The sequence below is a fragment of the Globicephala melas genome, chromosome 20, assembly GCF_963455315.2.
Source record: "Globicephala melas chromosome 20, mGloMel1.2, whole genome shotgun sequence".
NCBI lineage: Eukaryota > Metazoa > Chordata > Mammalia > Artiodactyla > Delphinidae > Globicephala > Globicephala melas.
The window spans coordinates 46,954,840-47,243,197 of record NC_083333.1 but is presented as its reverse complement, the minus strand read 5'-3'; the positions used below and the strand labels follow the sequence as shown (position 1 = coordinate 47,243,197).

Below are 288,358 nucleotides of genomic sequence, written 5' to 3'. Positions count from 1 at the left end.
CTGTAGACAAAAAAATCTAAATATTTTCTGGACATCCAAATTACATGCATCTCTGATATACATGTTAGTTCCAATAAATAACAACAGCTTGTACTCTACCTGTCTGAAGAGGTTAGGGAAGTCATCTTCATTGTTGACTTTTCTGATCCCCTTCCCTCCTCCTCCTTCCGAGGCCTTGATCATTACTGGATATCCAACTTCCTCCGCTGCCTTCAAGAAGAAAGAGAAAAATGGAAGTGAGAATGGTATTAGTAGGGAAGGAGAAAACTCGCATTTTCTCCCTTTAAAAATGCTGTCATTTGGTAGGTCTATAGATAGCAAAATAGAAAGATCCTGAAGATATACTATTAGGTGGGAAAAAAAAGTACCTGAGTAATATTTGTACTATTGGGTTGAACAAGAAGAAATTGCATTTTTTTGGTAGGTAAAAAAATGGTTGAATATTGGCAATTTTGTATGTTTCAATCTAAGATAATCCCATATAGATCAAAAACAAAGTAAAACTATATGTATAATTACTTATGCATTCACACACTTACCTATGTAAGTATAAAAAAACAAGTCTAGAAAATCCACCAGCAGTGATTTATAAAAGGAAGATGAGTAGATATAAACTTTCACTTTTTACTGTATATATTTCTGTATTATTAGAATTTCTCATAAGATGCAGGAATTTGTCTATTACCCATAATTTTTATTTTATTTTATTTTATTTTCAAGTTACCAGAGTATACACTTTCTGTCTTTATTCCATAATTTTTATTTAAAAAAAAGACAAAAACACATACACAGTTCACTTATTATAAGCTGATGGCCTCAGCACAGCTTCTGACCCTCCGACAACATATAAGACTCAACAAATCAGGAATCTCACATATCCAGAAATTTTTCTCACTCAACTTTTTGATAAAGATAAAAATAGCAAGATACAAAAATATTAATGAAAGTAGTCAGAAAACTAATTTTCAACACATGCTCTAAATGTGCTTTTCACATTTACAGTATTTTATAATGATCAGGTGACGATCCCAAAACTTTTTGAATATTTAATTATATATCCATTAAGTAAAGACCCAGTTAAATCAAGATATACCTATTTACTAGACTACTATGCAATTATTAAAGGAATGAGGTAGCCTTTACATGCAGCGATATGGAAGATGTCCATATTATAGTTAAGGCAAAAAGTAAATTGGGGAAAAGTTAACCAAAAGTTTAAAATAACTGAGTCATTCCTTTGTCAAAACATTCCAGTCTTTCACGGTTTACATTGTAACAATATCTAAAAAACGTGTCACCAGAAAAAGACCATTTCACATTTTAATTTTTGTCAGTAGATTACGCATGAAAATCCTTCACTCACAGTCCCATCTCTTCTCAACTCTCTTAACTATTCACTTCTATGCTTATAAACAAAATTAGCATGATGAACTCAATCACTGGGTGATAAATGAAGAAACAGCCACAGTTGTGAGAAAGACTTAAAAAAAAATAGGGGGGGCTTCCCTGGTGGCACAATGGTTAAGAATCTGCCTGCCAATGCAGGGGACACAGGTTCGAGCCCTGGTCTGGGAAGATTCCACATGCCACAGAACAACTCAGCCCGTGTGCCACAACTACTGAGCCTGCACTCTAGAGCCCGCGAGCCACAACTACTGAGCCCGTGTGCCACAACTACTGAAGCCCATGCACCTAGAGCCCGGGCTCCGCAACAAGAGAAGATACCGCAGTGAGAAGCCCATGCACCACAACGAAGAGTGGACCCCGCTCGCTACAACTAGAGAAAGCCCGTGAGCAGCAACGAAGACAAAACGCAGCCAAAAAATAATAATAATAAATACATAGTCCACATGATATAAGAAAAAGGCAGGCCTTTTAAAAATATATAAAAGCTCTAGGCACAGGTCATCCATTTAAAATATTTTAGAAGAATTTTAATGCCACGAGGAAAATGCTTATGTATAGGTAGAAAAAAACCTAGGATTACAAAAACAATGTATATAGTAAGACCCTAATTTTACAATTATCATAATAATTATAGTTATGGGAATCTACTAATAAAGATTATCATTATATGAATCAAAAAAGGCTGGAAGAAAATATATGAATATGTTAACAAGACTTATCTTTGGATGCTGGGCTTATGGGTTTTATCATCTCTTTTCTTACTTTCCAAATTTTCTACCAGAAAATTTTGTTTATAACCAGGAAAAAAAGGAATTTTAACTGATAAGCAAAATAGCTAATTTCCTACAAAGGGCTTCTACTCGTTTGCAAATTATATCAAATAAAACATAGCATTAGCAATTCAATTAGAAATATTAATTCTTCTTATTAAGGAGATTACAGGATGCTTAACTTGAAATGCAAACAACAGAGCAAAATTAGTTGAGCATTCAGTGTTCCTCCTGAATTTATAACATACAAGTCAAACAAGAGTAGTGTGTTTTTCTAAAATATAGCCTCTTTCATTATCTCCTTGGAGGCATAGCTGACACTTCCAACTAATTAAAAAGTGAAAGGGGAACAAACTGGAGAGAACTATGAAGAAAGAAAAAGTAATGTTAGAGAGCCGACCTCCTTTTGCTTGGGTTCATGTTTCTACATGGACAGACAATAATTACAGTAATAGTTTCAGCCTCTATCAGCTCCCTCCCTCACTCCTCCTCAAGGGAAAAAGAATGAATTCTGTGATTGGTCAGTTTGGAAGGAGAAACTGAGCATGTATAGCTCAGCCTTTTCCCCTTTGGGATCAGCCCATACACAGAACATATGCTCTTTGCCAGCTCTCAGTCATACAATAAACTGAATGGCAAAAGCTCTGCCTCTGTGGTTATTCACACCACCAGTAACCAGTGAGCGAGCCTGCTTAACTGACATTCAGTTTACGAATCTGACTGTTGCTACACACTTAAACCGTTTTCACCATCATCTCTATTCATAATAAAGCTGACATTTTGATCCCTCTCTGCCCGGCTTCTTGGTTCTGAACTCAAGTAGGGCAAAAAGTGTTGTTTGCCTCCAACTCCCCCTGCATGCACACAAATACTAACAGGTGGTAGAGAATAGAATCAGAACCTCCTTAAAGCTCTGATTTAACCACCTAAGAAATGTTCTGTCCAGGTGAACGGCTTGCTTCAAAACAAATTTAAATTATTTTTGTGAAACGTAGGTCACTTCCTCATTCTATAAACTATACCTCCTGGTCTTACAACCCTAATGCCATCATGGGTGTATATCATGAACCAGGCTCCAAATTCCTGTATTTGGGACTGTAAGTGGTCCGTTGAAAAACATCACTCCCTAGAGTTAGTAACTTACCTTCAGCCCGTCATCCACATCCTTCACACAACCTTTTTCATATAGTTCCTGAGGAACATTTAAAATACGTTTTGAAAAATCATTTTCGTGCCAGTCCACACAAAGACCTGCAATAGATAACAGTGACTTAAAAGCAGCTACAAAAGCTTCTGTTTTTGTCAGTTTTCTGCTTATACCTTCTTTACTTCCCCCCACTGTTTCTTTGGCAGTGCCACATGGCTTGCAGGATCTTAAGTTTCCCAACCAGAGATTAAACGCAGGCCCATGGCAGTGAACGTGCCGAATCCTAACCACTGGACCACCAGTACCTTCTTTAAAATGCTTTCATATTTATCCAAAATTGAGGGTAGATGGGAGAAAGAAGGATACCATAAAACCCTGATCAGTCCTTGGAGTTAGCAGGATTTATCTATAGCAACACCTGGCCACTTGGGTTCTGTTGCTGGAGAAAGCCAAGAGAGCTAACAAGCAGCAATTTAAAAAAATGCAAGGACATACAAGACAAAACAAACGAACAAAAAAGCACGTCAGACTTCTCACATAAACTCAGCAGGCAAAATACCTTCGATGTGTGTGTTCAGGGCTGCTTCAGGGCCAGAGGTCTGAGAAATAATTCAATCTTTATGAGCTCTTGGAAATGAAAATGGCGGTTTTATTGGCCTCAGCAGAGTCATGATTCCATGCTCCCTGAATGTCCCTGTACTCAGCCACAAAGGGAATGGTATAGCCTCTCCACTCAAACAAGAACAAATTCAATGTTTTATTTTAAACTGTTTGACCCAGCCGGTCTGGAGAGGATATTGCAATCCCCCTGGAGAGCCAGAGTAACAAGAGTTCACATCTGTTCTGACTCAAGACAATGGTAGTTCCTATTCCGAAGAGGTTTTAGTGTATGTTTGCTCTCTGTGCTTCAGTACCAAAAAACAGAAGTTCATATTGTTATCAGCTATAATAATTCACAACGCACTCTTCAAGGGATTCGTCAAGAATAAATCATTTTTACAAAAAATTCATCCTTCTGCATGTCTAAAAGAAAGGTTGATTATTGACCTCATTTTTCTGCATCAAGGGCAAATGAGAGGTTGAATGGTATTAAACAAGCAAAACAAATCATCAATAGACTGTGGGCTCAAATCAAGAAAACACTGGCAAAAAAGAATAGAGGGACGTTTCTGGTGGCACAATGATTAAGAATCCGCCTGCCAATGCAAGGGACACAGGTTCGATCTCTGGTCCGGGAAAATCCCACATGCCGCAGAACAACTAAGCCCGTGAGCCACAGCTACTGAGCTCATGTACCACAATTACTGAAGCCCGCGCGCCTAGAGACTGTGTTCCACAGCAGGAGAAGCCACCGCGATGAGAAGCCTGCACACCGCAACGGAGAGTAACCCCGCACTCGCCGCAACTAGAGAAAGCCCGTGTGCAGCAATGAAGACCCAACGCAGCCAAAAATAAATAAATAAAATAAATAAATGTATTAAAAAAAGAACAGATACATGTATATGCATAACTGAATCACTTTGCTGTACACCTGAAACTAACACAACATTTTAATCAACTATACTCCAATATAAAATTTTTAAAATAAAGATTAAATAAACAGAAAGAGACAGAAAGGAAGGAAGGAAGGAAGAAAGAAAGAAAGAAAGAAGGAAGAAGGAAGGAAGGAAGGGAGGGAGGGAGAGAGAGAGAAAGAGAGAAAGGGAGAAAGGGAGAAAGGAAGAAAGGAAGGAAGGAAGGAAGGAAGGAAGGAAGGAAGGAAGAAAGAAAGAAAGAGAAAGAATGAATACTGGCAGGCAAGCATCTGAGTAGGTGGGTTTTAGTTTTTTCTTAGTGATTCCAGTCACCTCCCAGGCAGGTTCAAAGGCCTATTCCATCTAAGAAGTCCATCTCTGAGGAAGATTCTAGCCTACCCAGAGTAGATCTGAATCCACAGAACCAGATGAGTTTTCTCAGAGTTTCTCCAAATTAAGTCCCAAGATCATTTACATTACAATTTAGCATCTACATACCTGGTACAAAATTTACATTCTTAAGACAAGATAAAATCACAGGTACAACAATTAAGCCAGGAGATACAAGATACCATTAATTAATGTGTATTCTATTTCTGTCAAATATCCAACACATTTTAAAGCAGGCTTAAGCCCCAAGGCCATAGTCCCAAATATTCTACCAAGCTTTTCTACACTTCAAGATACAAACAAATAATTTCTTACCACTGCCACTCCATGGAAGAGTTGGGATACCTGCAGTTTGAGCCACTATGGAAGATGCAATCTTATCCCCCAAAGCCCACATGGCCTGGCTTGGAGGACCTGAAAACAAGACAAGGAAAGAACCCTGACTGTAACATTTTCGCCTCGTTTCTGTCACATGTATTTTGTCTTCCATATAATTATTTTTGTATTTGTCTTGTATCCCCTACAGCACATATCATCAACATCAGAAACTTGATTATGGGGACTACTATGGTTTGGCTCATCTTTGTACCCTTCATAGAACCTAATGTGGTAAATTTTTGCATTCAGGGAGAATTCAATATATATAAATATATGCTGAATTAAATTCCTGACAAATGTAACTCTGATTTTATCATCTGTCATGATCCAACTTTACCATATTAACAAAGTCTTTCTTTTTTTTTTTTTTAACCAATATCCTGAAGTAAGGACAATAAAGTTTTGGTGTTCAAGTTTAAAATATTATACTCTCCTTGGTCTTATGGAAACCCAAACGGAAGATTTACCTTTAATAGGCTTTACAAAGCATAATCATCATTGCAGAGATAGAGACACTTTGAGCCATATAACCTCAAATTTTCTCTCCGTATAGGATAGCAGAAAAGTCAGAAGAAATAGCTCTCTTATAGGAATATAATCTATATGCTTAAATGTGAAAGAAATGATTCATATTTAAGGGCACACTGCCAGCGTATCCTAAGTATTCAATTATCTTTTCTATATAAAAATAGGTCATTTCTCCACATGTTTTCTTAACGTTAATGGCCAAGTTTTTAAAGGCCAGTGTTCTGGAAATCAGAGCCTCCTCCATATCTCATAGAAAAGAATCTGGGGACAAAAAACACAATCAAGATGTGGGCTTCCCTGGTGGCGCAGTGGTTGAGAGTCCGCCTGCTGATGCAGGGGACACGGGTTCGTGCCCCAGTCTGGGAAGATCCCACATGCCGCGGAGCAGCTGGGCCCGTGAGCCATGGCCGCTGAGCCTGAGCATCCGGAGTCTGTGCTCCGCAACGGGAAAGGCCACAACAGTGAGAGGCCCGCGTATCACACACACACACAAAAAAGATGCAAGATGTAAGAAATGATGAAGGGTTAAAAAAAAAAAAAAAAAAGAAAAAGAAATGAAGAAAAGGGTTACTCGGAGAGCTGCTGACTGATAAAAAACTAAGAGCCCAGTGCCAAAATGACAGAGAGGAACAGAAAGGCAGGAACAGTATGTCAGAAAGGCTTACCCATGAAGGCGATGCCATTTTTCAAAAGAAGTTCTGGGAGCTTAGGATTCTCAGAAGCATGACCCCAGCCAGCCCAAACTGCCTACAAGGGAACACAATATGATTCATTCTTAAAATTCATACTAAAAAGAACATGATAAACTGTATTACTTTCTACCAATACTGGCCCTGCTCCATGAGGTACAATAGCTCCATGGCAGCCTAATGCCTAATTCAGCTTCTGTGCCTGATTCTTGGCAAACTTTTCACAGAACAACAATAAGCAGTCCATTGTGGTAAAACCTCTGAAGAGGTCAAAAACAGGTTGAAACTGATATTAAGAACCAGCTAGTATTGTTGCTCTTTAGGAAACTCAGTTCATAGCCTTTCAACTAGACTCTATAGAGCCTCTTGTAGAAATGTTGGTTTTCTTCCACAGATTGAATTACTTTGGCCACCCAACTCCACCTTTATATCTACTGGCTATACTGCCATACAAATCCCGAGTTTTTTTCTCTTTGGGCTTTAAGACACTTACCCTAAACTCCTTAACACAATGTGATAGGGAAGAAACAACCTCCTCTACTCTACCATATTCTGGACTAAAAGTATTCCACTGGAAACAGGCAACTTTTACTTACTAGGAGGTTTGAAGGTGAAATGGATAGAATAATCTCTGAAAGACCCTTACAAACCTCTTGTTTGGATTACATTTACTTTATGTTGGCTCATTCCATTCTTTCCATCTTTCCTTTCCCTGTCTGTTATATCCCATATAAAGGCTTTTACCAACGTTCAACAAAGATGCTTTATGTAAAATCAAAAGTTCTTCACTGGCTATCCCCTTGTGCCCAACTGTAAAACGGCTGAATTTGGCAAAGGAAACTCTTCTCAATACCCTGTAATGGCCTCTGTGGGAAAAGAATCTAAAAAAGAGTGGATAGATGTTTATGTATAACTGATTCACTTTGCTGTACAACAGAAATACAACATTGCAAATCAACTATACTCCCAGAAAAATTTTTTTTTAAAAAAAGGCTGAATTTGGATTTCGAGGAGACGCTGGCCTCTCTTACTTGTACTGGGATCCTTTTAGCAATGTCAAGAATTAATTCCACATTTGCATAGTTGTTGTTGTTTGGTCCTCCTGGCACTGGCACATAATGATCTGCCATCTTAATGTATTCTGAAAACACAAGCAAATTAACAGAGAACACATGCTTTATTTTCAGAAATGTAACAGCAGAGCAAAAACTGTGTAAAGGACAGGTACCATCATATGTAACCACAGGACAAACTGTATTAATGGGGTAATTCCCAGAACCATTTATCTGGAGGCTCTTTGTTAAGTCACAGTACTAAAAATGGTAATCTCATAGTTAGGAGCTCTTATACTACTAAAACAGCAGGTCTCAAACTTTTCACCATGTGACCTTTTCAAAGGGTTTTTATGATCCCTATATCAAGGATGATGTATCTGTCACTTAAGAGGCCCATTATTATATTCTGAGAAAAAGCTCAGTGACACCTTTTATCTTTAACTTGAACCATATTCTGAGAAAGCCCTTTTCCTGGTGTAAAGCTGGGACAGAATGGGGAAACAGGGTAGAGTCTGGAGGGTCTGTAGACTGGCTAAACAGGAAAGGTTAGTTATAGGAGTCTATCAAGTGCTTGAAAAACCTTTATCTGGATGGAAAGATATTTTAAAAAGATAACTTCTTTTCCCTCCTTACTTTTTTTTTTTTTTGTGGCTCAGTATCCCCTTTCAAATCTGTCACCTGATGTTTCTCTTTTCCTTTTCTGGCAGTAACTGTGGCAGAGCAGCTACAATGTGCAGGGACTGTACTAAGCACTTTATATGTATTATTTCATTCCATCCTCAATAATCATATATAACATGTATTATTAGCAACCGCTTTACAGGGAATTATGGCTTGGAGCAGTTAAATAACTTTCTCAAGGTCCATCTCCACCATATTTATTATGTTTCTTATCTTGTGCTCTTAATTTTTAAAGGTTTTAAGTCCTTCTTTAAAAATTCCACTCAGAGTAAGATATGAGGCCCTAACAGTTTGTTCAGAATAAAAACAGGTGTATCATTCTCTCTGATTATGAGGGAAAGCGTGCTGATTATTTAAAAATTTAGAAACTATGTCAGGATGTGCTGTTATTTAAAAGTCAAAACCACCCATTGTCTCACGACTCAGAGATAATCAGTTCATGCTTTGATATACTAGAAACCATAAACTGCTAACCAATTTAATATATTGTGGATATCTTCCCATACTAACCAAACCACTTCAGACTCTCACTTGCAATGGGGGTGCCAAATTGCCTATACTCTCACCTATACTGGGTATTATCAATTTGAAATTTTGCCAGTCCTATAAATTTTTAAAAATCGCAATCTATTATTGTTTTGGTTTGCATTTCTTTGATTATCATTGGAATTGAATCTCTTTTCATGTGTTTATTGTTCCTTTTAAATTCTTCTTTTATGGACTATCTATTCATGTTCTCTGTTCATTTTCTTTTGAAGGGTGTCTTGTGCTCATATTACAGGTAGAAACTCTTTGCTGTTCACATGTTTTTCTAGCTTATCGCTTGTCTTTAACTACCACTCATGGAGGTAACCAGATGGCTGTTTTGGTATATGTCATTACACCTTTTTTTTTTTCTCTGACTCTACACAATGTACTTTCTTTCTATTATTATATCATGCTATCAGTCTCCTTACAGCCAACTTTTTTCTAAGCAATTGTGATGGACAGACCCATGATCCCAAGTCTCCAGGTATTCATATCTTAAGTTATCCCCTCTCCTTGGGCGTGGGCACAATCTATGACTTGCTTTTAGCCAAGAGAATATGGCAAAGATGAGGAGATGTCACTTCCAAACTAACACTGGGTAAGAATGTAGCCAATCTTACTGGGACACTTTCCCTTGATGGCTTTGAAGAAGTAGGCAGTCATTTTGGGGTGGTCCACGTGACAAGGAGCCAAGAGCAGTCTCTAGCCAACAACCAGCAACACAATCAGGTCCTCAGTCCAAACAGAAAACTGAATGGTGTCAACAACCATGTTAGTCTGAAAACAGATCCATCCCAAGTCAAGCCTCAGATGAGACTGCAGCCCCAGCTGAATGCTGATGGCAACCTTGTGATAACCTGAAGCAGAAGACCCAGCTACAGAAACTGTGAGGTAATAAATGTCCATTGTTTTAAGTTGTTAAATTTGTGGTAATACTGTTACACAGTAATAGATAAACAGTGTAACAATTTGTCAGAATGCACTCAGACCAATAAATGTTATCCCACAAAATTTTTTTTATGTTTTTATTGATTTTTTTAACATCTTTATTAGAGTATAATTGCTTTACAATGGTGTGTTAGTTTCTGCTTTATAACAAAGTGAATAAGTTATACATATACATATGTCCCCATATCTCTTCCCTCTTGTATCTCCCTCCCTCCCACCCTCCCTATCCCACCCCTCTAGGTGGTCACAAAGCACCGAGCTGACTTCCCTGTGCTATGCGGCTGCTTCTCACTAGCTATTTTAAGTTTGGTAGTGTATATATGTCGATGCCACTCTCTCACTTTGTCCCAGCTTACCCTACCCCTCCCAGTATCCTCAAGTACATTCTCTAGTAGGTCTGCATCTTTATTCCCGTCTTGCCCCTAGGTTCTTCACGACCATTTTTTTTTTTCCATATATATGTGTTTGCATATGGTTTTTGTTTTTTCTCTTTGTGACTTACTTCACCCTGTATGACAGACTCTAGGTCCATCCACCTCACTACAAATAACTCAATTTTGATTCTTTTTATGGCTGAGTAATATTCCACTGTATATATGTGCCACATCTTCTTTATCCATTCATCTGTTGATGGACACTTAGGTTGCTTCCATGTCCTGCTTATTGTAAATAGAGCTGCAATGAACATTTTGGTACATGACTCTTTTTGAATTATGGTTTTCTCAGGGTACATGCCCAGTAGTGGGGTTGCTGGGTCTTATGATAGTTCTATTTTTAGTTGTTTTTGTGTGTGTGTGTGTGGTACACGGGCCTCTCACTGTTGTAGCCTCTCCCGTTGCGGAGCATAGGCTCCGGAAGCGCAGGCTCAGCGGCCATGGTTCACGGGCCCAGCCACTCCACAGCATGTGGGATCTTCCCGGACCGGGGCACAAACCCATGTCCCCTGCATCGGTAGGTGGACTCTCAACCACTGCGCCACCAGGAAAGCCCCTATTTTTAGTTTTTTAAGGAACCTCCATACTGTTCTCCATAGTGGCTGTCTCAAGTTACATTCCCACCAAGAGTGCAAGAGGGTTCCCTTTTCTCCACACCCTCTCCAGGATTTATTGTTTGTACATTTTTTGATGACAGCCATTCTGATCGGTATGAGATGATCTCTCATTGTAGTTTTTTTTTTTTTTTTTTTTTTTTTTGCAGTACGTGGGCCTCTCACTGTTGTGGCCTCTCCCGTTGCAGAGCACAGGCTCCGGATGTGCAGGCTCAGCAGCCATGGCTCACTGGCCCAGCCGCTCCACAGCATGTGGGATCTTCCCGGACTGGGGCACGAACTTCTGTCCCCTGCATCGGCAGGCAGACTCTCAACCACTGCGCCACCAGGGAAGCCCTCATTGTAGTTTTGATTTGCATTTCTCTAATGATTAATGATGTTGAGCATTCTTTTTTTTTTTTTTTTTGCGGTACGCGGGCCTCTCACTGTTGTGGCCTCTCCCGTTGCGGAGCACAGGCTCCGGATGCGCAGGCTCAGTGGCCATGGCTCACGGGCCCAGCCACTCCGCAGCATGTAGGATCTTCCTGGACCGGGGCATGAACCCGCGTCCCCTGCATCGGCAGGCGGACTTTCAACCACTGCGCCACCAGGGAAGCCCTTGAGCATTCTTTCATGTGTTTTTTGGCAATCTGTATATCTTCTTTGGAGAAATGTCTTTTTAGGTCTTCTGCCCATTTCTGGATTGGGTTGTCTGTTTTTCTGATATTGAGCTGCATGAGCTGCTTGTAAATTTTGGAGATTAATCCTTTGTCATTTGCAAATATTTTCTCCCATTCTGAGGTTTGTCTTTTCGTCTTGTTTATGGTTTCCTTTGCTGTGCAAAAGCTTTGAAGTTTCGTTAGGTCCCATTTGTTTATTTTTGTTTTTATTTCCATTTCTCTAGGAGCTGGGTCAAAAAGGATCTTGCTGTGATTTATGTCATAGAGTGTTCTGCCTATGTTTTCCTCTAAGAGTTTGATAGTGTCTGGCCTTACATTTAGGTCTTTAATCCATTTTGAGTTTATTTTTGTGTATGGTGTTAGGGCATATTCTAATTTAATTTTTTTACATGTAGCTGTCCAGTTTTCCCAGCACCACTTATTGAAGAGGCTGTCTTTTCTCCACTGTATATTCTTGCCTCCTTAACAAAGGCAAGGTGACCATATGTGCATGGGTTTATCTCTGGGCTTTCTATCCTGTTCCATTGATCTACATTTCTGTTTTTGTGCCAGTACCATACTGTCTTGATTACTGTATCTTTGTAGTATAGTCTGAAGTCCAGGAGCCTGATTCCTCCAGCTCCCTTTTCTTTCTCAAAGTTGCTTTGGCTATTTGGGGTCTTTTGTGTTTCCATACAAATTGTGAAATATTTTGTTCTAGTTCTGTGAAAAATGCCAGTGGTAGTTTGATAGGGAGTGAATCTGTAGATTGCTTTGGGTATTATAGTCATTTTCACAATGTTGATTCTTCCAATCCAAGAACATGGTATATCTCTCCATCTGTTTGTATCATCTTTAATTTTTTCATCAGTGTCTTATAGTTTTCTGCGTACAGGTCTTTCACCTCCTTAGGTAGGTTTATTCCTAGTTATTTTATTCTTTTTCTTGCAATGGTAAATGGGAGTGTTTCCTTAATTTCTTTTTCCCATATTTCATCATTAGTGTATAGGAATGCAAGAGATTTCTGTGCATTAATTTTGGTTCCTGCTATTTTACCAAATTCATTGATTAGCTCTAGTAGTTTTCTGGTAGAGTCTTTAGCATTCTCTATGTATAGTATAATGTCATCTGCAAACAGTGACAACTTTACTTCTTCTTTTCTGATTTGGATTCCTTTTATTTCTTTTTCTTCTCTGATTGCTGTGGCTAAAACTTCCAAAACTATGTTGAATAATAGTGGTGAGAGTGGGCAACCTTGTCTTGTTCCTTATCTTAGTGGATATGGTTTCAGTTTTTCACCATTGAGAATGATGTTGGCTGTGGGTTTGTCATATATGGCCTTTATTACGTTGAGGTAAGTTCTCTCTATGCCTACTTTCTGGAGAGTTTTTAATCACAAATCGGTGTTAAATTTTGTTGAAAGCTTTTTCTGCATCTATAGAGATGATCATAGAGGCCAGCATGACGTTGAACTAGCCTGAGGCGCACTGTGTGTTCTCCTGGGGAAGTTGTCCCTGGATCACGGGACCCTGGCAGTGGCGGGCTGCACAGGCTCCCAGGAGAGGAGGTGTGGATAGTGACCTGTGCTTGCACACAGGCTTCTTGGTGACGGCAGCAGCAGCCTTAGCGTCTCATGCCCGTCTCTAGGGTCCGCGATGTTAGCCGCGGCTCGCACCCGTCTCTGGAGCTCCTTTAAGCAGTGCTCTGAATCCCCTCTCCTCGCACACCAGGAAACAAAGAGGGAAGAAAAAGTCTCTTGCCTCTTTGGCAGTTCCTTTTCCTGGACTCCCTCCCGGCTAGCCGTGGTGCACTAACCCCTTCAGGCTGTGTTCACGCCGACAGTCCTCTCCCTGGGATCTGGAAGCCCGAGCCTCAGCTCCCAGCCCCGCCCGCCCCGGCGGGTGGGCAGACAAGCCTCTCCGGCTGGTGAGTGACACTCGGCACCGATCCTCTGTGCAGGAATCTCTCCACTGTGCCCTCCGCACCCCTGTTGCTGTGCTCTCCTCTGTGGCTCCGAAGCTTCCCCCCTCCGCCACCCGCAGTCTCTGCCCACAAAGGGGCTTCCTAGTGTGTGGAAACCTTTCCTCCTTCACAGCTCCCTCCCACTGGTGCGGGTCCCATCCCTATCCTTTTGTCTCTGTTTATTCTTTTTTCTTTTGCCCTACCCAGGTACGTGGGGAGTTTCTTGCCTTATGGGAGGTCTGAGGTCTTCTGCCAGCGTTCAGTAGGTGTTCTGTAGGGGTTGTTCCATATGTAGATGTATTTCTGATGTATTTGTGGGGAGGAAGGTGATCTCCACATCTTACTCTTCCACCATCTTGAAGCTCCTCTCCACAAAATATTTTTTAATGGGTGCATGGTATTTCATAGAATTGGTGCAACAGATTTTACGTAACTAATCACTAATGGTGGGCACAAGTTATTCCTCGTTTCTTGTTATTTTAAATAAGAGTGCAATGAATATCCCTGTATGGATGTATTTGCCCCATTACTGATTCTTGTTCCTCAGAATAAACCCCAGGAAATAGACTTTCTTAGTCAAAAGATATGAGTACTTTTGTCCACTGGTGCTCATGATCCCATCCCCTTCCATCTCCTCTAGCTCTCTTGTGTACTGCTACCCCCCGGCCCCCACCCCTGCCCTTGGCTCCTTCCTCTCAGAAACATTTCTAAGTCTCTTCCATTCTGAAAAATAAAAATTATCTCTTGACCCCAAATTTCTCTTTAGTTACTGCCTTTCCTTTTTCCCTTCTCATCCAAAATTCTCAAAAAACTTGTCCACATTGGCTGTCTCCATGTCTCATCCCATTCACTCCTTATCTTCCTGTATTAGTCTGCATACTCACATTGTTCCACCAAAACTATTTCTGCAAAGGTTACCAATGATTAGCTAATCGCCAGACAGATTTTGATTCCTATTTTATTGGACTACTGACACCTTTGAGCCTTCCTTATTGAAATTCTCTTTTCTCATTGCTTTTCTCTTCTGTTTCTCTGACCATTTCTTCTCAACACTGTTTATGGGCCTATCTTCCTGAGTCTATCCCTAAATTTTGTCCTTCTATAAAATTTCATCCTTAACTCTCTTCTCTTCATTTTCTATCTGATCTTTCAGGAGGTAGTGTTAACTATCACATATTTGCTGATAAGTACACTCTTAATCTCTAGTTCTCTTTATTTCTAAGTTCTAGAAGGATATATTCAATTTTTTGTAGGACTTCTAGAATCTTCTTGTATCACATGTACTCCAAACCTGTCTCCCCACCAAAAAAAAACCCCACCTTGCTCTTATTACTATATTATCTATTATTTTGCCTTTGTTGATGGTGCTAACATGAAAAACAAGACCATCCTTGACAAATACTAGATCATGCCTTGTACTTTAACAAGACACTTGCAGTTTCCAGAAACCACTGTGTCACACCTTCAAACATTTGCATATATGTTCTTTCTGCCTGTAATACCTTTGTCTTCCCCCTAATTGCTTCACTAACTCTTACTCATTCTTGGCTAGGTAAAACCCATTTCAGAAAGCTCTCTTAACCCTGTTAACCCCTCTAAACCCTTAACCCAAGAGCAGGGGCCAAAGTTACGATGGCTCATCTCTGTGTTCCACAGTACCCTGTGCATATTTCTATTATAGCACTTACCTCATTGTATTGAAATTATTTGTTTCCTAGAGCAAGATCATATCTTATTAAACTGTGGGTCTCCATGTTCATTGAGTGAATGAATAAATGAATTAATAGGAGCACCAAGGAGAAACAAGGAAAAAGAAATCATGCAAGGTACTTTACATTTATTATACACAATTTCATCATTACAACTATCCAGTAAAATAGACATGATTTTCCTTTCACATATACGAAACTGCAGCTGAGAGGTGTTGAAGGGTCAATCTAAATGATTTCATATAACATCTATTTTCCAATAAATTGGTGCCTTCTTCATTTCTAAAGATAATAACCCTTACTCCTTAGGAATAGTCTTAATATCATTGTCTCAATATAGAGAGTACATATAAAGACCAAAAAAGCTTTAAAAAGACAGCCCTTTAAAGAGCTAATGTTGGACTTCCCTGGTGGTGCAATGGTTAAGAATCCACCTGCCAATGCGGGGGACGTGGGTTCGAGCCCTGGTCCAGGAAGATCCCACATGCCATGGAGCAAATAAGCCCATGTGCCACGACTACTGAGCCTGCGCTCTAGAGCCTGCGAGCCACAACTACTGAGCCCGCATGCCACAATTACTGAGCCCACGTGCCACAACTACTGAAGCCCACACGCCTAGAGCCTGTGCTCCATAACAAGAGAAGCCACGCACTGCAATGAAGAGTAGCCCCTGCTTGCTGCAACTAGAGAAAGCCCGCATGCAGCAACGAAGACCCAATGCAGCCAAAAATAAATAAATAAATTTTAAAAAATAAAATAAAATAAAGAGCTAATGTCATCTGTGGGTACTCTGTCTTAGAGATTATACTTTAGTGATAAAAAGTATAAAGAGGAAGGACTAGCCACGACCTCTCAGCTACACCAATAGTCTTTATCTGCCTCTCTCAGATGGAAAACCATCTAAGCAGAGAGAATATGCCAAAGAGCCTGCAGAGAGAAACCTGTTTGGGTCCCAAGAGGTCTCCCCCTCCCAGGAGGAGGGGAAAAAACAATCTTAACCTTAAAATGCTCTAAAATTCAATGTAACTCATAAGGTAAATAGCATTTCCTTCCAAACGTTTCTACTGACACATGCTAAAGAATGTGGCTTAGCAAATAACACTGAAAACCCATATCGACACTTTGGTTAAATTTTACCTATTTTTACTTAGAACACAGGCGTCTACGTTGAGGTTAAATATAATACAATCCTTGTCTATGCCTACTATTGACACTTTTTAAAAGAGAAATCCTTGGGTTTGGGAATCCCCCTGAGTTAACATTCTTCTCCTTAAAGGCTGTGCCATTCAATGTTTTATGCTTGAGGATGATGCTTTCTTAATGTTCATAACTTACCTGCATTGGCTTTCAGGTCTTCAGGTGTGACCATGACAACAAATCGAATTGCACGTTCATTTCGAAACATCTCATAAGACCACCGGCGGATAGACCGCATGCATTTCACTGCTGCAATGCCATTGTTGGCAATGAGAACCTGGTAGAGTGGGAACATGGGAATTGGAGAGAGGTAGAATAGACAGGCAAAGACAGAGGAAAAGAGATGAAATCACTTGTGTAGATCTTCCTCTGAAAAGCCAGAGTTTCAACTAGGAATTTGGATTGTTGGTCTAGGCATTTAGGAACCAACTCCCACATGATCAAGGGATATTTTAAGATGTTAGCTAAGCAAATACTTCAATATGTGCCAGCTAAAACTTACTCCTTTCTAACTTCATTTCTTGAAGGGGAAAATCAGTTACTCAAATCTTATGAGTCTGTGAATTATTCTACCATACCTACTTTTAGGGAATAGAAGAAACAAACGTCAGGGGAAAGATGGATATAAATAAGGCTGGAGGAAGATTCAACAGTGTAGTGTCATACACTATTCTATGTTGTAGTGAAACAAGGCATAGAGTCCTTAACATGTATAAGAACGCCTACACTAACCACCACCTCTCTCCAAAATGCTGAATCCAAACGCCGTAGAATTGTACAGACCGCCCCAGAAAGAACAGTCACAAGAAAAAGCATAGAAGGATCAATGATCCTGAGACTTCTCTGTTAAACAAACCTTTCACCTCCTTGCCTGTCTTGCAATCATCACCCTGAGGATAACATAGGTTGGGAGACACGTAATCTCTACTCATTGGAAGACTAACAGGAGTGCACCGCTAAAGCAACACTTTTAGGACAGAGAATATAGGTCCCCATCCTTTAATCTTTTAATCACTGCAAGCTATTTCAACCAAGTCATTCTCTCAGCTCCAATATGGTTTAGATAAAAGTGACACAGATTAACTCACAACATTTCAAAACACCTGTAATCTCTTTAAGTATTTCATGTGGTATATTCCCTCTAAACATCTCAAATTCCTGGCGGAACCCAGTAGGTTACACTGTATCAAACTTGTTGAAGCCTTCTGCTCTGAAACTCTCTCCATTCCCTTAGCTCTAAACCCAGTGTTATGACATGTTACCTCCTCACCACCACCCCACAAGCTAATCAATTTCTCATACCCTCTCAGATCAGTGCAACTCAACCCCATAAAAACAGCAAGATCTTTCTAAAAGCGCTTTATGGGTGCTGCCTCATCTTCTTACTTAGTTATGACTAAATTGCTAGTGGTAAATACATATTACAGAAAATAGTGAAATTATTTAATAGGATGCTAGGGAGGCAGAAAGGATAGTTCTGCAGTCTCAGAAATTCAATTTAAATATCGGTTTTGACCAAATCTAGACAACAAATCCAGGCATTAAATCTCATGTGCTTTTGAAAAAATAATTTAGCAGGTTATAACTTACCTTCTCAATCACTTTATTCCCACCAAAACGAGTAACAAATTCTGCTGGAGAAGCTACAGTGAAATCTCGCTGTGAGTCTATTTTCTTTCGGTCTCGACCTTGCTTTACTAGGTGCAAACCAGACATGCTGGACCTGTAAAAATAGAGAAATCATGAAAGTCTACAGATAAGATTTCTTCACATCATCTATCTCCCCTGGAGACCTACTTTTCACTATCGGACTTATAAGAGCACTTCCAATTGCACCCTTGTGAAGACTGCATGGTGGCAGACAACATAGTTTTTATAGAGAAGAGAGAAAAGAAAATGATCTTTGCTTGTGGAAATTCAAGGAAAAAAATAAGTGTTCCTGAATAATAAAAGACAATATTAAGGTTTACCAACAGATGCCATCATAAAGAGATAGGCAAAGAACAGACTAAAATGAGATGGTATAAATAACAGACTCAGAGTGACTGTTAAAACTTAAAAAAACAGCCCACAACAGTTAGCAAACCTGTTTCTGGATTATGATTCTGACACACAGATGACCTTCACCTCTGTATCTCTAACCTCCATTTTTCTTATGAGCTGTAACTCCACATTTTTAACTGCCTACTAAATGTTTTACTTGGATATTCCATAGACGTTTCAAAATCAACAACTCCAAAAACAATTTATTTACAAGGCATTTACAAGGCAATTTATTTATAAACCATATTTCATTGACCTTAAGATAACATTTTTTTTTTTAGCTTTTTAAAATCTCTGATATTGGTATGTATCTTACAACTGATGGTGTGATTTAATTGGCAGAATTTTTTTTCTCAGTGGTACATTCAATAATGGTGCCTCTAACAATCAATGATGTTTTAGATTAGTGGTGGAAACAGCACAGGCCTGCTTTAAATTCCAGATCTTCACCGAATAACTTAAACTTGCTAAGCTTCACTTTTCTCTTTGTAAATATGTATGGTATTCACTGTTCTAGGTTTTTAGCTATTGTCTCTCAGCTCCAAGCCCACCCTCTTATGCTCTGCTCTATGACAACAGGGCTTAACACCATGCAAACTTGTTTGATTCCGCCAATAGGAAGGCAGAAGGGTTTAAGAAAAAAAAAAAAGAGAGAGAGAGAGAGAGAAAGGGATTTTCTTCTTATTTCCCAGCTATTATCAGCATTGCTCCACAGGAAAACAGAGTTAATTCCAGTCTCTAGCATCTTTCAGCATTCAGGAATAGCCGTGGTGCATGCCCTTAGAAGGACAAGGAGCAGTGGGTTGTGGCTCCTTGGCTGTCAGAGTACCAGCCCTGCCATGCTCACTCATCCTCTGGGCTACCCGGCCTGGGCCTATCAATCACCTGTCAGGCCAGGCCTCCTCCTCAGGGATCTGAGCAGCAGCTACTTAAAGCTTACCCCCAGAGGTCCAAGCACCAGCCCCTCTCCAAGCACCTTGGGCCCTCACCAAGCTTGTAGGTTCTGGGAATACTACCTCTTCCTGAGGGGTGGTAGCTGCTTCCTGCAGATATTAACCTTGGGTTACCTCAGCATGTCTTTTTTGTTCTTTTATTCTTCTAACACCCAAGTAACCAATTTTCACAATTGAATGTCTTTTGTTTATAATACCTAATGCAGTTTCTCTTTCCCTGACTGGACCTTGACTCAGCACTGACAGACCTTCTGAAAGGGTGTTTTGAGGACTGAATGAGATAATGGATATAGTAAATAAACTCCTTTATACACTATTTAACAGACAGCTGCTTTCTTCTATTTCTATTTTTCCTTCCTTTCTCCTACACTCTAACCTTGCACTCAAGTAATTTCTCTCTTCAAAATAAAAGAGTATGATTAAAACCTTCCCACAAAGAAACACCAGGTCCAGATGGTTTTATTTTTATTTTATTTATTTATTTACTTACTTATTTACTTATTTATTTACTTTTGGCTGCGTTGGGTCTTTGTTGCTATGTGCGGGCTTTCTCTAGTTGCGGCGAACGGGGTCTACTCTGTTGGGGTGCGCAGGCTTCTCATTGTGGTGGCTTCTCTTGTTGCGGAGCATGGGCTCTAGGCCTGTGGGCTTCAGTAGCTGTGGCTCGAAGGCTCTAGAGCGCAGGCTCAGTAGTTGTGGTGCACGGGCTTAGCTGCTCCGCGGCATGTGGGATCTTCCCAGACCAGGGCTCGAACTCGTGTCTCCTGCATTGGCAGGTGGATTCTTAATCACTGCGCCACCAGGGAAGCCCCAGATGGTTTTAAAAGACAAGTTCTACTGAACTTTCAAGAATCGTAGCCTACCAAACTTCCAGACAGTAGAAAAAGAAGTAAAACTCCCCAGTTAGAGTAATACCGATACCAGAACCAGACAAAGATGTTACATGAAAGGGAAGTCCAGGGCCGCTTTACTCATGACCACAGTTGCAAAATTCCTAAAGACGATATTCTAAATAGGTGTTGGGTCAAGGATAGGCAAAATATTAGTTAAAAAGTATGTTACTCCACAACCAACTTGAGTTTGTCCCAGGTAAGCAAGGATGGTTTAATTTTAGAAAATCCATAAATGTAAAACTGTTAGATTTCCTAGCAAGTGCAATAAAATAAAAAAATTAATAAGTACATTAGAGACCTGAGGACTGCCAAGGAGGAAGTTAAATTATATTTATTTGTGAATGATGTAATTTACATAGAAAACAAAAGATTCTGCAAATTATTAGAAATAATAGGAGGCCTTAGTCAAGTGTATAGATATATGATTAATATATAAGAAGCTCCCAAATATTATGTATAGATTATAAAATTAAAAACAGATCATAAATGGCTTCCCTGGTGGCGCAGCAGTTGAGAGTCCACCTGCCGTTGTAGGGGACACGGGTTCGTGCCCCGGTCCGGGAATATCCCGCATGCCACGGAGTGGCTAGGCCCGTGAGCCATGGCCGATGAGCCTGCGTGTCCGGAGCCTGTGCTCCGCAACGGGAGAGGCCACAACAGTGAGAGGCCCGCGTACCGCAAAAAACAAAACAAAACAAAAAACAGATCATAAAGTTAAAAACTAAAATACACATACTTTTAAGACATACATATAGACACAAAAAAACTATGTAAACAGAGAAACAAAATAATGTGATGAACATGTGATTAAGGGAAATGACTACCTGCGTGGGGAAAGCAGGGAGAAGGTTTCTGGAGGAGAGACCATATGGTTAGAAAGATGTAGGTGATGGCCAAGGATCAACCTTTAAGTGGTGGGTTTTCAAATTCCTTTTTACACTATTTTTAAAATTACTAAATAAGTAACCAAATAAATAAATAATAGTGGGTTACATATGGACGAATGAGTGTGTCTTGAACCAAAAATTATGGTTATATAATTCTATACACTGAGATTAAACACACACACACACACACACATACTCCCTAGAGATCAACTTTCAGTTTCTTAGGGACAGAGAGACAGAGAAGATATAAACCTAGGATAAATAAGGAGATGCCCGAGTATAAGACAAAAAGGGAAGCAAAATCTTTATCGATAAAATTAAGGTGGGGAAGGGATTGTTCATACGTTTTAATCAATAGTTTAGAGATAACAAAGGAATGCCCTGAGGGTCACTTGTAATCAAAGAGGGGAGAAAAACAGAAATATACCTTACTTTTAATGATGGGATGAGGACTTCCCTGGTGGTACAGTGGTTAAGAATCCGCCTGCCAATGCAGGGGACACAGGTTCGATCCCTGGTCTGGGAAGATCCCACATGCTGCGGAGCAACTAAGCCTATGTGCCGCAACTACTGAGCCTGTGCTCTAGAGCCTGTGAGCCACAACTACTGAGCCTGCGTGCCACAACTACTGAAGCTCGCATGCCTAGAGCTCGTGCTCCACAATGAGAGAAGCCACCGCAATGAGAAGCCCGCGCAACGCAACAAAGAGTAGCCCCCCTCACTGCAACTAGAGAAAGCCTGCGTGCAACAACAAAGACCCAATGCAGCCAAAAATAAATTTATTTTTAAAAAGATTTAAAAAAAATAGATGGGATCCTTCATATAGCCATGTTCAGAAGTTAGGCACCATGCTAAAAACAAGAGGATCAAGTGGAAAGATAGAAAAGATCTCAAAATCTTTACCTCTCACCTAGCTTTTCTCAGGAAGCTACCAGAGAATGTTGTCTTCCCAAAAGATGAAATAAACCAAGATAAAGGAAGACAAGGAATGCAAGAAATAGAGGATCCAACACAGAAGAGAAGGGAATTCTCTAGATGATTTTTCAAATTGGAGGACAGACTGCTCCAGGAGGGATATCTCCTTGAAAAAAATGGACAGATCACCTATTGTATTTAACCACAGAAAAACAAAACTGTGTATGTGTGTGTAATTAATATATATATGTGTATGTGTATTCTGTTTGTATATATGTTTGTTTTACATATATAAAATAATAAACCAAAGTTATATATATATTTATGATATTTATACATATATAAATCATTTTACTGTATATATATTAAAATATACAAAATATATAAGTATATATTATATATAAAACAATATATAATATGTATATTTAAAATATACCAGTTGTTTTTTACTTATTTGACTCTCAGTGGAAGATTTGCTTGGTTTACCCCCCAAAGGATGGAAGAGGTCAAGTAAAAAGGAAAAGGAAAGGATGACTGTTTTAAAGACACATTTTGCCAAATCAGTGTTTTTCATTTGTTTCTATATTTTCCAGGGTCTATTTAATTTTCAGGTAATTTTTATCAAAATAAAAACTCCAGTTTGCAAATACAAGCAAGCGACCCTTAATGACTGCCATCCAGCAAATCATTCAGGTCTTTTATGTCGACCCTCTGCTGGAGAGGCACAGACCTGCAAGAGTTCTGAAGAAGGCCTGACTCATTTCCTCTTCAGCGTGAGTTCTAACAGCAGGAAGAAGAAAGATTCGGGATAGGAGAGCTTGGCACTCTCAACACCTCCAGTCTGGCTGCCTACTGTCACACGCCGGGACAATGACAGCAGCCACCTTTCCTGGTCCAAGAGACAGAGTCTAAAAAAGTTTTCTGCAAAACTACCTTCAACAGGATGTTACCTACCACACAGAATTGATATTTTCCTTCAAAATAGATAAAGAGACTTCACTCTTGAAAAACCAGCCAAGAACAGTGAGCAATTTTGGCACAGACTAAGTGAGATTCCTTGACGAAAGACCAGCACACAGCAAGGTCTGTGCACGGGTGCTTGTTTTCAACGCAGCTACAATGTCACACATGGTCTCGGGTATCTTTGGTTCAAATTCTGAGTGTAAAATAAAGGTTTAGAAATCCAGGAGCAAATATGAGCATTTTAATTCATTTCCTTAAAAAAAAAAGTTTCCTACAGACACAAGAAAATCATCAAATCAGATTGCCCATAAATTCCAGGGCTTAGCTGTCAATGTCTTATTGTTTTTTAAAGGTATATATTGCCCAGATACGGCACTCTAAAACTTACCTTCGAAGCATGTAATATCTCATCTCCTTATTTTCCTCCGCAGAACCCTCCATATCAAGATGGCAAAGGAATGGAGGCTTTTTCTTCAGATGTCGGCCTTGTAAACACAAGCCGGAGTTTGTCCTCCTGCTGCAGGTGCTTAAAACCCAGGAGGACAAGACATACTGTGCCTACTTCTTGGCCCTGCTTCAGTCAGAGTAGAGTATTCCTGATGGCCTCAAGCTACAGTCTTTTTGTGTACTTTGTCCCCAATTTCCATACTTCCCCTCCTGTTTGCATTTTCTCCCTACACTGGGCCCACACACAGAATTAGTTGATTTCCCAAGGGGACCGAGAGGAAAGGGGGAGAAATATAAAAGCTTGTATAACTAGAAAGTAGATCTCAGCAGCTCTGCCTTAGCCGCAGCAAACGTGTTTCAACAACGGTCACTTTCTTCTGACAGTCACCAGAGAAAAGCTCCACGGCCCCTCCAGGCTGCCAGGAGCACATGACAGGGAGGGCCCAGGGCAAAAAGAAGACAAAGTTTACAAGGACAACTATGCCAAGAAAGTAATGGGGTCAGGAAATCCAGAGGGAGGAGGACAGCACAGCCTAAGTAGGTAATTTCTGAGATCCAATCAAAACAAATAATACTGATTTTCAGACTCCAAGAGTGGGGAGAGCAGGTCAGGAGAGAAAGCAAGCCAGTCAAAAGGACGAAACATGCCACTACTGAGGAACTTTGAATAATGTGGGAGTCACAGCTCTAATTCTCAGGCCAGAGTAGTGGTGTCCACACACACACACACACACACACACACACACACACACCTTTTTAAAAAACAACAAAAACTAAGATTTTATTCACTAAAATTTGAGAATAAGACTGGAGCTGGTACAAATGGGATAAGGAGAAGATGTGGATAAAATCCCTGAAAGGAAAAGGGGCCCAGAAAAATATTTTAGACACAGAGGTCTAATCCAGTTTAAGCAGGGAAGAAAAACCCTGCCTAAAAAACTACTGGGACACATCTATTGCTATGCAAGCAAATTTGCCACAGATGGACAAATCACTTAAATAAATAAATGGTGGCTGAATGTTATACAGTAACATAGTCCTGTTTTAGTTTTTAATTAAGTAGATATTGCTCAGGATATTGCTCCCTTGTAATGGCAGAAAAGACTGCAACAGCTAGAATCTACAGAATCACAATTTCCTGAGATAAGCCATTAGGAACGGTATAATCCACCAGAGTTATATCTAACCTGATTCATGCACCACAGAAAAATTCTTTCTCACCAAAGTGTTGAATACAAATGGTTAATTCTTATCTGACGCCAACTATGCTGAGAACCTATTAACCTTCCAGGGAAACCCTCCAAAACAGAAGTACACAAATGACCTGGAACACAGATGAAAGATGAAAAATCAAATAGAAGATAAATGATTAAGACAAACCTTGATCTTAGGACATTCAGGTGACCCAAGGTGAAAAGACTCAATCAGGACACTCGCTCAATATGACCATTAGGCATAATAAAAAATGGAAGTCCTGGATTGGTTTCTGGCCTGTACCACTCTGCATCATTCCTTCCATACTATGCTAACGTCTGATAAAGTCAGTCAAGTTTGCTTCCTCCTTTAAAGAAGCTGATGCAGAGGAGTCCTCCTATCTTTATGTCTCTTCAGGATAACATGTCTCAAAAAACAGAGCACTGAAGCCTTTGTTCAGAACAATTACAGTGACCACAGATGTAGAAGCAGCTCAATTTTACACACATCTAACTGCCAGATGTAGGCAGTTCCCAAAAGAGAATCACTCTCTGCCTTTGTTATATAAGTTCAACATTCAAACAGCAAAGCATTGCGTATAGAATAAAGCAGGCTATTTTGCACTTGATTATATCAGAAAATATACCAGAGTCACTCTCAGTAATCAAGTTTGTGCTTCCTTTTCACCAAAGTGATCTTTCTAAAACAACCAGACGCTAACACAGCACACCCAGATCCAAAACAAAGCTAGTGTTTCTAATCTTTTATGGATGCTGCTCCCAATCCTCCTGTAATATTAGAACAAAAGAAAGAAAAAGCCACATTCATTCCTCCAAATTCAAAGCATCCTCATTTTAATCTAACATGAAAAGAGAGTGTCCAAAGTAGACACGTACCTGGCACAAAATCCAACTAGAAGCCCACACTGATCCCAACATTGTAACATGCCAAGCACCAAGGATGACGTAGCAGTTTATCCGGCAGACTGTGATGCATTAGCTAGCCTGACTGCAAGGCAGTCTGAGTGACACTGCAGCACGCACTGTGAGAGACTGTTTTACACTGGGGCTTTTCCAAGCAAAGAAATCTTGAATCAAGGATGTACCTCTTTTGAAAATCAACTGACCATATATATAAATAGATTTAGCTGTGGACTCCTAATTGTGATTCACTGATCTATATGCCTATCCCTGTTAACAATGCCACACAGCCTTGATAACTGTGGCTTTACAGTCAGTTTTTGAAATCAGGTAGTGTAAGTCTTCCAACTTTGCTTTCCTTTTCCGTAATTGTTTTGTCTATTCTAGGTCCTTTGGGTTTCCATGTAAATTTTAGGATGAGTTTGGCAAATTCTAGAAAGAAAAAACAAATCCTCCTAGGATTTTGACATGGACTGTGAATTTAAAGATCAATTTAGGGAAAATCACCATTTTGACAATATTGAGTTTTCCAATTCCCAAACATGGACTGTCTCTCCATTTATAGGCATACCTCATAGATATTGCAGGTTTGGTTCCACAATTCACCACCACAATAAAGTGAATATTGCAATAAAGTAAGTCACATGAATTTTTTGGTTTCCCAATGCATGGAAAAGTTAGGTTTACTCTATACTATAGTCTACTAAGTGTTCAATAATAGCATTATGTCTACCAAAAAATGTACATACCTTAATTTTAAAAGATTTTATCGCTAAAAAATGCTAACCATCATCTGACAATGCAGGGTTGCCACAAACCTTCAATTTGTAAAATGCAATTATCTGTGAAGTGCAATAAAGCGAGTGCAATAAAACAAGGTATGCCTGTATTTAGACTTTAAGTTTCTTCAATTTCTCTCAGCAATGTAATATAATTTTATTTTTATTTTTATTTTTTGGCTGCGTTGGGTCTTAGTTGCAGTGCACAGCCTTTTTGCTTCATTGCAGTGTGCAGGCTTCTCTCTAGTTGTGGCACGTGGGCTCTGTAGTTGCGGCGCCCAGGCTTAGTTGCCCGGTGGCATGTGGGATCTTAGTTCCCCGACCAGGGATCGAACCAGCATCTGCTGCATTACAAGACAGATTCTTAACCACTGGACCACCAGGGAAGTCCCAGTAATATAATTTTTAATGTACAAGTCTTATACTTTTTTTTGTTGAATTTATTCCTAAGCATTTTATTATTTTCATTGCCATAGTGAATAAAATTATTTTAATTTAATTTTTTGCTTGTTCATTGCTAGCTAGTATGAAGAAATACAACTAATTTTTGCATATGGATCCTATAGCCTGTGACCTTGCTAATCTCATTTTAAAATCCTTAACAACTTTATTGAGATATAATTCACATACCATATATTTCAGCCATTTAAAGTATATAATTCAATGGTTTTTATTATATTCACATGGTTGTGAACCATCATCACAATCAATTTTAGAACATTTTCATTACCCCCAAAAGAAACCCTGTACTCAGTAGCAGGCACTCCCTATTTCCCCCAAACCCCTCCCCAGTCCTAGGCAATGACTAATCTACTTTCTGTCTTCATAAATTTGCCTATTCTAGATATTTCATATAAATGGAATGATATCATACGTGGCTTCTTTCACTTAGCATAATGTTTTCAATGTTGTAGCATGTATCCATACTTCATTTCTCTTTATGGCCAAATAATTTTCCACTGTATGGCCATACCACATTTTGTTTATCCATTTATCAGTTGATGGATACTGGGTTATTTCCACTTTATAGTTATTATGAATAATGTTGCTGTGGACATTCATGTACAAGTTTTTTTTTTTTTTTTTTTGCGGTACGCAGGCCTCTCACTGTTGTGGCCTCTCCCGTTGCAGAGCACAGGCTCCTGACACGCAGGCTCAGCGGCCATGGCTCACGGGCCCAGCCGCTCCGTGGCATGTGGGATCTTCCCGGACCGGGGCACGAACCCGTGTCCGCTGCATCAGCAGGCGGACTCTCAACCACTGCGCCACCAGGGAAGCCCCATGTACAAGTTTTTATGTGAACATATGCTTTCATTTCTTATGGGTATGTAACTAGGAATGGAATTGTTGGAACATATGGTAAATATTTAGTTTTATAAGAAATTTCCAAATTATTTTCCAGACTGGCTGTATCATTTACATTCCCACCAACTATGTACAAGTTTTCCAATTACTCCACATTCTTGCAAACATTTGGTGTTGTCACTAGTTTTTATTTTAGGCACTCTGACAGTTGTATAGTAATACTTACTGTCTTAATTTGCACTTCCCTAATAGCTAGTGATTTTAAACATCTCTTCACATCTTTATTTGCCATCTGTATATCCTCTTTGGTGACATTTGCTTCTTTTAAATTTCTCTCTCCTTACTGAGAATATTATTTATTGATACATTGTTGTCATACTTTCAAAAAATTCTTTAAACATGCTTTCTTTTGGTTCTTTGAATACATTTATGATACCTGATTTGAAGACTCTGTCTGCTAATCCAGCATCTAGACACTCAGAGACAGTCTATATTGACTTTTTTCCTAAATATGGGCTAACTTTCCTATTTCTTTTCACATCTCATTATTTTTTTGTTGAAAACTTAACATATTAAACAATTTATTGTATCAACTCTGGATTCTGATCTCTTTTACCCATGAAGATTGCTGTTGTTACTAATGCTTACTTGTTTGTTTTTCTTTCTTGGCTTAATAATTTGCCTGGCCTAAATCTGTGAAATCTCTCTCCCACAAAGCGTACAATCACTGATGCCTCAGCTCAATTTCTTCTAATCATGTGCTTTTATGTTTCAACCTCCTTCCTAAGGTGTTACCTCTATGTTTGCAAAACTTAAATGTCAGCCAGTGATTAGGCAGCGGTTATACCCAAACACCTGAGGCCAGTAAGGCTTTTGTACTCCGTTCATGTGTCTGTGTGTAAGGCAGAGTACCACATTTAAAGCTCAGGACATTTTCAAGTATGTCCTGGCTTTAACTTTCTGCTGAGCCCTGTCATGTCCACTGTGTGCACGCACGCAGGCTCAACCAGCAATATGCTCACCCCAACCACAAACACACCTCAGGCTAGTAGAGCGGTTGGCCCACCTCTCTCATCCCCTGCCAGATGGTCACTTCTACTGACAATGCCACTGGGGAGCATGGGCATCATCCACTACCCAAAAGGAGTATGCTCCCTTCAACTGCAGCAGCAAAAACTCCAGCCCTTATGGCATACCCACAGAGGCAAAACCTCCATGCCAACCAAGCTGAGGGAAGGGAATGGGAAAAGTTCTGACAAGAACACCACAGACTCCTACTGTTCTTATTGAATTTCAGCAGTTTTTCAAATATAAACTTCTCTCAGACTGTTGTATGCCTTATAGTTGATTTTAAGGCTGAAATGGTTTTGTCAAGCTTCGTAGTTGCTTTTTGGGATTAAGGATTTGTTCACCTCCTCACTAAGTTATAGCTGGAAGTCCTGCCTGTTTTATCTACTTTTTGAGATGTGATTTCATACAATAAAGTGCAAAGTCTTAATTATACACTCAATTAATTTTACATATGTACATATGCACATAATCAACCACTCCATTAAGATACCGATTATTTCCACAGTCTCAGAAGGCTCCAGTGTGCTTCCTTTCCAGTCAATACCTTCCCCAATGTAAACACTATTCTGAGCTCTATCACCATCAATCAGTTTTGCCTGTTTTTGAACTTCATATGTATAGTGCCATACTGTATGTATTTGATCAATATTATGTCCATGAAATTCATCCATGTTGTGGCATAGCAGTAGTTTGTTCATTTTCATTGCATGTAGCATTCCATTGTGTGACTACTACATGATTTATTTATTCTATTGGTGGACATTCTGTTTTTTTATGAATTTTGACTGTACTTGAACTTGGTTTTTGGTGGACAAATGCACTCATTTCTTTGGGGTAAATAGCAAGGAAAGGACTTGCTTGTTGACAGAGTATATGTATGTTTACAGCCGTAAAAGATACTGCCCAAATACTTTTCTAAAGTGGTTGTGCCTACGTTTATTCCCGTTAGCTATGTATGGGACTTCCATGTGTCGTACACCCTTGCTAACACTTGACATTGCCAGTCTTTTAGTTCTGGCCTTTTTGGTTGGGATGGCAATTAATTCATAGTGATTTTTAATCTGCAAATCCCTGATGATCAATGATATTAAACAGCTTATTTTCATAAGCTTATTTGCCGTCCAGGCACCTTCTTTTGTGAAGTTCAAGTCTTTTCCTTATATTTCTATTGGGTTGAATGTCTTCAAAAGACATTGAAATATCTTTTTCTCATTGATTTATAGGATTCAGGATTCTGACAGTGAGATTAATTAATATTCCTCTTTCAGCAACTGAGAACAATTAGGCAAAAAACATCAAGGATACAGAAAAACAACACAATTGAAAAACTCAACTTAACTGACATGTATAGAATTTTATAACCAACAAATACAAAATACACATTCTTTGCAAGTGTTTATAAAACTTTACCAGAGAATTCCCTGGCAGTCCAGTGGTTAGGACTCAGCGTTTTCACTGCTGAGGGCTCAGGTTCGACCCCTGGTCAGGGAACTAAGATCCTGCAAGCCACACGGCGCAGCCAAAAAAAAAATCCAAAAAACGAAAACAAAACAAACCAATCAAAAAAAACTTTACCAAAGTAGACCATATGCTAAGCCATAAAGTATAAACAAATTTCAAAAATTTGAAATTACATAGAGTATATCCTCTGAATACAATGGATTAAACTAAAAATCAATGACAAAGATAAGAATATGAGTACAGATACAAGTAAGCTTGAAATTAAGTGCTGGGAGGAAGAATTTCTGGTCTGATAGTTTCTATTTTCTCCATGAAATATGAGGCAAAGTTATGAACTGAAAGTGTGTCTAGAGGAGGCAGGGACTAGCAGAAAGGGAGACTGCTGGTTTAAGGACAATGGAAAAGAATGAAACTGTTGTTGTGGAAAAAAATGGAAGGCCAAATTTCCAGAAGAGAACTACAAAATAGGAGAAAGAACAAGAAGAATTTCACAGCACAGCCAGCATTTGAGAAGGACCTTAAAACGTGAGGACCCCAAAGTATGAAAGGAATTTCAACAGTCAAGAGAAGGGCATTCCAATAAGAAAACCTGAGAGAGCTTGGGGGAGGAGACAAAAGAGGGGTAGGGGGAGTAGTGGGAGGGGGAGGGGGAGGAGGGGGTGGGAGAGGCAGCAAGTGAGCAGATCCTATAATGCCCTTAAGTAATTATTGTATTTTCTTCCTTGCCATCAACTTCTTAAGAGGTGAACTGTTGAAATTCCTGTTCTTTCACCATTTGTTCACTACTTTATCTCTTGCCATCTACTTAAAGCTGTTCACCTCAGGCTTCTCTTACCCTTAACTCCAGGGCTTTTTCTCCATCTTTCATCTCTATTCACCACTTCATGTCACATCTTCTACCTTTAAATCATCTTTCCTCTGGTTTTCTCGGTTCTCCTTCTACCTCACCGATCATTTCCTGTCTCCTTTTTCCCCCTCCTTCCACCTGAAGGTAGACATTTCCTTAAGATACATTTCCCTCCTACCTATATACTCTTCCTCACAGTGATCAAATCTACTTGCACAACTTTAATTTCAATGCAACAAACATTTATTAAGCATATACTATATGCCAGGCATTGCTCTAAACTCTGAAAAAGTGATTCTCAGCTCAGGTTTCAGATCAGACTCACCTGGAGAGTAGCAGAATAACCAGAGACTGTAATTTAATCAGTCTGAGACAGGGCTCAGGAATAAAGCTCTGCAGATGATTCTGTTGTACAGCCAAACCTAAATACTGTTTTCCATCTTTTTTTAAAAAAAATAATAAATTTATTTATTTTTGGCTGCATTGGGCCCTCGTTGCTGTGCGCGGGCTTTCTCTAGTTGCAGCGAGCGAGGGCTACTCTTCATTGTGGTGCATGGGCTTCTCTTGTTGCGGAGCATGGGCTCCAGGTGCATGGGCTTCAGTAGTTGTGGCACACGGGCTTAGATGCTCCATGGCATGTGGGATCTTCCCAGACCAGGGCTCGAACCTATGTCCCCTGCATTGGCAGGTGGATTCTTAACCACTGTGCCACCAGGGAAGTCCCCATGTTTTCCATCTTGTATATGTCTTAGTGTTAGTGACTGAAACCACCCACCCTGGCCAGGCAAGATAGTAGCCACTTGCAACAGGAGGTCCTGGTAAGGAACACAGAACTAACAAGCTACCAGCAACTGGAAGAATTTGGGAAAGGTCAAAAGGAGAGAGGAGACGCCAGTCCGTAAGTCCTACCAACCTCCCAGAATCCTTCCTGCTGGAATCCATCTTGGCTGAGTGATGCCCACACCACCAGGAAGGACCCTGAGTCAGAGTGATTGGCCAGAGACCACTGGAAACTAACCCAATTACCATAAAACCCGAGACTGCAAGCCACGTGGCAGAGCAGATCTCCTGGGTTCCCTTACCCTACTGTTCTCCGCCTGGGCGCCCCTTCCCAATAAAGTCTCTTGCTTTGTCAGCACATGTCTCCTCGGACAATTCACTTCCAAGTGTTAAACAAGAGCCCACTCTCGGGCCCTGGCAGGGGTCCTTCTTCCTGCAACATTAGTATGACATACAAGACGCTTAACCATCTGACGTTTATCTCACCAGCCTCTTCTTCCACTGCTCTAACTACCCTGTCCCCCTTACATTCCAGTGATACTCCATGTCTTACAACTGCCTGAACATGCTGGATGTTTCCAGTCTGGCACCTTTACACATGTTGTCAACCTCACCATCTCTACCCTTCCTACTACACACACACCTATCTCTGTTAGCTTGTCTTGTCTGGTTTCTGTTCATCCTTCAAAACCCAGTTCAAACATCTCTGAGACATTAGTGGGCCCCTTACAGATCTCATTAAGCCCATCATAATGATTACAGCTGTTATGAGTATTAGAAATAACATTAGCGGACTTCCCTGGTGGTGCAGTGGTTAAGAATCCACCTGCCAATGCAGGGGAACGGGTTCAAGCCCTGGTCCAGGAAGATCCCACATGCCACGGAGCAACAAAGCCTGTGCTGCACAACTACTGAGCTTGTGCTCTAGAGCCCGCGAGCCACAACTACTGAAGCCGCGTGCCTACAGACCGTGCTCTGCAACAAGAGAAGCCACCACAATAAGAAGCCTACACACCGCAACGAAGAGTAGCCCCCGCTCACCGCAGCTAGAGAAAGCCCTCATGCAGCAACGAACACCCAACACAGCCAAAAATAAATAAATAAATTTTTAAAATAATTTAAAAAAAAAAAAGAAAGAAAGAACATGAGGACCCTGGCACAGTGTTTGGCTAGACACTAAAATATCCTATGGATAATGGGGACCCACTGAATAGTGCTGTGAGATGATCAGTTTACCTTAGAGAGATGACAATGGCCATGTGGTGCTTATACTGTAGGGGGAAAGAGACTGGAGAAGCGCTAAAATACTATTGCCATAATCCAAATAAGAAATAAGAGCAAGAGCAATGGCAGTAACAATGGAAAGAAGGGGACGAATTCAAGAATTACTGGGGGATAGGATCAACAAGAATACGTAGGGCTTCCCTGGTGGCGCAGAGGTTAAAAATCCTCCTGCCAATGCAGGGGACACGGGTTTGAGCCCTGGTCCAGGAAGATCCTACATGCCGGGGAGCAACTAAGCCCGAGCACCACAACTACTGAGCCTGTGCTCTAGAGCCCACGAGCGACAACTACTGAGCCCACACGCCACAACCACTGAAGCCTGAGTGCCTAGAGCCTGTGCTCCACAACAAGAGAAGCCATTGCAAATGAGAAGCCCGTGGACCGCAACAAAGAGGAGCCCCTGCTCACCGCAACTAGAGAAAGCCCGTGCACAGCAACAAAGACCCAACGCAGCCAAAAATGAATGAATAAATAAATAAATAAAAACAAAAGCAAGCCTATTCAAGCACCTAAGAGGGAAGGATCAGAAAAGAGAATTGGGAGATTATGTTCGTAAAACATAAGGAGTAGTTTCAAAAGTTTTCTAAGAGTAGCTTAGAAGTAGCTTAGAGTTTTCTAAGAGTAGCTACAAGAAATGGTAAATGCAGAAACCCAACTGCGCTAGATTAAGAAGTGAATGGGACTACCAGTTGAAAGTGTGAGCATTTGTTTATTACTGTTCCCTACCAAAATCACAAAAATGACAATAAAATAGTAAAAGAGGTATAAAGATATAAGGACAAAGAGAATGGAAGAGGAGACCCCCCCAACAGATTATAGATGTCAAAAAAATTTTTGGAAAATAAAAAGTAGATCGTCAAGGAGTAATAAACTGCCTCAGAAACCAAAGAGCCCATAGTAGGGAAGGCCACTTAGAAACAAGCATAACCCTACTTTAGCACTCTGAAAAAGTCACGTTTATGAAAGATTTTTAAGGACATGAGAAAATATTGTTATGTGGGGAAAAAAGCAGGAAACAGAGCTGTGTATTCATTACAACATCACCTATGTATATACTTTTTGATGAAATTTATCCTTAAGGGGTAAAAAACACTGAAAGGAAACATATCAAATATTAACAGCAGTTATTGCTGGATGGTCATATCTTGGATTGTTTTTTATTTCTTTCTTTATACTTTTTGGATTTCCAAATTTTCTCTAATAAGCGTACATCTCATAATTAAAAAAAAATCAAGTAGTAAAAGCAAACTTCACTTTTAAATTCATATTAACAGGAAAAACAGAGGGGGAAAATGTATGCATTACACTAGAAGTACTAAAAGGAATAAACACTTTCAAGCAACTGTCCTGAACATTAGAACATTTGTAATTTCATGCCTCCAATTAACTACGTTTGTAGAATAAACTCTGGAGACTATAATACACACACAGACAGAGACAGCTCCTGTTTTCTGAATGGAAAGAAGGAATGAGTGGGAGATAGAGACAGGAAACTATTGCCCTCAGCAAAAAAGTACCACGTTGCAGATCTCATAATGACCTTCTCTGTCTACCCCACTTCTGAGGTACCATGGCAACTGGGAACCTCAGAATATCAAGGAAGATGTATTGAGAGTAAAGAGTTTGGAGAGCTGCTGGGGGAAGGGGGGAAGCTCAGGGAAGCTAAATGGGAAATCCTAAGAAAGCCAAACATAAGAACACTCTCACAGGCCCATCTGCAAGCAAAGCCATAATATAAACTCAAAACTAGAGCCAGTTTCCTTATTCCCCATGTTACAGCTCGAGAGAGAAGAGCCAAAAGATAGGAAGGGGAAATGAAGTTTCCTGCCCTCTCAATAATGGTTATTCTCAACGTATAAATTATAACGTTGACAGTAAATGTTTGCTGTAATCAAAAGCCTTTCAGGGCTTCCCTGGTGGCACAGTGGTTGAAAGTCCGCCTGCCGATGCAGGGGACACGGGTTCGTGCCCCGGTCCGGGAAGATCCCACACGCCGCGGAGCGGCTGGGCCCGTGAGCCATGGCCGCTGAGCCTGCGCGTCCGGAGCCTCTGCTACGCAACGGGAGAGGCCACAACAGTGAGAGGCTCGCGGACCGCAAAAAAAAAAAAAAAAAAAGTTATTAAAAAAAAAAAAAGCCTTTCAGATCTAAATTCCCAAAAGCCCTAATATGAAAATTTACCTCACAAATGGACTCCTCCATAATAAATAATATATTATACCAGTATGGCACATTTTACTTTTCCAAGGGCTTTTGCAGCTATTTATTTTCACCTCCATCACTAGATTTAAATGAAATCACTTCAGACTCAGGAGTTTAAAAGTGAGAGACTAAAAAATAAAGAGAATTCTTGTTTCTTTCCAGGTCAAACACAAATATATACAGCTAAAACTAGAAAGCTCTTGTTCTTCATAGCTTTCGGTCAAATCATACAATATTTGATAATGGTCACTTTCATTATGATTGTAAAATCCACTAAAATATCATCATTAGTGCAACACCAAATTGTTGTGCTACACATGCTATAACAATAAAAAGTGTGGAATGGTAAATTATCCTTTATTTTTCCTTCCATTTATCTCTATACCACCAAACTATCACTAGTAGCCATATACTTTCATGATTTGCTACCTTCCTTTTCAACGAGTCACTGTCACCAAAAAAAAAAGAGGGTACCGATAGATTAAGAAATTTAAGGGATATAGTATACAACGTATGGTCCTGGATTTGATACCAGATTGGATGAAACAGGATTTTAGAGTCAACTGGAGAAACTTGAATATGGTATACATATTAGATGAGATGAAAGTTTATTGAAATATAAAAGTGGAAATTTTTGACAAAAAAGAGACTGTAAAACAATGTATACAGGATGATCTCATCTCAGTAGCAAGAAATGCATATGCACCTATGCACAGAAAAGGATCCAGAAGACTATACAATAGGGTATTAGCAGGAGTTATCTCTGGGTGGTGGATATACAAGGCTTTATGTTTGCTTTCTAGTATTTTGTTTTTAATTTTCCTTACTGCTTCTTTAATAAAGCATTATGTAAAAATATATTTTCAGGGACTTCCCTGGCAGTCCAGTGGTTAAGACTTTGCCTTCCAATGCAGGGGGTACAGGTTCAATCCCTGGTCCAGGAGCTAAGAGCCCAAATGCCTCACAGCCAAAAAACCAAAACACAAAACAGAAGCAATACTGTAACAAATTCAATAAAGACTTTAAAAAAAAAGGTCCACATCAAAAAAAATAAAATTCTAAAAATATATATATATATATTTTCTAACTTCTGTCCCTTTTAAATAAGGCTGACGTTTAATTAGAGAAAAATTGCTCAAAGAGGACACAACCAGGATTCTTGTTTTAGTGTAGTGGCTGACAGTATGTGCTCTGACTGGGTAATTCCCCATCCATAAATTATGGGTAATAAGAGTATATTACTTACCTTGTGGGTTTGCTGCAGTGGAGATTAAGTGTGACACTCCACATAAAGCACAGCAGAGAGTTTGGCATATAGTAAAGCACTTGATAATGTTACCAATCATTACTATTATTTTTCTGATTAGTCACTGAGAAAACAGGACTGCTAATTCATACAGACAATGTGAAAAATAGGATAGGATGTAGCAGGAATAGGTCAGCTCTCTCTCTTACTATTCTTGTTCGCTATAACTTCCCTCTTGACCCAGTCAATGGGAATGGAAGCTGAGAACCACTCCCAGATTCTCTCAGATTCTAACTAAGGTTAGAATCACCTTATTTCTTATGGATGAAGCTCGGTACAGCTCTCTATGAAAATTTTTCTTTTTTCTTTTTTTTTTTTGCGGTACGCGGGCCTCTCACTGTTGTGGCCTCTCCCGTTGCGGAGCACAGGCTCCGGACGCGCAGGCTCAGCGGCCATGGCTCACAGGCCCAGCCGCTCCACGGCATGTGGGATCCTCCCGGACCGGGGCACGAACCAGTGTCTCCTGCATCGGCAGGCGGACTCTCAGCCACTGTGCCAGCAGGGAAGCCCCTATATGAAATTTTTAATATGACCATGAAGTACGGTATCTAGGAGCTGATCCCAAATTCGGTATATTACCTGTCTGCATTCCATGACTGGCGTCACTGGAGAAACTTTAAAGATTATTTCTAATTAGAAAATGGCATCAAAACTCTCTAGTTATGGGCTTCCCTGGTGGCGCAGTTGTTGAAAGTCCGCCTGCCGATGCAGGGGACACGGGTTCGTGCCCCAGTCCGGGAAGATCCCACATGCCACGGACTGGCTGGGCCCGTGAGCCATAGCCGCTGAGCCTGAGCGTCTGGAGCCCGTGCTCTGCAACGGGAGAGGCCACAACAGTGAGAGGCCCGCGTATCGCAAAAAAACCCCAAAAAACAAAAAACAAAACTCTCTAGTTAGATTCTTCTGTGGAGTCAAACACGTTATAGACAATCTCATATGTGAACTCTAAATTTTCTAAAATATTAGTAAAGTACTTTTTTTTTCTAGACCATAAAGGAGATAGGAATATAACTCACCTTCAAGGTGCCCTTCCTGAGTGAACTGAATGACTCTCTCCTTCCACAGCAGCAACTACTGTCTTAAACCCCAGCTATAGGACATCTTAGGCTTGAGATAGATATATATATATATATATATACACACATATATATATATATTTATACACACACACACACACACAACAGCATTTACAGATTGTTCTCAAATAAAGTCATTAACCAAACATGTTTGCTAAACATAAAATGTTGGCCCTTTGATATTTTGAGTATACATTTTTAAGAACTTTAAGAGAAAACTGAGATGGAGTTTCAAACACATGAATTATAGTATAAAAAAGATTTAAAGAAATCACAGTACCTTAAGAGGTAAAAGATCCAACTGTGAGGCTAACCTGTCTCCAACTGGACTTCAACCAGAAAATCAGCATGCTAGTTGACAAAACTGATTACTATCTTTGTTTGTTTGATAGTGTGATACTGTGGGGTAATCTGGATTTGCACAGCATTGTAAGTATGCAGAGCAATCTGACCTCAAGTGGCATCCCACAAGGAGCAGAGAAAATGTCAGCATCCATACAACTAGATGGCTCTATTATATGCCACCAAATCATACATTAGGTATCAAAATTGAGAAGCTTACATTCAGTCTTTAATGGTTTTTCTCCTCAAATGTTCAATTAAATATTAATAATGAACTTCGCCCTCCAACCTTGGCAGCTGCAGCCCGACCCCGAGTGACCTGCCTCAGCCCCTTACCCCCAGGAGACCACGAGATCACCTTTTCCCGAGGTCTACCGACAGAACTGCCGGAGGCCAATGTACCTTGGCAAAGCTGCCAGAGATATTTTCAACAAAGGATTTGGTTTTGGGCTGGTGAAACTAGATGTGAAAACAAAGTCATGCAGTGGGGTGGAATTCTCAACATCTGGTTAATCTAACACAGGCACTGGTAAAGTTACTGGGACCTTGGAGACCAAATAGAAATGGTGTGAGTATGGTCTGACTTTCACAGAAAAGTGGAACACTGATAACACTCTGGGAACAGGAATCGCTATTGAAGACCAGATTTGTCAAGGTTTGAAACTGACATCCGATACCACCTTTTCACCAAACACGGGAAAGAAAAGAGGTAAAATCAAGTCTTCTTACAAGAGGGAGTGTATAAACCTTGGTTGTGATGTTGGCTTTGATTTTGCTGGACCTGCAATCCACAGTTCAGCGGTCTTTGGTTATGAGGGCTGGCTTGCTGGGCACCAGATGGCTTTGACAGTGCCAAATCAAAGCTGACAAGGAACAATTTTGCAGTGGGCTACAGGACTGGGGACTTCCAGCTACACACTAACATCAATGATGGGACAGAATTTGGAGGGTCAATTTATCAGAAAGTATGTGAAGATGTTGACACTTCAGTAAACCCTGCTTGGAACCAACTGCAGTAGCTTTGGCACTGCAGGAACCAACTGCACTAGCTTTGGCATTGCAGCTAAATATCAGTTGGATCCCACTGCTTCCATTTCTGCAAAAGTCAACAACTCTAGTTTAATTGGAGTGTGTGCTACACTCAGACTCTGAGGCCTGGTGTGAAGCTTACACTGTCTGCTCTGGTAGATGGGAAGAGCATTAATGCTGGAGGCCACAAGCTTGGGCTTGCCCTGGAGTTGGAGGCTTAATCCAGCTGAACGAAACCTCTGGGAATGGATATCAGAAGATTTGGCCTTATATATTTCCAGTGTGACCAGCCGGCTTTCCCTGCCCCCCAGAAGGTGATCAAAACAAAGGATGATCTAAACAAGAGCTGCATTTTAAATATTTAGAGAGTTACTTGTTAGCTGGTTTCTAGTTGAATTGGTTATCTATCTAGTTACCAATGCTGCAGTCGTGCAGTCACTTACACATTATTTAAATGTATTTAACTGTTAAATGCGCTACCCACCAATAATGAAATAAACCTTTATGAAAACTGAAAAAAAAAATAATAGTAAGGTTCAGAAACGTATCAACCTAGCTGATATACAGGTCACAAACCCTAGCCGATCATCTCTAAAAATAAAAAGCCAGGGCTTCCCTGGTGGCGCAGTGGTTGAGAGTCCGCCTGCCGATGCAGGGGACACGGGTTCGTGCCCTGGTCCGGGAAGATCCCACATGCCGCGGAGCGGCTGGGCCCGTGAGCCATGGCCGCTGAGCCTGCGCGTCCGGAGCCTGTGCTCCGCAATGGGAGAGGCCACAACAGTGAGAGGCCCGCGTACCGCAAAAAAAAAAAAAAAAAAGCCAAAGCACAGTCATCTATAATGATGCCTGTATATTCCCACCAAGCTACAACTACTTTCTTAAGGTATTATTTTCAAATGTCTGGGTCATAAAGCTTAGAGAGTGATTAATCCAATCTTACCCTGGCACTCTAGAGAACATGTGATGCAAGTCATCTCCAATTCTGGAAAAGTCTGTTTTCTTTTTCTGCCTATTCATCCATCACACCCACTTGACTTCTCATTTAGCACTTAAAACAAAGCCCCAACTTGAGACAGGGGCCCACTCTCATCCTATACTATGGCAATTACTTCACTTGGTTTTAGATGATCTCCAGTTAGCATCTTTTAAGAATGTACCTGCCTTTTTAATCTGTATCACCTGTGAAGGATTAAGACTATTCATTCTGGGAGCTAATCCTAAACTCAGCCAGTCTCTAGTTAATTTGGGTTCAAAGGGCGAAAAGGAGTATCTGAATCAATATCATCATTTTCACAGATGAGGAATATGAGTCCAAAGAGGTAACATGAATTGTCTGTGGTCACCTACTTAATTGGTGGCAAATGTCAGAAGAGTCCTTTCTAATATATAAAATGAATCTGGAACAATTTAAATTACCCCCCAAGGACATCATATCCACAAGTGACTTAATAAATGAATCAATGGGGACTTCCCTGGTGGTGCAGTGGTTAAGAATTCACCTGCCATAGGGAGGATAGGAGGGAGGGAGACGCAAGAGGGAAGAGATATGGGAACATATGTATATGTATAACTGATTCACTTTGTTATAAAGCAGAAACTAACACACCATTGTAAAGCAATTATACCCCAATAAAGATGTTAAAAAAAAACAGAATCCACTTGCCAATGCAGGGGACACGGGTTCGATCCCAGGTCTGGGAAGATCCCACATGCTGCAGAGCAACAAAGCCCGTGCACCACAACTACTGAGCCTACGCTCTAGAGCCTGCGAGCCACAACTACTGAGTCCATGCGCCGCAACTACTGAAGCTCGCACGCTCTAGGGATGGCGTGCCGCAACTACTGAGCCCATGTGCTGCAACTAACTGAAGCCCGGGGGCCTAGAGCCCGTGCTCCACAAAAAGAGAAGCCAACACAATGAGAAGCCCACGCGCCACAACAAAGAGTAGCTCCTGCTCGCCACAACTAGAGTAAGCCCGTGCGCAGCAACGAAGACCCAATGCAGCCAAAAAAAAAAAAAAAGTGATGGAAGTTTAAAAAAAAAGAAATGAATCAATGGAGAACCTTTGTTCTATTTTGGAACATTAGCTATCTGAGAAGCAAGTAGAAACTGGCACTGTCTCCTTCCCAGGCTGCTGATCACACTTCAATCCGTGGTTCCTCCACAAGCTACAGGCATGAGTTTTGCAACAGAAGGGCATGCAAAGAAATTCTCAAGTGCTCATACCACTGACCCCATAGACTTTGCAATAAGAGCCATCAACTTTGGGAATGATTTGGCAACTATAAACTGCCTTGTAATATCATCAGCTGAATTTCTTATAATGGTATTTATCTCACCATTGCCAAACTCACAATTTCATAATCCAATGAATGGATATTCTGCTTCACTTGGCCTCAAGTTGGACAAATTTCTCAAGTGCTGTGTGGCTTTAAGGATTTAGATTTCACCCAGTCTTTCTCAACAGGGGCACCATGACATTGTGAGAACAATTCTCCGTTGTGTGTGATTATCCAGTACATTGCAGAAGGTTTAGAATCTTTGGTCCTTGGCCTTCTCAATGCAAGTAATCCCACCAGTCACAACCCCCACTCATTTACAAATGACCTCAGGGATACCGCCCCCAGTATTAGCCTTCAGGCCAACGATTAAGTGAACTATTAAGTAAGAAAAAATGTTTACATAAAGATAAAAACCTGACCTCTTTTCCCTGCTACTAAATACTGACTTCTATTCCTCTTTTTAGCCCAGAGATTAGATATAATACTTTATTCACTAACTCCTAAACACCAACTTTGTCTGCACTAGTTATATAATTAAGACACTTGTATGGTCAGGGAAATAGGGGAGAAAAGTTACTTCGATGGAATCCGGGCATCTAACTTTGAATTCCAGTCTTCCAGCTATTTACCTTTAGGCAAGTTATTTTCCCTCTTTAGACCTCAGTTTTCTCATCTATTTAAATAAAAAGCATTAGGCTAAATTATCTCACTGGTTCATTGCAGTTCTAGGAAAAGTAAAACATAATTAACTTGCTTAACTCTTTTCTTTCAACCTCCAGGTAGCCAAACAGGGGTGACCACTGACACTCACTACTTCATGTTTCAGAAGCAAGGACCCCAAATCCCCAGGGATAACCATAGGCAGGACAGTTGCATTCAGCCAGACCCAGTACAGGATTTTACTACAGAATCTGTATCTTGGGTGTATAAAAAGGAGCTGAATTATTTTATGATCCATTAATTATAGAAGTACCAAGATAATCACAGCAGGGATAGTCACCCTAATTTATGTTTATCTGGGCTAACCAATAATCTCAACCCTGGCTGTATATTAGACTCACTCAAATAGCTTTAAAAAAAAATGCCCCAGCTCCAAGCCAGGCCAGTATCACCTGAATCAGAATTTCTGGGGATGGGGCTCATTTCTTAAGGTCCTCCAAGCGATTCTGATGTAAAGTAAAAACCAAGAACCACTAATTCAGACTTTTCAATCCAAGAAATGCAAAGCAAATGACCAAAAGTTCACACACTGGTTGTTCAATCAAACATCAATAAATAAGAATAATCTAGTGTTACTATTTACTGACATTCTCAATTACATGTAGAGAATCGTGTTTCTAGAGAAAAAGGAGAGCTCTACAACAACGCCTTGTTCCTCAATAAAGACTGGCCCTGCCAGAATTAGAATATAACTTTCTGACATGATAAAGCAGTTCAAAGAAAGATTACTACAAATTTGCCCACCCCTGCAAAAGTCCTATCAATCTTCAGACAGTTATAACAGTGTTAGTCAAAGTAGTACGGAGACTGAAATTCCTCACTCTTACTTGCTAGGTCTCACTAAAAGACCTAGCATGTAGGAGGAACGGGAGAAAGTTTAGAGGAACATTTAGGAAAAGACACTTTCAAAACCTGCACTCCAGGCAAAATACATCATTTCCCACTTATCAAAAAATCCAATGAAAAAAAAAAAATAAACCAAGGGGGCTTCCCTGGTGGCGCAGTGGTTGAGAGTCCGCCTGCTGATGCAGGGGACACGGGTTTGTGTCCCGGTCCAGGAGGATCCCACATGCCGCTGAACGGCTGGGCCCGTGGGCCATGGCCGCTGAGCCTGCGCGTCCAGAGCCTGTGCTCCGCAACGGGAGAGGCCACAGCAGTGAGAGGCCTGTGTACCGCAAAAAAAAAAAAGAAGTCCAATGATACAGAAAAAGGTGAAAAAATCTTGGCTCAAATTATTCTTGCTCTTTTCAGAACAAGATCAGTGAAACCAACAGGACAGATTAAATAAGTAAAACATTAAACTTCTCTGACTTACCTCATGTGTAAGGCCAAGCCATCCTGTAGGCTAGAGATCCCCAAGTCAGAGAGCGTATCTGAGCAGACAGAGGCTGGTGACAGAGAGCCCTCCTTCTCCTCCAGTAGGTCCAGCTTCACCAGGTTGCTAATCTCATCCTCTGAGTTATCTTCAGACACGGAACCAATTATGAATCGGGAGTGCTGGTTGAGCTCCACAGGTTTGGCCAAGGAAGAAGGTTCATCCATTATTCCTTCAAAATGATCTCTCAGAGCTATGGAGAAGATGAAGGGTAAGTGAGAAAAGCAGGTTATGGATAATAACCTGTATCTGAGGAAAGTCACAGGTTAGACCTAGTACACCACAGCTGGCACTTGGAAGCAAGGCAGAGTTGGAGAACTAGTTTACTTGGCTATTCTTTTTCAAGGCCTTTGCTTTCTAAAAGAAAAGAAAATCCAGATCATGGGAACTATGCCTAAAAAATTAAAATCAGTTCCCTTTTCCTCAAAGAACGTTCTCTCTAAAAACTATAAGCCATTCCCAATATCTATCAATTTGGTGAAGTCCAAGAGATAATAACGATCAGTGGAGAAATCTCTGTAGTAGGTGAAAGTTGCTGGTTGTGATACTGCGATTTCAGTTGTTAGCACTGGGGAGAATGCAGGGTAAGGGTTTGGGGAGAGCGGTGGTCATTTGAAACTTGGTGTTACATAACTATCATCTGGTTCCAAACACTATACTATGAGAGGCTATGAATTTTACATAAGTGTATATGCATATAAACATACACACATGAAGTACATTTACATATGTACATACATATATAAGGCAAACTAAATGCGTGTATACATATACTACACACATACACAGCTTGCTTTAAAACAAACTCCAGATGAGTATTTTTTAATTAAAAAAAATCTTTACTTGTGCCCATGAGTGTTTTCTTAAATCACATCTGTTAAAAATTCACCCCAGGGATTTTGCTGGTGGCACAGTGGTTAAGACTCCGTGCTCCCAATGCAGGGGGCACGGGTTCGATTCCTGGTCAGGGAACTAGATCCCACACACATGCCACAACTAAGAGTTTGCATGCCACACCTAAGGAGCACATGTGCTGCAACTAAGGAGCTGGCAAACCAAAACTAAGGAGCCCATGGGCCGCAACTAAGACCTGGCATAACCAAGTTAATTAATTAATTATTTTTAAAAAAACTTAAAACATAAAAATTCACCCCAAAATGTCTGTTTTGGACTCTAATATGCTGATTGCTGACATTGATAGGGAGAAAGTGAACCTACTATCAAATTTTATATTTATAATTAAAATTATGGAGGTGTTATCTCAATTAAGTACAAGTTTTCTAGATACAGGGCCTTACTAGTCAGGATTAGATGTTGCCAACCGCTAGCAAACTAATTAACAAAGACCAAAACATAGTTCAAAGCTCACAACAACAATAAAAACCCAAACTAAATGTAACAATATTTATTCTGTCATTTCAAAAATGCTATTTAAAAGTCAAAACTACACATCAAATTAGTATTAAACAGCTTGTAGCCTGACCAACGATTTTAATTCAGAGTAATGATTCCCAGTCCTGATATTGAGGTGCCTTCAGAGAAGGTTATAAATAAATAATAAACTTATTATTAATAATTGTATATGCTGTAAACCACTTTGATGTATAAAAGTAAACAGTAATGTCCTTTGACATTTGATAATAAAACATCAAGATTTTAAAATATTTGAGAATCATCACTAAATGTGTTAAAAACGACACATGCACCATAATTTCGGTGTAATTTATGAATCAGAGCTTATGCGTTTACAAAAACACAACAGAATCTGTAAACCCTAGAGCAGTGGTTCGCAAAATATGGTTGCCCGACCACAGCAGCAGCCACAGCAACCGCATGACCTGGGCTCTACCACAGACTAGAGAACTGTACTGGAACCTACAGGTTGGGGCACAGTAATCTATATTTTAACAAGTCCTGAAATTTGAGAACCACTGTGCTAGAAGAGTAAAACAGTAATAACAAATTGCCAGGAATGCTAAAAATACCTATAGACATTTCCTAGAAGCCAATTGGAGATTCCTTAGGCTAACTTTCATTTTTTAAACCAGAATCAAATATAAAAGTATCATGTGAAAGGAAAAAAATTGACGTCTAAATTCATCATACAGGGGACTTTCCTGGCGGTCCAGTGGTTAAGACTCCACGCTTCCACTGCAGGGTCGGGGGGGCCCGGTTTGATCTCTGGTGGGGCAACTAAGATTCCACATGCCGCACGGTATGGCCAAAAAAATAAATTAAATAAAAGAAATAAATTCACTATACATTTCTCCCTTGGAATATTAGGTTTCTTTAAAAAAAATTTTTTTAATGTCTCCAAATTTTATAAAGAGGCTCATTTCCAGAACTTTCAAAAAAACCAAATCATTAAAAAGAGAAAAAAAGGACGGAAGGAAAAAAGGGAGAGAAGGAGGTAGGGAGGGAAAAGTTCTAACAGATTTACCACTCTGAAGAACACCAAAAAGTACAGCAGTGAAAAGGCTACTTCTTTCTCATTTTAGAGCAGTGAATAATCAAGCTTAAAAATAATAGATTAAAAAAAATTTTTCCAAATTTCATCTCAACTAACAGAAAATAATAGTTGCCTTCTTCACAAGAGAAATAAGGCACTCAGGGACAGATTCTAGTCTATAGTCTAAGCAAAATTAGATAACTACACGAAAAAATAGAACTCACTGAGAAAGGAGCAATTCTCCTTTCTTCCATGGGAAAAGAAAAAGGATTAACGAATAAATGAAAGGTTCCATAAGGTCAACTTCAAATTTTTCTTTCCTAGCCAAGAAGAACATGAAGGAACCTATAGGTTCCAGAGACTGAAAGCAGCAAAGTGTCAACAGCTAAAGAGCCTGTCCACCAACCGGCAGCTCCACTGAGTGGTATTCCCAGGCACAAGCCTACAAACCACAGAAAAGAGAGGTCGTGTATGGAAAATCACTGAGAAGCTGTCCAGACACTCTAGAAGCTACTCCACAGCCCGTCCCATTTCCACTGATTCCAGGCCTGAACTGAAGAGAAAAGGTAGTGGATTACTACCACTGTCAGTCTCAACCACTTCAGGTAACCCACCTCCCATCTCCAGTCTGCCTATATTTTTTTGCGGAAGGCAACTTTTAACATAAAAGCCTACAGTTTTATATTTTAGCACATGAACATAAAATTTTTATCACACTGTAAATATGAAGAAGCATTATTTGTAACTGACCTCTTAAAATTCTTATTGTCTGAGCAGATATCCACCTCCAAAAAGAACTAAAGAGAGAAAGAGAGAGATTTGAAATGTCTTTTTTTAAGAAACCCAAATTTTATCAATTCCCGTTTTGCTCATCACAGTACAAAACTAGTCAAAGTATCATTTCTATGGTCAAATATACTATTTAACTTGAAGTATAAAGTTCAGTTGCTTAACTATTGGTTTAAATCTGTAAATCAAAAGCATTACACATTCAAAGACTTTACTATTCACGAAAAGTATTAAACAATAATCCAAGCTTACCATTTCACAAGGTGCCTTTTCCAATTGTATACTTTGATGGACACATTCCGACCCTATGATTTCCAATATTTCATCAAAAAGTAGGCAGTGGGGAGAAGAGAACCACAAGATTCTCAACAACTCAGTCAGGCTCTAATTATGTTTCCAAATGTTTATACCCACCCACAAAGGTTGGGAGCCAAGGAGAGGACAGGTCTCTCATTATTAAGTCCCTAAACTCTAAGGAACCAAAGAATCTCTAGCTACTTCCCAAATCCTGGTTTTCCTTCTATGCCCAACAATTATAATGTATTTGGGGTAGAGTTTCTCTACTTTGACTTCGTATAACAATTACCTGTGGAGCTTTTTAAAAACACATGAATGGATAAAGAAGATGTGGTGTATACATACAATGGAATACTATTCAGCCATTAAAAACAGGATGAAATTTCACCATTTGCAACAACATGGATGGATTTGGAAGGTATTATGCTTAGTGAAATAAGTCAGACAGAGAAAGACAAATACTGTATGATATCACTTATATGCGGAATCTAAAAAATACAACAAACTAGTGAATATAACAAAAAAGAAGCAGACTCACAGATAGCAAGAAGAAACTACTGCTTACCAGTGGGGAGAGGGAAGGGGGAAGGGCAATAATGGGGTAGGGGATTAAGAGGTACAAACTGTTATGTATAAAATAAGCTACAAGGATATATTGTACAACACAGGAAATATAGCCAATATATATACTTTTTACTTTATTTTTTGGCTGCGTTGGGTCTTTGTTGCTGTGCGCGTGCTTTCTCTAGTTGTGGCGAGCGGGGTCTACTCTTTGTTGCGGTGTGCAGGCTTCTCATTGCAGTGGCTTCTCTTTGTTGCGGAGCACAGGCTCTAGGCATGCGGGCTGCAGTAGTTGTGGCTCACGGGCTCTAGAACGCAGGCTCAGTAGTTGTGGCCCACGGGCTTAGTTGCTCCGCGGCATGTGGGATCTTCCCGGACCAGGGCTCAAACCCGTGTTTCCTACATTGGCAGGCGGATTCTTAACCACTGCGCCACCAAGGAAGTCCCTAGCCAATATTTTATAGTAACTATAAATGGAGTATAACCTTTAAAAATTGTAAATCACTATGTTGTACACCTGTAACATACAATACTGTACACCAACTATACTTCAATTTAAAAAATTATTTAAAAAAAATGTCTAAACTCCATTCCAGATCTTCTGAATCAGAATCCCTGTTTGGGGGCTTCCCTGGTGGCGCAGTGGTTAAGAATCTGCCTGCCAATGCAGGGAACACGAGTTTGAGCCCTGGTCCGGGAAGCTCCCACATGCCGCGGAGCAACTAAGCCCGTGCACCACAACTACTGAGTCTTGCGCTCTAGAGCTCACGAGTCACAACTACTGAGCCCACACGCCTGGAGCCTGTGCTCCACAACAAGAGAAGCCACCCCAATGAGAAGCCCGCACACCGCGTTGAAGAGTAGTTCCCGCTCACCGCAACTAGAGAAAGCCCACACACAGCAACGAAGAACCAATGCAGCCAAAAAAAAAAAAAAAAACAGAATCCCTGCTGGAGACCCAGATATTTGAATATTAAGTTCCACAACTGATTGAACCTCTTTACATCCATGCTTGAAAACCACTGGTCTAGGGTGGAGAAGAAAAAAGAAGGAAAGAACTTCTTTACACTGATAGGGAAATCCAGAACTTCTAAGAGAGGACCCCAAATGACAAGCAACAAGACTGGGGACAGTGCAGGTATGCCAACTGGCAAATTAGGATGTACCCAATTGTGTAGTCTGAGCTAATACTATTCCCTACAATTGTGGTAGAGAAGGGAGTGAGAAGAGGAAGGGAAAAGTATGTAGTTTGGATGGGATGTAACAAAAGGGGTCAGGGGAGCTGGAGTCAAAACCTAGGACCAAGATCACACTCTGACTCTGACACGTTACTGGCAGTGCAAACTTGAACAAGTCACTTACCATCTCTGAGTCACCTCATCTGTAAAAATAAAAAGAGGTCATATGTACCTCATGGGACTGCTGTGAGGTCTGAGAGTACAGGAAAGGGTTTTACAAGCACTAAACCAGTGTTTTTCAAACTACAGGTTACCAATAATCAGAATACTAAGAAATTAAGTTAATGGGTTACAACCAACATTTTACAAATTAAATATTCAATAGAATAGAAAATGTTGAGTTCACCATACTTCATAAGGATAAATACTGCTTTGTAAAATTTTGTATCAGTTATATATATATGTCATGACATTAATGTCATCTTATTGTGTCCAAAAAGTTAAGTAATTTTTAAAAATTTTTATTGGAGTATAGTTGATTTACAATGTTGTGCTAGTTTCAGGTGTACAGCAAAGTGAATCAGTTATACACATACCAAAAAGTTGTCTTTTGTGTGTTGTGTGTGTGTGTGTGTGTGTGTGTATTTGGGTTTTTTTTGGTTGTTCCATGCAGCATGCAGGATCTTAGTTCCCCAACCAGAGATGGAACCCATGTCCCCCTGCATTGGAAGCTCGGAGTCTTAACCACTGGACTGCCAGGGAAGTCCCAAAAAGTTAAGTCTTAAACCCACAATTAATCCTCACTCTTCTGCCCCCCCCCCGTACTTTATGCCCTCAAACAAGCACAGTGAGTTAAGTACCTAAACCAATGGCTCTTAAATTTTCTTAAGTCAAGACACTACTAGAAATCTAATAAAAGCTATGGACCCTGTCCTGACAAAAGTGTACCCTCACAAACATTTTGCTTGCATACAAGTTTGGTATCCCTAAAGCCTTGCCATGAATTAGGCTAAGACTTTTCCTCTAAGTGGACAAATAATGGAATTGACCCCTGGGGAAGGCTCATATAGCTGCTGTCTTATCCCCTCCAAAAGAAGGCCTTTCCACAGATCCAGTTGTAGGATATTCTGCTTAGTCAAATAAACATTTCCTTCATTATAGCAAATGTTGCCAATGTCAAATTTTCTTTTATTTAAAAATACATATAATTGACCCTTGAACAACAGCAGTGGTTAGGGGTGCTGACCTTCCACACAGTCAAAAAGCCGTGTATAACTTAGAGTGGGCCCTCCGTATATGCAGTTCCTTCAAATCCAAGATTCAGCATCCACAGATGTGACTAACCTTTGGTTCTACAGTAATTGCAGTATTTACTACTGAAAAAAATATCCACGTTTAAGTGGACCCATGCAGTTCAAACCCCTGTTATTTAAAGATCAACTATATATGTTCTTGAACTTTTATTTGGGGACTCTTGAAAATATCTGCAGAAGGCTTTCCATGTTCCTGAAAAATGAGTTAAAGCTAATTATAGATAATGCACTTATTTATTTAGATATTTCTCTAAATAAAATAGAACAGATTTTACCAAACTTAGTAAACATGTTCTCCTTGAATTCAAATGACATGGTATTTTCCAAGCAATTCTAATTAAAGAGGCAGCAATTAGTCTTCATAGCCACTGATAAAAGTATCCAACCTAACACAACATATCCTTGCTCTTTAAGCCATAGTAACTTCATTGAAATTTATTCAGAAAGAATCACTGACTTTTCCTCTTCATTTTTGTCATTTTATTGATGAACTCTTAAATGGATTTTGGTATTAATTCAGTATCCATAAGAGAATTATACACTTTTTCTTAAGCCATATTTTACTTTCCTGCAAGTTTTGAATTTTAAAATGACAAGGACTTGTGTTCCAACTTGTGAGATAAATAATGTATATTCAAAGATAAATAAGATTTGGTCCCTGGCTAAGTGGCTGTGGACACTTAAATAAACAATTACAGTACTATAATAATTTCTAGGTGTAGAAACATAAAAGAAGGGTACATTATCCAAACCTGGAGGTGGTAATGGTGAAGAAAAAGATCAAAGAAGACTGCTTGGAGTGGGAAGGCATTAGCAATGAAGAACTAGGGAGAAAAGCAAGGAGGGAGAGGAAGGAGCATTCCATGTAGAAGAAATCACTGAATAAAGACCTAGATGGGGACTTCGCTAGTGGTGCAGTGGGTAAGATTCTGCACTCCCAATGCAGGGGGCCTGGGTTCTATCCCTGGTCAGGGAACTAGACCCTGCATGCATGCCACAACTAAGAAGCCTGCATGCCACAGCTAAGAAGTCCACATGCTGCAACTAAATGATCCCGCATGCTGCAACTAAATATCCCACATGCCTCAATGAAGATCCTGCCTGCCACAACTAAGGCCCAGCACAGCCAAAATAAATAAATAAATAAATATTTTTTTAAAAAGACCTAGATGGTAGAGGGACTTCCCCAGTGGTCCAGTGGTTAGAACTCCACGCTTCCGCTGCCAGGGCCTCGATTCATTCTTCAATCCCTGCTCAGGGAACTACACGGGGTGGCAAAAAGAAAAAAAAAAAAACAGCAACGTATTTCTTTAGGGTATAATAGTCAGAGAAAATAACATGGTATACTTATCTGTCCTATTCCTCATTTCTCAGTCCAGGGATATAGAATATTTATCAAGGAGGAAGCTGGTACAAACTTCTCACCTTTCAAGAAATCTTTAATGAAGTCTTGCCAAACTTTTGGATAAGGATGGTAGGTTGAACACATATCCACTTTTGCTCCTGCCTGAAATCCCACTAAAACAACAATCAAGGAATTTTTTAAAAGCCATAAGCCATAAAAAGACACTCCTTCCCACCTCCCCCCAAAAAAGTCAGGGGAGACAATAGCAAGATAATTTTCTTAGAAGGCAGATGGAAGAGTGATAAATGACTACACAAACCGAAGAAAACTAAATCATGAGCCATCTGTGGTAAACTTAGAATAAATAAAATTTACATCATGGAATCTCCAAAATGTCCAGGAAGTGGAAGTGAAAGATGGAACTATGAAGAGGACTGGCTGAAATTCCATTTCAGAAGCTTCAGATCCTTAGATTTTCTTCCCAGCTGTAAAGCCAGGTGCCTGCTGCTCTACCATCTTGGTAAGAGACTGAAGATTTATACTCTAGAGAGGGTTAAATGGAGGGTTTCTAGGCTGAGGGATGCCAGCAACAGTAAAGGGGAAGGCACCATATTGAAAATGGAGAGATTAAGTAAACATGTTGAGTAAGACCTCCCAGCCTTCTTTCCCTAATTTTCACCCTCCAGGAGGAAAACTGAAGGATCCTTCTTTGCAGAATCTAACCAGACCAATGAAAAAAAGCCTCAAGTAGAACATTAGAGATCCCAAATTAAGATGCCCAATCAGATCACCCACAGTGAAATTAACAGTCAACAAGCCTCATTTATATTTTCATAATCTTGAATCAGCTTTTCAATCCTCTCTAAATTGTAGCAGTCAATTAAGGATTACTAGATGTCTAAGAAAAACCTCCAACATGAAAGAATTTTTAAAAAGTAATGACTACCTGTAGAAAAAAACGCAACTTGGGCTTCCCTGGTGGCGCAGTGGTTGAGAGTCCGCCTGCCGATGCAGGGGACATGGGTTCGTGCCCCGGTCCGGGAAGATCCCACATGCCGCGGAGCAGCTGGGCCCGTGAGCCATGGCCACTGAGCCTGCGCGTCCGGAGCCTGTGCTCCGCAGCGGGAGAGGCCACAACAGTGAGAGGCCCGGGTACCACAAAAAAAAAAAAAAAAAAAAATGCAACTTGAAGAGATTATGCAAAAAAAAAAAAAATTAAAATTAGGGGGAGGGGAGGGGAGGGGAAGAGGGCAACCTGACTTCTGTGGTATTTTCCCCCCAAACACATAACCCTAGTATAATCATGAGAAAACATCAGACAAATTTGAATTAAAGGACATTCTACAAAATACTTGAACAGTCCTCTTCAAAACTGTCAAGGTCATTAAAAAAAAAAGACTAAGAAACTATCACAGATCAGGGGAGACTAAGGAGACATCACCACTAAATGCAATGCCGTTTCTTGGATTAGATCCTGGAACAACAACAATTAAAAAAACACGTAAGTTTTAAAAAAAACTGGGGAAACCTGAGTAAAGTCTATAGTTTAATTAATAGTACTGAACCAATGTTAACTTCTTGGTATTGACAAAAGTACTACAACTATATAAGATATTAACATTAAGGGAAGGCTGGTGAAGGGTGTGCAGGAAACTTATGTACTCTCTTTACAGCTTTCCTGTAAGTCTAAAGTCACTTCAAAATTCAAAAAAATTTAAAAATTTTAATTTTAAAAGACTATCATTATCCTGAGAGAACTAAGAGAAGATATTACTTACATGAAACACAATGGGATATTTTTAAAAGAAACATTTAAAGAAAAGAAAGAATTCTCAAAAGTTAAAAATACAATCACAGCAATGAAAATACTCAAAACAGAGTTAGAAGATAAAGTTAAGAAAAATCTTTCATAAATCAGAATAAAAAGACAAAAGGATGGACACAGCCTCATCCACCAGCAGAAGCAAGAAGAACTACAATCCTGTAGCCTGTGGAACAAAAACCACATTCACGGAAAGACAGACAAAATGAAAAGGCAGAGGGCTATGTACCAGATGAAGGAACAAGATAAAACCCCAGAAAAACAACTAAATGAAGTGGAGATAGGCAACCTTCCAGAAAAAGAATTCAGAATAATGGTAGTGAAGATGATACAGGACCTCGGAAAAAGAATGGAGGCAAAGACCAAGAAGGCGCAAGAAATGTTTAACAAAGACCTAGAAGATTTAAAGAACAAACACCTAGAAGAATTAAAAAACAAACAAAGAGATAAACAATACAATAATTGAAGTGAAAAATACACTAGAAGGAATCAATAGCAGCATAACTGAGGCAGAAGAATGGATAAGTGACCTGGAAGACAGAATGGTGGAATTCACTGCCACAGAACAGAAAAAAGAAAAAAAAAAATGAAAAGAAATGAAGACAGCCTAAGAGACCTCTGGGACAACATTAAATGCAACAACATTCACATTATAGGGGTCCCAGAAGGAGAAGAGAGAGAGAAAGGACCCGAGAAAATATTTGAAGAGATTAGAGTCGAAAACTTCCTTAACATGGGAAAGGAAACAGTCACCCAAGTCCAGGAAGCGCAGAGAGTCCCAGGCAGGATAAACCGAAGGAGAAACATGCCAAGACACATAGTAATCAAACTGACAAAAATTAAAGACAAAGAAAAATTATTAAAAGCAACACGGGAAAAAGGACAAATAACATACAAGGGAACTCCCATACGGTTAACAGCTGATTTCTCAGCAGAAACTCTACAAGCCAGAAGGCAGTGGCAAGATATATTTAAAGTGATGAAAGGGAAGAACAAGATGAAGGAAGTACCAGATGAAGGAACAAGATAAAACCCCAGAAAAACAAGCAAAAAACTCTGTACAACCGGGCTTCCCTGGTGGCGCAGTGGTTGAGAGTCCGCCTGCCAATGCAGGGGACACGGGTTCGTGCCCCAGTCTGGGAAGATCCCACATGCCGCAGAGCGGCTGGGCCCGTGAGCCATGGCCACTGAGCCTGCGCGTCCAGAGCCTGTGCTCTGCAACAGGAGAGGCCACAACAGTGAGAGGCCCGCGTACTGCAAAAAAAAAAAAAAAAAAATCTGTACAACCAAGATTACTCTACCCAGCAAGGATCTCATTCAGATTTGATGGAGAAATCAAAACCTTTATAGACAAGCAAAAGCTAAGAGAATTCAGCACCACCAAACCAGCTCTACAACAAATGCTAAAGGAACTTCTCTAAGTGGGAAACGCAAGAGAAGAAAAGGACCTACAAAAACAAACCCAAAACAAGAAAATGGTCATAGGAACATATGTATCAATAATTACCTTAAATGTGAATGGATTAAATGCTCCAACCAAAAGACACAGGCTTGCTGAATGTATACAAAAACAAGACCCACATATATGCTGTCTACAAGAGACCCACTTCAGACCTAGAGACACATACAGGCTGAAAGTCCGGGGATGGAAAAAGATATTCCATGAAAATGGAAATCAAAAGAAAGCTGGAGTAGCAATACTCATATCAGCTAAAATAGATTTTAAAATAAAGAATGCTACAAGACACAAGGAAGGACACTATATAATGATCAAGGGATCAATCCAAGAAGAAGATATAACAATTATAAATATATATGCACCCAACATAGGAGCACCTCAATACATAAGACAAATGGTAACAACTATAAAAGAGGAAATCGACAGTAACACAAAAATAGTGGGGGACTTTAACATCTCACTTACACCAAAGGACAGATCATCCAGACAGAAAATTAATAAGGAAACACAAGCTTTAAATGACACAATAGACCAGATAGATTTAATTGATATTTATAGGACATTCCATCCAAAAACAGCAAATTACACTTTCTTCTCAAGTGCACATGGAACGTTCTCCAGATAGATCTCATCTTCGGTCACAAATCAAGCCTCGGTAAATTTAAGAAAACTGAAACTATATCAAGCATTTTTTCCAATCACAATGCTATGAGATTGGAAATCAGTTACAGGGAAAAAAACGTAAAAACCACAAACACATGGAGGCTAAACAATACATTACTTAATAACCAAGAGATCACTGAAGAAATCAAAGAGGAAATCAAAAAATACCTAGAGACAAATTACAATGAAAACACGACAATCCAAAACCTATGGGATGCAGCAAAAGCAGTTCTAAGAGAGAAGTTTATAGCAATACAATCCTACCTCAAGAAACAAGAAAAATCTCAAATAAATGATCTAAACTTACACCTAAAGAACTAGAGAAAGAACAAACAAAACCCGAAGTTAGTAGAAGGAAAGAAATAATAAAGATCAGAGTAGAAATAAATGAAATAGAAACAAAGAAAACAATAGCAAAGATCAATAAAACTAAAAGCTGGTTCTTTGAGAAGATAAACAAAATTGATAAACCTTTAGCCAGACTCATCAAGAAAAACAGGGGGAAAAAAAAAAGAGAAAAGGATGAATAATAAGAGAGAAAAGATGAGAGTATTAGAGAACTTATTCAGAAGGTCCAACATATGAAGAAGAGGCGTTCCCAAAAGCAGGAACAGAACAAAATAGTGGAAAGCCTTTAACTGATGTAATAATTCAATAAAGTTCCTAAAACTGAAATGCATAATTGCCAGATTAAGAATGTCCATCAAAGGCATACTACAACAAACAAAAACAGACACCAAGGGACATCACTGAAATTTAAAAATGTGAAGACAAAGAGAAGATCCTATAAGCCTCCAGAGAGGAAAGAAAGGCCACGTACAAAGGAGCAAGAATCAGAATGCCCTTCAGACTTACCAACAAAAACAGTGGAAGCCTAAAGGTAGTGAAACAATGCCTTCAAAATTCTGAAGGAAAATTATTTCAAACCTAAAATTCTAGATCCAATCAATGTTTCAACAACTGTGAGGATAAAGATAGTTTTAGACAGAAAAATCTCAAAATAATTACCTCCTAGAATGAAGCAATTAGAAACATATTTCATTTTACAAACGGCAGTGCCATAATTGATACAGCCAAGAATCATAAATGTATGTTAAAACCACTGGGTAAGAGATTATTCAAAAACAGGATATTCCTGTGGTCTTAAAAAAATCACCTTACAGAAGAAGACTCTGGGAAGATGGTATAGTAGGAAGTACTAGGACTCTGTCTCCCTACCTAGACAACACTTGCACCGGCAGAATCTGTCTGATGTAACTATTTTGGAATACTGGAATCTACTGAAAGCTTGCAACTTCCAGGGGCAGATTTTGGAGGTTAATTGTGGTTAATTATGGTCAATTGCATTTCTTAGTATAGCAGCAGCTATCCATCCACCACCCTCAGTTACATGGCAGTTATCACCCAACTGTGTACATGTTTCTGGAGCAACACACATGCAGGTTGCGGGAGCCAAGTGGGAGAAAATAACCCTGTCTTCCAAACACTGGGGATCTGTGCTCTGATCACTGATTGCTGTTTCTGATCACATAGGTGGAGACAAAGAGGTAGACAGCCACAATTGTTACACCTCCTCTCACTGTTGCAAGTCCCTCCTCCTCTAGCTGAAGTGACTTCTAGGGGACTTAAAGAACCAGTGCCTTTTTATGTCCCCTTCATTTTCCTTTTTCCCCCGTTTGGGAGCCAGACACTAAACACTAGTACATTCAAAAACTACTGCATATACAGGGAAAAATTAGAAAGTGACTTAACATGCCCAGAGGAAGACTCAGGAAAAGACTTGAAGAGACCTAAAGTTTATACCTCAGGTTGACCTTCAACACAGAGACAGCCTACAACAGTCAAAAAAACAAAAATCATGATAAGAAAGCATCAAATTCTGGGAAGAAAGAGAATCTGATTTCCAGAGTTACCACATTATTAGAATCAAATGTCCAGTTTTCAACAGAAGATCACAAGGCATACAAAGCAAGAGGAAAATATGGCCATTTCAAAAACAAAAAACAAAAAACTTAAACCAACAGAAACTGTTCCTAAAAAATACCAGAAAGCAGATATTCTAGACAAAAATGTTAAAACAACTGTTTAAAAGTTACTCAGAGAACTAAAGGAAGATGGGGAGAAAGTCAAGAAAACAATGTCTAAATAAAATGGAAATATGAATAAAGAACTAGAAAACCTAAAAAGAAACCAAAAAGAAATTCTGCAGCTGAAAAGTACAATAACTGAAATGAAAAATTCACTAGGGGACTTAAAGGCAAACTTGAGCAAGCAGAAGAAAGAATCTGCAAACTTTAAGACAGAACATGTAAATTATCAAGTCTGAGAACAGAAAGAAAACAGATTGAAGAAAAGTGAACAGAGACTAAGGGAGCTGTGGGACACCATCAAGAAACCAAAATATGTATTGTGAGCTCTCAGAAGGAGAAGTGAGAAAATAACAGAAAATATTTGAAGAAATAATGGCTGAAAACTTCCCAAATTTGATGAAATACATGAATATAAACATAAAAGAAGCTCAACAAACACCAAGTGAGACAAACTCAAAGTGAGCAACATAGACATACTTTATAATCAAACTTTTAAATGTCAAAAGACAAGGAGAGAATCTTGAAAGCAGCAAGAGAAAAATGACTCATCACATACAAGAAAACCTCAGTAAGATTATACGCAGATTTCTCATCAGAAACTTTGGAGGCCAGAAGGCTGTGGGCCAATATAGTCAAAGAGCTAAAATAAAAAGCTATCAACCAAGAATCCTATATCCAGCAAAGCTGTCCTTCAAAAGAGAGGGAGAAATTAACACATTCCCAGATAAACAAAAGCTGAGAGAGTACATTACCACCAGACTTCCCCTGCAAGTAATGCTTAAGGGAGTCCTTTCAAGGTGAAATGAAAGGACACAGACAGTAACTCGAACCCACATAGAGAAGTAAAGATTTCAATAATGGTAAATATATGGGTAATTACAAAAACTAGCATTATTGTAATAATGATTTATAACTTATGTTTTGTTTTCTACAAGATCGAAGAGACTAATACATTTAAAGAAAAGCAACAATCGTTAATCTAAAAACTAGTATTATTGTTACGTTGGTTTGTAACTCCAAATCTTGTTTTCACATAATTTAAGAGACTAATGCATTTAAAATAATTATTAGTGTATGCTTTGGAGCACACAATGTATTAAGGTGTAATTTTGTGACATCAGCGACCAAAAGAGGTAAGGACAGACCTGTAAAGGAGCAGAGTTTTGGTATGTTATTGAAGTTAAGCTAGTATAAATTCAAATTATGGTGTTATAACTTTAGCATTTGTTAAACATAATACCCATGGTAACCACTAATAGCTACAGAAAATATACAAAAGGAAATGAGAAAGAAATTTAAACATCTCACTATAAAAACACAACTAAACACCAAAAAAAAAACCCCACAAAAATACAAAAGAAAAATAAAAGGTTTAATACCTACAAATTCAATGCAATCCCTATCAAAATCTCAAGGACATTTTTTGCAAAAATAGGAAAAACCTATCCTAAAATTCATATGGAATCTCAAGGGATCCTGAATAGCCAAAAAACATCTTGAAAAAGAACAAAATGGAGGACTCACGCTTCTGATTTCAAGACCTGCTACAAAGCTACCATAATCAAAACCATACGGTATTGGCATAAAGACAGACGTAAAGACCAGTGGGATACAGTAGAGATCCCAGAAATAAACCCTTGCATTTTTGGTCAAATGATATTTGACAAGGGTGTCAAGACCATTTAATGGGGAAAGGACACCTTTTTTTCAACAAATGGTGCTGGGAAAACTGGATCTCCACATGCAAACAAATGAAGTTGGATACTTACCTAAGACCATATACAAAAATTTAACTCAAATGGATCAAAGACCTAACGTAAGACCTAAAACAATAAAACGCTTAGAAGAAAACATAGAACAAAAGCTTCACAACATTGGATTTGGCAAAAATTTCTTGGCTATGCCATCAAAAGCACAGGTAACAAAGGAAAAAAAATAGACAAATTGGACTTCTTAAAAATTAAAAAAAGTTTGCACATTAAAAGATTCTATCAGGGCTTCCCTGGTGGCGCAGTGGTTGAGAGTCCGCCTGCCGATGCAGGGGACATGGGTTCGTGCCCCAGTCTGGGAAGATCCCACATGCCGCGGAGCAGTTGGGCCCGTGAGCCATGGCCTCTGAGCCTGCGTGTCCGGAGCCTGTGCTCCACAAAGGGAGAGGCCACAACAGTGAGAGGCCCGCATACCGCTAAAAAAAAAAAAAAAAGGCTCTATTAACAGGGTAAAAAGACAATCCAAAGAATGGGAGAATATATTTGCAAATCATATATCTGATAAGGGATTAATATCCAGAATATATAGAGAACTCCTAAAACTCAACAACAAAAAACAACCCAGTTCAGGGACTTCCCTGGTGGTCCAGTGGTTAAGACTCCACCTTCCAATGCAAGGGACACGTGCTTGATCCCTGGTCAGGGAACTAAGATCCCACAAGCCCAAGGAAACTAAGCCCGTGCTCCATAACTACTAAGCCCGTGTGCGCCACAACTAGAGAGAAGCTTGTGCACCACAGTGAACAGCCCACATGACGTGACCAAAAAAAAAAAGGATCTCATGTGCCGCAACTAAGACCCAACACAGCCAAAAATAAATAAACAAATAAATAAATAAATATTTTTTAAAAAACATAAATCAATTCAAAAATGGGTGAAGGACTTGAAGAGACTTCTCTCCAAAGAAACATACGAATGGCCAATAAGCACAACATCAATATCCTCAAATTACTTACCATTAGGGAAATACAAATAAGAACTAAAATGAGAAGACACTCCACAGTAATTAGGATGACTACTATCAAAAACACAGAAAACTGGGCTTCCCTGGTGGCGCAGTGGTTGAGAGTCCACCTGCCGATGCACGGGGACACGGGTTCGTGCCCAGGTCTGGGAAGATCCCACATGCCGTGGAGCGGCTGGGCCCGTGAGCCATGGCCGCTGAGCCTGAGCGTCCGGAGCCTGTGCTCCGCAACAGGAGAGGCCACAACAGTGAGAGGCCCGCGTATCGCAAAAAAAAAAACAGAAAACAAGTGTTGGTAAGGATGTGGAGAAATCAGAACTCTTCAGGTGCTGTTGGTGGGAATGTAAACTGGTACAGCTACTGTGGAAAACAGTAATGGTGGTTCCTCAAAAAATTCAAAATAGAATTGTCGTATGATCCAACAATTCCACTTCTGGGTATACACCCAAAAGAACTGAATGCAGGATCTGAAAGAGATATTTGTACACCCATGTTCTTAACAGCATTATTCAGAGTAGCTATAACTTGGAAAAAACTCCAAGTGTGCACTGATGGATGAATGGATAAGCAATATATGATATATACATACAATATTATTCAACCTTAAAAAGCAATATGCTACAAAGTGAATAAATCTTGAGGATGAAATAAGTCAGTCACAAAATGACAAATACTGTATGACTCCACTTATATGAGGTACTTACAGTAGTCAAAATCATAGACCGAAAGTACAATGGTGGTTGATGGGGGCTGAGGGAGAGGAAAATGAGTTATTGTTTAAAGGGTATAGAGGTTCAGTTTTACAAGGTGAAAAAAGTTCTGGAGATAGATGGCAGTGATAGTTGCACAGCATTATGAATGTACTTAATTCCAAACTGTACATTCTTAAATGGATAAGATGGTAAATTTTAGGACTTCCCTGGTGGCACAGTGGTTAAGAATCCGCCTGCCAATGCAGGGGACACAGGTTCAATCCCTGATCTGAGAAGATCCCACGTGCCGCAGAGCAACAAAGCCTGTGCACCACAACTACTGAGCCCACATGCCACAACTACGCACCTAGAGCCCGTGCTCCACAACAAGAGAATCCACCATAATGAGAATCCCGCTCACAGCAATGAAGAGTAGCCCCCCACCTCAGGCTTCCCTGGTGGCGCAGTGGTTAAGAATCCGCCTGCCAATTCAGGGGACACGGGTTCGAGCCCTGGTCCAGGAAGATCCCACATGCCGCGGAGCAACTAAGCTTGTGCACCACAACTACCGAGCTTGCACTCTAGAGCCCACAAGCCACAACTACGGAAGGCCGCGTACCTAGCACCCGTGCTCCACAACAAGAGAAGCCACTGCAATGAGAAGCCCACGCACCGCATGCAAGAGTAGCCCCTGCTCACTGCAACTATAGAAAGCCCCCGCGCAGCAACAAAGACCCAACTCAGCCAAAAATAAATAAATAATTTTTAAAAAAGATGGTAAATTTTGTTATATATATTTTACCACAACAAAAAAAACTGGAAAGTCACCTCACAGATTACATGTTAATTACAAAAGGGAACAGGGATTTTTACAATGAAGAAATATGGTGGACACCATCATAACTAGGTGTTCAAATTAAACTTCACCAATAACAGGACAAATGGACATTAGGTGCTTCTTGGTGTGATGCAGTTAGAAGTATACGATACTACGAATGTAGTATTTTTGACAAAGATGGTTAACTTCAATCTAATAATGATGAAATTGTCAAACAAACCCAGGTTATAGGAACTTTTACAAGACAACTGACTTGGAGTCTTTAAAAATGTCAATGAAAGATAAATGCTATGAAAGACAAAAAAAGAGTAGGGTGACTGTTCTACATTAAGGAGACTAAATACACTTGAGAACCAAGCGTAATAAATGACTCTTGACTGGATCATTAATTAAAACATACACAGTTATAGGGAATTCCCTCAGTCCAGTGGTTAGGACTCAGCACTTTCACTGCTGAATTCAATCCCTGATTGGGGAACTAAGATCCTGCAAGCTGCACAGCGTGGCCAAAAACAAAAACAAACAAAAAAACCATACACAGTTATAAAGGACATTACTGGGTCAAGTGCAGAAATGTAAAAAAATATATATATATATATATATACACACATATATATATATACATATATATATATTAGATACTGTATGCCTATATATTAGATATATGAACGTTAAATTTGGGGAATCTATAATGGTAAGTGGAAAAATATTTACCTCCCATGCACGCTTTCTCAGGATGCCACTGGAGAATATTCTCCACCAAAATGAGGGAATAAACCAATAATGGGGAAAACATGGGAAATAATTTCTCCATAGCAGAGTAGAAATAAAGAGAACCCCCAGAATGACAGTGAAGAGTAAGCCAGGACAACAGCTATGTACTGGAAGTAGAAGGCAGACAATTTATAGGTTGGAGCCAGTCAGAAGACTCTAAGATTTTACAGAAGATAAAAATTAATAGAATAGCTGATCATCTCAACATTCTCAGAGATTTAGAAAATGATGAAGAGTAAGGTTGAATAAATGACAGATCGGTACAGAGAAAACTAAGCAAAAAAAAAAAATATCAAGACCATTATTAACTCCAAGGAAAGAGTTGTACAGGAAAGAAATCATGGGATTTTATGCAACCAAATTGTGTATAGCAGTTACACATTCATAAAACTGTAAAGACTGAATATTGATAGAACAAAAGTTACAACATAACTTGACTGGGTAGTTGATAGTGGGAGATGGGAAAGGCAAAGGTGAACAGTGAGGGTAAGGAGAGGAAAGAGAACCAAATCCTCATCTTCCACAGTAGGAATCCAATTAATACCTAAAAATGAAAAATCAAGATGTAGGAAGACCAGTTTTTTATTTACAGACAAAGGGGTGTAAGAAATATATCAGCTAAAATAAATGAAAGTGGGAAGGGGCTAAGGACTGCTGTTTTATTGTAACAAACTTTGTGGAACAATATGACTTTTATTTTTTTATTTTTTTAATAAATTTATTTATTTATTTATTTTTGGCTGTGTTGGTTCTTCGCTGCTGCCCGCAGGCTTTCTCTAGTTGAGGCGAGCGCGGGCTATTCTTCATTGCGGTGAGCGGTCTTCTCATTGCGGTGGCTTCTCTTGTTGCAGAGCATGGGCTCTAGGTGCGAGGGCTTCAGTAGCTCTGGCACGCGGGCTCAGTAGCTCTGGCACGCGGGCTCAGTAGCTGTGGCTCATGGGCTCTAGAGCACAGGCTCAGCAGTTGTGGCACACGGGTTTAGTTGCTCCATGGCATGTGGGATCTCCCCGGACCAGGGATCGAACCCGTGTCCCCTGAATTGGCAGGCAGACTGTTAACCACTGCACCACCAGGGAAGTCCCAATATGACTTTTAAACTATGTACACATATCACTTTGATGAAAATAAAAATGTAAACAGTTCATCCTATAATGTTAAGTGAAGAAGCCAAAGATGAAGAATGGTGTGTAAAGTAAGTATAATTTGTATTAAAAAGTTGGCAGAGTGGGAAGAGAATACATGAGCATCTGTTTGAATATGAATAAAATCTTTGGTAATTATTAAGAAATAATTAACTTGAAATTTAAATTAACATGTCTGATAATTACTATTAAGAAATTATAACAAGAAATAAATAACACTGCTTGACTCTGGTAAGGGGAACTGAGTGGCTACAAGACAGTTAGGACAGAGCCTGTCACTGTATACGCTTTTGTACATTTAAAATTTTGAACTATGTGAACATATTACTTATGTATTAGCATAACTAAAGATTTTAAATAAGTTTAATAAAAGGCTTTACCCATTAGTTTCTTGCTACTCTGACTCATCTCATATCTGCCTGAGCATTTAAGTAGACAAATGGCACGTCATTCACTCATTTATTAATATGTGTTACTATGTAACTGACTCTGTCGTCTCCTCAATGAATAGCTGGAAGTTTTCAACAGGAGTATCAGATAAAATATTTTCATATTAAGTGTAAAGCTGGACTAGAAAAATCCTAAGGTACATTCAAAAACTAAAAGTTCTCTTCAGTACTCGGATTTTTATAAAATGGAATCAAAGGGAAATTAAACAGCTTGCCTTGTCAGGCCCAGGTACTACTAAATGCTGAAGCACAAAACACAAACAACCCAGCTATCTGTCATCTTGATGCCAATTTACTGATATAACACCTAGTAAACTTAAAAACTAATCAAGCTCCTATCAACCTACTAACCCCCCAACATGTGTGCCAACTTATATGACTTAAGGACAGATTTGAGCAGTCTACAAAAACTGAGGGTAATTTTTAGGAACTCCATTAATGAGTGCACTCTCTATTTCTACCATAAGAGATAGCCAAATATTCATAAATGAAACCTTATACTTCTTGAAAAAAATTCTCTAAAACTGAGTCTGCTTTTCAAGCTTAACTCCATGAATTCATTCAGAATTTTCAAACTTCATGTTACCATTTCCAAAAATGAAAATCATTATACAAGCTTATTCTGTCTGGGATGACCACTCTGCCACGCAATTTCAATTCCTGATGTCATGTGATGGTAAACACTACTGTGGTTCCTTATATAAAGGAGGGTGAGTGCAGCATGCTGAAAGGATGGAATAAGCCTAAATCCCAAATAACATCATTGGAAGGCCAAACCAATTGGGACCACCAACCTTTGGGTAAGGCATTAACATCCCTTGTTGTTGAAGTCTCTTTTCACTTGCTTCCTTAAACATCCTGAGACTAGAGGCTAAATGGCTTTATGGTAGCGTGAGTAAATAACAAACTGGTAAGAGAACTGGGTATCATTAGAGCATACACAGTAAGATTGACTTGTTGAACTCATAAAAACCCATGCCCTATCAATCAGATTCATACTCTTTGTGTAAGTGAAGTGGCCTTATGACACTACTTGTCATAGTTTCCTCTATTTAACATCATCTCACACAGTCCATTAGATCCAAGTAAAGTAGTGAATACTCACTAAATTTTAAAATTAGTGAAACAAACAAAAAACGAGTTAAGCAATAATCTGTTAAAGTGGAAGATCAATGAAGGCTTCCTTTAAAAATGTTACTCACGGGCTTCCCTGGTGGCGCAGTGGTTGAGAGTCCGCCTGCCGATGCAGGGGACACGGGTTCGTGCCCCGGTCCGGGAATATCCCACATGTCGCGGAGCGGCTAGGCCCGTGAGCCATGGCCGCTGAGCCTGTGCGTCCGGAGCCTGTGCTCCGCAACGGGAGAGGCCACAACAGTGAGAGGCCCGCGTACCGCAAAATAAATAAATAAATAAAATAAAATAAATAAAAATGTTACTCACCTCAATAGTTAAATTTTTTTTGGCCAGTGAGTGTTTGGTGTTCATTTACTTCTTCACAATCTTATTGTTTTAAGGGCTTGGAAAGACGCTTGATGTGTATCTGCTGTTATTATTAATCTTTAAGAACATGTTAGAAATGATATAAAAACCTTTTTCTGAATTGTAAAAAGACTCCTCCAACTAGAAATACTAAATTCCAATAACTTTTATTTTAATTTACTTCTTTTCTAAACCAAGACTTTTAGGATATTAGCTATGAAAAAAAAAAATTTTTTTTTAAGAAAAAAACCACTAGCCCCAGACCTGTTAAACCAGTCTGTGTGACAGGTAAAAAAGTTTCCTAGAGCTTCCCTGGTGGCACAGTGGTTAAGAATCCACCTGCCAATGCAGGAGACACGGGTTCGAGCCCTGGTCCGGGAGGATCCCACATACCGCGGAGCAGCTAAGCCCGTGTGCCACAACTACCAAGCCTGTGCTCTAGAGCCCATGAGCCACAACTACTGAGCCCATGTGCCGCAACTACTGAAGCCCACGTGCCTAGAGCCCGTGCCCTGCAACAAGAGAAGCCACTGCAATGAGAAGCCCACACACCACAACGAAGCGTAGCCCCGACTCGCCGCAACTAGAGAAAGCCTGCGCGCAGCAAGGAAGACCCAACGCAGCCAAAAATAAATAATTTTTTTAAAAAAGTTTCCTAGTCATTGACTGAAAAGGAAATAGAATGTTACGTAGTGATCTACACCTGAACCATGTCCACAGCACTTTGAAAAGGTAAGGATCTGATGAGAGAGTTTTAAGGCTGGCTTTCGCAATGCCAGTTCTTTGACATAATCTAGTCATCTGAACTATAAGATCATTAAGCCAAATGTCACAATTTCTCAGTATTTCTTCAAACTTTAAAAATAATTAAATCTTATGCTAGATGTATTTCTATTCTGCACTGGTAATTCAAAACAAAACTTCTACAACATGTAAACACAAGGGACTTCATAAATTCTTTGCCTTTGACATCTTTCATATGCCATTTTCCAATGTTTGGTAACTTTTTGGAGTCACAAGAGTCCTCCTGTTATTGGAAATGAGGAAACCGAGGCAGGAGAAGAGAGTTGCTATTTTGTAGTAAGCAGGCATCCTGCTCTATTAGACCACAGTGCTTTTTTAAAAGTGCCTATCAAGGGGCTTCCCTGAGCTTCCCTGGTGGCGCAGTGGTTGAGAGTCTGCCTGCCGATGCAGGGGACACGGGTTCGTGCCCCGGTCCGGCAAGATCCCACATGCCGCGCAGCGGCTGGGCATGTAAGCCATGGCCGCCGAGCCTGCGTGTCCAGAGCCTATGCTCCGCAATGGGAGAGGCCACAACAGTGAGAGGCCCGCGTACCACACACACACAAAAAAAGTGCCTATCAAATAGGCAGCACAGAAAGCCTTCTCCTCACAGACATCCAAGGCATCCCCACCAAGAAGCAAGAGACAAAGCAGAGAATTCCTACCCCCCCCCACCCCCCAGGAAGAAGAAAGCATGTAACAAAAGCATGCTTCTCAATCTGCACTGTGGACTGGGAGGGAAAAAAAGAATGAAAACAGAGTCAAGGGGGACCAACTTCTGAGACTCAAGACTAGGCTATTAGGTTTGTTTCACACATTGGGAAATTACTGAAACACTGCTTAAGGAGAAATGGAATCAGGAATTCCTGGGGTCTTTTGATTTCAATCTTAAACCCCCAAACGAAAACACCTAAAGTTAAAGTATTTCGGCAACCTGAGCAGTTTTTAGCTTATTCTTACTTGTTTCTATAAAACCCACAAGGCCTACTTGGAGTCCCTGATATTTAGAGCTGATTCCAAGTGTCGGCTAGCGGCCACCTTCCCGCGTCCAAATCCAAAAATAATGTTGGCGCTGACCCGGGCAAGACCTTCAGGCACGTTTTCCTCTGGAATCATTAGCCTCACACCACCTTGCGACGTCCTATCTCCGATAGCTTCCCTTGGTAAGTATGGCAAAGGTGAGGGATAGAGTTAAGAGCAGGCATGTACCTTTACTACGTCCCACACAGAAAACATAATAAAACCCTGGGAGCAGGAACTGGCAAGGGACACCTCGTCCGGCCCTGGCTCCCACCACGATACAAAGACACAGCGAGAGCAACAGAAGCCCGGGTCTCTGCACCCCACACCTCACTCTGCAAAAGAGGCAGAGTTCCAGCGCAACTGAACCCAACCCTCAACATCCCCTTCCCACGTGGGTCCTTCTCCCTTTCCCGAGCGCAGGGTCCCATTAGAGACAGGGGTCTGGAAGGGATCAGACCACGCCGGGGCTGGGGCGGGAGGATGAGGGGACCCGCTCCAGGCAGTCTCACCAGCCCCTTCCTAGAGGCCCTGGGCTGTACACCTCCCAGTTCCGGGGTCTGAGTTCCCACGCCCGGAGACCCCAGGCCCCCCAGGTCTCCCCAGAGGGGAACTCGAGGCCCCAGAACTGCGGGGAGGGCTGGGCTGCCAAGCACCGGGTCCAGACGGGATGGAGTCCGGGCCGCGTGCAGCGGAAGATGGGAGGCGGCCCCTCGCAGCCGCCGCCCCTCCCCGGGGCCCAGCCTCTCCCGGTCCCGGATCGCAGGCTCCGGGGCGGCCCTCCCCTCACCTCAAGGCGGCGGCGGCGTCCGAGGTCCGGCGGTACCGGAGCCCCTGCGCGGAGGCGGTGCTGGGCGGGAGGAGACGCCGGCAGCCCCGGCGATGGCTGACAGCCGCGCAACACCAGGCCGGCCCGGCACACGGGGGAGGGGCGGGGCTTTACGGCGCCGGCCCCGCCCCGCCCCCGCTCCCACCTCAGCCGGCGAGCCCCGTGAGGTGACTACGTCCGGGGTTACTCGAGGCCGTTCACCTCCGACCCCGCTCCCGGCGGCGGCGCGGTCCGGGTGGCAGCCAGGAGAGGCGCGGGCCGGGAGGGCCCGGCGACAGCCAATGGGAGAGAGGCGCGGGGCGGGGCGACGTGAGGCGATGCAGATGGTCCGAGCGCCGCTCTGCCATTCGGGGCCCAGCGGCTAGAGGGCGGGCGGGTCCCGGGTGGCCGCGGGCCCTTTCTCCGGGGGCGGTGTGCGGCCGGCCGGGCGCCTCCCCCTCCCGGCAGATGGGGGAATGGGGGACTGGCCCCACACGCCCCTCCCACCCCTGAGAGACGCGGGGGTCTGCCGGCTCGCTGCGCGGGAACGGAGCCCGGAAGGGATCAGGACTGACTGGGGCTGGCGGTGTGCGTGAACACCTCACCGTGTTCAATCCCAGCGCCCCGAAGAGGTGGGTATCGCATCCGTGAATTGCCCAGGATCACACAGCGTGGTTTCCAAGTTAGTGCAGGCAAATTAACGCCTGTTCTGGGACAACATAACCGGCCTCGCTGGGCTTGCCCGCCCCAAAGGAGTCTGAGGGGCTGGATCCTGAAGCATTGAGGGGAAGCCTCGATGAAGGAAGCTCTGTAAGAAGAGCAGGGTGCCAAAGGACAGGCTCCTGTGCCTGCCCCGAGCCCGGAAAGTGATGGCAGTCAACTCCTGACTTCTCCGAAAGGAGCGTGCCTCCCCACCTCCACGGTGGTTACACCAGGCCTTTGAGAAGCAGCCAACCAATTTTTCTAGTTTTGCCAGTTATTTTATAGCAGGACTTTCATGGTGGCTGTGTGTTGAAAATTAATAGTAACTGGAAAGAGTCCCAACATATAATACAACTATAGGGCAGGAGAGAAAGAAAATTAGAGAAAATTGCACTTCAGAAGAATGGGTGAGTTTAACTCCTTCCAACCCTGCCCAGAGTACTTTTCTGATCCTTGCACAAGCTTGTGCTAAAGGTCCAGAGGCACAGAGGATGACAGTTTGGTGCCAGAAGAAGTTCTGTGCCAGAGGGCAAAAAGTGAATAGGGTATAGATACACCACCTGAGGTCAGAAGTTCTTGGGTGGAAGCAGAAGCAGGAGGATGGAAAGGGTGGTCAACAGGAAAGAGTATTCATCTAGGAGCCCTCGTCATACCACTAGGTGCTGGCTCCTCCAAGAGTTTACCAACCTACTTTAAAATAATAGAGACTGGAAACAGAAATTTAGAAAGAAAATGTGAACTTTACAGAGAAGTGACCCATGTTTCACAATAACTGTCATTAGGTACATCTGTCAGTTGAACAAAGAGCGGAAAATCACGATGTAAAGATAACTGAGCAAAACCTCAAGGTTTAACAAGATGTTTGACTTGACTGACTCGCAGAAAAAAAAAAAAAAGTCCTGGGAAGAGGGAAGCTTTGCCTCTCCCTGATAGTGCTCTATGAAAGAAGTGACTTTGTAAAGATCCAGAAATCTTGAGGTTGCCTGTTTTATTTTTCATCTACCTTTCCTAGTTCCTATTACTTATAATAGGTTCTTTCTTAGCGGTGTTGCTGTTTATCAGCCTCAGGAGCACTGCAAAACCAGGGAGTGGTGCTCAAAAACTGTCCTTATGGGAAACTTCAGCAAGCCCTTACATGGCCTGCTTTTTGACCTCACTGAACTTTTGAAGTAACTGAGCTCTCTAAAGAACTAGCCAAGGAAAGGCCTAATGAATGAGCTGCCGTGAAAGAAAATGAAGAATGAGTTAGGATACACCACTTACATATGATATAATAATCTAATTACTGTTATCAAACGGTAAGACAACTGGGCAGAGAGGTATGTCTCTAAGACAGTACACCTGGAATTTTAACACCTCCTAAGTGTTGTGCTGTTTGGTGCATGCCACAACCTGCCTATCTCTACTACAGGCTCTTTAGAGCTGTTTCATGGGTACTTGCCACACAAGCTTATGTCTGTAAAAAGTGGAGGAGGAAAGCTAAAGGGTGGAGAGAACTTTATACAAGACTAACAGGTGTGACAGAAGGGAGTGAGTGGCACATTTCGAGATGCTGAAACTAGAGGCTGTAATGGGCTGAATTGTGTTCTAGGCTGAATTGTGTTCTAAAATTTCTATGTCCAAGTCCCAACCCCCAGCACCTCAGAATGTGAGTATATTTGGAGATAGGCTCTTTCTTTAAATAGGAAATTGAATTAAAATGAGGTCATTAGGTGGGCCCTAATTCCAAATGACTGGTGTCCTTATAAGAAGAGGAGATTAGGACACAGACACACATACAGGGAAGACCATCTGTGAATCACAGTTGATGAAGCACTTACCAGAATGTGGCTGTTTTGCTGGAGAAGATGGCCATCTACAAGCCAAAGAGAGAAGCCTGAGAAGAAACCAACTCTGCTGACACAATCTTGGACTTACAGCCTCTAGAATTGTGAAGAAATTAACTTCTATTGTTTAAGCCATCCAGTCTGTAATACTCTATTACGGCAGCCCTAGAAAACTAATAAAAGTTCCCAAATATCAAATGGCCTTCAGGTTTTTCAAGAAGGTTAGATAAAGTTATCAGGGACTTTTTCCTAAGAATTCTAGCTACCTTCCAACCTTAAAGATGGTCTCTCGGGACTTCCCTGGTGGTCCAGTGGGTAAGACTCGGCATTCCCAATGCAGGGGGCCCAGGTTCTATCCCTGGTCGGGGAACAAGATCCCACATGCATGCCACAACTAAGAGTCTGCATGCCACAACTAAAAGATCCCGCACGCCGCAACTAAGACCTGGCACACCCAAAATAAATAAATAAGTAAATAAATAAATAAATTTTTAAAAAAAAAAGATGGTCTCTCACCCTACTACAGGGAAAATAAGAAAAGCCTGAGGGCATCCCTGTCTTTAAGATGATCCCAATCTAGTTGGGAAGACAAAACTAAACACCAAAACAGAGCGTCTAGATCTTATTCCTTAAATGATAACCATGTAAGTTTTATAAGAGCCATAGATAGGAGAGAATAAATTCTCAAATCTGAGCAAGCCCAGAAATACATAACAGTATGTGTGTCATTGTCTGGGACATTTTAGCACTTCATTGTCAATTCTACTTTAGTTTATGGTAGTGTTTCTCAAAGTATGTTCCACAGACCATCTTGAAACAGAATCAGTAGGTGCTTGTTAAAAATACAGATTCCCAGCCCCACTGTAGACTTCTTTTTAAAGCAGTAATTATTCACCCTGGAGTTAAGAACAACAGTTTAGGATTTATCATTATTGTCCCCCTCTTTGCTACCACATGTCTCTGATAAACAGCAATGTGTCCTACACACCTGTACTTCCTGGACAGGAAAGTCTGTCAGGTCAGGCCAAAGTTGAACCAAAGGAGGAAAGAAAGCGCCCGAATAGAAAATGGACCCATGAAGAGCACCCTGTCCTGGTGGCTCTCTGGCCATGGTTCCAAATTCCTTAAGTGGCAATGTCAGTGATGGACCTTTAAGACAGAGGATAGGGGATACACTGGGATGTTATTTCCCACTGGTTCCCAATATAGAACATATACTCTTATCCGGCTTCCAGCTCTTGCCATGCTTACTCTTACCTTTGCTTATGCTGGCAAACTCATCCTTCCCCCTTCCTAATTTTCTGAATTTTTCTAGTCCTTAGGAGCCCATTTTCTCTAAGAAGATCTCTTTTACATGTCCAGCTCCTACTGATTTATCCTTCCTCTGAATTCCTCTAGCAATCTGGTCACCACCACGTGGTTCAGCATTAGCCTAAAATTTTTTGTGTCTATGTTGGTTTTAGCTCTCCAGCTGAATTTTAATCTTAAAGGCAGAGAGCATGTCTTATAGTTCGGTACTCCCCCTCCATAGCTAGGTAGAGATATTCGTACGGGTTTCATTGACTAAAATAAAGGCTGGCTCTGTACCTGAGAGGCCACTTGCTCCTGATGTCTGCTTGTCCGTCTTCAGATCACTTCTGGGAGGCAAAACCTCCAGTAGGATACTTAGCTGCTTTACAGACGGACAGATTTCATCAAGAAAGTCAGTGCCTTGAGCAGAATTGAGGCTCCAGTTGCAAGACAGAAGAAAAAGAAGACACTAAGGCCTTATCAGAACACTATGTTCCTTTGCTCTAGTCAACCGTTCAGGTTTGTCCAGGGTTAAAAGCCTGAGGGAACTTCACACCATAAGGTCAGAAAATGTCTTCAGGGAGGCCACCTTATAAGTCTGGTCCTGATGATGAAAGGTAGGATTACACAACGAAGGACAGTGTTCCCAGTGGAGACTCCCCACGATGTTTTCACATGGACACTTGGGTTTTCACAAGGCATATCAGCTCTCCCTCCCTCCTTATTATCCAATCCCAGACACTTCCAGTCCCTATCTGTGCTATCCATAATTGGCAGTCACCAAAGCCTAGCTGCCTCTTACATGACACCTCCAGCATCTTTTTTTTTTAAAAAAGCCCTTTCTAAGTCCTATACACTTCATAACTAAATACCTAAAGAAAGTATAAGGGGACCTTTATCTGAAGGCAGGGAAAATAACTTGTTGAGGTATTGCCCGATCCTGGGATTCTAACAATTTTTTTTTTTTTTTTTTTTAAACGGTACGCGAGCCTCTCACTTCCATGGCCTCTCCCGTTGCGGAGCACAGGCTCCAGACGCGCAGGCTCAGCGGCCATGGCTAACGGGCCCAACCGCTCCGCGGCACGTGGGATCCTCCCGGACCGGGGCACCAACCCGCATCCCCCAGCATCGGCAGGCGGACTCTCAACCACTGCGCCACCAGGGAAGCCCCTAACACTTTATATTGATCAGCTTTAAACCTTCTCATCTCTGACCTCACTCTCCTGCAGGCCTGTGAGAGCGCTCCCGGTGAGCTTACTCCCTGCTCCTGCCTCACCTTCTCTTCAGCTTCCCCAGCGTCTCCATTTCTCCCGTGTCCGACCTAGCTTTCTCCTGCTGCATTTCTCCTGCTACCTCTCCTCCTTCTTTCTCACCTGTCTACCCCAAACAAACACCTTCACCCTCCACTACTATTATTATATATGAAACACAGTAAATAATAAAATACACTAATAATTTTTGTAGAGCCTTTAAAGGAAAACTGAGCCATTGCTCAACTTCCTTTTATCCTTTTCATCCCTTCAGTCTTAAAGTTTCCCTGTATCATAACTTGTGCCAGAAGATTTCAGTGTCTTTTTTTTTTTAAAGACAGGTTTTTATATTATTTATTATGTATTTATTTTTGGCTGCACAGCATGGGGGATCTTAGCTCCCCAACCAGAGATCGCAGAGTCTTAACTACTGGACCGCCAAGGAAGACCCCATCCTGTCTTTTTATTTTTATTATTTTTTAAAATAAATGTATTTGTTTTTTTGTTTGTTTTTTGTTTTGTTTTTTTGCGTCACGCGGGCCTCTCACTGTTGTGGCCCTTCCGGTTGCGGAGCAACAGGCTCCGGACGCGCAAGTTCAGCGGCCATGGCTCATGGGAGCAGCCGCTCCGCGGCATGTGGGATCCTCCCAGACCAGGGCACGAACCCGTGTCCCCTGCACCGTCAGGCGGACCCTCAACCACTGCGCCACCAGGGAAGCCCATATGTATTTGTTTTTATTCTTGGCTGCATTGGGTCTTCATTTCTGTGCACGGGCTCCCTCCAGTTGCGGCGAGTGGGGGCCACTCCTCGCCACGGTGCACGGGTCTCTCACCACGATGGCCTCTCCCGCTACAGAGCACAGGTTCCAGGCGTGTGGGCCTCAGCAGTTGTGGCATGTGGGCTCAGTAGTTGTGGCTCACAGGCTCAGTACTTGTGGCCCACGGGCTTAGCTGCTCCGCGGCATGTGGGATCCTCCTGGACAAGGGCTCAAACCCATGTCCCCCGCATTGGAAGATGGACTCTTAATCATGCGCCACCAGGGAAGCCCCATCCCTGTCTTTTTAAATCTCACCTCTGGTTAACATACTAGACCAGCAAGTAGAAACAGCAACACAAGTCTTGTCTATCAGTGGAACTACTGTGCTGATGTGCCCAAATTTCTTAATGAAAACGAAAAGGGGTCTTCCCTGGTGGCGCAGTGGTTGAGTCTGCCTGCCGATGCAGGGGACACGGGTTCGTGCCCCAGTCCGGGAAGATCCCACGTGCCGCAGAGCGGCTAGGCCCGTGAGCCATGGCCACTGAGCCTGCGCATCCGGAGCCTGTGCTCCGCAACGGGAGAGGCCACAACAGTGAGAGGTCCGCGTACCGCAAAAAAAAAAAAAAAAAAAAAAAACCCGAAAAGGAAGAAAGAGGATAAAGGAAACCAAAATGAATGAAAATAAAATGTAGTTTAAATCAATGAATGAGATGGCCATATCAATTGACTAGCATAGTTCTGGGAGTGAATACAGGCAAGCAGACCTGAGAAGAACTGGTTCTTGGTATTGGCAATCTTAGCCAACAGAGCAGCAGGGACACAGCCTTCTCTGTGTTCTGCACTGTAAAGGGCTGAGTTCTTTAATCAAGTAAACCAGGCTTTAAATCCTGACTCTGTCACTAATCAGCTCCGTGACTTTGAGCAAATGACCTCCTTTCTGAGCCTCAGTTTCCTTGTCTATAAAACTGAGGTAGAACACATACCTTGTGAGGTTGTGTTTTGGATTAAATGTTATAACCAAAATGTAAAGTTTCTAGTACAAAACTTGGAACATAGTAGGCATGCTGAAAATATTACTTTCCCCTTTCTCTCTGGGCCCCTCTCCATTTCCACTAGTGTTCAGTTAAGAACAAAATATCCTATGGACGCTCAATGAATTCAGGAATGATTATGTTATTAAATTCACTACCCCAGGCCAATATTCCCAGGGTAACAGAGCATGTGATCAGGGACCTAGGGTTAATCTGAATCCTTTACCCTTACTTGTAGGGAGCAAGTAAACAGGAGAACTGGCTGTGGCTGAAGCATCAATCAAAGGGTTGGCACTGTGAGGGTATGCCTGGCCCTGCTAGGTCCCATGGTTGTACCACACTGAAAAGGCAATTCGGCCCCTTTGGGACAACAGGAACTTTCATATACTGCAGATGGGAGAGTAAATGGGGACAACATCTTAGAAAACAGGTTGGCATTAATTAGTGAGGCTGAACCCTGCATATGTTATAACCCAGTGTCCATTTCTGGGTTTATACTCTGGAGAAACTTTCAAATGTGCCCAGGAACACTGTTCCTTATGGCCCCAAACTGGAAGCAACCCAATGTCTCTCAGCAGTAGAACAGATAAATAAGTTATGGTACATTCATACAGTGAAATATTATAAAGCAATGAGAATGAACACATTATTGGTACACGAAACAATATGGATGGGTTTTACAGACATAATGTTGAGCAAAGAAAGTCAGACATAATGTTGAGCAAAGAATGTCAGACACAAAAGAGTGTGTTTCCCGTTATACATAGTTCAAAAATAGGCAAAACTCATCTGTGGTGGTAAAAAATCTGGATAATGGTTACTCCTGATGGTGGGTAGTGACTGGGAGACAACATAAAGAGAGGTGTATTCACTTTGTGTTATACATAATAAAAAGTTTACTTTAAAAAAACATAGGGTATGATCTATCCATTTATGTAAGTGCAAGAGCAGGTAAAAAAATTTTTAAGTATTTTTAGTGATACATATGTAGATAGTTCACTATTTTTATAAATTTATTTATTTATTTATTTTTTGGCTACGTTGGGTCTTCGTTGCTGCACGCGGGCTTTCTCTAGTCGCGGCGAGCGGGGGCTACGCTTCGTTGCAGTGCACGGGCTTCTCGTTGCAGTGGCTTCTCTTGTTGTGGAGCACAGGCTCTAGGGACGTGGGCTTCAGTAGTCATGGTGCGTGGGCTCAGTAGTTGAGGCTCACGGGGTCTAGAGTAGTTGTGGCGCACGGGCTTAGTTGCTCCACAGTCAGGACTTGAACCTGAGTCCCCTGCATTGGCAGACAGATTCTTAACCACTGCGCCATGAGGGAAGCCCCGATAGTTCACTATTTTTAAAAAGCATGGGAAAATAATGACTGGGAGAAGGGAAAGGAGTGTGACCAGAGGGACAGACATACAAGGAGCTTCTTAGCTACTGGCAACGTTCAATTTCTTACTTTGGGTGATGATTACATAATGTTCACATTATTATTATTATTACAAATATGCTTATGTCCTATATACTCTTCTATATGTGTGCTATATTCCACAATAAAAGAATTTAAAATAAATCCAAACGAACAAATAAAAAACATACACCCTTAAAAGACAGAGTAGCAGAGTGTGGCATTGAGATGATAATTTTAGAGCTGGAAGAGGCCTCCGAAATCATCCTGTCCAACCATTTCATTAAAGGAACTGAAACAGAGGCCAGAGAAGGTAAGTGACTTCCTCAAAGTGATTCAATTACAGAGCCTAAGTACTCCTCCCACAGACCCACCCTGTTTCCTACTATCTTCCAGAGTTACATCTCTCACCTGCACGCAACATAAAACTCACCTATGTTATAGCTTTTTTCCCTCCTAAATTTGAAATTTTTGTTGTGGGGAAATGAGATCAGGAGAGAAATCCTCTCCTCCACAGATACTGCAAACACTTAGAAAACCAGTCAAAATGTCTGTAACAGGAAAGAAAAAAATGTCTAGTAGTAGAGAAACAGTTCTGGGTCTGTTTTTTCTACTACTGGATATTTTGACTCGTTAATGAAGCTCTCCCACTTCTCTGTACCCCACAGTATGGCTGCTCCAACCTGCAGGCTGACTTTTGGGAAGGGTCTGAGAGCGGGTAAAAGAAAACTTCTGCTTCATTTTGTACGAGCACAAGGTCTCTTTTGGGAAGAGTGAGCTCTTCTGCCACCTTGTGACAGAGAACGAGAATAGCCCTCACAGCCTTTCCTACCCCTGCTCCAAGGTGGCAGCACTGTAACAGGGCATCCAGGAACTAATCTACAGAAAATTTCAGACGGAGAGACAGCAGGGGAACATGTCTGACACCACAAGGGAAAAGAGAACAATGCAATTACGTTAAGGAAATAGTAAGCAAAAACCATGAAGCCCAGGAAAGGCAGTGGAGCCCCTTTATTCTCTGCCCACCAGCCCTGCTAGGACAATCAGGCAACTGAGACAGTGCTGGTCTGGACCAATCAAGATTTGAGGCACTGATGTTACCTCTACTCGGCTGGCTTCACTTCTATCCTCCGTTCCATAGCCAAATGTCTTTCAAAGATGATCTACACTTCTTCACCTCCAATTCCCTCTCAGCCGCCTCCTACTTCCACCATGCCGCTGGAACTGCTCTTACAGAATTGTCAAATCCAGCGGACAGTTTGTCCAGTGGACAAATCCATTCCTTCCTTGAATCACCCTCCTTTCTTGGCTTCTAGAACATCCACTCTCCTGGTTTTCTTAGCTCAGATGCCACCTCCTGAGAGAAGTCTTCCCTGACCACCCTACTTAAAGTGGCCTCCGGGAATTCCCTGGTATTTCAGTGGTTAGTCTGCGCTTTCACTGCCGAGGGCCCGGGTTCAACCCCTGGTTGGGGAACTAAGATCCTGCAAACTGCCAAAATAATAATAATAATAAATAAAGTGTCCTCTGTCATTCCTCCTTCACCTCATCACCTGTTTGTTGCTTCATGATGATTGTCACAATCTTTAATTATCTTGTATGTGTATTTGTATATTATTTATTGTTAGTCCTCTGTACTATTTTATTTTCAACCATGTTTACTGTCTGCTTCCCATTGTTTCACATGAACTCACACTTGGCCTTGCTCACTGCTAGAATAGTGTCTGGCACACAGTAGGTGCATAATAAAGACTTGCAGAAGGGGCTTCCCTGGTGGCGCAATAGTTGAGAGTCCACCTGCCGATGCAGGGGACAAGGGTTCATGCCCCGGTCTGGGAAGATCCCGCATGCCGCGGAGCAGCTGGGCCCGTGAGCCATGGCCGCTGGGCCTGTGAGTCCGGAGCGGGAGAGGCCACAACAGTGAGAGGCCCGCGTACTACAAAAAAAAAAAAAAAAAAAGACTTGTAGAAGGAAGGAATGAAAGGCACTGTGGCTGCATGTTCAGCAGTTCCTCCCCTCCGTCCACATTTCAGGAAACATGTCCTTCAGTGACACCTCTGTCCTTTCTGTTTTCCCAAGATTTCTCTTCATGCTCAATTTAGCCAGATTTCAACCTGAATTAAAATGTCAGGAAAACAGGGTAGTATTTCAATTATGTTTTGACTCAGACCTCATGAAATATCCTATGGAAAGTCCCTTGAATCAAGCTCCCTTTACATCATTATCAGAGCGTCAGCCTCTAGAACCTTCTTACCCATAATCAAACTTATAATGGCTCCAATGGAGTAAGTACATTCACAGTGGGTAAAGAGACTTCAGAGGGTCTTAGTAGATCTTCATTATTGCTATGATCCCCCTAGCTATGCTATCACAAAGTCTACAATTTTAGAAAAATCTAAAGGATACAATTTTAGAAAAATCTTCTACAACAGTTATCTGTGTAGGAAAGCCTTCCCAAACTGCAGGCAGTATCACTCACCTAGTGTACTTAGCTCTTCCTCACAACCTCTCAGCCCAGTAGTCATAGGAACGTGGTCCACCTACACTCACTTCACTATTCGGGAGTGTGAAAATGTGCAAAACCAGACAGGTATGTCCGTACTAAGGTAAGTTTATGTTTATAACTGTGAAGGGATTCTAGAGATCGCTGGGTTGGAACGCTCCATTTACAGAGGGGAAAACTGCGATCCATAGAAGTCAAGAAGTTTTTCTCACTGTGCCGCACTTAACCACACAGGCTGAACTGAAAGCCAGTTCTGTTGATTCCTAGTCCAGCGCCCTCGCCAGTGTAACTCACTGACTCACTCAGTCCTAGTTTCCTGCTCTATTCTAGAAATCACTTTCCTTAATAGAAATCTCTCCATCTCTTTATGTCGGTGTGTGAATAGCCGTGCCTGTGTCAGTGAGCATGTATGCGAATGTCTACGTGTCTCTGCAAGTATTTGTAAAGCATATCACTGGGTGTTTATATCCTTTCTCCCGGGGAAAGCTCTAGGTAATTACAGCTCCTTACGTCGGCACCAGCGGTGAAGTCAGGTGAAGATCTTCTGAATCAATCATTAACAAACAAACTTGGTCCTGTCTCCTGTCAGGAAATGTGGCAAAATAATTAGGGTGGAACCAGACTCTCCCAGGGTCAAACTTGGTTCCAGGCAGTGCAAGAATTTAGAGACGAGGCTATAGGTGGCTGTGACAGACCAGCAGTGTACTGTCTCTACAAGGAGAATGTGCCCAAGCTAACACGGATACCGTCTTGGTTTTCAGCCTAATCATTACATCCTATGATGCTAAGAAGAAAGGTTAAGTACTTCTCTAGCCTAGTATTCTGGGAAATCCAAAGAGAAGCCTAGAAAGTGTTTAGGGGTCTATTCCGCCAGATAGAGATACAGCCAATACTTAGCAGATGATGCTTTCTCCATGTTATTCAACTCAGAGAGAGAGCTGTTTCCTGGTAAGAAGTCTTCAGAGAGTGTGACGCATTCTTCCATTTTGTTAACGTAACTAACATTAAAATTGCTTTCACTGTTAGATGGCTTTCTTTCCTGCAAAGTACTGTCAGAGTTTCAGTATTGTCATCACCTAAGACTCCTAAATTCATAACCCCTCATAAGATGTTGTCTTCCTTTTTAAAGGCATTACATCAAAATAGATGGGGATGCTCGTGGGTGGGAAGAGCTGAGAAAGGGTAGTGTGAGGGTGGAATGGCACCGCTTGCTGCTCTTTGATAACTGTTTATTTAAGACATGATTGGGCTTCCCTGGTGGCGCAGTGGTTGAGAGTCCGCCTGCCGATGCAGGGGACACGGGTTCGTGCCCCGGTCCGGGAAGATCCCACATGCCACGGAGTGGCTGGGCCCGTGAGCCATGGCCGCTGAGCCTGCGCGTCCGGACCCTGTGCTCCGCAACGGGAGAGGCCACAACAGTGAGAGGCCCGCGTACCGCAAAAAAAAAAAAAAGACATGATTTTTCAAAGTGTCCTAAACAGTTCATCTCTAAAATTAGCTGACCAAAGTTATTAGCTGACCAAACAGCATAAGGTGCAGCAGTAACAAATTTAACAAATGAAGAAAACTCACAACACCCTGTGAGTTATGTGCCAAAAAGCATAAATAACTATAACCTATCATTTAACCTATCATTCTATGGGAACCTGGAAAGATATCTTGTCCAACGATACACTTATTAAACTTTCAAAAGTTTTAATACAAGAAGGTAGATAAAACAGGAAGGAGAAGAGATAATAGGCAGTGTTTGAAGGAATGGGTTGGTTAGTCTTTCATTAACTTAGTTAACTCTTTTACCTTCTTTTTCCCTAAGGATAATAGACTGGTGCCCAGTTTTCTTTGTACTAGGCTAACTCCCACTTACGTAAATCTTGAAGTCCTTTTGAGGGAATGTCTGATCTCCCCAAGTGCAAGTTTTATAAGAAGGAACTGCATTCTTCTGTATCTCCCTCTCCAGTGCCCGGAATTCTCAAGCAGAAGTACCCAGTCAACCCTGACCTTTTTTTTCCCCCAGAACTCAGAGACAGCAGCTGCCAGGTGGAACTGCTGCCTGGTCTCTTCCTCTCAAAGGGCTATGCTAATGCAAGGTAGGGAATGGACCCTTGAAAAATCGTTTTGCCATTCCTGAACAGTTTTACCTTTAAAAGATGCTTGTCTCCCCCAATCCGAGCCCAGATCTCAAATATCCTGTTTAAAAGCTATGTATCCCCCTGTGAGGCTTTCTGGAAACCCATTTTTATCTTGTGTTTTTAAAAAAATGTATTTATTTATTTGGTTGCGCCAGGTCTTAGTTGTGGCAGGCGGGCTCCTTAGTTGCGGCTTGCAGGCTCCTTGGTTGTGGCATGTGAATTCTTAGTTGTGTCATGCATGTGGGATCTAGTTCCCTGACCAGGGATCGAACCCGGACCCCCTGCATTCGGAGCACGGAGTCTTATCCACTACGCCACCAGGGAAGTCCCTGGAAACCCATTTTTAAATGAACTGCTATTGACTCACAGACTTAGAGAACGAACTTACGGTTACCAGGGGAGAAGGGTGTGTGTGGGGGGGGGAGGGATAGTTAGGGAGTTTGGGGCTGACATGTACACATTGCTAGATTAAAAACGGATAACCAGGCTTCCCTGGTGACACAGTGGTTAAGAATCCGCCTGCCAATGCAGGGGACACGGGTTCAAGCCCTGGTCCAGGAAGATCCCACATGCCACAGAGCAACTCAGCCCATGCACCACAGCTACTGAGCCTGCACTCTAGAGCCCGCGAGCCACAACTACTGAGCCCGCGTGCTTCAACTACTGAAGAGCCCACGCTCCGCAACAAGAGAAGCGAAAGCCACGACAATAAGAAGCCCTCACACCGCAACGAACAGTAGCCCCCACTCAATGCAACTAGAGAAAGCCCGCATGCAGCAGCAAAGACCCAATGCAGCCAAAAATAAATAAATTGATTAACTGAAACAAAAAGTTCTTCAAAAAACAAAAAAGAATGGATAACCAAAAGGACCTACTGTATAGCACAGGGAACTCTGCTCAGTATTCTGTAACAATCTAATTGGGAAAAGAATTTGAAAAAGAATAGATACATGTAACAAAAAATAAAATGTTCACTTATACAATATTAATTAATTAATTAATTAACTGTTGTTACCTAAGCCGTGGCTGCATAAATCAAAGAGACGGGGTGAGGAAAGAGAAGGAGGCGGCACTCAAGCGGCTCTGCGTTAGAAAAAACAACCTAGGAGCATCTCTCTGGGCTGCATTTACTGCAGTCACCAATCTTCATGGGACCCACGGCAGGAAGGGGGAAGGGCAGGGCTTGTATATTTAGTACATAGAAACATGCTGAGGAAGAACTGAAGGAAAAAGAGAAGAAAGTACAGCAGTGGGCCATGAACAGAAGTGGGCTGGCTGGGCACCATTCAGATTAAGAACTGGCTTCATTTTCCTACCTGGCTTTTCTCCTTCCAGAAGCTCGGACAGAAGCCAAATCGCCCACATTCATCCTAAATCAGGCTGTGGCTACCTTGCAGTGTCTTGGTTCTAGGAGCAAAGTGAAAGTCAACCTTGTATATTTGGAAAAAAGGCGAAAGGTCAAGCACACTCAGAAGAACCTGAGAGTCGTGCTGTTCCCCGCAGAAACAGCACTGCCCCCCACCGAGCTGTCACCTAACCCTCACATCCAAGGTTCAGATTGGATCCCTTGTGACAGGCAAAGGTGACCTTGGAAAATGCGATGGAGGTAGGCGCTGCCTTCTGGCTGACGTCCTTGGAGGCAGGTAGAGCTTAATGGCAGCTAAAGCCTCAAGGAAATGGATTAGCCTCTCTCTCTTTAGGCAAATCTATGTAAATTTTTAAAATGTCATTTTAGTGCATGGATTAGGCTCTTTGGAATTTGATTAGTATGAACTGATTCCTATGGTCTGTTTACCCCATGAGAAACTGTGGCATACAAGAGAAATAACATCAAACAAGTGTTTATTTCTCCAATGCTCAGTTTCCATAGCTACAGATGAGAGATTTGACAAGATGATCTAATTTCTAGATATGTAAGCCCAACATCAATATGTAAGGCCTCTCAAATAGCCCTTTCAACCTGCTAGTATTATTACAGAATAATCTCTAAAGGAGATTTCCACTTAAATATAATGTACCTAATGTTCCCCATTTAAAATGAATTATTTTGCAATAAAGCATCATCCCCTAAATTATCCATTTCATAACTTTGCATTTCTTGTAGACCTCCTTAAAGTGGGGGAATTCTTGCTCAAATATTCTTAGCCAAAGAAAAGCTAATATTGCAATTCCATCAGCACTGGGAATAGACTGCTTGTATTTACAAACTTGCTCCACCTTAATACTCAGTTACCTAGCAGATGAGACCTAAGAGATGAGCTGCCAACAGGGATGGACATTAATTTAGAAGCTGGGCAGAACTGGAACTACACTGACGGATGAAAAGCCTATTAAGTAGATTTTGAAACAGTGGCTCCCAGGAGGTGGGAAGACATGCCGCACTGAAATCCCATTATCCCTGTGGCTAGAGGGCACAGTTCCTCTATGCAGAGACAGGATCTCTAGGTTTTTCCTCCTCTTTCAATCATAATATCACTCAGTTTGCAAAGTGTTTCTCACACCTGCTTTCTCATTTTTGTTTCCGATCTTCACATCACTCCTGTGAAATAGGTAGACCAAGAATTATTTTATTATAACCATCCTGCTGATAAGGAAACCAAAACTCAGAGAACTTATATGTTACTTTTCCAAAGTGAGATTTATCTTCATCTCATCTGACGCAGAAACACATATGCTGTCACTTCAGAGAACTGACTGGCACTATGCTGAAAAAAATGCCGCATAATTCTCTTGTTTTTCCTTTCGAGCTTGTTGGCTCTTTGTCTCTGCTTACCTTTGCCAACACTGTCTTCCTGATTAAACAAATCAAGGACTACTTCCCCTATAATTTGTGTACAGTACCTGGTACTGTGCCCACTGGCCTCTGAGGTAAAGAACTGTCATTTTCACACAGACTTAAGACCTGGGAGAATAATTCAGAAAAGTCAAGTAGGACGTACAGATCTCAATTTAATAGGCAATGACAGGAGGCCATTAAAAATAGAATAGGAACCACTGTCGGAACTGGATTAGATCAATTCGGGAGGCAGGTGAAGGTGGTTCCAGACCACAGCCAGCATCCGTCCGCACCCCATCTTTTCCACAGCTGTTTGAGTCACCATCATCTCTCATTTGGATTCTGCGAGAGCCTCCTAACAGGTTACTCTGCTTCTCCCAGGCCCCCCACTACAGTCTGTTTCCAACTCAGCAACCCACTGATCCTTTAAAAACAAAGCCATCCGGTCACTTCTCTGCGCAAAAACTTGCAACGGATCCCCACTTCAAGCAGAACAAAAACCAAAGTCCTCAAACTGGCCTACAAGGCCCTAAGTGATATGGACCCATTTCCTTCAGAAACTCCCTCATCTCCTATGACTGTCGCCTTGCTCACTCCACTGCAATCTCTCTGGCCTCCGTGCTCTTCCTCTAAGACGAAAACATGCCAGACACACTCTGCCCCAGGGCTTTTACACTGTTCCCTCTGCCTAGTTCCCCAGCATCTGCCTGGCTAATCCCCTCACCTCCTTCAAGTCTCAGCTCAATTCTCATCTTCTCAATGAAACCAGCCTATCCTGTAGGTCGCCCAACCACTGCCCACCCGCACCCCTCCGACTGCCCCCTTACCTTTCTCTACTTTGTTTCTTTTCGTAGCACTTATCCCCTTCTAACAAACCATAAAACTTACTGTACTTATTGTCTGCTTCCCCCAGTCCCCCCTCAGCCCTCCTTCCTCCTTGCTTGTTCCCATGGTAGAGGGTACCCAGCTGATATATCCAAAGTACGGAAGCAGTCCCTGGCACATACTAGATATTCATTTTTAAATATTTGCTGAAAGAATGAAATTGAGGGGACATGAAGCTGGGAGGTCTCCCCTTCTTCCAGCTCCCCCTTTCCCCAAACCTCTCTCAAAGTCGTTGACTTAGACTCCACTAGACAGACCTGCCGCAGTCATTAAGGCAAATTATGCTACTTCATGTTCTTCCTTGGACTTTGGAGCCATCTTTTTTAAAGAAGGAAACTTTCAGTGGTGCTACACCCTCCATCCTTATTATCGTTATGCCCTTACGAGTATGGCCATACTCCTTCACTCTGAACGTACATTAGTCAAAGGCGCCATGGGAATTTAATCCATATCTTATTAGTATCTCTATCCTCATTTATTCTTTGGCATTATTAAGGCCCACAATTTAAACCTATAGACAGATTGATGGGGCCACAGTTAGAAGTTCATATCAGCTGGGTAGAGCTAGGGTTTTGTCAGGTAAAATCAAAGGCAGGATAAAGTTTTCTCAGTTGTCCTTTCATTGTTTCTTTCTTGTTTTATAGCTTTTTTACCAGGGATCTCCCAGTGTAAGGTCTACCCAGTGATGGGGGCTTCATCAGAGACTTTTCCCACCACTACCACCTTCGTAACTCCTGGGAAAAAAGGAGAGAAAACTACAAGGATTGATGATTTTTCTAGTCCTCTGAAACAAGGTACAGAATAAGTAGAGGTAAGACAAGAACGGAAAGAAAAAGAAACATTTTCAGTCCCAACACCTGCCCGGGTCTCCTAGGATTTTCCTGGAGGTTGAGAAGTTACACAGTTTGCATTAGAAAATCACTCCATTTCTTATGGAAAAAAAATCAGCTTCTCTATAAAGAAGGTCCCAGAAATGTTTGTAGCTTGACACTATTAATAATCCTTCACCTCCACACAAGTTGAGCTCACCCTGTAGCCAGATTCGGGGACAGCATAAAGGGTATTGGTGTGGTGGGTAATTCCAGCCATCATGTGAATAGAGAGGCGACATTTAAACTCTAAGCACTCGTTACAGTTATGACAACAACCAAGAAGCATGTTTTCATCTGCATTGTTTTTACAAAGAGCCCTCCCTAAATTGGCCAGGACTCAAATTCTGTAAGATTTCAGTTTGGGTTACATCCCAGTTCCAACAGGAGAAACGTAAATAGGAGATTAGTATTAACAAGATGCATATGAGCCATTTGTCCCCAAATTTGGCTTATGACCCAAAAACAATGGCAATTTACCTCTGTCCCTCATATGCCCCACTAAATTGAGAAGAGCACAGGAAATGTGATTTGCTAATCCCATACAGTATGTGTGTTGAGGCACAAGGACAGAGACCCTGAGAGGGCTGCTGGTGACAGACTCCCTCGCGTAACTTTTCTTTCCATGAAAGCAGTGCAAGAATCAATCCTACTTGATCATGGAAAAATTCCAAATCCTAGTAAAGGTGACTCTGGGAAGAGACTGCAAAGGAGGTTAGAGCAGAGCCCATGATGCCTACTCCACTCCTGACTCTGAACTGGAAATTCAGCCTCTGTCTCTGAATCAGGCTGGGCCCCTATTCGTCTTGTGAGCCAGGAGACCTTCAAGTCAAAAGGTCAATCTTTTCCTTCTCTCAAGTTCTCTTTTCTCCCTTTTCTATTCCTCTCTCTCTTTTTAGACACAGATGAGGACCTAGAGAAGAGGCAGAAATGGAGCATCGTGGTCAAATTTCTGATTGCAGTCACCTTGTTGTTCAGGGGAATTGCCATTATAGTGTTCATCATTTTTGAAGTCCCATGCCCTGTAAGTTTGCTGATGTACTGGGTCCTTGGGCTTGATCTATAATAGACCTCCTTCTGTCCCAGAGGCAGGCTGGCATAATGAGAAAAGCACAGACTTTGGAGTCTGGACACACCTGCCACTCTACACTCACTAGCTGAGTGGCTTTGAGAAAGTTGTTTGCCTTCTCCAACTGCAGCTGCCTCATCTTTAAAATGGGACTAATGATATTTGCCTCTCATGGTGGTTATGAAGTTTAATGGAGATTCTGTGGGAAAGGCTCCTGGCACGTAGAGGTGCTTGCTAAATGCAAGTTCCTTTCCTCTGCTGTACTTGTGCATTCTCTAGGGAGGATAGAGCCAATAGGAATGTATATTTTCTTTTTCCTTAGAAGAGATGATTTTCAGGAATTCTTTGGAGGTCCAGTGCTTAGGACTCCATGCTTTCACTGCCAGGCCCGGGTTCGATCCCTGGCTGGGGAACTAAGATCCCATAAGTCGTGTGGCACAGCCAAAAAAAACAAGAGAGATGATTTTCTTTAAATGGCCTGATGTGAGGTTTGGAAGATAATCAGATGCACAGCAGCCACCTGAAGTTAATACCGGGTCATTTTCTCCCTTCAGAGTCAATGCCTAGGAGCCAGAGAGCTATGCCAATGCCAGAGGTTGTGGAGAAGGCAAAGAAAGGAAGGCCAGCAACCTGGTGTAGCTGAATCCCAGACTGACTCTCAGCCCAAAAAGGAAAGTGTTCTCTGTATGGCTATTGTCATTTGCCTAGAGAAAATGGGGTTAATATATAAATCCTGGGAGACAGGAAGCTGCTTGAATTATGCAGCAAATGTGGGTAATTCTTTTATGTGTCAGGAAATGGGCAGGTATTTGTACTACTGTTTTCTTAACATCTGCAGGGTCATAATACAATAGGGTACTTATTGAAAATAGCTATTTATGGGCATCAGATATAATAAATCAGAATGGCTAGAGTGGGACCAGGAATCTTATTTTTAAGATTTTTTTTCACTGGACCACCAGAGAAGTGGTTTTTTTTTTAGATTTTTAACAAGCTCCCTAAGTAGAGGTGGTTTTACTGTGAAATTAATGAAGCTTAAACTCAGGACCCACGGGACCTGCACAAAGGCTTTGAATCCAATTTTGTATTTTTAAAATCTGTATTCTTTTTCTTTAAAAAGGGTCCCTGAAATTGTAAGAGCTTCAGAGCCCACAACCTATGTCTCCATCCCTGCCCCTGGGTAACTCTGACATACAACACAGTTCAGGAACCACCACACTTGAACACAGCCTGAATACTTGGCAAAGCACCTTCTTTCTTCCCTGCCCTGGGGTTTCCTGGCAGGATTATAAATCCATATTGCACTTTAGTGTGTAAGTCAGACACCACACCACCGGCTCAGCATGGCTGCTGTAAATAGTTTTCCCACCAGGAATGGACTCAGCCTTTGACTACAAGAAAGTGATGGGTACCTTCTCTACATCTAAAAACCCACTGAAACAAAGAGATGAGGTCTCCAATACTTTTTTAAATTAAAGAAGGTGGCCACTTTTGTAGAATTACAGCACTGAGAATGGGTCTCAAAGATTATATAGTCCAGGATGGGACACACTCTTTAGTTCCATGTCAACCGCACATATCAATAATCAAGTAGAGGACTTCCCTGGTGGCGCAGTGGTTAAGAATCCGCCTGCCAATGGAGGGGACATGGGTTCAATCCCTGGTCTTGGAAGATCCCACATGCCGCAGAACAACTAAGCCTGTGCGCCACAACTACTGAGCCTGCGCTCTAGAGCCCGTGAGCCACAACTACTGAGCCCATGTGCTGCAGCTCCTGAAGCCTACGCACCTAGAGCCATGCTCCACAACAAGAGAAGGCACCACAATGAGAAGCCGCGCACCGCAACTAAGAGTAGCCCCCATTCACCGCAACTAGAGAGAGCCCGTGTGCAGCAACGAAGACCCAATGCAGCCAAAAAATAATAATGATAATAATAATCAAGCATAGTGCAACTAGAAGATGAATACATTCCAGAGGTCTAGTGCACAGCATAGAGATTATAGTCACCATATTGTATACTTCAAAATTGCTAAGAGACTAGATCTTATACATTCTCACCACAAAAAAGCAATGATAATTATGTGACGTGATGGGATGTTAGCTAAAGCTACCGTGGTAATCACACTGCAATTTACAAATGCATCAAATCAACACGCTGGACACCTTAAACTTACACAATGTTATATGAAAATTAAATCTCAATTAAAAAAAATCAAGCATGGGGCTTCCCTGGTGGCGCAGTGGTTGAGAATCTGCCTGCCAATGCAGGGGACACGGGTTCGAGCCCTGGTCTGGGAAGATCCTACATGCCGCAGAGCAACTAGGCCCGTGAGGCACAACTACTGAGCCTGTGCGTCTGGAGCCTGTGCTCCGCAACAAGAGAGGCCGTGATAGTGAAAGGCCCGCGCACCGCGATGAAGAGTGGCCCCCGCTTGCCGCAACTAGAGAAAACCCTCACACAGAAACGAAGACCCAACACAGCCAAAAATAAATAAATAAATAAATATTTAAAAAAAAAAAAAAATCAAGCATGGCACTCTTTCCACCCAGGCATGGCATCAATCTTTTTTATCACAGTGCTTTAGGTATCCAATGCCAACTTATTTGTCATCTCTGGTCTAGGTTAATATTTTCTATAATCCTGTTTCTGCTAATGTTAGATGATGAGCCCAGGTAAATCAGTATAATTCTATAATTTAGTGTATTTTTAGTTCTTTAATCCAATCAACATTATCATTTCTACTGAACATTGAAAGAAATAGGCCTGAAGGGGACTAAAAAGTCTAGTCCAGAATTAGAAGAAGCCACGTAACAGCAACTCTGATTGAATTTCTCCCATGAACAAAATAAGATACTAAACGATAAAGGAATTAATTTTAAAAAAGAAATTTTATACCCACTGCCTCATTTGAGCCTCATAAAAATCCTGGGAAGTAGCTAGGGTGGGTATCTACATCTTACTGATACTTAAACTAAGGCTTAGAAAGGTTATTGACTTTCCCATGGTCACACACCTAGTGGAAACAGAACTAAAATTCAGGTCTTTTAATTCCTATACTGGATTTATTGGCATATTCATCTCTTCCACAAAATTTTACTGAAAGCCTTGAACTGAAGTTCCCTGCCTTCAAGAGGCTTAGAGTCTATGTTCATAAACAGTTAAGCATTTAGAAAGTACATACAAAATCAGGTGGGGCACAGTATAATGAGAGTGGAATGGGATTAGTAAAAAATATTTGGTCCACATTGACCCAGATCTTTGCCCCTTCTCAAACAGAGTGAGATTGTTTGGGCCTGATTCCAGGAATGAAGTCGAATCCCTGTGCATCTGGGATCCAAAGTAGCTGCACATCCAGGGCCCTTTCCATTCAAGGCAAATCGGTCAAACAAGGGGTGGCTGGGCTGTTTATTAGGAGGTTATTGGTTTCAACAAACTGTAGGTTCTCATACATAAGTGCACTTTGCTGATACTTTCGCAGTGTAAAGCACAATAAATTTTCCTAGAATCGATGGGTAACAAAGGCGAAATGGTGTGCACAGGGTTTAGTACTAAGCTATCTCTTTGTTGGTACATTAAGAAAGACCCATTTGCATCCTTCTTTATCTTTCATATTTCCTTTCAATCTCTAGGTTGGACAAGATGCTCCCAAATCATCAAGCCCCAAGAAAGCTGCAGAGATCACTGTGGTCCATGAGACATACTTCTGAAAAGTTCTGCTCTGCCTCACACACTGAATGAAAGATACTACATTGTCTTCTCCCTACTATTAATCAGTATGGGCAGATTCTTGCTAATCCTACCCTCGTATCTTCAGCAGGGACATTACGATCAGACAGTAATGCCAGGCCAATGAGGGGGAAGCCTGGGCTCCAGAGTTACTCTCATGCCTTTGCTACTGACTTAGCCACAAGCCTCTGAAATTCACTTGGTAATCCCACAAAAAATGGATATTTTTTTCACCCCATCAAATGAAAACAAAAAAAGTCTTCCCTCTGAGCACTATGAATGGACCCATTACTCTCTTTGACAAAAGGTTTAAACACAGCCTCCAAGGAACTGAGCAAAGCAGCCCTTGGTGTGGCACATTCACCAAGTCCTCGATTGTCCTCTCTGCTGACCTCACGCGCACTGGCTCTCAGCCAGCTGAGGGTGGGGCTCCTGTTTTCCCAGGCTGGCATTCATAGGGCTTTATGACTTAGCCTCTGCCACTATATGCAGCCCTCCACACACTGGGAAAGGGAACGTGACCCTAAGCGTTCCAAAAGTCCTCCTCGTGACTCATCCCCAAAGCACTTAGGGACTGCGTACAAATAGGATCCAGACTGGGAATTCCCTGGTGGTCTAGTAGTTAGGACTCGGCACTTTCACTGCTGTGGCCTGGGTTCAATCCCTGGTCGGGGAACTGAGATCCTGCAAGCTGTGCAGCACAGCCAAAAGACAAAAGCAAACAAGCAGAATCAAATAGGATCCAGACAAGGTCTGCTGATAATCCAGAATTCCTAAAGTTGGTCTGACATTATACCTTACCATCACAGTGAGCCGCAGACATTCTGAACAAGGATTCCAGAGCAACATGATTATGTGCTCCTTCTCACAGAGGCATGGCTCTAAGTCACGTCTGACTTACTTAAATGAGTTTGGTGAGAAAGTGAAACAGCTGCTTTTTATTTTAATACTCAGTGCAATATTTTACTGTATTTCTTAGCTGTGGTTTCTTCCTTTCCCTTACCTCAGCTAAGAGATAGTTTAAGAAAGGCTCAGTTTATAGAATTTATTATGAAATTAGATTTTTATTTATACATTGCAATTTTTCATAAAACTCAAAAAACTATGGATTACAATGCATATGACTTTTTACAATGAAACGAGACATCTACAATCTATTTTGTGTATCAAAGAATATTCTACTTGTTTTACCATTATAAATTGTCCTACTTGCGAAATTTTCTGAACATGTTAAGTAAAAAACTGTCAACTAATATATCAATACTTTCAATGTTAAGCTAATTGAGTATTACCTAACAATGAATTTTTGCAACAACTAATCTTTTTTTTAATTATTTATTTATTTTTTATTTTTGGCTGCATTGGGTCTTCATTGCGGTACACAGGCTTCTCACCATGGTGGCTTCTCGTTGCAGAGCATGGGCTCTAGGCATGCGGGCTCAGTAGTTGTGGCTTGTGGGCTCTAGAGCGCAGGCTCAGTAGCTGTGGCGCACGGGCTCAGTTGCTCCACGGCATGTGGGATCTTTCCAGACCAGGGCTTGAACCCATGTTTCCTGCATTGGAAGGCAGATTCTTAACCACTGTGCCACCAGGGAAGTCCCCAACTAATCTTACAAATTCAAAATTACTACTCAAACCTGTGTTCTAAAAACTGCATTTTGGAAATGTTTTTATTATGATGGTGGCATGAAACAGCTGACCTTGAAATAGAGCTTCAGTGAAAAAGGGACTGGCATGAGGGATACAAAGGGTGTTGTCCTGATTCTTTTCATGCGTCTGAAACCATTCCATTTCATTTTGGTGAAATGTGCCTATTCCTAAGTAATTGTTTTCTTAATTCTCTGGTAACAACAACAACATATACAAATCATATCCTCCTTTCTTTCACTTTAAGTACTGTCCAAAAAGGTACAACATCTAGCCTTAAGCCCTGATTTGATATTCAAGCTAACCCTAGAAGAGATGGAACCAAGCATGGATGATGATAATTTTCAAGGAAGCCCTAGAGATCCTCTAGGTGCCCTAAAGTTCCACAGAGCATGCTTTGAAAATATGTTAGGCGGAGAGGCAAGACCACTGAGGCTGGCATTTGAATAAATGAGTATCACCCTCCACTGATTCACAGCATCACCTCCAGTTTATCCTGCCATCTGTGGCTCAGTCTAACCATGAAATAGGGGGAAAAAAACCCGCTCCTCCTCAAGACCACTAGGGAGGATGATTAAAAACATTCCATACTTAAAGCTCTTGGTCTAAGACTGATACCTACATTCATCCCCACCTTCCCAGGCTTTATCCACCAGAGAATGTCGTTTCCTTTAGTCCAGAAACAGGAGATAAAACCTGTGGCAGAGTCTACACTCATTAGGTCTACTGCAAGAATATAATTTGGGTAACATGTACAGTGACCTTTCTTTATAGAGATTCACCAATGGAATGGAAATTGTTTATTTTGCTTTGGGGACTTGTTTCCCCAGCCAAAGCAAGGTCCCTTTGAGGATTTTCTGACTCCCTAATCAGTTAACAATTTTGAATATCGTATTCTCTTACCAGTGGAGATCTTTGAAAACTAAAAGATAAGAGAGAGAGCGGAAGAGAAGGGAGAACTCCCACGTGGACCTTGGGAAGTGACCTTTATTCTTTTTTTCCCTATAGGCATCCTCTGTATTTATTTATTTATTTATTCATTCATCTTTATTGGTGTATAAATGCTTTACAATGTTGTTAGTTTCTGCTGTACAACAAAGTGAATCAGCTACATGTATACATATATCCCCATAACCCCTCCCTCTTGAGCTTCCCTCCCACCTCCCTATCCCACCCCTCCAGGTCGTCACAAAGCATTGAGCTGATCTTCCTGTGCTATGCAGCAGCTTCCCACTAGCCATCCATTTTACATTTGGTAGTGTATATATGACAATGCTACTCTCTCACTTTGTCCCAGCTTGCCCCGCCTCGTGTCCTCAAGTCTGTTCTCTGCAGATCACTTCACAGCAGGGCACAATACTCCCTGTCACCACTATAGACTGAGCTATAGACTCAACTTGATAAAACGCCATTTCTATGGGGAGCCAATTATTCCTCTGGGAAGTGACTAGTCAGCAAGGTTTTTAACTGCAAATTCTTTCTCATTAAGTTACCACACATTGTGTTTCTGATTATTAAAGTACATCCTCATTATCAAAATGTTTAGAAAATACTGGAAAGTAAAAAGAATAAAAGAAAAAAATTATAGCTAATCCTTCTTCCCAGAGATAACCACTACTAACACTTTGATGCATCTCTTTACAGATTATAAATATATACACATATACATAAAAAGATACATATGTTACACAAACACCACCATACTCTTCATACCATTTTAAACCTGTCTCCCTCTCTTGGCTAATATATTACTACCATATTTCCAGTTAGCACAAGTATGAAGTTGTGTTTTTTTCAAGTCTTAGGCTGGAGAGGACTGAAAGTCATTCTACCTTTTTTAAGAGTCTGAGTCACCCCAGTACTTTTTGATAGGCCCAAAGATTAAAGGAGGTAGCTGCTTAGGGCAGAGAAAGCACATTCACAGACACCTGCAATTTAAACTTGTGATGGTATTGCAAAATGACATTCAGTAAATAGTTGTACTTGTGCATGTGTTAAAAGCATGACTTTATTCAAAGGAAGCACTTAAAATACACAATTTTATATTTCTGTTTTGCCATTTCTTCATTTTTTAAGATCTACCTGTGATTTCAACAATCAAAGTGACTGGGCTTCCCTGGTGGCGCGGTGGTTAGGAATCCACCTGCCAATGCAGGGGACACGGGTTCGAACCCTGGTCTGGGAAGATCCCACATGCCGTGGAGCAACTAAGCCCGCGAGCCACAACTACTGAGCCCATGTGCCTAGAGCCTGTGCTCCGCAACAAGAGAAGCATCGCAGTGAGAAGCCCGCGCACCACAACGAAGAGTAGCTCCTGCTCGCCGCAACTAGAGAAAGCCCGCACGCAGCAACGAAGACCCAACACAGCCAAAAATAAATAAATAAAATTAAAAAAAAAAAAAAGCAAAGTGACCTAGGCCTCTCTGGGTCTCTGACAGGCCTGAGCAGGCTGCCAGCAACCCTCTTTCTCTGCACACCCAGGCTAGTGCAAGGGGTTACTAACCAGAGAGGGACCTAAGGTGGTTCTAGCCCTACACGTTTTTCTCCCCACCCCTCCCTCCCTCTTATTTTGGAGACTCTTTAAGCACAGTCCAGTAGATTCTGACCTAGAGCACTTTTCCTACATTATGTCCCAAACTAGCCATTTTCCAAGGAAGAGTTGCTATGTGTACTTAGGACTAGCAGTCAGGAGCCCTTCTTTGTTTTGCCCTGTTCAGGTTGATGGTCTTACGGGCCTTCCTCCCCTTACACTCTGATCCTCCCCTCCTGCCTCCACTCTTCCCCTGCATTCTCAGAAAGGATTCCTTTCCCAGAGTTCACACCTGGCCCTCATGCTGCCTCAAGTTGCTCTTTTTATGTATACTTCCTAGTTCTTCTGCTTGAAGCCTGTTCTGTCTGTGTTAACTTTTACTTCTCTACATTACTTTGTATTCGACAAAGCACCATGCTCATAGTAGACATTCAAACAAATTACTGACGATGTCACACCACTAAATGGATAGCTGAGGGTAGCATAACTGACTTTCTAGAAGAAAATGAGGTAACCTTTACTTTTACATCAAAGTTGCTATTGGTTACCAGGTGCATGCAAACCAATGAGGGCCCAACCTGCAATTGTTGATAACACTTGAATTCATCTCTCTAGACTTATTCTTTTCTCTCACGTTTCTTTGTCTCTTCATCTTTCTCTTCCTTCTCCGTATTCCAATGCTTTTTTTTTCAACACTTTTCTTTTTCCTTTCCTTCTTTTTCTTTCCCCTTTTCACTGACCCGACTTGCCAGTGATCCAATACAAAAAATGTCTCTTAATCTGCACTCCTTGAATCCATGTCTATAGGACATAAATTTCAATCTCCAGAAGGCTTCTCACAGGCTGACCCTCCCTTGCTTGGTGCACCTCCGTCTGTAGTACAAAAACTTTCACCAGACTCTTATGAACTTGCGCCACCCAGTGGCTAAAGTTGCTAAAGTCATCCTCTGAAAAAAGCAGTGCATATAAATAATTAAATATAAACAAATGTGAAGCCTGTAATACTGCCCCAAAGGAAAAAAATAATTCATAGCAGCCAAATTCTGTCCTATTTTAAAGTCTATATTCTAATACTTGAACTAGGGTGGCAAAGAACATGTTTAGGGCTATAGTGTCATGGACTCCACAGAATAAGATGATGCCCACAAGACTCGCCAAGGACTTATTCAGGTCACTTCTGCTCCCTAATGTACTGGAAAAGAAGAATAAACAGCACAGGTTATAGGGTAAAGTCTTTATTGCTCTCTTGAGGAATCAAACATCCAACATGAGAGACACTATTTTGAAGACTTATAAACTATACATATAATATCAGCAGTTTATTTCTTCTACAATGAACTTTTTTTGGACATGTCTATGTCTAGGACATATGCCAAGGAGTAGAATTCATGGGTTGGAGGGTACATACACCATCAACTTTGCTAGACTGCATATAGTCCTCCAAATTGTTTGTAGCAAATACATTCTCACCAGCAGTAAAGAGAGTCCCTACAGATCCACCTCCTCCCTAACTTGGAAATCTCAGACTTTAAAATTTTTGCCAGTCTGATGGCTATGAAGTACTGTGTCATTGTAGTTCCTATGTGCATTTTCCTGCTTAATGGTGAGGTTGAGCATCTTTCTATATATCTATTTGCCTTCAGGTTTTCTCTTGCTTGCTTATAACCTCTCCCTTTTTTCTATTGTGTTGTTAGCCTTTTTTATTGAGTTGTAGAAGTCCTGTATTCCTGGCGATATTCCCGAATACTAATCTTCTGTCTTTGAAACATTTACTATCAAAAGTATATTTCTAATATAAAACGTATTCCTCAAAGCTGATTTACACATAAATAAACACCTGCCAGGCTCTGAAGCTCTGGGAGTGCCTTCTGGCTCCAAGATTCTGTTTTCATTTTGACTTCTATGGCTAAAAAGCTACTGGACTTATGTTTCAAAGTCCCAGGAAACTGAACCTATTCCTTAGAAGGACTTCAAGGACTCCCACCTTGAAGGACTCTGCTTTGTCAACACATATGTGACAAAATAAGGTAGCTGGGTTGTCAGCCTATTCCAACCCTATTCAATTCTTTATGGCAGGAAGAGAAATGAGCAGCTCTCAAAAAACTGCTAGTATCTGTTATTGTCTTATTCTGAAATTAAACCAGCTAAGTAATGCACAGGTTTAATTGCAGAGTGATTTATTCAGATATTGCTCTCCTAAGCATTTATAATGACTCCATGGTGTTGAAAAGAAGTGCAACCTGTAGCAATATCTAAACTCCTGGGCCTATTTTCCAGCTCTCCAGAATAAGCCATAAAGTACCTTTGCCTAACATATTTATTTGTCTAAAGGAGTGTCTAAAGCACAGGGAAGATGAACTTTGGCAGAACAGACAGCCCACGTGCCAGAGCAGCATCACATTAGAGATTTCTGTCTGGCCTCCTCTCCTTTCTGCTGTGGTATCACTGTTTACCCTTTTAGCTCCCTCCTTCCCATCTAAAGGAAATCACCTGATTCCCGAATCTATACCTTTCCATGAAATCCTTTCACTCCAACATACTCGTTCTTCCTGGTGGATTAATTTTAAGCCTTTTATCTCTAACTGCAGATAATAATAAGAGCTAACACATAATGCACATCTACTATGTACAGTAAGAATAAAAGTTTTGTCTCCTGCTAAAGTAACTCTGGGAAACAGGTAGGCCAGGGAGCATCTCACAGGTCTGAACTACCACAGCCCCTGAACCTGTCTCCCCGCCGCCACTCTCCTACCTTGCTTCAATCTGCACACAGTTCTCCACCCTTCAGCCAGAATGAGCTTTCGCCAGTGCACATTAGATCTCGTTACTCTTCTGCTAAAAAACATCAGTGACTTCCTACTGCTATCAGGACGAAACCCAAAATGCTTAATATGATTGCCAATGTTAATCAACTAAACCACAATAAAAAAAATTTTTAAAGACTGTCAAGGCCCTCGCTAGTCTAGCCTGCCCCCTCTCCAGTTTCATCTCTCCTCACTCTTCCCCTTACTCTAGCTTCAGCCAGAGTGGACTAGCTTCCTTCTTCCTTCTCTCAGGGTCTACACTGTCCCCTCTGCCTGGAACACTGTTTCCACTCCCTCATCCCACCCTCCCCTTCCTTCACTATTTGCCTATTTAACACCTACTCATCTTTCAGATATTCGCTCAAAAGAACCTCCTTAATAGATCCCCCCCTTAGGAATTCCCTGGCGGTCCAGTGGTTAGGACTCGGCACTTTCACTGCGGTGGCCAGGCTTCAATCCCTGATCAGGGAACTAAGATTCTGCAAGCCGTGGGGCACAGCCAAAAAAAGAAGAGTCCCCTTTGACCTCCCAGACTCCACCAGGATCCCCCATTATACCCTTTTATAGTGCACATTTCCTTCATGGTATTCATCTGTTTGTAATGTATTTCTGTGGCATTTGATTGACACCTCGCTTACAGAGGTAAGCTACATTGAGGACAAGGACCATGTCTGTCTTGCTTACATTTACATTATGTCCCTAAGCCTAGGGCTGTGTCTGACACTTAGAGGGACTTAGTAAATAACTGCCCTTAATGAAAGAAGAGACAGATGGGAGTTGAATTGGTTCTCTTCCCTGAACCTCTTTATTTCAAGGATCCCAGATACCAGAAATTTAGGACCTATCCTCTCTGTGTCCTTCCTTCTTTTTACCATGAGGCACCAGCCTGGCCTTCAGCTCACTTAACCCTCTGAAGTAGCTGTAATTATCTGCATTTTATAGAAGAGAAAACTGAGGATCAGAGACTTGCCCGAGGTCACAGGGCTAGGAAGTGGACACAGCTAGGATTCCACTATAGGTCACTGGCCTTAACCTCTATGCTCTTAACCACGACACATGAGCCCTGTCAATTTATATCCTTCATTGATATTTCTCTTGGGTGGCTGAACTCTTTCTTATCTATTTCTTTGTATTAGGAGGATTATTCTTTGTGATATGAGTTGCAAACATTTTTTTCCATTTTATATTTATGTTTGTTTTGTTTTGTTTTGTTTTTTGAGGTACGCGGGCCTCCCACTGTTGTGGCCTCTCTCGTTGCAGAGCACAGGCTCCGGACGCACAGGCTCAGTGGCCATGGCTCACAGGCCCACACGCTCCACGGCATGTGGGATCTTCCCGGACCGGGGCACGAACCCGTGTCCCCTGCATTGGCAGGTGGACTCTCAACCACTGCGCCACCAGGGAAGTCCTATATTTATGTTTTGACATTGCTTAAGATGTTATTTCACTCTGCAGAAATTTTGAGTGTTGTGTGGTCAAATTATTAACCTCTCCTTTTATGCCTTCTGTATTCTGAGTCATAGTTAGAAAGATTTTCCTTCCCCATGCCAAGATTATAAAGGAATTTTCTCATATTTTCTTTTAGTACTTTTATAGTTTTCAATTTTTATATTTTTATTTAAATATTTAATCCATTTGGAGTTTATCCTGGTGTGAGATATAGACCGACGTTTATTTTTTCCCCAGATGGTTATCTAATTGTCCACACCATTTATTGAGTAGTCCATCTTCATCATACACTAATTCCTATATGTATTTTGGTTTACTTCTGAACTTTCGCTCCTCTTCCACTAGTATGTAAGTCTATCCAAATGCTAGAGTAATTGGTACTTTTTCTTTTTTCCAATGAGCACTTTTTAACCTTTATCTTTGACTTCTCTGTAGTACTTGGCACTGTTGACGAATCCATTTTCCTTGATGTACTCTCAGTGCTATATTGTTAGATTACTGAGAAGGTGAATAAACATGTACTTAGGGCACTAGCAATCAGTGGCACCAAAATAATGATAATAAAGAAGATATAATCAAAGAGGTCACCACAGAAAAATCAGAACTTTGTTGGACTTCCCTTACACATATTTTATAGCTTATATTTTTTTTTAAGATTTATTTATTTATTTTGGCCATGCCACTCGGCTTGCGGGATCTTAGTTCCCCGACCAGGGATTGAACCCGGGGCCATAGCAGTGAAAGCACCAAGTCCTAACCACTGGACTGCCAGGGAACTCCCAATATTTTTATTTTAAATTACATGCGAAGCACTATATTTTCAGTTATTTAGGTCCTATAGGGTCTCAATGTTCTGTTGACTACTGCCCACCCCCATCTTTACTACCACTTCTGTCTCTTCAATCTACTTCTCCCTTTCTGGACTACGGGGTCTTCCTCCGTATCTTACCTGTTGTTGCCCTCCAAGTTTCCACTCTTCACCTTTCTTTTCTCTTTTTCCATTCAATGAGCTCAGGCAATCTCATCCTCTCCCACGGTTTCAAAATTCCGAGATTTGCGCTGACTTCCTAATCTGTGTCTCTGTCCCAGATCTCTCCTTTAGCTTTGAATCTCCCTACGGAATGTCACCTGTACAACCTGCAGACACCTCAAACTCCACGTATCCAGAACAAAACCTGCTCTTTTCTACTTTGTGTCTGCTCTTAGCCCTATGGTCCCTGTCTTGGTGACACCATCATCTACCCAGTCAACCAAGCTGGACATTGAGAACCATCTTTAATTCTACCACCTTAGTTACTCCCCTTCCCCCATTACTTTTTTTTTGGCCACACCGCGTGGCTTGCGGGATTTTAGTTCCCCAACCAGGGATCGAACCTAGGCCCTCAGCAGTGAGAGTGTGGAGCCCTAACCACTGGACCGCCAGGGATTTCCCCCCAATTACTTCTTAAACTGCTTAAATCCATTTATTTTTCCTCATTCCCCATTCCAACCATGTTAGCTCAAGCCTTCATCATCTCTTACTTGGACTTCTGAAACTCCTGGCCTTTCCTTTTGCCACTTATTAGTCCACATCACTGCCAGAGATAGGTCTAAAACCAGATTAGTGATATCACCACTCCCCAGCTCAAAATGCCTCACTGGCTCTCCATGGCCTCTGGAGTAACGTCCAAAGCCCGCTATGGTCTGACCTCTGTGTACCTTGTAGCTTCATGGACAGTGGCCCTCCTTTCTTGCTCTCTGTACTCCAGTCACACAGCCCAAACTGCATGCTATCTCATGCTTCTGACCTTTGAATAATTTGATCTCTCTGTTTGGAATTTCCTTCCCACTCTTCTCCAAGACTTAACTCATCACTTCCCAAAGACCTACCCCTTTATTCTCCCTAGAATTGGCCAGTCTCTTCTTGGAGCCCACAGTGTACCTAGCACACCTCTGTTACAGCACATATTACCTTGTATCGTAATTATCTGCAGGCCCATCTGTCTCCCCCGCTAGTCACTGAGCTTCTTTTTGAGGGCAGAGATTATTTGATTAGTCGTTGAATCCCTACTACCTCGGCCTACAGTAGGACTCAATAAATATTTATGGAATGAAGGAATAAACACATAAGAATGCTCTAGAAGTTTCAAATAAAAAGGTTTGCTCTGGAGGTTGACTTGTGGAAGGCTAGCAGTCTGTCTGTCAGAAGACCTCTCAGGCTGTTTTACAAGCTTAGAAACCCAAATTTTCCACGCATAGAGAATGGTCCCATTATTTAGGAGTAGATTCATACTAACCACGCTCATACGTAAAATTATCAACTTATTTATAATGAGAAATACAATAGTCACATGTATAGAAATAGTCTTCTGTACAACTATCCCAAACCTAAAGGTAGGCCTATATAGGAAGCTGCATTACTCCTGCATCATTGTTTAACCTGTGCACTCTCAATGAAGGAGGAAAAAAGAAAATTTTATTCTTGAGGAGCAAAAACAATCTTACTTTTTATGTAAAAAGTACAGATATACATACAGTACATAAACAGATATACAGCTAGCATATCTGTGGTCTTAAAAGTTCATCCGGGAAAGCAAATTAAGAAAAAAAAAGTCTAAAAAGGCTCTTTAGGGCTGGCAATAATGATAAAAAAAAAAAAAAAAGGTTGAGAAACACTAGTTTAACCTCTGTATGATTCTTTCTTAAGGAATTAGAACAAGTGGAGTTATTTCTAAAATTCAGATATCCAGTGGCATTAGGTTGATATAGTATCTCTATAATAGCCAATACTGGAGCGATTGTGCTTGAAATTCATTGGCTGAGCCTCTTCCTTGAATGGGCACAAGAAAGTCAGCTTCAACAGGCTCCAACTCTTCCATTACTAACTAACCCCGCCCTCTTGCAGGCTGACTCATTCTTCCTTTGGATGTGTATGCATACTCTGTATTTCTCAGGAGCCGTTCTATTTCCTAAAAAAACTTGACATATCTCTGCTGGGATCCATTAACTTCTGAGGTTGTATAAAGTTTAGAGGTTGGGGATAGAAGTTTGAATGACTACTATGCTGCCTGCTTACACTCTCTGAGCGTCAATTTCTGCATCAGTAAAATGGGAGTAACAACACCTCCCTTGAGGGATTTTTAAGGACTAAAATGAGAAAGTGTACACAAAGAGCCTTGCACAGTAGCTGTTTTTAGTGCCAAGTTGGGAGACAACACTGCTGTGTCATTTTGAAGAGTGTGTTCATGTGTGTGTGAGCGCATGATTAAATAGTAAAGGGCTTCAGAGAAAACTGCTGTCCTTGGCATGATTATAGATTCCAGAAAATTAGTAAAGTGAGTAAACACTAAAAAATGTGTTTGGCTGTGTAAAAATAACCAGTTACAGCCATTTATGTAAACAGCTTAACATTTAAGGCCTGATTATCATGCAGCACAATAACAATTACATATATCATTAAATATGCATCAGATTAACCTTGTCTAAGTTTTATTTGATTACAATAGCACTCTATAGAACAGTCTTACAGTTAATTGCTCATAATGCATAAGTCTGTTCACTATTTACATCAATTTAATGAGACAGAGCTCCTGAGCATGTCCTGCATTTGACGTAAGCCTGGATTATTCATCCTTGATCGCAACTGTGCATTTGCCCTATGACCTGTGAGATAATGTACACTCTCTTTAGTTTTGTATAGTGAGGAAGGTGCTAAAGAAGCAGGTAGCAAAAGAAAATTCTGTTTAATTTGGTGTTTTGGAAGCCTACAGGTTTCCAGTAGATAGTTCTTGGTTAAAATAATGAAAATATTCCAAAGCTGAGCACTGGCCAACCTAGCCTAGAACACTTCTAAGCAAGCCCCAAGGTCATACTCTGAAGCACTTCTAGAATTAACATTAAAACTACAATTATAATTCATTTGACTCCCACCATGAACTAGGTACTACACATACATCATCATATCCTTATAAAACTCCTATAAATTAGGTATTATTATTTTCATTTTACATATGAAGAGAAAAGAGACATAGAAAGATAATAGTTTGCTAAATTCTTGAAGGTAGTTAGGATTCAAATTCAGGAAAGGCTTCAAAGTACATGCTTTTTCAATTATATTAAACTGGGCCAGGTTTCTTACAATTCATATTTCAAACACTTACTAGGCACTTGTTGGTTGCAAAAGAGTATAGACTGCCTGTCATCAAATGATGCAAAATACTTTAGGAGCCTGTTTTGAAGGTCAAAAGGTAGAGGCCTCGTTCATCAGGCTGAAAGGCATGCAGCCAGGCTGCCTAGCAGGCATTTAAAATTTTCCTGATAAACAGGAGTCGCTCAGCAACAATACATTCCTGGTTCACCTAACTTTTAGATTCTACCCCAAGCCTGCTGTTTCAACAGACAGACATCCTGCGCTTTGTGGAGATCAAAAAGAAGTCAGTGAGGGTATTCTCTGGCAGTCCAGTGGTTAGGACTCGGCACTCTCACTGCCGGGGCCCGGGTTCAATCCCTGGTCGGGGAACTAAGATCCCACAAGCCGCACGGAGCAGCCAAAAAGAAGAAAGTCAGTAAGGTGAGGGTGAGGAAGAGGCAGAGGAGATGGGTAGCAAAGGGCTGGATTCATGAAAATTTGGCATAATGGCCATGGCATTACGAAAATCCTAATACTTGCTAACTTTTCACTTTGAATAGCCAGAGGGAGTTTATTAGTTACATTTGGACAGACCTGATTTTAATTCTGGCTGTACTACCTAGTAACTGAATGACTTAGGGCAAGTGGTTTTTACCTCTCGGAGCCTTGTTTTTCCTTATCTGTAAAATGGGATGCAGTAAGGTCCCTTGGCAGAATTCTTGCCCCTCTTGTTCATCTTTGAGATGTTTAGGGCCCTCTTACTTATGCAGAAGCACTCCAGTCAAGCCACTGTGTGGAGAGGTAGCTATATGTAGACCTTACATTTCCTTAAGTAGCTTAGCAAGAGTACTTCAACCCTTCCTCTGCAGACTGGTCATGGTTGAGGTTGATCAAGTTAAAAGAGCAATCTAGGAAACTCCTGGAAACAAAAGGATTGATTTCCTATCTCCTCTGACTAGGGTGGCCACAAAAGAAGAAAGATATGGGGGGCGGGGAGCAAATGGGGACAAGAGGATGCCAATGCTTCTGAATGCAAGAGACAGCAACAGAGGCTGAGGAGGCTGGAACCAGTCCTGAGCTGGGCCATGGTGGACCCAGGGCTTCTGTGAAAGTGCCTTAGTGTGTGAACTCAAAGGGCTGAGCCCTAAGAGCTGCAATCCTTGAGGCTCAGGCCTTTTGTGGCATGAAGTCCTCTCTACTGAGTGCATCACAGGAAACTCCTTGCCTTTAAGAGACCCTGCAATTGGCAAAGCAAAGGGCTCTGCTCCCAGACATAAATCTCTGGCTAATTTACATTGACTGGGGTTATCTTAGAGTTTAAAGGGGAGGAAGTTGAAACCTAGAAGGCATGGCTAGACTTTTAGACTTTTTGTTTTTATCTATTTGTATACCAAGGGGATTCCCTGGTGGCGCAGTGGTTAAGAATCCGCCTGCCAATGCAGGGGACATGGGTTCGATTCCCTGGTCCGGGAAGATCCCACATGTTGCAGAGCAAGTAAGCCCGTGTGCCACAACTACTGAGCCTGTGCTCTAGAGCCCGCGAGCCACAACTACTGAGCCCACGTGCCACAACTACTGAAGCCCGCATGCCTAGAGCCCATGCTCCACAACAAGAGAAGCCACCGCAATGAGAAGCCCACGCACAAGGAAGAGTAGCCTCCGCTCGCCGCAACTAGAGAAAGCCCACACACAGCAACGAAGACCCAACGCAGCCAAAATTAAATTAATTTAAAAAATAAATTAATTTAAAAAATTTTTTTTAATTTAAAAGTATTTGTATACCAAACTACAAAGAGCCACTTCAGATACAGGAAAAATAAATATTAGATGAGGTAAAGTTTATAAAGTCTTTCAGTACTCAGGACATAGCAAGTAACTAGAAATGGCAGATAGTCATTTCCACTAGGAGGAAGGCTCAGAAACTGCACTTCTGGTTCTAACCACAGCAGCTAAGCAGCTCAAGGGGAGCCTGTGGGGATATTTGGAGACAATCAATGGCAGCCACATTACAGAGCCTGGACAGCTCTTTTCCTTGCCTGAGTGACTTCATCCATACCTTTGCCTTTACCTGCTCATTTTGCAAATATTTGTCCAGGATGCACTTCTGGGCACTGAGGTTACAAAGAAGACACACAACCAAAGAAACAATTCTAATATGGTTATAGCATTTTAGCCCTGGCCTCTCTGAGCTCTAAATTCATTTATGTCATTTCACTCAGATTGCAAAACAGATATCTGAGACAGACCTTTCATTTCTCCTCCAAATTTGCCTGATGCCACCACACTGCTGAAGGCAAAAACCCAGAAAAACACTGCCTTAATCACTGTTACCCTTACCCTCACGGTGCATTTTCATTTCTCCACATCTTTCTTAAGCACAATGAATGACTAAATGGGGGCTTAGAATTCTAATGAGGGCCTAACGTCAATTGAAGAGGAAGGGTAATTTCCAGATGAATGCTGTGTTTTTAATGAATAGATCCCAGTATTGTGTGGGACTGTTTTTCCACAACAGTACAACACTGATGACTCATATTCAGTTTGTTGACAATCGTGACGTCCAGATCTGGATATATGCCCTAGCCAGACTCAAAAACTTTCAGTTTAGATGAGAAAGACATGAAGATGAGTCCTAAAGGTTTGAACCTATTTTCTGTTTGCGGAGGTGAAGGTGTCGTAAAGGTGTAGCTGAAACATCAATGTTCATAAACTACCTGTTGAACAACTGCTGGGCGATCAATGATTTAAAGGCCAATTTTTATGTTTCTACTATCGATTCACACAACTGCCAGAGTGATCCTTTTAAAACAAATCTGATTATTCCTTTGTTCTCAACCCTTCCATGGTATTCTATCACATTCTAATAAAATCTGAAGTCCCACATGGCTTACCAGATATACAATCTGGCTTCTGCCTGTTATCCAACTTATTGCTTTAATTTGCTGTGCTCCAGCCTCACTGCTCTCCTTGCTTCTTCTCCAACATGCCAAGCAGTCAGGGCTATTTTAATTGCCATTTCTTTTCTCCTGGAACAATTTCTCTCTAGAAATCCACACAGCTGCCTCCCTCATTTAATGATTAGATTTCTGCTTACAATTAAGAGGACTTCCTTGTCTACCCCATCTAATAAAGCATCCCCTTTCTCCTAATTTTTTTAAAAACTTGCCACATTACTGGGCATTAGCTATTATTTAGTAATATATTATGTGTATTGCTTAATGTCAATCTCCCCCCTTATTATGAGACAGACTTTGTTTTGTTCACAGCTGAATTCCCAGCACCTAGAACATTCTTCTCATCAAATATTTGATAAATGAATAGATTTTCAGAATACATCAAATGTAAAACTATTCTAAATTTATTGACATGAAGCATAGAAAAATATCTAGAAGAATGTATAGCAAAATGTTAACTATCATGGTGGGAGCTGGTTTTCACATATTTTTGCTCATGCAAACATTCTAACTTTTTTTTTTTTTTAGTATGAACTTGTATGACTCAGATACTAAAAAATGAGTAAAGAGGCCACACAGGCATAAAGTGTAAATGAATTCTATAAGAGGTTGAGCAAATTTATGAAAAACTTCTAAATAGATGTATTAGCATGATGGTTAAGCTAAACTACTGTTTGAATCCCCTTCCCCAACACGGTCTAGCAGTGTGATCCCAAGTTGTTCACAAGGCAGAGTCTAAAGGTTTTCACCTGTCAAATGGGGACAATAATAATTAGTGTCTACCCCATAAGGTGGTTTTTGAAGATGAAACGGGACCATGTATGTAACCCCCTTGGTACAATGCCTGGCATGCAGAAAATACTCGACAAATGGCAGCTATTATAATAGTTAGTAGTAACAAGAGATGTTGGGACATACCTAGCCCTCAAGATTGACATCAGAGTGGACCACCACATCCTCTCATCATTGCGCCTCAGTCTGGGCCCCTGAAGCCCAAAGAGGAGATGGTTCTTTCCAAAGAAGATAATTTCGACGTTCCAGAAGCATCTGAATCAAACGTACCCTGTGAACCCTTAAACCTTTCAGGCAGTCTGGTTAATCCATGAGCAGCACTGCAAGACCCGGCTTCGAAAGGCGACCACCGCTCGCCGTCCTTGGGCCCAGTCCCTTAGCCTTGATTTTGTTCAAGGCTGCAACAGAGGTGAGGGGTGGGAATGTTAGAAAACACAAAAGCGGGGCAGTACCGGCCCGCTCCAGCTCACCGCACTCTAGAGCGGCTCAAACGGCACCACGCACCGGCAAGCCTGCGGCAACCAGCAACGCGCCCCCAGGGAAAAATGATTACTGGTCCGACTCAAAACTCAGACAAGCTGCTCAAAGGCCCACCCTCCAAGGCCTCTACTAGAGGCCAGACGCTAGCGCACGGGGAGGGAAGGGTCGGGGACGGAGGGAGGGGCAGCCGTTGATGAGCCGCACGCGGCAAGGCCGCGACGGCCGGGGCGGGGACTGGGCGGAGGCGGCGAGCGCGCGGCCCGCTCGCGCCTGCGCCGCGCGGGAGCGAGCACGCAAGCCCAGGGCGCGCGCGCTGCTGGCGTTTCCTCGGCGCGGAGGAGGGGAACGAAGTGAGGTGAGGCACGAGGCGCTGCGGGCGGGCGGCGGCGGGGCGCGAGCCCCAGTCTCGGGACAAGGGGGAGGCAGGGATCGTGAGGTGCGGCGGGGTTGGGGGCGGACTGCGGGCCCCGGCGGCGTCGGCGGCGAGGGGGGCGAGGGGGGCGAGGGGGGCGGGCCACGCCGCGCCGTGGGGGAGGGCGGTGTGGGGCGGGCCTGAGCCCTGGGGCCCCGCCCCGCCGCGGCCTGACGCGCCCCGCCCCCTGGGCGGCCCCGCTGGGTCCTAGCCTGGCTCTTCCTGCCTCTGCTGCAAGGGAACGCGAAATCCCGTTCTTAGCTGACGTTACCCCTTGTTTTCAAGAAGGCCTTCCAAGTAGATATTTCAGGTCAGTTTTAGAGGTGAGGTGGTCTGAGGCTCCAGTAGGTAACTTCTTGGAATTTGGCAGATGTTAATGTGGAACTAGCATCCATCCTTTCATGGATGTTAGCGTCAGAAATGTCTCTTGTGTGAAGAAAGAGGAAAAAAGAAGATTCCGCTTATTGCAATATTGCGCTTACAACGTGGAGTGTTTGAGACTATACATCCTTTACTTGACCATCTCTACTAACCTCTGTTGAAGTGACGCTGCTGTTCACTAACTGTAAGACATTGTGCAAGTGACAGTCTTTCAGAGGTTCCTTTCCCTTCTTAAAAAAGCAGCATGCCTCAGAAGGTTGTAAGGATTCAGAGACAATCCACATACAGTGATACTACAGTGCCTGGCATATGAAAAATATTCAGTAAATGTTGGCCATTATTTCATTATTGAGTGCATAATACCCCTTACTAAGCGCATTTTCTTCAAACTCATTTTCCTGGGACCAGAGCAGAGGGGTAACCACTCCAGTTCATTCCTGGAAAAGACAAGTTCATTGACAGTTTTATGTGAGTGTCCCATACAGTTAACGATGAATTATTCCCCAAGCTAAAACTAAAAACTATCAGGTGAAAGAAGTCACTGCAGGAGAACTAATGATGAACTAACCTTTTTGTAGAATTAACATTTATATGTCCATTACATTTGTGTTTATTGAGTTCTTTCCTCTTGGCACTGTGCTTGGTGCTTTAAGACATACAAATTTGTATTTGATGTAGTCCCTGCTTTCATTTAGTCTAGAAATGGGGAAAATATGCATTCAGAAGTGATTCTCACAAAGTGGAATGTGAAAAATGCCAAAAAAAGAGATAGATAAAAAGATATGGGAGTATAGAGGGAGGGGGGATGTTTTCATGACTTCGTGTGAAATATGAGTTCATTTATGTCTTCAAAAAGATAACTTTGTATATAGTACATACCTATTAAATAGCTGTTCAAAGAATAAATTAGTGAACAAAAGGTACGTTGTAATAGATAGGATTCCTTAGTTTTCTAGTAATAGACGTTCATTCAGATTAAAGTATTACTGGAACGATAGAGAAATGAGAAAAAACAAACAAACAAACCTGCACCATTGGGCTACCCTTGGGGATGGGGATCTCAAGAACCAGATCTCTTGGACCAGATTCTTTGGCTAGTGAATGAGCTCTAACCTGCCCTCTGTCCTTGGATACCTTACTCAAGATTCAGCTTTCGGTAAGAACAGATCTGGTTGCTTTAGCTGCTGTGGGGCTGGGGGGTGGAGTATTGGGATTCGTAACCCCACGAAAGCCATATGAAAGTCAGTTTCCCAAAGGAAGGAGGGCTAAGGAGAAAAATGAGGCCTGGCAGAGAACATCAGTTGTTGTTTATTAGAGATATGTAGCCTTTGTAGAGGGCTTACTATGGACCTGGCGCTATGGTACATTATCTATGTGGATTTTGATATTTAATCTTCAGCAACTCTAGAAGGTAGATATGATTGTATCATCCATTTTACAGAGGAGGGAACAAGCTTGTAGAGATAAACAAATTTGCTTAGCCTTACAAAGCTAGGATGTGGTACAGTTGAGTAAGTTGCATTATGTTCTCTTTATCTTGTCCCTTTAAAGTATTTCCTCATCCATGTGCCACTTTTGTTTGTTTATAGGGGGGGTCGTCAGCTTTGGTGTCTGTGTTGGCCAGTTCTGAAATCTCCTTGAAGGAGCCCTACATTGAGGAAGATCAAAGCAGCAGTCTTTGCCAACTGGGGAATGGACCGTTTGAGTTCCTTTAGCAGTAAGTACCATGGGAACAAGTCCCAGGTGAATATTAATAGCAAACTGAAGTGGAAGTTGATCAAAGAAGAAAAATAAGCACTTTGAAGATGAAGCCATGTGAATCTGATCCTAAAGGAATGAGTATCAAATCAGAATAAAATCAACCACTACTACTGAACACATGATACAAAACTGAGCACATGACACTCAAGGTCTTATAAGAAAATTAAGCTCAGGTGGACCATTCATAATACGATTAACCCGTAGTTCGACTTAAAAAAGCAGTTGAATTTCTCTTTAGAATCAATAACATATTTCAGGCGCCTTGGTAAGAACTAATGTCAGTGGTAGAATAAAGGAAATGCTCCTGCCCCTGCTTTCTTGGCACTTGTATTCTAAGAGTAAACTATAGTACAGTAATAGTGCAGAGACTTATGGCGTACATGTGAAGTAAATCCAGGCAGCCACAACTATGGAGGAAAAAATACACTTTTTCTTTTCTTCTGAAGATAAGAGATTTGGCAGAAATAGAAATCCATTGTTAGATGTTAGTAGTGTCCCAATGAGAAGACTCAGAAAGTCACTTTTAGGGTGTATCCTCCTCAGCAGTTTCTTTCTTCCTCCCTCCCTCCCTTCCTTCCTTCCATTTACTTATTTTGCTTTTGGCTACGCCAGGTCTTAGTTGCAGCACGTGGGACCTTTTAGTTGTGGGACGCGGACTCTTTGTTGTGGCATGCATGCGGGATCTAGTTCCCTGACCAGGGATTGAACCCGGGCCCCCTGCATTGGGAGCACTGAGTCTTACCCACTGGACCACTAGGGAAGTCCCTCAGCAGTTTCTTAAAGGGGCTCTAATTTACTCTCTCATCAGACTCCCTATATATATTTAGGACAGAATGGAGTCTTCCAATACATCTAGTTCAGATCTTTCATTTTTCACACAGAGAAAGAGCCTAAATGAATTATCCCCATGCTGGGAGTGTAAACTGAAACCACTCTCTCCCCCTTTTCAAAATAATTAAAAATTTTTTAAAAAGTGTTTTTTTTAATATTTTTAAGCTAAACTTTAAAATTTTTATTTGGAAACAATTTCAAACAGGAAAGTTGGAAGAATAAGAATAGTACAAAGAATATCCATACACCTTTTGTAAACCTTTTACTCTATTTTCATAGTTCTCTATCTATAAATATACATATTTATTCACATATATATGTATTTATAAGTAGATATACATACCCCATATTTTTTTTTCAGAATCATTTGAGGGCTTAGGGACATACATCATGGCCCCTAAGTACTTCAGTGTTTATTTCCTGAGACTAGGGATATTCTCTTCTAACTTCAGTACATTCTAGCCTCAGTAGAGTTGCCAACTTTAGTAAGTATAACACTGATAAAATACTTTTATCTAACCTGCCGTCTGTATTCCAGTTTTGTCAGCTGACTCAACAATGTCCTTGGGGCTTCCCTGGTGGCCCAGTGGTTGAGAGTCCGCCTGCCGATGCAGGGCACACGGGTTCGTGCCCGGGTCCGGGAGGATCCCACGTGCCGCGGAGCGGCTGGGCCCATGAGCCATGGCCACTGGGCCTGCGCTTCCGGAGCCTGTGCTCCGCGGCGGGAGAGGCCACAGCGGTGAGAGGCCTGCGTACCGCCAAAAAAAAAAAAAAATGTCCTTGACGATGTTTTTTTTCCTTCCCATACAGGATACAGTCAGGGTTCAGGTCTTGCATTAAGTTGCGTGTCTCTTTAGCCTCCTTTAAACTGAAACGTGTCCACAGCCTTTGTCTTTAGTGATTGACACTTTTGAAGAATACAGCCCCTTTCTCCCCTTTTTAAAACTAGAGGTGTCTCATTTTGGGTTTGTCTGGTCTTGCTGTGTTCCTCATTAGCGATGTTAATTTTGAAAACCCAGTCAATGGGGGCTTCCCTGGTGGCGCAGTGGTTGAGAGTCCGCCTGCCGATGCAGGGGACACGGGTTCATGCCCCGGTCCGGGAAGATCCCACATGCCGCGGAGCGGCTGGGCCCATGAGTCATGGCCGCTGAGCCTGTGCGTCCGGAGCCTGTGCTCCGCAACGGGAGAGGCCAGAACAGTGAGAGACCCGCATACCGCAAAAAAAAAAAAAAAAGAAAACCCAGTCAAGGTGTGCATTTGAGTTCTTCACTGTTTAATGTCTATTTTTTCTCTTGCGTCCAATAAGCAACCCATAAGGAGACACTTTCAGGCCATAAAATATCCTGTTCCTCATCAGAATTTCTCCCTAGTTAGCATCCATTGATGATTTTTGCCTGATCCAGTCTTTACTACGATGGTCGCAAAATGATTTTTCCCCCTGCCTCCAGCACTCTCCATATTTACTAGTTAGCACTTAGCATTCTACTATAATCAAGAGACCTCCTGTTTCACTTATTTATTATAAGTATGCATGCATGAATTCCTTTATTTTCAGTGGTTTATAATTCATTATCATACTTACTTTGGTTCTCAGATTGTCCTAATTTGAACACTGTGAGCCCCTTCAAGCCGGCTCTTGCAACCTTGTGACGTGCCCCATCGCTTTTTTGAGCATCTGCTTACTTTTTGGCATGGCTACATGTTCGAGGTGCATCTTCTACCTCCCATGCCCCAGCCCTAGAATCAGCCACTTCTCTGAGGAGCCCTTGGTCCTTTTAGAAAGGCGTGCCATTAGAGACCAAGATATGGCCATTGCTTATTTCTACTAGAGTATCTTGGCATCTGGGCCTTTTTGGCCCACAGCGCTGGGAAACACATGGTAGGTATACACTACGTACATCTATGCCAGTATATGTGCACAGTTGCATATACATGCGTATATCCATAGATGCACTTTCTTAGAAATCATGAGTTCACACTGATAACCTCCAGTTCACCTTCCTAGGCCCTTTTTTTGTCCCCCCACCCCCACCACGTTCCTTGTTTGTGTGTCCTTTCCTCAGTGAAAACCCTGGCTCCCAGCATTAGCACGATTATTCATTTGCTCAGTCTTTTAATACATCCAGAATTATTTCAAGATTGCTTGGTGCATACCACTACCTAACACAGACCCACTTCAACAAGTTCAGGGTTTGTTTGTGATTCTCTGCATCACCCAACACTGAAGGTCTGTTGTTAAATGTTCATAAGTTACTTGGATTGGTTCTTTTTTTTCCCCTCCTCATTGTGGTTGTGATATTCCTTTGAAATACTTTTTGGTTCATCTGTTCGTTCTGCTTTCAGTTTTCCCTTCCCATATTTAGTGGTTTAATTTTCTAATTTGTAGAATATGAGTATGCTTCCAAAAGTCAAAGCTATGCAAAAAGGTATATTTGGAGAATTGTTGCTCCTTCCTAGGTCTCTTCCACTCCTTTCCATTCCCCCTCCTTCAACCCTTCGTAGGTATTGTTTTCTAATTTATCTGTCCTTTATTTCTTTTTGCAAAGACAGACGTGTATATGTTTTTGCTTTTGTTTTCCCTGATTTTTTCCTGAAAAGGTAGCATACTATGTATGCTCTTTTGCACCTTGTTTTTTTCACTTACCTCCTGGAAATACGATGCTGCTTTATAGAGATTGTTATTTTTATTTATTTATATATATTTTTTGCGGTACACGGGCCTCTCACTGTTGTGGCCTCTCCCGTTGCGGAGCATAGGCTCCGGACGCACAGGCTCAGCGGCCATGGCTCACGGGCCCAGCCACTCTGCGGCATGTGGGATCTTTCCGGACTGGGGCACGAACCTGTGTCCCCTGCATCAGCAGGCGGACTCTCAACCACTGCGCCACCAGGGAAGCCTCCGAGATTGTTATTTTTTTATAGTTGCATAGTACTCGATTATGTGAACGTACCATAGTTTGTTCAACTACTGTCCAGTGCTTGGACATCAAAGTAGTATTTTGCAGTTATAAATAATGTTCTAATGCATAACCTTATACTGTTGGAAGTGTATATTCAGGGTAAATTCCTAGAAGTGGGATTTCTAGGTCCAAAGATAAATGGATGCATTTATTTAGATAGTGCTAAATTCCCTTCTATAGAAGTTGTGCCATTTTGCATTCCCGTCAGCAATATATGAGGTTGCCTATTTCCCCACAGTCTTCTTAAGAAAGTATATTATCAAGCTTTTGAATTTTTGCCAATCTGATGGGTAAGAACTTATATCTCAGTGTAGATTTCTCTTATTATGAGTGAAGTTGAATGTCTTTTCATGTTTAAGGTCCATTTTATCTCTCTCTTTTTTTCCTAATTATCTCTTCGTGACTTTCACAGTAGGATTTTTGGTCTTTTATTTTCCTCTCAATTTTTAAAAGTTCTTTCTATATTAAAGATGTTAGCCCTTTATGATATGTTTACAAGTATTTTCTTCTAGTTTATTTGCTTTTTTAACTTTGCTTATGGTGTTCTTTGCCAAAAAAGAGCTTTTTGTTTGTTTTGTTTTGTCAAATTTATTACTCTTTTATTGCCTCTGAAGTTTGAATGATGGTAAAAAGTCTTTCCCTACTCTTAGGTTACAGAAAAGTTCTGGAATCCTTTGTGAAGGACACTTTGGCTATGTGTATCAGAAACCCTCTGTACACTCAACAGTTCTAGTTCTAGGAAAATAGAAATCCTGAGGAACAAAATGTGAACTGTTACGTGTACAGGAACGTTGATCTCAGCATTTTTTATAATAGTGAAAAATTGGAAACAACTTAAATATCCACCAATAGGAAACTGGTTAGATTAGTGGTTCTCAGTCTTATGAGACCCAGTGATTTCTTTTTATAATGTTTTTAAAGCCCCTTTTACTATTTGGAAATGAAATACATAGATAATATAACATAACTATGCCCATGATTTCAAAGAAATAAAAACAATGCCCTAGGACTTCCCTGGTGGCACAGTGGTTAAGAAATCTGCCTGCGAATGCAGGAGACACGGGTTCAATTCTTGGTCCGGGAAGATCTCACATGCCATGGAGCAACTAAGCCCGTGCACCACAACTACTGAGCCTGTGCTGTAAGCCCGCAAGCCACAACCACTGAAGCCTGAGTGCCTAGAGCCTGTGCTCCGCAACAAGAGAAGCCATCTCAATGAGAAACCCGCGCACCACAACGAAGAGTATTCCCCACTCGCCGCAATGAGAGAAAGCCTGTGCGCAGCAATGAAGGCCCAACACAGCCAAAAATAAATAAATTAAGTAATTAAAAAATAATAATATTGCCCTAACTATACTATAAAAGATAAATAAAAGAGAAGTGATTTGTAATAAATAATGTAATTTATAATAATATGTATCAATATGTTTAGACATTACAGTGGAAAACATAATGCCTTTAGTCAGATGCTTGTACCCGTAAGTCAAATCACTGTGCATATTACAACTACAAATGCACAGTGATTCACGTGTGTTGTATTGGTGACTCAAATACCACAAGCTTGAATAACTCTTAGTAAAGTTCCGAACAAAACAAGGTAGAATCTCCTCTTGACGTAATGCAGTTGCCTTCCTGGAAAATTCAATACATATTAAAACTGTCAAAAACATTTTGTTGTATTTAGCATGGAATTATGTTCCAGGTCATGTCATTATGAGCAAGTTTTCACCTACTTGAACGTCTGGTGGGACATTTGAAAGTTGTGCAGGAGACTGGCCAATTCTTTGTTGTGTAGGAATATCTTGAGTGTTGAAGGATATCTAGCATCCCTGATCCCAGCCTGCTAAGTGCCAGTAGTGCTCCCTAGTCATTGTGGCAACAAAAAAGCATCTCCTCAGATTTCCATAATACCTTCCTAGGAGGCAGTTGAAAACCATTAGGTTAGATTAAATAGATATAATGGACTATTATTCATCCATTAAAAAGAGTGAGGAAGATCTATGTGTACCATCATGAAAGATGTTGACAATATATTATCAAGTGAAAAAACAGGCTATAAAATGTGCGGTATCCCACTTTTGTTAAAATATACACACGTACATAGAAGAAAGGCTGGAAATCAGAATGTTAATAGAGGATGACATACTTTATACTTTTTATTGTCTAAAATTTTTGAAACTATAAATTGAACTTTTACAAAATAATTATCTTTTTTTTTTAACATCTTTATTGGAGTATAATTGCTTTACAGTGGTATGTTAGTTTCTGCTTTATAACAAAGTGAATCAGCTGTACATACACATATATCCCCATATCTCCTCCTCCTTGTGTCTCCCTCCCATCCTCCCTATCCCACCCCTCTAGGTGGTCACAAAGCACTGAGCTGATCTCCCTGTGCTATGCAGCTGCTTCCCACTAGCTAGCTATTTTACATTTGGTAGTGTATATATGTCCATATTACTCTCTCACTTCGTCCCACCTTACCCTTCCCCCTCCCTGTGTCCTCAAGTCCATCCTCTACGTCTGCATCTTTATTCCTGTCCTGCCCTTAGGTTCTTCAGAACCTTTTTTTTTTTTTTTTTTTTTTAGATTCTATATGTGTTAGCATACGGTATTTTTCTCTTTCTGACTTAGTTCACTCTGTATGACAGACTCTAGGTCCATCCACCTCACTACAAATAACTCAATTTCATTTCTTTTTATGGCTGAGTAATATTCCATTGTATATATGTGCCACATCTTCTTTATCCATTGGACTGTTGATGGACACTTAGGTTGCTTCCATGCCCTGGCTATTGTAAGGAGAGCTGCAGTGAACATTGTGGTACATGACTCTTCTTGAATTATGGTTTTCTCAGGGTATATGCCCAGTAGTGGGATTGCTGGGCCGTATGGTAGTTATATATTTAGTTTTTTCAGGAACCTCCATAGTGTTCCCCATAGTGGCTGTATCAATTTACATTCCCACCAACAGTGCAGGAGGGTTCCCTTTTCTCCACACCCTATCCAGCATTTATTGTTTGTAGATTTTTTTTTTTTTTTGATGTACGCGGGCCTCTCACCGCTGCGGCCTCTCCCGTTGCGGAGCACAGGCTCTGGATGCGCAGGCCCAGCGGCCATGGCTCACGGGCCCAGCCGCTCTGTGGTATGTGGGATCCTCCCGGACCGGGGCACGAACCCACACCCCCCGCATTGGCAGGTGGACTCTCAACCACTGCGCCACCAGGGAAGCCCCTGTTTGTAGATTTTTTGATGATGGCCATTCTGACTGGTGTGAGATGATACCTCATTGTAGTTTTGATTAGCATTTCTCTAAAAAACAATTACTTCTTGACATGAGGGTTTAAAAACTCTTTAGGTCAGTCATTGGCCAATTTTTTGTTGTTGAAGAAAGTTTGAGGAAAGAAAAGCAAGCTCATATCATTAAAAGAAAAGGATGCGAGGGCTTCCCTGGTGGCCCAGTGGTTGAGAGTCCGCCTGCCGATGCAGGGGACACAGGTTCGTGCCCAGGTCCGGGAGGATCCCACGTGCCATGGAGCGGCTGGGTCCGTGAGCCATGGCCTCTGAGCCTGCGCGTCCGGACCCTATGCTCCGCAACGGGAGAGGCCACAACAGTGAGAGGCCCGCGTACCGCAAAAAAAAAAGAAACAAAATGATGTGAGGAAGAAGGTAATTTGGTAAAAATTGACATTTAATATAAAATAATTTTTGTTCTTCCATTTCAAAATTTTAAATGGGAGAAGTGGGGTAGTTGCTGTTCCACATGTTTATTTTGAAGCTACTGCCAGAAAGATTACCTTTCTTTCCTCTGTCATTTTTTTCTCCAGGTCTTCATTTAGAAGCAAAAGAAAAGAAAAATAATCACCACTTACAGGAGGGAAAGGTGCCTTGAAGAGTGTTTCTTGGACTTTAGGAAGGAAAATGCTATTGCAGAATGTGAGAAATTCTGCGCCAGGCCAAACAGATTAAATCCCTTCTCTACCTTCAGAGCCTGTTTTCTTAGACTTCTGTTGATCACAGAGAACAACTCTGCTAGGTTGCCCTGACTCAAGAGTGGCAGAGTTTGGGACAGCCAGGGACACACACACATCAGCATTTTTATGACTTTAGAGAGTTTGGATTATACTCCTTGCCTTGATATTGCGGAGACAGTACTGTTATTGGAACTGGAGGAAGGTCTGCTCTGTTCTCTACTTACTGTGGGAGAAAGGGAGGAAGCTGTCCTGAGTTTAACTCCCAAATCAAATATGAAGTAGTACATCCCAAGACATGTTTAAAGGGTTTTTCTTTACCAACTTTTTATTATGAAAAATTTCAAACTTATAGAAAGTTGCAAGAACAGTACAGCAATTATTGCCCATTACCCAGACCCAGCAGTTATTAACATTTTGTCAGATTGGCTTTATCTATAACTATAGATGTGTTATGTAGGTATGTGACATTATTTTCCCCTGGGAAAATAAACTGTGGGCATTATGAAACTTCCAGTTAAAACTTGTGTTTGTAAATTTCTCTGCAGGGGCAATATCTACTTAAATGCTATTTAAAATAGTAGATACACTGTAGGTAGGAACAAAGCTGGCCTGAAATAAAAAGGAACATAATTTTTGTTTTTTCTTACTTGGAATGAGCTCATCTTGTCTCCATGAACTTTTCAGCACAGCTTACTACCTTGTGTAATCATTTGCAGATTTTCACCTTCTCGCATTTAAGATAATCATAAGGTGTTTTGAAGCTAGTATATTCTTCTTTTTGTTATAGATGATCCCTCTGATAAGCCACCTTGCCGAGGCTGCTCCTCCTACCTCATGGAGCCTTATATCAAGTGTGCTGAATGTGGGCCGCCTCCTTTTTTCCTGTGCTTGCAGGTAACTCTTTAAGGGGAGGCTTGCCTAGTTTTATGGATATAGTAAATTCAGAGATGACTGTCAATTGCTCAGAAGGACCATACCTTATTAAGTCTATTTTTTCCAGTCAATATTGAATTACACATTTTACCAGTGAAAAATTGGGGAACAGAGCAGGATGGATGAGATAGACTGTTGAATATTCCACTTCCGTGTATCAACCTAATGCTGTTTTTACCAGTAAATTTCAAGTATTGGGACTACAAGAAATAGAATTGGAGGATTATTCCTTTTGATAGCACCTATGACACTGTTTTTTGTCTTACTGAAGAGTGATGTTTGGGCAGGTGACAAACCAGGGAACAAACTATTTCGTCGATGATAGTGGTAATAGCAATACTAATGATAAGTGCTGGGCTTCCCTTGTGGCGCAGTGGTTAAGAATCCGCCTGCCAATGCAGGGGACATGGGTTTGGGCCCTGGTTCTGGAAGATCCCACATGCTGCGGAGCAACTAAGCCCATGCGCCACAACTACTGGGCCTGCGCTCTAGAGCACGCTAGCCACAAATACTGAGCCCGCGTGCCACAACTGCTGAAGCCCATGCACCTAGAGCCCGTGCTCCGCAACAAGAGAAGCCACTGCAATGAGAAGCCCGCACACTTCAACGAAGAGTAGCCCCCGCTCACCGCAACTAGAGAAGGCCTGTGCGCAGCAACGAAGACCCAACGCAGCCAAAAATAAATAAAATTTTAAAAAATTGTTTAAAAAAAATACTAATGATAAGTGCTTACTCTGTGCCAGGCACTATCTTGAGTACTTTGCATGAATTAACCTTTAAATCAAAACTGCAACCCTAGGAAGTAACTATGATTAGTATCCCTATATTATAAAGGAAACTCAGGCAAAGAGAGGTTAAATAATTGGCTCAGGGTCACACAGCAAATACCATATTTTATCAGATCCAAGATGCTGTTGATTAAAAGAAACATCCCAATTTCAGAAATGTTAAAGTGTAAAAATGGCTGATGGAAGTTGTAATATACTTTTCATTATAAGATGAATCCACATTTCAGAGTTTTAAAATATGAAATAATACATGTCTTAGAATTGCTGAAATAAGCTAAGAGCCAGGATTCAAATTTAGGCAGTCTGCTTCCAGGGCTTATGCTTTTATAAAAGGAGGAGTTGTCCTAGGAAAAACTCTTTTTTTCAGATCATTGTTTTTCTCTATGTGGGCCATTGAAAGGCTGCGATCATGAACTTAACCTTCCTGTTGTGGCTGCAGACAAGACTAAATGAATTCTTAAAAACTCATCACAAGAGTAAAATACCCCCAAGCCATCTTCTGTCCTTTAAGAAAGCATTTCAAAACGTAGCTTTTTGGTAACTTAATTTTCTTTTCTTTTGCAGTGTTTCACTCGAGGATTTGAGTACAAGAAACATCAAAGTGATCATACTTACGAAATAATGGTAATGATGAAGTTGTAGGAATTTCCCTTCATTTTCAAGTATTATACTGGGAATTAGTCTTTTTATTTCTTCATCTGCAAGTATCTCACTTTTCTTTCGCCCACTTCTGGATTAGGTAATCGTTGCGCAATAAGCTTTTTAGGGTTTTATGGATCTTCTAAGGCATTTAAGTCCAAAAACTCATTTTATATACTCAGATTTTTGGTTTAAATTAGAAGGAATTTAAAGGAAGTGCTTTTTGAGATTTACTAATATAAGGATCAGAGGTTTGTGGTTTTCTAAGTTCATTGATAAACATGCAGTAAATGTGTTGTCGCTGTGTTTGGCTAATGGCATTTTTATGTGGTTTGTGTGGGCAGTGGTGATGTTTATCTCTGGCACTCAACCTCCCCAGCCTCGGGAAAATTAGTTACCCTCGGAGAGTTAAGTTGTAAAATGGATGTAGGGTGAATAACATAGTAATATACGGAATCACTTTGAAAAGGTAGACTGACTTATAGGCCAGAATAAGACTTGGCTGTAATTTGATTGTTTGCCGCCTCTAAAGAAGGAATGAGAGGCACATGTTGGCAGTGTCCTTCCAATATCTAGCCAGAGGAACAGGCACTTTAATAAGCCAAAGTGAATATGTGGTATGCTTAACAGGTTTATATACAGTACCTTTGTCAGTTATCAGAGCCTAACTCCTAGTTCACCAAGTAGTTTTCTTACATTTGGCCTCCCATGTTGTTTTTCTTACAGGAAGGAATGCTGGTTGGGCATCTACTTGACAGTAATTTCACATCATGGGTTAATCCATTGATACCTGTGTTAGTTTTCTCTTGCTGCCATAACAACGTAACCAAAAACGAAGGAGCTTAAACAACAACACAAATTTATCCTCTCACAATTCTGTTGGTCAGAAGACCATTAGACTCAGTGGTTTGCTCCAGATTCTGTAAGGCTGAAATGAAAACGTTGACCTGTCTGCGTTTTTATCTGGAGACCCTGCGGGAGAATCCACTTCCAGTCCACTTCATTCTCATTCAAGTTGTTGACAGAATTCACTGCTGGGAGGTTGTAGGACTGATGCTACTGTTTCCTTATTAGTTGTTGGCCAGGGCTTCCTCTTAGTCTCTAGAGGTTCCTGGCCCTCATTCTCAGTATTCAAAGCCAGCAATGGCAGGGAGTCCTTGAGGGTTCCTGATGAAATGGCTTGGCGTCTCTCTGACCTCTCCTGGTTCATCTCTCCTGTGCTGAATCTCTCTGACTCTTCTGCCTCTCTCTTCTACTTTTAAGGGCTGTGTGATTATATTGGGCCCACCAGCATAATCTCCTTATTTTACAGTCAGTTGATTAGTACCTTAATCCCATTAGCATAGTCCCTTCACAGTAATATCTAGTTAGTGTTTGATTGAATAATCAGGGGACAGGAATCTTGGGGGCACTGGGGGACATCTTTAGAATTCTGTATACCACAGCGCTGTAGCATATCTACTTCAGTCTCTTAAAAGTTTAGAAAGGGTAACTCAGCATCTCCAAGTCTGATTATTTATGAAGTCTTATTTAAGTGAATTTCTGGGCCTGTAATGCTGAGAGTCAGATCCTGGTCCATAATGAATTAGTCAAAGAAATGCTCCTTAGTAAGAGTTCTTGGCAGCCAGCTGTCTAGCCTTCCCCTGCCTCTTTCTAAACACCGTCAGTCTTCTAAGTAGTTTCTTCACTAATTATAAGATTTGGAATACATTTTTTAATATTAGACTGTTTTTTAGAGAGTTACAGGTTCACAGCAAAATTGAGTGGAAAGTACAGAAATTTCTCTGCCCCCGCAAATGCATAACCTCCCCCATTATCAACATCCCCCACCAGAATTGTACATACATTATCATTGACGAACCTATGTTGACACCTCATTATCACCCAAAGTCCATAGTTTACATTAGGGTTCACTCTTGGTGATATACATTCTATGGGTTTTTAGAAATACATAATGATGTGTACCCACCATTATAGTATCATACAGAGTAGTTTCATGTTCCTAAAAATCTTCTGTGTTCTGCCTGTTCATCCGTGCCTCCCCCCAGCCTCTGGTAACTACTGATCTTTTTACAGTCTCCATGGTTTTGCCTTGTCCAAAATGTCATATAGTTGGAATCATACAGTGTGTAGCCTTTTCAGATTGGCTTCTTTCACCAAGTAATATGTATTTAAGTTTCCTCCATGTCTTTTCATGGCTTAATAGGTCATTTCTTTTTTAGCACTGAATAATATTCTGTTGTCTGGATGTATCACAGTTTATTTATTCATCCACCTACTGAAGGACATCTTGGTTGCTTCCAAGTTTTGACAATTAAGAATAAAGCAGCTATGAGTATCCATGTGCAGGTTTTTGTATGGACATAAGTTTTCAACTCCTTTGGGTAAATACCAAGGAACATGGCTGCTGGATCACATGGTAAGAGTATGTTTAGTTTTGTAAGAAACTGTCAAACTGCCCAAAGTGGCTGTACCATTTTGCATTCCCACCAGCAGTGAAAGAGAGTTCCTGTTGCTCCACATCCTCGTCAGCATTTGGTGTTGTCAGTGTTCTGGATTTTGGCCATTCTGATAGGTATATAACGCTATCTTGTTGTTTTAACTTGCATTTCTCTGACAACATATGATGTGGAACATCTTTTCATATGAATTTTTTTTTCCCTTTTGTTAATTGCAAAATGAATGAAGGGCTGGGGGAGAGTATGGTCAAAGTAGCTGTGGCTCTGAGTTCATTTCACCAGGGTTATCAGATCTTCAGAAAGTTGGCTTATTCTTCCTAAATTCACACAAGAATGCCTAGAACCAGAATACAAATTTATTCATTTGAATTGTGAAAATAATTCCTTAAAGGATAATTCAGTATAGTTTGGGTAGATTGAAGTTATCCACTGCCGGCAAGCTGACCATGAGCTCTCTTCAGCTGTTCTGGGCACCATCCCTTCTGCATAATGCTGACGGCACGAAGTTTCACTCCAAGTCCACCTAACTCTTCAGATTACTTCATCCTTTTCTCACATATTCTTTACCCATACAAACACATTTCAGAATTCTGTCCTTTATTTTGTAGAGCTTTTGGAGGTTACTAATACTCTCTTTTTTCTGCTAGTCTTTATCTATTCCCAGATAAGGAAAAGAAGAATCTTTCCTTCCGTAGGAATAATGACCAAATTTTGCTTCTCTACACACGAAGCCACTAAAAACTTGATTTTTTTCTTTTTGCATATGAAGCCTCAGAAAACTTTAAATGGTTTTCAGTACTTTTGCCATCTCACAGTGCTGTATTTTTGGAAGTTGCTCATGCTGTAGTGGGTGGTGCATTAATCAAGATTTCTGAGTTCTTTGCCTATTTTTGTCTTATAATTCTTAGAACCTTAAACAAGTCAAGGCACCTCTTTCAGCCACACCCTTTATACCAGTGATTCTTAAACTTTAGTGCATAAGAATCACCTGGGAGATTCTTAAAATTATAGATTCCTAGGCCTCACTGTCAGAAATTCTGGTTCAGTAGGGCCAAGATTGGGTCCAGAAATTGAATAATATTGATTCAACTTTAAGAAAACCTGACATGCCCATTTATTTTTTGGTGTAGGAAGTCTTTCTGGTTTATCTCACAGTAAAGTTGGTGAGGACTAATTAATATTCTAAAATACTCTTTTAGAAATAACAGGCTTTTCAACTATGAGTTGTCATATTTACCTGTATTCATGGTACTTTCCAGATTGAGTGATTATTTTGAATTTAATACAGACATAGACTCTGAAATTTCTCTTTTGGATCTCGTATCTGAAATATCTCATGTGAGGCATATTCCTAGTACGTGCTGCAACTACTGAAGCCCGCGTATCTAGAGCCCATGCTCCGCAACAAAGAGAAGCCACCGTGATGAGAAGCCCGTGCACTGCAAGGAAGAGTAGCCCCCGCTTGCCACAACTAGAGAAAGCCCACGCACAGCAACCAACGAAGACCCAACACAGCCAAAGATTAATTAATTAACAAACAAACGAAAAAGCTTCATGGTTTAAAATAACAGCCATTTTATTATCTCTCACAGTTTTGTGGGTCAGGAATTCAGATAGGCACCATGAGAGTAGCTTTCATTGGTTCCACATGGTGTGCGGGGAATGGAAGTCCAAGGGGTTTTTTTCACTTTTAGCACCTCAGAATGGCTTGAGTTGGTTGAACTGGAATATCTTAACTGCCTGAGGCCTTTGGTTCCTCTCCAGGTAGCCTTAGGGCCTCTCCCTCTCCATGTGGCCTCTCCACGTGGTCTTTCCAGAAAGGAGGCTAGAATTCTTATGTGGTGGTTCAGGGCTACCAAAGACGAAAAAGTAGAAGCTGCCAGGCCTTCTTAAGCAAGTCACAGGTTCAACCCATATTAAATGGGAAGGGACCACGTGAAGGTGTGAATTCTAGAAGTTCATTAGGGGCCACCATTGTAATCAGCTACCACATATAGTGTAATAAATTCCCATATACCTGTCACTGGTTCTTAAAATTGCCAACTCATACCCTATCTTGTTTCATCTAAACCCGTACCCCTCCAGCTTATTTTGAAACAAATCCCCTAGATATCATATCATTTCATCTGTAAATGTCTCATTAGGTCACTCTAAAATTTTAAAGTAACTCAGTTCACATTTCTCCAGTCATCTCAAAAAAGCTTTTTTAAAAAAAACTCTGCTCTCTTCTCCACACCTGAAACAATCACTATTCTGATTTTTATCACCATAGATCAGTTTTGCATATTCTAGAACTGCATATAAATGGATTCATTCTGTCTGTACTCTTGTTTCTGGTTTCTTTTCATTCAGCATGTTTTTGAGATTTATTCAAGTTGTATATAATAATAGTTCATTCTTTTCTGTTACTGAGTAATATTTCATGGTATGAGCATAGCACAGTTTGTTTATCCATTCTCCTGTTGATAGAGACTGGGCTTTGCCTAGTTTGGGGCTATTAAGAGTAAAGCTGCTGTGAGGGACTTCCCTGGTGGTCCAGTGGTTGGGATTTTGCCTTCCAATACAGGGGGTCTCGTTGGAGAGCTAAGATCCAACATGCGTCAGGGCCAAAAAACCAAAACATAAAACAGAAGCCATATTGTAACAAATTCAATAAAGACTTTAAAAATGGCCCACATCAAAAAAAAAAAAAGAAAAAAAGAAAGGGACTTCCCTGGTGGTGCAGTGGTTAAGAATCCGCCTGCCAGTGCAGGGTACACGGGTTTGAGCCCTGGTCCGGGAAGATCCCACATGCCGCGGAGCAACTAAGCCTGTGCGCCACAACTGCTGAGCCCGTGCTCTAGAGCCCGCGAGCCACAACTACTAAGCCGACATGCCACAGCTACTGAAGCCCGCATGTCTAGAGCCTGTGCTCCGCAACAAGAGAAGCCACCGTGATGAGAAGCCCACGTACTGCAACAAAGAGTAGCCCCTGCTCGCCGCAACTAGAAAAGCACACGCAGCAATGAAGATCCAATGCAGCCAAAAAATAAATACATAAATAAATTATTATTATTATTATTATTTTTGGCGGTATGCAGGCCTCTCACTGTTGTGGTCTCTCCCGTTGTGGAGCAGGCCTAGCCACTCCACGGCATGTGGGATCTTCCCGGACTGGGGCACGAACCCGTGTCCCCTGCATTGGCGGGTGGACTCTCAACCACTGCACCACCAGGGAAGCCCATAAATAAATTAATTTTTAAAAAATACTTTAAGAAAGAAAAAAAGAATAAAGCTGCTTTGAACATTTTTGTATAAGGCTTTCTATGGACGTATATTTTCGTTTTTCTTGGGTAAACACTTAGGAGTGGAATTGCTGGATCATAAAATAAATGATTATTTAACTTTTAAGAAACTGTCAAAAAGTTCCCTTAAATGGTTGTATCACTTTACACCTCAGCTAGCAGCGTATGAGAGTTCTGATTGCTCCACATGCTTGCCAAGTTTTGTTATTGTCATTTTCTTCATCCTGGTATTCTAGTGGGCATGGGGAATGTGTAGTGGTGTCATCATTTTTCTTTTACCTTTTACAGTGCTATTTGGAATTCAGATATGGTCCATACATTCCAATTGATTGCCTCATACATTTATCCTGTGGGTTCTCCCTCTCCTTCCCCTCCTTCTCTCACTCTTTCTCTTGTCTCATATAGTTTGATTGTTTAAAAACCTGGGTTTATCTTACGGATGTTACTGCAGTCTAGATTTTGCTGATTAACGTGTTCCTCTGACTTCTGTGTTTCCTATAAATTAGTAGTTAATATATACTGGCTATATCAGATTCATTCATGATCATTGTTTAGATCTTTTCTTCTGGGATTGCAAAATACATAGTTATCTTTCAATTCTATCACTCCTTTTAATTTATGAGATTAAATAATTCTGTAAAAAGAAAGTTTATTATCTATGTGGTCACCCTGAGGTAAAGTTTGTACAGAAGGGCAGGATAAATTATTTCCATTATTTACTAGTTTTCAAAGTATGAGTTGGTTCCCTGGCATCCTCTAGATATTTAGAATGTTTAATGTGTTGTAATCCTTTGCAGTTCTTATTAATTCAGAATGTTCCATTTTTGGTCAGTGGGAGCCTCTCCAAGTTGACCTCTGAATCCTTTTGACGGGACTCTTCGTCTTTGAGAGTTTCTTTGATTTCCAGTGTAATGAAGTGTTCCAGTCTCATCTTGTACATTTCCTACCCAAACCTGGAATTGCCTTTTTCTTCAAGGAGCCCTGGTTCCTTTAGTGGGAAATTGTATTTAGAGACCACATACTGGGTACTAGAAGTGTTAATTGCTACTGGGTTTGTCATTTTTTCTAGACCTTTTCACTGAACAGTGATAGGAATTTTTTTTTAATTTCTTGTACAATTTTTAAAGGTGACACGTCATTTACAGTTATTACAAAATACTGGCTGTGTTTCCTGTGTTGTACAATACATCCTTGTAGCCTCTCTTACACCCAGTAGTTTGTACCTCCCACTCCTCCACCCCTGTATTGTTCCCCCCTCTCCCTGACTGGTAATCACTAGTTCTCTATATAGGAAATTATTGTTTTAAGACAAATACATCATGAGTTCATACTAAAACTTTCTTGTTTTTTAAATTTATTTATTAATTTATTTTTTATTTTTTTGGCTGCGTTGGGTCTTCATTGCCGCGCACGGGCTTTCTTAGCTACAGTGAGTGGGGGCTGTTCTTTGTTGCAGTTCCCGGGCTTCTCATTGCGGTGGCTTCTCTTGTTGCGGAGCATGGGCTCTAGGCACGCGGGCTTCAGCAGTTGTGGCACGCGGGCTCAGTAGTTGTGGCTTGTGGGCTCTAGAGCGCAGGTTCAGTAGTTGTGACGCACGGGCTTAGCTGCTCCTCAGCATGTGGGATCTTCCCGGACCAGGGCTCGAACCCATGTCCCCTGCATCGGCAGGCGGATTCTTAACCACTGTGCCACCAGGGAAGTCCCCATACTAAAACTTTCAATTCAAATGACAAGACTACATGGTTTTACATAGCCTCATAGATCTTACATCTCTTTTTTTTCCCCAAGCTCCAAGTCCCACTGTGCAGTGACACCAATACAGTTACTTATTTGCTTTACCCCACAGCATATCAACATGTAATAATCTCAGAACAACTGTACCAACACTACTTGAAAACAGTTTAAGATTTTTTTGGCAGTTCCTTTTACTTTTAAGGTATATTCTACTAGAAATAAATAGTCAAGTTACTGTGTTTTAGTCACTTGGGATTGTTTCTTCCTGTGTGATTATGCCTTAAAATTAATTCACAGGTTTATGTCATTTTGCTTTTGATTCTTGTGATTTTAAAATTTAATAGTTAATGTACAGTGTTTATGTTTTCAAAGTCAAGTCTACAAACAAGGAATATTCAGAGAGGTCCAGCTTCTATCCTTGTCCTTTCCACCCTATTTCCTCCCTCCCTCCCACATAGGTAACCTTGGTTTTAATGTGTGGTTTATTCTTGCATTTTAAATGATAGAAATATGCATATTTGTATTCCTATCTTTCTTAGCTAAATGGGAACATACTATAATACTTATCTTTACCTTTTTGCTAAGTTTAAAAAACATATATTTCTGCCTGAGTTACAGTGGCATTTATGGTTGATAATATTTATTGTAGACTCTTGTAGCTAATGGTGGAAGTAGAGGTGGGGGGGTGTGGACAGCTAATAAGAATGTACTGTAGGCACCTCTCAATACCATGAGAATAACAGCCATTTGACTATAATTAGGATTACATTTGGGGTTGCCGGGTTCCATTTCTGTGTCTGTTCTTAGGCCAAACTTTTTCTTCCTTAGACCTCAGATTTTCCTGTTCTTGACCCCAGCTGGACTGCTCAAGAAGAAATGGCCCTTTTAGAAGCTGTGATGGACTGTGGCTTTGGAAATTGGTAAGAGCTTGGGAATAAGGGTTCTCCTGCGCTAGTGGGCTCCAAAAAGAAGGTGCTGTTGAGGGTAAAAGGAGGAGCCTCAGGAAAAGGAGTTTGGGGGCCATATGTTGCTTTTCTATTGACCCATGACTTAGAGACAAGTCCTCTTCCCCTCTGCACATTATTTTCCAAGGCCTAAATGCCTCACACGGCTATGAGATGTTTAGTGGTCCATGACTCGATAGCTCTAAAGGGCTGCTTTGGACATATCCACACAAGGAAGGTTGGTTATTCCTTTCTGAATAGTGGGGAAGTTTAGACTTATTAGTTATTGCTCCTTTCTGATTTCTGAATTTTTCTTGGCTGTAGATGCCCTCGTCATTTAAGTGAGTCAGACTTTAGACAACCATGGCTTACCTGAGATTCAAGTTTGACAGACTGCCTATCCTCATTGCCTGTTTTTAGCTTGTAGATACCTGCAAGAACTGAATAGCACTCATGGCTGTTGCCATGTGAGGTGACACTGCTTACTAATAATACCACCACTTTCATTTTTACCTTTTGGGAGTATTTTCACACCGATGATTTCATTTTGTGAACTAGATAGCAGAGGCTTTTTTTTTTTAATGATTTTATTTAGTTAGTTAGTTATTTTGGCTGAGTTGGGTATTTCTTGTGTTGCGCAGGCTTCCCATGGCAGTGGCTTCTCTTGTTGAGGACCACGGGTTCTAGGCACGCGGGCTTCAGTAGTTGTGGGTCGTGGGCTCTAGAGCACAGGCTCAGTAGTTGTGGCTCATGGGCTTAGTTGCTCCACAGCATGTGGGATCTTCCCGGACCAGGGATCGAACATGTGTCGCCTGCCTTGGCAGGCGGATTCTTAACTAATGCACCACCAGGGAAGTCCCAGCAGAGGCTTTTTTTTTTTCTTTTTTTTTTTTTTTGCGGTATGCAGGCCTCTCACTGCTGTGGCCTCTCCTGTTGTGGAGCACAGGCTCCGATGCTCAGGCTCAGCGGCCGTGGCTCACGGGCCCAGCCGCTCCGTGTCATGTGGGACCTTCCCGGACCGGGGCACGAACCCGCGTCCCCTGCATCGGCAGGCGGACTCTCAACCACTGAGACACCAGGGAAGCCCCGGAGGCATTTTTAAATATATTTTGTTCATGAAGAATCTGAAGCTTAGGGAGTTAAAATGACTTCTTACGACCACATAGTTTATTAGTGAAGGGCCCTTAACTAGCTCTTCCTTGTCCTGACTTCCTAGTGTAGATAATCTATCCTGATGTTAATAGAATAATACTGTGCTGCCTCCCTTACGTCCAGGGCCTTGAAGAAGGAGAGTTGAGTTCCGTCCACATTTTGCTCGTATCCATTCATTCAACATTTATTAAGTATCTCAAAATACTGGTTACTATGGGAATACCAAAGAAGATAGGAAAAGTGATCATTCGCTTGCTAGTTACCTTTGGCCTGGTTTTTCACTTTTGCCTACCATTCTAACTGTAAAATAGGCTAATCCTCTTTGTCCCCCTTCCCTCTCAGCAAAGACCACAAAAAGACCATTGTTTCTCTATCCGCTAAGATACTATTAAGTAAGTAAGACACTAAGCTTGGTGGTGAGGATGCTAGAGCCAAGAATTATGACATGTATCCTGACCTCAAGAAGCTTATAGTCTAGTAGGGGAATCAAAATATATGTACAGATGATTGAAGTACACAAAGCAGAGCATAGTAATGGCTTAGGAAAAGGACAAGTGAAGTACTGTGGAAGAGAGAAGTTGAGAGCAGACTTGGAGAGATTTCACCTCTACCTTTCCATCATCTGGGCCAGGAGTCAGAGGTCTTAAGTAAAAATTAAGTGGCTTTGTCACTTATGTGCTTTGTGTTCTTAAGCAAGTTTCTTAATCTCTTTGGGCCTCATTTTTTCATCTGTGAAATTGAGATAGTAAATACACTACATAGTTAATACTAGGATTTATTTAAATTATGTTGTGAATATTTCTAGCTGAGAGCTTGGTCTGTCGTGAGAGCTGTAGTAAAGAAATGTCTGTTCATGTGAAGTGTTTTGTAAACTATAAAACATGTGAATATAAAACTACTCTTGGGGCTTCCCTGGTGGCGCAGTGGTTGAGAGTCCACCTGCCGATGCAGGGGACACAGGTTCGTGCCCTGGTCCGGGAGGATCCCACGTGCTGTGGAGCGGCTGGGCCCGTGAGCCATGGCTGCTGAGCCTGCGCGTCCTGAGCCTGTACTCCGCAACGGGAGAGGCCACAACAGTGAGAGGCCCGCGTACCGCAAAAAAAAAAAAACAAAAAAACTACTCTTATGTACATTTTAAATGTTCTGAAGTGGCTTATTATTATTTATAGCAATTCTTTCGGTAGAGCCTAGCTTACATATTTTCTAGTGGTCTTCCTTTCTTTTGGTAGAAAAGAAAGGGCTTTTTTTTTTTTTGGCCATGCCGTAAGGCATGTGGGATCTCCATTTCCCGATCAGGGATCGAACCCGCACCCCCTGCATTGGAAGGGCAGAGTCTTAACCAGTGGACCGCCAGGGAAGTCCAGGAAAGGGCTTTTTAAATATTGTTTCCATATCTCGGAATAGCAGGATTTGGAACATCAGATTGCACCAGTACTATGTTTGTATTTGTCTCAATGTTCTGCTGATAGCTCCCTGATACCAGTTTGGAGGTGTCAAGTTCCAGACATTATATAGGTAGGACTTAAAATATGGAAAGAACAAACCATGCTTTGACCATTATGTATAAATGAAAGCATTACTTCCTTCTCTCTTTTTCCACACTCTAGGCAGGATGTAGCCAATCAAATGTGCACCAAGACCAAGGAGGAGTGTGAGAAGCACTACATGAAGCATTTCATCAATAACCCTCTATTTGCATCTACCCTGCTGAACCTGAAGCAAGCAGAGGAGGCAAAAACTGCTGACACAGCCATTCCATTTCACTGTAAGTACCTCCCTGTATCAGTAAGAGAGTTCAGTATTTAGCTTATTATAATTAATCATCTCAGTGTTAAGTCCAAGAAGCAATTTGTTATTTTTGTCCACTTGGTTGTGGTAATAATAGCAAACTTTTCGTTGTCTTTTTTTTAATTTTATTTTATTTTTAATTAATTTATTTATTTTTTTTGCGGTATGCGGGCCTCTTCCGTTGCGGAGCACAGGCTCCGGACGCGCAGGCTCAGCGGCCATGGCTCACGGGCCCAGCCGCTCTGCGGCATGTGGGATCCTCCCAGACCGGGGCATGAACCCATATCCCCTGCGTTGGCAGGCGGACTCTCAACCACTGCGCCACCAGGGAAGCCCATCGTTTTCTTTTTTTTAAATCTTATGTGACTTAGGGACTCATGGGTCTTCTAACAAAACGTAACCAAACCCATGATGAATTATAAATGGACATCTTTGCTGAATGACTCCCAGAGCACGAGTAATGAAATATGAATGTTTTTCTTTGCCCGCCTCTTTCCTCATACTCTCTGGAAACAGTTTCATAGGTGACTAACTCAAAACCTGATGATACCTCCTATTTGGATAGCCCTTTGGATGTTAGCACTTTGTTCTCAAATGCCTTAGACCATTTCTTCCTCATGGCAACCCAGTGAGACAGGCAGAGCAAGTGCTTTTGTTTTGCACACAAGGAAACTGAGATTCAGAAAGGTTAAATAATTTGTACAAGGTCATGGGACTAGTGGATGTTACAGTAGAGCCTGCACTCAATTCTGGCTTACTCCAAATCCAGTGGGGTTTTTTCCCTGTCAGTTGGATGGGATTTGTAAATTGAGATTGGTCCTAAGGGGTAAGGGAGCTGAAGCAGACAGGGTAAATACTTAAATTCTGTAATACTGAAGAAAAGATCCTTGATTTTCTTTCATATTAGGAAAGCAAAAATAAGAGGGAATTTCTGTATTTACTTAGAGGATTCCCTAAGTCTTAGTTTCCTTTTCAAGAAATCAATTTGTTTCCATTAATACTTTATCTTTCTTTACTTTTTCTTTATAAAAATCTCCTGCATTTTATTTATCCTCTCAGACGCTGTCTTTTTCCAAACAAAAATATTTCAGAGTCTAAATTAGGACTTGCTTTGTGTCACTTTTTTATGCTAGTATCTTATTAAGTAACTAAGAAAAACTAAATTCTTTCAGCTACAGATGACCCTCCCCGACCTACCTTTGACTCCTTGCTTTCTCGGGACATGGCGGGATACATGCCAGCTCGAGCAGATTTCATTGAGGTAAGAGAAACTTGTTTTTGTTTAGGATGAGGCTATCTCTCTTACCTATAGGTTCCATACCACTAAAAAGAGATTTTCATAGCACTGTAACTTGTGGAGCCACATTTTCTCCATTTGAGTGCCTTTTTCTCATTTGTAAATATTTCTTTTAGAAAGGTAAAAGTTCTTCAGAGCAAAAACTTATTTCTTTTAAATTATTTTATTTTATTTATTTTTATTTTTGGCTGCATTGGGTCTTCGTTGCTGCGCGCGGGCTTTCTCTAGTTGGGGGGAGCGGGGGCTACTCTTCGTTGCGGTGCGCGGGCTTCTCATTGCAGTGGCTTCTCCTGTTGCAGAGCACGGGCTCTAGGTGCCTGGGCTTCAGTAGTTGTGGCACGCGGGCTCAGTAGTTGTGGTGCATGGGCTTAGTTGCTCCGCAGCATGTGGGATCTTCCCAGACCAGGGCTCGAACCCGTGTCCCTTGCATTGGCAGACAGATTCTTAATCACTGCGCCACCAGGGAAGCCCCAAAAACCTATTTCTTAAGTTTCACTCCACATCTAGGGGGTTTCGAGGTTGTACTATATCGGGGGTTGGCAAACTTTCTATTAAGGTCCAGATAGTAAATATTTTAGATTTTGTAGACCATAAATTCTCCGTTGGAACTAAACTTTGCCATTATTATGCAAAAGCAGCATAGATAATAGTAAACAAATGAGCAGGCCTGTGCTCCAGTAAAACTATTTACAGAAATAGGCAGTGGGCTGAATTTGGTCTATAGGCTGTAGTTTGCTGACCTCTATACTATAGTCACAAGTTTATAAAGAACGATGAATGTGTATAAAAACTACATGTTCTTCATTCAGCCCTGGAGTTAAAAGCCATGTGAATGTAGTCACAAGTCTCTTGATTTATCACCTAATCCGCAATTATAGTACTCTTGGAGGTAATTAAAGTTTAGCAAACTACAGACAATTTTGCTAGCCACACCCAGGTCAGCATTTTGTTCATGGCAGCTGCAATTGTAGAGCTACCTCAGAGACACTACCCCTACAGATTGTAGTCATTGAATAGAACATGAACAAATCTACCCACTGAGCTAGGTAAGCAATATTATGGGATAAATAGAGCCCTAGATGGTGGTAAAAAGGTAGATGAATTAATGCAGGCAATTTTCTTACCTAAATATTGGTTAGGCCAAAAAGTTCGTTTGGGTTTTTCCATAACATCTTACAGAAAAACCCAAACGAACTTTTTGGCCAACCCAATACTCGAAGGGCTAGTAGGAGTTAAGTTTTCTTGAGTTAGATTTCATGAACAGACTACTTTTAGTTTTTAGAACAATATGTTTGGCTTTATTCCTGGACTCATAACTTTCTCATTTTTTGCTGTCACTGCTGCCTGAAAGCCTCTCAGTTTTCTCCCATGACTTATTTACTTATGGCAGTTGTCCTGGCCTTGTACTCCATTCAGTACTTTTTAGCAAGTGTTTGTTTATGTATTTGCTTCTAAAGCATGGCTCCTGTAAAGGCATTACTCAAAGCTGATGGATTTTAGATGGGAATTTTTTTTCCCCAAACAGGAGTTTGACAATTATGCAGAGTGGGACTTGAGAGACATTGATTTTGTTGAAGATGACTCGGACATTTTACACGGTAACATTTTATTACAGCCAGTGTTTTTATTGATTGCAAACTGTGATGACACTGTATTGGGTGCTAGAAATATAAGAATGAATAAAACATGTCTCCTGCCCCTTATGGGACCCAAATTACAGTGGTTAAGTTGCTGAACTTACCCTGTTGCTGGGATTTGACCATAATGAGAAAGATCATTTGTGATGGTGGTGAGAATGTTGATCACATAAGGGTAGTTGGGAATATCCCATCCCTTGGACTGTGTAAGCTTTCTTTTGGCTGAGATGAGCCTACACTGAGGTAATTGGTTAAATGGCCCTCACTGCCTCCTTAAAAGAAAGGGAATCAGGGTGAAGACCTTGGGACTTCAATAACAACTGCTGATACTAGATGTTCACTATAATTTGTTATGCAAAATTTCCCATAGCAGGGGAAAAGAATGGAAGTTCAAGAGTTTTTAGACCAAGATTGGAAATCTCTTGTTTCTCAGAACTGTTGAATTTTTAGCACTTCTGAATTCTCATCTAAGATTAACCCTCTAAGGATTTATGTCAACTCTTTTGTTGTAACGTAAATGGCTAATGCCAACAGGGCTTTCAAAAGTGGATGGTTAGACTTTCAGTGAATGTCTTTTTCCTTCTTTCCATTTTCAGTGAACTACCTATTTAAAATAATCCCCAATCTTCTGTTTCATTTCAGCCCAGAATTGAGGGTGATGCAGTAGGTGAATAATGCTCCTTTGGATTCTGTATTTCCTAAACAACATCTTCATTGCTTTTCTTAAATGTATATCCCAGGTAGGAAAGGCAAGTTAGAATCCTTGTTGCATTTTAAATCAAGTTTTCATGTTGCATTAACTGGTCCTCTGTCACTTGAAGGGGAGTTTTATTCTTCTCTCCGCAGAAGAGCTGACTAGATATTTGTTACATCAGATCTGGGACCAAGAAAGAGTCCTCATAAAAATTTTACCTTTAGAGTTTTTTCTCTACATATTTCTTGAGCAGTTTTTTTCTTTGCAAAATTTCATTTCTCTTCTCCCACACAACTTTAAGGAAAGTCAAAGTGACGTAGATTGAACTAAAAGAGGAAAGCTTTAAAGCAAACTGCTTTAGCATTCACTAGAGCCATTGTGTTTGTTCAGTCTTCCATGTCAATCTCTGCTTTTCAACCCTGATAATGCACGTTATTGTCTATTCTCACCTCGTGTGTCATTCTCTTGAAGGCAGTGTGCAGGTTGCCATTCAGTATTCCTCATCATACACACCAGCTTTAATCAAAATGGTATTGTTTCCTGGCTTATATCTTTCTTATCCAGAATACAAAAAAGCAGTTTCATAAATATCATTCTTTTAGATAGTATTCAAAAGTACTGAACTTTTGAAAGTCAAAATCTCTTATGTCAGTCATGGCTCAACTATGTAAGGGACTTGCTGAATCACTTCTCCAGGCCCTAATCCAAGGTCTTCATTCTTAAGCCTCAACATTATTAAGAAAACTGTAGTAATGGTTGGTATTTAATTTCACTCTTCATCCTTTGTGGAAGCATGATTTGCAATTTCTGCTGGTACACTTATGGTCCCTTCTGTAATTAAGTGAGGGCAAAAGGGAAAAAAATCAAAAAGAAGCAATTGATTAGCAAGTTTTATTTCAGTTAGCATTTCAAACCTATAACATACTTTAGTTATTTGTGTTCTTTCTACAGTTTCTACAGCCTTTTAAGTTATTTGATTCTAATTCATTTGAACTAAGAATCAGTTATTGATTGTTATACATAAGCAGTTTTTGTTTTTTTGTTTTTTTAATTAATTAATTTATTTATTATTTTTGGCTATGTTGGGTCTTCGTTTCTGTGCGAGGGCTTTCTCTAGCTGCGGCGAGCGGGGGCCACTCTTCATCGTGGTGCGCGGGCCTCTCACTATCGCGGCCTCCCTTATTGCGGAGCACAGGCTCCAGACGCGCAGGCTCAGTAGTTGTGGCTCACAGGCCTGGTTGCTCTGCGGCATGTGGGATTCTCCCAGACCAGGGCTCAAACCCGCATCCCCTGAACTGGCAGGCAGACTCTCAACCACTGTGCCACCAGGGAAGCCCCATAAGTAGTTTTAACAGCGCTTATATAATAATAATCCCTGCCTCTCCTTTCCCTCCCTGTCTAGTAGTGAACTGTAAGATGTTTAGATGGGTGCTTTTTAAAAGGTGATAGCGTCATAAAGAGGTTTGGCAGGACTGGAGATCAAAGGGAAGACTTGCTGGTGCCACAAAGGGGTGCTTTGTTTATGGTTCTAAGTTCTCATATTAGCTCCTTTGGCAGTATGACCCACTGTCCAGTTGGGCACATATTGTTCCAGCAGTTTCTCCTGGAACTCTCAGTGAAGGGGACTAGGAGCCCAAGGAAACTAGGAGGGAATGAGAAGGAGCTTTCTATGCACACCTAGAACAGAAAGAGGGGCACATATTTTGTGCACATCAGGACAGTGATTCAACCTCAGGCTTGCTTCTGAGTCACTGTGATCTTGGGCAAGTCCTTGGAAATTTGCATGCTGTTTCTTTGTGTCCCTGGCCAGCAAAGAACAGATGATGCTGATTAGTCAGGGTGAATGTCTCCAATGAAACGTGGTACATAATTCAGATTGGTGTTATTGCCATTCCATTATGCCATTATACTCCTAATATTACTGAGCATTAATAACATTCCTTTTACGTTTCCTCACAACTACTAGAAGGAAGTAAACTGTTTGGCTGGGCTTTGTATCCCATCCCCTAGAAAGACTACATCTAGAAAATTGGGTGATGCCAGGAAGCTCTTTTCCTCACCCAAGACTTTTGCTGTGATTCACGGAATTTGTCTAATAAAGGGGGTTTAAATGGTCCATTATAGAGGCCTGGGACACAATGGAGGGACATGTAATTACATTCCACCATACCAGAAGTCTTTCAGAATGAGCCCCCAAAAGATATTGCATGTGAAGTAGTGTCTAAGGAAGAAAATAAGGAGGTTCTGAGATCCCTAAATGACACCTCCTCGTATTTTATTGAAATAAACAGAAATTATTGGTCCAGAGAGAGAGATGCAAAAGACATAACTCGGCGCTCCCTGTGGCATGTTGTGTGATGTCAGTGCAGACACACAGCATAGTTTCCTTTTCCTTAGGGGACATCGCTCTCCATCTGCTTTCATTTGGGGAAATCTCTCCTAAATTTATGGACTCTTCTTTCTCAGAGTTTCACAGGTGCTAAGCCCTGCGTGCAGCATCTTCTAATCATCGCTGGCCCATAACCCAGGCAAGCAAGAGGCATCAAGAGCTCCTTCCTCTGCACTGGGCCTGTGTTTTCAGCACTTCTCAGGGTTGCACATTAGAGCAGTTTACTCTCCTTCTATTTGGAAAGCCAATTTCAGTAAAATTTCTTGGCCAGATGTGGATACTCCCCCACTTTTTCCCCCCAAATTTTCTTTCTTTGGTCCGTATTGTCAGCCTTTAGAGCCTTTAACAATTAGTCAGTCAGAGGTCCAGCCTGGTCACTGTGCCTATTACCTACCTATTGGCGGTGCCCTTCCCTTGATGGTGATTTGGCTGCTTCATGTTTAGGACTTTTTAGACATGAATGCTATTAATAATAATAGCTAATACGTATAGCACTTACTGTTTGCCAGGTACCATTTAAGTCCTTGACACACATGAACTCATTTAATCCTCACAAAACTCTCTGGGTTAGGTTTTATTACTCTTACCCCCATTTTATAGATGGGAGAATTGAGGAGTAGAAATCTCAAGTAACTTGCCTGAGGTCAAGAGGTGACCTGCAAGTGGCAGGGCCATCTTGAGTCTGTGCTCTTAATACTGTGCTGTACTTAATGTCTCTACAACCTTGAACCTTTTTTTTTTTCTTTTTAGATTTCACATTTTTTATCTTCTATAGCTTAACCACATTTCTGAGAGGTGGACATCGATATTTTCCCATTCTACTTTCAGAGAAATGCACAAAGGAGTGAAGTGACTTGGCTAAGGCTTCCTAGTTGCTGACTTCAACCATTAGGTCACTTGGTTGGCTTTCCTTCATAGCGCTGCTTGCGTACATCTCGGCCAAAATCTCTGGGGGGAAATGACTTTTAAACAGCTTTGCTTCTGGGGAATACCTGAGTCACAGGTTTGTGCTTGTGCGCTTGCAGTAGGGCTTTTGATTGGCTTCCCTGTAGTTAAGGCCTCTGAGTAGGTTTTCTTGCCAAGCAAGCAGTAGGTGCCTTCTGTCAGGAAAGCAGAAACATGTTGCCAGCTATTTTGAACAATGTTAGAAATACACTGCAGTGGGAAGGAGCTGCCTCTGACTTCTGCCCACTTCTTGAAATATTTTAAGGCCAGCCGTTTGGAAACTTTGTTATCAGTCCCCAGTGTGGTCACAGGGAGACTAGTCATCCCCCGAAACTGAGATTTCAGAGGCCTGGCATCGGTGGAGAGGTTATGGGTGCTTTGGGTTGGTTTGTTTCTAAGGAGCTCTCGGTCTTTGCCTGCTTTACTAGACCCTCCACTCACTTTAAGTAGAATATGAACCTGTGATTCTCATTCTTTCAGCGTCTCCCTCTCATTTCTGTTCTGCCTGCTGTGCTGTGGTCCTCCCTGGGTTATTCGTGCAGTTAAGATCTTATAATCAGTTGCTGCTATCGGAGTGTGCTTCATAAAGACAAGGGAGAGCTTCAACTATGAATTTTTCTCTGGGAGAATTCCAGTTCTCCCATTTGTTTCTCTGTGTTCCCTTCCTTCCCTTTGTTCTCCAGGGCCAGTTGTACAAGTTTAAACTACTGAAATGATCAAGCACCAGAACCATTTATCAGCAGGATTTATTTATAGAGTTTTTCTGTAACACAGTCTCTTCAGTTTTTTTTCTGTTTAATTAAGTCATTCCCACACAAATCTCAAGAAACAACATGATAAGTTAGTGTCTTAGAAAAATTACCGAAATCTTTTGTCAAAATTAGCACTAACTTCCACTGGATCTTCAGGTAGTTTCTTTCATGTTGAACTCATCTTATTATTGAGTAGATAAACGAGATAAGGCACCTAAAGATCCTGGAACATGATAAATACTCAGTGGATGTTAACTATTTACTTAGCTATTTTATTTGCTTCTCTTTCTGCCTTGAACTGTTGACGTCCTAATTTCTCTTTCTCATAAGAAGTAAAGGTAGAGTCCACTATAAAACTCATACTTGGTTGTACTGCATGTCAGAGACAGTTCCTCTTCTCCCCATGCCTCCTTCCTCTCCCACCACATAGTTATGTAAAGCGCATCTCCACCAGCACAGCGTTCTAGAGCCTATCATTCCCCAGCATTTATTAGGAAACACTGGCAGGGTATGGGGCATTCTGTGGTACCTATGCTTCTGTATGGAACACATGTAAATCAAGAAAGAGTTCATTTATAGAAAGAGTTCTGCAACCTGAAAAAATGTTTGAAAACCATTGCCTTAAATCTTGGACCTGATATTATTGAATTATTTTTAGTTTGTGGGCAGTTATGAGGAAAAATGAAGCAATGTTGTTTAAATTTTTGAACTTGTTAGAAATGAACAAAAGATCCATGATAGTTAATACTTTTTTTTTAATACTTAAAGTTTAAAAAGTATTGCGGTCATTCATCTCTTCAGGTCATCCAGCTAGAATTTATGTTATTTTTATCTCAGACCCAAGGGAGAATGGCCTGGATAAAGTATTCCTGGTCATTTCCCAGTGATTGAAGTTATATACAGATGTAGTGCATCTGCTCATAGCTCAGCATGCTAGATTTTGGTATTTCTTTCTTCTAATCTGAAACTCTGACAGATGTAATTTCTAGTCCATGTGTTACTAAAGTTCAGACTCCTTGTTGAACTGTTTTATGAAAGCTAATAATATACATAGCAAAGCATGGTCAAAAGAGATGTTCAGGAAAAAGCAGAAATTGTTATCTATAGCGTAATCCCATATAAACATATACTTAGGAAAAAAGAACTTTACTGTAATTTACTGATACAGAAATTCACTATCCTAGGGTATTTTTGTTTCCAAGAGACAGATTTCCTAGACCAATGCGTGTGGAATAGTTAGCAGTATGAGGTTGAAAGTTTAGGACAGCTTGGGCAAAAGATTTCTTCTTGTCTTGGCTTTATTTATATGTAAGGGTTTGTTTGTTTGTTTGTTTATAGCTCTGAAGATGGCTGTAGTAGATATCTATCATTCCAGGTTAAAGGAGAGACAAAGGCGAAAAAAGTAAGTCTAGAAAACCATCCTGCCTTCTTTTGGCTTTGGACTATTGACCACATATAGCCCGTAAGAGCAAGTTCCACTTGTGGCTCATCTTAGGACCTTGAGGAATACACTTAACCTCCTTGGATCTCAATTTTTCCATCTGTTAAAAGGAGATAATAATACCTCTCCTTTTCTTGCTTTTTAACCTCCTCCTTCCTTACCCTTTCTTGATGTTTTGGTGACCAATGAATAATATGGACACGGTGTTTTAAGGAAAAAAGGAACAAGAAAAATTCAAGATATTATTAAGTTGTTACACTTAATAATGCTCTATTCTAACTGCTCAGTTTTTATGAGAAGTCTTTTATATACAAGGATTTCAAAGAAATTATGAACAAGTTTCAGTCACTCTTGGTTATTCCTTCTCTTTGCAACAGAACAAAAAACATACATTGAGGCTGAGAAATTATGGATCCCAAACCCCTATTGGATTACAGAGACTTTAACAGTTCAGAGAAGGGTATGCGGAGGATGTGTATGTATGTGTAGGCATGTTACCATGGTGTTAATAACTAGAGATACAGTGGCATCACAACAAGAAAAAGGAATGGGACTTGGGAGGCACTCTGGAGGGACCAAGACATGATCTGAAGTAGAGCTTACTCTCTGCGTGTCTGGAGTTAGCTTCCAAGAAGCGCTGAAGAAGATTACCCAGCTGTTCTTGTGAGAAGCTTCATTGCTAGTCATGAATACCTCCGGTATAAACCAGAGGTTCCAGACACGTAACTCTGCATGGTTTACCTAAATTCTGTTTCTCTTAAAACGTGGAATTAGAACTAGACAGTGCTGTAGAACTCAGTAGTTGAGGTCGCTATTAGATCTTCTGTTTTATGATGACCTTCCATTAAACATGCACAAGATTTATTTCAAATAGCTTCAAGGCATTCTGTGAATGTACAGTTGTAAATGTTGAGTGTGTGATCACAGATTTCCCTTAAACGGCTGTTCTCAATTATCATTTCCCTAAGCTGAATAGATGATTTTTATGATATGGACACAGATTCCCTTCTGTTTCATCTAAGTTACAGACGTGTTTTTCACTATTTGAGTGCTTATTGATCTGTTCATTCATCCAGCAGATAGTTATTGAGAATCTGCAGTGCCCAAGGAGAGGAAAAATATATGATGCTTGAGAGCCTAAAATTGTGCTAGAGACTTACTGACCTGCAGAACTTTGTGGGGAATGACTTCTCTGGACCTCAAGATTCCCCCTTGCAGTGTTTAGGATGTCTAATGAAAGCTGTGTGTGGAAAACATTGTTAAATGTGAAACTGATTATCATATATATGTTTTTCATTCTAGAATTATAAGAGACCATGGATTAATCAACCTTAGAAAGTTTCAGTGTAAGTATTAGTTTTCCTTACTTTAAAATTTCTCCCAATATTATTGAATAGTTTTAAACAAATCATTTATGATAGTAGTTCTCAATCAAAGTTGCATATTAGCATCAGCTAGGAATCTTTAAAAAATTCTGATCCCTGGGGCTTCCCTGGTGGCGCAGTGGTTGAGAGTCTGCCTGCCGATGCAGGGGACACAGGTTAGTGCCCCAGTCCGGGAAGATCCCACATGCCGCGGAGCGGCTGGGCCCGTGGGCCCGTGAGCCATGGCCACTGAGCCTGCGCGTCCGGAGCCTGTGCTCCGCAGCGGGAGAGGCCACAGCAGTGAGAGTACCGCGTACCGCAAAAAAAAAAAAATTCTGATGCCTGACAGTCACCTCAGACTAATTAAGTCAGAATCTCTGGAGGTAGAACTACAGCATCTGTATTTTTTAAAAGTCTTCAGGGCAATTCTGTTGCATCGTAAGAGTTACAAGCCATTAATATATGGTCAATAACACTAGCATGAGAATTCTTTTTTTTTAAATTAGTATAGTAATTAAAGCATGAATATTAATGGATCATTTTCTGGAACTGGATAGGGTTGTGTTTTGGAATTATATGTTAAACATAAAATAACTTTGACCATCAGGTTGTGAAAATATTTTTATGGAAAAAAATTAACAGAAAATGATAGCTTTATTTTGCATGGTCGGGGCAAACAAACCAGAAAAGACATTAGCATTGTATGATGATGAAATAAACCTATGATTTTTAAATGATTGCTAACTTTGACCTTACTTTTAAATATTTGGCGATAACCTATGCTGGGCGGAAAGAGTCTCTGTACTTTTTCTTCTTCTACACTGTAGAGTTTGTTCAGGACATAAGAATGATGATATCATAATAATTGCAATATTTATATATGTTTATAATAGTTATATGTCACAAGACTTTTTTTTGTAAAAGTGCCTAATGATTGTGCTTCACATGCTAAATTGATAGAATCTTATAGGGTTTGACGGTCTGTGCCAGGAGGGTTCAGGTCAGCCAGTCTTGGGTTAAGTATCATTTAATAGAGTCATGGTCATAAGTAGGTTACATTATATGTCCTTTACTTTTTCACTTTCCATTACACACATTATGGTGTTTTGATGATGTCACTTCTAATAGTTACATAATATGTTGTATAGATACATAAATATATAATGAAGTGCTTAACCTGTCTTTTATTATTAGATCTTTAGCTTATTTTCAGTGTTTTTCTAATCATTATAAATAAAGCTAAGGTAAACTTGTTTGTGAATAGAGCTTTGTCTGTATTTAGAATTGTTTTTTTAAGATAGATTCCCAGAAGTGGAATTAAATAGGTCGAAGAATATGATTATTAAAAATGCTTAACACATGCTGCCAGATTGTTTCCTAAAAGATGGTTTTATCAATTTATATTCCTTCTAGCAGTATGCAGTATTGCCTATTTAACCTCGTCCTCATCGAGAGCTGTGGGTTTGCAAAAATAACCCAAGGTCAGATCTCCCTTGCCCTTTCTGTAGACAATAATTGGTCACGTTCTGATAGCCACAGTAGTGGGTTCCTTTGTCTGAATTCCTGGGCTTTCCACGATAGGTCAGTTGATTTTAACCATTACATAGTAGACCTTGACTCTTGTATAAATTCTGTTCTCAGCTGGTGGACAGAGGTCAGTTTAGCCTCTTTATTCTTTTAACTGTATTTCTTACATACAGAGCTGAGAGGAAGCTCTGTTGCTTCCAAGAAAGAAGTGGTATGTGCGTTGTGGTTTGAGAGGTCTTCAGTTGCCATTATACTGAATGTACATGTGACCTTAATATGTAGGCATAGGAGTTTTTTTCATCAAATTAAAAAGTTTTACTCCAAATGTTTCTGTATTATCCCTATAGAGGGGGACGGGGGGTTTGGTGGTGAAAATAATCAATTTGTGGCTGCCCATCAAATCAGCTCCTAGAATTTGTGGGCAAGAATTTCTCCTGCAAAGAAAGAGATTCATCTGAAAAGAGGACTTGATTTAAGTAACTGTCATAAGTGATAGCCTGTATCTTTAGCCTGAGAGTGGACAAAACTAGCCTAGTTACTTTTATTGAAATGACTGAGTAGCAGTTCGAGAGTTCCTGGCCACTCCAACCTACCAGTTACTATTGGTGGGTTTTACTACCCATCTTTTTTGCTGATAGCTCTTTTTATTAGAAATTTGGTCAGTAGTGATCCTCAAAGTTGCTGACCCATGTGGGTATCCCAAATGGCATATTTGACCCTTCGCTTCCATCATAGTTATCAAAATATAACTTCATTAGTAGTACATTAAGTTGTGGTACCTAATTAAGTTTAGAGAAAGGCAAAATGACCCATGTAGAAAGTGAAGAAATAAATGCCTCATTTGAGGATATGTAGTTACAGAGATTTTTATTTTTGGTGGAGCGTGCAGGAGATCACACTTTTTCCAGGCTAATCTACCTCTTCTAGATGAATTAGTATGTCTGCACTTCCCTTGTTCTGCAGAAGTTATTTTTTATTTTTTTAAATTTATTTTATTTGTTTATTATTTTTTGGCCGCATTGGGTCATTGTTGCCACGTGCGGGCTTTCTCTAGTTGTGGCGAGCGGGGGCTACTGTTAGTTGCGGTGCGCAGGCTTCTCATTGCGGTGGCTTCTCTTGTTGCCGAGCACGGGCTCTAGGCGCGTGGGCTTCGGTAGTTGTGGCATGTGAGCTCAGTAGTTGTGGCTCGCAGGCTCTAGAGCACGGGCTCAGTACTTGTGGCACAAGGACTTAGTTGCTCCGCAGCATGTGGGATCTTCCCGGACCAGGGCTTGAACCCGTGTCCCCTGCATTGGCAGGTGGATCTTAACCACTGCACCACCAGGGAAGCCCTCTGCAGAAGTTAATACCAGAGATTTTGCCCCACATTGTTTCTGAGAACACACGACCTAATCATCTTTCCCGTTACTGCCAGTACTTCCTGCCCTTGTATAGATTAAGAGGCAGCAAGGTGTGGAGGTCTCCAGGGTGCTCAGCAGTGCAGATGCTCTCCAGTGATAACAACCTCTCTGTGTCATAGTCACTCTGATTCTCTTATCATTATGATTAGTGTGCTGCATTCTTAGCTTTCCAGTTTGCTTCCTGTCATTGGTAAGTTAGTCATATGAGGTTAGGAATAATGTTCTTCCATTTTACTTCTTGTAAAAAAAAAATGCAGAAAACTTAGAGATCTTTATATTCTTTACTTTCTCTGTAGTAATGGAACGGCGGTATCCCAAGGAAGTCCAAGACCTTTATGAAACAATGAGGCGATTTGCAAGGATAGTGGGGCCAGTGGAACATGACAAGTTCATTGAAAGCCATGCACGTAGGTGGTTTTTTAACCTTGAGCAAATATTTGTGTGTGTGTTTTTATATAAATAGTAGAGATAGTGGTGTGTTTTATGTGAAGTTCTGTAAATAAATAAGTGGATTTTTTTGTATTGCTTCCACTTTATTACTATGAGATTAATTTGGGACTTTGGGGGTGGGAGAAAAGAGCTTAAAAAGCCTAGTGGCTTGTTTTCCCCTCAGATAAACCATAGTTTAGTAGTTTTTCCCCCTTTTTATTATGGGAGTTTTCAAATACATGCAAAAATAGAGATCATAGTATAATGAACCCCATGTGTCCATCACCCAACTTCAGCAGTTATCAACACATGGCCAATCCAGTTTCATCTTTACCACCCACTCCCCTCCCATCCTCAACTGGATTATTTTGAAGCAAATCATATTATTATTATTATTATTATTTTGCGGTACGTGGGCCTCTCACTGTTGCGGCCTCTCCCATTGAGGAGCACAGGCTCCGGATGCGCAGGCTCAGCGGCCATGGCTCACGGGCCCAGCTGCTCCGCGGCATGTGGGATCTTCCTGGACCAGGGCACGAACCCGTGTCCCCTGCATTGACAGGCAGAGTCTCAACCACTGCGCCACCAGGGAAGCCCTTGAAGCAAATCATATTATTTTGTTCATAATTATTTTAGTATTAAAACTAGTTTTTTAAGTGGGGACAGAGTTGGACGACTCATCAAGATAGTATATAGTACTTCCATCATTTTCTTGCCTTTTTCCCTGAGAGAGCTCTATCTAGTTACCATTTGATTTCTCCCTGTAAAAAATTGAAGTTGTTAAGGCAGTAAGGCCTAGACTATAAAACAATCTGGACTGGGGGGCTAAGTCTATACCTTTACTCATGAGAGTCAGGTGTTTGACCCCCAAGTTTAGTTCTGGAAAGGCACTTCACGAAGGCTCTTATTGTGTACCCATCATGCAGACATTTCTTGCATGACATTGTAGGCACGTATCTGAGCCAGGTTGGTTGTCCTCACCAGACACCCTGTTTGGTTGGCATTCTTTGTGTGATTTATCCTTCACTTCCTGTCCCAGTTTGTGCCATCCCTGGTTTATGTGTCACTCCAAAGAACAACACCCCATGGATTGTCCAGGTTCTTCCTTCATCCTCTGTTTCAAAGCACCCAAATTTGAATGTTCTATCACATAATAACCCAAGCGGTGCAACCTGATCTATGTGCTCAGAGGAGGCAGAAATCTTTGATTTATGGAAAACACAATGCTCTTTTGTTCCTATAGGAGAAAAGCTGTAAAGAAACTATCCAGGACTTGAAGCCCAGAGCTTTTGTCCTTCCCTTGCAAAAGGGCCACATCAAGTAATACCAGAGACAGGTTTCATAAAAGAATTTGGTTTTGTGACTAGAGCTTTTAACAGAGAATAAATAGAGCAGGGAAACTTGGTGGTTTAAAAAATTATATTCATTACTTCTGTAGCTAAATGAATTCAACCAGTTCACTATAAGTTTTCTAGGAAGCAGCTGGAGACAGAAGCCAAAAGACAGCTGGAGTACATTTTTGTCAGCTTTTGGGTAAAATTTCTAATGAGATATTAGCAACAATTAGGATTCCCCAAATGGAATTACCCAGTCTTTTATAGAAGGCAGAATTACTGAAAATATTCAACAGTAAAAGTGCTCATTAATGTTGATTTTGTTTTTCCAATTTTTCTCCTTTGTTGTTTTCGGGGGGATAAACAGTGGAATTCGAACTCCGAAGGGAAATCAAGAGGCTCCAGGAATACAGGACAGCAGGCATTACCAATTTTTGTAGTAAGTATGCTTAAGCTACACGCTAAATCAGAGGGCAAGTCTTCCAAGCACATAGAGGGTGTCTCTGTTTGAGGTGCCATGGAGTTTTTTTTTTTAAACAAGCTTTCACATTTCAGAATGAGTTTTCAATCTTTCCCATAAAGTTTCACCTATTTAATCCTTATAAAATACCATTATATGGATTATCTGAGGTGAAATAAAAGTTATGACACAGAGAAAAGAGAGATGCTGTTTTAGATTTAGGATTCCGTTGTGGCCTCTGAAAAAAAGGATTTTGTATTCCAGTTTTTAGCCTCAGCCTTTTTAAATTTAGTGATGCATAGTCTGATCATTCTTATTAAGGGACCTTCAACTGGTTCTAGGCGCTTGCATCCCAGTTACTTGAGGTAGTGATAATTATATTCATAGCAGTAACAGTTTACCATGCACCAGGCCCTACCCTGTGCACTTCACCTGGATCGTGTCATTTAATTCTTGTAACAAACTTATTGTTATTTTCATTTAATGGAGAGACTAAAGTTTAAAGTGATTAAGGAGCTAGTTGTAGTAGAGCCAGGTCATAAGGGAAGGTAGTGTGTGTTAGTAGTTAAGAGCTGAGGTCTAGACTTGGACAGCTTGAGTTTGAATTCTGGCTGTTCTTTCACCAGATCTATAATTCTGTTCATTTCAATTTTCCAAGTCTCTTAGCTTTAGTATGAAGATTAAATTAGAGGGACTTCCCTGGTGGTCCAGCGGTTAAGTCTCCGCGCTCCCAATGCAGGGCACCCGGGTTCGATCCCAGGTCAGGGAACTAGATCCCACATGCCACAACTAAAGATCCCGCGTGCCTCAACTAAGACCCGGTGCAGCCAAACAAATAAATAATTTTTTTTTTTTTAAAAAAGATTAAGTTAGAGATAATGCATGAAAACATAGCACAGTACCTGGCACACAGTAAATCCTCAGTAAATGGCAGTTTCTGTCATTTTGTTGTTATTGTTGGAATGATCTTCGGCATTTCCTCCTCCTTGCTGTTGGTTGAAAGCTGTCACCCACTGCTCACAAGAAGTAGCCCTGTGGGTATAAGTTCAGCCTACTGTAATGGCTCTTTATTTCTAACAATGGAAACAGTTTACAAAATGAAATTTTATGTGGGGCACTAATCCATAAATAAGATAAAAGTAGAACTACTTTGGTTGAAGTCTGATGGTTCAGATCATGTGTGGAGCACAGGACTACTGGTATGTGCTGGTGCCCTTGCTCTTCCCCGTAATCCCTGAGATATTTTCATGGTATCCTGGGCCTCTGTGGAACACTGTGTGAAACCCACTGGTGTGATATTTTGGATCCTATATACATTTGTAACATGTAGAAAACACTATGCAACTGTTTATCAAGATGCATATAAAGGCTCTGATACCAGGTTTGGGTTACCTGATATTGGGTGCCTCTGGGAAAGAGGGGAAAGGAATGGTACTGGTCAAGGAGGGTTTATTTTTATTTGTAATTCTAACTGGTTTTTAAGGAAGAGTGTATGTGTATAGCACTTGTGTGACTTGGAAAGATATATGGATTGAAAAATACAGAACAGGAAGTAAATACGACAGTGTTAAAAGTTACTTTTAGGGGATGGAAATATGAGGGACTCCTTGTAATTTTGTTTTGGGGATTTTTCCCCAAAATGTCTTAAAGGTAGAAAAGGAATAAAAATATTTTTATTTCTTGTCAAAAAAGGGATTTCAAACTAGGGGAAATGACTTTGCTCTTAGAAAAATGTGGAAGCAGTTTTGCAAAGGAAATTTAAAAATGACTGGGAATTCCCTGGTGGTCCAGTGGTTAGGACTCGGCGCTTTCACTGCGTGGGCCTGGAGTTCAGTCCCTGGTTGGGGAACTAAGATCCCACAAGCCTTGCGGCACGGCCAAAAAAAGTTTTAAATTAAAGATTAAAAAAGATGAAGTTTGCTGATGAGTTAGGAAACCCTTCGGTTAGTTCTGCTGCATTGTCATTGTAGTCACAGTGTTTTTTAATACCTCCAGGTGCCAGAACCTATGATCACCTCAAGAAGACTCGAGAAGAGGAACGCCTCAAACGCACTATGCTCTCGGAGGTTCTCCAGTACATCCAGGACAGTAGCGCCTGCCAGCAGTGGCTCCGCCGGCAGGCTGACATGTGAGGAATTACTCCAGGGGGAAGGAGCAACCTCTTGGAGGATTTGGCCTTTACCTGTATTTTCAGAGAATTCTGTGGGCACCCTATCCTACATGGCAGGGCAGTAATAATTGGGTGACTAGAAGAATTCAGAAAATTTTAGCAGGCAGTCTCAGAAACAGTACCACACTGGGCTTCCCTGGTGGCGCAGTGGTTGAGAGTCCGCCTGCTGATGCAGGGGATACGGGTTCGTGCCCCGGTCCGGGAAGATCCCACATGCCGCGGAGCGGCTGGGCCCGTGAGCCATGGCCGCTGAGCCTGCGCGTCCGGAGCCTGTGCTCCGCAACAGGAGAGGCCACAACAGTGAGAGGCCTGCGTACTGCAAAAAAAAAAAAAAAAAAAGAAAGAAACAGTACCATACTGACAGTTTTGAGAAACATAACTGGCCTCCTAGAATCCTACTTTGCTACTTTGACCTTATTTTTTTTAATTAGTAAATTCCCTCCCCATGCTTTCTTTCTCCCTCTGTTTCTATTGGTATGATTTTCATTGGAGAATCATGTTCCTCTCCTTTCCCCATGAATGGTCTTTGTGATGTGCCAGGCCAAGAACTCTTCTTAACAAATCCAAGCAATTTCCTTCTCTGGAACAGATTTCCTTTCCTAGGTAGTACAGTTGGGATATCCTGTAAAACATAACACAGTCTGTCTCATTACTTCTCTTCAAAGTAACTGACCTGATAAGTGTCACCCAGTCTCACATGGGCTTTTGGAAATGGCTTTCTTTGATGTGATATAAGTTTAAATTCCTCTTCTTCTCTGTAGTGATTCTGGCCTGAGTCCTTCCGTACCAATGGCTTCGAATTCAGGTAATTATTTTTTAGGCTGGAGCAGGTCTTGATTGTGAAGTGTTCATTCTAGGGGTTATGGTAACCCAGCAATCCCTTCAGCTGTGTGGGAGCTGGGCGCTTAGGCAGAGGAATGATAATTAAGTGTTATCCCAATTTATACACATAAGCAAGTTTTTAGAATATTCATGGCCAAACAAGACTTTCCTCAGGTTTGGAGTACAAAGACAGGGGAAGAAAGAACTCCAGACAGGTGTTTTCTCTATTTTACCAATGTTCATGGGCAGTTAGTTTACTATGACGCTGTCTACCACAAACTTTGAGATTTGTCTCATAGGGGATAATTAGAGGCTTTGTTTCCTATATGAGCAAAGAAACATGTTACTTGCCAGAAAAGCAAGACTTTCTTTATAAGTTGGAGACTTCAGGTATTTCTATTTCTTATCTCTTTGGGTATTTCGTCTTTTGAGGTTAGTTTACAGAGTAAGATTAAGCCATATGCTATCTGGTAATCCTTGGTTCTTGGTAATCAGTGAATGGTAGTTTGGGGTGGTATTAGCTGTAGAACTGTGGTCCAAGATCATGGTGTTTCTTTGCCTGTTTTCTTGGTTATCATTCACCCCTGCTCCATATGGTAGATTAGCCACTTCCCCTGGTCAGAACATACAGGCTGCTCCACTGATTACAGATTGGACTTGGCAAAAAGATGACCCACTTGCAGTTTTACCATTTTTTGGAAGCTTGGAACAACAGACCTTGTGATCCCATTCATAATCTCTCAGATTCAGGATCTAGACAGGGCTCAGAAAAGGCGGCTTTATGGATGATAATTTTTTTTTCATTTATTCCTTTGTTTCAAGTAATAATTTCTTAATATTTAAAGGAGAAAAGAGTGTCTTTTAGGGAATAGCCAAGACAGTTAAATCCAAGTTTTTAAGTTTCTTACATCCAACCCCTCCCCAATCTAAATACAGAAATACAAATAACTTAATATTGGCTAATTAAAATGAATGAATGGACGTGACCAAGCTCCTCTGGTATTTGTGTTTTCTGAACCATTCACACTTGCTCTTTGCTGCGTCCTAGGTGGGCATTTGCCTTCCTCACGCCCTGTGTTTAGGTTGAGGCGACCCCTTACTCCTCTTCACGCTCTGAGTTGCTCCTGAAGTAGTGCAGAGCTGGAAGCCTGGATCCCTGATCGTAACCCAGCCTCTGGGAACTTTGCTGAGGCACCAAATGACTGTAGTCTCCCTTTTTGAGCATTTAGGGTATGGCTAGGCCTGTCAGTTATGGAGAAGTCCTCATCCCCTTTGTTGATATTACAGAGAAGTCTGTTTTGCAGTACAGCAGGCTGCAACAGTCCATCCCCTTTCTCTCCACCACCTAAACCGGCAACCCCCATGAAATGTAACGTATTGCCCTGAATTTTCTTTTGTTTAACGCAGTCCATTCATTCAAGTATACATTCAAAACAAAACCAAAAGGTTTTGCACATCAGGCTTCCTATCCTGGGCAGTGACCTCACGCTTGGGTTTCTTTCTCAGGTTTGTGAGTTCACCTCAGCCTCTACTTTGCCATATAGTGGCTCATTCCTCTGTTCAGACCTTTCAGGTAAACAGGGCTACTTTGGAAGGAACAGATATTCCCTCACGTAATAAATAAGGGCCTTTTGCTGGCCTGACACTCTGCCTTTGATCTCAAGGCGAATGGTACGTGGTTAATTACCATGTTTGCCTTGCGCTGCCGGCAGAGTGGCAGGGGTTAGGAAATGTCTCTCGCGCAGAGTTGTTATTTCCATTCATCAGCTGTCACGGCAGGCAGCGTATGACCTTTCTTAACTGGACGACATCTGGGCCATAGATTTTAGAATCTCCTACTGGCTTAGGAAGAATAGCCATATTTGACACTGAGGTATGTGTGATTACACGTGTAATTTATCAGAGCAGAGGGCACATGGCTTACCGTTTTTATTTTCAAGTGAACATTGGGATACCTGTGTTGCCAGATAAACTGAGGCCTGAGGAGTATATATACAGCTATGTATAGTAATCTTGTACCTAACTGGCCTGACTGTGGTGAACTTCGTTATACACTTTACACCTGAGGGACTGTCACTCTTACGAAATATATGCCTTTTTCTGTCTATATCTGTAGGTAGACGAAGTGCACCGCCCTTGAACCTCACTGGCCTCCCTGGCACAGAGAAGTTGAACGAAAAAGAAAAGGAGGTAACAAAAAGAAGGGGAGCTGGTTAGAAGAAAGAGAGTAGGGGCTGGTTATTCATTGAGTTGTCATTAAAAACATGTTATAGGATCAAACCCGTTTTGCTCTGTTCATGTCACACATGTGCATGTAACAGCTCTAGTCCATCCCAGAGGCCTAGGTGCTAAAGAGCTGACCTCAGCAGGTCCTTATCACCCAGCCACCATTCATCTCCTGAGAGAAGAACATATGAGATGTAAATCTAAATAATAGCAACTATCATTTATTGAGCATTTACCATGTACTAGATACTGTACTGTGCTTTATGTCAGTGAATTTAATTTTTTTCAAACTTAAAATAACTGGTATATGAAAATGATTATTTCCTATTAGAGTGGGCATTTTCAGAAGTTCTACTGTTATTCCAACAATATGACCATCACTTAAAAGATTTTTGAATTGTCTCCATAGTATGTGTATAAGCATAAAAGAGGAATTCATCATCATATATAGTCACACATTAATTTTGATTAAAAAAGCCATGACCTACTTTTCTTTTACATTATAATCACCGGATGTGTCTTCTTCATATTACTTTTGGCCGTTTCTAAACTTTAAATCCAGCCTCAAAACGGTCATCATCAAGCGTTTTCAAAAGAATGTGCCGCAGCTCTCAAGTCCATTCCAAGAGAGGATCCTCTTTCGTTCCTCGTGTGCTCCTTTTACGGTTCCCAAGATCAGTGTCTTCAGCTGCCACTCTGTATCAGTAATTCAGGTCAGACAGTAAGGAAAAGTCATGGAGTAGGCGCTAGTATTAGTCTTCTATTTTACCCAGTAGGAACAGTAAAGGTTAGTTTGGGAGTAGAAGGAGGTGTATGTTATATCCAAGTACTGCTGAAGAAGTATTGCCATTCTGAATCAAGGGTGGAATGGCCTGTAGTTTCAAGCAGTTTTTATCCTTACCCACAAAGTGGTAACCTCAGGCTGTTCATTTCTGGATAGTGGCAGGTGAACTGGAATCGAGCCAGGTTTCTAGATTTTTAGCAGTTAAAGCGACCTCTTAGCAAAGTCTCTATATCTCTTCTCCCTCCAGAGTAGGAAATGTAATCACAAAATCAGGGACTAAAGATTTATGCCGATACTCAAAATAATGCAATTCATACTTGGGAACCCAAGTATCAGCAGCCTCACCCGCACGGTGCCCTGTGGCTCCTCCCTGACTGGCTGAGCTGGAAGGTGCCGGGCCTCTACTCCACACCGCTCCTCAGCACACAGACTTGTATCCCTGACAAACCCAGGTGAGCCAGCCGGTAGGTGCTGGAGCTCTCCCGGCATCACACTCTGCCTTTTTCTGTCTGTCTTTAGAGAGTATTCTCTCCAAAGAAAAGACAAACTGGAATGTGATCTAGCCACCAGCAGCTCCTATAAATAGTTGGAGGTTGATGTCACTCTTTAAATTTTATTTTGGCTATACCTGCTGGATTAAATTATGAGAATGACAGATGTTAATGTTTATTAAATTTGCCATGTCTTGCAGCTCTGTCAGATGGTGAGATTGGTCCCAGGAGCCTATTTAGAATACAAATCTGCTCTATTGAACGAATGTAACAAGCAAGGAGGCTTGAGACTGGCACAGGCAAGAGCACTCATCAAGATAGACGTGAACAAAACCCGGAAAATCTATGATTTCCTCATCCGAGAAGGATACATCACTAAAGCCTGAGGCTCTCCGGGCCTGGTGGGCCAAAGGACAGTACGGGCATTGTGGAGTTTTGTTTTTGAGCTGAATTCTCCTTGTAAAAAGAGGGGAAGAACAAAGGAAACCTTAAGTTGTATTAACGTCTACTTTCTTCTCCACCCGGCTTTAAAATACTCCTGTTGTTGGTATTGTGCTGCAGAGTTATGTGCTAGATAAGCTATTATTAATTGTGTGTGGGCATTCATTCCTAACACCTCTTGTAACTAAAACAAGAACCATAGTACCTCACATCACAGTGTTGGTAGAAATAGAACTAAACCAGTCTTTAGTCCCAGGAGTCCAGCTCAGATCCTTGTACTTACTTGGGAGGTTGGTTTTCTGATTATCTGTTTTGCCTTCAAACATTACAGACAGATTTAAAATAAAGAGGTTATAGAGAGAGAAAGCTTTCTCTTTCTGTCTGAGGATTCTTTTAAGCTGACAACTTATGTTTATGAGCAAAGAGAAGGAAAATCTCCCCATGATGGTCTTGTCCCAAACTGCATCTTCAACGTTAATGTCTGGCTTTGTAAGTTGAAGTCTGGCTGTCTAATCTGCAGTAGACTTTTGAGGAGGTGGCACTGGATATAAAATGTCTCTTATTTTTAGAATTAATGGATTAAAAATGTTTTGCTACTTACTTTGTGGGTGTGTCAAATATTCTGGTAACTAAAGCGCACTTAGGGGGTTGGATGCACGCCTCATCACGCTGCATTGTCTCTGCTAACATGTGTGTCCTGGCCTCACCCTATTCTAACCCTTGGCTTCCCTGGATACCAGACCCCTGAGGATGGAGGTGATGCAATTAACCTCAGTGTTGCTTAGATTAAGACCTGAACCCTAATTTCTCAATGGTGAAAGGCTAGCCTACAATAAGAGCTACTTGTAAAACAAAAGGAAAGCCTTTTCATATATGGAACTCACTAGATATGAGGGTGAGTGACCCCACCACATCTGAAACTTGGTCCTCAAATCTTTCTGCACAATAAGAAGCCAAACTCAGAGTCAGGGTTTTTCCCTTTTCTGTTAGAAGCAAAGTTATATAGAAATACTTCAGAATCTGCACAAATTACCTCCAGTAGCTGAATGATTTCTTTAATTCTTTCAACATTCAAAATATCTAATTCAAATATTATATGCTTTGTTGGAAGTATCTGCTCAAACTTCTTGACTGCTGAAAATATGCATGCAGTTTGCTAATAGACTTCATCTAGGGGATAACATGAAAAGGAAACTCGTAGGATCTGAGGGAAATAGAATAAAGGACTTCAGTGTTTCAAAAGGGCGGCTTGTGGTTTTCTTGATATAGTCCTGTCTCTTAGAAAACGTTATCCTACCACCAGCATCCCCCTGAGTTGCTTATAAAGGGGTTGCCTCTTATCCTTGGAAGGCAAGTCCTGTTCTAAAAGTGCATTAGACGTCTGTGTCAGGTGATGTCTGCTGTAGTCTGAGGAGTCCTTGATCTTGATTAAGGAAGGCTTCCTGGGAGAGGTGCACTTCTGAGGCAATGATAAGACGGAGATGAGAGAAATAAAATGGCAGATGGAAGTGGGAGACTGTTCCAGACGTAGTAGGTGGAGGGTGATGAGTAAGGAAAACAGTGCCAAGAGATTTAGCTGGCTAGTACACAAGGAGCAGCTGCGGTGCTTAGGGCTGGGAGGATGGCGGATGGCAGGACAGTCTGATAGAAGCCCTGGAACAAGTTGAAGTCTGAAAAACTGACTGGCGAATCAGTAGACTGGATGAAGAAAGTGGCATTGTTGAAAAGAGTGACAGAAAAATAAGGCTATAATTTCAAATGACTGGATTTTAGAAAGGAGGATTACTATGGTTTTGGTAAGCCCAACTTCACAAAATTTAAGACCTAGAATCCTAGTGGGTTTCTCAAAGATCAAGCCATAATTTTGGGTGAGGAGTACTCTTGAAAGGCGTCGTTAGAAAAGCACTTGCTGACGTTTGATGTCGATCACTAGCTTAGTACATTATTTCCTTCCATCTTCTTGTCACCAAAGGAAGGCCCTTCTTGTTACTAAAAATCCAGAGCTAGCAAGGACGTTCCAAAGAATATTCCATCCTTCCCCTTTTCAGCTAGATGGGATTGGCCATAAACCAACTCTACTAATTTAGGTCCTTCTTGGTGCAGATCATCTCAGAAGAAAGAGAGTTTACTCTGAAACTCAACAACAATGAACTATGAAATAAAGACCTTTAACTGCTAGGAACTTTATTACAGTTTAAAGATTTCTGCTGGAATTTTTTTTTTTTTTTTTTTTGCGGTATGCGGGTCTCTCACTGCTGTGGCCTCTCCCGCTGTGGAGCACAGGCTCCGGACGCACAGGCCCAGTGGCCACGGCTCACGGGCCTAGCTGCTCCGCGTCATGTGGGATCTTCCCGGACCAGGGCACGAACCCGTGTCCCCTGCATCGGCAGGCGGACTCTCAACCACTGCACCACCAGGGAAGCCCTCTGCTGGAATTTTATGCATATCGTCCTCCTCTGTCCTGGTGGGGAATAGAGAACAAATTTCTTTACGTGTAATGACCCTTTCTTGGGCTTCCCTGGTGGCGCAGTGGTTAAGAATCTGCCTACCGATGCAGGGGACACAGGTTTGAGCCGTGGTCCAGGAAGATCACACATGCTGTGGAGCAGCTAAGCCCATGCACCACAACTACTGAGCCTGAGCCCTAGACCCGCGAGCCACAATTACTGAAGCCCACACGCCTAGAGCCCGTGCTCCGCAACAAGAGAAACCACTGCAGTGAGAAGCCAGCGCACTGCAACAAAGAGTAGCCCCTGCTCACCACAACTAGAGAAAAGCCCACGTGCAGCAATGAAGACCCAATGCAGCCATAAATAAATAAATAAGTAAATAAATTTATAATGATCCTTTCTTGTGCTCAAAGACCTCAACTGTCTCTGTTGAGACCAACTATTTATGATTTATCTCTTCTTGGGTTCCAGTTTTCATCCTTTTATTGTTTACAACTCCCCCCACCCTAACCCCCCTTTTTAAATCTGAACTTAGTTAATTAACCAGTCGCTGCTGAGTGATAACAAGTTTCCCAGTTTTGAGTATTGAGATCCTCAGCTTGTAGTTAGCGGGAAAGGGGAGAAGACCAATGACATTCATCAATAACAAAGTTCTAGTTGGGAAGTCATTCCAGCTTTAGGAAATATGTAGGTATGTGATAAGAACTAAAATGCCCCGTGTGATAAGTCAGAGGCCCAAACTACAAAGAGAAGCTTGGAAAAACTAATTCATATTTACTCCAAAACACTTCGACGGGTCTCTAGCCAGGAGAGCAGTACTGTGTTCTAAACAGCATTCTGGAATATTGCTCATTCATTTTCTTTTTTTTAACATCCGTATTGGAGTATAATTGCTTTACAATGGTGTGTTTGTTAGTTTCTGCTTTATAACAAAGTGAATCAGCTATACATATACATATATCCCCATATCCCCTCCCTCGTGCGTGTCCCTCCCACCCTCCCTATCCCACCCCTCTATGTGGTCACAAAGCACTAAGCTGATCTCCCTGTGCTATGCGGCTGCTTCCCACTAGCTAGCTATTTTACCTTTGGTAGTGTATATATGTCCATGCCACTCTCTCACTTCGTCCCAGCTTCCCCTTCCCCCTCCCTGTGTCCTCAAGTCCATTCTCTACATCTGTGTCTTTATTCCTGTCCTGCCCCTAGGTTCTTCAGAACTTTTTTTTTTTTTTAAGATTCCATATATATGTGTTAGCATACGGTATTTGTTTTTCTCTTTCTGACTTACTTCATTCTGTATGACAGACTCTAGGTCCATCCACCTCACTACAAATAACTCAATTTCGTTTCTTTTTATGGCTGAGTAACATTCCATTGTATATATGTGCCACATCTTCTTTATCCATTCATCCGATGATGGACACAGGTTGCTTCCATCTCCTGGCTATTGTAAATAGAGCTGCAGTGAACACTGTGGTACATGACTCTTTTTGAATTATGGTTTTCTCAGGGTATATGCCCAGTAGTGGGATTGCTGGGTATATGGTAGTTCTATTTGTAGTTTTTTAAGGAACCTCCATACTGTTCTCTGTAGTGGCTGTATCAATTTACATTCCCATCAACAGTGCAAGAGGGTTCCCTTTTCTCCACACCCTCTCCAGCATTTATTGTTTGTAGATTTTTTGATGACTTGCCCATTCATTTTTAAAGATGTCTTTATAGATACCTTCTAGATATACACTGTTATTGTTAACACAAAAAGCTTTTCCACAACTTACATGTACCTGGCTTTTTATTTGTTTGAATTTCTATTCCAGAGGTACTGATCTGGAAGCTTTGCTTTCCTTTCCAATGTGTTTAGCCAAATGTGGATAACCTCTCCGATCTGTCAGAAAGGACCACCTCTGGTACAATGGGACACTGCTACGTCTGTGGCGCTGTGTAGAAGAGGTAGTCCAGCTAAGATAAAGAATTTCCCTTCAATCAGGCACAATAACCAGCCCTCTTAGTGAAATGTAAGTGATATTGAGCAGGATCTCAGGGCGCAAGGAGAGTCAGAGCAGCCTGGTTAGAATAGTATTGGTCGTGCTGACAAATACTTGCTTTGGGAGAGAGAACAATAGTGAATAGCACTTAACTAGGGAGTATTTTGGAACCTAAGTATCCACAAAATACGCATTGGCACTGAGTGTTCATTTGTATGCTGCTTTTGAGGGCTGGGGGTGGGGACAGGTGAATCATTTCTGAGAAGCTTGGAAAGCCAGTTTATCTAATGGGAGGGAGTTCTTTTTCTATTCATTGTTTGCCTGCTGCCTTGGCTTCTACCAGTTGAGATGCACTGAGATTAACTGCCGTTTGATTTGACTGACCAGGCTTACAAGTTAAGAGACATAGGTATTTAAAGGAAGGATGAATGTCTTGAATCTGACATTAAAATTCCTTTGTCGGGCTTCCCTGGTGGCGCAGTGGTTAAGAGTCCGCCTGCTGATGCAGGGGACACAGGTTCGTGCCCCGGTCCGGGAGGATCCCACATGCCGCGGGGCAGCTGGGCCCGTGAGTCATGGCCGCTGAGCCTGCGCATCCGGAGCCTGTGCTCCGCAACGGGAGAGGCCACAACAGTGAGAGGCCCGCGTACCGCAAAAAAAAAAAAAAAGAAAAAAATTCCTTTGTCACTAGGAGTTACTTGCTTGGTATGCGTTGTGTGCTGGGCCCCCTTCCCAGTTAAGAGTAAGAATAAGGAAATTGAGATAAGAATGCAGAAAGGGACCATTAAAAGGTTTAAAACCCCAAATTGAAAGCTACAAAAAATTTGATTTGATAGATGCAGCCCTGAATATCGCCGTACCTCCCCTTGCCTTTGAAAGCCCTAGTTAACCTTTGCCAGCCCAGATTTGTGTCTTTCAGGACTGGAGAGTTAAGTCTGATGCACTTATTTTCTACTTTGGAGCACAGGGGATGGATTTCTATGGCACCAAACTAATCATTTGGTTGAATTAATCTCACGTTCTTAACCAAGCCACACTTTTTTCAGCTTTCTCTGGTCTCCCCAGAGGTCTTATGTGGCAGAAAGCTTCCAGGTAGCTTGCTAATAATCTTGCCTTGGTCCAGAGTTATGTGGAACAGAAGTAGCATCTTAGGAAGTGTGGAAAGGAGAAGACCTCACAATTGTTTTAAGAAACCAACACTTTATTAATCAAAGCAAAAACGCTGAAATCACACTTCAGTGAACTGACAGCCAAGTGCCAACTCATGACACTTCCAATGCACCTCTCCTTCCCAGAGAGCTGTCTGCCAAGTACACTCCCTTTATCTGAATTGCTGGCAGTGACCTCTTTTCTCCCATTAAATGATAGATAGCTAACGATTTGGATCCCCCGCCCCTACCCTCCCCATTATCATGACATAAAATATATATTATTTTAAGAAATAAAAAAATAATGGGACCTGCACTGTGAAGCTTAATTTTAATGTTCCCCTACAATATACCCTATCAGAAAACTGACTTTGAGTTGAGGCTGTCTGGTGTTTTTACTTCGGTTTCCAATCTTAGGATGTTGTCTAAGATGAAGAAGGCAATTTTCAGGGTAATTTAATAGCTTTTCCCCAAAAATTATTGAAAAAGGGTGAAAAGTTCCAAAGTGCCATGAAGACACGAGCTCCCAAGTACCAGGAGCCTCAGAGATGGGGGGGGGGGACTGATAGGAACTTCCAGTAAAGGAAGAGAGGGCAGCAGTGTCCCAGCCCTTACCCCATGGGAACTTGCTTTGCTTTGGAGAGGTGGAACAGTTTTCCCACACAGTATCTTGTCTGGAGCCTCTTTTTAAGTAAAGTCAAGCTGCAGCAGAAAAAGCCACTCTACTGGGGCAGGAGCCAGAACCCTTATTTTTTGCCTAGAGGATGACACCTTGATATATTTTTACCAAAGGGCACTTATCTAAGCTCTAGCCACAGGGAGGTGACAGCAATATCAACCTTACCTGGCTGCCCCTGCCCCAACAAGAAGATCTTTGCCTTGTTTGGGGTGTGCATAGTTTCAGATTCAAGACACCTGTCAGAGCTAAGTGAGCACAGGTTTAACTTCAATGATGCAAAGCAAAACGCTTTTGAGAGCAAAATCTCCCAGGAGTGCCTCCGCCCCCAGCAACTGCAGAAAAGAAGGCGTTGGTGGGAGAGAAGGGTGGCTATAGACGTCATTACATCTTCCAGATCCCAGCTGTGACCTGGCTCAGAGTTTTACAGTTAAAAATAACCGTGGCTTAGAGTTGGGGGGAAAAAAGTAAACTGTTTCATCTCCATGGAAACTGGGGGCGGGGGAAGGCAAGCCATGGATTTCCAGCAGATGCGGCAAGAGGGGGCGGATGTAGGGGCTGGGAGCTTAGAGGCCCTCTGTTGAGAGGAGGTACCCCTGATTAGCATCCAGGATGTAGCTAGACATTTTCCAGGGCTCTGGAGACACGCGGCAGGGGATATGTTTGCAACAATGTGTACATTTTGGGTGGGTGAAGACTTATTTGAGGCTTACAACTTCCTGTAACACAGATTTGCTACTATTTGGCAAAGCAGAGAGCAGATGAGCAGCACTGTAGGTTAGATGTTGCCTCCTAACCAATCTGGGAAACTGCTACACACCCTACGCCTCACCTTCCATTCTTTCATTTGCATAGTCGGAGGCTTGACATCAGAATATTATAACAATTTATAACTAGAGGGGCGGTCTTCAGGCTCTTGGGCTGATATGGACATCTACTTCCTTTTAGTGGGACCAGGTTTTTTCTCTTTGGTGTTGTAGGAGGTTATGCAAAGTGGCATTAATTACCTAGAAAGTCCTTAAAGTTACGTCTCTTACCATTTCATTATTGTTTATTACCAGAGGTTACTAACTCTTGGGGGGAAATATTTTAATTTTTCATTTCCCCATTCTTTAAAGGTTTCTTTTAAAACAATTTTTTCCTCAAGAAATACATGAATATATTCTAGTTTTTAAAAAAATTTGAACCCCTCTCTTTTCCTTTTTAAATAAAGGGTGTATATGCTTTCTTGTTTACCTGCCTGGTGTACTGGAAAGACCTAAGTGCTAATCCTTGTTCTGCTATTAATAATGATACAGCCTCGGGCAAGTTTTTTAACCCCTCATATCTGAACTGTGGTTGATAAAACCTACCTGACTGGGTTTGATGAAGATAAATGGGATAAGGTATATATTACACCTGACACCTCCCTTCCCTTCCCTTCTCATTGAGCCTTTGATATTTTCATTTAACTCCAGCCAGGTCTGAACAAGCCCTTGATTTTCCATGGTAAATGGTACATTCACACCATGATAAAGTCTCACAGAGGGACACTAAGTTCTGAAGGACACAGAGCAAATGTTAAAATAGGCACAGGTGCATTTTTCATGGATGTTGTTGTTTATATTGGAATCTTCATCACTGTGCATCATTGCCACAGCCCCAGGGTTGAATTAAGGGCAGAAAATTTCAGACAGATATTAAATGACCTAGTCATCCTAGATATGTTGTAATATTCCCTTATATAAGCCTAGCTCAAGAAGCTTGAACTCAGGTTACAAAACTGTAGGCACACTATGATTGTAATTGTGTAAAGAAAACTAAAAAAAATCATGCATAGAAAAAAAAAGAAAAAGGTGCTAATTTTTGTTTCGTTAAGTAGTAAAATTAGGGGTGATGCTTTCTCTCTCTCCTGTTTTGTTTTGTTTTGTAATGTGACTTTTTTTTATTAATGGAAAAATAAATTACATGAGAACTATTAAAACTCTACAGATAGGACTTCCCTGGTGGCACAGTGGTTAAGAATCCGCCTGTCAATGCAGGGGACACGGGTTTGAGCCCTGGTCCAAGGAGATCCCACATGCCACAGAGCAACTAAGCCCGTGCGCCACAACTACTGAGCCTGTGCTCTAGAGCCTGCGAGCCACAACTGCTGAAGCCTGTGCACCTAGAGCCTGTGCGCCACAGCAAAGAGAAGCCACCGCAATGAGAAGCTGGCGCATCACAACGAAGAGTAGCCCCCGCTCGCCACAACTAGAGAAAGCCCGCAAGCAGCAACAAAGATCCAATGCAGCCAAAAAGTAAATAAATAAATAAATAAAATAAAGTAAAACTCTACAAATAAAAGTTTAAAGTATTTTACAATTAATAATATCTAGTTAATCCTTATGATAGCTATATAAGGTGTTATCTTATGTCTTATAAAATAGTGCAAGCATTAGGCAAGCTTGAATAGTAGATGAAATATGTTTGGACTTCTATCCCCCTAGTTCTTTTATCTTTTCCACATTTGTAGAGTTTTCTCCCAGATACCTGGTGTCCACTATCCCTCTTAAACGTGTGAAAGTTTAAGATAGCTTAAAGATTTACTTCTCTGGGGGATTTGCATTTTTGTAGCAATTAATGGCATATACTCTGGAATTACAGGCATTAGCAAGCAGGTGTTCCAGAGCCATGGGACCTGATGGCACCCTGAAATCTAACTTCTGTAGACCCGGGAGCCCTGATCACAGCTGTCTCCCAATTCTAACAGATATATCAAATCTGTTGCCAATTTGTTAACCAGAAGAAATGATGCAAATGGAAGATGCAGCTATTCTTTGAGGGGCTCATCAAGGTCTGATTAGTCTCAGGAGAAGCCATTGCCCAAGCAATTAAGGAGAATATTTTTGGAAAGGCAGACATCAGAAGCTAAGCAGAGTAGAAGTTTCCACCCTCTATTTACTGTGTCTAATCAGATCAGCTCTTATTCTGCACAGAAGCTGCACTGCTCTAAAGCACTGCTTATTTAGACATAGTCAGGAGCACCCACACCTTCTCTGGGCATAGACAAGTCAGACTTTTGTAACAGACGGTCTCTAAGATGTTAATACATCGAAAGCAGTCGACACCTTTAAAGGTACCTATTTACAGTCTAGTAATGTGCTGCCCGGTAAGGTAGCCACTAGCCTCATGTGGCTATTTACATTTAAATGGATTACAATTAATTACAATTTAAAATTCAGTTCCTCAGTCACACAAACCACATTTCAAGAGCTCAGAAGTCACATGAGGGACTTCCCTGGTGATGCAGTGGTTAAGAATCCGCCTGCCAATGCAGGGGACACGGGTTCAAGCCCTGGTCTGGGAAGATCCCACGTGCCGTGGAGCAACTAAGCCCGTGCGCCACAACTACTGAAGCCTGCGTGCCTAGAGCCTGTGTTCTGCAACAAGAGAAGCCACCGCAATGAGAAGCACGTGCGCAGCAACGAAGACCCAACGCAGCCAAAATAAATAAATAAACAACAACAACAAAACCCTTAAAAAAAAAGTCACATGAGACTAGTGGCTACTGTGTTGGAAAGTGCACGTATGGATCATTTCCAGCCCCCAAAGTTCTATCAGACAGTGCTGGTTTAGAAGATAACACCTTCAAATTGCATTTTCTTCCTTTGTTTTTTTTTGTAGAGATATCTATAAGCCCACACTTCCACGTTCTGTAAAGGCATAAAGCACCTCCCTACCCACAGGCGTATATGTACAGTCACTATATGATCTTACTGAGTTTAGCACTTCTTCCTACTTTCCTTAATCTCTAGATCTTCACACATACATCACACTCAATACAAACTCTATTTTAGTCCTTCTCCCTCCTCTTCGCTGATGAGGATTTGATTCTTCATGGTAGGCTTAGTTCTAGAATGCGTGAAAATGCCCAGTTCCTTGTCACTAACAAGTGTTGTTCTGGAAACCTGCCTTCTGTGTAACAAATAAGCTTGAATCTGAAGAGGGATGTATCTTTTGTGCTGCTGAGTCATTGAATTGACTGAAGGAAGACTTGGTGGGGGGGGGTCGGGGAGAAACAGAAATAAAGCGGCATACAATCGTTTCTATTAGAGATTTTGCTATTTTGGTATTGGCATGTCAAAAATAAGTCACTAGATAAATTGATGGTGGAGCAATTTGGCGCTGGGAAGATGCCTTTCCCAGGCAAGATTTGAACTCCTAATGTGTTATCCTGAATCAGATTCTGAGTTGTTCTCTCGCAGAAAGATTAATTTTGCTTAATTTTAAAGCTTTGATTCTCTCTTTATGAAGGGAAAAATAAACAAAATCTCTCCATTCTAGGCCTTTTCAACTCCCTTAGGATTATCACTAAAATGGCTTTGATGTTATATTTTTGTCTGGGAAGCAGACAGAACTTTTAGATATTCCTGTACCCACGGGATGACTCGGAATCCGGTTGGAGACCAGAAAGCATGAAAAATCCCCAAAGCTTGTGGTTGAAGATGCGGGGGGATGTGGCGGGGTGGGATATAAACCCAAAGCGCTGTTTTTACTTCCCTCACCAATCCTTCCCCCTAAAACTATGATTACTCGTTTGAGTGTTCAGCTGTTCTGATGCCAATGATTTACAACGATGCGTAGCTGGGGCTGGTGAGCAAAGGGTTGGGCGTGGAGTCGGGACTCTTAGGTGTTAGACTCACTGCAGAGCCTCGAGAAAGTTGTTTACAGGGCAAGATTGTGCTGAAAAAAGTCCGCTTTGCATCTACTCATGTTATAGATGGACAAACCTACATTTAAAAAAAGACCCTCGGGCTTCCCTGGTGGCGCAGTGGTTGGGAGTCCGCCTGCCGATGCAGAGAACGCGGGTTCGTGCCCCGGTCCGGGAAGATCCTACATGCCGCGGAGCGGCTGGGCCCGTGAGCCATGGCCGCTGAGCCTGAGCGTCCGGAGCCTATGCTCCACAACAAGAGAGGCCGCGATAGTGTGAGGCCCGCGCACCGCGGTGAAGAGTGGCCCCTGCTTAACCACAACTAAAGAAAGCCCTCGCACAGAAACGAAGACCCAACACAGCAAAAATAATTGATAAACTCCTACCCCCAACATCTTCTTAAAAAAAAAAATGCCCTCAGAGTGACACAGCAAATAAGCCTTTCACGAATCCATGCGTTCAGCCTGTGCTCCGGAGACCCTACAGTTCTGCCTTGGAGGCATGGGCTGTGGACCTGGTGTTTTGAAACTCAGGTGGCACCTGTGGTTTATGATGGTCTCGGGGCAGGCAGAAGATGGCCATATCTATAGCTACTTCTGAGTCTCAGACAACACAGCTTCCCACAGTCGTTAGAAACTGCCCATACCTGCCCAAGCAAAATTCATCCAACAGTTGCCATGAGATTTATTTCCCCTTCACTCTTTGGTCCCAGCTCCTGGGCTCTCCCTTGCAGGACCGAAGGTGGTGGTGGGGTGGGGGGAGAGGCGGAGATTAGTCACTAATTGCACTCTTCACACCCTTTACATTTGTATTGTTTTCTTGCCTTTAACCCTCTCACATCCAGAAAGTACCCTAGTTCATCATCCCTGCACCCACGCCCAAACCCAGTTTGTAGGTAGACGCTGAAGTGGGGAAGGAGCGGGGGCATATGTTGAGACACAGATGAGGACACAACAAGAGCCCCCTGAGCAGAGGTCTGCCGCTGCAGCTGGGGCGGTGCGAGCCGGGGTCGCGCCCCGGACTCCCCGCTCGGCGGCGGAGGGCACAATGCGCACGCGCGCCGTCCGCAGCTCCGCGCGTGCCCCCCGGCTCGCCCCGCTACGCGCAGCTTGCCTCTAGCGCCGAGGCCCCGCCCCCGCCCGGAGCGCCCGCCCCGCCTGGGGAGAGGGCGGTGGGGCGCAGGGAGCGTGCGCGCGGCCCGCCCCGGGCGCGGGCGGAGGGGAGAAGGAGGGGCGTGCGCGCGGCGGATAACCGGCAGAAGCCGGGAGCAGCGCAGGAGGGAAGAGCGTCAGCTGCGAGCCCGGGCGAGCCGGTATGGGGCCCGCGGGCTCGGGCAGGGGGCAGCGGGCGGGCGGGACTTGGCGCCGACCGGGCCCCGGGGCCCTGGCCGGACCGGATGGCCGAGGGCCTGCGCGAACGTGGTCTCTGGAAACTTTGTGCCGGCGTCCCCCACCTGCTCTCGGGCGGTTCTCGCATCCTTTGGGCGGCGGGGAGAGGAGAGGCCCGGCGCCCAACGCAGCGCCCCCTCCTCACCGCCCGACCCTGCCTCGCCGGCTCTCGGCGCGCATTCCCCGCCCCCCGCCCCGCCACCCCGGCTGCTTCCCCACTGCGGCGACGCCTGGGCCGGGGTCCCAGCCCTCTGGTTCCTTCGCGAGCATCCTTTCTGTTCCCCTCCCCCTCCCTGACCCCTCTGCTCTGCGGTCCAGCCATGGCCTCTCTGCCTCCTCACCCCGTCGCCACCATTCGCCCGCTCCGAGCCACGGGAGCGTCGGCGGCTTTTTGCGTCTTCCAAAGGTTTCTGGTGCGTTGGTAGAAGCAACTTGACTTTCAGCAATGCCAAGTATTCAACTTGAGTATTTCTCTACGGTGGTGGATTGGTGAGCACAGTGCTAACATGTCTTTTTATTTCTCCTAAGTACCCTTGCTCCACAGCGAAGTTGAGTCGTTGTTTGTGTGCGAGAGGAGTTGCATGCTGTATGTAGTTGCCTTAAGTGGATTGTATAACGATATTTTATTTAGGTGGATGTTTCCAGTGGTGCCAGCCAGTATTATGGTAACTGGGCATCCCAGAGGCAAGGGAAGGAGGAGTGACTTAAAAATGCAGTTCTACTGTGTAGGGATTTTTTTTTTTTTTTTAAGTGCCTTGTGCTTTTCATCCAGCAAGACCTCAGGGCGTTTAGCACGTGTTAACTAGCTGTTCAATGTAGTTTTAAGAGAGAGGTAAGTAGAAAGCATTACGTCCCATTTTACGGATTTGAAAACGGAGGCAAAACGACAAGTCCTGATTCTTTACTCACCTGAAAGGAATATGGACCAGAGTTCCTGGAATTCCTAGTCCATGAGGCCACTCAGAAATGTCATGGAATGTTGGAACGTACTCCCTGAGACTGTACAGATCAGTTAAAAGTCACGGGATGGGGCTGCCAGCAGCTCCACGCTTGGGACTCAGCTCTGTCACAAAGTTAAGTGATACTGAACAAGTCACAGCTGCTCTCTGCGTGTTTCCTAGTCTTTAAAATGAGGGGAACAAAGGTGCTGTATTCTTTGCAAAGTTGTGTGAGTGTATCTGGAAGCTCCACTTCCTTGAGCTGCATTTGGTGACTGTTAACTTGTTGTGGACTCTTAAAGGCCCCCATTCTCAGGTTCCCTTTAGAAATGCAGGGAAGGAGGAGCCCCCAGAATGAATAACTGCTTCATCTTCACCAGAGGCACCTGAGAATTCACATCAGGGACAGGCTGAGGCAGGGACCCCGACGTGGGTGGGAGCAGAGGGTTGCCTGGTGGAGGAAGGAAGGAGCCCTGCACAGGCGGCTTGACACATGGGCCCTACTCCTGCCTCCAGCTCTGACTCATCTTCTGACGCTTGGGGGAGGAGAGGTAGATGCTTGATATTTTTGGCTTTCCCCCATAAAATGGGAGACAGTTTACTTCATTCGAAGGCTTTTTAACGTTAGTGTCCAACGTATCTATGCTGTGTTCTTAGCTGAAATCTCTCACATTGGTTGAATGCAGGTATGATTTGTGTAATATTCTTTAATACAATGGTATAAATCTATATTCTTACCATAAAAAAATTGGCCAGGTGTGTAAGTACAGGAAATCCTTTAAAACTTCAGCATTTTAAAATGTTGCTCCTTAGGGAAGGAACTGTGTTTGGTAGGTTCTTTAGCAATTGGGATTTTATTTTAAGGCGAGGTGGATTACAAATACTTTTTCCCAATACCAAGAATTAATCATTCTCTGTTTGGAAAAAAATTAAAACTTTACAGATAAGATTAAAACCTATTTTTGAGCATCTGTCCCAAAAGTAACTGCTGCGTGTATCTTTATTGGTCTGTGTGTATTCTTTTAGACTTTTCTAAGCATTTTCATAAATGTCTGTTTGCACAAAGTGATTTTTTTTTCTGGTTTGCATAGTCTGAAAACCTCTAGCTTATTTTTTTCCTGAGTGACTTTTTAAATTGAAATAGATTATTATAAAATTAACCAATCCTGTTTATAGAGACTGGGTTTCTGTCTAGAACAGGTAGCATGTGTTTTAAATACAGCTGGTCGTAAAGTTGTATTAACCCTGATAGCATGGTAGTATTTCTCCAGGCAATGCAGAAATGACCCCTTCTTAACTTCAAAACAGTTAAATCAGTAAGAACCTTGGCGTTACTCTTGGTTGCAAATGAAAACTTCCCCATTAAAAACAAAAATCTACTGTATTCGTCTTTTCTTTGTTTGTGAGGAGGCATAAAAGGGAGTGGAAAGCAGGGAGAGTTGCTAAAGCAACAGCACCTAAGTATAAACTTACAGAGCGAATATTTAAGATGGTAGCTTTAGTTATTTATGAAGGCCTGACTGGGGTGAAGACAGAAAGGGAAATGTTAATGTGGGCACAGTTCAAATCAGTAATTTCAGAAGAGAGGTGGGTTAAAACAAAATTCACATCAAGAGTGTATGGGTTTCTGGTGGTCCAGTGGTTAGGACTCTGCGCTGCCGAGGGCTCGGGTTCGGTTCGATCCCTTGTTGGGAAACTAAGATCCCACAAGCCGTGCAGCCCAGCCGAAAAAAAAGTGTTTATAGATAGACATTTATTGAGACTTTTGCCATGCGAAAGGTTCAGTGCTGACTACTGGGGTAGAAGGCAAATAAGGTCCTTGCCTCATGAAGCTGACAGGCCAGTAGTGATATTCAGAGAGGAAGTGTTCTTTCCCCAGATAGGCCAGAATTGTAAGGGTTCTGAATTACTGGAAACCAACATTGTATTTATTTAACTTTTTTATTGTGAATTATAACACACAGAAAAGGGTATAAAACATAAATGGATAACTTAATTATTTTAAAGAAACCAGCTGTAACCATCTTGCAGGTTAAGAAGTACCCTCTTTCCACTCTTTCCCAATGACCACCTCTCTCCTTACCCCAGAGGTAACCCAGCCAGTAAATAGCTTCATTTTTGTGAAAGTCATTTCCTTTCTTTTCTACAGGCTTTATCACCTAAATACTAACCCTAAACAATATAGTTTCATTTTGCCTGTTTTTCACTTTTATGCAAATGGAATTAATGTAGGTATTCTTGTAAATCCATTTTGGGGGGGGGTCAACATCATATATCTGTATATGTATGTAAGTGTGGGTATTTATACATATATGTATATACACACATATATAATTTTTTGGTTCAAATTCTTACAGCATTTATGGTTTTTAAGATTTATCCATGTTGTTACCTGTAACTGTAATTAGTTCATATTTGTATGCATATACCACAGGTTATCTATTTGTCTTCCGCTGTTGATGGACATCTGGGTTGTTTCTGGCCCAGGGCAGTTATGAATACTGCTGGTCATAGATGTGCATATCCTCAGCTTTACTAGCTGATGCCTATTTTCCAAAGCGGTTGTACCAATTCCTCCAGTGGTGTCAGCCTTGAACTTATAATCCACTGTACTTGCTGTTTAACCACAACATGTCTGGCTATTCCTTCTTTTTTTTTTTTTTGGTGGTACGCGGGCCTTTCACTGCCGTGGCCTCTCCCGTTGCGGAGCACAGGCTCCGGACGCGCAGGCTCAGCGGCCATGGCTCACGGGCCCAGCCGCTCTGCGGCATGTGGGATCCTCCCGGACCGGGGCACGAACCCGTGTCCCCTGCGTCGGCAGGCAGACTCTCAACCACTGCGCCACCAGGGAAGCCCTGTCTGGCTATTTCTTGAATGAATGAATAAATTTCACCTAGGTGGCTTGACCTCTGGCCCTTCATGTGCCACTGTATTTTTATACACTTAAGTTTGTATGGTTTGGACTACATACCACTGAAAGCCAGAGATGGTTTTCCACTCTATGTGGCTGACAGGTACCCAATAGAATCCTTCCATTGATTTTGTTTTTTTAAACAGATGTGTAGTTATAGAGAAATTTAAATATGCAAAATGAAGTATTAAAAATTAAAATGTCTAGTACCTGGAAGTTTTAAAGATTTTGGAAGAATTTTACCTCTTGGGCCACCAGATGCCTTGATGTGGTGATTTGCATTGTGCTGGAGAATACTTGCCTTGTGCCCAGCTCTGAATGTGCAGGCCAGCAGTGCTGGCTTTAGTGTGTGATGTGTGCAGGAACCCAGGCCAGTACTTGTGAAAATACCCTCTAAGGACCGGTACTCACATGATTGTGTACACATGCAGATCCCTTAGAGGCACCAGCACAGGAATTCCTTGGCAATTCCAAAGGAACCGCAGCTTCTTTGCTACAAGAATAAATGCTTCTTTTACAATCTTTGAAGTGTCCTTTTCTCCAAGTCTTCCTTTATACTCGACAGTAGAGGTAGTACCGGGTTTGATAGAGAGTTCCTGCTTTCTGAGTAGACAGTTGCCAGGGTAACTTTAATTGCCTGTGTTTGGTGTTGCTAGCTGGATTTAAAGCTGGGGTGTGTGTGAGAGAGAGAGAGAGGGAGGGAGGGAAAGAGAAAGAGGAAGGGAGAGAGGATAGGGAGGGATGGGAAGGTCAGGTCAGGACAGTTATTAAATTATTAAGTTCAGGTGTTTGTTGAGCATCTACTGTGCCTGGTGTTATCTGCTAACAGTCTCTTTCTATCCTAAGGGCAGAAATACAATTCTGTACGTTTAGAAAACACCTTTCAACTGTCATCATTAAATTATCTCTGAATAATAAGATAAATTAGCATCTGAAAAAAAAACCCACCCTTAAGTAGATCTTTTTCTTAGTTGGAGGGCTGATAGAAGAACAGTAGTCCAAAGAACGTGAGATTTGTAATTCCTTTAAATTTCTTCTGTAAGGCATCTTGGAAAATGGCTAAATTGCTCTATTTTCAGTCTTTACAAATCATGAATACTTTTTTACTCATATACTAAAGGTTTTTTTTTTCAGATTCTCTAAAATAACCATAATTTTAAAAACTACATATGTATAAATTAGAAGTTTTTAAGAAAACATACCCATAGTAGGAGGATGAAAAGTAGTGTCAGAACGTCTTAATCTGAGTGATGGGGGGAGAAATTTTGTTTCGTGGTATCCTTTTCCAAAGGCTGTAATTTACAGAGGAGCTTTGTTTTCCACCTGTTGCAGGGAAGAGCGGGGAGCCCTGGTGCCAAGGTTACGGCCGTGTCCTGTTACGTGCAGCCCATGGCCCTCCCCGCTCACCTCAGCACTTCCCATTCTTGCTTTTACCCTGACAGAGAGTAACCTCCTATCCAGTTTGGTCAGCTTTCCCCTGCCATCTGGAGGTCTCAGTGGACAAAAAGGCCCTTCTGAAATTTATATGCAACTGCTTGGTGCCTTGTCCCAGAACAGTTTCAGCATCAGTGGAGCATGGCAGGCCTTTTTGACTCCTTAGGTCTTTGAGTTTGCAGAGCCACAGGAGAAGACTCTTGAACAAGAGGGTGTTGCTTCTGTTAACTGGTAAACAGTGATGTGGCAGATAGAGCCACAGAGCCTTCTGACCAGCAGCCCAGTGATTCTCATGCAGGATTCTCATGCAGGGTCCTTAGAACCGCTTGGAAAAATATTCCTTTGCCATATACTATGATGGCTTTATAACATAATTTCAACTAGTGGTTGGCAAATGTTTTTCTGTGAAGGGCCAGGTAGTAAATATTTTAGGCTTGTGGGCCATACAGTTTTTTTGTTTTTTAACTTATTTTATTTTTGGCTGCATTGGGTCTTCATTGCTGCACGCGGGCTTTTCTCTGGTTGCAGTGAGCGGGAGCTACTCTTCGTTGTGGTGCGCGGGCTTCTTATTGTGGTGGCTTCCCGTTAGGAGCACGGGCTCTAGGCGTGGGGGCTTCAGCAGTTGTGGCACGCGGGCTCTAGAGCCCAGGCTCAGTAGTTGTGGCTCACGGGCTTAGTTGCTTCACGGCATGTGGGATCTTCCCAGACCAGGGCTCGAACCCGTGTCTCCTGCATCGGCAGATGGATTCTTAACCACTGCGCCACCAGGGAAGTCCACAGTTTCTGTTGCAACTATTTAACTTGCCTTTTTAAGCTTGCCTTTGTAGCATGAAAATGCCCCAGTTAATATGTAACAAATGAGCACGGCTGTGCTCCAGTAAAACTTCATTTATGAACACTGAAATTTTAATCTCATACAATTTTTATGTGCCATGAAACAGTGTTCTTCTTTTGAATTCTCTTTTAACCATTTAAAAATGTATAAACCATTCTTCTCTCATGGGCTGTACGGAAACAGGTGGCCAAGCAGACATGGCCCGCCTGCCATAGTTTGTCAGCCCCTGATTTGACCAAGAGTAGAATGAGGTTCAGAGACCATTGCATTCTCGTTTAGCATATGACTAGTAATTAGTAGTATAATCTACAAAGAACTATGTGTATTATCTCTTTGTATAAGATTATTTCTTTAGGAGACCATTAAAGCCAAGGGAATAACTTCAGGATGCCATGTTCTTTGACCCCTATTTAGCTAAAAACTTGATTCCTTCCTTTGCTCCAGGGAGGCTCAGATACACCCAGTTGCCCTCAAAATTCGGGAGGCCTGCTGTCCCTCAGCAAGGATAGGGGTATGCAGCATCCAGCCAATGCAAGAGACTTACCTGGTTATCTTATTCTGCTCAGAAACTCTCATAGATGATTACAGATGCCTTTGGTTTATAAAGAAAAATAGGAAGTTAATTCATCAGTAGTTTACAAATGAAGTTAATTTGGTGTAAAAAGCACCAAAAATGTGGAAGCGGCCAGAGGTATGAATGATATAGAAGCCCCTGCAGGGAGAAGGTTGAGGCTCACTGCTTGAATTTTTAAAATGTTGATATGTCTAGTGAGACATCAAATGGTTAGATGCTCAAAGAGTGCTCAACTGTTCACCATTGAGGTCTTAGTCCTGTGAACTTTATTCTAATTTATAAATTCGTTTTTGTCTCCCTTAAAGTAATAATGAACTTCTAAGGACTGAGATCTTCTTTATGAAAGGTCCTGAGATTTCATGATTCTGCTTTTCAGAGGGCAGTAGTGACTTTCGCAATTTTGAGGCAAACTTATACGTGCCATGGGTTTAATTGCTGACGTGATTTTTTTTAAGTACTCTGGGTCTAGATGTTCTGACCTATACAAATCAAAGTTCACCACTTAGCCAGGAGTCTGTGATTCATGTTTAATTTTTACCACTTACTCTTTGAAGATTTAAAAGTATGATTTGTATAGGCTGTGGCACAGATTGGTTTCCAGTTGTCACCAAACAAGCTTAAATGTGATTGTGGAATTTTGCAAGCATTTTCTGGGTTCAGGATGATCAGACTTTTCACACCCAAAGACCATCTCATACCACTTAGCAGTTTAGGATTTTTTAGATGAATATCCAGATTATAGATAAAGTACAGACTAAATTTATGTTCCTTAATTTCTGTCTCTTCAGTTTTTATTTTCTTCCCCAGTGAAGTGTACATTTTGGTAGTCTTTAGATCAGTTGATCTGTTGTGGTCAGATTGTATGACTAATCAACAAATGGACAACTCATGGAGAAGGGGTTCTGGTCCCAGTGGGGTTACTCATTTTCTGTGTAGAGTCTGGAAAAGCCTCTTAACCTCCATTTGCCTCTGATTCCTCATCTGGGAACCATGACAGCAGAATGACGCTGATCTGTGAGAGGCTGAGCGTGCTCGTGTGGCTTAAACAAAACAGGCGCTCGAGTTGGCTTCAGCAAGTCCAGTGGGACAGACCGAGGCAGATTAATGTGAGCTGTGTCTCTCACCCTTTAATGTGTAAACAGATCACCTGGGATCTTGTTAAGCGGTGGCGTCTGATTCTGGAGGTCTGGGATGGGGCCTGAGATTCTGCATTTCATTCAAGCTCCAGGTTGACGCTGCTGGGCCTTGGACCACACTTTGTGAGTAGTGAGGGGCTATAGAAAAGGGCTAGTGTTCTTCATTTGGAATCTCAAAAATAAGGAGGCTCTTGCAAGGCAAGAATGGCAGCATGTTTTAAATGGATTGGAGAAAAGGCATGATAGTGTAATCTATGAGACACTTCCCCAAGAAACAAACAACCCAGGTTTTCAGCACCACTGACTGTTTTACTTTGTCTTAACCCTGTGCCTTCTCTGCATTACTGCAGCACCTGCTGTTTGCACCACTCATTTGATTCGCTTATTGTTAGTCTATCTCTAATTGTTATTCATCTGTTTTATTCATTTTAAAAAATATTTATTTATTTTTGCCTGCATTGTGTCTTCGTTGCTGTGCGCGGGCTTTCTCTAGTTGCGGCGAGCGGGGTCTACTCTTTGTTGTGGTTCACGGGCTTCTCATTGCGGTGGCTTCTTTTTGTTGAAGAGCGCAGGCTCTAGGCATGTGGGCTTCAGTAGTTGTGGCACGCAGGCTCAGTAGTTGTGGCTCGTGGGCTCTAGAGCACAGGCTCAGCAGTTATGGCGCATGGGCTTAGTTGCTCCACGGCATGTGGGATCTTCCAGGACCAGGGCTTGAACCCGTGTCCCCTGCATTGGCAGGCGGGTTCTTAACCACTGTACCACCAGGGAAGTCCTCATCTGTTTTATATGTGTATCTTGTGTCGTCTCTAGAAGATGATAAAATCCTAGCACAGGGTGATGTCTTCTGTTACTTTATATCCCTGTTCTAGTGACTGTTGCTGCATAGCACACCATTCCAAAACTCAGTGGTATAAAAATCATTTTTATTCTTGACCTACAGGAATCTGTGTGTGCTCACAGATTCCTGTAGGTCAAGAATTTGAACCTCATGTAGTGGGGACAACTTGTCTTTGCTCCACAGTGTCTGGGGGTGACTTAATGGCTGGGAGCTAGAATCACTGAAGTGTTCTAAAGGCTGACAGCCAGGATCATATTTAGTAGTTGACCTGGCTGTCAGCTGGGATCTCCGCTGGGCTGCTGGCTGTAACACCCACATATGACCTCTCCACATGGTGACTCTGCCTGGCTTCTTTGGGCTGCCTCACAGCATGGCAGCTGGGTTCCAAGAGCAAGTCTCAAGAGACTAGGGAGAGGTGTTTGACATGTTTATGATCTAGCCTCTGAAGCGTCATTTCTACTGTTCTCTTTTGGTTGAGTTGGTCACGTTGTAAGAAGGTCATGGGGGGTGCAGGGTATTGTTATGGCCATTTTTCGCCAATACATTCTGCCACAGTCCCCAACAGCACTTAGAACAGTGTTGAACACGTGGCATGAACTCAGTAAGTACTGTTGTGTGAATGAGTGACAAGTAACTTAAACACCAAGGTGGATGAGGACCAGACTAAAAATCTCAATTCCAAATGTAAACAGATTGCCCCCTGATACCCAAATAAATGCTTATGTTCACCTTTTATAGGTAGTTATTTATAGTCTCTTCTCTCTACTTATTCTGTTTCCAACATGAGAATCTATGAATTTATCGTATGGAACTAAACTTCTAAAGAATGTGCATCTCTGTCACTATTAGCATGCTTTTTTCCCTTGCTCTCATCAAGTGGACTGCCTGTGTCCTCCTTTGGACTGTGGTATATTCTCCATCCAGCAGCTGGCTAGTGTCTTAAAATGATCAGCCTTTGTTAGGCTCAGTTCATGGGCTAGTGGTCCACATGAGGATATCAAGATGTCAGCCAGGTCACGACTACACAGGCAGTTGCTCTACAGCTACACACTGGGGGAATATCGGTGGCCAAACTAAAATGGTGATTCTCAGATTCTTTAGTTCTATGTGTATTATGTGTATTTATCCTCTTCCCAGCCATCTTATCAGTTAAATTATATGGTGGGAAAAGCAAAAACAATCCCTTCTCCAAATGTAAGATGTTGAGGTGTTTCAGCAAATTACTAAAGCTTTCCAGATTAAGTGAGAACAATTTGTGAATATCTTTTATTTCATTTTATTTTAACATGAATATAACTCAGTATTTGAATTTTATTCTTAATTTTTTTAATATAAATTTACTTATTTTTGGCTGCATTGGGTCTTCGTTGCTGCGTGCAGGCTTTCTCTAGTTGCGGGGAGAGGGGGCTACTCTTCATTGTGGTGTGCAGGCTTCTCATTGCGGTGGCTTCTCTTGTTGTGGAGCAAGGGTTCTAGGCTTGCGGACTTCAGTTGTTGTGGCACGTGGGCTCAGTAGTTGTGGCTCGCGGGCTCTAGAGCGCAGGCTCAGTAGTTGTGGTGCATGGGCTTAGTTGCTCCGCGGTATGTGGGATCTTCTTGGACCAGGGCTCGAACTCGTGTCCCTTGCGTTGGCAGGCAGATTCTTAACCATTGCACCACAAGGGACGTCCCTATTCTTTTTTTTTTTTTTTTTTTTTGCGGTATGTGGGCCTCTCACTGTTGTGGACTCTTCCGTTGCGGAGCACAGGCTCCGGATGCGCAGGCTCAGCGGCCATGGCTCACGGGCCTAGTTGCTCCACGGCATGTGGGATCTTCCTGGACCGGGGCACGAACCCGTATCTCCTGCATCGGCAGGCGGACTCTCAACCACTGCGCCACCAGGGAAGCCTGGGACGTCCCTATTCTTAATGTTTTGTCAGAAAGTTTTTTCCCTTGAATTTTGCCACACTGTGATTTTTATTTTTAAGAGTATTTTAACTTCTTTCCCCAGTGGAACACATTTCTGATTTAATAACGAAATGTAATGAGAAAAGTAGTATTTATTTACAACAATGTAGGCTAAAATGTCTCTTTTATTTTTTAATTTTTATTATTATTTTTTAAATGAATTTATTTTTGGCTGCATTGGGTCTTTGTTGCTGTGCGTGGGCTTTCTCTAGTTGTGGCGAGTGGGGGCTACTCTCCGTTGCGGTGCGCAGGCGTCTCATTGTGGTGTCTTGTTGTGGAGCATGGGCTCTAGGTGTGTGGGCTTCAGTAGTTGTGGCACGCGGGCTCAGTAGTTGTGGCTCACAGGCTCCAGAGCGCAGGCTCAATAGTTGTGGACCAGGGCTGAACCCGTGTCCCCTGCATTGGCAGGCAGATTCTTAACCACTGCGCCACCAGGGAAGCCCACCTCTCTTTTAAAAAGGGTGACTTTAAGAGTTTTTTTTTTTTTGAAAGAACTAGATAAACATTTACTTCAATGGAAAAAGAAAATGTGATTACATAGGCTTTTCATGTATTAAAAAATAAAAACAATGTAGGCCTCCAGTATATACTGCAAACCTCTGAAATCCCTAAAGCTAAAAATATCTTAGATCAGTTTACATGGTCATCTCTAGCACCACTGTGTCCATTTTTCTGCTTATTCAACATGAGGAGAAAAAGCAGTAGATAGAATTTCAGTTCTTTAACTCCTGATTCTAGTGATTTTTGTGATTAAAAAAAAAAAGCGCTTCTGTGGCAGTGGGACGGATGCTCTGAATAGGCTGTGACACCAGGTAGCAATTCTGCATCTGCTGCCGGTATAGACGCTGGTGCCACATTCCAGGAGCTCTCCAGTGCAGGGAGCAGGCTGTTGTTAAGAGCTTAATGCATTATTGAGATTACAGGCCCACTGGGTAGACACTAATTCTGCATTTTACTTAGCATTTAGCACTTTGATGTTCGTTATTCAAAGAGACCAGCATCATCCCTGACATTTCTTATAACTTGTTAAACAACAACAACAAAAACACCTCTGGGGTTGGTTTAGGACACCTCCTCTTTTTTGTCTTTCACCTCACCCCACCCCCATTCCCCTGGCCAGGAAAGCATTTTTCCCTCCAAGAAGTAAATGCAGCTGCCAGAGCAACTTGGGAGGGCTGAGTTGAACACCATGGACAGCGACATGGACACTCCTTGGTGTTCTCTCTGGTCATCCTGGTCCCAGAGACCAGTGTGCTGCAGTAGAAGTGGTGCTGTCACTCAGAAGGCATCATTGATCCCTCAAACATGGTCAGTCTTTTACTCTCCTAATAGATATCCTTCTCCGTTTTCCTGTACACATTCACTAAGTTGATTTTGACACACCTGTGATGTAATATGCATGTTTTCTTTTTTTCATTATGATCAGAATCTGCTAATCTTAGAAATGAAGCAAACTAGGGCTTCCTGTTGTGCCTGCTGTGGGACTGCTCCTTGCTGAGGTCCCCCTGCTATCAGGAGAGCGTTCTGGGTCCTGAAAGGTGTACCTGTCTGTGGCAGTATTTCCCTCTTCTGGGCAATAGGAGAAACTGGGGCAGCCCATTTGGGGTCATTCTTCTCTGTGTGTAGCATTTGAACATGTCCTGCTTAGGCAGATCTAAGGCCCCTCGTGCACTGAAGGTGCTGGTGGGGTGGGAGTCCTGTAGGGCAGGTAGTGAGGCCACAACCACCCCCGCACAGGCACAGAGAAGCTGTGTGTGGGCTTGAGCAAGGGATCCAGACACCTTGGATCTTCTCTTGGCCCTGTGACTTGTCTTCTCCAAGTTGAAATCATCTCCCCCTTTCTGAACCTTGTATTTTTCGATCTGTAAAAGGGGTCGGGAGTGTTGGTCAGAGGAGCATCTGTGCCCTCTGAGTGCTCTCTGGCAGAAGTTGTTTTTCTAAACCTTGGACTCAGCTTTGGCATTTTAAACAGGTTTTTGGCACGAGACTGACTAGCAGCAGCAGGGAGGGAGCATCATGTCTGTCTCACTTGGATTCTGCCCTGAGGACTCACAATCTGCGTTCTTTTCCCTGCAGCACCAAGTACCCTATCACTGCCTGACGAATGGGAGTTAACTGAGTAAGCTAGGCTTTCAGCCCACCCATCACTTACCCATGGCCCTTGATGAAGACCTTTCTGCTGAAAAGGCCAGTGAGCCTGGGACACATGCCTCAGGAGGGCAAGTGGTTTTCCCAAAAGTATAATTATTTGGGAGACCAGGAGACTGAGTCCCTCTTAATTAGACAGTAACTAGATAACCTGGTTGGAAATTTGATTAGCATCTTCCACATTGAGGATGGAGTTATCACCAGCAGTTCAAAAGCCTAACTTTGTGTGTTTATTACCACGGTGACTTTGCTTTTTAAACTCTTAGGATTCTGCCAGGGAAAGACTTGGAAGTGGCATGAGAATGTGCTCTGCTGCAGGACAGGCTGTTCTTTTAAAGTTCTGCCTGTTTCCATGCATATCTGACCCTCACATCCGCATGCATTTCCTTATGCGACTACTTCCTTGTTCGTCTTCATGATGCAGTTTCACCTATATACGTCTGTGTACCTCTGTATCATTGGTCAGCAGGTGTGGTCCCCAAACGAGGGGGGTGGTAAGCTTGGGCGAGGCAGCTCCCTTCAGGCACGGGCGGTTTCTGGGGAGAGACTTGTGATCCGTCGGCACCTGCATTCTGAGTGCCTCAGCCTTGAAGGGGAATCTGGGTGGCACACCACAGCATCCACCTCTGCAGCGGTTCTCAGAGTGTGTCCTCTGAGCAGCAGCAGCAGCATCACGTGGGAAATAAGTGGCAGCTCCAGAGCCCATCTCCAGAACGACTAAACCAGAAACTCTGGGGGCGGGGCTTAGCAATCTGTTTTAACAAGCCCTCCAGGTGATTCTGATGCAGGCCAAGTGAGAACCACTGCAGTATAAAGCTGTAATTATTTTAATTTTTTAAATTGAGGTATAATTGATATAGAACATTGTGTCAGTTTCAGGTGCACAACATAATGATTCAGTATTTGTGTATATTGCAAAATGATCATCATGGTAAGTCTAGTTAACGTTTGTCACCATACATAGTTAACAAAATTTTTTTCCTGTGATGAGAACTTTTAAGATTAAGTTGCTCTCTTAGCAGCTTTCAAATATGTAGTACAGTATTAACTATAGTCACCATGCTGTACATCACATTCCCATGACTTATTTTATAACTGGAAGTTTGTATCTTTTAACCTTGTTCACCCATTTAGTCCCCACCTCTGACAGCCAACAATCTGTTCTTTATATCTATGAGCTTTTTTTTTAAAGATTCCATGTATAACTGATGCTATACAGTATTTGTCTTTCTCTGACTTACTTCACTTAGCATAGTGCCCTCAAGATCTGTGTTGTTGTAAGTGGCAAGATTTCCTTCTTTTTTATGGCTGATTAATATTCCATGGTGTGTATATATACCAAATTTTCTTTATCCGTTCATCCATCCATGGACACTTAGGTTGTTTCCGTGTCTTGGCAGTGAACATGGGGATGCATATATCTTCTCGAGTTAGTGTTTTCATTTTTTGTTGGATAAATACCCAGAAATGGAATTGCTAGATCATATGGTAATTCTATTTTTAACTTTTCAAGGACTCTCCATACAGTTTTCTGTAGTGGCTGCACCAATTTACATTCCCATAAACAGTGCACAAGGGTTCCTTTTTCTCCACATCCTTGCTAACACTTTTTATTTCTTGTCTTTTCAATAATAGCCATTATAACAGGTGTGAGTGAAGTGATATCTCACTGTGGTTTTGATTTGCATTTCCCTGATGATTAGTGATGTTGAATACCTTTTCATGTACCTGTTGACCATCTGCATTTCTTCTTTGGGAAAATGTCTATTCAGATCCTCTGCCCATTTTTAAATCAGATTGTTTGGGGTTTCTTTTTTGCTATTGAATTATACACACTGTTTATGTATTTTGGATGTTAACCCCTATTGTTCATATCATTTGCAAATATTTTCTCCCATTCCATAGGTTGTCTTTTCATTTGTTTAGTTTCCTAAACAAAAGCAAAGGCTTTTTAGTTTGATTTAGTCCTACATTTTTATTTTTACTTTTGTTGCTGAATCCAAAAAATCACCACCAAGACCAGTGTGAAGGAGCTTATCACCTCCTATGTTTTATTCTAGGAGTTTTATGGTTTCAGGTCTTAACATTCAACTCTTTAATACACTTTGAGTTTTTTTGTATGGTATAAGATAGTGGTCCAGTTTCATTCTTTTGTGGTGTTCAGTTTTCCCAACACCATTTATTGAAGAAGCTGTCCTTTCCCCATTGTATATTCTTGATTCCTTTGTTGTAAATTAATTGACCATACATACATGGGTTTATTTCTGGGCTCTATTCCGTTTCATTGATCTATGTGTCTTTTTTTATGCTGATGTCATACTGTTTTGATTACTATAGCTTAGTAATATAGTTTGAAATCAGGATGTGTGATGCCCCCCAGCTTTGTTCTTTTTTCTCAAGATTGCTTTGGCTATTCAGGGACTTTTTGTTTCCATGCAAATTTTATGATTGTTTATTTCTGTGAAAATGCCATTTGATAGGCATTTGATAATTTTGATAGAAATTTGATAGGGATTGCACAGAATCTGTAGATTGCTTTGGGTATTATGGACACTGTAACAATATTAATCCAGTTCATGAGCACCAAATATATCTTTCTATTTATTTGTGTGTTCTTCAGTTTCTTTTATAAATGTCTTACAGTTTTCAGTATACAGGTCTTTCACTTCCTTGGTCAAATTTATTCCTTAAATATTTTATTTTTCCTGATGCAGTTTTTTTTTTTTTTTTTTTTGTGGTACTCGGGCCTCTCACTGTTGTGGCCACTCCCGTTGCGGAGCACAGGCTCCGGACGTGCAGGCTTAACGGCCATGGCTCATGGGCCTAGCTGCTCCGCGGCATGTGGGATCTTCGGAGACCGGGGCACGAACCCGTGTCCCCTGCATCAGCAGGTGGACTCTCAACCACTGTGCCACCAGGGAAGCCCCCGATGCAGTTTTAAATGGAATTGTTTTCTTAATTTCTCTTTCTGATAGTTCACTATTAGTCTATAGAAATGCAACAGATTTCTGTATATTGACTTTGTATACTACTTTACTGAATTCATTGATTAGTTCTAACTTTTTTTGTGTGTGTCCAGTCTTTAGGGTTTTCTATATATAATATGTCATCTGCAAATAGTGACAGTTTTACTTCTTCCTTTCTGATCTGAATGCTTTTTATTTCTTTTTCTTGCCTAATTGCTCTGGCTAGGACTTCTAATACCATGTTGAATAAAAGTGGCAGGAAGGGGCATCCCAGTCTCTTTCCTGATCTTAGAGGAAAAGCTTTCAGCTTTTCATCACTGAGTATGATGTTAGCTGTGGACTTGTCATATATGGCCTTTATTATGTTGAGGTATGTTCTCTCTATACCTGCTTTGTTAAGAGTTTTTATCATAAAGGGATGTTGTATTTTGTCAGATGCTTTTTCTGTACCTATTGAGATGATCGTGTGATTTTTATCCTTTTCTTAGTGTGGTGTACCACACTGATTAATTTGCAGATGTTGTACCATCCTTGCATCCATGGGATAAATTCCACCAGATCATGGTGCATGATCCTTTTAGTATATTGTTGAATTTAGTTTGCTGCTATTTTGTTGAGGATTTTTCCATTATATTTATCAGAGATATTGGCCTGTAATTTTTTTTTCTTGTGGTGCCCTTGTCTGGTTTTGGTAGTAATGTAATGCTGGCCTTGTAGGATGAGTTTGGAAGTGTTTGCTCCTCTTCTGTGTTTTGGAAGAGTCTGAGGATTGGTATGTATTCTTTTTCTTTTCTTAAAAAATTTATTTGGCTGTGCTGGGTCTTAGTTGCAGCACATGGGATCTTCGTTGTGTGGGCTCTTAGCTGAGGAATATGGGATCTAGTTCTAGACCAGGGATTGAACCCAGGCCCCCTGCCTTGGGAGCACAGAGTCTTAACCACTGGACCACCAGGGAAGTCCCTAGTATGTATTATTTAAATGTTTGGTTGAATTCACCAGAAAAGCTGACTGTGTCCTGTACTTTTGTTTGTTGAGGGGTTTTTGATTATGGATTCAGTGTTCTTCCTAGTTATTGGTCTTTTCAGATTTTCTTTTTCTTCATGATTCACCCTTGGTGTGTAATTGTTAATAGTAGTCTCTTATGATCCTTCGTATTTCTGTAGTATCAGTTGTAAAAATTTCTTCCTTCACTTCTGATTTTGAGTCCTCTTGTCTTTTTTTTTTTTTTCGAGTCTAAGTCTAGCTAAAGGTTTGCCAATTTTATCTTTTCAAAGAGTTTCGCTTAGTTTCATTGATCTTTTCTATAGTGTTGTCTTTTTAGTCTCTATTTTCCTTCTGATCTTTGTTATTTCCTTCCTTTTACTGACTTGGGTTTTTGTTTGTTCTTTTTCTAGTTCCTTGAAGTGTAAAGTTAGGTTCTTTTTTTTTAAAAAAAAATTATTTTTGGCTGCGTTGGGTCTTCATTGCTGTGTGTGGGCTTTCTCTAGTTGCGGTGAGCGGGGGCTACTCTTCGTTGTGTGTGGGTTTCTCATTGTGGTGGTTTCTTGTTGCAGAGCACGGGCTCTAGGCGCACGGGCTTCAGTAGTTGTGGAGTGTGGGCTCAGTAGTTGTGGCTCGAGGGCTGTAGAGTGCAGGCTCAGTAGTTGTGGCACACAGGCTTAGTTGCTCCACGGCATGTGGGATCTTCTCAGACAAGGGGTCGAACCCGTATCCCCTGCACTGGCAGGCAGATTCTTAACCACTGTGCTACCAGGGAAGTCCCTAAAGTTAGGTTCTTTATTTGAGATCTTCCTTGTTTCTTGATGTGTAGGCATTTATCATTATGAACTGCCCTCTTAGAAGTGCTTTTCTTGTATCCCATAAGTTTTGGTATGCTGTATTTCCAATTTCATTTGTCTCAGGTATTTTTTTGATTTCTCTTTTGATTTCTTTTCTGACCCATTGATTGTTCAGTAACATGTTGTTTAATCTCCACTTATTTGTGAATTTTGTTTTCTTCTTGTATTGATTTCTAGCTTCAGACTGTTGTGGTTCGAAAAGATGCTTGATGTGATTTCAATCTTCTTAAGTTTATTAAGGCTTGTTTTGTGGCCTAATATATGTCCTAGAGATTGTTCCATGTGCACTTGAGAAGAATGTGTATTCTCTTGCTTTTGGATGAAGTGCTCTGTATATATGCGTTAAGTCTACCCGGTCTAATGTGTAGTTTAAAGCTGATGTGTCCTTACTGATATTCTGTCTGGATGGTCTATGCATTGATGAAAATGGGGTATTAAAGTCCCATATTATTGTACTGTTGTCTGTTTCTCCCTTGAGGTCTGTTAGTATTGCTTTAATTAATTTACTTTTTTAAAATTTTGGTTGTGTGGTGCAGCATGCAGGATCTTAGCATGTGGGAACCTAGTTCCCTGACCAGGGATCAAACCCATGCCCCCTGCACTGGGAGCACAGAGTCTTAACCACTGGACCTCCAGGGAAGTCCCAATATTGCTTTATATATTTAGATGCTTCTATGTCGGATGCATAAATATTTACAACTGTTATATCCTCTTGTTGGATTGACCCCATTTATCATCATGTAATGCCCTTGTCTCTTTATTTTAAAGTCTATTTTGTCTAAGTATAGCTACCCCAGCTTTCTTTTGGTTTTCATTTGCATGGAATATCTTTTTCCATCCTTTCATTTTCAGTCTGTGTGTGTCCTTACATCTGAAGTGAGTGTGTGTATCCTTACATCTGAGGTAGGCAGCATGTCTTTTTTATTTTTTAATACATTCAGCCCCTTTCTGTCTTTTGATTGCAGAATTTAGTCCATTTACATTTAAAGTAATTATTGACTGCCATTTGGTTGTTTTCTGGATGTTTTGTAATTCCTCTGCCCCCTTCTTCTCTTGCTCTGCTACTTTGTGGTTTGATGATTTTCTTTGTGGTATGCTTAGATTGTTTTCTTCTTAGATCTTTTGTGAATCTGCTATAGGTTTTTGCTTTGTGATTACCATGAGGCTTACACATAACAACTTATAACAGTCTACGTTTAAACTCATTCTAAAGCACAACATTTTTACTCCTCCATCCCCCACATTTTTGTTTTTTATGTCACATTTTACACCATTTTATCTTGTATATCCCTTAATTATTATATTTTTACTACTATATCTTTTAATCTCCATACTAGCTGTATGAGTAATTAATCCATACCACCTTTACATTGTATTTTTCTAAAGTGTACTATAGTTACCTCTATCAGTGAGACTTATGCTTCCATATGTTTTCCTGTTACTAATTAGTGGCCTTTATTTTCAGCTTTAAAAAGTTGCGTTCATTCTTGTAAGGCCAGTTTAACTTTTGCTTGTCTGGAAAACTCTTTAAATTCTGAATGACAACTTTGCTGGTATTTTTGTCTGGAAGTTTTTTCTTTCAACACCTTGAATATATCATGCCACTCCCTTCTGACCTGCAAAGTTTCTGCTGAAAAACTTGCTGATAGTCTTATGGGGGTTCTCTTGTACATAACTAGTTGTATTCTTCTGGCTTTTAAAATTCTCTTGTGTTTTTACTTTGAACAATTTAATTATACTGTGTCTTGGTGTGGGTATCTTTGGGGTTTGGTTTATTTGGAACTCTCTGGGCTTCCTGGATCTGGATGTCTGTTTCCTTCCTTAGGTCAGGGACGTTTTTATCCCTTTTCTCTCTCTCTTTCTTCTCTTTCAGACCCCTATAATGTAAATGTTGGTTTGCTTGATGTTATCCCATAAGTCCCTTAAGCAATCTTCACTTTTTTTCATTCTTTTTTCTTTTTACTGCTCCAGTGGTTTGAGTTTTACTGCCCTGTGTTCAGGTTCACTGATCCTTTTTATGCTGTCATCTACTCTGCTGTTGAACCCCTCTAGTGTATTTTTCAGCTCTGTGACTTTTTTCATACTTCCTTATATTTTCTGTCTCTTTGTTGAAGTTCTGTGTTCATCCATTCTTTTCTCGAGTTAAGTGAGCATCTTTATGACCATGATTTTGAACTCTTTTTAACAGGTCAATCACTTATCTCCATTTCATTAACGACTTTTTCTGAGGTTTTATCTTGTTCTTTCATTTGGAGCATATTCCTCTACTTTTTCATCTTAATTTTAGACTCTCCCTGTTGGTTTCTGTGCATTAGATAAAAGAGCCACCTCTCCCAGTCTTGGAGGAGTGACCTTGTGTAGCAGATGAATCTTACCATTCAACCCTGCCTTAATCTTGGTTGTCTCTCAAACCTTTGTGATTGTCCCTCAAACCTTTGTGATTGTCCAGACTATTTTATTTTTAGTGGCTTCCAGTAGTTGCAGGTGGGTCCAGACCTGTCAGTATTCTATCGGGAAGGGTCTCAGCCACCAGCTTTTAAAGTATGTAAATATACAGTCTTGTGGGATGACTAGCAGTAAGTCCCACTGTCTGCCAGAGCCAGGTGATCTGGAGGTGTCCCTTGGGCAGCAGTGACAAAAATCAGGATACCAGATGAGCATACAAGTTCCTTTCTGGAAGATACCAGAGACTTGGAGTGAGGCAGAGGGTGAACACACAGATGGCGTCCACTGGCTTCTGTCCCCAGAGTGTGCCAAAGCAGAAGCTGGCCCCTTAGGCTGAAGCTCCAGGAAAAGCAAATAGGCCTCTTTCACAGAAAGACTGAGGGTGTGTTTCAGTTGGCTGGCTGTGTTGTGCCCCAGGGTTGGTAGCCAGCCAAGAACTGTGTTTGCCCCCAGAGCTAGGTGATCAAGAGGTGTCCCCTGGGTGGCAGCCACAAAAGCCAGGGCACCAGACACACATAGAAGCTACTCTCTGAGAAACACTGGTGCTCTGGAACACAGCAGAGGGACAGCACAAAGACAGTGCCTGCCCTGTGAGGTCTCTGGAGAGGATTACAGTAGACCCTTATATGTGTGTTTAATTAGAAGCCTGCCTCTTAGGTGGCAAGCTATAACTATTTTTTAAAAACTATTTAAAAATGTTAAATATGCACGTCATAGGGCTCAGCCCTTCCACTCCTAGGTATTGAACTAAGAGAAAGGAAGGCATATATGCACACTTACACATGAGTGTTTACATCAACTTTACTTGTACTAGTCTAAAACTAGAAACAACCCATTTCCATCAATAGGTGAAGAGATAAACCATGTTGTATCTGCACAATGGAATACTAGTCAGCAAAAAAAAGGAATGACCTGTTGATAGACACAGCTTCATGGATGAATGTGAAAATAATTATGCTGAGTGAAAAGCCAGACCAAACAGAAAAACCCTACATTGTATGATTCCATTGTATAAAAGTCTAGAAAATGTAAACTGTAGTGACAGCAGATCAGTGGATGCTTGGGAATGGAGCTAGAGGGTGAGGGAGGGATGAATTATAAAGGAGCATGAGGAAATTCTGGGGGTGACGGATATGTTTATCATTTTGAGGTCATGGTGTCTTGAGTGTACACATATGTCAAACCTCATCAAGTTGTACATCAAATTGTATGTCAGCTGTGTCTCAACAGAGCTGTAAAAAAATGAAAATTTAAGTGCAGTGGTTACGAGGGAAAGGCAGAGGGACATACGGGGGAGGAACACTTCTTTTTTCAGTTATATATATTCTTTTCCATTATGGTTTATCACAGGATATTGAATATAGCTCCCTGTGCTACACAGTAGGACCTCATTGTTTATCCATCCTGTATATAATACTTTGCATCTGCTAATCCCCAACTCCCAATCCTTCCCCTCCACCCCCCTTTGGCAACCACAAGTCTGTTCTCTATGTCTGTAAGTCTGTTTTGTAGATATGCTCATTTGTGTCGTATTTTACATTCCACATATAAGTGATATCATATGGTATTTGTCTTTCTCTTTCTGACTTCGCTTAGAATGAGAATCTCTAGATCCATCCACGTTGCTGCAAATAGCATTACTTCATTCTTTTTTTATGGCTGAGTAGTATTCCACTGTATATATGTATCGCATCTTTATGCATTCATCTGTCGATAGGCATTTAGACTGTTTCCATGTCTTGGCTATTGTAAATAGTGCTGCTATGAACATAGGGGTGCATGTATCTTTTCAAATTACAGTTTTGTCTGGGTATATGCCCAGGAGTGGGGTTGCAGGATCATATGGCAACTCTATTTCCAGTTTTTTGAGGAACCTCCACACTGTTCTCCACAGTGGCTGCACCAGTTTACATTCCCACCAACAGTGCAGGAGGGTTCCCTTTTCTCCACACCCTCTCCAGCATTTATTGTTTGTAGACTTTTTGATGATGGCCATTCTGACTGGTGTGAGGTGGTACCTCATTGTAGTTTTGATTTGCATTTCTGTAATGATTAGCGATGTTGTGCATCTTTTCACGTGCTTATGGGCTGTCCGTGTTTCTTTGGAGCAGTCTGTTTAGGTCTTCTGCCCATTTTTCAATTGTGTTGTGTTTTTGTTGTTGAGTCGTATAAGCCGTTCGTATATACTGGAAATTAGGCCCTTGTCAGTGGCATCATTGGCAAATATTTCCTCCCAGTCTGTAGGTTGTCGTTTTGTTTTGTTTATGGTTTTGTTTGATTTCTGTTGCCTTGGGAGCCTGACCTAAGAGAACAGCGGTACAATTTATGTCAGAGAATGTTTTTGCCTGTGTTCTCTTCTAGGAGTTTTATGGTGTCATGTCTTATATTTAAGTCTTTAAGCCATTTTGAGTTATGTTTTGTGAGGGTGTGTTCTAACTTCATTGATTTGCATGCCACTGGGGAAGGAACACATTTTTAATGATACTGATTGGTGTTCATATCGTTACATAAATGAGTAAATAAGAGGGCCAACCTGGAAGAGAATACAAAATGAAAGCAATTTCAAATTGCTGTCCACCACCAGCACCTCCTGTAGTTGACGTTCAGAGCTGCAGCCACCTCTGCAGCACGGCTCTTCACAAAGCTGGCTGGCTGCTGCACCCACTGTAGCATCTAGCACGCTGCAAACAGTCCCACACTACCAGGTGGACTGTGGGCACAGGGAAGAGAGTCCAGCTTGCTCTGCATCTCTTGCTGGCCCCCTGAGCAGAGCCTTACATTTCAGCATGTTGTAGTCTCTGAATCTCCTCTCAAATTCATCTCGGTTGTGGCCAAAACAGCACTTAATATTTTTCACACCGTGGGTTGTGTGTCATTAACAGAAATCTGAGACTTGGGTTGATATTTCTTACTGGCACATTCTTTAAAGGCACATGGAGATATATTTAACATGCTTTCCACTTCCTAGATTTATTCCAGTCAAACCCAATTTCGTAGTAAAAACCCAGGAGGAGGGTTTCCCTGGTGGCGCAGTGGTTGAGAGTCCGCCTGCCGATGCACGGGTTGCGGGTTTGTGCCCCGGTCCGGGAGGATCCCGCGTGCCGTGGATTGGCTGGGCCCGTGAGCCATGGCCGCTGAGCCTGCGCGTCAGGAGCTTGTGCGCCGCAGCAGTGAGAGGCCCGCGTACCGTAAACAAACAAACAAAACCCAGGAGGAATTCTTTTGAACTTCCTGATTGACCATATTCTTGCCTCTTTGTCTTTCTGCAGATCTGAGTTGTATCCACTCTCATCAGCACTCACTCACTTAGGACTTTGCAGACGCAGGACGCCAGAGTAATCAGACTCCTCAAGTGAGTAGTCCCAACATCACCAGTCTGTGGAACCGGGGATGTTCCTGTCTAACTGAAATCACCGTGGGCATCCCTACGGTACCCTGGGTGGGGATAAGCACACTTCTCAGAGGGCACAGACTATAAAGTGGTATGAAAGACTACATAGAGATTATATAATATTGAATGTCTTTTATAATAACTACTGTACTAATGAAATATAGATGTTCAAATGTTAAATTTTAATTCCAATACATCTTAAGCCAGTGGGATACATCTTGGAGCTTAGAATTGGCTGAGGAAGGTGAAGTAATTTAGCCACACCCGGGGTCAGGTCAGCTAAAATGCTCATTAACTTAGACGAATGAATTTTTGAGACCATGGCCTTCAAATTGCCTAGGATTGTTTCCACGGAAATGACATAGCACAGGTATTCAAATGTCACAAATATGATAGTTAGCTGTTTTTTAAATTATAAAGGGCTAAGGTGACCATATGTCCTGGCTTTTCTGTAACTGATCCAATTCAGTATCTCTTTAGTCTGCAAAGGCCATGCATTGGATGTATTACCTAAAGCGATATCGTTTTTATACTTTGTAAGTATAATCTATGTACGATCTCTATGTCTAGATTTAGGTTTAGGAGAATATGGCCATCATGGATGTGGAGGTAGGCAAGAGAAGTATATGAAAGAACATGGCCACAGAAAGGATCACAAGTTCTGATTTCTTCCTGATTACCAGGGAACACCACTCCCTTCAATAAGAGCAAGACCCTGCAAGGTTGTTGTTCAGGGAGTAGTTGGGCTTCTTTCTGTCTTTAACTTTTCCTAAAATAGGATGACTTTCTATTTAGTGCCTTTAAAAAAAAAAAAATCACCAGAGTGCTGACTTTTACATTGGTTTTGCATATTGGCATCTTAGACTACTTTTCCTAACTGTTAATCGATGAAAATGATTTGTCTACGTCCTGGAAAGCACACATTATAGAAAATAAGCATTTCTAATCCTTTTACCTTCCCATTCCACAAACACTGCAGAAGGCTGTGATGAATCAGTAGCATTTAAAGTACTGATATATACCTGTATTTTGCAGGAAAGTGACTGTAATTTCCAGTTCCTTGGTGGAGGAAAACAAAACACTCTGGTCTTACTTCCAATGATGCAAGTGTGACTGCTGGCGTCTTCATGAGCTCCAGAGGTCACAGCACGCTACCACGGACTCTCATGGCCCCTCGGATGATTTCTGAGGGAGACATAGGAGGCATTGCTCAAATCACTTCCTCGCTCTTCCTGGGCAGAGGCAGTATAGCCTCCAACCGGCACCTCCTCCAGGCTCGTGGCATCACCTGCATTGTTAATGCTACCATCGAGATCCCCAATTTCAACTGGCCCCAGTTTGAATATGTTAAAGTGCCTCTGGCTGACATGCCTCATGCCCCCATTGGACTCTACTTTGACACCGTGGCTGACAAGATCCACAGCGTGAGCAGGAAACACGGGGCCACCTTGGTGCACTGTGCTGCAGGGGTCAGCCGCTCGGCCACGCTCTGCATCGCATACCTGATGAAATACCACAACGTGTGCCTGCTGGAGGCGTACACCTGGGTGAAAGCCCGGAGGCCCGTCATCAGGCCCAACGTGGGCTTCTGGAGGCAGCTGATAGACTACGAGCGCCAGCTCTTTGGGAAGTCGACAGTTAAAATGGTACAGACACCTTATGGCATAGTTCCAGACGTTTACGAGAAGGAGTCCCGACACCTGATGCCTTACTGGGGGATATAAGTCACCAAAGCCTGCATCAGCAGCCCCTTGAGCAGTACCAGCATCTGCTGCACGCGTCTGCTCCCCTCTTCACCTTTCTTTCCAAATGGTTGACTTTTGGTTCTCCCTGAAGTGTTTTTTACACTGGGTGTTCATGTCTATCTTAAGAGAGAAAGGAGGGAGGGGAGGAACGTAAGGGGAATGCTTACATGGCTACTGACATTTTTAAAACTAACATTTTGGAATAGTGTTTATGAAAATCTTTAACTGGCTTTTAATCCTTTTTAACAATTTGAACAGTTTAATAAACTGGTTCTGCTCTATTCTCAATCCCATGCCTTTTGGCATCATGGGAGGAGCTCAGTGCAAAAAATCACTTTGGGCCCCGATTAACCCTTTAGATACACGCTTTGCCCAAGGCTGCCGACCAAACAAATGCTTAGGGAACATTGATACCAGTGTCAGTCTCTACTGGATCAGCCCTCTTTCCTTTCCTCCTATTATTTAGTGACTCTGTAAGTTAAAAAACAAGCCTTTATTATTTAGCTGTTAATTATAATGGAATCTGCAAACACTCTGTTGGAATCAGTGTGCCCCAGGACTATATTAGCATTATTTTTAATAAATATATCTGCTTAACATATTGGAATTTTTACTGATAAGAATTTCAGGGTGTGTGTGTGTGTATGTGTGTGGATGAGGGAAGAAAGATGCTCTCCAACAGCTATTAAAATACGGCTCCTGTGATAATTATGAATGCTCCTTAAATCAGACATCCCCCTTGAATCATGTCAGCACTGCCCATCCTTGCAGATGGGCAGGTATTAACCTCACTCACAGTGTTGGAACAGTAGAAAACAGCACAGTGTACACTCTAATAAAAGGTACAGTTTTCAGTTGTCTCTTGGGAACTGGAGGGCACCAAAGCAGTGAGTCCTCCATCAAAGAAACTTTTTTTGTTTTTTTATAAACTTTAAAAACGTATTTATTTTTGGCTGCACTGAGTCTTCGTTGCTGCGCGCAGGCTTTCTCTAGTTGTGGCCAGTGGGGGCTGCTCTTCGTTGCGGAGCACAGGCTTCTCATTGCGGTGGCTTCTCTTGTTGCGGAGCACGGGCTCTAGGCATGTGGGCTTCAGTCATTGTGCACATGGGCTCTGGAGTGCAGGCTCAGTAGTTGTGGCACATGGGCTTAGTTGCTCTCCGGCATGTGGGATCTTCCCGGACCAAGGCTTGAACACGTGTCCCCTGCATTGGCAGGCGGATTCTTAACCACTGCGCCACCAGGGAAGCCCCCAGAAACTGGATGGGACTTGGTAGAAGTTTCTATTAGCTCTTCTCTATTGCACGCTCCTGGGAAACCACTGGGTGTTTGTTAGCAGGTTGCTCCTTGCTTTTATAGGGGAGCGGCTTGTCCCAGCAACGGCTTTGTTTTACTTCATTTCCTTGCTTATCTGTAGAAAAATTTCCTAGATTTTCAGTCTTTTTGGCAAGAAGCCCTACATATAATGCCAGTAGCCACATATTTCTATACATTATATCCTCCAGATTTTACCTGGTTTGTGGCAATGGTTTCCCTCTAAATTCCACCTTTTCTTATTTTATACACTTTGTCCACTTTTATAAGCATGCACCATTACTGCCTAGAAGGGAAAATTAAAATGAAATTAATAGTTTCTATGGGAAATCAGAGCACCCCATAAATGCCTCAGCAGCACATGATCAAAAATCAATCAGAAAAAACAAACTGGCTGTGGAGGCTACGGCTTCTACAGTATGGAGGCAAACTCTAGTAAGTCTGGTAGTCTCTGGATAAATGTGCAAAACTCAAATTGTACACAGCAAGAGAATGTTCTTGGTAATTAAGAAAAAGTTCCTGCAGAAATCCTGGCAAATGCCGCTACTGGGATGTAACTTAGCACTTGGGAAGCCTAACACCTTTCCAATCTAAATGTTGGAGTTTATTAGCTAAAGGTCACGAAGGAAGGTACGTGACCTCCAAGGTGTGACAGGATATTTTGTAGTGATCCCCAGTGCAGAGCAAACATTTCAGATTTCTATAACATAAAGGCCCTATAATTTCAAATCTTAAGAACACGCTAGTCATTAAATAAAAGGCAAGTCGAAGGCATCTGTAAATCAGCGAAGAATTATGCATATGCACACAAAAGATACTCAAATAATTTAAAATATGCAACCTATATGAACTAACTAGTAGCCACAGGAAAAATAAAGCATGGATAATATCCTAATATACCCTGTGCTGCTTCTACCTCAAGCATGTCCAGACAAAAATGACACACTAAGCCATAAAAAATTTAAAGGCAAAATACAACACCAAAACTGCTTACCAACTGCCACTCAAGAAGGGGGTGAAGCAGCTTGCACAATGCACTATATGGAAGTAAGTAACCTTGGTTACTGTTTCCAAGGACACTGGGCTCTTGGCTAGCAAGCGCTGAGGTGAAGCTGCATGCAGTGTTGACACATTTTAATAAACCTGCATAAAGAAAATCAATGCAACGGTATTCCACACTCCCCAAATCTTTACTGGTGGATCTAATAAAACATTTCCAGTACTAAACAGATACTGAAAGTAGTGAATACTCTTTATAGCAAAGGCTTTTTATTGATGTCTGCTGTATTTTCCCCTGGCACCTCCCATGGAGTGACTAAACCTATCATACTTGGTAAGGTCAGCAGTAATTATACTTAGGACTTTTATCTGAGGCATTCTGGAATATATCTAGAAATGGAAGCCAATCTAGTTAACAGGTGAGCATACTTTTTGAAATGTCATCAATATGGACCACTGTGACGGAACAGTAGTCCACACAGCATGTCCGAAAAATGTCTCTGCAATGTAAATTCTGTCCAACTGCGAGACACTTCTTGTCGCGAAGGTAGATTTTCTTATCATGGTCTATCATGGAATGTATGAGACCACTTAGAAGGCTGCTTGAAATCTGGTGCCATGTTGAAACCCTAGGTGCTGCACAGGCTGAAGTGGAACCCAGAGGCCTCAGGCAAAACCTGCTAGAAACCAGCCCACTTGTGTTGTCACTAACACCCACTGGCTCTGTGGAGGGCAAAGGTAACGATTCAGAGACAGCTGTCCCAGGCATTAGTAGCTGGACATGGTATCATCTGGAGCAAATGAGAAAAACAGATTTACCTCATCAACAGTTCTCTGTGCACTCGGGCGCGCAGCCAGGTGAAGCAGAAGCCTCTTCAGGAGCTCGGGAATGAAAATGTCTACCTTTCTTGGAGCGGATGGAAGTAAGAGGTAGTAAGGTGGAACAAAACAATTTCCTCCAGTTTTGTCCTCAGGAGGGAAAACGATCTAATTAATTATGTAAAGCAGCAATTACACAGACAAAACCAACTCTTCCAGTTTACAAATAAAAACTAAGTCTAGGTCAGAGAGCTTAAGCCATACAAAGTGAAACACCCAAGATTCAAAATCTCTTCGTAAAGCACGTAATTAACAATTGAGAGAAACGTGTCCTAGTTTGGTGGGTTCTTCCCAGGAATAACAGTCTTTAACCACTTGGCTTTTATCCCCCTGATTTTATGCATTCATTTTAAGTGGCAAAGAAAATTCCCTATACCAGAGAGCATAAGCCTTTTCCTTCTAAAATTCAGTGCTGTTTTTGAACAGTTTCCTGCCTTTGCTTCTAAGTCATGTGCCTCTACCACAAATACACACCTTACTTTTCTCCTTGCTAGGCCAGGAGCTCCACCTTCTAACCCTGAATTAATTTCCCCGTCTCTCACAGAGATACTGCGGTATTGGTCCCTGTGCAGTCATTTCTGGAAATTTGGCTAGAGGCCTCTGCAAAGAGATTTCATTCAGCTGGCTTTCCAAATCTCATCTGAAAAAAGTATCACGTTCACAGTCTGTGTGTGAGGTAAAACAAGGCTTTCACTGAAGGCGCCTAAGGGCAACGATATTCACCCCGATACACTGAGGTTCAGGCCTCTGTCAAAATGAACATTCTTCTCACTGCAAAGTTCCCAGGCATGTTTTGAGAAAGTTTTCTTATAAGTTGACAGTCTTAGAAATGAACGAAAAGAGTAGAGAACTGGGTCGGTTGCGACAGTAAAGCTGGTAAGTCTGCCCTCACCCACCTGTCATTGTCCAATGGAGAGAAACAGATTTTTTTCTATAAAAAGAATACCAGTTTAATCACAATTTCCCCCTTTTTATTCATTTCAGATATTAAACTAAATGCGGATAAATGCATTCTACTTCACAGAACAGTAAGTGTTCTAGATACACACAAACACTGGATCAAAACATCCTTCCAACTCCAGTCCTATAGCAATAATTTATTTTTCTTCAAATGTCAATTCTTCACAGTTTCAATACTGCAGCAGCAAATATTCCTTAGATAAAGAAAATTGTGGTCCATGTTTTAAAACATCTTAAGAGAACTAGAGATAAGTCAGCAAACTTCCAGTGCAGTTTGGGTAGAGCAGTTTTACCTCGAATACCAAAGACTGGCTGTGGGAACCTGGGGGCAAAGGTCGTTGGGGGGAAAGACTGGGAACTTCTGCAGCACTTCCTCCCCCGCCACCTCCTGAGGATTTCTTCACGTAGATTGATGGCGGTGGGGGGAGCTCTGCAGCATTCGCATTCTGTTTATTGGTCCCTGTCACCCCAAGGGGTGTGATGGAAAATAAACTCAGGCAGTACTTCCCACAGGAGCTTTCAGGAATTTCAGAGCAAATCAGGCAGGATGAGGCCGGGAGGCTTTGGTTCGACACAGTTGATCCAGAAATTGGCACAGCTGGCATGATACTGGTGTCCTCCATACGCCAGCTTGAAGCTGTCCGTTTCCGAGTTGAACGCCTGCCGGGAAGAAACACACATGGGGGGCCAGTCAGGCTCCCTCCACACCTGGGCACTGACCAGCAGCCGGCACGGACCCCTCTCCAGCTCACAGAGGCTGAGGCCAAACTGGCGCACACACAAAAGCTGAGCAGGTGGCCACAGGAATTCAAGCGAGAAAGTTTTTCGCCGCTAATTAAAGGTATAAAAATATCTTTACTGTTAAACCCAGTTTCAGCAAAAGGAGGCCAAATTGTTCCCAGAAAAGGCAGACAGAGGCTGTGGGGGTTGGCAGGGGTCCTGACACTGGACAAAAACAGCCACGGGCTGGGGATCATTTTGATCTCTCTGTGAAGAAAGCAGCCCTTCCCTGAGGCTGGCATTTGACTATAACATGCCATCCCTTAGTTTCTGAGGCTGATTACAGTCCTATCATGAAAGCAAATGAAAGATTAAAGACTCTTAGGGTCTAATGCCATTCGGAGCTGATAACCAAACTGACATCATTAAAAAGTCCAAATAGGTATAGGATTTGTAAAAAAATAAAGATGTTAAACACAGCAGAATGATTTCCAGATGAATAAGGCTTACCGGTAAGTTACAGTCAGCCAGGCCTAACCTCAATCACTTCCGGGGTGTTTTGTAAAGCTCAACAAGTAAACAAATAAATAAAGCTCTAAACCCCAAACAATTTGTTTTTGTCTGCTAACGGCCAAGTCCTGAAGCTCTCTGATCTCATTCTGTGTGTCACTACCACTTCATCTTCCAGAAGCTGCTCTTCCTGTTACCCTGTTCATCCCAGAGGAAAATAACCGCAACACCAGAAGCCAGCTATGAGCCACAAGCATGCACAGCAGACGGAAGTGGACCCGCACAGACATGTTAGTTGACCGAATCAAACACTATGGGAACGAAAAGGACTCAGCAAAGGATCCATGATTGGAACAGCTCAGGATGGCAGTGGAATCATCGAATTTGCCTTCCACACTCAAAATTAAGATGGAGACGCTAAGATAACGCGTAACTGGTTCATACTTTTTTAGGATGTTCTTCTGCAGGCTTCTCTTCTTTCTGAAATAACGTTGAAACCATAAGGTCAACAAAATTCCCAGAACAGGGCCTCTGGCCTCCAAACGAGTCCTTACAGGTGTAACCTTTTCTCCTTGCCACCCCACTGTGCAGAGGGTGGGCAGGCACGTGCCAACAAGCCCACTCCTTAGAAAGGCAGGAGCTGCCTCCACCCCTCGACAGCTCCCCCCCGCTGCCCCTTTGAAAGAACATGTCTGCTTCTGTGGTCAGATTTCAGGGCTTGATAAACTCCCCTCCTCTGGTCACAGACCTTGTGGAGAAGGGCCAGATGGGATTGCCTGCCGGGTCGGTCAGGGAAGCAGCCCGTGCAGGGGAGGGGGGAAGGCAGGTGACTTACCCGGCTCCTGGAGTCCACGTTTAAAAGGCACACCCCACAAGCAAGCTCCTGAGCGTTTTTAATCCCGGGCCGTAGCATACAAGAGGAAAAATCCAGTGAATTTTCATCAGGCTGTGAGGACAAGACAAACGGGTAAGAAGCCAGGAATTCCACACGCTGCTGGTTTCACTCCCTGATCAAACATCCCAACAGGTCCAGCAGCAAATTCAGTCCACTCTCTACCACCACCAGTACAATTATTCCATTTCCCAGACGTTTACCGAGTACCTGCCCTGCTGTGTTCTAGTTGCTAGGGGTGTTAGGATGAGCACAAAATGGTCCCTGTCCTCTGAGAGCTGTTTAGGGTCAGGGCGAGGTGGGTGTCAGGCCACACTGTGCCACGAGACCCACACTAGGCGTAAGGACCGAGCGCCGGAGCACAAGGGGGAAGGGGTGGGGCACTTACCCGACTCAAGGGGAAAGGAGCGTGGTGGCAGAGAATGCTTCTGAGAACTTCCAAACACGGTGGCTGAGTCCTGATGGGTGTTTGCTAGGTGAAAGGGGTAGGGTAGGATGAGGTAGGGGAGGGAAGGGTATCTACTCTATGTAGAATAAGCAGCCTGGGCAAAGGCCTCTAAGCAAAAGATCAGGTATGAGAAGAAGTCTAGGGAGTGCGAGCCAAGCTTACAGAAGGAGGGAGGAGATGAAACTGGAGCACGAAGGCCTTGAAAGGAATATGAGGGGTTGAGACTCTATCCTGGGAAGCCCTAAGGGTTGTAACTAGATTGTGACAGGATCAGGTTTGTACTCTGGACAGAACCCTCTGGTTGCAATGCAGGCAGGCACTGAACTGGGGGTCTGGGCCTCTGTTACAAGGCTGCAGTAGCGAACCGGGAGACGGGTCCTGAAGGTCAGAACTGAGGGAGCAACAGTGCGGAATGGAGAGAAATGGACACATGAAGAGCTATTAAGGCCGAAGAATCAACAGGCCTGGTGGATCTGTTAGATGTGCGAGGAGGGGAGGGGACTGGGCAACTGAAAGGATTCACCCTAACGGGGCACGTGAGAGGAGAACCAGTTTGGGGATGGAGACTGGGAAGAAGAGTTCAATTTGGTACAAGCCGTGTCGAAGCTGCCTGTGGGACAGCTGAGTTCTGATGCTATATGAGCAGGCAGATGGGTATACAGGCCTAGCACTCAAGAACGAGAGATCTGGATGTTATCGGCTAGGGAGAATAAATATATTAACAGCTAACAGGTCAAGTCTTTACCTGTGCTAAGCAGTACACTAGGCTCTCTACATACATTATTTAATTTATTCCTTACCAAAAAATCTATGAAATAGGGAGCGTGTCACCCAATGATGAAAAGCCCAATGATCGAAAGCTGTTAATTTCTTAAAAGTTAAAATGCACATCTATTATATGAGCTTGCAATTTCTAGATATTTTTATCTAAGAGAAATGAAAACATGTTAACAAAAGTCTTATACAAGAAGTGTTCATAGCTCTATTCATATTAGCCAAAACTGGAAAGAGCATGCATCTTTAAACAAGAAGATGGATTCAAAAAACATAGTATATTAATACATTGGAATATTACTCAGTGACAAAAGGGATCAAACTGATACACACAACACAGATGAATTTTTACAACATGCTATGTAGAAGAAGCTGACACAAGAATATATATACACTACATAATTTCATTTATATTAAGTTCTAGAACAGGCAAATCTATGGTGATGGAAATCTACAGAAAATGGATCACTGGCTGCTTTTGGAGTCAGATCAGGGGATTGACTGGGAAGGGGCAAAAGGGAACTTTAGGGGGTGATGAAAACACTCCATATACCGATGGGGTGTGTGCTACATGGTTGTGTGCATTTGTCAAAACTGGTCCAACTATGCATTTAAGATCTGTGCATTTCATTGTATGTATGTTATTCCTCAACTACGAAAAACACCTGAATAATAAAACAAGACAAAAACGACCAAAGAAAAGCAGAAAAACAAAGCAAAAAACCAGAATGGTAGAAAACATTTGCAAATGATGCAACCGACATGGGCTTAATTTCCAAAATATACAAACAGCTCATATAACTCAATAGCAAAAAAACAACCCAATCGAAAAATGGGCAGAGGACCTAAACAGACATTTCTTCAAAGAAGAAATACAGATGGCCAATAGGCACATGAAAAGATGCTCAACATCACTAATTATTAGAGAAATGCAAATGAAAACTACAATGAGGTACCACCTCACACCGGTCAGAATGGCCATCGTTAAAAAGTCTACAAGTAACAAATGCTGGAGAGGGTGTGGAGAAAAGGGAACCCTCCTGCACTGTTGGTGGGAATATAAGTTGGTGCAGTCACTATGGAAAACAGTATGGAGGTTCCTCAGAAAACTAAAAATAGAATTACCATAGGATCCAGCAATCGCATTCCTGGGCATATATTCAGACAAAACTATAATTCAAAAAGATATACACGCACCCCTATGTTCACAGCAGCACTATTTACAATAGCCAAGACATGGAAACAACCTAAATGTCCATCAACAGATGAATGGGTAAAGATGTGGCACATATATACAATGGAATACTACTCAGCCATAAAAAAGAACGAAATAATGCCCTTTGCAGCAACATGGATGGAACTAGAGATTATCATACTAAGTGAATTAAGCCAGAAAGAGAAAGACAAATACCATATGATATCACTTCTATGTGGAATCTAAAATATGACACAAATGAACCTATCTATGAAACAAAAACAGAATCACAGACATAGAGAACAGACTGGTGGCTGCACAGGGGGCAGGGGTTGGGGGAGGGATGGACTGGGAGTTTGGGGTTAGCAGATACAAACTACTACATACAGAATGGATAAACAACAAGGTCCTACTGTATAGCACAGGGAACTATATTCAATATCCTGTGATAAACCATAATGGAAAAGAATGTTAAAAAAGGAATGTATGTTATGTATAACTGAATCATTTTGCTGTACAGCAGAAATTAACACAACATTGTAAATCAATTATACTTCAATTAAAACAATTAAGAAAAAAAGATTTTGGATTCTTAATGTGTAAAAGTTAGGTATACATGAACTAATTTATTTTTCTTATATATGCTCTAGAGCAGAGTCTCTCAAACTTGGCACCATTGACATTTTAAGCTGGATAATTGTAAGACGAGCTTAAAAGACCTGTAAGACCTGTCCTCTGCATGTAGGATCCCTGGCTAATTTGGGGCAAAACTGCTCCCCTCCCCGACTATTAAGAACTGACTTTCCAAAGAGGAAGACGCATGTGTGCACGCATATAAATACACACACACACATAAACCCACACTCGTATGTAAGCTGATTATAAATTTTACTGATACAAAGAATGTGCAGCACACCATTTACAAATAATAAAATATACCATCATCTCTACTGCAGAGTCCACGTAGTATCTTGTTCTCACAAAATGCTTTCTTGGATTTTTGCCCAACTCTTAGATCAACCACCTTTGCTTGCTTTCCTGAAAGACTGTTAGTTCTGAGGCGAAGGCTGATGTTTTCATGTGAAGGACTAGGGCTAGACTGAAATGACTCAGACCTACTTCAGAACTTCACTTGTCTGTCAAATATATGAGTGACTTCTTCGCTGAATCAGATAATAGTTCCTGAATACTGGACAATCTTTCCTCAACTTTTGGTTCTACTCACAACATAACAGCTACAGACACAGCATACTTTTAAGTTTAATCTACATTATTAATATTTTCTCTATCACCTTAAGTCTAGACAATCAACAAAACAAGTCAAGCCCTGATTTGAAGCATTTGCTGATTTCCATGGTATAAATGCTCCCCCTATGGTCGATTTCTAGCTACCAGTGTGATGTCACTGAACATGGGGTTGGGAAGAGATGCATGCAGCACCGTCGTATAGTATTTCCACATATGGATACAATGGACTAGGGTGACCAACTTCCTGGTCTGTGTCAGACTGTTGCCACTTTAGCTCTGAGGACACCCCTCGGTTCTGAGCAAACCGGGACAGCTGGTTGTCCTATGACAGACATCAATAACCTCAAACACTAAGGACAAAGCAGGTGGGAAAGGAAGTGAAGATGGAAGGGAGTCGATAGGAACAAAGTAAAAGGGTCCATTGTCCTGTCTTGAGAACCAAAAACAAGAGCAGAGCAAGTCAAGTGTGAGAAAGTTCTAGAGTTACCAAGTTGGGCTCAGAAAGATGTCTGAGTTTAAGATTGCCCAGGCTCTGCAGTGTGATGTGATAACACCGTCCAGTGTGATCATGCAAGTGGGTGGCTTAAGTGAAACAGAGACAAGGGGCTTGTAGTCCAGAGAGTCAAGGATCTGGGAGCCTGGCATGTTGGCTGGTTTTTCCTCATGAATACTGAGGTGACCAGGATGATGGCAAATTGGACAATAAAATAACAGCTACATGTTCTACAGTTACTTTAGGCTGAGCCACTGAGAAGTTACTATACTGTCTTTGTATTTGCAAAACTGTATTCTTCTTCCCCAGAAAAAAAAGCCTTCTCCCTAGAAAAATGTGTAGATTATATATGATATTTCTCCAACCATTTCTTTTTAATATGAAATAAGTATCTTTTAAAAATATTTATTTACTTATTTGGCTGCGTTGGGTCTTAGTTGCGGCGCTCAGGATCGTTGTTGCGGCATGCGAACTCTTAGTTGCAGCATGCATATGCGACATAGTTCCCTCACCAGGGATCGAACCTGGGCCCCCTACATTGGGAGCGTGGAGTCTCAGCCACTGGACCACCAGGGAAGTCCCTCCCCATCCATTTCTAATTTGAAATAGTAAACCATGTGCTAGGTTCCATAAACCTCTCTTAAACTAACCTGAGCTGAATCCATTTGGATTACCCTTAAGGAAGGAAGGATACACAGTTCTCAAAGAAGAAAAAGGGAGGTGGAAGTTTCAACTGTGTGAACCTACATGGCCTTAGCCAATCCAGAGGATAATTTGTTTGTTTTTTAGTGTAATCATGGCCAATTTGGTCAAACCTAGAAGCAGGTGGAATTATCATCTGTCTGCTGTCCAATTCTGTCCTTTGTAAAACAGTAACCATTTCACTTGCCCTACCTCCCTCCCTCCTTCAGTTGGTGTTAGGACCCTCACAGATACATAAAAAGGGCTCTGGAAAGGATAAAATGCTCTAAATGATCATCACAATTATTCACTTTGACAAAATCTAACAAGCTTTTTGAAGAGGTTAAAAACATAGTAGTATGTCTATAATCTACACTATAGACATTTATCATGTTACTGAATGAGGACTAATTGTGAAATAATTAGAACCCGGGGAAACTCTGAATCTTGAAATCAAATCCAAGTTAATAAAAGCCCTTTTAATACCTGTTTACCAAAGGAATAAAAGAAGTCAATGAAAAGGTCATCTCCAGTGAAAATCATAAGGCTCTGCATAAATTACCCTGTAGTCAAATTAATCTTTCAAATGATAAAATTAACCTTTATAAATACACATCTATTAGCAGGGAGATTATTGTAGTCCACAGTGTGACACCATCAAATGCCCTAATTCTACAAGGAGGTATGCCCTCCACAGGCACCTTAAATTGCGTATCACCTACTTTAACTGGCAAGTATGTCATGCATTTAGTAAAGATTAAAAACCCAGCTACATTAGACATGACCTGCATACACTGACAAGTCCCAGAGTCAGACTGGGATATATAATCCTGAATCTTTAGCCAGTAATAAACTACTAAAATGGTATCCAAGAAAATCATTATTAAGGAAGAAGAGTTTGCTAGTATTTTAGTGTTACCAGTAGACTTATTCTCCTTCTTCCGGACAAATGTAGGATGGGCCTTCCCTGTCCTCTATATTAGGCACAGTCGTGTAACTTGCCATGATGTTAACAGACTGTGAGTATAAGTAATATGGTCACTTCTGGAAGGAAGCAAGACCAATGTGCTATTTGTCATGTTCCCTTGATACTCCCATAGTGACCAACTATGTTCCACTCGGTGTTGGCTCTATCAACCCAGATCCCGGAGTAAGGAGGACATGGCATAGAGTCCCTCCAACTTGAGATGGAACAGGAGCTAGGAATAAAGCTCTGTTGTTTCACATTGCTAAGAACTGGAGCTGGGAGGTGTTGCTTGTTACCGCTGCAGAACTTAATTTGACTGATACAAAGAGTGATCTAGACACAGGTTCCACAAGCAATTCCACACCTTTGATTTTGGTTACAATGCAACCATTCTTGGTTACAATGGTTTTTTTTTTTTCTGGTAATTTTTCCTACTGCTACTATAACAAATTAGCATAAATTTAGTGACTTAAAACAACATAAATTTATTCTCTTCCACTTCTGGGGGTCAGAAGTCTAAAGTGGGTTGGCAACACTGTATTCCTCCTTATCCAAGCTCTAGGGGAGAATCTGCCTCTTTGCCTTTTCTAGTTTCTAGAGACTGCCTGCACACTCTGTGGATCACGGTTCCATCTTCAAAAGCAATAGTGTAGGATCTGCCAATCTCTCTCTCTGCTTCGACTGTCACATTGCTTTTTCTCATTCTTATTCTCCTGCCATCCTCTTACAAGGATCCTTGTCATACCTCTGGGCCCACCCAGATAATCCAGGATAAGTTTCCCATCCAAAGACCCTTAACTTAATCACATCTGCAAAGTCCCTTCTACCACATAAGGTAAAACATTCACAGGTTCTAGGGATGAGGACGTGGACATTTTAGGGGGGTGGGGAGGTGTTAATCTGTCTACCAAATCCACCTTCTGCCAACTGAAGATAGCCGTGCAGAGACATGATTAAGATTCTGTCTCTAAAACACTGTGCAGACTGGCAAGATGACAAAAATGCTGTCATTACTAAAACAAACAAACTGTTCTGGGTCTTCCCGGGTGGTGCAGTGGTTAAGAGTCCGCCTGCCAATGCAGGGGACACGGGTTTGAGCCCTGGTCCGGGAAGATCCCAAGTGCCGCGGAGCAACTAAGCCCATGCACCACAACTACTGAGCCTGCGCTCTAGAGCCCGTGAGCTGCAACAAGAGAAGCCACTGCAATGAGAAGCCCGCACACCGCAACAAAGAGTAGCCCCCGCTCGCTGCAACTAGAGAAAGCCTGCGTGCAGCAATGAAGACCCAACGCAGCCAAAAATAAATAAATAAATAAATAAACAAACAAAACAAAACAAAAAAACTGTTCTCCTGACATGCCACAGCAATGGGAAGTAAGTACTCTGAAATTCACTGCTTATTTTACATCAAAAGGAAGTACAGAAGAATTTTATTATGCTGAGGGTAGTAGTGGAATCACAGAGCCAGGGTGATTTGCAGTTGACCACAGGTCAGGAGAATAACAGTCCTGTCTCTTCTTGTAGATTTTATGTGGCAAAAACGCATTAGTATTGTTTTCCAGGACTAAGTCTTGGTTACCAAGCTACTGAACTTCAATTCAATCCACAAGCATGAGACAAAACTTTAAGATAACAATTCACTCATCTCACTAAAATAGGGGCTTTTTATCTCTTGAGAAAAAAGTTCCTTCAACCTGTGCCCAGAGGAAACAGGCTTTTGCCACAAGAGGGAGTTTTAGTCCATGGATAAAGGGAGCATGAAAGGGAAAGGGAAATGTAACTTTGCTAGTATCACTTCCAGCCTAAAGAAATATTAAGGAGCCACAATTTGGAGGTTAAGACCGTGTACTCTGCTTTCCTTATCCCAAGCTGCATCCTGGAACCTTTTCACTGGAGAAAATTAATGCAGCCTCCTTTTGACGGGAATAGTTTCATGGAGTCTTTGTGGGAAGAAACAAGTCTTTTTTTTTTTTTTTTTTGCGGTACGCGGGACTCTCACTGTTGTGGCCTCTCCCGTTGCGGAGCACAGGCTCTGGACGCGCAGGCTCAGCTGCCATGGCTCACGGGTCCAGCTGCTCCGCGGCATGTGGGATCTTCCTGGACCGGGGCACGAACCCAAGTCCCCTGCATCGGCAGGCAGACTCCCAACCACTGCGCCACCAGGGAAGCCCAGTTCAAGTAAGTTTTATACACCGAGGACATACTAGTTATCAAGAGGAAATGCCATGGTATAATCAGGAAAAATACCTGAGTAAAGAATGATTATTTTTCTGTCACAGCTAACCTGGTGAAGAAAGCAACTATAACTGGAATAGCATGGGTAACTGGAGAAACAAATACTCAGTGGCGGTCACGTACAACGTGCAATGCATTCCTGTGTTGTCTAGCGGCAGATACCTACCCTTCCCTGGTGCCTAAAAACTGTCAGGTAAAAATCACTCTAGCATCTAGACATGGATGCTAGAAATGGATGTTCCTAATGGGAGTTTGAAGGAGAGGGCAAGAATGCCTGTCCACTCTTCCCACTTACCTCCTATTTTGCCATGTGGAGGGATTTAGAACCACCGTAAGTGAGAGGGCAACACTCCTAAGTTAGATGTGTGACCAAACCCAACAGGCTTCCTTTGAAATCACAAAACCAAATTCTATGGCTTCTTTAAAAAGGTCTGAACAAAACTAATCCTTAGTGTAAAAAACCAGAACATGACTTATCTCTGAGTGGGATGATGACAACAGAGGAGCACAAGGAAAGCTTCTGGGATGATGGGCTATTCTGTATCTTGATAGGGGTATGGGTTATATGAGGTATGCATATGTAAAAAACATTGAGTGGTATAACTAAGATTTTTGCATTTTACTGTATATATATTTTACAGAAAAAGAAAAAAGAAAAGAAAGGTCTGGAGGGGCAGAGTCAAGAAGGCAAGCCTTTCTCATGAGCAAGATGTACCAGGATGAAACTGACTTCCATCTCACCCACTGACAGCAGCTCCCTTAAAGCAGTAATCCAGGCCAAGATTCTCCCCAAATATCCTTTGCCCCAAACTGAAAAGGACTAATACATAATGAACCTGGTTAACACACTTGGTCTTTTGTGATACCTTTTCTTTAAAGAGTTCACGGCAAAGAAAGATGCTTTGCAACCACAGCCATCTTTTTCTTTTTCTTTTTTTTTCTGGCCCTGCTGGGCGGCTTGTGACACCTTAGTTCCCCGATCAGGGATTGAACCTGGGCCCTCGGCAGTGAAAGTGTCGAGTCCTAACCACTGGACCACCAGGGAATTCCCACAGCCATCTTTTTCTAATAGCACCAGAAGAGATGGGTTTGTCTAGAAGTCTAGTTTTCAAAATGTTAATTACAAGAAGAAACTGCCTGTCACCAGAACAAAGAAACTTAAAATCTAAGTGGCAAGGGGGACTCTTTTAAGCTACTCTATAATCCTGGGATATGAACAGGGGAAAAAGTGTACAGAAAAGAACTTGACTGTTTATAGCAAGTTGCTGCCAAGATAGACTCCTGGTGTTTCATCTCATTAACCTTGATGCTAAATAATAACCCACTCTTCCCCAAAAGGCTTCTGCCTTTCTGCTTTTACCCATCCAACTTGCCCATTTCAAGGAGGCAGCAGAATACAGTGGTTGAAAAAGTAGACTTAGGACTTTCAGAATGAGTCCAGGTCTCACCAATATCTCTGTGCCTGAGTTTCTTCATCTGTAAGAAAGGGGGAGAATAACAGTATCTACCCTCAAGGCTGTTGTATTAATTATATCTATGTAAAGAGTATGAATAGGGTCTAGCACGCAGTAATCACCAGTAAAAGTTGGCGAATGATGATGCCGATATTTAGGCTTAATGTGGTCATATCGGCACAGGGTTAGGAGCAGAAGGTGGGTGAATTAGGAGAGACCCAGACCCACACTAATCTCTAGATTCCTAAAGGTGAGAGAATCTCTAGATTTTCTCCTAAAGGTGAGACCTTTGTGAGACCGAGAGGCTCTGATGAACTGCGATGCTAACGATGCAAAGGGGACACGCCTGGTGGGGACACACCTGGTAACACGTCCCTCTCCATCCCACAGCCTCACAGGCAGCCACGGACATTACCAGCCAACCAACTTCATGCGTAGCTGGAGTTTAGAAGTATTTTTTTAAAACACCAGGGTTTTATCACCCAAACACAACCCTACCACTATTCTGGCGTATTTCCTTCTAGCCCTGTAGTAATAGTTCTGTGTTATTTCAAACTTTATGCTTCTTTAAAAAATGGCAGCCTAACATCCTAGTATGAAGAGTCACACAACTAATTCTCCAGATTTGGACTTTTAGGTTATTTTCAATTTTTCACTTTTACAGAGAACAACTTGTGCATTTAACTTGCTTCTTTTTGTGAGTCTGTATGTAGAACTCTTGCCTTAGGCAGTTTTCCGAGAAGTGGAATTACCAAGTCAACTGCTCTGAATGTTTTCAAGTCCTTTCATTCATTTAGCACTTACCGGGTATTTGCACAGTGCCTGGCCAGACAGAAAATGAACAAAATGTGGTCTTGGTCCTTGTTCTCAACGAGTTCACAGGTGGAGGGGAAAGCATGTTGCCAGACACCTTTCCCATAGGGTGGTACCAATTTCCTAATCAGGGCTTCCCTGGTGGCGCAGTGGTTGGGAGTCCGCCTGCCGATGCAGGGGACGCGGGTTCGTGCCCCGGTCCGGGAGGATCCCGCGTGCCGCGGAGCGGCTGGGCCCGTGAGCCATGGCAGCTGAGCCTGCGCGTCCGGAGCCTGTGCTCCGCAACGGGAGAGGCCACAACAGTGAGAGGCCCGCGTACCGCAAAAAAAAAAAAAAAAAAAATTTCCTACTCAATGAATTCCTAATGAATTCCCTAAGAAGTAGTCCAATTTTACCGCATCAACACGATCAGCATTCAAATAAATAAACCAAACCCCATACTGGGTTTATTAGGAGGTAAAAACTGAGATCTTGTCTTAATTTGAATTAACGTTTCCTGCTTAGCTGTGCCTCCTCTATGAATCACTTCACGTTTGTGTTCCGATTTTACTGGAAGCTGGTATAGTTCTCAGTAATTTACATGTTTTCTTTACAGAGCAAAGACTTGCGGTCACTGTCAGTATGCGCTGCCACACGTTTTTTCTCATTTACCATTTCATCTATTTTTTTGCCGCCTGGAAGGATTTCCACTAATCTGTACTTGGAGCTGTGCCATTCAATCTCTACGAAGAGATTTCCCAAGAAACTACTCAATGAAACCTGCTGCTTTCTTTACTGAAAGGATATTTTTGAAGATAATGTAGATTATGTTAGTTTCCTCTTTATGAGAACCCACAAAAGAAGTTTCTTTCTGAGTACCGGAATAATTATGCTTCCTGAGTAGAGGGTTTATTTTTATGTTGTGAACACAGTGAATCATGGAACTGATCACGTCTTCTTTACATCAGTGCCTAGAAAGGGTCAACTGTACAGCTCACCACTAGCAAATGCCAGCACTTTTAAAGCACACATTTTTGGGGAATTCCCTGATGGTCCAGTGGTTAGGACCCTAGGCTTTCACTGCCAAGGGTGGGTTCAATCCCCGATCGGGAGCTAAGATCCTGCATGCCTCAAGGCCAAAAAAAAAAAAAACACATATTTCTGTACACTTCATACCTGGCTTTAACTTATTTCCCTAGTTTCATTTTCCCTTTGTTTTATTTTCCTTACCCATTTATTAAAAATATTTAAACCAGTTATTAAAATAATGAGGTACAAAAATGCTTATCTTGCTTGAAAAAAACTGGAAAGTTCAAAAAAGTATAAAACAAAAGGTACAAAGTCCCACCAAACACTGTGTTAGAACACAAAGGAAAAAAGGACATACACTATAGGATATCACTTCCATGTGGAATCTAAAAAATACAAATGAATGTATATAAAAAATAGACTCACAGACATAGAAAACTAACTTATGGCCACCAAAAGGAAGGGGGAAGGCGGAGGGACAAATTAGGAGTACGAGACTAACAGATACAAACTACTACACATAAAATAGATAAGCAACAAGGATTTACTGTATAGCACAGGGAACTATATTCAATATCTTGTAATAACCTATAGTGGAATATAATCTGCAAAGAAACAAAAAAACCCAGATCATTATGCTATACACCTGAAACTAACATAATATTGTAAATCAACTATACTTCAATTAAAAAAATAAATAAAGGACACAGTCCTGCTTTTAAGGAGCTGAGACGCTAGTGGGTAAGAAACAAGCAAACACAATTATCAAGAAGCGTGTAAGTGCCCTGACAGAATGTGCTATGGACACACACAGGAAGGGCATCTAATGCAGACTGAAGGCCTCTTGGAATGAATTCTGGGACAAATGACGCAAAGTCCAGAGGGGAAAGCAGTCTAACAGAGAAAGAGAGGCCAGGGCAGCCCAAGTGATGGAAAAGACCTTACTTACTGAGCTAAGGAGTTTAAACTTGACCCTGAAGACCACAGAGAGTCACTGCAGGATTTTAAATGGGATATCAATGACACAATCAGATTAGCATTTTAGAAAGAGACATCTGAGAGTGATGTGCAGAACGAATTGATAGTGGATAAAAAAATGAACCAGTAGGGGGCTTCGCTGGCAGTCCAGTGGTTAAGATTCCGTGCTACCAATGCAGAGGGCGCAGGTTTGATCCCTGGTTGGGGAACTAAGATCCCATACGCCTCATGGCCAAAAAAAACCAAAACATAAAACAGAAGCAATATTGTAACAAACTCAATAAAGACTTTAAAAATGATCCGCATCAAAAAAAGTCTTTAAAAAAAAAAAAGAACGCTATGAATTTTTGCCAAACTTGTTAAATTTAACCTCTTGAATTCAGTTTTCTGTAAGTATTTCTTATCACCCAATGAACATAATTTTATCTCTTCTTTTCAAATATTTATAACTTCATTTCTTATTGTATTGGCCACACAGTATTTTAAAAAAATAATTAGGTTATAAATTGAAAAATGGCCAAAGAAAACAAAATAAGAGATTTGGGAAATGATTCAAATGCTTTAAGAACTTAATAGTACAAGCCAGAAGCAACATAACAATGGAGAGAGGATGTGCTTGCCATTGAAGACAGGTTGCTGGGAGAGCCGGGAGTCCTCCTGACCATCAGTGCAGCGCAGTGAGAACTGGCTGCTCTTTCGGATGGGGCACATGGCAAAATGCAAGGAAAAGAAGAAAGAAAATGGAACAGCATATTTATTCCAGCTGTGGAAGGAAGATAAATTGTGAAATAAAGGATATTATCACAGACAAACTGAATAAGTGTGAATATATAAAAATAAAATAGTTTTGCCCCATGTAATATTTTAAAAAGGGGATGAGGACTTCCCTGGTGGCGCAGTGGTTAAGAATCCGCCTGCCAATGCAGGGGACATGGGTTCGATCCCGGGTCCAGGAAGATCCCACATGCAGCGAAGCAACTAAGCCCGTGCGCCACAACTACTGAGCCTGCACTCTAGAGCCCGCCAGCCACAACTACTGAAGCCTGCGCACATAGAGCCGGTGCTCAGCAACAAGGGAAGCCACTGCAATGAGAAGCCCATGCACCGCAACAAAGAGTAGCCCCCGCTCGCCGCAACTACAGAAAGCCCACGCACAGCAACGAAGATCCAAAATGGCCAAAAATAAATAAAGAATAAAAAATTTTAAAAAAATAAAAAGGGGAAGAAATAGAAGAGGAAAAAAATAACTGATGTAATCTTATGAGCACACACACGTGTGCGAATAAGTCTATTACAAGTATGAAATATGTATGGTCAACACAATATTTCATTGAATTATGGTCAAATGGTCAAAAGAGATAGATGATCGGTTTATACACAAAGGAAATAAAAATAGTAAATTATCATTTGAGACACTGGCTAGCCCCTCAGGAAATGAAAGAAATTAAAAAACACTTTTATGAAATTGTTTAAACACTTGTTAACGTAAGAAACTGACAAAGCTAGAATACAGTGTAGAGAAATGTATACTTATGTATTGCTGATAGCACTGTCAACTAGCCCCTAAGCTCCCTGTAAATCCATATAACACATGCAACAACAGCTATATGCAGGCATGCGTGTACATGTGCAGCCATGCACTCTGACCTCTTAAGTCCACTTGGAGAAACTATATCCTCCAAGGGGAAACAGTCATTTGTTTAATGGTATTCAGAGTAAAACTATTCATAACAGGAAAACAATGAAAACAATCCAAGACCCTAAGAAAGTAAACCGGCTAAATGAACCACAGGACAGCAACAAGACGTATCATACAGTCTTTTGTTTGTTTCACTTAGATCTAAAAAAAAAAATGTTTTGAGGTATAGTTGATGTAGAATATTAGTTTCAGGTATGTAACAGTGATTCACAATTTCCAAAGGTTACACTCCATTTATAGTTATTATAAAATATTGGTTATATTACCCATGTTGTACAGTATATCCTTGTAGCTTATTTATTTTATACATAGTAATCTGTACCTTTTACTCCCCTACCCCTACTTCGCCCCTCCCCACTTCCCTCTCCCCACTGGTAACCACTAGTTTAGTTTGTTCTCTGTATCTGTGAGTCTGCTTCTTCTTCTTCTTTTTTTAAAAATATTTATTTGGTTGTGCCGGGTCTTAGTTGCGGCAGGCGGGCTCCTTAGTTGCAGCATGCGTGTGGGATCTAGTTCGCTGACCAGGGATCAAATCCCAGGCCTCCTGCATTGGGAGTGTGGAGTCTTAACCACTGCACCACCAGGGAAGTCCCAAGTCTGCTTCTTTTCTGTTATATTCACTAGTTTGTTGTATTATTTTTTGGATTCCACATATAAATGATATCATACAGCATTTGTCTTTCTCTGTCTGACTTATTTCCCTGAGCATAATGCCCTTGAAGTCCATCCATGTTGTTGCAAAGGGCAAAATTTCATTCGCTTTTATTGCTGAGTAGTATTCCATCTTCTTTATCCATTCCTCTGTTGATGGACATTTAGGTTGCTTCCATGTCTTCACTATTGTAAACAGTGCTGCTATGAACATTGGGGTTCATGTATATTTCTGAATTAGTGTTTTCATAGTACAGTTTTTTAAAAGGACACAAATGAGGACAGAAATAACTAGAAATGCAAAGGGAGAAACTCAAACAAATGCTTTGCAAAACATGCATCTACATATGTGACTTAAGAAGGATGTAGATAGAGAACATTTTCCTACACTCTCATTTTATTTAGGTACAACGGTCCTGGGAGCTATCCAGAAGCCAACCTGGTACTATTCAACTAATGGAACAACTGTTGTCTCCTTCCTTCAACATAACTTGATACAGTAGGCACCTCCATCCTCCAGTAAGTGCCATCACAGGAACATACGCTCGGCTTCACAGCTTAGGTTTCTAGAAGGAAAGCAACTGCTAAATTGTCTAGTGGGCTTACCGTGAGTGTGGCGAGTGACATGAAGCCAATTAGGTTATTCCATACTTTATCGATGTCCTTCAGCAACTGCTGGAGTTTCTCACTGCACACTGCAGTGGCTTTTATCCCCAGCTCCACACGTTTGGTTACCCTGTACACCTCAACAACACCTGACAGGGTGAGAGAGGACAGAGTTAGGTGCTGGAAGCGTACAGAAAGAGTTGAGCAAGACACAACAGCCTTATTGCTGGCTGATATTCTAGGTGGAAACTGGGACTGTATCTGGACAGACATGAACTTACTATTCCTTGGGACCAACCAACTCTTAATGCTGCAGTATAAACTCATTGGTAAGAGCACAGACTCTAGAGCTACACTGCTTGGATTCAAGTCCCAACTCTGCCACTTAACTAGCTGTGTAACCTCAGACAGGTTGCATAACCTCTCTGTGCTTCAGTTTCCTCATCTGTAAAATTGGGATAATAGTAGTACCTCCTCAAAGGATGGTTGAATTAAGGGATTAAATGGGTTAATACTGTAAAAGGCTGAGAACAGTAGGCATTAACCAAGTATTAGCTATTTTTTTTCTGGCTTCTTTATGAGTCCATTTGTTTGAATTTGGGAAATACCATTAAACTCACTGAAAATAGGAATATTAACAGTTTAAAAGAATCGGAATGTCAATATCACTACACAGGCACACCTTGCTTTACTGCACTTCACTTTGCTGTGCTTTCTAGATATGTTTTTTACAAACTGAAGGTTTGTGGCAACTGTGCGTCAAGCAAGTCTATAAGCACCACTTTCCTGACAGCATTTGCTCACTGTGCGTCTCTGTCACATTTTGGTAATCTCACAATATTTCTAACGTTTCCATTGTTATCACATTTGCTATGGTGATCTGTGATCTTTGATGTTACTACTGTAGTTGTTTTAGGGCACCACAAACCACGAAGCATGTGTTCTGACTGCCTCACTGACCTGCTGTTCCTGTCCATCTCCTCCACAGGCCTCCCTCTTCCCTGAGACACAACAATATTGAAATGAGGCCAATTAATAACCCTACAATGGCCTCTAAGTGTTCATTGAAGAGTCTCACGTCTCTCACTTCAAATCAGAAAATATAAATGATTAAGCTTAGTGAGGAAGGCATGTCAAAAGCCAAGATGGGCCAAAAACTAGGCCTCTTGTGCCAGACAGTTAGCCAACTTTCGAATGCAAAGGAAAAGTTCTTGAAAGAAATCAAAAGGGCTACTCTAGTGAAAATAAGAATGATAAGAAAGCAAAACAGCCTTATTGCTGATATGGAGAAAGTTTTAGTGGTCTGGAGAGAAGATCAAAGCAGCCACAACATTCCCTTAAGCCAAAGCCTAATCCAGAGCACGGCCGTAACTCTCTTCAATTCTGTGGAGGCTGAGAGAGGTGAGGAAGCTGCAGAAGAAAAGAGTGTGAAGCCATCAGAGGCTGGTTCATGAAGGTTAAGGAAAGAAGCCATCTGCATAACCTAAAGTGCAAGGTGAAGAGCAAGTGCTGATGGAGAAGCTGCGGCAAGTCACCCGGAAGCTCTAGCTCAGATCATTAACAAAGGTGGCTACATTCAACGACAGACTTTCAGTGTAGGTGAAACCACTTTCAATTGGAAGATGCCATCTAGGACTTTCGTAGCTAGTGAAGAGACGTCGATGCCTGGCTTCAAAGCCTCCAAGGACAGGCTGACTTTCTTGGTAGGAGCTAATGCAGCTGGTGACTTTTAGTTGAAGCCAATGCTCATTTACTATTCCAGAAATCCTAGGGCCATTACGAATTATGCTACATCTACTGTGCCTGTGCTCTCTCTATAAATGGTACAATAAAGCCTGGATGACACACATCTGTTTACAACACGGTTTACTGAATATTTTAAGCCCACTGTTGAGGCCTAATGCTCAGAAAAAAGGATTCCTTTCAAAATATGGGTGCTCAGTGACATTGCACCTGGTCACCCAAGAACTCTGATAAAGATACACAACAAGATTAATGTTTTCATGCCTGCTAAACACAGAACATCCATTCTGCAGCCCATGGATCAAGGAATAATTTCAACTTTCAAGTCTCAGTCTTTAGGAAATACATTTTGTGAGGCTGTAGCTGCCACAGATGGTAACTCCTCTGATGGAGCTGGGCAAAGCCAATTGAAAACCTTCTGGAAAGGATTCACCATTCTAGATGCCATTAAGAACATGTGTGATTCACGGGAAGAGGTCACAATATCAACATTAACAGGAATTTGGAAGAAGTTGATTCCAATCGTCAGGGGTGACTTTGAGGGGTTCAAGACTTCAGTGGAGGAAGTAACTGCAGACGTGGTGGGAAGAGCAAGGGAATTAGAATTAGAAGGGGAGCCTGAAGATGTGACTGAATTGCTACAGTCTCATGATAAAACTTAACAATGAGGTATTGCTTCTTATGGATGAGCAAAGAAAAGTGGTTTCTTGTGGTCGAATCTACTCCTGGTGAAGACTGTTAAAATGACAACAAAGAATTTAGGATATTACATAAACTTAGTTGATAAAGCAGCAGCAGGTTCTGAGAAGACTGACTCCAACACGAAAAGAAGTTCTCTGCTGGGCAAAATGCTTTCAAACAGCATTTTATAGTATATGGAAACGGTTCATGAAAGGAAGAGTCTATCGGTGCAGCAAACCTCACCGTCATCTTACGCCCCCTCCCCCCAGCCTTCAGCGACCACCCTGATCAGTGAGCAGCCATCAACGTGGAGGCAAGAGCCTCCCCACCAGCAGAAAGATTATGACTCACGGAAGACTCAGATGATGGTTAGCAGTTTTTAGCAATAAAGTATTTTTAAATTAAGGTATGTACATTGTTTTTTTAGACATGATGCTACTGCACACTTAACAGACTACAGTAATAGTGTAAATATAATTTTTCTATGCACTGGGAAATCAAAAAATTCATGTGACTCGCTTTATTGAGATATATGCTTTTTTGAGATACATGCTTTATTGCGGTGGTCTGGAACCAAACCCGTGATATCTCCAAGGTCTGCCTGTAATTAAGAAGTATGTCACTCCTCTGAATGCCCAAAGATCTACAAAGTCTGTGGCTTCATGTATCTTTTATACACTTAACAGGACACAGAATGGTTCTTCTCCTGTGGTCGCTGAATTATGGCTGAATTCTTTCAGCAAGGATGAGGGTGCCAAGGTCTCCACATTCTAAGGACAGCTGCCAGACGTACCCCCAACCCCTCCACCAGCCGCTATAAGAGAGGACTGGAAGAATCCCAGGGGGTCTTCAGTGGTACATGCTCAGCCTCTGTACAGCAGCACAGCTTGTCCTTCCTCCCCCAGGGGAAGGGCAGGAATCACAGCCCACTCTAAGCCAAGTGAGGGGGCTTCTCAGATGGTCTTCCACACTAGAAAGCTGGTAGAAGGAAGGACAGGCACCCCATTACCCGGTGAACATCTGTTTATGCAGCAGAACTGTGCCTGTCTGGGCAGGACAGCGGAACCAGAGCAAGGTGGCAGGAGGAAGGAGAGCTCACATCCCTTCGTAGCCACTCATGCAGAAAGTATTTGCGAGTGACCATTATGTGCCCGGCCCTAGTCTAGGTGCTGAAGACCCAGCAGTGAGCAAAACGGACCCAAATCCTTTCTTTCTTGGAGGTTCGTTCTAGTGGAGGGAGACAGATAATAAGAACAGTAAGTAAAGCATTTAAGATATTAAAGGTGACAGGGCTAGGGAGAAAATCAAGCGGGGAAAGAGACGGGAAGTGCCAGGGTGGGGAGGCACGACATGGCATTGAGTAAGACAGGCCAGGAAGACCTCACTTAGAAGGTGACATTTGAGTAAAGATCTGAAAAAGACTAGGGTCCAGTGCATGTGGCTCTGGCCACGGGACAAGCCTGAGCCTGGGGAGGAGAGGACCACTGAAATGGACTGGGATTGAGATTTCATGTTGGACTGGCATGTCTGATAGCTGAAGGTGGCCAGGAAGTTAAGGAATCTGTGATGTCGGTGAGAGGTAGAAAGGAAGAATTCAACACAGCATGGTAAGAATTGATTGGAGACCCAGTGATTTAATTTTCTTTTTTAAACCAATAATTTAATTTTAATGGCTCATCTAGTTCAGACTCTTTGATAAACCAGTAATTTTACACTGTGTATAACAAGGACTGGGAAACCTGGCCAAAGAGACCCGAAGTCAAATGGTTGTTCCTGTCCGGGACTTAAGTGTCTTCTCTACAAATGCAGATGCTACTTAGTGAAGTCATATGTGGCTTGAGAGACCTAGATTAAGCTATGTAACATAGGGACAACTGAAAAGACTGCAAAGTGTCATGATTTTGGATAAGCAAAATATAAAAGCACATACCTAATAAGTATTCCATGCCTTGAGCTGACTGAATTACTTCTGTGCACACAGAACTACTACTGATTCCATTTAAGGTATCATTGGCCTTCTTAATGACCTACAAAGAAATGAAATCACATCACCTTATGTAATCAGGAAAAGTCATTACAAATCAATTTACTATCAGTAGAAAACCCAACAGAGAGCCAGGAGGTGTGGAAACACATGACTGATTGATGTATATAGAGGACTATGCTGAAACAAATCTGAGAATTTAATTTTGACACTGAAGAACCAATCCTTCATTTTTTTTGGAAGAGGAAAAATAGAGGTTCTTTAGCTTAAATATTATTTTAACTTGGGCAGAGATAATGATATCATTTTGTTATGTCTTAAACACAGTGACAGAAGAGGGCACGGTAGTTGAGTGAGCTGTGTCTACTATCATAGATGGGAAAGAAGCCTTGCTTAAGATGTGTGACTTTCCACACAGCTTCTCTTTGCGCAAGGCCATCGAGGCAGAGCTCTGCGAGTCTATCCAAATGAACCCAGAAGGCAAGATATGTACACAAGGGGCATTTCCGTACATGTGAACATCACGAAAGTGACAGACTCACCTCTAGGGCACTCCCTAGGCACCGCTGCCATTCATATGCATATCTCTCATTCTCCTGTGAATTTTATAAAAAGAACTGGGTCAAACCAGCAAGCCTGGAATCCTATTTGTTACTTCTGTCAATTCAGAGTACTGAAGACTTTCCTGTGCATGAAAATCACTCTAGTCCAAGCGCAACTTATCTTTTTGAACCCACTAGTGACAATTTTTAATTCCTGATAAATGTAACTTCCAAGCACACGACTTGTAAATCTGAGGGAAATGTTTCTTCGTTGATTCCCTTTGTAAATGTTGCCTCATTTGTTCCACAGCGGAAGCTTCTTTAAAGGCACTCACCATATAGGTGTCTAGTACAAGGGCCAGTATCAAACCACGGCTTCCGGCGCCATGGCTTCCTGAGTGTGCGTGTGCGCGTGTGTGCCAGGGAGGGACGAGGAGCGCTAAGAGTGTTGGCTGGAGGAGGAAGGCAGCATGGGACTACGGCGCTGTGAACAGGAGCAGTGAGAGGACCCAGGACATCTGCCCTTTCTCCTCTATTTTGAGGCTTTACCATTCACTAAGATGATAAAGTCTACGTGCTCAAAAAGAACCCCGTGAAACACCTGCCTGCCTGTGAGGTCCCAGGAATAGTTCCAGTTTTAGGGTCACTGACTACTTTCAGTGATGCCACATCTGGGAGGTACTTTCACCTGGGGCTAACGTCACCATTCTCTCACTGTAATTACGTATTTTACGTCTGGTGCTTTGTGACGCTCTGCCCCTGATTCCCCAAGTGAAAGCCGCAAGCGCTTTTTCTCAGGGCCCTCAGGGGCTCAGCCCCCTGCGGACGAGGAGCCCGCTCACCTCCACCTCTCCTGTCAGGTCTTTGTACTTGTCGCGGATGACGGGCAGGGCGGGCTTCTCGCTCAGTGTGTTGGAGCGGTCTCTGAAAGGCTGCTCCAGGGCCGGAGAAGGAGAAGAACGGCTTATTTCTTTATCACCAAGGCTCAGACTCCGCTTGTGCGATCCTGGGGGAAGTGGATGGCACAAAGGTTCTGATTACTCAGCTTAGTGCAAGCAGAGGCTCTTCCTTGCTAACACGACCCTCTTTTCTTAGATGTTTGTGTCAGGAGGCGTTCACACCCCTCATTCAGCCTGTCTGGCAAGCTACATGTTGAACGCTTCCATTTGTTCTCTCTCGCTTGAGTTCCTTGCCTTTAATTTTCTCCATTACACTTCTCCGATCTATCATAATTCTTCCATAGTTCTAAGTGCGGAATCACTGGAGTCTGGAGGGCTAAAGGGTCCTTCTAAGTATCAGTGCATAAGAGGTGTGTTGCTTCTCCAGCCATCAGTTAGGGATTTGTACCGACTTCCTCCATCTCTCCCAATCTAATGGAAATCAACGAGCCCTTCTGTCAGGATGCGATTAAAGCAAAAGAGGCAAACTTAAATGCCTTCAGAGGACAGGCAAGCAAAGTAAATGACTGAAGAAGGTCAGCTGGAGATGGAAGTGGTGGGGACTGCGACACTGGGGGGAGCACACCTCAGCTGTCAGAGGGGGATGTTGCTCCTCAGCTCCAGCTGCCTGTCAAGAGGTGGGAATGTAGGCCTCGTACTGCCAGATGCTACAACTTTTCAAGAAAAGCTAGAGGGACTTCCCTAGTGGTCCAGTGCTTAAGACTCCATGCTCCCAATGCAGGGGGCTCGGGTTCGATCCCCGGTCAGGGAACTAAGATCCCGCATGCTGCAACTAAGCCCGCGCACTCTAGGGCCTGTGCACGGCAACTTGAGAGCCACAATGAAGACCTAGCGCAGCCAAAAATAATTAATTAAAAAAAAATAAGCTTACAAAAAAAAAAGAAGAAAGAAAAGCTAGAAATCCAGATTGTGAAGTGTCATGATTTCTATGTATCTGCAGCTGCTTCACATATTAGAAAACCTTCCATGTGGGTCAATCAAAGCAGGTCTGCAGGCTGGATCCAGATCCACAGCTACCACGTTGCAGCCTCTGGATGAAAAGATATAGTCCATAGCCAGCGGACAAGAGCAGAACTAACTTGCCCACAAGGGGATCAAACCATTTCTGTCTTTTAACACGGCACACCTCTACCCCAAACAAGCGAATGAACAACAGACTGGGGGCTATGCTTATTTTTAGCCCCAAAAGCAGTTATCTGAGGGATACTGGTTTAACTTCAGTTCAGTCTCAGGAAAACCTTCTTTTATAGCTATCTGTCATAGACTCTGATTTTAAACACTGGAAAATCTATTCCTGCTAGCCCAGGGACTAACTTCTTATTCTAAGAAAGAACATCTAACACTGCAGTGGAAGAAACCATGACGTAAAATCTATGTTGGAAGCCACTCACCTTGAACGGAAAGGTCAAAGGTTGCCAGCTCACTTTTGATCATTTCTTCACTGGATTTCATTTTGCCTTGTGAATTGGCCACTAAAAAGTCAAATTTGCTGATTTTGGGCTTTTCACTTTGAAACTCTCCAAAGTCATCTGCACATTCTTTGGGGGTGTCGTGAGAAGCGCTGCTGGGGGCTGGGCTTGGGCACGTGGCCTCTTGGCTCCGTTCAGCCGCAGGCAGGTCCTGTCTGGCGAAATCCCTGTAGTCCTCGCTTTTATATTCCTTTTGCTCGCTGGCCTGTGGGATCACATCTTTAAAATTGGCAAAAGCCGGAAAGGTCGTCTCTGGAAGAGCATCCTCGCTTGTGAGGGTTGTGACTTTGGAGAGAGGTGTCATGGTGAGGTTTTCGGTACTGCCAAATGAAGTCTCTTTCTTTTGAAGAGCTGAGGCAGCTGAGGAGGCCCTGCTTCCTGCTGAGAGGACAAATGGAGAGAGTTTTCTGCCCTGAGAGGCATCATCCCTGTCTGACCAGTCATAGCTCGTAAGTGTGCTCACTGCAAAATTGCTACTGTAGGTTCCAAAAGCAGCACATTTTAAGTCCTCTACATCTGAAAGGGAAATAAGACCCCACAATTAGAGGCAAGCTCACCATTTAGGCAAAATGCCCTAAGCTCTGCAGAAGCAAAATGTCTAGCACTTTTGATTCATTTTATGCGATGCTGGAGTTAACTAAATTTAGAGCTTGTACTAAAATTAAAGAAGCTGGGCTGTAAAATCTGATCTTGAAAAACCCACATTAGCCTTGAGTTGGCATTTATATTTCGTAACAAAGAGCCATCTTCTTTGGATAGTACAATTCTTAAAAAAAAGATAGGAGGTTCATCCACCAATGTATATACAGTTTGATATAAGAATACGGTCATTTAATAAAATGTCCGTTCACTTATGGACTTTAAAATGTATTTACAATATTCCCTGCCTAAAACAAGTCTCTTTCGTTTTGACTTTGCTGGAAAATGTTCCTTTATAACACGGCCATATGAAATGTACACGACAAACTAATTAGAAATTGACAATATCCCAAAACTAAAGTAAAAATAATGTTATTTAACTTTTAAGCAGTTATTAGGAGTTTCTGTCTAGGCAAGGCCACATATGAGATTTTAATTGAGCAGTTACTTACCTAGTTGTTATTTTGGTCAATATGGACGTCATATTGCTGTGATGGAGTATGAGGAAAGAAAAATCAGTCTAAACTACTTTAATCACTAAAAAAATAGAATCAAAGGTCTGGGTCCTCTTGGGCTCCTGTTTCTCCTTCAACTATGTGTAACCCCCTCATTTAAAAAAAAAAGGAAAAGAAAAGAAATGCTGCAGCAGAAGACTCATTTTACATGCTTAATATATCTTTAAATAATTTAAGAGGTGGCACAAAACAGCAGAAAGAATGTAGGTTTTTGATTCAGACAGACCTGGGTTCAACTCCCACCTCTGCCACCTACCACTTGCGTGACACTAGGCAAGCTATTTAACATCTCTTAACCTCGGTTTGCTTATCTGTAAAAAGAGAAGACCATGCACTTGGAAGGGCTGTGTTATGACATTAACGATAACAAGTGTAAAGGGCCCAGCCCAGGGCCTGGTGAGCAACACAGCAATTACTATACAGCATAGTTGCCACCAGCCTCAATGTGGTATTTAGTTGCCTGCCTTAGGGCCTAAAATAGAATTGTTTCAAAGAAAAAATGAAAAGTCAACCCATCCCTTTAGTGGTCTTAGTAGGGAAAATTTCTTGCTCATTTTCATAAAGCAAAACCAGCTGACGCTGAGTAACACTGGTGTGGAGAAGCAACTTTCCAGCAGTGCTGTCCATTCAGTCTGGCTGAGAGGTGTTTGGTCTCATTTTGGTCATTGTACACCAGGTAAGAAGGCCAAATGCAAGACTCCCTCTCTGACAACAACAAACATGGATTAAAGGAAAATGCTCAAAAGTTCTGTGACCCAGATTTTCGTAACTCAGTCAACAGGTAAAGCAACACTGGGCTTCTTCATCTCTCTTACACGGCAATGTTGCATAGTTTATGAGAAGGAAGGGATTCCTGACATCGCTCCTCTAACAGTGCACCCCAAATAGCTCTCTCTCTCTCAACCCTATTAGGAAAAGGGCACTAACTGAATAATAAAAAAAATGGAAAACCCGAGATTTACAGAGAGGCCAACCAGTGAAAAGCAGGTAACTGCCACAGAACAGCAGTATATTTTAAAATTCCGTAGTGCAAATGGTACCCTTCAAATTTAGCTTATTAAACAGGAGGGAAAAAAAGATTCAGGTGAAAAATGTACAGTTTAGAATGAATGAAACAAGACTTTAGGCAGAACACCCTCTTAGTCTCTGGCTGTAGTGTTTATTTTCCCCACTATTTAAAGGGATCAGAAGGTGCCCTGACTCAAATGAAGTGAAATTCTATCAGGAGGCTGATGCAGTTAAACACAAGATGAGTGAGTCTTCAAGGGGTACATTCAGAAGAATGTGTCAGAACATGAATTTTTTATTATGACATCCTACCAGAAAGCTCTTTGAAGAAGCTGTATTGTGAACTACTCCCAGAATCTCATCTACTAAAAAGGGTAGCAATTTTCCTAGAGACCAAAGATAAATTTAATAAAAAGTCAAGCTCTTGTTCAAGCATTACAACTAAATTGCTATGGTAATAAAAAAGACCCTTTTGTGCAATTATGCAGCAAGAAAAAACAAGTTTTCTTTTTTTTTTTTTAAAAAAAACAGAAATGATTGTAATATAATCAGGCAAAAGGCATTATAAGCAATAAGGGAATACCTCAGTTGAAGACCTTTTAAGTATTTTTTATAACACTATAGGTCTTCAAGAAACGTTTCTTTTATTAAGAATGATAAACATAACATTTTGCCTTTTGGAACAACTCACAGAAATGACCAAATGAAAGATTAAAAAAGAAAAATTTTATATTTTATAAGATAATGAAGAGTAATGATACTGGATATATGAAAGTCAAGCCTCAAGGCTGATTTTTTAAATTTTACTTTTGCTTATTTACTAGCTATATAGTGTAAAAAAACAATTTACTGAAGTGCAATTCATTTGAACACATAAGGAAGTACTGCTACTACATAAGGAACGTGTGAACAATGTATTCCTAAACCTTAGCATTTATAAGCAATATAAAAATAGTTTTATTTCCTAGCATGGTGAATATTAGTTAACTGTTTTTTTTTTTTTTAACCTTTTTTTTTAGAAAAACGTGGTAAATCAGCTCACTGAGGGTAGATTAAACCAAGAAAATTCCTTATTTCCCATGTTAACAGTTCTATGTTTTCTAAGCAGTCAAATGATATTATTGTACGATGGTCTTAAAAATAGTAAAGATTCTATAAGAACCACAACATGAGTGATGGAAAAAATAATACGGAATAACCCACATTTTATTTTGCAATCACTGAAATTACTGTAGGTGGGTTTTCAATTTGATAGCTGAATTCTGAAAATTGCAAGAGAAAAAGGAAAAGAAAACAGAATGAATGCAATAAAAGGAACAGAGAATCACTGCTGTATTTCTGATTCTACTGGAAAACTCTTAGGCTGTGCTAGGTTGAACTGCAATTGCACACAGATAATGCACCAAATTGTGTGCTTTAATATATGTATTTGTTTGCAACCAGGAATGTCCTGTTACTAAGGCCAAAGGAATAAACTATACAATCTGTTTTCCACCATGGGTCTCAAATTAAGACATGGATTTCTTGCTTACACTGGCAAGTAACCCCATCAGTCTCTTCCATAACCTCTATTCATGTCCCTTCTGCACGGATGTTGTACGTGAAAACAAGGTATTTCTTGGAACAAAGAATGTGAGCTGCTGCTACAGGACACAGAAGGCCATACCGATTCCCATGGATCTTTTCTAAAGCTGTAAGCATATGTGCCCAGGTGATTAAGAGTTACTGGCTTTTGAGAAAGGCGTTTAGAAAAAGAAAAGAGATACATGTGCAAATTCCGCTGTTCCCTAGTGTTTTATATAGCAGTTAAATTGTTCATTGGCCTAAGGAATAAACAGCTTTTAATTTCCAATACTGATTGAATCCAAACTCTGTTCTACCAAAGCAAATCATGAAATATTTATACACTTAAACTTCTTTCCATTCCTGGCCTTATTCTACCTTCTGAAGTCAGTCATATTTACATTCTCTATTAACTACAGAACCTGGCCCGACTGTGTCCTCTAAGTATCAAACACCCTGACAGGTGTTGGTGAAGAAAACAGGAATGAAAGTGATCATAGTGTAAGAATGACAGGCCATAAAATGTTGCTGTATAATCGCCTTCCAGTGTTTCCTAATCTGCATAGAAACCTCCCATCCTTCATGTGTACTTACTCATATAAATCTATAGTTTAAATGTTGTCAGGCTATCAGTAAGCACCTGCAGGTTTCCAGGTCAGTGCTTTAAGATCAATAAAGAAAAGTGGCAATCCTGTGGATATTTTCAGTCCAGAGGAGGCTGGAAGGCCACAGAACGGTGCCAAAACATACAGTGGGACATGGTCATCGTTAAAAATCCCACAGAAAAAAATCAAATGAGCACAGAAGATGGCAATTACAACTAGAGCCTTGTGACCATGCAAGGGAGAGGGGAACACCCAGAAGACCATACTATGCATATGACCCTATATAGCTAATGGGCCAACATTTTCCAAAACAACCTATGAAAAGCATTCAACTGATGGAAAAACAAAGCTGGAAAGAGCTCTTTAAATATTAAATTGGTTTGATTCTTTGAGTTATTTTAGGATTTAGCCCAGCTTCTTTGATATTGCCAGAATCCCCTTCATGTTCATTAGCTACTTTTAAAAATCAGCAGGGATTTTAATGTGAAAAACAGAGTGACTGTAAGATATAAATACATTTGTATAATTTCTCAGGCACTGATGTGTGAAGTCAGGCACTAACCACATCTTACTTTACTTGGCACTGGGGTAAACAAAATGGTGTTTTTTGATTTGTTGGAACTTACAGAATACAGCCTTCAAGTCTTTACTGAAAGTTTATATTGTTATATGTATTATCAAAACTTCCTCCCTAAAAAGTAATATTACTCTGGACACATTAATTGCTCAATTTGTGAATGTGATTATGTTTTATGCACAGGTATATTCATTTTCTGGAGCCTGCTTAAATGCAGAAAGGAGTTAAAATAAAGCAGTCCCAGATGGACCAATACAGCACTAAATAATTCCACTGACAGAGGAATTCCTTAGCCAAAGCCATCATGAGACTGGCACCAGAACATTCTAAAAGAAAGGCAACTGGTATTTTCACTAGATGGAGGCTACACCAAAAGCTCTTTCTTCCAAATTAGTTAATACACATCATAATTAAAACATAGTATGATTATACAAGGTTTCGCAAACCAAGTATTATTCACTTTCTAAAGAATTATGCTCTGGAAAACACGGTATTTTGAATGGCAGACCCAGCTTTTCTTAGTGTTAATCTAAATCCCAATATGCAACTTTTCTTTTTTCTCAAATGGCATAGTTCAAATACTGTAAGTAATCTCTCAGGAATCCTATTCAAAATCCTCACCTTCAACGGTTTAATTTCCTTTCTGACTCAAACTTTTAAAAAGAACAAAGAACCAAAGCGTCAAAATATAAGGAAAGGGCTTCCCTGGTGGCGCAGTGGTTGAGAGTCTGCCTGCTGATGCAGGGGACACGGGTTCGTGCCCCAGTCCGGGAAGATCCCACATGCCGCGCAGTGGCTGGGCCCGTGAGCCATGGCCAATGAGCCTGCGCGTCCGGAGCCTGTGCTCCGCAACGGGAGAGGCCACAACAGTGAGAGGCCCACGTACCGCAAAAAAAAAAAAAAAAAAAAAAAAAAATATATATATATATATATATATATGGAAAAAAATTTAAACAATGGAAACAACTCCCTTTTCCCAAGGTTTTTCACTATTATTATACTCTAAAATGGAAAAAAATTTCCAAATTTGGCCTACTCTTGCAGCTAACTTTTGTGGGTCTTTCTAAAATTGTTTTCTTAAAAATGAAAAGAGCTAAGAACTTGCTTTACGGACTAAGTTAAAAAAGACCAAGGGTGGCTTCATACTACATTCTGAAGCTGGAAAGATAACATGCTCTACAATTAGTGGACGGAGTGCCCAACTTCAAACTCAAATCAAATTCAGTCCTGGAGACTCCCTGGTATTAACAATAAACACTTTTCATTACAGAGATTATCAATCTAAATTCAGTTTACATTTACTCTGCTCAGAAGTTCATCTCAATACCATTCGATAATTTATTTTAAATTAAATTTATATATACCTAGTTATTAATAGATATGGCCCTTTCCCCAACACTAAACTCTTAGATCTTCCCCTTCTCGTCACAGTATAATTCCTAGTGGAAACAGGCTCTGTGATGTTTACTAAGCAATAAAATCTTCACTAGAAGTAAGGAATAAAATTTCTCTCTATTACGTAAAGTAATGTAAGGTTTACACTTATCTTTTAAAACGTTTTAACTTACATTTTAATCCAGTGCCATGTTAAAAATTTATATCCGTGGAATTATAAGGGGAAAAGGCTAAAATGTACCAATAACTTTCTAGGAGAAAGGTGTTTGAAGAAACAAAATAAACAAAAGGGAAAAAGCCCTCTAACCACAGGAGGGTTTAAACTTGATACTAACCAGGTATTTCTTTGGTCTAACCCTGGAAAAGTACAAATTACACACATCCCCACACTTTCAAAATGTGTGAAAGAATTATTTATTAACGTTAAGACTTACAGATCACAAAGGAGAGTGGTACAGAAGAGCTGGGAAAAAAGTCATCAGAATAAGCATGCAGATCGGTATTTGCAGAGGAATATACCAAAGCAAGTTTGAAAAGGCACATTCACACAGAAAATGTCTAAATTGAAAAAAAGACATCAGAAAAGCAGCCAAAAAATAATAATAAAGCGCTGATTAAAATACAAAGATTTTCAATGTCAAAGAAGAGCTACTTTACAGGTAGGTAGGTAGGCAGGTAGCTACAGAAGCCTTGCTAACCCTTTGAGAGTGTCACAAATGAGGGGCAGCTCTTGCTGCCAACGAAACCAGATGATCTTAATGACTGCACATCAAGATGCTTTAGTGCTGAGAGATTCAATTTAGAGGGGGGACAAAAGCAGCCTAGTTGAAATTATATGCAGCAAGGGCTCAAAGGGTTAAATGTAATAATACGCAGAGAAATCAGGCAATGTTATTAGTGTTATCTACCTTCCATACAAAGAATTATAGCAAGAGTTAAAAGAGACAGTATCCCCTTCAGAGTCGAGTTAGGGTTTCTAAACAGGATTAAGGTCCAGAGATGATAATCTACTACGTTTTATTCTCTCTTCATCAGCCCACTTCTTATTTCTCCAACAAAAAGTACCCTTAACCCTCAAACTAAGAGAGCAAGAGATACTGTGCGTCAACATGAGGATAAAGAAAAACCAAGTTGCACTGGAGAAGTCCCTGCCATTTACCCTCTTCAATACATTCACGCAGCAGTTTTGCTCAAGAACGATATAGCTCATTGGTCAGACATCAACCCCTTTTAACAACCACTCTAAAGGGATACTGCTCCTTTCGGACAGGAGGTTTACAGATCAAAAGGAGGGAACAATCCTCTTTTAAGAATATCCTCAAACTGAAGAAACTTGGCTTGAACGTTACAGGTTCCAAGCTGGGAATGTTCCAAACATACATAAAAGGACATGAGCACAGAAGATTATTTTAACAGGTCAATCAGAACAAGCTCAGTCACGAAACCAATCTCCCCTCCCCAAATGGAAAAAAAAAAAGAAAAGACACCCTCCCAAACGCAGATTAGACTCGTCTCACAAAGAAATCTAGTTTGGCACTGTGAAAGAATATAGATTCACTTTCAGAAAAATAGCTTCTAATTAATAACTCCAGAGCCCAAAAGGCTAGTATACATGTTATGAGATTTTAAAATAAAAAGCCAATATTATTGTTCAGAAAATGGAGCACTTTGCAACCAACTGCTGTAGCTCAAGCAGCTCATACAAAAAAGAAACAAAATCACTCTAGCAAACAAACAGCGGCAAAAAAATAAATAAATAAATAAAGGAAAACATTTGAAGAAGGGTACATTAGAAAAAGAAGTAGACAGTCGGGGCACAAGCAGCCCTGCAGACAGCCCACTGCACTTGGCAAGTAGCCTGTGGAACACGTCACTCCTCCGATGCCTTGCTCCCAATTCAGCACCCTGTTTAAGAAGACCTCTAACATCTCAATAGCCAAAGGATGGATGCAATTTTGTTTTCTGACTTAGCAAATTGATATATGCAAAAGCCGCCATACTTTACTATTTCTTCCTGAATCTGTAAACTTGGGAGTGTCTTATGTGTCCCTCTCTAGTTAAACGACAAGGAACCCTTCGTACGCATAATGCATTTTCTGGAATAATACAGTAATGCTGAGATATTTCTCATTATTAAAGGCCACAAAATAGGTTTATCTTTCTATATACATATCAAAGAACAAAACAAAATAAAAACTAGGACACTTGGGAATCTAGTTTTTCTGACAGGAATTTGGACTAGAGAATCAACTGCTACATGTAAATCCACATGGGATTTAAAGAGGGCTCTCCTCTAAGATGTTTTCAAACATTTTATGAGAAAGTTAGTAGTTACCCTATCTACCATCTACAGTTGTGTTACAATTTACTACTTCCAGTAATAGCGTTAACACTGAAAACCGTACCTCAATTCCACTAACAACTCCTGCCCTCCTCCTTGCCAGACCCTGGCACACAGGGCATCCAGGTACAAGCTCTTGCCCTCTTCTCTTATAGGGATGTGGCAAAACTGCAGTATAACTGGCTAGACATTGTTACTTTCTTGGTCTAACAAGAGTCGGTTTCTATAAACCAAACAGAATACTCTATTGGCAGCTGCCAAATATACCCAAGAGAAGAAAAAAGGAGACGGAAACATGGACTTCACTCACAGAAATGGAGGAACGTTACTGACACTGCAAAAGTCTTTATAAAATTTCTGGCAATGTGTGGCTCACTCAGCAGTGGATTTTGATGTGCCTCAGACACCAAGTTGGTGTTAGATTTCAAATGTAAAAATATCTTAGCTATCCAGTCTAAGTTTCATTGTATTCATGGTATCCACATATCCAAGTATCCACAGAATCCAATTCAACACTGCTTTAAGGGGACTGGCAATGAAGAGGTTAATTATTAGACATTCATAAGGGTTAAGAGCCAGAGCCTTCCTCTTCTGTAAATCAACACCCACAGAACCATCTTTGAGATCTATATCACCATCACCAGAGCAATCTCACCAATTCCTCACCTGCAGCAGGAGGATGCTGGCCACTAACTGTTGGTAAATCCAAAGAGCTATCAGACATGACATGCTTAAGATCTCCTCCCACATCAGCCAGTTTCATGTCAAACTGAACAGAGAGTGCATCTTCAGAGTCCTCCTTGCCAGCACTGCTGCCACCAATGGAAGGGAGATCCAAGGACTTCACCGAAGCAGAGTCTTCTTTGGTGTGTCTGAAAGCCACTGCTTTCTCACCCAGGGATTTGTCCGAGCTCATGGAAGAAAATTTACTGGAGTGGAAGTCAGCGAAATCATCATCACTCTTTCCTGAAGGAGTGTTATCTTTCAGCTCTTCAACACCTAGTCCCGATCCTTCCAGAGAGAGCTGTCTGAGGACATCGTATTTGGTAGACGCAGCGGCAGAGCTCTGTCCGTTCTTCACTGTGCTGCTCACGCTGCTGCTTAGAGGAACCGGACTACTTTCCTCTTTAAGGGCCTCATATTTGTCATCTGCCTTTTGCTCAGATGAAATAGAACTATTACTGAAAGCCATAAAATCTGCAAAGTCATCCTGCTCCCCAACAGATGCTGGACTAGAATATTCCCCAAAAAGGTTGAATTCTCCAAAATCATCAGCCAAACTAGAAGTTTTAGTTGACGCCAATGTCGTCATGGGTGCCACAGATCCCGTGAGCTGGGGTCGTGAGGAAACAGATTTTGATGCACTGAATGCAGCTGAAAAGGACAATGGTTTCTCACTGCTGCAAGTAACTGAGGAAAACATATCTAGGTCTGCTAAGTTCAGAGGATTTTTCACCTGTGTTTGTGGTTTCTGTTGGATAGCTCCTGAGGGGAAGGCTGCCGGAAAAGGTTTGTCTTTTGCTGGTGGCTCTAGTGGTGAGATACTATCGGCGGTTTTAAAATCGGTGAAACCATCATCATTTCCCGCAGATCTGAATTCTGCAAAGTTTTCTCCTGCAAGAAAAAACACAACCAAATACAAAAGAATGCTGAGCTAAAATCCCATGATCCATATGAAAGTACAAGCATATTACAGACGTTTCCCTCACTGGCTTCACATTATTTAACCACAGTTTAATAATATCCCTACCAAATATCCCTTTTGTTTCCACACTGAAGGCTAGTGATAGGGAAATAAATAAAAATCAAACTGAGCACACGTATCACACGATTTTCATTTGCTCATTTCAGTGTGATATGATATGTGACATGATATGTCTGTGCCAGAGCCTTCAGCTGTCCAAAAGCATTGCTCTAAGGATGTTTTCTCACTATTGCTAGCCAGCCAAGCATACAGGAGAATAAGAAACAGGCGCTGGACAGTGGTTTAAGAATCCGCCTGCCAACGCAGGGGACACGGGTTTGAGCCCTGGTCTGGGAAGATCCCACACGCCGCAGAGCAACTAAGTCCATTTGCCACAACTACTGAGGCTGCGCTCTAAGCCCGTTCGCCACAACTGCTGAGCCTGCACGCCACAACTGCTGAAGCCCATGCACCTAGAGCCTGTGCTCTGCAAAAAAGAGAAGCCACCACAATGAGAAGCACTTGCACCGCAACGAAGAGTAGCCCCTGCTCGCCGCAACTAGGGAAAGCTTGTGCTCAGCAACGAAGACCCAACGCAGCCAAAAATAAATAAATTAAATAAATAAATTAAAAAAAAAAAGGAAATAGGCGCTGGAGGTTCCTGAAGAGAGGCATATTAAAACACATAGTGGCCCTTTAAAGATAAAATGTGTTACATGGTAATCAATCAGAAAAAAAATATCACAGGTACCAATGAAGTATTATGAAAAATCCTGAATCTAATATTTAGGATGTACAAGACTCTGCTCAGCTAGGCACTTAAGCTTATGGTTAGATACTATGTGGTTTTGCTCAAGTATATTGAGGCATTAATTTGAAGGGATTTGATGAAAAATTCTGAAAAGGCATCTGCTTATTTGCAAAGCATTCTTGCTAAGGGCACATTATAAAGTAGTTCCCCCCACACTTTCCAACAAATAAGCTGAATCTTACCCAAAAAATCCATGAGTACTTGGGCTCTTCTTGAAATCAGCAATCTCACTGTACCAATCAGCACTTATTCTTATTTATTACAATTCAAAGGGATTTGAATACCAATTCCATTATTAAAAATTTTGAGGGGACTTCCCTGGTGTTGCAGTGGTTAAGAATACGCCTGCTAATGCAGGGACACAGGTTCAAGCCCTGGTCCAGAAAGATCCCACATGCCGTGGAGCAACTAAGCCCGTGTGCCACAACTACCGAGCCCACATGCCACAACTACTGAAGCCCGCGCACCTAGAGCCCGTGCTCCGCAAGAGAAGCCACCGCAATGAGAAGCCTGAGCACCACAACGAAGAGTAGCCCCTGCTCGCCACAACTAGAGAAAACCCACGTGTAGCAATGAAGACCCAACACAGCCAAAAATAAATAAATAAATAATAAATAAGTTTTTAAAAAAATTTTGAGGATCGGATTTAAACTTTAGTTTATATTGTGCTACTCTGAGGATGGGGTTACTGACAGCATTTTTTAAATTAGTTTTTTAGTTAGAGAAAATAGGTACTAAGGTATTTCTCATAAATAATTAAATAGATGCAGTTAGATACTGATAAAAATCTGGGCCCATGGTTCTTAATAGGGTTTCTATTCTTTATTATCACAATAATTTTATCACTCATAGGCATAAGGTTAGGACACAGATGATCTCAGTTTTTGAATAGTGCCTGAAGGTCTTCCATAAAATCCACTAGGTTATACCAGATAATGAAAACCAGAGATAAACCAAATATAAATATAGCTATACTAACATCACTTATTATTTAAAAATATGAATGACATTTCTGGAGAGTTATAAATTAAAATACAAGCTTTAATTTCTTCATCCATTTTTTAAAATTCTACTTTTCCCTAAAAATGAGATATAGAAGCATATGAACTATAAAAATGTGTGTAAAACCAAAATATAATTCTGCAAATTGTCACTTAAATAATGCAGGCTTTAAATATATTGTGCTTATAACATGATATATACTTTGATACATCATATGAAAAAAGCATGGGGGCTTCCTTGGTGGCACAGTGGTTAAGAATCTGCCTGCCAGTGCAGGGACATGGGTTTGAGCCCTGGTCTGGGAAGATCCCACATGCCGCAGAGCAACTGGGCCCGTGAGCCACAACTACTGAGCCTGCGCTCTAGAGCTCACAAACCACAACTACTGAGCCTGCGTGCCTAGAGCCCATGCTCTGCAACAAGAGAAGCCACTGCAATGAGAAGTCAGTGCACAGCAACAATGAGTAGCTCCCGCTCGCCGGAACTAGAGAAAGACCGCCTGAAGCAATGAAGACCCAACACAGCCAAAATTAAATAAAATCAAAAATAAATTTATAAAAAAAAAAAGAAAGAAAAAAGCATGGAAAATAATGGAAGCTTATTTCCCCCCTAATTTGAGCTACTTAACAAATTCACCAGCGTAATTTATCAACACAGAGAAATCTATTTAATATTAGGGAAATTTCAGAAAGAGAAGAACAGCATTCAGAATTTCTGTATTTTATGTTTTTATACATACCACTAATAAAACTAAAGTCAATTTCACAAATTGACAGAAGCAGATGTAAAACTTTAAAAATCGCCCTAGAATTTTAGGCAAGTACATCAATGATAATATTTGTATTATTTGTGTAAATAAAAAGGTAATAAGCAGTCAATTTTGTCACAGCCTAAATTTTTGATGTGCTCCTTTAAAATATCTGTGAAACTGACAAGTTTTGCTTTGTTATTTTATAAAGGAAATCACCACAGCAAACTAAACTTACTGATGAATTGTAAACGTTTCCACTAGAAATGTAACCTGGGTGAAAGGGTTAAAAAGAAATAAAAATGGGTGGGTTTACATGTTCAAAAACACAGGGGCTTTTTGGGCAAATAAATTAGTTGCAGACACTGGAAGATTGCTTATCAGGAGGTACATTAAGCATATGACTTCATGGGTAGCTTTTCAGTCCACTTTTTTAAAGTTTTAAATTAATTAATTAATTAATTTTTGGCTGCGTTGGGTCTTCGTTGCTGCGTGGGCTTTCTCTAGTTACGGTGAGCGGGGGCTACTCTTCGAAGCGGTGCGCGGGCTTCTCACTGCGGTGGCTTCTCTTGTTGTGGAGCACGGGCTCTAGGCATGTGGGCTTCAGTAGTTGTGGCATGCGGGCTCAGTAGTTGTGGCTCACAGACTCAGTAGTTGTGGTGCACGGGCTTAGTTGCTTTGCGGCATGTGGGATCTTCCTGGACCAGGGCTCGAACCCATGTTCCCTGCATTGGCAGGCGGATTCTTAACCACTGTGCCACCAGGGAAGCCCTGTATTTTTAATGAGAGTAGAAAAAAATATATTCTCCTAAAATGAACAAAGTTGGCATCTCTCCCTGGAAAGCCTTAAAGGTAAGACAGGAATGAAAGCAAGCACACAACAATGCCAACAACCATCTGGGATTCTGTTCGTAAACTACTGCAAAAGCAGGGCTAAGATGTGCTGCTTACATTTTGGTGGCACCATGGTGTTTCCCAGGAATAACATACATATCATACGATCACTAATACCAGAGTATATAAAGAACCCTGATATTAAACCATGCTCTTTACTCCAAACTTGCCTTGGCCCAAGAGTTGATAAAAGCATTGCTAGGAGTAAATGCCAAATTAACAAACCAGAAGTTCCTCTGGGGTTTATTTTTGTACTCATAGTACCTAATACAGGCACTGAGGAAGAAAGTTATTACATCCTAAAGGCTTGAATGAAACACAAGGAAACATTTCTAGAACCTAAGAGTTGTAAAAGATTGAGTATTTCTGGGCTTCCCTGGTGGCGCAGTGGTTGAGAGTCCGCCTGCCGATGCAGAGGACACGGGTTCGTGCCCCGGTCCGGGAGGATCCCACATGCCGCGGAGCGGCTGGGCCCGTGAGCCATGGCCGCTGAGCCTGCGCATCTGGAGCCTGTGCTCCGCAACGGGAGAGGCCACAGCAGTGAGAGGCCCGCGGACCGCAAAAAAAATAAAAAAGAAAAGAAAAAAAAGATTGAATATTTCTACAGATATTTAAGCAGTACACTTTCTATTTTAACTTTCACACATACACCTTACCTTTCCTGTAATTTCCCCCCACCTCCCCACGCCCTCCCCATTGCTCAGAGAAAAGGGTTAGAACAAGTGATTGTGGAAAGATGTTCCAAATTTGATTGTCCAATACAGAGAGGTAGAATGTGGTACTGTTTCCAGGAAGAACTCCTCAGTAGAGGATAAAAACTTCACAGCATGCGTGGGTAAGCTTTGAAGGACATCATTTGACCTATGGATTATCTAAATCCTACACATCAGGTTTCCAGTAGGATTCAGCCACAAATATGACTTTACATATATGGCTCTCAAATTATCATTCTACATTCCCTTCTACTCTATTTAAGCCCTTCTATCAGAGATAGGAACCACACAGGCACACAAAGCCCTCTCACTTCTACTCATTAAATTACAGCCAATTTTGAAAAGCTTGAGATGTAGAAGACTGGCTGCTGCCTTTCGCACAGTCCACAGATTGCTGCACTGCCAACAGCTCAAGTCTTGTTTTGAGCGTTAAAATAACCGAAAGTGGTCACAGGAGTCTAACTTGGCTTGAAGGCTTCCAGTGAAAGGGAATGCACTATCTTCAAAGGAAATTGCATTATTAGAAAATAATTTTTCTAAATTATCAGTTATTTTATTATCTAATAACTGAACCACATTTTTCTTTCTTGTAATTTCCAGAGCTACAAAACGAAACAAAAACAACCACACAGTAAAATAAAAGAATGTTTGGGATGCTACTGAAAGAACCATAAAAGTCTCTTATTAAAAATTGAAATAATTTATCCATTTAAGGAAACAAAAACTTACCTAAAGATTTACTCTCTGCTGTCTGTTCAAGTTCTCTGAAAGCACTATATTTATCACCAGGCTCTATGATGAAAAGACAGAAGCCCAATTAAGGTTAGGAACCTTAAGATCACAGCTCAAGGACATTCACCATAAAAGGTCACCACTAAAAACAAAAATTTACATTCACAGGTTCATGAATTTATGAAGTGTTTTTACCTCTAAACGGAACAGTATTTTCAGAGGACTTGTCAGCTGCAATTCCTTTAAACACAGCATATTTATCCACTGAAGCTGATCCTTTAGTTCCAGGAAGTGGCATCAACAAAGAAGGGGCACTAAAAGGGAAAAAGAAATATTTCTTAATGACTAGAACATTGTCTCCTTACCTTGTCATCAAGGAAGAACTTAGAGTTAAAATGGCACACAGATAACCTAGTTAAAACTCATGGCTCCCTGCTTTAAAAGTTAGAAACTATATAGGTACACCACAAATGACAAAAAACAACATCCTTTTCCTTGAAAAAACATATATTGAAACAACACTCAAGCAATAATTCTTTTCTTGATTATGTGAAGAGGAGTCAGATCCACACTGACCATCTATCTAATCATCTTTAAGCCATAAGAACCACCGGAATGGCATTAGAAATAGATTATTATAGAATGATGACTTCCTGTAATTTTAAATTTAGGTCCATAAAACTGTGAAAGTGAACTGCTCCAAGTACGTATACCCAATATTTTAAAGTAAATTAGGTTAACCTTAATATAAATTATTCTCTAAACTGGGTTCAGAATGCAGAGGTGGAATAGTTAAGATAAAAATCTATTTATGAAATGCTGTTCAAGCCAAGATGTAAATTGTCCTTCTTTTGATCACACTGCATTGCTTAGTGGCAGAAGTTCCCACATCTGATAAGCAGCAGTAGAGTTAATACAATTTGCATTTTTACGAGGATCACATCAGCAGTTCCAGAAGCTATCTTTGCAGCAAAACAACAATCACTTCAAAATTAGATAAAGATACTTTTGCCTGTGGACACATTTCCCTGCTGGATGGAAAAATAGTGTAATGAGTAGTATCTGTGTGGGTAATTCTTGGGCGGCTTAAACACAGACTATAAAAGCACTGCCTTTTTTTCCCCCCTTATCAGACCCAGGCAGCTCCCTGGAAGAACCACCTTTACATATGAATGACTACATTCCACTACTAGTTTGTGTCATTCAATACCATACACACAAGTTATATAAATGAATTTCTATTGAGTTCTTTGCCCTGGAGCAAAAATTTTCTACAGTCATTTAAATCTTCTTATCAGTGGCCTACAAGCAAGGTAAAAACCTTGCTGTTGCACATGCATGCTAATGGGCGTCTGCAGTGCCTGGAGGACTTAGTGCTATCAAATATTATAATTTCACACCAATACCAAACAGCTGCTACATATTTGATCTGGACAAATAGGTCACTGTTTATACAGTATAGGTGGATTTCTAAAAGTTCCATAAGTAATTAAACTACAACACACTGAACAGAATGTTACACAGGAATAAAGGTAATTAATGTCTTAGGAAAAAACCACAAAGTTGAATGATCTATTTGTTTTTTCATGATCGCCAACGTTAGCTATGGCCCTTTAAAGTCCATGGTAAAATCTTCCACTAAATATGACATTTATTTGAATATTATTAATTTAAAAATTATTTTCAGAATTGGAAAAAAACCAGGGGATCTTCAGAGTAATGTAGTACTGCTAAGTGAAGTCAACAAAATAAAATTCCATTCAAAAAACGCTATGACTCAGACTGTAATTTTATGCATATTACAAAGGAAGAATTCATTCCAGTTCTTTCCTTAAAGTTTTTATTAAAAAAAACTGTAATCACCATCAAAGTGTTTATGCCAGTTATATAAAGTAGTTATCTGTTCCAAACATGCAAATGGTTATTTCTACTGTTGAATACTAACGAAAGGTACTCAGTGAGAGAGGCATACTGTTTTAAAATTTAAGAACCTGCATTCTATTGAAAGATGAGACTTTAGAGAATTTGGCCACAAAAAAGTGCTTTGCTTTTTCTCTAGTGTATCATTTGTGTTTTACAGTTACTTCATGTGGCTGTGGTAGGTGACTTTACTTAGTTGCTCAACCTGCTAAACACATCCATTTAAAAAGCAAAGAAAATAAACCAACTCAAAACTCCTACGCCTTAATCCTTTTTGAACTATTCTATCGTCAGCGCCCCATGACCGCTTTGTTTATTATACGAAGCTCCCCAGTGCCTGGCACACGGTAAGTATTTTCCGAATGGATAAATGAATGATGTTGCTCCCTTCCAGATGCCCTTTCATGCCAGCTCAAGTGCTATTCCTCCTTTGACTTTGACATCCAGTTCAACACCGAGTCCAACCAACTTCTCAGATACATACTTTTCAGTATCTGTAACTCTAAACCCAGGGTAACTCCCATAACCTCACAACAGGATTACCATGGAAGCTGCATTTATCCCATACCTAGTAGCAAAAATCCCTTTCACCATGCCACTTATTTCTAAAATGCTTTACAGATTATGTCACAAATCATAAGGCATCCCGTAACTGGTGCCTGCCCTTAACTAGTGTCATTTTTTCAGACTAACAATACTCTTGGCTCCAGCCTATTTTAACACCTTACTTGCCTTTTCATCTTCTCAAAAAAATAATGTCCATTTTTGCTTAAAAATACTGCTCAAAGTGGTCCTACCTATTTATATCATGATTTAACAAATAGCCTTTTAAAATAACTCACAATATGGAATACAGATCATCATGAACTAGGGAATTCATTATACATGAACACACAAACTCACCACTGAAGGAGCAATTCTAAGAGAGTTTTATTAGATAATATAAATACCCAGATAAAACTAACAATCTTTAGAGCAGAAACTGTGCTTTTTGCTTCTTTATTTCTAGTGCCTACCCCAGTGTCAGGCACACAGGAGATGCTATGTAAATGTTTCTGAATGAATAAAGAAACAATGAGTGTGGATTCTTAGACATGAACAAAATGTTTTCATGCAAGAAAAGCACAGAAGTAGTCAAGCCAGAACTGAAGAAGAAAAATCTGCAAAGTATGGCTGTATATGAAAGTAAACTACTGGGTGGAGATAATGCCACACAAAATTGCTAATATCCCATATATCTCAGGTCTGGCCACCATCTTAAAACTTTCTATGCCCAAATTTTAATTTCATCTGCTGAAAGTTTTCTCCCTGAGGAATGAACCATCAATTTGTTAAATTTGGTTTGTAACCTTCATACTACAATATATTCATCCAACAAACCTTTATTAATTACATATTACAGGCTAAGTACTACATACAGAGACATGAAATACTGTCTTCAGGTACTTACAGCCTAGTGAGGGGAACAGTCAGGTAAACCAGTAATGGCAATTACGGCACAGATGTTCACAGGCTACCATGGCAGTAGAGAAGAAGAAGCCCTTAACTCATCTTAGAGGTGGGGACTGATGGAGTGGAGTTAATAAATACTTCCTATAATGAACCGATTTTCGACATGGAACTAGAATTAACTATAGAGAGAATTTCAGATTGAAGAAAACAGAATGGAAAAGGCCAGAAGCTTGAAAGAGCATGGTCAGTTTGGTGGTTTACGTGTGGCTGGAGGTAAGCTGTGGAGAAATGGCAACAGTCAAGAGGGTTGGCAGGAGCCAGATCACACACGGCCTTTTCCCATGCCAAGCAGAGCTGACAGAGTTGATGGCGGTAAAGGAGAGAGAAAGGAGACAAAAACAGCATGTTTCTGATTAGGTGACTGGATATAGTGATCTAACAAATTCTCATTTAGCTTTGAGCAGGAAAACAATGAATCATTTTTTGGAGGTAATTTGAGATGACTTGGGTCATTCAGATATGTTCTAGATAGCAGTAGAACATATCAATTTGTGCAGAGGAAGAGACCTGAGAAAGAACTGTTGTGTGTCTATCAGGTTAATACGTGTGTGTGCTGGTGCAGCGGGCTTGGAACTCGCAGTACTTTACAGTCACACCCCTCGTATGTCTCTTCTATGTGTCATTTACAAGTGTTTGATGTATTCTTAAAATCAGGAGAATAATTCTTTCCCTAATTTCTAATTCTCTATAATGCCTATCCCTTAGTTCTTCTTACAGTGTCTGCAGGAAGTGTTGACTAAGAAATAATCAATTGGTTAAAATAGAAAAGATGAATGAAACTGCACAAATAGGAACATAAGAGAAATAGAATATGTACCCTGACAAAAACAAGTTCCAAAAGCAACCAAAAACACTCACACTGCTTACTCAAAGCCTCATGTGCTCTACTCAGTGGAAGAAGTACCTACTAAGTACTTTTTAAAAATGATGGGGCTTCCCTGGTGGTACAGTGGCTGAGAGTCCAACTGCCAATGCAGGGGACACGAGTTCGTGCCCCAGTCCGGGAAGATCCCACATGCCGCGTAGCAGCTGGGCCCGTGAGCCATGGCCGCTGAGCCTGCGCATCCGGAGCCTGTGCTCTGCAACAGGAGAGGCCACAACAGTGAGAGGCCCGCATATGGCAAAAAAAAAAAAAGATGGAGACAGGAGCTTCAAGATGGTGGAAGAGTAAGACGTGGAGAACACCTTCCTACCCACAGATACATCAGAAATACATCTACACGTGGAACAACCCCTACAGAACACCTACTGAACACTGGCAGAAGACCTCAGCCCTCCCAAAAGGCAAGAAACTCCCCCACGTACCTGCGTAGGGCAAAAGAAAAAAGAAAAAACAGAGACAAAAGAATATGGACAGGACCTGCACCAGTGGGAGGGAGCTGTGAAGGAGGAAAGGTTTCCACATACTAGGAAGCCCCTTCACTGGTGGAGACGGGCAGTGGCGGAGGGGGGAAGCTTCGGAGCCACGGAGGAGAGCGCAGCTACAGGGGTGCGGAGGGCAAAGTGGAGACATTCCCGCACAGAGGATCAGTGCCGACCGGCACTCACCAGCCTGAGAAGCTTGTCTGCTCACCTGCCGGGGCAGGCAGGGGCTGGGAGCTGAGGCTCTGGCTTCGGAGGTCAGATCGCAGGGAGAGGTCTGGGGTTGACTGCGTGAACACAGCCTGGAGGGACTAGTGGCCACAGCTAGCCGGGACGGAGTCCGGGAAACGGTCTGGAGCTGTCAAAGAGGCAAGAGGCTTTCTTGCCTCTGTTTCGCAGTGCGCGAGGAGAGGGGATTCAGAACGCCGCTTAAAGGAGCTCCAGAGACGGGCGCGAGCCGTGGCTATTAGCGTGGACCCCAGAGACAGGCATGAGATGCTAAGGATGCTGCTGCGGCCACCAAGAAGCCTGTGTGCAGCACAGGTCACTATCCACACCTCCCCTCCTGGGAGCCTGTGTAGCCCGCCACTGCCAGGGTCCTGTGATCCAGGGACAACTTCTCCAGGAGAACACACGGCGTGCCTCAGGCTGGTGCAACGTCACGCCGGCCTCTGCCGCTGCAGGCTCGCCCCGCATCCGTACCCCTCCCTCCCGCTGGCCTGAGTGAGCCAGAGCCCCCGAATCAGCTGCTCCTTTAACCCCGTCCTGTCTGAGCGAAGAACAGACGCCCTCAGGTGACCTACACGCAGAGGCGGGGCCAAATCCAAAGCTGAGCCCTGGGAGCTGTGCAAACAAAGAGAAAGGGAAATATCTCCCAAGAGCCTCAGAAGCAGTGGATTAAATCTCCACAGTCAACTTGATGTACCCTGCATCTGTGGAATACATGAATAGACAACGAATCATCCCAAATTGAGGAGGTGGACTTTGGGAGCAAGGATATATATATATATTTTTTTCCCTTTTTCTCTTTTTGTGAGTGTGTATGTGTATGCTTCTGTGTGCGATTTTGTCTGTATAGCTCTGCTTTTACCATTTGTCCTAGGGTTCTGTCTGTACATTTTCTTTTTGTTTTTTGTTTTAGTATACTTTTCAGCGCTTGTTAACATTGGTGGATTTGTTTTTTCGTTTGGTTGTTCTTTCTTTTTCATTACTTAAAAAAATTTGTTTTAATAATTATTTTTTGTTTTTTATTTTAATAACTTTATTTTCTCTTTTTCTTTCTTTCTTTCTCCCTTTTATTCTGAGCCGTGTGGATGAAAGGCTCTTGGTGCTGCAGCCAGGAGTTACTGCTGTGCCTCTGAGGTGGGAGAGCCAACTTCAGGACACTGGTCCACAAGAGACCTCCCAGCTCCACGTAATATCAAATGGCGAAAATCTCCCAGAGATTTCCATCTCAACGGCAAGACCCAGCTCCACTCAACAACCAGCAAGCTACAGTGCTGGACACCCTATGCCACACAACTAGCAAGACAGGAACACAACCCCATCCATTAGCAGAGAGGCGCCTAAAATCATAATAAGGTCACAGACACCCCAAAACACACCACCAGACATGGACCTGCCCACCAGAAAGACAAGATCCAGCCTCATCCACCAGAACACAGGCACTAGGTCCCCTACACCAGGAAGCCTACACAACCCACTGAAACAACCTTAGCCACTAGGGGAAGACACCAAAAACAATGGGAACTACGAACCTGCAGCCTGCGAAAAGGAGGCCCCAAACACAGTAAGATAAGCAAAATGAGAAGACAGAAAAACACAAAGCAGATGAAGGAGCAAGGTAAAAACCCACCAGACCTAACAAATGAAGAGGAAATAGGCAGTTTACCTGAAAAAGAATTCAGATTAATGATAGTAAAGATGATTCAAAATCTTGGAAATAGAATGGAGAAAATACAAGAAACATTTAACAAGGACCTAGAAGAACTAAAGAGCAAACAAACAATCATGAACAACACAATAAATGAAATTAAAAATTCTCTAGACAGGATCAATAGCAGTATAACTGAGGCAGAAGAATGGTTAAGTGACCTGGAAGATAAAAGAGTAGAAATAACTACTGCAGAGCAGAGTAAAGAAAAAAGAACGAGAAGAATTGAGGATAGTCTCAGAGATGTCTGGGACAATATTAAATGCACCAACATGTGAATTATAGGGGTCCCAGAAGAAGAAGAGAAAAAGAAAGGGACCGAGAAAATATGTGAAGAGATTATACTTGAAAACTTCCCTAATATGGGAAAGGAAATAGTTAATCAAGTCCAGGAAGCACAGAGAGTCCCATACAGCATAAATCCAAGGAGAAATACGCCAAGACACATATTAATCAAACTGTCAAAAATTAAATACAAAGAAAAAACATTAAAAGCAGCAAGGGAAAAACAACAAATAACATACAAGGGAATCCCCATAAGGTTAACAGCTGATCTTTCAGCAGAAACTCTGCAAGCCAGAAGGGAGTGGCAGGACATATTTAAAGTAATGAAAGGGAAAAAACTACAACCAAGATTACTCTACCCAGCAAGGATCTCATTCAGATTCGACAGAGAAATTAAAACTTTTACAGACAAGCAAAAGCTAAGAGAATTCAGAACCAGCAAACCAGCTTTACAACAAATGCTAAAGGAATTTCTCTAGGCAGGAAACACAAGATAAGGAAAAGACCTACAATAACAAACCCAAAACAATTAAGAAAATGGTAATAGGAACATAGGTATCGATAATTACCTTAAATGTGAATGGATTAAATGCTCCAACCAAAAGATATAGACTGGCGGAATGGATACAAAAACAAGACCCATATATATGCTGTCTACAAGAGATCCACTTCAGACCTAGGGACACATACAGACTGAAAGTGAGGGGATGGAAAAAGATATTCCATGCAAATGGAAATCAAAAGAAAGATGGAGTAGCAATTCTCATATCAGACAAAATAGACTTTAAAACAAAGACTATTACAAGAGACAAAGAAGGACACTACATAATGATCAAGGGATCAATCCAAGAAGAAGATAGAACAATTGTAAATATTTATGCACCCAACATAGGAACACCTCAATACATAAGGCAAATACTAACAGCCATAAAAGGGGAAATTGACAGTAACACAATCATAGTAGGGGACTTTAACATGCCACTTTCACCAATGGACAGATCACCCAAAATGAAAATAAATAAGGAAACACAGCTTTAAATGATACATTAAACAACATGGACTTAATTGATATTTATAGGACATTCCATCCAAAAACAACAGAATACACATTTTTCTCAAGTGCTCATGGAACATTCTCTAGGATAGATCATATCTTGGGTCACAAATCAAGCCTTGGTAAATTTAAGAAAATTGAAATCGTATCAAGTATCTTTTCTGACCACGCTATGAGACTAGATATCAATTACAGGAAAAAATCTGTAAACAATACAAACACATGGAGGCTAAACAATACACTACTTAATAATCAAGAGATCACTGAAGAAATCAAAGAAGAAATCAAAAAATACCTAGAAACAAACGAAAATGAAAACACGACAACCCAAAACCTATGGGATGCAGCAAAAGAACTTCTAAGAGGAAAAGTTTACAGCAATACAATCCTACCTTAAGAAACAAGAAACACCTCAAATAAACAACCTAAACTTACAGCTAAAGCAATCAGAGAAAGAAGAACAAAAAACCCCCAAAGTTAGCAGAAGAAAAGAAATCATAAAGATCAGATCAGAAATAAATAAAAAAGAAATGAAGGAAACGATAGCAAAGATCAATAAAACTAAAAGCTGGTTCTTTGAGAAGATAAACAAAATTGATAAACCATTAGCCACACTCAACAAGAAAAAAAGGGAGAAGACTCAAATCAATAGAATTAGAAATGAAAAAGGAGAAGTAACAACTGACACTGCAGAAATACAAAGGATCATGAGAGATTACTACAAGCAACTATATGCCAATAAAATGGACAACCTGGAAGAAATGGACAAATTCTTAGAAATGCACAACCTTCCCTGACTGAACCAGGAATAAATAGAAAATATGCACAGACCAATCACAAGCACTGAAACTGAAACTGTGATTAAAAATCTTCCAACAAACAAAAGCCCAGGACCAGATGGCTTCACAGGCGAATTTTATCAAACACTTAGAGAAGAGCCAACACCTATCCTTCTCAAACTCTTCCAAAATATAGCAGAGGGAGGAACACTCCCAAACTCATTCTGTGAGGCCACCATCACCCTGATACCAAAACCAGACAAAGATGTCACAAAAAAAGAAAACTACAGGCCAATATCACTGATGAACATAGATGCAAAAATCCTCAACAAAATACTAGCAAACAGAATCTAACAGCACATTAAAAGGATCATACACCATGGTCAAGTGGGGTTTATCCCAGGAATGCAAGGATTCTTCAGTATACGCAAATCAATCAACGTGATACACCATATTAACAAATTGAAGGAGAAAAACCATATGATCATCTCAATCAATGCAGACAAAGGTTTCGACAAAATTCAACGACTTATGATAAAAACCCTGCAGAAAGTAGGCATAGAGGGAACTTTCCTCAACATAACAAAAGCCATATATGAGAAACCCACAGCCAACATCGTCCTCAATGGTGAAAAACTGAAACCATTTCCACTAAGATCAGGAACAAGACAAGGTTGCCCACTCTCACCACTCTTATTCAACATAGTTTTGAAAGTTTTAGCCACAGCAATCAGAGAAGAAAAAGAAATAAAAGGAATCCAAATAGGAAAAGAAGAAGTAAAGCTGTCACTGTTTGCAGATGACATGATACATAGAGAATCCTAAAGATGCTACCAGAAAACTACTAGAGCTAATCAATGAATTTGGTAAAGTAGCAGGATACAAAATTAATGCACAGAAATCTCTTGCATTCCTATACACTAATAATGAAAAATCTGAAAGTGAAATTAAGAAAACATCCCCATTTACCACTGAAACCAAAAGAATAAAATACCTAGGAATAAACCTACCTAAGGAGACAAAAGACTTGCATGCAGAAAATTATAAGACACTTCTGAAAGAAATTAAAGATGATACAAACAGATGGAGAGATATACCACGTTCTTGGATTGGAAGAATCAACATTGTGAAAATGACTCTACTACCCAAAGCAATCTACAGATTGAACGCAATCCCTATCAAACTACCACTGGCATTTTTCACAGAACTAGAACAAAAAATTTCACAATTTGTATGGAAACACAAAAGACCCCGAAGAGCCAAAGCAATCTTGAGAAAGAAAAACAGAGCTGGAGGAATCAGGGCCCTGGACTTCAGACTATACTACAAAGCTACAGTAATCAAGACAGTGTGGTACTGGCACAAAAACAGAAATATAGATCAATGGAACAGGATAGAAAGCCCAGAGATAAACCCATGCACATATGGTCACCTTATCTTTGATAAAGGAGGCAAGAATATACAATGGAGAAAAGACAGCCTCTTCAATAAGTGGTGCTGGGAAAACTGGACAGCTACACGTAAAACAGTGAAATTAGAACAGTCCCTAACACCATACACAAAAATAAACTCAAAATGAATTAAAGACCTAAATGTAAGGCCAGACACTATCAAACTCTTAGAGGAAAACATAGGCAGAACACTCTATGACATAAATCACAGCAAGATCCTTTTTGACCCAGCTCCTACAGAAATGGAAATAAAAACAAAAATAAACAAATGGAACTTAATGGAACTTAAAAGCTTTTTCACAGCAAAGGAAACCATAAACAAGATGAAAAGACAACCCTCAGAATGAGAGAATATTTGCAAATGAAGCAACTGACAAAGGATTAATCTCCAAAATTTACAAGTAGCTCATGCAGCTCAATATCAAAACAACAAACACCCCAATCCAAAAATGGGCAGAAGACCTAAATAGACATTTCTCCAAAGAAGATATACAGATTGCCAACAAACACATGAAAGGATGCCCAACATCATTAATCATTAGAGAAATGCAAATCAAAACTACAATGCGATATCATCTCATACTAGTCAGAATGGCCATCATCAAAAAATCTACAAGCAATAAATGCTGTAGAGGGTGTGGAGAAAAGGGAACCCTCATACACTGTTGGTAGGAATGTAAATTGATACAGCCACTATGGAGAACAGTATGGAGGTTCCTTAAAAAACTAAAAATAGAACTACCATACGACCCAGCAATCCCACTACTGGGCATATACCCTGAGAAAACCATAATTCAAAAAGAGTCATGGGGGCTTCCCTGGTGGCGCAGTGGTTGAGAGTCCGCCTGCCGATGCAGGGGACACAGGTTTGTGCCCCAGTCTGGGAAGATCCCACATGCTGCGGAGCGGCTGGGCCTGTGAGCCATGGCCGCTGAGCCTGCGCGTCTGGAGCCTGTGCTCCGCAACAGCAGAGGCCACAACAGCGAGAGGCCCGCGTACAGCCAAAAAAAAGAGTCATGTACCACAATGTTCATTGCAGCTCTATTTATAATAGCCAGGACATGGAGGCAACCTAAGTGTCCATCGACAGATGAATGGATAAAGAAGCTGTGGCACATATATATAATGGAATATTACTCAGCCATAAAAAGAAACAAAATTTAGTTATTTGTAGTGAGGTGGATGGACCTAGAGTCTGTCATACAGAGTAAAGTAAGTCAGAAAGAGAAAAACAAATACCATATGCTAACACATATATATGGAATCTAAAAAAAAAAAAAAAGGTCATGAAGAACCTAGGGGCAAGGTGGGAATAAAGACGCAGACCTACTAGAGAATGGACTTGAGGACACGGGGAGGGGGAAGGGTAAGCTGGGACAAAGTGAGAGAGTGGTAGTATATATATGGACATATATACCTACCAAATGTAAAATAGACAGCTAGTGGGAAGCAGTCGCATAGCACAGGGAGATCAGCTCGGTGCTTTGTGACCAGCCAGAAGGATGGGATAGGGAGGGTGGGAGGAAGGGAGACGCAAGAGGGAAGAGATATGGGGACATATGTATATGTATAACTGATTCACTTTGTTATAAAGCAGAAACTAACACACTATTGTAAAGCAATTATACTCCAATAAAAATGTTAAAAAAAAATAATGGAAAGGTGTTGACAACATACTGAATCACTTACTGTACCTAAAAGTTAAAACATTAGAAAACTGTTTATGCAACTGTCTATGCAAACAAACAAACAGAAACCTGAAGGCCTAAAAGCCACTGATCTCAAACAAAAGAGCAACATGGATAAATAATCATATTTAGATTTCTAAATGATGATTTCTGTGGAAAAGCAATAGTATGTTATATTGCAAAATGTCAAATTATGTGCCCCTGCCTAAAAAGCTTTTCAGCAGTTGAAGACCTGGATCTAATATAAGAACATGAAGTCATGCGTGGCACAGGTGCACTCAGCTGTAATAAATCAGGTTTAGCACAAGCAAAAAGAAATATTGTTAAGCAGGTGTGTACTGGGAGGAAATGGTAGAAGCTGAAGTTTAAGGTGGACAAAGGGGAAGGAAGTTTGAAGAGTGAAAGTAGGAATACACTAGGAATAACCAAGAAAGCATGAGAGTAAGGAGTCTTAATTCTCTTATTTATACTTAGGCTTCTCATTGTGGATGGCCTCTTTCTCAATTATTAAATACAGTGTTAACTATATTCAACTCTTTTCTACCTGTTTCCGTGCTGAGAATTTGATTTTGAAGAAGCAGGCAACTCTTGGAAATCACTGAATGAGTCATCAAGGGATCCTGACTTGGAAGCATCTTGAAAATCCTGGAAGTCATCTTCTTCTGGTTTGACAACCTAGGTTTACAGAGGACATTGAAATAGAAAACGTCTTATGATAAAAAGGTAAAGAACAAATCTTCAACTGTCAACCTCAAAGACTATTTTTTTTTTCAAAAACTACTTTTTAACTCTTCCCATTTAAGTACAAACACCTAATTTTAGAAGAACACCCTTTAGACAAAAACATCAACTCAAGTGCTTAAGGCAGGAATGCTGCCTAATATTTTAAAATGCTCTCTTGTACAAACGGTAAAAGACTGGTTTAAACAGTTAATTTATATAATTTTTAAATAGCTGAATCACATTTAATGGATTACTGAGAAAATGCCATCTTTATAAAACATTTTAATCATGTCTGTAAATTACAGAAGTGATACAAGTTTGTTTTAACTCATCACATACATGTATAAGGAAACTGTGAACACGTACTCCTAATCCCATGCTTAGGAAGTGAGCACTGTTAACAGTTCATTTGTTTTATAGAAAAACGAGCTTATATTATATTGTTCTGCACTTAAAAAAAAATGTAATTACAGAACATGGACATATTTTCATGCAGTACATGTACCTCTACCGGCATTCATTTTAATAATCTAATAGTTTACCACTGTAGAGATAAACCAAAATTTATTTAACCTTTCTTCTTCTGATGGATATGCAGCTATTCCTAATTTTTTACTCTAACAAACAATGCTACAACAAATATCCTTGTATATTTTTGCTAATTTGAGTTACTAAGTTCTGTGAGACTCCTAATCGAGTGACTGCTGGGTCAGAAGACATGAACATTTAGAATTTTGATAGCTATTGCTAAACGTGCCTTCCAAAAAGGCTGTACCAAAAAACCCTTTTCCCTACATTTTTACTGACACTGAATATATGTTTAAAACGTTTTTTGCTAATCTGAGAAGTGAAAAATAAACTGAAGCATCTTAATTTCAGGTTTAGCAGCTTCCTCAAAAGACATAGCCTAAGGATATAATTAGCTTTATTAAGCTTGATGTTTAAGACATATATGATAAAGAACTATAAACTTTTAGCCAAAATTCAAGTATCTTAAGGCTTAAGAAATTGTTTTTTAAATAATGAAAAATTAAATGTTGTATTGTTTTAATACTGCTTAATTTTCACCTCCAGTGTCCATCATAATCCAGCACCTTTTCTGCATTCATGGGAAAAAAAAAGTTGCCTGGATTCATTTTCCAGGGATAACTCAGAATATGCACAGCCTCTCCATTTTGCATCGCCTCTCCATTTACCTGATTTGCAGGGTAAGTTGACATGAAGCCACTGGGAGTCTGGGCTGCAGCTCCCCCGACTGGTCCAACAAGATTAATGCCCATGACTGGCTGTCCGAGGGTGAGGGGCATGGAGCCTGCAGGGCCTGAAGGCATCCCAGTTGGCTGACTCACAGCAGTAGGCAAAGTCATAGGAAAGCCACTTAAAGTTGGAACAGGAGCCGCTGGAAACTGATTTAAAGCATCGGGACTCATGGCAGGAACACCCCTCTACATAGAACAGGAGGAAAATGGAAACACTTTAGGAAATTGCAAACCACATACAACCCAAATCTGGCAAAGAGAGACCTAACTGTAAAATCTGCAGCCCTGGTATGTTTCCACTCTGACTCTCCCAAAACTCAGGAATTTGACACAAGAAAATAAGTTATGAGGTTAATGTGAATCTAATATTTAGCAAAGAAATGGCCAACACATACCAATTCTGACATTTTCACTCTGACAAGTTTGGTTAATTCGCTACAATCAAATCATTTACAATGATTTTGTAATATGAGAAAAACTGCTGCCAGACCGAGTATACTTTATCTGTATCTAAGGAATTTTAGACAAGGACTTCAAAGGACAGAGAGTAATTTCATCTATTACTAACTAACTTTCAAGTTCAGGAGGGTTACAGTTAGGTCAGAGAATGTTAATATATTCAAGTCTTTAAACAAAGGAATATTTTGCTAGTATGCACATCATATAAAATGCACATTTTTGAAGAACTGTATCCTGAAAATAATCTAAATTTTAATGTCCAAGGAGTTCTGCAAGGTTGTAGAAAAAAAGGATTCATATTCTCTCAGTTTATATTGGAAAGTAATTTGACCTAACCTTAGAAACAATGTCTACCTGTGTTACTGCTATCATGGCGAGAACAGTATAAAGTTCTTCTTTAGTAAGTTTGCCAGGTGTGGTTCGATTAGCTAAGGCCCATATCTGTCCAAGAGTTTCCCTGGGAAGTCCAGATGACATCAGGATGGGATAAAGTTTAGCAGTATCTATTCCAGTCGGAGTCATTGTGGTTTCTAAAATTTTCTTATATGCATCTATTAAAGGAAAGACCAGATTACAAATGTAAACATATTACAAGTGATTCATCTTTTTTGTTGTCATTGCTGCTTATACAAGAATAAACTTAAGTCAAACTGCTTTAAGAGAACTGAAGCCACATCAAGGGTTTAAACTGCTGTAAAGATATTCAAGTGGAAATATCCAGCAGACAATTAGGGTCTGGAGCTTAGAAGTGAGGTTGGAGTTTGGCCCTACAGACAAAGATTTGGGGTTAAAGGTAAGAGAAAGTCTTATAATTCATTAGTAGATAGGAACAACAATAAGATGGAGGTGGTATAGCAGATGTTTTGGACTTTAAAAAAGAAGTTGTAGAGTAATGATGGTGGGACTAATTTGAAAATAGCAGTGGGAAGCAAGAATTATACCAATATCACCTTTCTCTTGTCCCAGTGAATTAGAGGCTATTAGAGGAAACATCATTGGGTAAGGTGCTTTGGGAACACAGCCTTCAGAGAAAGACAGGGTTTCAGTTAGATGGCGGAAAGTGTCTGAAAAAAGGAAGGGACCGTTGGGGAGTTTTTCGCTATAAAATGGCCTTTCCAAAGGACAAAGTGGGAAAGGCTGTTAGGGATAGGGTTGCCACATAAAATACAGGACGCCAATTATTGCATGGGGTATACTTATACTAAACAACTATTTGCTGTTTCTCTGAAATTCAGATTTAACTGGATGTTCTGTATGCTTATTTGCTAAATCTGGCAAGCCTAGTTAGAGGAGTTTGGGGGATGAAAGTAGGGCTAAGGCAGACAGAGAAAAACGCTTAAAGCAAAAATTTTACATCTAGCATTTAGATATGGATTACAGGTTAGTAGGCTGACCATAAGAACACATATTTTGGCTAGGAAATTATGTGTACGTGTATGTTTGGAGGGAGAAGGGAGAAAGAAATACAAGCTGGCAGAAAAGGGACAGAATCCCAAAATATACCAAGATCTAGATTTTGTTTGTTTGGCTTGTAGACAGAGAGGAAGAAGAAAAGATGCAATCTGTCTAACGGGCAGTTGGGAGGAAATCAATTATCTTTATGTACAACTGAAGTCCCCTGTGGTTTTGGGAAATGAGCCTTTCAATTTGTGATTATGTGATTCTGAGGAAAAGCAGACATTAATAATTTCTTCCCCAAAAAAGTTGAGCTACAGGGATCTTGCATGAGTTTTATTTAAATTAAGTGCAGAACCAACCTAGATCAAGTCTATGACCAACAAAGAGAGCTAAAGATCAAAGTTACCTTTAGTTTTTAAGGGGTTTGCAAAGCAAATTGAACAAGTTGCAATATACTAACTGTGATTAACATAATGCCATTGTAATAGTCATTATTCTATGCACATCAAATATGGCTTAAATACACTATTCCCTTGTACCAACTGAATACTACATCACAAAATGTGTACTTCAGTGATTTTTTAGCTCAGCAGTTAATAACATACATAAAGAAAAAAGTAAATAACATCTTCCAATGTAGGAAAAGATGCCACTTGGTCTTTTACTTCATATAGTTTTATATTGACAAAGTCAAAGAATATTTTTTAAATATATAAATGAATCACCAAGAGTTCAGAAAATTTTACTAAACATATTAGTACTATTCTTGATGTTATTAATAATCTGTGAAATAAATATTTGATAGTGTCTTTTAAAGCATAATAAATCTAAGAAAAGCTTTTAGATATAAAAGTATATGATGGTCAATAAAACATTAAAGCAAAACACTTCTTCATTTATATAGTTATTTCATACATGAGACAGTCTTTTTTTAAAATATTTATTTATTTGGCTGTGCCATGTCTTATTTGCTGCATGTGGGATCTTTTTTTTTTAGCTGCAGCTTGTGAGATCTAGTTCCCTGACCAGGGATCGAACCCTGGCCCCCTACATTGAAAGCACGGAGTCTTAACCACTGGACCATGAGAGAAGTCCTTACGAGGCAGTCTTCAACACTAGATGTATTTAATTTTCTGTACTCTTTTAGAAAAAATAAGAAAAAGTTACAATTCCTTCTGCATATTCTGTAACCACAATAGTAAATATTTATAACTACATTTACAACATTTAAAGTAAAGTATCCAGATAGGAATCTTGGACAAAAAAGCTCTTTTTACCTGGAACCAAACTTTCATTGTATATCCAAGGAGGCATTCTGGGCTGAACAGGATCCTGTGAGGGAAATACTCCCACACCTAAGAAGTTAAAGAACATTATCTAATGTATATACTGGTACATGTAGCAGATGGGGAAATCACACTGTGTCATGTTTTTTTTAATAAGAAGAGCACTGGAGACACTAAAAAAAAAAAAAGTCACCAATACAACTAAAATTTGGTTTCTAAGCAACTCTTGTACACCTATGTCCTAAGGTGTAAACTAAAAATAAACAAACAAAAAAATACCCCTAAGATGTACAAAATCAATATTCTGGATCATATGAGGCTTGATGCCAGTCACATATATTACAATTTAAAGACAAAAACATGAGAGATGATGGTTTAAAGATTACATACGCAAAACAAAAGAAAAAATGCCCAAGCTTCACTTGCAGCTTTTAATAACACTTCTTTGCAAAGTCTGATTTTTTAAAATCCTGAATATGACACTGCTGCCTTCGATGTATAGCATTTTTGTTTAAAATTTTTGTTTTTCACTTTGTCCTGTAAAATAGCCTCCAAAAGTTTGCCTCCTGGGCTGCCCACATTGTAATTCATCTCTGCAAGTTGAGTTTACAAAAATGTGGATCTAATTTAGGCAGCAGTGTGTACGATTAATTTCAGAGAAGCAAAACTATATTCTCATTGGTGACTTTTCCAGTTAAATTTTAACTTTTCAACCTTACAGAAGAACAGAAAGTTTGAGGGGGAAATAGTTTTTTATAAAATAAAAGGAGAAGAAATTTTAAATCAGAAATGATTCCGATTAAAAAAACTGGTTATCGAAATTTTTTTAAAAGGAATAACAGCGTGTTTAAAGAATTCAGAGCAAAATTGTAGGGGTTAATTAGAGAAAGGAATGCATTAAATATATTTTAAGCAAAATTTTGATTAGCAAAATCAAGCAGCATTCATTTTAAGGTTAATGCCTAAGGTGTTAGCATTTGAGCAACATTTGGTTAAATGAACTTTTCGCTGAATATTTCATGAGCTCACCACTCTCCTCAATGGACAGGTTTTGGTCTGAAGTCTTTTCTGCCTCTGCGGTAGTGGTACCACTTACACGTCCATCTACAGCACCCCCGTTATTGGCCGTTAAACTGGGATGGTTCTTACTGGAACCTGGGCCTAGGGCTTTGTGCCCAACTTCAGAAGTATTTAATTTAATTTGTTCCTGCCCCGATGTACTTATATCACAAGATACTAGGAGCTTCTCCTCCAAGGAAGGGCCTAAACAAACAGCATGAAGGATTATTTGTATATAACTGCAAGCTTCTAATTTTTCAACCATCCATCTCCACCCCCCAAATTCTAAAGGGAAGGCCCTGCCACATATAATATAAATTTTGAAATAATTCAAGTCCACATATTTGTCTAGGGCTTGAGACACTTCAGCGATTTTAGAGAACTTAAACATCATTATCTACTTTGAGTCTCAGGAATTCTGTGAGACAGTAGGTAGAATGGTATAGCGGAAGGTGTACTACCTTAGAAATGTGGTGACCTATACAAGATACAGACACTTCTACTAACTATCGCCTATTTCTTCATCTGTCAACCGAGAACGTGTAGATGAGTACATGTCTGCTAAGATTCCTCTCAGCACTATTCTGTGCCTCAAGACACAGTAACTGCCTCCCGCCCCCACAAGTGATAAAACTGAGGTATAGAAATGTTTAAAGATTTGTCCAGGGACAAACTGGTAGTAAATGGAGAACCTGGGCTTCTGACCCCAACGTGCTTTATCACTGAAAGCACTTTCTAAAGCAGCTTTCCCTGGCTCATTACTCTTAAGAAAATGATGGTGGTGATTTCCCCAAACAAGAGGCATCTCCTGAAGAAATCAGTGTGTTCTTAAAGTTCTAAGGTGGTTTAAATAGGTCCTAATTTAGGAGCAGATGTTTCCAATCACTTTTCCAGAATGTGAAGCCCCCAGAATTAAAAAATCTATATTCTTAACTTTGGTGAATTTCAACAGTACTCATATATTCAGGCACATGTTTCTGTGCCAACATCACTGTATTATTCTACTTATATAAGTGAAATAAATTATCCTAGATTATTTAAAAAATACTTTCATTAACAGTCTAGTAGTTACCTGCTTTCTGCATATTGTATGAGGTTGAAGCAGTAGAGAAATACGGAATTTGCCCAGGGACACCATGTAAGGCAACAGACACTGGACTCTGACCTGGAGGGATATACTGTGCTCCAGCCTTCTGAGCATGCAACTGGCCAAGTGGAGTGGTGGGGTGGAAAGACTGAAAAGGCTGGGAAGTGGAAGAAGACCCACATGTGGGAGCTTCACCAGGCCCCTGCATAAAGTCACTGAATTCTTCTTCATCAAGAAAGGCAGGTGATGGGGAGACAGTTTTAGCAGAATGAAATGATGTGGGATAATCTGCAAAATGGAAAACGGCAATGAAACACACACAGAAATGAAAATCAACAGGGGAAAAGAAATTAAGATGTAGTATAACCCCAAAAGAATATAATGGAACATGAATAGCGGAGGTGAATAAGAAATAACATGTAACAATGAACAGAATCATACAATGAATGCAAAACACTTTGATGTCTATTTACAATCAATTTTTTAGTCTTTTTTTTTTTTTTTGCTGTACGCAGGCCTCTCCCTGCTGTGGCCTCTCCCTGCTGTGGCCTCTCCCTGCTGTGGCCTCTCCCGTTGCGGAACACAGGCTCCGGACGCGCAGGCTCAGCGGCCATGGCTCACGGGCCCAGCCGCTCCACGGCATGTGGGATCTGCCCGGACTGGGGCACGAACCCGTGTCCCCTGCATCGGCGGGCGGACTCTCAACCACTGCGCCACCAGGGAAGCCCTAGTCTTTTTTTTTTTTTAACATCTTTATTGGAGTATAATTGCTTTACAATGGTGTGTTACGTTTCTGTTGTGTATAACAGTGAATCAGCTATATGCATACATATATCCCCATATCCCCTCCCTCTTGTGCCTCCCTATCCCACCCTCTAGGTGGTCACAAAGCACCGAGCTGATCTCCCCATGCTATGCGGCTGCTTCCCACTAGCTATCTATTTTACCTTTGGTAGTGTATATATGTCAATGCTACTCTCTCACTTCGTCCCAGCTTACCCTTTCCCCTCCCCGTGTCCTCAAGTCCATTCTCTACATCTGCGTCTTTATTCCTATCCTGCCCCTAGGTTCAGCAGAACCATTTTTTTTTAGATTCCATGTATATGTGCTAGCATACAGTATTTGCTTTTCTGACTTACTTCACTCTGTATGACAGACTCTAGGTCCATCCACCTCACTACAAATAACTCAATTTCATTTTTAGTTTTTTAAAAAAGAGGTTTTATAGCTATTTTGCATTTCATTCAAAAACAGAAAAATGTAAAGCTCAAAATTTCTTTCCTTCTTTTATTAAGTTAGCACTTATTTTTTTCCCTTGAGACCACTAATAATTTACATCAAAGTGGTGATTATTTTTGAAATCCAATTGATCTGTTTATCTGGATAATATTTTCTCAAACCAATATAAATAAGAGAACAAACCTATATGTTGCTGAATACATTTTAGACAGATATATACTGATGATTAAACTTCATTATGCCAGTAAAAAACAATGCATGATGCATACTTGTAATTTTTGATAAATCATGCCTAATCCATACACTTAGCATAGTTCATATTTCATATGAGGATGAAACTTACTGTGTGGGGAATAAAAATTACAAAGGCAACAAGAACATCAAACATATTACCAAAGTGATATTTTCTTGTGCAAAGCATCAAAATAAGGACATCATAAAGTGCTAAGTCAAATAACTCAACAGCCAATTTAAGAAAGTAAACCCTAAGAGCTATGTTTAAAAGATCTTTGCCTCTAAAAGATATAAACATCACTGTGGCTTTTTACCGTTAAATAGGAGATTCACTTATGTAATAAACCTTCTCTACAGGGATTACGTTTAATACTAGGCTCATTAACAATACTATTATTGTTGCTTCTTCACATTTTTAACTTCTTTGTATTGCTTTAACATTTACTAAAGTCTAATGTCACAAGGAGCAGTCTTTTTTAAAAAAGGCTCTCATTTGAAAAATGGGGACACTATATGCTTCTCTTTTGGACCCTTCTCTTTTGGATCCATGAAATAAAGCCTGTAAGCATTAAAGTTCTATGAAAGATGCAAAATGAATATGCAAAATTACTGCCTTAATGAATTTCGGTTAAAAAAAGCCATGTCGTAATGAATCTCAACCCTCCCGATAATGGTTACTGAGACTGTGTATTTAAGCTCTCAATTTGGGTTCTCAGGTCAGTACTGGTAGAAAATAGTAACAATGCAAAACTGACAGCTACTATGGATATACTAGCTGACTGTTTAGGCTAAACCAACTTGTTTTCTTTTCTTTCTGTTTTTTTAGGCTAAAAATTTCTTTCCATTTGACTGGAATTACGTTAATTCTATGTGGTATATATTTTGGCTTAGAAACTCTTGTAGCTATATATATATATATATATATATAATTAATAAGAAGTATAAAAATTATGTGGTACAGTTTGTATATTCAATATTTTAAGGTAAACAGTCTATGGGCGTTTATGCCTCTGGTGGTAAAAAGGCTGGAAACTTTTTACATACTTTAGGCCTAGGTTTAAGACCCTAGCTGGAGAAGCTCTGGAAATTCCTTGGGGAACATCAAAACGCCAATTTATTACTTAACAATGAAGATTTTAAACCATACCCAGTTGTCCAAAGGGGCCATTCTATATGGATAGAAAAGTATGTGACCTAACAATGACCATTCTTCTCTGCCGCCTTCTCCTTTATCTAATTAGGTTCCATGCTGGGTCCAGTTTTACCATTCCAACGACTATACTTAAATGACTTACTGACTAGCTTATTCAGCTTATAATTTTCATTTTTAGGTATGTTTTTCCTTTCTGAATTCATTCTGATTGCTAATATCCATTCCCTTTTCAATATCAGTATATATTTTACTTTGGGGCATATGTTTGTAACGATAATCTGAGTATATAATCTAGCAAGTGAAATTAATAGCACAGAGGCAAAGCTGTCCCAGAAAGTCAAGAACCCGTTACTGTGCCAATATTAGATTATGCCCTCCTGATATCACCTATAAAAGGTACCTATAAAAACTGTCAATGTAATACATGCCTGCAGAAAATAGCACTTGCTGAATGATTTATGAAAACTATTCACGTATTAATGGTATGTTATTCTTGAAATTAGCTGAGAATAAAATGTCAAAATATCAAATTTAAAAAAAGGATGTGGTAACAGTTATGTGAAGATAAGACTCATTTCAACTGCTAAATGTTTAAAACACATGCCAAAAAAACCCCAAAAATATCTCTTTACCCTGCTCTATTAGGTACTTTTCTTTTGCTTATTTGATGGTAAATGAAAATAAAAACTACAAAGGAATGTATTTTAAAAAATAAAATTTCACGAGAAATATTATTTAATCCATGACTTTTTTTAAATTGGAGTTTAGCTGCTTTACAATATTGTGTTATTTTATATTGTACAGCAAAGTGAATCAGCTATACATATATCCCCTATTTTTTGGATTTCCTTCTCATTTAGGTCACCACAGAGCACTGAGTAGAGTTCCCTATGCTATACAGTAGGTTCTCATTAGTTATCTATTTTATACATATAAATCCATGACTTTTTAAAGAAGTCATTTAGAAAATTTGTAAGTTTCATCACATTGAATAAAATATGAACTAGTACATCAAAAGTAAAACTATTTTAAAATAATGAGAATGAAATGGTAAACTCATTTATTACATTTGTTTTTAGTGAATGGATTTTACTAACGTTAACATATTCATTTATACAGAAGATTTACAAGTTGTCATACTGACATTTACTAGAAGACAAGAGGTTTCTTCCCCCCAAGATTGTCTAGACCAGAGCTCTTAACCCACTGTAAATTTTAAAACATCCAAATCTGTACTTAGCTTGAAGGAGGAGTTCAACATTCACTCTCGGCACACACACATAATGGTCAATTAAACACACAGGGACTATAAGTCACCTTCCAACAAAAGAAAAATTTTAAATTAAAACTACCTGGTTTCTTAGGGTGTGATGCCGGAGTAGGATGCATCTTAGCGTCTCTGGAAAACCCATCTAAGTTTCCTTTTATGGCTTCCAAAGCATCATCTCTACTCTTCTCTCCTGTCTGGGAGACAATAAATGTATATATATTTCTTCACTTGTCTCTCACACTTCGTCCTAATCCACGTAAGTTGAAAGAAAAGTGCAAATATTCGTCAATTTACAATATTTTTACCACATACTTCGGATAGTGAATTTTCCAAGTCAGAAAAACATTGACATAAAGCGAAGGCGTAAGACAACACTCTAAAGAAGATTATTAAAAGGCCCATTTAGAAATACTTTAGGCTAAAGCTGTTAGATATTAAGTATCCAGTATTAATGCTTCCCAAGAAAAGATTACAAGCACTGCAAAGGCAGAAAACAAGAGCTGAGAAGATAATGGCTGCTATCCCATTCCCTTCAACAATAAAGTAACTTTACAGAAAAAGAAAAGTCCTTTGCTTTCGGACTTAGACAAAACCAAAACAAATCAACCACAGCCTCAGCTTGCGCTGGTGCCCACGTAACAAAATCCACTAAATGACTGAGAATAGGCACATTCAGGGGGGTAGGCTGTGTGCCGGAATACGTTACCTTGGGTTTCACACTACTCAGAAGTCTGAGCTTTTGCTTCTGCTCTTCAAACTGGCGTCTTTTTCTTTCTTCTTCTAAGAGCTTTTGCTGCTGTTCAAATCGTTTTCTGAAGGAAAAACAATCTAGTAAAGAGCCAGCTTCAGGGATTATCAACTGTTATATTCATATTTCTTCTACAAAGTCATCTTGCATTTCTAGAACTAAAAACTTCACTGATAATTATATCTAATTTTCTGAAGACTATCCTATTTCACCACTATATTAATTTCCAAATACATGAAATAAGTCTAAAAAGTGATTTACCTAAATTATAGACGTGAATTTATTTCCTGTCTAATTTGCAAGGGGAGGAGACAACATTTTACATTCAAAGTAATTACAAAAAACAGAGAGGGAGGTAGACGAAATAAAAACACTCTTTGCATACAAAAAAGAAACTTTACTTGAGGAGGCAGTATCATACATGAGAAAGAGTAGTAGTTCTGGGACTCAGGAGGCCCGAACTCGGGTCCAGGTCTTACTGGTAACTGTGTAACCCAGCCTGACACTTGCTTATTTCTTTGGACCTCACTTTCCCCAGATGTAAAGTCAGAGGACTGAATTACAGGATCTCTAAGGTCCCTTCTGGCGTTAAACTTTTAAATAATAAGAGTATTTTAAAGAGTTTTAAAGGTACCGTAAAGGCACCGAGCTTCAAATCTGCACTACAGATCACTTGACAATTTTAAAATTGATTGCTATCGTGTATCTTTATCCTTGCATCCTGAGATCTCTTACTGCTGCTCCTCGGCAAACTGCTTCTGCATGTCTGGAGTGTACTGTGGGCCTGGAGGACGCATTCCTAGGAATGGTGCTTGTCCCAGGTAAGGCATTCCTCCTGCTGGTATTGGTCCCATTGGTATCCCTGCCTAGAAAAAAACAAAGACTTAAGCTTAAAAAAACACAATTTCTCCTTTTTCTTTTTCCTTTGGCTGCGCTGCACAGCATACAGGATCAGTTCCCCAACCAGGGACTGAACCCGTGCCCCCTGCAGTGGAAGCACGGAGTCTTAACCACTGGACCACCAGGGAAGTCCCCACAATTTCTCCTTTTAATTACTACAAAGAAAAACTGTAACTTCCATAAATTTTCTTATTTTTAATCAATGAACTATATAAAGGCATTTTAATAGAATATTTGATATTATTTATTAACAAACTATATAAATGCATTTTAATACAAGATTCAAAGAACACAGGCTAAAAATGAAAAGCTCCCCTTAATATCTTGCCTCTTCCATTTCCTTCATGTCTTCGAGGGGACCACCACTGCTATAACAGTCTGAGGGCGTGCGTGTAAAATCTTTCAGTCTGTGTGTGTAAGGCTGTGTATGTGTACAACTCACAAGTTATATCTGGTGAGTTTACTGATCCATACTCTTTGAGAAGAGGTATCATATCTTACATGTCTCTGTATTTCCAGCAATAGAGAAGCACCTAGCATATGGTAGTTATTCCACAAATGAGATTAAACAAATGAGATTAAACACGATTTTCCAATATGATAGGACAATGATTATTTTGATATTCATTATCATAGGCTTGGCTATCTAAACTTTCACAGAAAATATCAATAATTAAATGACATATCAATACAACAGTATAAAGTTTACTGAAGTGTCCAGAAGTAAGAATGGTATTACACAACAGCTAACCACAAAATCTAATATGAATAATGATGATGATGATGAAAATGATGGCAATGGATAATTTTTACTGAGTGAAAATTCCTGTGTTATTCAACCTTCTCCCTGAAAAGTTCCCCTTCAGTTCCCTAACTTGAAACTTGGCTGTCCCTGGAAGCCCTCTCATTTGGAGATTGCTACTTTTCTTCCAACATTTCCTGTAGACGGGCAATATTCCTCCTTGCTTCTCCTTAAACCCTTTTTCTCCTCTTTTCCTTCAAAAACCTGAACACATTTTAATTTCTTGCCATCAGACTTCATCATTTACTATCCTAACTTGTTTATGTCATCTACTGACCCTCAACTCCCTCACTCTTCAACTAAAGGCTTCAGAACCTTGCTAAGGTCCATTCTACTCCTAAACTGCTCTTGGTGATGTCAATAATCATATGGATGACTCATCTAACACTGTGGCCTTTCAGGTCTCCTCATCACAATCATGTCCAACATACCATTCCAGTTTCCCATTCCACGGCCACCTCCCCTGATCATCCGCCCCAGTAACTGCATCATCTCCAAAATCTTGATTTTAAACATCCCAACACCTGACCACCACCTTCTATCCTTCCAGCTCATGTACTCCAGCAATTCTCTTATTTCATTAATACCTCCCTCCCATCCATTAATCTTACCACTTTCCCACTGTCCATCATCCTCATCATGTCCTCACTTCTCTTCTTGCTCAGCTTAGACTCCAGGATTCAATATTAAATGCCTCTGTAAACATCCTTAGCTCCCTTACCTCTGGCTTCCTTGGTATGGTCTCCCGGGAAACCTCATTCCTGGTTAGTCAACTAATCACCTTCTCTTATCCTTACAACCAAACCATTTAACCTTGCTGGAGAAAAAAGCCTTGATGATTCACCTTAAATTCCTGACTACAGATCTCAAATGGATCCCCAATGCAGGAGTCTTATGAGGACTCCTACTGTGTAAGATTTCAACCCTTTGACATTTCTTGAGATTTGCTATGGCCCAGCATATTTCAATTTTAATAAATATTCCATGTTTGCTTAAAAAGAAAGTATTTTGCAATTGTTGGGAACAGTGTCCTATTTATCCACTAGTCAAGCTTGTTAAGAAGGTTGTTTAAACCTGTATCTTTACTGATTGTGGATTTGTCTATTTCACCTTGCTTTTCTGTCAGTTTCTGTCTTATACATTTTGAGGCCAGGTTATTAGGTGCATACAAACTGTTAATCTTTCTGGTGAATTTAATCTCTCATCAAAATGAAATATCCTCTTTACCTCCAGGTTTTTAAGGCTTTTTGCCTTAAAATATATTTTGTTTGATTTTCCTTTAACAGAAATCATGTTACTGTTTCCCTCAAATAAAAAAAGTATTTCTTTTGAACTTATCCAAAATACCTTCTTGTTCTGAACCTTTACCGAGACAGTGGAACATTGTTTTAAGGTCTAGAAGTAATATAATATGTGTAAAGCACCTAGAACACTGTCTAGTACATATAAATAAATAACAGCTACGACAGAAATAATTATCTTTATACATTAGAAATATACTTTATACATTAGAAACAATACTAATGACAGAATAGAACACTTTCAAAAACAGTAATGATTCAATTTTTTTCTGAAACAAAATAAGATTCCTCAAGCAAATACAGAATTAAGCAACTAGATAAGAAAAAAGAACACAATAGTTATAGGTATCATTTTACTGTGTTCCTGCCGTATGTCAGCTATAGAACTAGGCATTTACATACATTATTCTCAATATATGTGTAAGATCATCAGAATTAGGGATATTTCTGATAATGATCAATAAGAAGAACTTAGTAATAACACTTATGAAGCCTGTACTATGTTCCAGGGACTTTTCTAAGTGCTTTACATGTACTAATTAATTTAATCCTTACAACAAATCTATGCAGTAGGTGCTACTATTATTCTCATTTTACAGATGAGGAAATTGAAGCAGAAAATAGTTAAGTATCTCACTCATTACTGGCAAGTGTCAGAGCCAGGATTAGACCCAGGCAGCTTCTGGTCCCCAAATTCATGTTCTCCATCATTATGCTATGCTCCCTCTCCAGCTACCAACGACCACCATAAAATTCAAATTTAAAAAAAAAATTTTTTTCTGTTTCTATTCATGTGCTCAGACACATAACTGCTCAATAAATACTAGCAGCCTGGAAGGCTTATGAATGGTTTCTAGTACTTTATAACTGGAATTCCAAGTAATACTGCTTAATTACTAACACTCCCTATTCTAAATCTTGAGTAGTAATGGCTATGCATACTTATTTTTAATCACACTGTGGTTCTCTTGCTGCTAAAAATTAGTGCCAGAGTCCTAGTATTACATTTCTTTTTTTCCCCCAATCTATAATTTAATCAGTTCCTTATTTTTTCCAGTTTTATTGAGATGTAACTGACATATAATATTGTATGAGTTTAAGGTGTGCAACATGTTGATTTGATACACTTATATACTGCAAAATGATTAACACCATAGCATTAGCCAACACCTCTGCCACGTCACATAATTACCATTTCTTCTTTGCGGTAAGGGATTAAAATTTCTTTTTAAAATTTTGACTCAGTTTACTCAAGGCACACAAAACACAAAAGAAACCACCCAAATCATATAGGCTAAAAGACAAAATGAGACATTCCACAAAATAAAGAATGAAAGGAGGTGTTATTATGCATATTACCTTTCTATTTACACAATTCTGTTCTTCAAGAAGATTCAAACTTGCTAAATGGCATTTTGTTTCTCCTTCTCCTGAGAAGTAACTATACATTTCATAGAGTCTAATTTTATACATTCTTTTGAGATCTAGATAAACCAAAAGGTTAAGAGACACTAATCCTTAGCTATACAGTGAGTGAATAACACAGCAAAAGAAATAACTCAGAAATCTGAGATACATCCAATAAACTACTAAGAAGACTAAAAGATAAAGTTCACCCCAAGTTGAAGGCTACTGAAGGCTACTGAAGATTTAAGTAAGTGGAGAGGTACGACAGTAAGACTAAAAGAGTAAAAATGTTGATTTCTTTTTTTCTAATTTTTATTTATTTATTTAATATTTTAAAATTAATTTATTTAATATATATTTTTAATTTTTATTTATTTATTTAATATTTTTTAAATTTTTGGCTGCCTTGGGTCTTTGTTGCTGCGCGCGGGCTTTTTTCTAGTTGCGGTGAGCGGGGGCTACTCTTTGTTGCGGTTCCCGGGCTTCTCATTGAGTGGCTTCTCTTGTTGCAGAGCACGGGCTCTAGGCGCGTGGGCTTCAGTAGTTGTGGCACTCGGGCTCAGTAGTTGTGGCTTGCGGGCTCTAGAGTGCAGGCTCAGTAGTTGTGGCACATGGGCTTAGTTGCTCCGCAACATGTGGGATCTTCCCGGACCAGGACTCGAACCCGTGTCCCCTGCACTGGCAGGCGGATTCTTAACCACTGTGCCACCAGGGAAGTCCCCAAAATGTCAATTTCAATCACAATCACGACAGGTTTTATATGGAATTTGACAAGCTTATCTCAAAATTTATACTGACGGGGATGTGACCATGAATAGCTATAATTCTTTAAAAGAAAAAGGAGGATCCACACTACAAGATATCAAGGCTTATCTTGGGCTAGAACAATTAAGACAGTAAGATGTTTATTGATGTAGAGATAGACAGGTATAGCAATGGGACAAATAGAAGAGCTCAAAAACTAATCCAAAGCATATAAAGAAATTTGATATTACAGAAGTAATCTTAGAAATCAACAGGTAAAGAATGGGCTGCTGGGCTTTCCTGGTGGCACAGTGGTTAAGAAACCGCCTGCCAATGCAGGGAACACGGGTTCGAGTTCTGGTCCTGGAAGATCCCACATGCTGCCGAGGAACTAAGCCCTTGCGCCACAACTACTGAGCCTGCGCTCTAGAGCCCGCGAGCCACAACTACTGAAGCCCATGCCTAGAGCCCGCAAGCCACAACTACTGAAGCCCGTGCCTAGAGCCCGTGCTCCACACAAAAGAAGCCACCACAGTGAACAAATAAATTTAAAAAAAAAAAACAACAATGGGCTGCTGAGAGGAATTCCCTGACAGTCCAGTGGTTAGGACTCCACGCTTCCACTGCAGGGGGCATGGGTTCGATCCCTTGTCGGGGAACTAAGATCCCACATGCCGCACAAAAAAGAATGGGCTATTGATAAATGGTTTGGGGGACAACTGTCTACTCAAATGGAAAATAATAAAATTAGACCCTTCAGCCTCACACTGATACCAAAGAACAATTCCAGGTAGGTTAAGGACCTATATATGAAAAGAAACTTTAAATTTTTTAATAAGAAAATACAGGAGAATATCATCATTACCTCAGGGTAGGATTATGTCTTAGATGAGACACGAAAAGCTCAAACCATAAAAGAAATGATTTATCCATCTGACTTAACTTCTATAAAACATGACACCATAAACAAAATTAAAAGGCAAGCCAAAGTCTAGAAGGAGATATTGACAGCACAAATAACCACGAAGGTCAGAATCCAGAATATACAATGAACCCTTAGAAATCAATAAAACCAAAACAAAGAGCAAAAAATTGGAAGCAACTTAAATGTCCATCAATAGAAGAATATATATTCATGCAATGGAATACTACTAGCAGCTATATGAACAAACTTGGCATCATTCCACAACTGGGATAAATCTTGGAGAAAAACGATGTTAAATGAAAAAATCAAATGCAAAAGGGAACACACGTAAAATTTTAAAACCTAGAAAATATTATATAACATTCATGAATATTCAAACATATATTTAAAAAAGTACAAAATACATAAGGAAACAATAAAAAGTGAATTCATGATAGTGATAACTATCTCTGGAGAAGTAGAGGAAGAAAATTATACCTATATTGTTAAAGTCTTTTAAAAAATGTGAAGCAAATATGGCAGGTTAAAATTTGATAAAAGGATGACATGACTGTTTAAGTAGGAAATCGAAAAGAATCTACACAAAAATTCCTAGAACTAATAAGTGAGTTCAGCAAGGTTTCAGGTTACAAGACAAATACACAGAAATCAATTTGTATTTCTATATACTAGCAATGAACACATTAACACAGAAATTAACAATATAATGTCATTTACAATTACTCAAAAGAATGAAATACTTAGATGTAAATCTAACAAAACATTCACAAGACTTGTATGCTGAAAACTATACAATGCTGATGAAGAAACTAAAGAAGACCTAAAAAAATGGAGAGGCATATCATGTTCATATATTGAAAGAATCTTCATATTAAAGATGTGAATTTCCCCCAAGTTGATATAAAGGTTTAATATAATTCCTACCAAAACTCCAGCAAGAGCTTTTGTAGATCTAGACAACATTATTCTAAAATTTTATGGAAAGGCAAATGAACTTAGAATAGTTAAAACAATTTTGAAAATAATAACAACGTGAGAGGAATCAGGCTTCTATATAGCTAATGAGATTGAACCAGTAATGAAAATCTCCCAACAAAGAAAAGCCCTGCCCTGATGGTTTTGCTGGTGAATTATATCAAACATTTAAAGAAGAAATAATAGCAATTCTTCTCAAACTTTTCCAAAACATTGAAGAGGAGAGAGGTTATGCTAAGGCCAGCATAACCGTGGTACCAAAGCCAGACAAAGACACTACAAGAAAAGAAACTACAGATCAATATCCCTTATGAACACTAACGCAAAAATCCTCAACAAAACACCAGCAATCAGAATTCGGCAGCATAGTAAAAGGACTATAAACCATGACCAATTGGGATTTATTCCTGTAGTGCGAGGCTGGTTCAATATATGAAAAATGATCCATGTAAATACCACATATTCATTTCAATGGATGCAGAAAAATGCAGAAAAAGCATTTGACAAAATACAACCGCATTTCATGACAAAAAACACTCAACAAACTAGGAACAGAAAAAAATTACCTCAACACAATACAGGTTATATATGAAAAGCCCACTGTGAACATCATACTCAAAGGTGAAAGACAGAAAGCTTTTTCTCTAAGATCAGAAATAGGGCAGGGGGGACTTCCCTGGCGGTCCAGTGGTTAAGACTACATGCTTCCACTGCAGGGGGCACGGGTTCAATCACTGGTTGGGGAACTAAGATCCTGCGTGCTGTGCGGCGTGGCCAAAAAGAAAAAAACGAAATAGGGCAGGGATGCCCATTTACCACTTCTATTCAAAATAGTAGTGGAAGTTCTAACCAGAGCAATTAGGGAAAAAAAGGAATAAAAGGCAACCAAGTTATAAAGGAAGAAGTAAAATGATCTCTGTTTGCAGATATGATCTTATTTGTAGAAAATCATAAAGAATCCACAAAAAAGCTGTTAGAACCAATAAACTAATTCAGCAAGGGGGAGGATACAAAGTCAACACACAAAAATCATGAGCCAACCTCACTATAGGGGTGTGGGAGCCAAAAGAGGTGAAGGAATGTCAGCAGAAACAATTAATCTTCCTACCAAAAAAAAAAAAGGCATAAAATGCTCAAAATTAAATGAAAAATGGACTGTTCTAGAACTTAAGAGAAATATATTGTTCAAATATTAAATGGAAACAAAATAAAGCTTTCAGATTGTATTTCTCCCTAAGCACTAAGAAAGTGAGGTATGTACCACTAGAAAAAACTTGACATTAAAATAATGTTTTTAAATCATGTGCATTTCTATACACAAAAAATGAACATCCAAAAAGGAAATTACAAAAACAATTCCATTTACAATAGCATCAAAAAAACCACAAAACAAACAAACAAAAACTTAGGAACTAATTTAACCAAGGAGGTGAAAGATTTATCCAATGAAAACTACCAAAAACTGCTGAAAGAAATGAAAGAAGTCATAAATAAATAGAATCACAACGCATGCTTCATGGATTGGAAGACTTAATATTGTTAAAATGTCAATATTACCCAAAGCAAACTACAAAAGCAATCCCTATAAAAATACTGGTGACATTTTTGCAGAAATAGAAAAACCCATCCTAAAATCCATACTCAATGGGACTTCCCTGGTGGCGCAGTGGTTAAGAATCCACCTGCCAATGGAGGGGACACTGGTTCAAGCCCTGGTTCGGGAATATCCCACATGCCGCGGAGCAACAAAGCCCATGCACCACAACTACTGAGCCTGTGCGTCACAACTACTGAGCCCGTGTGCCTAGAGCCCGTGCTCCACAACAAGAGAAGCCACCGCAATAAGAAGCCCACGTACCACGACAAAGAGTAGCCCCTGCTTTCCGCAACTAGAGAAAGCCCACGTGCAGCAATGAAGACCCAATACAGCCAAAAATAAACAAAATATGAAAAAAAATAAATTAAAAACAGAAAGAAAACAGTATACCAAGTCCTCAAAAAATTTTAAAAATAAAATAAAATTCATACTCAAGGGACCCTGAATAGCCAAAACAATCTTGAAAAACAAGAAAAATGGAGGACTCAGGCTTCCTGATTTCCTGCTACAAAACTACAGTAATCAAAACAGTAATGGTAGTTGCATAAAGGCATATAGACCAATGGAAAAGAATAGAAAGCCCTGAAATAAACCCTTGCATATATGGGTCAAAATGATTTCTGACAAAGGTACCAAGACCATTCTATGGGTAAACGACAGTCTTTTCAACAAATGGTGGTTTTCAACAAAATTGGACCCTTACCCTACACCATATACAAAAATTAACTCCAAATGGATCAGACCTAAAACAATAAAACTCTCAGTAGAAAACATAGAACAGAAACTTCGTAATACTGGATTTGGCAATGCTTTCTTGAATATGACACCAAAGGCACAGGCAACAAAAGAAAAAGTAGACAAGGTGGACCTTCATGAAAATTTAAAAAATCTGTATATTAATAGGCACAATCCACAGAGTAAAAAGGTAGCCCACAGAATGGGAGATAATATTTACACATTACATATATGATAAGGGGTTAATATCCAAAATATACAGGAAAATCCTAAAACTCAACAACAAAAATCTCAGTTCAAAAATGGGCAAAGGGGCTTCCCTGGTGGTGCAGTGGTTAAGAATCCACCTGCCAATGCAGGGGACATGGTTTCAAGCCCTAATCCAGGAAGATCCCACATGCCGCAGAGCAACTAAGCCTGTGTGCCACAACTACTGAGCCTGCACTCTAGAGCCCGTGAGCCACAATTACTGAGCTCACATGCCACAACTACTGAGCCTGCACTCTAGAGCCCGCAAGCCACAACTACTGAAGCTCGCGCGCCTAGAGCATGTGCTCCACAACAAGAGAAGCCACCGTGATGAGAAGCCTGTGCACCTCAATGAATAGTAGCCCCCGCGCGCCACAACTAGAGAAAGCTTGCGTGCAGCAATGAAGACCCAACGCAGCCAAAAATAAATAAATAAAATAAATTAAAAAAAAAAAAGGACAAAGGAACTGAACAGACATTTCTCCAAAGATATACAAATGGCCAATAAGCATGTGAAAAGATTACTCAACATCACTAATCATTAGGGAAATGCAAATCAAAACTATAATGAGATACCACCTCACAACCATTAGGATGGCTCCTATCAAAAAACAGAAAATAAGTGTTGGCAAGGATGTGGAAAAATTGGAACTCTTTTATATTGTTAGTGGGAATAAAATGGTACAGTTGCTGTGGAAAACAGTATGGAGGTTCCTCAAAAAATTAAAATAGAATTACCATGTGACCCAGCAATTCCATTTCTGAGTATATACCCAAAAGAATTGAGAGCAGAGTCTAAAAGAGCTATTTGTACACCCGTGTTCATAGCAGTATTACTGACAATAGCTAAAACATGGACTCAACCCAAGTGTCCAAAGACCAATGAATGGATAAGCAAAGTGTCATATATACATACAATGGAATGTTAGTCTTAAAAAGGAAGGAAATTCTGCAATATGCTACAACATGGATAAACCTTGAGCACATTATGCTAAGTGAAAATAAACCAGTCACAAAAAGACAAATACTGTATGATTCTACTTACATGACGTACTTAGAGTAATCAAAATTATAAAGACGGAGGGACTTCCTTGGCAGTTCAGTGGTTAAGACAAAATGCTTCCAGTGCAGGGGGCGCAGGTTTGATCCCTGGTCAGGGAACTAGGATCCCACATGCTGTGCAGTGTGGCAAAAAAAAAAACCCAAAACCCAAAAAACATAAAGACCTAAAGTATATAATGGTGGATGCATGGGGCTGAAAGGAGGGAAAAATGTACAATAGGTACAGAGTTTCAGATTTACAAGATGAAAAGAGTTATGAGGATGGATGGTGGTAATGGCTGCACAACAACGTGACTGAATTTAATACCACTGAACTGTATATTTAAAAATGGTTAAGGTGGTAAACTTTATGTTATGTGTATTTTACTGCAATAAAGTTGGAGAAAACATGGGAGGAATCAATCTTACATAGCTACTGTAATCAAGACTAGTAGACACGTAAGTCAATGGAACAGAACAGAGAACCTAGAAAAACACTCACATAAACATGCCCAACTGATTTTGACAAAAATGCAAAAGCACTCTGATGGAGGAAGGACAGCCTTTTCAACAAATGGTACTGGAGCAACTGGACATCCATTGGCCAAAAAATAAACCCCAACCAAAGTTTCATACCTTGTACAAAAACTAACTCAGAATGGATCGTGGACTTAAATGTAGAACTTTTAGAAAAAATAAAAAAATATGAGAAAGATCTTCAGGATCTAGGGCAAGGTGAAGAATTCTCAGACTTATAGCAATGCATGTTTTATCAAGTGAAAAACTGATAAATTGGATTTCATCAAAATTAAAATTTTTTTCTCTGAGAAGGACCTTGTTAAGAGGATGAAAAGACAAGTGCTATGGTCTGAATGTTTATGTCTCCCCCTAACTCATATGCTGAAATTCTAACCCCCAAAGGTGATGGTATTAGTAGGTAGGGCCTTTGGGAAGTGATTAGGTCGTGAGAGACAAAGCCTCATGAATGAGATTAGTGCTCTTAAAAACAGATCCCACAGAGCTCCCTAGTCCCTTCCCCCCTGGGAGGATACAACTAAAAGTCTGTGACCTGGAAGAGGGTCCTCACCCGACTATGCTGGCACTCTGATCTTGGGACTTCCAGCCTCTAGAACTGTGAAAAATAAACTTATGTTGTTTATAAGCTACCCAATCTCTGGTATTTTGTTACAGCAGCCTGAACAGACTAAGACAACAAGCTACAGACTGGGAGAAAATATGTACAACTCAACAGTAAAATAAAAAAATCCAACAAGAAAATGGACAGAAGACAGGAAGGGACATTTCGCTGAAGAGAATGTAACCATGGCAAATAAGCACATGAAAAGATGTCCAGCATCATTAGTGTTAAAGAGAAACCAATATGGAGGCTGCACTTTGAATATACCCCTAGACCAAAGGCTCACGGTAACCAAAATGTAACACTGTCCTGAGTTCCCCCAAATGCTGACTCTGACTTTAAACAAAACCTAAGCTTTCTTCATGTCAATGTGACCTTACAGTTTCCTAGCTCATCAGCTACAAACAAGCAATGAAAAGGAAAGTAAGTTTCTAGAAAATAATCACAGTAGAACACAATGTACTCCTTCATGTTTCTAATGAACTGTAACTGCTGAAAGCACTTGCGGGTTTGAGGTCTCCCTGTTGGGGAATACTTTGTTTCTTGCCCAATAAAATACCCATATCAAGTAAAGCTCCTTGAATTTTCTTTTGACATTAGTCATTGGGGAAATGCAAATTAAAATCATGAAATATCACAACACACCTATCAGAATGGCTAAAATAAAAAATAACAACACCAAATGCTAGCAAGGATGCAGAGAAACTGGATCACTCATATATTGCTGGTGAGAATGTAAAAGGGTACAACCACTCTAGAAAACAGTTTCTGTAAAAACTAAACATCCAAATACCATGCCACCCCACACTCCTGGGCGTTAATCCCAGAGAAATGAAGCCTTATGTTCACACAAAACCCTCTATTTGTCATAGGTAAAAAGTAAAAAACAGCCCAGACGTCCTTCAATGGGTAAATGGTTAAACAGACAGTAGTATACACAATAATGGAATATTACTCAGCAATGAAAATGAAGTACATGCAACAACTTGGATGAATTTCAAGGGAATTATGCAGAGCAAAAAAAAAAAAAGCCAATCTCAAAAGGCTAGTGATTCAATTTAGGTAACATTGTTGAAATCACATAATTATAGAAATGGGAAACATATTAGTGATTGACAAGGGCTGGGGGGGTATGAAGTGGGAGGGAGATGAATTTTGCTGTAAAATGTCAACATGAGGAGATCCCTGGGGTGATGGGAATGTTCTGTATCTTGACTGTATCAATGCCAACATCCCGGCTGTGATATTATACTGTAGTTCTGCAACTTGTTACCACTGGGGGAAACAGGGAAAGGATCTCTTTGTATTATTTCTTATGTACATGTGTACAGACATTTACCTCAAAATTAAAAGTTTAACAAAAAATGTTTTGATAAAGCTGTGCAACTGGCTCACACATGTTCATCATATAGTCTACTCTTCCCTATATACTTGAAATATTTTGAATAATAACTTTAAAATTTATTCTAAATCTTGTGAAGTGTGTTCTGAGTTTGGGGGAGTGGAGGGCTATGCGGCAACCAAGACTAATTTTCATCTTTGACTTTTATCTGAAAGTGCACCCTTCAAGCATAATGGGTATTCCTCATACATGTCTGTGGTTGGTTAAGGTTATTAAGTTTGAGGGAGAAAAATAAGATCTGAATGAGTTTCTCCTTTAAGAACAGTGAGCAGCTTCCAAGCAGTATAATGCCTGTCAGCAAGAATAAAGGTTAAAGAAAAAAATTTTGGCTTCTTTACTTTAGAACCATTAATCCTAAACTCCTGATACTCAGGGAAATTATTTGGGTGACATCAAATCTGGTAGTTCACTTTCTTATTGTTTTTCTGCATGTTAGAGATCCTTATTGTTTTTGGTTGTTTCAAACTCTTAAAAATTTTTTTTTAGATAATTAGGCAAGTTATAAAACAATGTTTAATGTGAAAATTAATGATTTTAAAATTGTGGGCCTTCCGTGGCGGTCCAGTGGTTAGGACTCCGTGCTTTCATTGCTGAGGGCACGGGTTCAATCTCTGGTCAGGGAACTAAGATCCCACAAGCCCCCGTCCCCCTAAAAACTGTATCAGTTGTTAAGATTCAGTGGTAAGTTTATGAAACCTTAATTAGAAACACATGGTATTCTTTGGTAGCTTGTTTCCAATCACTTGCTGCTCTTACTATAAGATGACACATCCTTATGTGGTGTGCATTCCTCCTGGTATACTCTCCTAATGATGTTTTTGAGTCATACTACTTTGTGAGAAGTGACTGATAAATCCTGCCTCTGAGAGAAAGCTTTAAAAGACATCACAGGGTTTGGCCATCTCTGGGATGTCCTTGGTAAGGGTCTCACAATAAAGAGAACATGCAGCTGAATCAGCTAACTCAAAAAGGACACGTATCACACGTATCATAAATGAGAAATCTGTTTCTGTAAGTCACTGAGACTTGGGGATTTTTGTTTCTGTAGCATAACCTAGTGAAAGCTGAGTAACTTGGACTTAAAACCTACAAAAGCTCAATTTATTCGTATTTTCTTCTTACTGGAGGTGAATAAAGAATGATTTGGAAGTTTTCCTAAATCTTTACATACAACATAGAAGCTTTATTTGTTTAAATGACTTTGACATGACAATGGTTTAAACTTAAATTCTGATTGCTAACTCCCATTATTTATAATTTATATACATGTGCTATTATACTAATACATACATAAAACATACAGGAATAGAAAGTTTTAAATAATTAGGTAAAAATGAAATATATGGCATTTAAAATATTAATAGTACAAAATCCTTTTGTTCTGGTTTATTTGTGACTGATTTTTTTCTTTTTCTTTCTTTCTTTTTTTTTCAATAATATAACACTTTGGATTCAGCCAAAGATCTGACTCCTGGATTCAGTTTAGTTGGTTTAAATGGGTATCATGGCTGAAGAAGATAATTTACCAATGTGGATAAAGCCCATTCCTTAGGCTGTACTTATTAATTAAATCATGATACTATCAATTTCACTCACCAATTCTAAAACCAAAACAAAAGCAAAACAAAACAACCTTATTTGCTTTAATTTACACTATCTATGATCACGACCAGCTACGCAGGGACACAAGCTCAGCATGCTAGCAGGAAAATTCTCTTCAGTTCCCCTGCAACTCTCATTCAGATTCCCATTTATGTCTCGTTTTAAGTGTTATTAATTTTTACCTAAATTCTCCCTTTTTTTAAATATAAAATTTACAGAAAATCTGGAAGAACAGTATAATATATATTTTTTTGTTTTATTTTTAAATTTTTTGGTTGTGCCTAGGGGCTTGCAGGATCTTAGTTCCCTGACCAGGGACTGAACCCGCACCCTCGGCAGTGAAAACACGGACTCTTAACCACTGCACCATCAGGGAATCCCTGGAAGAACAGTGTAATATTAACATTTTGCCCTATTTGTTCTGGGTTGTTTTTTTAATATTTGTTTGTTTTAATATTTATTTATTTGGCTGCGTCAGGTCTTAGTTGCAGCACGTGGGATCTTTAGTTGCGGGATGTGGGATCTAGTTCCCGGACCAGCGATTGAACTCAGGCCCCCTGCATAGGGAGCATGAAGTCTTATCCACTGGACCACCAGGGAAGTCCCTGCTCTCTGTTTCTACACATACATACACTCTTTTTTTCTTTTGCTGAACCATTTGTGGGTAAACTGTAGACATAATTTACTTTTTTTTTTTAAACAAAGAGAAAGTAAACATGAGGTTTATAAACTCCAATAAGTAACAGTACCTAGCTAGAATTTGGTAATATTGTTTTGATTCATCATATTTATTTTCTGGTTACCCTCTGTTTATAACAAATGAGGTTTTCTATTTACTTAACAAGAAAAGATTCCTTTAAGAATTTGCTGCAAACCTAACCAATTAAAACTATTAATTAAATAATACATGGCAAAAATCATGAAGGTGATACTCAAATGACTAAAGGCTGGGAAACACTGGTAATTAAGAACTCAGGCTCCAAAATGTAAGATAGCTTTGCTTTCAGTCTCTGTTCTGAAACAAGCTGTATGACACTGAACAGGGCACTGAATCTCTCTGACTGCAGTTTCCTTATCTATAAAATGGGAATAAGAATATTACTTATAGAGTTGTTATGAGGACTGAATGATATAATGCACACAATGGATACAGCACAGGTAAACAACAAATGGTGATCATTATTATTATTACTGCTTATTACCATTATTCAAGAAAGAATGTTTTAGACAGAAATGGGGGTTGTGAGCCAATGAAAGCATGGAAACATAGACAAATATTAAAAACAGAACATGAAATAGTGTCATGCCACTGGAAAGATCATTCCTGATATTAATAATATAAGAAATAAAAAATTCTTGCCACTTCCTGCTCACTGTGTGCCAGGTACAATTCCAAGTGCTTTATATAATTCCTTTTTCAATTCTTTCTATAACCGTACAGGCAAGTTATTATTAAATCCGCGTTTTACAGGTAAGTGGCAAAGCTGGGCTTTGAACTTAGGTCTGACACCCATGTTTTTTTTCTTTAATCCCCCCACCCCGCAACCCCACCACCTTCTGTGGCTGTTCCTCTTCGATCTCCTCCATTTGCAACTCACTCCCTTAGATTTAAACACTGAAATTCTGAAGGCTCTATCCTGGACTATTTTCTCCATCTATAGGGTTCTTGGATGTTCTAGTTCACCCCTATGGCATCAATTACCTTCTATGTGTGCATGATTCCCAAATCTATAATTTTCAACCGAGAGTGAAAAATCTTGAGTGCCAGGTCAACTGATTGTCTCTGGACAGCCCCACTTGAATATTTCATGGGTCCTTAAAAATCAACAATTATGTTCCAGCAAACAATCTCTTCTGGTGTTTCTTTTATTAATAAATGACCAGTCAGTGGCTCATGCAGAAAACGGGGAATCAATGTGATACCACCTTCTCCTTTATTTTCAACATCCAATCCTTCATCAAGTTCTCTTCATTTTATTTCCTAAGAAGTTCTCAAAAACATCCATCTCTGCACGCACCTGCTACCACCCTAAGTTAAGCCAACATCTCACCTGCTCTCACTACATCAGCCTCTTAATGATTCTCCTTACATCCACTTTCGCTCTCCCCTCTCCTTCTAATCACTCTCCAATCAGCAGTCAGAATGATCTTTTTGAAACAAAATTCTGATTGCGTCATTCCACGCTTTATACCAGTCAATGGCTCTCTGATGCTCTCAAGAGAGAATTCAATGTATAAATAGTCAAGTACAGACCTACTGAAGACACAGGTTCAAATCGTGGCTATGCTCTGTGAGCATCCTCACAACACTTCAGTTTCCTCATCAGAAAAATGGAGATACCACCTCTTAAAAATTGTTATGGGGATTAGATGAGACAATTCAATATAAAGCAGTACCTAAGCCTTGCAAACGACAATACTGCTCCTTTCATGAGAATAGTAGAGTTCTTCTAACAATGTGATTTCATGGCATCAGGTCCCTAAACTTTCCAAGATGCCATTCTATAATTCTTCTAAGTCAGTAGTCAAATATAGAGGTCACCAGATTTTTCTTAAATGATTTATCTTTTTTTTTCACTCTTACAAACATATATTCATTTTATTTTGAAGGAAGCCACCTAAGATGCAGACTACACTTATTTCTAAATATAACATTAAGCTCCTAGTATGTAGCTCTTAGAACACAGTTAACAACAAACGATAACTTTGCAAACATTGGCTAAAGAGGCAAGTACCTGTATAGCAATAGGTCCCTGGGACATTTGAGAGCTGTAATTCATTCCTATCATGCCTTGCACATTAGGCTGCATGACGGAGACCATAGGAAATCCTTGTTGCTGCATCGGCATCAGACCTGCTGAAAAACATAAAGATATCACTAAGGTCAATGTGTTTTACAGTTTATTTTCTTAAAACCATAAGCACCTAAAGGACTTGTTACTTGGGAGGTGGCACAGTATAGAGGAAAAGGCACAGGCTCTGGAGTGAGACAGACTTGAGTAGGAATTCCAATTCCATCATTTACTTAGCTATGTGATCTTGGGCAAGTTACAAAACTTCATCTGTAAAATGAAGATAATAATACCTATTCCACAGAATTTTTGTGCATACTTAAAAAATACACAATATGGCCTAACTGGCCTTCAAGATGGCCCCCAGCAATCTCTGCCTCTTGGTATTCATATCCTTGTCCTTCCCTCCCATACTGAATAGGGCGGACCAGAATAACCAATAGGATATTGTGGAAATGACGGTGTGTAACTTCCAAGGCTGGTTCTTCTTTCTTTCCCTTTCTTTTTTCTTTTCTTTCTCACTCCCTTCCTCCCTCTCTTTATCATATTTATTTATTTGGCTGCGCCACACCAGGTCTCAGTTGCAGCATGCATGTGGGGGATCTTCGTTGCAGCGTGCGGGCTCTTAAGTTACGGCGTGCGGGCTCTTAAGTTACGGCATGTGGGATCTAGTTCCCCGACCAGGGATTGAACCCAGGCCCCCTGCACTGGGAGCGCAGTCTTAACTACTGGACCACCAGGGAAGTCCCCCAAGGTTCCTAATAACCACTGCAGCTTCCTTCTTGCTCTCCTGGATCACCCGTTGGGGAAACCCACTGCCACATCATGAGAATACTCAAGCAGTCCTAGGGGGAATGGAGAATCCATGTGGCAAGGAACTGAAATCTCTTGCCAAAAGGCAGCATGAATTTGCCATCTATGTGAGTGAGCCATCTGGGAAACAGATCTACCAAACCCATCAAAGCTTCCCATGACTACAGTCCTAGTTGACATCTTTAATGCAATCTCCTTGGCCCTAAGCCAAAAACACCTAGTGAGGCCACTCCCAGATACCCAACCCACACAAAGTGTAAAACAGTAAAATGTTTATTTTCTTTAAGTTTTGGGGTAATTTTTTATACAGCAGCAGATTACTAGTAGTTAAGAGTTAATACTAATTAATACTAATACTAATTAAGTTACTTTTAATACAAAAGTAGTTAAAAGCATGAACTCTGGAAGCCACCTAAAAATGTCACTTGCTAGGTTTGGGATCTTAAGCAACTTGATTAACTTCTTTCTGTGCCTCGGTTTCACATCTGTGAAACTGTTTAATACCTAATATGCTCAAAGAAATGATATTCCTCTTCTCTTTCCTTACACGAATAATTAATATAACACCACAAACAGCTATCAGCATGCAAAGTATATAATGCAATGGCAGGAAAACCATCATGAAAGTGTGTTTTATAGTATAGAACCTCCCAAACTTTTCCAATGAAGTATTCCCAAGAGTACAGGAGAATAAAGATTACGTCCCTTCAGGGATTTAATAAATATGAAATGCCTACCACACTTTAGGCACAGTTCTAGATACCTGGTATGCAACAGTGAATAAAACAAAATCCCTACATAGCCTGAACACAAATTTCATCCTAATTTTGCACTGTACGACATATTACATCCATGCTGGTTCTAGTATAAGGAACTTTTTAAAATCAAATTTTGATTAAAAAAATTAAAGGTCTGGTAAAGTATACCATATTTATCTCGTGGATTCTGTGTACCTTCAAGGTTATTCATACAGAGTTTAATTTCAGAAGCATGGACACCACATTTGTAGGTAACATTTATTAGTGGCAAACTATTCATTTATATTAACCATTTTTTCAAATATTTGAGGGCCTACTCCATGTCAGGCACCATTCTAGGGACACAACATTGAACAAAGCCAGGTCTTTGCTCTCATGTAACTTACACTGTAATTGGGGGAGACAGATAATAAAAAAAGAAAAAAATAAGTGGATATCAGGTGGGGATGGGGGAAAGGAAGAGCCAGGGAAAGGAGTGGTTGCTGTTTCATAGTCAGAAAAGGTTTCTCCAAAAGGGTGGCATTTAAGCAAGCACTTGAAGGGAGTGAGCCATGAGGATATTTGGTTAGAGTATTCTAGACAAAGGAACACCAAATGCGAAGGCCTTGAGGTGTCATGGAGAATTAGAATGCATAGACTGGGGACTTCCTTGGTGGCGCAGTGGTTAAGAATCCGCCTGCCAATGCAGGGGACACGGGTTCGAGCCCTGGTCTGGGAAGATCCCACATGCCTCAGAGCAACTAAGCCCATGCACCACAACTATTGAGCCTGCGCTCTAGAGCCTGCGAACCACAACTACTGAGCCCGCGTGCCACAACTACTGAAGCCCACGTGCCTAGAGCCTGTGCTCCGTAACAAGAGAAGCCACAGCAATGAGAAGTCCACACGCTGCAAGGAAGAGTAGCTCCTGCTCGCTGCAACCAGAGAAAGCCCACGCACAATAACAAAGACCCAACACAGCCAAAATAAATAAATAAATTTACCAAAAAAAAAAAAAAAGAACACACAGACTGAATATAGCATAGTAAGATGTCTTCCCTCTTATGCCTTTGGACCTAAAGTTTTATTTATTTTCCTAAGTGTATTTAAGTCGAACAGGTAACTCAAGGATTTGGTACAACATTCAATGGCACAGAAGTATACACAGTAAAAAACAAGTCTTGTTTCTCTCCTGTCTCCTATTCACCTACTCAATGATCTTATAGCTACTCTTCTTGTCTGTTCCTTGTATATGCTTTCAGAAATAACCCCTGCACTTTTAATGCCTTCAAAAGATCAGAAAGTCCACTCTAACATACTTTGTAAAAAAATCTTGAAAACAATTCCAAATTCCAGAAGAAAAAATATCAGGCAACCTTCTGGGCGCTCTTCTTGTCCTGTTCCTTTGCTCCATATGTAGATTTTTACTTGAAAGTTTATAAAAATGCAAAATGAAGAGCCACAATAATGAACACACAACTCTCTAATGCCCTCCTAAAGTACAAAAGATCTCAAACCATTTGATCTAAATCTGGGACACATCTAATTACAGATAGCTTAAATAATGCATAAATGTGAGCACAATGAAAAGAATACAACTGACCCTTGGAAAAATTTACCTGAAACTCAACCTCCATCACTGATTATAAATGGAGACACTGACCACCTGCTACTGAGCTGCTCTTTATCATTCATCTCTACTGGTGACCTAGGAGTCTCTGTTTCTCTAGCAAGTCTACCATAACCAGTTAACACTGGCTTTGTGAGCAGGGCCGGTTTTCAGAGCAGCTTGGCCTGTGGAGAGGAGGGGGGCACATTGGAGTGGGAGAAGTGAGCAGAAAGAAGGGCAGACATTCTTTCATCAGTTTTGTGTTCCAGTGACACAGAAGCATGAGTCAAGATTATATCCCTTCACTACTGTTTCCTTGAAGACAAAGCTAGAATCAGTATTGGTGGGCCCTTGTCTGAAACCAAGAGAGAAGGGATATACCTAGTGGAGAAATTACTAGGAATAAAACTGAGACGTAAAATAGTTTAAACGGAATCAGAATATGTGATCTCTTATGTACATGATTAAAATAAGACCAAATTCATATAGAGAAAACATAAGTATAAAATAACTAAAGGGGTTCATTTATTCATTCAACAAGCATCTATAAAGACCCTATTATTTTCTATCAACATGCTGGGTGCTGGAGATACTGACGAGCATAAGGCAGACATAGCCCCTGCCCCACGGAGCTAACAATCTAGAAGACAGACAGGAGGAAGATGGCATTCAGAGAACTACAACTCATTTCATCTTTGTCACCTGTTTCTTCAATACTTTTGTCTTGAAAGTCTCCTTCATCTCTGAGATTAAATAATAACCTGTCAATACAATGCTTAAATAAGTTTGGGAGAAATGAGGAATGATCCTTCTTATTTGCCAAATTACACAATTTTTGAGAAATTTTAAGAGTAAGCTGTCATAGAGGTTCCAGACTATAAGAAAATTTTACTCTATTTGGCAGCAACAGAACTTTTTTACCCACTTAATCCCCAAGTTCAGACATAACAGTGAAAAATGAAAGTTGAAAACTTAAGCTTTCACATACCTTGAGGGGGTCTTATTCCACCTGCAACTGGAAACATGAAGCTGAAAACAGAAAAATATATCAGGATTTTCCTACGTGCAAAGAGTTCAGATAAAACATGTAACATTTCACATAAAGTAAAAAATTATAGCCTGGGCCGTGGCATCTCTTCCACAGTACAATATTGAATCATCCACCATCAATACAGATTGACCATCCACAGGATGCATGACAGTCAGCATGCTAGTGTAGGGAGAAAAGTTTTGAGCCAGAAGACAGAAGACCTTGAAACTGGTCCTGGTTCTGTCACTCCCCCGGATTCCCCTGGATTCCAATGTGACTCCCCTGGATTCCAATCTCCCCATCCATAAAATGAGAGGGCTGGATTAGATTCAATTCAGTGAACATTTATTGGGTGCCTACTACATGAAAGGCCTGAATGAGCTCAGTTTCGCTGAAGACACAGATGCAGGCAAATAACTTTAACATAGGACAGAATGTGCTAAGGGCTGTGAGAGGGCCAGAATACTAACAGAAATGAGAAGAAAAAGATTAATTTTATGGTTTATATCTTGGGAAGTTTCTTGGAGGTATCTCTTGAGCTGAATCTTAAAGAGAGGCACACTATATAGCTTGAGCAAAATCTCAGAGGCCGGAGCTGTAGTGTGTTCAGAGAAATGATTTAAGGTTGAATATAAGATATAGGACTGAAAAAGTAAGCAAAATGTAGAGGGCCTTTAAAATGTTTGATTTTATTTTGAGTACGGTATAAAGTCAGAGATTTTTTTTTGTTTTTTTTTTTTTTTTTTTGCGGTACGCGGGCCTCTCACTGTCGTGGCCTCTCCCGTTGCGGAGCACAGGCTCCGGACGCACAGGCTCAGCGGCCATGGCTCACGGGCCCAGCCGCTCCACGGCATGTGGGATCCTCCCAGACCGGGGTGCGAACCCGCATGCCCTGCATCGGCAGGCGGACTCTCAACCACTGTGCCACCAGGGAAGCCCCCAGAGATTTTTTTTAAACTGTGGTAAAATATACACAATATAAAATTTTACCATTTTAACCATTTTTAAGTGTACAGTTCAGTGGCATTACAATGTTGTACAACCATCACCATGATCCATTTCCAGAACTTTTTCATCATCACAAACAGAAACTCTGTACCCATTAAAAAAATAACTTCCCATTACTTTTTCCCTGCAACCCCTGGTAACCACTATTCTACCTCCTGGCTTGATGAACTTGCCTATTCTAGCTACCTTATATTAAGTGGAATCATACAATACTTGTCCTTTTGTATCTGGCTTATTTCACTTAGCATAATGTTTCCAAGGTTCATCATGTTGTAGCACACATGAGAATTTCATTCTTTTTTTATGGCTTGAATAATATTCCATTGTATGTATGTACCACATTTTGCTTATCCATTCATCTGTTGATGGACAGCTGGGTTGGGTGTTGTGAATAATACTGCTATGAACACTGGTGTACAAGTATTTGTTTGCGTCCCTCTCTCAATTCTTCTGGGTCTCTAACTAGGAGTGGAATTGCTGGGTCATAGAGTAATTCTATGATTACTTTTTGAAAAACTGCCAAACTGTTTTCAACAGCAGCTACGCCATTTTACATTCCCACTAGCAATGCACCAGGGTTCCAATCTCTCCACATCCTCACCAACACTTGTTATTTTCTGAATTTTTGTTTGTTTGTTTATAATGATAGTTATCCTAATGGGTATGAGGGGGTATCTCATTGTGATTTAGATCTACATTTCCCTGATGTCATACATTTTTCTCTAGTGAAATGATTAGAAATGTGCTGTAGGGCTTCCCTGGTGGTGCAGGGGTTAAGAATCCGCCTGCCAATGTAGGGGACATGGGTTCGAGCTCTGGTCCGGGAAGATCCCACATGCCGCAGAGTAACAAAACCCGCACCACAACTACTGATCCTGCGCTCTAGAGTTCGTGCGCCACAACTACTGAAGCCCGCGTGCTACAACTACTGAAGCCCGCGTGCCTAGAGCCCAAGCTCTGCAGCTAGAGAAGCCACCGCAGTGAGAAGCCCACACACCGCAACGAAGAGTAGCCTCCGCTTGCCGCAACTAGAGAAAGCCTGAGCAGCAACGAAGACACAGCACAGCCAAATAAATAAATAAATAAATAAATAAAAGAAATACACTTACTAAAAACAATCTAGATTTATAAAAAAAAAAAAGAAATGTGCTGTAGGTTTCTCTGGTAATGGGGTATGACAGAGAAGACTTGAAGTAACAAGAATTAGCTAAGAAACTATTACAATAATCTTAATAAGAAATGAAAAGGGTCATAACCAGAGTAGTGGGAATGGAAAAGAAGAGGTGAATGAAATCTATTTAAATGGAAGAATCAACAGGACTTAGCAACTACCAGGATGGAGAACAGCACTGAAAAAGCAGAAAGGGCTGAAGATGCTGCCGAGATTTTGGGGCTGAGCAACTGTAAGGATGGTGACACTGTTTACCTGCTGACAGGAACCCAGTGTGAGCCGGTCTGGGGAGAAAGGTGTTAGGAGGGTGTCCACGAGGAGGAATCTAATAGGCAACCAGAAAAGTAACTCCAGCTCAAGGGAAGGGAGCTGGATCCCCTCCCTTGCATCAATCTACCCAGGTTCTTTTAAGTAAAGGTAAAAAAAGAAAAAAATTAAAGTCTGGTTGTGGATGAAAGAGCCAAAGGGATGTATACATAGTGAGAAGACAACAAAGGAAATCCTTGGAATTCTTAGTGAAAACTGAGTACGGAATGGTCACTGAGAACCAAAGAAGTTGCTTATAACTGAGGGTTATAACTGAGGAAGGACTGCATTTAAGGAAAAAGTGTCTAACGCTGTAGAGAAGCTGATAAGAATGAGGATTACTAAATAAAGATTGCTGTTTTCGAAAATGGTGATCTTTGAGTGAACGGTTTCAACAGAGGAAGAGGAAGGGACCTGCATAGACAGAGATTTAGGATACAAAAGATATACTTAGTGATAGCTAAAACAAGGTTTTTGAGAGGATGGGGTTAACGTAGCAAAAGGAAGACGGACTTCTTTCTCTGAGACCGGAGGGAAAGGAAATGGGACAGATCAAGGAAGAAAAAGTCTGAGTGGGAAAAGCCCTTAATCTGGGAGTCAAGGATCTGAAGGGGGTTTCTGGATAGTCTTTAAAGATATAGTGAGATCAGGAACGGTATGCCAAATTTATGTGTCCTTGCATTTTTCTATTACACAACACTCCCCCTTCCCAGGAAAAGGGCTAAAAATCAAACTTTAGAGTCTTTTAGCTCTAAAATATTTTGATCAACAAGATTTTTTTGTAAGGTGGTTCACAAATTTCTAGTTGGACATCTACCTGATTACAGCCTTGTAGAGGATCTGAACCATTCGCAAATTCTGCAGACAAGCGAGCCCACACCAAGGAAAGGTCTGAACAGTGAACAGCTTTTCCGAACTGCACACAAGACGTATTAGCTAAGTAATGTGTTAACTGGATAAAGTGTTTAAACTGCAAGTTGAAATTTGGTAGGACTCAATTTTTTAAAAAGTTACTCATACACTAAGATTTAAGTAGTCAACCTATTGAGACTTTGCAAATCAGTCTTAAAGATTACAATCACCAATAGGGCTTAGTGGCTAAGTAAAAACTGGACACTTGAGTGACATTTTCTTTTCTCTAGCTCTGCCACAAAGTAACCATGAAGCTCTATGCAATCCCTTTCACCACCCTGTCCTGTTTGCCCTTTGTCAAACGAGGACACAAGTTTGCCAAGCTCCTAACTAAGACAACCAAATAATGTACAGACATATAAAGGCTACTTCAAAAACATAAACAAAAACTAAATTAAGAACATTACTGACAAACATGACTTACTCCAGTAATTATACAACCCAAACTACCAACTGACCTATGTACCATTCATAGGACTCTCTGAAATGTTTAGACTACTAGCAGCAACATGCTTGAAGACTGGTTAGACAAACAGCTAAGATATTGATAAGACAGCAAAAGTTTGGCAAAAAAATGGGCAACAAGATGACAAACAATTTGAAGCAGAACTGTGAGCCCTGCTTGTCACATGCCTATCTCATTCATCCTCCCCTTTCAGTTACCTTTGCTACTAACCCAGATCAGCCTTCCCTTCTCTCTGAGGCCTGGACTCAGCAAGACTTCCTAATGGATCCCCTCACCTGCAGACACTGTGGCTTCTAACGCAGCTCACATAGCACAGGTGAGGTGCATCTAGCTAAGGGACCATTTGATAAAGCTACTCCTGGGATTAAAACAATGTAATGATTCCCCCTTAAACTGAATTTTTTTAGTTTATATTCAAGGTCCTCTGCAGTTTTAACACAACTTTTTCAGTTTTATCTCACAAAACTCTTTTCTCCCCCTCAGTGCCACAGTCCATCTGGCCTACCTGCTGTCCCCTAATGTTCACTGGGCCTTCCCATCTCCATGACAATCTCTTGACCCCTTACTCTTCCTTGAAGTGAGGCCCAATTGAAATACCTCTTCTCTGCCTACAACGTTGCTTGAATCTACAAATATTTACAGAATGTTTTCTATGTGTAGAATGTGCTAGAAGCAGTGGAAGATAAAAAGATGATGAGGCCCTTAAGGAGCTTATAAAAGCAGGAAATAGACAAGCTCACAAATGATACTATCCCAGAAGGACACAGTCTAATCAAGATCTTTCAACTGTTTTTTTCCTGCCATACTTTAAAAAAGAAAACAAGTTATACTTCTCATCTCTTGCGTAAATTCTGCCCTTTATACAACTCTACTATTTATTCTAAAGTAGTCCATTCAGGATACCAATCAAAAGCAGGCTAACATTGATAAAGCTGGAAAATGCCCGTGCTTTTTGCTTAGCCTCTTAGGAAGGACACAGACAAGTACCTAAGAAATACAGTAAATTATAGTTCACAGATTTCTTCCATTAAAAGCTGAGAAAGGTTGCCTGGTTCTTTTTCTTTTCCCTAAAATATACTTAGGGTACCAACCATAACGTTAGCTTCCTTATTAAAAAAACAACCTCAGCCCTCACCACTGCTCTCTAAAAACCATATTCTTTCTTTATTAAGCATACAGCTTCTCAGCCTCAGAAAAGCTCCAATAGAATATTTATCACACATTTTACAAGATAAGGCTGATTTGCTCTCCCACATATCCTCTAGAGCTTAAGAATGTAATGTTACCACCAAATTTTAAATAGGAAAGAAATTTTAAAGTCAATCATTCTAATTTCTATCACAATTCAGGCCATATTTAGAAAAAAAATTGTGTTCATGGACCAATGATGTTAAACTACTACAAACTAAGGGGTATGATCCACTCAACTTTCTACACCCAAGCTCCTCTCCACCTGAAAAAAACAAAAAAAAACCCAAGCCAAAACAACAAACCCCCCCAAAACCCGTGCCTAGAACGCCAAATTCTTTTAAGTTTTATATTTCCCCAGAACTTGGTGCCATGACTCATCATTCACTTGATCAAATTAATGCCACTCAAGAACACTTTAGAAACTGTTGTCACATTCAGAAAAAAGAGATTATTACATATTTGTCTTCTCTAGCCAGAAACTGACTTATATCAAGTATTCATGAAAAACTCTAATGAAAAGTGGAAATCAGAAAACAAAAGAGAAAGAAAACAGTTTTAAATCTAGAGAGAAAGATGTGAAAAAGAGGAAGTGAAAAATGCGTCTGCACACAGGTGAAGTGACTGCTCTCTTTTCCTGGCATATATACAAGCACCTGCAGGATGTGATGATTTTAAAGGCTTCACGCTGTGGTGTTCATGACTCCAAAATAAAACACTGCATAAAAAAAAAAAACCTAACACTTTGTTTTCCAAAAATAATTTAGGATGCTGAAGATAAAAAGCAAAATTTATCTCCAAATGTGTATGAACCTCGGGTTGGCTAGCAAAACAAAGTCAGACTAGGTCATTACAGAAGTGGGATGAAAACTTCCCAGAATCAAATATTTCCTCAAATGATGAACTTGTCGGGTTGCAAGTGTTCATCTCTTTTAATGTTCTCGATATGAGAGCTACTGGCGATTAGTAGCTGGAACTGACAGAGAGCAAATTTGTTTAAGGGCTAAGTAAAAGTCTGGAAGCTTTGTTTTGATAACTGCGTACGTGCTGTTTAACAGTGAATTGTTTTTTAGTAAGAAGACAGGTGTTAAAACTACCTCTACAAGAGCTCTATATACTAATTCAAAGGTCTTCAGATTTTCCTGCTGTTTCTGGTGTGTTAAGGAAAAAATAAAAAGGACACAACACTGAAAAAATGAGTACACACACACACACACACACCCCTTGGAAACACTTGTGCAGCTCTGTGAACAGATTTTTCAGAGCCCCTGGTCAAGCCCTGGGAAAAGGAAGTCTCTGGTCGCTTCAGATCCAGCCGGGCTAGAAGCGAGTTCCTCCTTTATCCACCCAGCCGGGTGGCAGCCGCACTGATGGGACACTCACCTCCTCCCCCTCTCCTCCCCGCTCAGCACCAGCAGCCAGTGCCCCCGAGCCTGCAGGACAAGAGTCGGGCGCTCGGGCTCCATCCATCCCTTCGGCCTACGTTCCCGGAGGACGACCCCTCCTCCCGCAGCCCAGTTCCGAGGGAAAAGGGGTCGGCGTGGGCGAAAACCGCCATAACCACCGACCACCCGTCGCCGGTGCCGGGTCTGCTCTGCGTCTGCGAGGCACGCCCAGCCCCGGTCTTCACACTCACCTGCCGCCCCCGGCAGCCCCCGCGCCAGCTCCCGCGGCCCCGCCGCCGCCAGCTCCCGTTCCCGGCCGCAGCGCCATCTTGCTCCGGGCCCGCCGCCGCCGCCGCCGCCACCGCCACCGCTGCCACCTTCCCAGCAGCTGTCAGCTCCCGACAGCCACTTCCGGGGCAGAAGCAGGACCCCACCTCGCCGCGGCCTGGGCGACGGGGCGGGGCCGCGCGCCCACGTGACCCTTCGCGTCCGGGGGAGGAGTTGCGCTTCCTCGTCACGTGACCCGGCCACAGCTGAGGGCCCGCCAGGTGCAATTCTAGTTCAGGGGCTGGTGGGATGGTCTGGTGCCGGCTCCAGGTTCATTCTCAGGAAAGGCTCTGTGGAGAACCCAGCTGGCCGCCGAGCGGCGAGGCGTCATCGTTCCTCCG

General features: G+C 41.0%; 5 protein-coding genes and 1 pseudogene across 29 annotated transcripts in view; 4 read left to right on the top strand and 2 right to left on the bottom strand.

Moving 5' to 3' along the window:
- Positions 1-107,536, bottom strand: part of ACACA (acetyl-CoA carboxylase alpha) — a 272,141-nt gene extending 164,605 nt beyond the window's left edge. For 2 of the 7 annotated variants that reach the window (XM_030881876.2, XM_060290409.1), the window contains exons 1-10: positions 65,460-65,478; positions 46,863-46,909; positions 43,604-43,856; positions 18,180-18,312; positions 16,728-16,866; positions 7,855-7,964; positions 6,800-6,881; positions 5,544-5,642; positions 3,322-3,428; positions 100-210 (exon numbers count right to left, since the gene is read on the bottom strand). In XM_030881876.2, coding sequence (XP_030737736.2) covers positions 100-210; positions 3,322-3,428; positions 5,544-5,642; positions 6,800-6,881; positions 7,855-7,964; positions 16,728-16,866; positions 18,180-18,312; positions 43,604-43,830 — 1,008 coding nt within the window. In that variant the 5' untranslated portion in view covers positions 43,831-43,856; positions 46,863-46,909; positions 65,460-65,478. Of the gene's footprint in view, positions 1-99; positions 211-3,321; positions 3,429-5,543; positions 5,643-6,799; positions 6,882-7,854; positions 7,965-16,727; positions 16,867-18,179; positions 18,313-25,780; positions 25,824-43,603; positions 43,857-46,862; positions 46,910-47,153; positions 47,207-65,459; positions 65,479-68,329; positions 68,530-106,968 lie in introns of those variants that run through there. The other 5 variants (XM_060290414.1, XM_060290411.1, XM_030881870.3 and 2 more) reach the window with 5 other exon arrangements.
- On the top strand, positions 38,653-39,549 carry LOC115866270 (voltage-dependent anion-selective channel protein 2 pseudogene; annotated as a pseudogene).
- Positions 76,828-91,505, top strand: C20H17orf78 (chromosome 20 C17orf78 homolog). Its single transcript, XM_060290739.1, is given in 9 exon segments — positions 76,828-76,912; positions 79,821-79,898; positions 81,117-81,173; positions 82,528-82,733; positions 82,735-82,813; positions 85,537-85,686; positions 86,661-86,785; positions 87,385-87,507; positions 90,462-91,505. Coding segments are annotated over 9 exon segments (981 nt in total). The 3' UTR covers positions 90,540-91,505.
- A 52-nt stretch (positions 107,537-107,588) lies between the features above and the next one.
- TADA2A (transcriptional adaptor 2A) lies at positions 107,589-155,183 on the top strand. 4 transcript variants are annotated; one of them, XM_030881884.2, is made up of 16 exons: positions 107,589-107,677; positions 109,705-109,832; positions 118,429-118,535; positions 119,927-119,986; positions 128,307-128,398; positions 131,182-131,339; positions 132,535-132,623; positions 134,185-134,257; positions 140,415-140,478; positions 141,820-141,863; positions 145,105-145,215; positions 146,939-147,010; positions 149,027-149,159; positions 149,963-150,006; positions 152,140-152,213; positions 153,725-155,183. In XM_030881884.2, the coding sequence occupies exons 2-16, from the start codon at positions 109,808-109,810 to the stop codon at positions 153,908-153,910; spliced, it is 1,332 nt and encodes a 443-aa protein (XP_030737744.1). In that variant the 5' UTR covers positions 107,589-107,677; positions 109,705-109,807; the 3' UTR covers positions 153,911-155,183. The 4 variants fall into 4 exon arrangements, with proteins under 4 accessions (XP_030737744.1, XP_030737747.1, XP_030737745.1 ...); XM_030881885.3 differs by lacking the exon at positions 107,589-107,677 and adding an exon at positions 108,024-108,044; XM_030881887.2 differs by lacking the exon at positions 145,105-145,215.
- A 10,880-nt stretch (positions 155,184-166,063) lies between these two features.
- On the top strand, positions 166,064-192,029 carry DUSP14 (dual specificity phosphatase 14). Its single transcript, XM_030881890.2, has 3 exons — positions 166,064-166,208; positions 189,564-189,646; positions 190,721-192,029. Exon 3 carries the CDS (start codon positions 190,813-190,815, stop codon positions 191,407-191,409), a length of 597 nt encoding a protein of 198 aa, XP_030737750.1. The 5' UTR covers positions 166,064-166,208; positions 189,564-189,646; positions 190,721-190,812; the 3' UTR covers positions 191,410-192,029.
- SYNRG (synergin gamma) lies at positions 187,780-288,079 on the bottom strand. Of its 16 annotated transcripts, none has more exons than XM_030881896.3 (24): positions 287,942-288,079; positions 281,213-281,253; positions 277,009-277,130; positions 260,191-260,321; positions 259,414-259,519; positions 258,790-258,901; positions 254,797-255,099; positions 253,695-253,928; positions 252,657-252,734; positions 250,336-250,532; positions 249,460-249,708; positions 248,085-248,215; positions 235,752-235,870; positions 235,554-235,616; positions 229,639-230,586; positions 220,252-220,710; positions 218,744-218,907; positions 217,902-217,955; positions 217,306-217,402; positions 212,952-213,100; positions 198,090-198,173; positions 197,645-197,755; positions 197,254-197,289; positions 187,780-196,239 (listed from the first exon to the last, which is right to left on the bottom strand). In XM_030881896.3, the coding sequence occupies exons 1-24, from the start codon at positions 288,016-288,018 to the stop codon at positions 196,108-196,110; spliced, it is 4,197 nt and encodes a 1,398-aa protein (XP_030737756.2). In that variant the 5' UTR covers positions 288,019-288,079; the 3' UTR covers positions 187,780-196,107. The 16 variants fall into 16 exon arrangements, with proteins under 16 accessions (XP_030737756.2, XP_030737757.2, XP_060147181.1 ...); XM_030881897.3 differs by having other exon boundaries at positions 220,252-220,707; XM_060291198.2 differs by having other exon boundaries at positions 187,781-196,239; positions 220,252-220,845; positions 277,009-277,127.
- Positions 288,080-288,358: the final 279 nt, after the last annotated feature.

Excerpts from the sequence above, each read along its gene's own strand:
- TADA2A (XM_030881884.2), top strand. The coding sequence starts at position 109,808 with ATGGACCGTTTGAGTTCCTTTAGCA. Across the intron at positions 109,833-118,428 it reads CCGTTTGAGTTCCTTTAGCA|ATGATCCCTCTGATAAGCCA; the intron begins GTAAGTACCATG and ends TTTTTGTTATAG. Across the intron at positions 119,987-128,306 it reads ATCATACTTACGAAATAATG|ACCTCAGATTTTCCTGTTCT; the intron begins GTAATGATGAAG and ends TTTCTTCCTTAG.
- DUSP14 (XM_030881890.2), top strand. The coding sequence starts at position 190,813 with ATGAGCTCCAGAGGTCACAGCACGCTACCACGGACTCTCATGGCCCCT.
- SYNRG (XM_030881892.3), bottom strand. The coding sequence starts at position 288,018 with ATGGCGCTGCGGCCGGGAACGGGAGCTGGCGGCGGCGGGGCCGCGGGA. Across the intron at positions 250,533-252,656 it reads CAATGAAAGTTTGGTTCCAG|ATGCATATAAGAAAATTTTA; the intron begins GTAAAAAGAGCT and ends TTCCTTTAATAG. Across the intron at positions 249,709-250,335 it reads CCATGATAGCAGTAACACAG|AGGGGTGTTCCTGCCATGAG; the intron begins GTAGACATTGTT and ends TGTTCTATGTAG.